The sequence below is a fragment of the Heloderma suspectum genome, chromosome 5, assembly GCF_057233095.1.
Source record: "Heloderma suspectum isolate Gila_16-S chromosome 5, 16-S_ref, whole genome shotgun sequence".
In the NCBI taxonomy this organism is placed as follows: Eukaryota; Metazoa; Chordata; class Lepidosauria; order Squamata; family Helodermatidae; genus Heloderma; species Heloderma suspectum.
Window position 1 is genome coordinate 23,944,552 of NC_139462.1, and position 266,762 is coordinate 24,211,313.

Sequence of the window (266,762 nt, forward strand, 5' to 3'; positions counted from 1 at the left end):
TTGCCTCAGGCGGCAGTTGCTGAGAGGCGGCAGCAAGGTCTTGGAGGAGCGAGCCATGTGCCACACAGCCTGCCCTGTGCCCCCTAAGCTAGTCCGCTGTCTTCAGGTGTTGTAGAGGCTGCTGCCCCATCACCAGCGTTGAAGAAAGTTTTCATTGTCAGTCTAGTCACTTTTAGTACATGGAATGAGAGAGGGTGCCATCTTGTTCTTCACTTCAGGCAGCAAAGTATCTTGGCAGCCTCGCATGGTCATAACATAACGTCATTCCCATTGGGCCATTCTCACTGAGGAACGGCACCTGGCTGCTTCTTATTGCAGCTGCACCACTACTTAAAGTGATGGCAAAACTTTTTTTACCAGTTAAAAGAAAGACTGACTGCAACCCTCCACTGCCTTGTATCTGTCATGGTAAGCCCCCGCCCCATAGAAGAAATTTCTCCTGCCCGAAAGTCTCGAAAAATGACACACATGCACCCATTTTCATGGGAGACTAATGGCCCTGCAGAAGTAGACAGGGAATTTTGGCCCAGACTGAGTGGTAGTCAGCTTTTTTACACTAGGTTGTTAATCTGCTGTATCTCCTTTTCGGTTTTGTCACAGAATTAAGATCCGAGCTCTACACAAAGAGCTTTTCCTTTCCTGCTTTTCCACTACATAACCTCTAAGTGGAGCTGTGCTATAGAGGAATGATGCAATTACACAAGTAGAAAAATACATTTTTTTCTCTTTCACAAACAATTCTACATTTTCCCTACTCTAAAAAAAAAAAACACGGGAAAATGCTCTTAAAAAATGGAAGTGAAACTGGAGGGTCTCAGGATTGTCTAAAGAACCTGTAAACAACCGTGAGTAAGGAATGATGAGTGCACAATTAATGCCTTGTGTAGAAAAGCTCATTAATGTCCTGCCCACTGTATCAAGATGGGAGAAGAGTGTGCACAACAGAAGGAACAGAGTAGGAGGAACAGTGGTTTATGCCAAGAATATGTGACCCTTCAGAGGTTGTTGGACTCCTTCACCATTGGCTGTGCTGTATGCTAGTATTTTGGTATATACTATAGATATAGATATAGAGATACACAGACACACACACTTTTGTCTTTGGCCTCACCCACCACTGGAATTTGGCCCCCCGAGAGCTTCACTGAAATGGAATTTGGCCCTTGGACTGAAATAGGTTCAACACTCCTAATAGATAAAGCACCCTATCCTGCCTTTTTCAAGTAGCAACCAAGCCCCTCTAAGTAACGTAGGATGCAGGTCAAAGTGGAATGGGGAACAGCTGAATGTTTTTGAGGGTACTGGCAGATGGGAAAGCGTGCTTTCAATGTGGCTCCAGAAAGTGGCTCAGTCAACCTTGTGAATCAGTACTAAGGTGGCAATCAGTCCTGCCATAGGATTTGGAAGGAGCTGCTACTTGCCCAGGGAGATGGGGCAAGTAGCCTATAGCAAAAAACAGTATTGCTGTTTCTCTTTTCTTCCATCCAAGCTCCTCAAATATAAGAGCTTTAAGAATTCCCTTTCATACAAATTAATTACAAGCTGCCTGATTGTCAATGTGTCAGAGATGTTATTCATATTCCATCATTCCCGGTGGTCTCTGTGGATCCCCACTAAATCTGTCAGTGACTGATTAAATTTGACCCCTCCTGAGCAACTAATGATTCATTTTAAATTAAAGTTATTCTGCATCCTTGAAGGGGGGAAAAAGAGCTACAAGCAACTTTATTCCTCCTTCCGACAAATGCCAAAGAGTTCTTTGCCCCTAAGACTGAACCTGGGGCATCAATCTGAAATGCTGGTTAATGAGATTGTACATAAGTAACACTTTAACCATAGAGTCGTTTCATGTTTGCTCTGAAAGCCACAAACCCCAAAAGGAAATGTAGGAGAATAGTGGGAGGACAGTGACAAGAAACCTCATGACCTCATCCTTTCCGCCTTGTGGGGATTGGTCGGCTGATGTCTGGAATAGAGTTTAAATTCCAGAGGTCTGCAGATGGAAAGCAGCAGAACAGGAGAAGGACGAATAGGCAGCACCTTCTGAATGAGCCATCCAGGTATTCCCTTGAGCTTCACCATCAGACTTCTGCCTGAAGCTATACCTTGGATCCAGACACAATACAAGGTACCTGTGCCCTTTTTCCTTAGATCGCTTAGCTTCAAGCTGTGTTGGATCTTTGTTACGCTGAAAGCAATGCAGCAATACTTGAGGGAGGTTTTTAAATATATCAATGCCTGCAGCCTCAAAACATCACGGCAGGGGGAAAGGGGATGCAGTGTGCACATGGAATTTAATATCCAACGCCTCTTCTGTTTGCACATGGGAGAATATTTAGGAATGTAGGGAGGAAGTGGTTTACAAGAGAGAGCTCTGCCAAATAGAAGCTGCCACTTACAAATACAAATTTGTCTTCCTCAATGTCACCACTGACCTGTTCAAATGCCACAGACTTCTGGCACAAGATGCAGTTTGCTTTCTGCCATTTCTAGTGCTAAATTTCTAATATTAGCAGTCTAGGGGCTTATGCCATGAGAGGGGCAGCATGGTGTAGTGGTTATAGAGTATTGGGCTAGGACTAGGCAGAGTTCAAATCCCCACTGACTAGGTGACTTTTTGACCCATCATTGTTTTTCAGCCTAACCTCTCTCACAGGGCTGCTGTGAGAATAGTGTGTGTGTGTGTGTGTGTGTGTGTGTGTGTGTGATATGCTGTCCTGAGTTCTTTGGAAGAAGGGCAAGATAAAGTCATAAGAAATAAGCCTGCCACAAAGTCACATTCTGTGCTCTGGAAACCATGGTTGCCAACTGTGTTACTGGCTGGGCTCCCATGCCTTCAACAGCTGCATAATTCACAGAAATATTCAGCAGCTGAATAGCAGCTGAATATTGAGCCTGTCATGCAGCTGTTCAAGGCAGAAGAGTCCTACCAGGACAAACAACTGGCAACCATATTGCCTGTTCTTTTCCTTAGCAGGTTGAGATTACTCAGTAGTGTGAGAAAGCCACTCTGTATATGCTCAAGGGCATTTAATGATTGCTTCATGTATTCTGGGATCAGAGCCCTGATGGATCCAGGCTCAAGTTAAGCCCTGCCAGTTCCCAACAGGAGATTCTGCCATTTTTGTTGTGCCTGCATATCTGATGCAATGTCTTTTAAATTATCAGTGAGCTCATGCCTAAAAGCAGTTACATTGCTCTTGCATTTAATCTCTGAAAAAGCATCGGCTTTCAAGAGTTTTACTCAAATATATTTTGCTGCAGTGTGTTCATATCGATCTTCTCCCTTAGCACAAGTGCTCATTGACCTTGTAAGCAGAAGGGCAGTGTGTGGTGACATCTGCCAGCTTTTCCATCGGCCTGGCTGCTAATACCCAACCTTCCATCATGACTCATCAATCTCTAATATCCTCTGAGCCCTGATTCACTTTTTTTCCGCACTGTCAGGTTGAGCGATATGATCCTTCCTGGGTTGGAAATGATGGGTTGTTTTCTTGAAATGCCTTAGATTAGAAGAAAGGGTGGATCCATTACAAAACCTGCTATAGCTCACAATTAAAATTCCATTTGAATTACATTCCTATTCACATTAATGTGTGGTGGTGGAGTCCGGGAGGGAGACAGAGGGAGAGAGAGATCTGTTCATTTAGGAAACCCCATGGAAAATGTCTCCTCTTTGCCCTAGAATTTTCACAATATTTTGCAATATCTTCCCTTTGGTTATTTTCACACGACAGGTTTTTCCTTTTGGATTTTTATCCTCCAATAATATTATGGCGTGGTGATGTGCATAAATTCAATATTGGGCTGTGATATTCTGGAATAAGAGAGAGTTTAAAATAAATTACAAATCTTAAATGTTTGTCTCTTCGCTGTCTATAGTTCTTAAAACTCACACAGCCAGATGGAATACTCTGGAATGAGTTATTTGAAGATAGTGGTATATAGATCCATAGAATTGGAAGGTATGGAGAGCCTACAGATTTCATCCCACTTCTAGCAGTATTCTCTCAGCAGCCCTATACAATCCAAACCACAGTGGTTCCACAATCGTAGGCACTGTTGAAAGGTGCGTACAAAGCAAGTAGCTCCTGACGCCTCAAGCAAGTTAGCCAAGACACAGCTTGCATGGCAGGGAAGCAGCAGGCGTCAGAAGAAAAGAAACACTTGTTTTGTCAAGCTCATGCTGCTTGTTGTTGATCATTCCTTTCACTTGGGATGAAATCCCATTGAACTTAGTGGGAATTACTCATGAGAAAACAAGCATGGCATGGCACACTTAGTTTCTATATTAGGAACATAGGAAGCCGCCTTATACCGAGTCAGACCCTGGGTCCATCTAGCCGAGTATTGTCGACACTGACTGGCAGCGGCTGTTCAGGGTTTCAGGCAGGATTCTTTCCTAGCCCTACTTGGAGGAGCCGGGGGTCGAACCTGGGACCTTCTACAGGCAAAGTATGTGCTCTGTCACACTGAGCTATGGCCCTTCCCCTCACACTGAGCTGTTATTTGTGAAGGCCCCTGGCTCCTTAATATAAACTTGAAGAATGTAACATTTGCCAGACAACTTGGCTTGATTTTTTGAGCCAGACACTGAGAACTTGTCCCATTTCCTCTCACAACAAACACAATGAAAGTTCCAGCAGCATCTGGTCAGTGAGTTTCCATTCTGTATCAGCTTGGGCAAAAAGCCTTCAAGGGGCCCAAGTTCCCTCCTCCTCCTCCTCCTCACCTAGGTTCCCCCCTCCTCCTCATCACCACTGCTGGTGCCCATCATTTTGCCCTGTCCCTCTGGACCGAATCTGTATCACTGCCCAGAGGCAGTGGTGCTCACTTGCTTACAGAGGACAGGGGAGCAAGTAGCACCAGCAAGGTGAAGAACAGCAGCCAGGGCTGACATCAAGGGTAGGCACCTACCAAGGGCCAAACTTCAGCAGGGGCCCACTAGCAAGAGGCCGTAGAGAAGGAGCAGTAGGTGCTATTACTGACTTCCCCCTTGGCTCTCTGCCTGTCCAGCCAGTAAATGGTAGCAACGATGAGAAAGAGGAGGAGGAGCCATAGCAGCCGATAACCATGGCGGTGAGAAGGTAGATGCACTGAGGCAGGGGGGCCATGGAGGGTGCCTTGCCCAAGGACTGTTAAAGCCTGGAATCAGCACTGGCAGCTGCAGCAACAGCAGGGTCATGGAGCTCTCACAGCCGGCAGAGGGCCTCTGCCGAGACATAGGCCTCAGCAGATACCTGGTGATGACGACTCCTGACGCCAGTCCTGTCTGCAGTACCATATATTCTGTTTGTTCTGGTTTTCCCACTGCAGTCACAGCCTAGGTTGGGCCATATCAAAGGCGTCTCATCTGCAAAGGTCACATCTTCAATTCTTTCATCTCTCAACCCAAGACAAGTGTTGAACTGAGAAGTCATTCTAGCCATCCCACCCCACCCTCCTTTGTCTTGTGCTGGGTAGCTGAAAATATCTTCTGTCGCTAGCTTTGTCAAGTGGTAGCATAGACTAGAAACAATGGGAACAGATTCTGATTAGATGTGACATTTTTCCTCCACCAAAGAACACCAGAGGAGGGATATCCGGGGGGGAAATGTTACATCAGAATAATTATTCGGATGATTATCTGGGCAAATAATAATAAAGCCCAGAATAATTTTTCAGGAAACATCCACAGCAAGAATCTATGTTGCTCATATGTCTTTCTGGTCATTTTTGTTTGTTTGTTTGTTTGTTTTGGGTTGTTTTTTTTAACTAAAGCTAAGTCACCAATGGAAACCAGCTCAGAAGAGTTAGATCTGATCCAAAGCTGAAGAAACAGTATGCCATGGAATCCTCTCTGGACTGTACCACATTTATTTATTTATTTATTTATTTATTTATTGCATTTATACCCCACCTTTTTTCCTCTTGCAAGGAACCCAAGGCGGCTTACATTATCCTCCTCCTCTCCATTTTATCCTCACAACAACAACCCTGTGAGGTGGGTTGGGCTGAGAGTCTGTGACTGGCCCAAAGTCACCCAGTGAGCTTCCATAGCCGAGTGGGGACTAGAACCCGGATCTCCCAGCTCCTAGTCCAACACCTTGGACTGCAACTCTAGAATGGCACATTTAAGTGCCTACATATGGAATACTAGTATGTTGGCGGGCGGGGGGAGGTGTTGCTTAACGTCAGAAGGGTCCTTAAAAAACAACAGCATGGGAAGCACTCAGACATGCAGTCCCTCCCTGTGATTAGAGCTTTGTGATTAGAGATGGACAGCCTCTACTGTGTCCTATTTCTGTACATTCAGATTGGCCCTAAAACAGGGAGTAAAATGAAACGTTTGTTTTGTTTTTCAACAGCCATCCTGCTAGCTGACCATTACAAAATATTCTACAGCAAATCCATCACCATGAAGATTGCTCTGCTCTGCTTGTGTCTTCTCACCATCGCTTTTGCCGTACCAGTAAGTACAACATGCATGCAACAAATAAGCCGAAAACAGCACACATACCTGTAATGCAGTAGCAGTAAATTCATGCTGTCTCTTTTCCCCTTCCCTTCCTTTTCAAAGGTCAGTAAATCAAGACATCATGATGATGCAAGGAGCTCTGAAGGAAAACATGTAAGTCTCGTCTTATTTATTTACAATATTTATATACTGCTCCACATCAAAGATTTCGGAGCGGTGAACAACAAGATAAAAGAATAAAAGACCATATTAAAACAATTAAAACATTTTTAAATAAGTGGATTCTGAACTTAATTCTTCTTCTTGCAGTGAATTCTTTTTACCATTGCATTTATTAAACTAAATTCAGGATGAATCCGTGATTCCAGATTCTCTACACCTGTTATCCAAAGCTGAGCCAAAATGGGGTCCCCTTTCATGATTCTATGGACTCTGCCTGTAGACATCTTTCTCAACACACACACACACACACACACACACACAGAAAAGCCCTCTCTTCATCTTTTCCATGTAGGGAATATATTCTTATCCCTTTTAGGCTGTAGTCCTATGCACGCTTACCAGGGAGTAAACCCCATGGAACACACAGTGAGACTTCCTTCTGAGTAAACATGCAAAGGATTGTGCTGTTAGTCACTTCGGTTGCCTTGTTCGTATTTTCCCCAGCACTCAATATCCTTTGGAGAGGAGGGAACCAGAATTGCACACAATACAGCCCCACGTGGCCATCCCATAGATTAGATCTCATGGCAAGAGGGCACTTGCTGTCTTATTCATAATCCCTTTCCTAATTCCAACATTGACCAGTGGAGGCTGATGGCTTTGATTTTGGTGGGGCTGTAATTCCATTCTGGTTTCCAGTCAGAACCAGCCAGAATTCTAAAGGAGTTCAGGTGCTGAACCCTTAAAGGTGCTGAACCCCATCCCCACAATGGGTTCAGCACCTTGGATAGCTCCTTAAGAGTTCTGGCTGGTTCTGTCTGAAACCCAAAATGCATTCACAGCCCTGAACTCGGGGCCACCAGCCTCCACTGGCATTGACCTTGCCTTTTTCACTTCTGCAGTAGGAAGGGAACTGAATTCTTCTAATTATCCCATGTTCCTTCCACAATTTTTACCATGGGCATCAATTTGCCAAGCCCTGGTTCCCCTTCTGTGTTCATCAAGCTCTGTGATGTGACATGTTGCATGTTGCTGAATGCTGACCTCGGCTTTTGTGTTGTTGCAGGATTCCAGGAGTCGTCATCATCATCATCATGCTCACACACATGACCATGACCATTCGCGTAGCCATGAGCACAGCCACGAGAATGTGAACAGTCATGAGTCCCAAGAACAACAGGTGTCCTCTCAGCCGGTGAGAAACCTGTCTTCTTCATCTAACTGTCTATAGCAGCGATGGGGAACCTGAGACCTGTGGCTCAGAAAAGGCCCACGGGCATCCATATCTGGCCCACGGGCATCCATATTTGGCCCACGGGCATCCATATCTGGTTTTTGGTTCAAGCAGACTTCAACAGGACTAATTTTCCACCAATGCTTTGATTAAGTGGCCAGTTTCTGATTAGATGCAGGCCCTGATCCAGCTGCAGATTCCATGCATGCTTAGCGGGGAATAGATTCTACTGAACTCGGTGGGAGTTACTTCCACGTAAAAGATGGTTAAAATCAGTCAGAAATCCCAGTGGGGGAAGCTGGTAGTGAAGAACTTATGGCGCAATCCTATGCACATTTAGACAGAAAAAAGTCCAACAACTCCCAGCATGCCCTAGCCAGCCACGCTGCCACTGCCTCCCCATCAACCTCCTGTTCCCCCATTCAGACTTTAAACTCCCTACCCAAACTCCCATGAATCACTTGACCAAAAAGGGAACATAAGAAGAGCCCTGCTGGATCAGACCAAAGATCCATGTGAGCTGGCATTCTGTTCCTAACAACAGCCAACCAGAGGCTTCAGGGAAGCCCACAAGGAGGGAATTAAGGCAATTGCCCTCCCTCTCTGTGTGCCCACCAACAGCTGATATTTGGAGGTACACTGCCTCTAAACCTCGAGGTTCCATTTAGCTATCATGACTAATAGCTATTTATAGGCTAGCCTTCCCCAACCTCCCCCATGATGTGTTGGACTACAACTTCCATCATTCCCAGCCAGCATGGCCAATGGCTATGCTGGCTCATGTGATAGGAGTTGTAGTCCAACACATTGAGAGGGCCCAAGGTTGGAGAAGGCCGTAACAGACCAACCCAGCAAGATTTGTCCAATCCTCTCTTAAAGCCATAAGCCAGAGAGCATCATCACCGCACCGTGTTGCAGCAAATTCCATAAGTTACATTATGCAGTGTGTAAGGAAGTACTTTCTTTTTGTCTGTCCTGAACCTACTGCTGGTCAGTTTCATTTGAACATTTTCTGATGCGGGTGTGTGTTAAGGATGACTGTTTCTGGAATTAAATTCTGAGAGTTATTTTAAATAAAAATCCACTGAGATCATTGTTTAAGAAACTAGCCATTACAAAATTGTCATTTCATTTTCAGAGCTCTCTGTCTTCAGAAGAAAGTGATGAGATCACTGAGCAACAGGTACATTTTTGTGTATAGCATTTTGCAGCTACTAATGCAGCACTGGGCATACTACTAATGCCATGATATATACTGCAATATATATCTATATCTATTAGCACTGCCGCTATATACACTGTGTCATTCAAGTGTATCTTGCCTCTTCCATCCACTGGCTGATGGCTATTTCCTGTAATACTGGGACCGCAGGAGTGAGCACATTTAGGGCACAATCCTATGCATTTTTAGACAGAAAAAAGCCCTACAACTCCCAGCATTCCCCAGCCAGCTGTGCTGGGAAATGCTGGGAGTTGTAGGACTTTTTTCCGTCTAAACATGCATAGGATTGTGCCCTTAGTAAGCTAACCAGATGCAAATGAGGACAGGGCTCCTGCACCTTTAATAGTTGTGTACAAGAGGAAATTTCAGGATAAATGCAAATCTATGCCCTCTTTTTTGGTAGTGCATTTCCTCTTTCCAATGCGTAAGTGGCCACCGTCCTTCCCTTACATTGTAGCCAAGGGTAGGGAACTTATTTTTCAGCCAAATGGATTTTGGATAGGCTGTAACAATACATTTCTTTCTGGAGTGAAGGCTACCTAATTCTTCTTCTAAAACTTATCTGGCTTGAGAATTTGTTTCATATTTTGCAACTAAATGATAGATGGGGGGTTGGGGTGTGTGTATATGTGTGTGTGTGTGTGTGTGTGTGTCTGTGTTTAAACTCAGAATAACAGAAGTTGGAAGGGGCTTTGGGGGATATCTAGGCCCACTCTCTACTCAGCACAGGACTCTTGCAACTACAGCATAATATAGTTCCTAAGGTGATGATTCTTTTATTAAATAGGCCATTGCACCAGCGGAACGTTGCTCCTGGTAGAGAATTTGTCTTGCTGAAAGCAGTGGAGGCTGGTGGCTCTGATGTCGGTGGGGCTGTGCATTCATTCTGGGTTTCAATCAGAACATGTCAGAACTCTAAAAGAGCTACCCAAAGTGCTGAACCCTATCCCAAAAATAGGTTCAGCCCCTTGGATTGCTCCTTTAAAGCTCTGGCTGGTTCTGACTGAAACCCAGAAAGGATTCAAAGCCCCACTGGAATCAGAGCCACCAGCCTCCACTGGCTGAAAGCCTCCTTGAGAAGGGAGTTGGGGGGCTATTTCCCAACACCAGCTCCCAAAGCAGCCTGCTGGCAAGTCCTAATATTGCATGTAACATTCTGGTTTCCCTCTGCGCGTCAGGTTTGCATCAGGGGACTTCAGTTGCTGACCTCTAGCATGCATAAACCCGCAAAAATACCACATTAAAGCTACAATCCTATACCCACTTACCAGGGGGTAACCCCCACTGAACGTAATGGGGCTTACTTCTAAGTAGGCATGTATAGGATTTCACTGGAAGAAGCTTCTTTTCAATCGACTTCATAGATCCCATAGTTGAGCCACCCTGTCAGATTGGAAACAAATGTTAGACAGTCACTAGCTTGTTGTTGTTGCCCATTGATGAAGAAAAGGCACTCTGCATGGGCTCAGAAGCACTGTCTTCTTTTACTTCCTATGTTCTAGCCATGAAGTTTGGCACTGAAAACAGTGAGATCTGCATCCAATATTGGTTTCTGTGTTTGTGTGACATGCTCACGGGATACAGCCAACCCTAAAATGGTATCAAACCTCTGCAGGTTGTACTACTGGGTTGCTTCTGTTCTCTTGCAGACCCTTTTGGTACCTTCCAGCAGAAGCAAGGAAGGTGACGACGACCACACCGATGTGGATGACGATGACAACCACACTGATTCTGATGAATCAGACGAGTCTCATGAAGGCACCGTCTCCCCCACCACTGCTCCTTTCACCCTGCCTTTTACCCTCCCTGATACCTTCACAGGCAGAGGAGACAGTGCACCTTACGGAATCAGAGCAAAGGTGGACCTGGTGCAGTTTGAGAAGGCCAAAAAGGCACACCAAAAGTCTGGAAAGGTAAGTGCCTCTGGTTGGTTCGCTCCTCCTAGCCACACCTACATATGAAACAACAGAATGAAATGTAATAGGGATAAATGCCAAGTTCTGCACCTAGGAAAAAGAAACCAAATGCACAGTTACAAGATGGGGTTTACGTGGCTCAACAACACTACAAGTGAGAAGGATCTTGGAATTGTTGTCGATCGCAAGCTGAATATGAGCCAACAATGTGATGTGGCTGCCAAAAAGGCAAATGCTCTTTTGGGCTGCATTAATGGAAGCATAGCTTCTGAATCCCTGGAAGTACTAGTCCCCCTCTACTCAACGCTGATTAGGCCTCATCTGGAGTACTGATGTCCAGTTCTGGGCACCGCACTTTAAGAAGGATGCAGACAAGCTGGAGAGGGTTCAGAGGACGGTAATGAAGATGATCAGGGGACTGAAAACAAAGCCCTATGAGGAGAGACTGGAAGAACTGGGCATGTTTAGCCTTGAGAAAAGAAGACTGAGGGGAGATATGACAGTGCTCTTCAAGTACTTGAAAGGTTGTCACAGAGAGGAAGGCCAGGATCTCTTCTTGATCATCCCAGAGTGCAGGACACAGAATAATGGGCTCAAGTTCCAGGAAGCCAGATTCCGGCTGAACATCAGGAAAAACGTCCTGACTGTTAGAGCAATACGATAATGGAACCAATGACTTAGGGAGGCGGTGGGCTCTCCCACACTGGAGGCCTTCAAGACGAGGCTGGACAGCTATCTGTCAGGGATGCTGTGACTTGGATTCCTGCACTGAGCAGGGGGTTGGACTCGATGGCCTTGTAGGCCCCTTCCAACCCTACTATTCTATGGTTCTATGATATGGGTGGAGCTTGGAGCCAAACTACATGTTACACTAATTGCATAGCTAAGGCTTGTCTTTTGTTTTGCTCTAGAGTATGTGCATGTTGCCCTGATTTGGATTGGGACAACTGCATTCCAGGAGGGAAGGCTCACATTTTGCTCTCCCCCACAGTTTGTTTCCTGAAATCCTCGCCTCCCTCCCCACCAGGGGGAGGAGAGTAATAAAAGAAAAAATCCTCCACTGATGCTAACGGATACTTTTTTTTTCTTTTGGGGGAAGCAAATGGTTGGGGAGGGGGGTTTCATCCTTCATTCATTTCATTCATTATATCCTTCCTTCCTGGAGCACGATTGTCCTGATCCAAAGAGGAGTTGCGGTGGCTTAGTAATTAAGACGCTGAACTGCAGACCGGAAGGTCGGCAGGACAGCAGTTCGAGACCCGAGCGCTGCGTGACGGAGTGAGCTCCCGTCTTCAGTCCCAGCTCCTGCCAACCTAGCAGTTCGAAAGCAAGAAACTGCAAGTAGATAAATAGGCACCGCTTCGGCGGGAAAGGTAACAGCGTTCCGTGCACCTCGGTGTTCAGTCATGCCGGCCACATGACCATGGAAGTGTCTTCGGACAGCGCTGTCTGTTCGGCTTAGAAATGGAGATGAGCACCACACCCTAGAGTTGGACACAACTGGCTGGGGACACCTTTTTTTTTTTTTTTAAAGAGGGGTTGCACAAGCGTACACCAGAGTGAACAAAAGACAAGGCTCGGCTATAGCTATGCAATTAGCCTAATGTGTAGTTTGGCTCTTACAGTGCACAAAAAACTCCCCTAAAATTTAAGTAGGAAGCCTTCTTAGCTCTTCATGCTTATCGTCTGCTTAGTCTTCACTATTTCCTCCTCTTTGAGTAAAAAGAGCTAGACAACTGACCTATTTAGTAATATAAAACCCATCTACCATGGTATGGTTCACACACATGGCATTTTTGCCTGGGTTACCACCATGGCTTAATTCTTCTCAGCAGCAATGGTATGCTATGTTTGGGATGTTGTAGTTTTTAAATCCCAGCCAAGTCATTTGCCTTCTATTAATCTCTTCCCACATCAGTCAGTAACGATTGGCATAACATGAAGCAAATGCGGCATTAAAAAGTCCGTCTGTCACAGCAGCTTCTGAAAGCCAGATATTCAGAGATTATATATTTGGACAGTGTCACTTGTGGTTGCTGTGAAGATGCCAGTTGAAACAGGCAAAGAGGGCTTGGAAGGAAAATAACACTCTTTGATGAAATTCCTGGTATTAAAAACAACTACTACTGATGGTCAGATGTTGCAAAAGTTTTAGAAATTCCAGGAAAGAAAGAAAAAAATGGGGTTCCCTGGCTTAAGAAATACTTGACAGACATGTGTTTTGTTTTTTGTTTTTAAATATAGAAATTCCAGAAAAGAGAAATTCCCTCAGATCCTTCAAGACAGAATTTGATTAAAAATAAAGCATGGGCGTCACTTGCTAAATTTTCTGAGCTGCCCATTCCTCACAGACACATAAAATTATAGGTTCCATATGGGAAATTCTATGCTGTTATCTCTTTTATACCACTTTAACTGTCAGGGCTTCCTGACAGAAAAAGAAACCTGGGAATGGTAGTCTGCATAGTTTGAATGCTTATTGGTAATTATTCATTGTTTTAACTCTGTTTTTATTTTCCAATATATTCTTTTTGTTTGTAAGCCACTTTGGATACCCTTTGTAGAAAACCAGGCTAGAAATAATAAACTGAACTCCTAAGAATTCTCTGTTAGAGATTTGTATGAGTGTGTCATTCCCCCCACCCCCACTGCCCATTTAAACCTCCCTGAGGAAGGGAAACAGCTGTTAAACCAGTTTGAGTCAGTTCTGTAGATATTCCTTCTGACTCTGGGATGATCAGGGCTGGCCTATCATTAGGCAAAGTGAGGCGGATGCCTCAGGCAGCAGGTGCTGGATAGTGTGGAAGGCGGCACCCTTGCTATTCCTCTGTACTGGAGGACACAGCTGTGCATTCCAAGTAGCCTGCACACCCTAAGCTAGCCAGCTGCCCTCAGCTGCAGTGGAGGATGCTGACCCATCACCAGTACTGAGGTAAGATTCAACTGTCAGTCTGGTCAGCTTCTGTAGGCAAAATAGGGGGCACCATCTTGTCCTTCACCTCAGATAGCAACATGTCTTGGGTTGCCCCTCGGGATGACCATTACTTATCTTCCTTTTGTGGATCTTTCAGTTTGATTCTCATGATGTTTCGGATGAAGTCGACAACACACCAGATGTGGAGAGCCATGAATCCTATTCCTCCAAGGCACATTCTTTTGAAACTCATGACAGAAGCATAGAAAGAGATGACACAAGTAACCTGAGAGACAGCAATGAGGTCCACAGTGCATCCCATGATAAAAGCCTGGAGAACTACAGCCTACAGAAACCTGAAAGTGTGGAGGAAGACCATGATGACAGCGACCATGACTACAGCAAGGTCGTCGCTTCTCTGGAAAGCCAGGAGAGTAGAGAGCGACAGAAGGATCGCAGTGAGGAGCTCCAACAGGTAGACCGTGACCACGATGTCGACAATGTCAGCAACCAAACTTTGGAAAGCGTTGAGGACCACCACAGCGTTGAGGACCACCACAGCGTTGAGGACCACCACAGCGTTGAGGACCACCACAGCGTTGAGGACCACCACAGCGTTGAGGATCACCACAGCGCTGAGGACCACCACAGCGTTGAGGACAATGAGGTTACCCTCTAAATGGGAGGGAAAAAAGCAGGGTCCACACTTACTTAAAGCACTCCCTGGATCTTTCGCATGAACGGGTGCAGCTAGAATTGCCCAAATCCATCATGGGTGGGGGTTTTGTTTTTATTCTTGTTTTACAGAGTTAGAGAAGAGAGAGAGAGGGAAAGAGAGAGAGAGGCAATGCATTTTTTACTTGAATATTTGCTCCCAATTATATACACTTCACAAGTTTGATTTCACGCTGTAGCAATTCTAGGCAGCAGTTTTGTTAACCAGGCAAATGTGCAGCCTGAGCTTGTGTGTGTCTACTTGGAAGTAAGTCCTGCTGATGTCAGTGGGGCTTATTCCTAAGTAAACCTGCTTAGGATTTTAGTCTTAATGGTACAGTACTGGCAATCCTGTCCATTAGAGAATAATAAGCCCTCCTTGCTGCATATTTTCCTGTTCTGTCATGAAGTAAATAAGAGAGAGAGAGAAAGAGATACTAGGGGAAAAAAACAGTTTTCACTCAGAGTGGATGTTGTGCATCTTATGATACTGTATTTCTAAAGGGTTTAACATTGCAATGCATATTTTGTTGAAACTATGAGTTAAATAAAAAGACAAAACCTAATGTACCTGGGACTTGAGATGATTCTTTCCCTAGCTATGCACTTGCTAAGAAGTCACCGTGGTCTTCCCCCCAGACCTCTTGTGCTAGCCGTATTGTTTGCACCCTCTTGTGGCTGAAGATGGTATGTCTATCGGACGAAAAACAAGTTTGCATAAAAAGTGATGGGAGCCATGGTGAACAGATGACATTTTATTTGGTAGTCCCTAGCGCTGGTGCATAATTTCTCAAATGTTGAGATGATTTCTGCTGCCTTGCATAACTGGCATGCAGATACAAAACCTGGCTAGTCTTCAGGGCTGGTGTTGAGGATAGGCATGGTTGGGCACCTGACGAGGGCCCATACCCCAGCAAGCACCCCCTGATCTAACCCCCTTTTAAAGCCACCAAACTGGTGTCCATCACTACATCTTGCAGTAAGAAATTCCACAGTTTGGCTATGTGCTGTGTGAGGAAATATTTCATTTATTACTTTTCAATACCAGCCAAGAGCTGAAGCTCTCTACAGCTAGATCTACACTTACTGCCTTTTTTTCGCTTCCAATGAGGTTTCACCGGCTGCCTTTCACACTACGCAGTAGCCACCTCGAATTGGAACCGGAATTTCCCACTTCCATGCTCCCACTTTCAATACCCTAATATCCTGGTATTTCCCCTTAATGTGCTCTGATTTTCCGCCTTCGCTGCCATATCCAGTCATAGTCCCCTCCCCCGCCTGTCCATATGCGGCGGTGTTTGAATTTCCCTCCTATCCAATCACGGCTCTCAACAGCCCCATGTCTTCTTCCGGCTACCAATCGCATAGCTAGGGATGTCAGAGAATTCCGCCACAGATCTCTGTGAGGCTGAATGCCAGTGCATTCGGCCCCCCGAAATCCGTGGTGGAACGAACCCCACCACCACCCCGCCCCATGAAAGGTGCACGAAACGGAGCACTTACCTGCTGCCATTCGTGCTGCATTGCAAATGGTGGCCACATCTGCGGCCGCCGTTCGCTTCCTCATTATACCCGTGATAGGCTACATAAATAATTACGTAGCCTGTCACGGCTAATGCAGGGACGCCATTTGCATCCCTGCGGAGGCCGTGATAGGCTACGTAAGTATTTACGTAGCCTATCACGGAAAAAACAAACAAAACAGCAGACGCAAATGGCGTTTTTTAAAAAAAAACATCCAGAGCGGGGGAAAGGAGGGGGTAAAACTTAACAACCCCCTGCTCAATGCAGGAAGCCTGATTCCCAGGCGGTCGCCCATCCAACTACTGACCGGGACTGACCCCGCTTAGCATCCGAGATCAGACAAGCGTGTGCAGGAAAACAGCAGGAAAGCAGCACAGCGCTCAAGTGTGAACCAAGCTTGCGCATTCAATGAAGCACTGCAACGGGGAAAACGGGTGAGTGTGAATAATCATGTTTTAATGCGAGAGTGTTTAACCCGACGGGACACCGAATTCATTGAGATGGCGGATGCAATGTAGATCGGCCCTACATTTTATCTGTCCTGAATCTTCCACCAGTCAGCTTCATGGGTGACCCCGGGTTCTAGTCATATGAGAGAGGGAGAAAAATGTCTCCCTGTTCACTTTTTCCACATCATGCATAGTTTTGTACAGCTCTTTCATGTTTCCCCTTACTCACCTTTTTTCCAATTTAAACAATCCCAGCTGTTGTAAGCTTTCCTCATAGGGGAGGTGTTCCAGCCCCTTGATCATTTTAGTTGCCCTTTTCTGTACCTTTTCCAACTCTACACTATCCTTTATGAGGTGCACTGACCCAAACTGTACAGGAATGAGGACAGGAAGCATCAGACACTCATGCTTCCTGTTTTCTACACATCTTTATCCCTGAAGTTGCACTTGTACATCTTGCTCTTCCCCTTTTCATTATTTATTTATTGATTACTGCATTGCTGTCCCCCACACCATTCCACCCCACCCAAAATCTCCAAGGAGCATAAGGTGGTGTACATGGTTGTTTCTCCCTTTTATCCTCACAACATCCCTGTGAGGTAGGTTAAGCTCAGACTTAGTGGCTGGCCCAAGGACACCCAGTAAGCTTAATGGCTGGGGGGGGAGGATCTGAAGCTGGGTCTCCCAGTTCTAGTCTGGCAAAATGGAAGCGCGCACATCTCACCCCAGGAGGAGAAATTCAGCAGTATTGCAAATCAGTGCAAAGATAAGGAAATATGACTCATTTACTCACTTTTCCTCTCCTTCCTCGCCCACATCTCATAAAATATGAAGGTTTCCTTAGAACTGGGTTGTAAAAGGCCACACATTTTTGTCACGCATTTTTAATCCTAAAGGTTACCCAGGTTTAAAGGTCACACATTTTTAATCCTAAAGAAATACGTCGTCATTTCTTCCAGACCATTTTTTAATAAAATGGATTGGTTGAACCTTAACAGTGGTCAATCTTGTTCAAAAAATAGATTGGAACATAGTTTTGCAACACAATTTTAGGAGAGCATTCTCATAAGCCTGTGTTATTCCATGTATTTTACTACATTTTTAATTGACCTGTAGATATAGTAAGCATTGCGGATTTCAGTTGATAACCTATTCTGTCTTTTTTAAACCAGTGATTTGCATGCTTATCTGTACACTAAAGTACATTAAAAGTACTTTAGTGTACAGATAACTGTGCAAATCAGCATTTAAAAGAAGATAAAAGTAGGTTATCAACTGAAAGATCTGAATTAAGATTTTCATATTTGAAGCAGCCCTAAAGTTTAGATCAAAATGCCGCCAACGATCACTTTAAAAACTAACCGATTTTGGCAGCAATCCTATAGCCACTTACCTGGGAGTAAGTACCACTGAACTCAATGGGACTTACTTTTGAGTAGATGTGCAAAGGTTTATGTTATTACTGTGGCAGAATAAGCCTGTTAGTATTTAAGGTGTCACAAAATTACTCCTATTTTCTGCTTTTTCTTTGCAAGGAGTTCAATGGAATTTGTGGGTAGGAAATGCAGGATTTTTTTAAAGGTTATTTTAACTGCACACCTACACAGCTGCGCGCCTGTGAGTAACCACACCATTTAGTTTTAAACCTGCATTCCCTCACATCTGTGAAAGTACTCACATAGTTATTATCCTAAAAAAAAAAAAAATCAAAGTAACAGCAAGAGGGGAAGTCACTTCTGTGTCCCAAAGCAGAAGAGACAATATTCTCAGGTACCTGAAAAAACATTTATTATGCCTAATGTGTTTTGGAAAGGACTTTCTCTTCTCAAGAGCCACTTATCTTTCTCCAAATATGTCACAAAGAATCCTTCCAATGCTTCTTCTGTCTTAAATTTCTCCTTGATAGCCCTTCAGATAGAGGACTGCTCTTTGTAAAGTAGGACAAATGACCACCCTAGTTGCAGAGCAGATGAGAATGGACTGGTTCACACAACACGACAGCCCATCATGGGTTAAATAACCCACGGTCTATTGTAGAGTTGTGCGATGGTTGTTTGTCCTTCAAATAACCCCTGACAGCTGGATTCAAACAACAACAGTATGGGGGTTGCATATTCATAATGGCAGCTGGCACCTGCCACAGCTCCTTTAAGGTTAATTAACTCAAAATGGGCTGTCATGTCATGTGAACCAGGTCAATATCTGTACTTGGCCCTGCACTTGGTATATTTTTTTTCTTATGATGGAGATTGAGAGGATTTTGACCAGGGATGGATTATCTAACAGGCTAACATGGCCCTGACTAAGAAAGGCCTGTGAGTTTTCATGATACAGCCTATTGTGGGCACACGGACACTCTAATGGGGGGGGGGGTCTTACTATTGAGGATCCCTGGAAGAGGCAATTTAAAGATGGGGGGGATCAGGGTCAACCCAAGACATTTTGGTGGCTGAGGTGAAGAACAAGATGGCGCCCCTTCCAATTCTATGTTCAAAAGCTGACTGGACTGGCAGATGAATCTGTCTTCAACAGTGATGGTGGGACAGTGTCCCACGGTTTGAGGAGTTGTGCACCATACACTCAAATCAGCCCTGTTCACACCACTAGTGAATGTGTGGAGGAGAGGCAAACAAGGGAGGAAATCCAATGTAAGTCCTACTTAGAGTAGACCCATTGAAATGAATGGGACTTAAGTTAGTCATGACTAAGTTAAGTCCTATTCATTTCAGTGGGTCTACTCTAAGTAGGACTTATGTTGGATTTTACCCAGGATCACATCTGCTATCCCTGCTCCTGACCTCCATGTCTGCACTTGCTCTTCCAAAAAAGCCTGTTCAGAAAACCAGATGAACAGGTGGAGGCTGAGTGTGAAGAGAATGGGTGCACGCACACCTGACCCATGTGTTCACTGGTCTTGTGAATAGGCCTGCAGCCAGGGCCATCTTAAGACATTTCGCTGCCTCAGGCAAAGAACAAAAGGATGCCCCCTCCAATTCCATGTAACGTGAACCACTTGGGGATTTTAATATATTAAGCGGTGTAGACGTTTTTGAATAAATGAATGAATGAATGAATGAATGAATGAATGCTGACTGGACTGGCAGATGAATCTGTCTTCAGCACTGATGGTGGGACAGTGTCCTCCACTGCACCCAAAGGCAGCAGACTAACATAGGGGGCACAGAGCAGGCCCCTTGGCACACCGCTGGTTCCTCCAACACTTGCTTCCGCCTCCCAGCATCTGCCACTTGAGGCGACTCCCTCACTCTGCCTAATGGTAGGGCTGGCCCTGCAGGGAATATATTGTGGCTAGAACGTTTGCAGACAAGAAGAACATGGGAAGCTGCCATATACCAGGTCAGATCTAGCCCAGTATTGTTTTCTTTGCCTGTCAGTGGCTCAGGCAAAGAAGAAGCTGCCATCACCTGCAACTGGATCTTTTCAACTGGAAATGCCGGGGATTGAGCCTGAGGCCTTCTGCATGCAAAGTAGGTGCTCTACCACTGAACTACAGATACATACAGCCCCTTCCCACTTGCTCATCAGACACAGGTGGGGACTCACCAGAACACCTTGGTTTGTCCTTTGATATTTAACTCATTGGCCAGGGGTGGGATGGAGAGGGAAGCAGGGGAATCTTTCATAAAGTTCTCCAAATATAGTGGTGGATTTCTTTTCCCATGTGGTGTTCCCACCATTGACGTAGCTCTCAAGTTATGAACGAGTACAGGTTGTACTTGGAAAAACAGGCCAGGGAGCATTTTGCTGCAGTATCAGACTGATCATCAACCCAGCTGTTGCTCCTTTCCCCCCACCATTTTATTTAAACATTAATTGATGTGGGAGGAAAACTCTTCAGATCACTGAAGGGATGGTTTCTCTGATCTTCCATCTGTACTGTTACCCAGCCTCAGACCATCCAAAGCTCCGTCTGCTCTCCCCATCTGGAACTTGGACTGTGACATCAATTGCCAGGGACCCGGAGAGATTGCCATAAACCAAGGGCAGGCAGAAGGTAGATTGGGACCTCCTGGTAAATATCCAGGTGATTTGCAGTAGATCAGCAAAGGGCTTCCAACTGCCAAGGGTGGAACAATATAGGCAACTAAAATCAAGGAAGCTTGGGGGGAAACAGGAGTAGATGCTTGCTAGCTGACTGTAGGCCAGTTGTCCTCTCTCATCCTCACCTACTTTGCAGGGTTGTTGTGTGCAAGCAGGCCCAAGGCATTTTGCTGCCTGAGGCAAAGGACAAGATGGAGTCCCTTCCCCCATTCCATGTACAGAAGCTGACTGGACTTCACAGTGGTGGTGTGTATTTGGACAGTGTCCTCCACCGCACCTCACAGCAACAGGATAGCTTAGGGGGTACGGGGTGTGCCGTGTGCCCTGCTCCCCATTCCCCAGCATCTGCCACTGATACAGTTGTCTCACTTTGCCTAATGGTAGGGCTGGTCCTTCATGGACCATGGCAGAGTGTTACATGGCACTTGAGCATAAAAATATCAGATATATGCTATGATTCCATTCATTTATTTATTTAGTAGTGGGCCATAGGCCATTCACATATACAAAACAACTAAACTGCTAAAACATATTAGGGCAGATACAACATGAGGTCAAAATCTAAAATGGTTAACACTGAAATATATTCACAACATATTATTTAAAATTCATTTAAAATAGACTACTTCCACGTTTACATAAATTATGATCTGAAAATTAAAACAGCCAAAAGACCATTAAAACAAGGCATCCCCAAAACAGTCAACTGCATTGCCAGAAACGAATTTTGCACGAATTTTCGATGCTGCCAAAGCAATGAGAAAGACCTTGTGAGTTATGATGGGATCTGTATCAGACAAAAGATAGAAAATCTCTGCACTATGTTTCCATGGGAGCACAGAAGGTGGTATGGGCTGCAAAATTCAGATTTCATTTTCTAACTTTTATGGCTATAAAGTAGGTGTAGGTGTGGGTGTGGGTGCATGCGTGCGCACACACACACACACACACATACAGCCTTTTTAGTGGCCCTGCTACCCTGGGATCTTCCTGAGAGCATGATTTTGCTTTAAAACAAGAATTGTGAGGGTTTTTTGCCACCATTGCACTGTACCACCAAATTTCAGCAGCAAATTTAGCGGTGTGAGGGCAGGGAGCAGCCCCCAGCAGGTTCTGGGGGGAAGCTGGCCCACCCCTGCTATAAAGGCATGTCTGAAAGTGTGGGGGTGATGCCTGCTGACATCTTGAAAGCCAGAGAAGTGGACAAGATAGATTTCCAGCAGTTTCCATTGTCCCTGACCTTTCCCCGCAATTTGGAAAACTAAACTAAATGGTGCAAAAATAATTTTAAGGTACAGAATAAATTGTTCAAAATAGGAGAAAGGATGCAAATCTGCTCAGTTTGCATTATATCTAATATACAAGTAACAGAATCCCACTTTCCTTGGTGCAAAATTTGGATTGTGTGGCCGGAGAATTTTAACCTTTGCTTCCTGGAGCACCGTGGTCCCGATCCAAATCAGAAACATACATGTGTACATGAGAGACAAGCCTCAGCTACATGCAACACAATTCACGTAATGTGTAGCTTGACTCTGAACTGCACAGGGAACCTACGCAAGTACTGCAGGCTCCAAAACATGGAAGGGGCAAGGAGGACACAACGGAGGGGGTGAGACCAGCAAGCACAGCCCCTCTCTCCCTCCTGACAAGATTTGCACTGTGTGTCATTGAACGGCCAAATAAGGCTCCGTTGAACTTAATGGTCCTTACTTCTGATTAGATACGCCTAGGATTGCACGGTTATTCTCTGATTCCCTATCCCAAAAAATAATACACCTTTTAACACTTTTTAAACCTTTGGCATTGCTTTTGAATAGACCCCAAGCTTTTTGGGTTGGTGAGCACATTCGAAATGCTGAGAGAAAGTTGTGGGCACTCTTGTAAAATGGCCACCGTGGAGGCGAGGCTTGCCCTTTCCTAAAATGGCTGCCATGGTAGGCATGGCCAATCATAAAACACTCATTTCCCAGAAGGCACACTGGGGAGACTAAAAGAAGACTAAGTTGCCCAAGAACCTAAGTACAAGGCAGAGGTGGGGTCTGAGCTCCCAAACCACTCTTTTGAACACAAAGATGGCACTTGAGGGCAGAATTTCACTTTGCAGCATGCCAGCATCCCAGTTTCTTAATTAAATAAAATGACATAAAAACCAGGAGAGCGGGGACCCTGGCAGGTGTCAAAGAGAGGTATCCACAGGCCCCAGGAATAGAGCATTTGTGGGGGCTGTTGTGCTGAAAAACCAACAGATCAAAACAACCCACTTTGATTTGAGCACAATGGCTTTGACACAATCGTTGTCACTGCAAGCAAGCCTTGGCTGTGGGAAGGGGTCATCTTCCTCATTGCCAACATGGACCTGAAAGGTAAGAAATAGGCCAAACAGAAAGAGAGAAGCAGGACGTTTTTGAATACAAGGTCATAAGAATGCTGAGCATTTGTCAGTGGTACTTTCAAGCATTCAGTGTGTTTTACAAGCATCATTTAGCTGTAATCCTTATCCTGAAAGGTAAATAAGTATTTTTTAGTCCCCCACCCCACCCAATTGTATATGGGGGGACTGAGAGCGAGAGAGACTGACTGGCTTGAGTTCACAGCAGAGGAGAGATTCAAACCCAATTGGTAGCCCAGTTTCTTAGGCACTCTGCTTGCTCTCAAGGCACTCATGGCGTTCTTATTGCATCAGCCATACTTTAAATCAACAGAGCCTCAATCTGATGATCTCTAGGCATCTGCGGCAAAACCAAATGCCAGTGAATGATTACCATGCCCTTTTATTGAACCACTAATACGCTCACACATTCAATAAACATATTTTCATCCATGAGAAATCTAAGTGCAATTATCAGTCGATCTCTCAAGAGAAAGGTGTTCCTTTACAGGCAACACACAAAAAGACGCGGTGTGCCCCTTAGAACCTCCTACATGTCACTGAATGAGCCATTTTGTGCCCCTTAAGTCCTACTCCATACTCAAACACAAATGCTAGATCAAGATAAGGGACCCCTTACCAGTAGCTTTTGTTTGTTTCGAAAGCCACCAAAGGGGGGGGGGAGCAAAGGAGAAATAGGAATGTGAGAAAGATGGTGATAAGGTACTCTTCTCTTTTAACTTCATGGGGATTATAGTGGGTTGATTTCTGGTGCAGGATTTAAATTCCAGAGAGCTGGAGGCATCAAGCAGAAGAAGAGGAGAGGAAAAGACTGAGCATCTTCCAGACAAGTCAGCTAAAGTTGCTTTGAGCTCCACTCTAAAAAGTTAACAGACTTTTTGGGAGATCTTCAGATCCAGGTAATGGGAACAATTCTTAGCATAACACTGTAGAGTGTTCAGCGCTATCCATACAACAACCCTGTAAGGAAGGCCAGTATCATTATCCCCAAATTGTTGAGGCTGAAAGGTGGCGGCTTCCCTAAGATCACCAAAAGAGGAGAGGTAAGATTTGAATCAGGGGCTTTGTGGATCAGTCTCTTAGCCATTAGACTGCACTAGCTTGCTTACTTATTTATGGAAAGGGCTCACCTTACCATGATGGCCCTTAAAGTGATTGCTTTGCCATCAGCACACTCCAGAGTGGGATCCTGCTTTTGCTCACCATCTCTTTCTCTCTTGTGCACGCTTGCTTACTCTCTTTTAATTAACTCTGTTCCTGAGAAGGTGGGTGTCACTTTGAGTTCTCCCTCAGGTGCACAGATGTCTAAGGGTCAACCATTGCTGGCTGGGGAATGCTGGAAGTTTTAGGACTTTTTTCTGTCTAAAAATGCATAGGGTTGTGCCCTAAGTCAATTACTCTTGTGCTTTTGTTAAAGTAAAAATACAAACAGAAGTGAGGGCTAGATGTGCCTGTTCTCATCTGATCTCAGAAGCTAAGCAGGGTCAGTCCTGGTTAGTACTTGGATGGGAGAGTGCCTGGGAATCAGGCTTCCTGCACTGAGCAGGGGGTTGGTCTCGATGGTGTAGGCCCCTTCCAACCCAATGATTATGTGATCTATGATTTCTTTGAATGCCATGCAAAACTGGCTGCTTTTACTTGCAGCACATGGGTCACGCAACTAGGGGTGTGTGAATCAGTATAACATGAGCTCAGCAAGGTCCTCCAAATTCCACCTCAAACCTCATTCCAACTCATCTCCATATTAGATTGAGAGCTCGGGGGGGCATACAAAAATTTGTGTGTACTTCATGCATATTTTTCCAAATGTACACATCAATTGTGCACCGTTTTAAACTGTATGCATTTCCCCCCATTGATTTAATTGTGGCTTCAATGGCTACTTGTCTTGATGGTTATGTGCTACCTCCAGAAGCAGAGGCAGTGAGCCTATGTACTCCAGTTGCTGGGGAACATGGGCGGAAGGGTGCTGTTGCACTCATGTCCGGCTTGTGCTTTCCTGGTTGACAGCTGGTTGGCCACTGTGTGAACAGAATGCTGGGCCAGATGGACCCTTGGTCTGATCCAGCAGGGCTCTTCTTATGCTCTTATGTGTTTGTGAACGTTCTTCAAAAGTAGGCATTTTTTCATGCAACACAAGCTCGGACCTGTATGGACTTTGACTGCATATTACATTCAGGTCCATGTTCAGATGTGAACTAGGTAAATTCTGGTCAAAAATGAAATGAAGCAAATTTCTCATACATCCCTATGCACAACTCCAGCAGGGAGCTGCTATGTACTCAATTTCAAAAGAGCTTCCCATTTAGCAAAGGTACTTCTACCATTTGATCATTCTGGCTGCCCTTTGGTGTACTTTTTCCAGCTCCGTGCAATCCTTTTTGAGATGGAGCAACCAGAACAGTATGTGGTATTCCAATTGTGACTGCACTATAGATGGATATTGTTATGCTTTGCCCACTACTCAGAGTGGTGAGATGTTCCAAGAGCACGATGTCTGCCTGGCTTTGGAAGGAAGAGGCTGGAACTGTTGAGTTCCCATGGCAAAATTTGCCTAATAAAGGGATTCCTTGAGTGACCAGCTGCGGTTTCTCAAAACTTGGTTTGTCAGAACTCTGTTCCTTTAAAATATTAATTACTTTAGCATGGTGTTTTTATTATTTTATCCTGTTTGCTGTTTACTGCTCAGAGATCTTTGGATGTGGAGCGGTAGACAAATACTGTAAATAAAGAAATGATAAATAAATGTGCCTGTCGAGACCTGTCCAACAGGTTTGCTGAATTTTAAGCAGCCCTTCTGGCTCGTTAATGCTTTCCAATCCAAGCCCCAAACTTACAATATAATGGTGGTCTGGGACTGACAATTTCGTTGACAATCTCTTCCCAAATAATCCATAACGTCACCTTAAAGATTAAAAAGGGTACAATCCTATGCATGTTTAGACAGAAAAAAGTCCTAAAAACTCCACGCTGGCTGGGGAATGCTGCGAGTTGTAGGATCCTTTTTTCTGTCTAAACATGCAAAGGATTGTTTTTTGATATTAATCTTTTTTATTGTGATTTTAACAAAACAAAAACAAATTGTGCAGAAAAAAAGGGGAGAAGACAAGAAATTACATGCATAGAAATATCAATATTCCATTAAATTTATTTATTTATTTATTTATTTATTTTCTATACCGCCCAATAGCCGAAGCTCTCTGGGCGGTTCACAAAAATTAAAAACCAAACACACAATAAAACAATTTAAAATATATAGAATATTAAAACCACAATATAACAATACAACCACAATAAAATCTAGCAGCAGTGCAGGAGTTTAAAATACAGATTTAAAACAGCAAAGATAAAAATTTAGAAAGCTAAAATGCCTGGGAAAATAAAAAGGTCTTCACCTGGCGCCGAAAGGAATACAACGTAGGCGCCAGGCGAACCTCACTAGGGAGCTCATTCCAGAGCCGGGGTGCCACAGCAGAAAAAGCCCTCCTCCTAGTAGCCACCTGCCTCACTTCCTTTGGCAGGGGCTCATGGAGAAGGGCCGCTGATGATGATCTTAAGGTCCGGGCAGGCACATATGGGAGGAGGCGATCCTTCAGGTAACCTGGCCCCAAGCCGTTAAGGGCTTTGAATGTTAACACCAGCACTTTGAATCGGGCCCAGAAATGGACTGGCAGCCAGTGCAGCTGGAAAAGTACTGGCGTAATATGAGCTCGCAGGCCAGTCCCTGTTAACAATCTTGCTGCCCTATTTTGGACCAGCTGAAGTTTCCGGACCGTTTTCAAAGGCAGCCCCACGTATAACGCATTGCAGTAATCCAGACGAGAAGTTATCAGAGCATGGATAACTGTAGCTAGGCTATCTCTGTCCAGATAAGGGCGTAGTTGGTATACCAGCCTAAGCTGATAAAAAGTGCTCCGCGCCACTGAGTTCACCTGTGCCTCAAGTGACAGTTCTGGATCCAAGAGCACCCCCAAACTACGAACCTGATCCTTTAGGGGGAGTGCAACCCCCTCCAGAACAGGTTGAATATCACCTAGCCGGGCAGACGAAGCACCCACTAACAGTACCTCCGTCTTGTCTGGATTGAGTTTCAGTTTATTGGCCCTCATCCAGTCCATTACCGTGCCCAGGCACTGATTCAGAACAGCCACTGCCTCACCTGGTTTTGATGAGAAAGAGAGGTAGAGCTGGGTGTCATCTGCATATTGATGGCACCTCAGCCCACACCTCCGGATAACCTCCCCCAGCAGTTTCATGTAGATGTTAAACAGCATGGGGGATAAAATAGAGCCCTGTGGAACCCCATGGCACAATTGCCATGGCACAGAGCAATAATCCCCCAGCACCACCTTCTGGAATTGGCCATCCAAGTAGGAGCGGAACCACTGTAGTGCAGTGCCTCCAACTCCTAACCCAGACAACCTATCCAGAAGGATACCATGGTCGGTGGTATCGAAAGCCACTGAGAGGTCCAGGAGAATCAACAGGGTCGCACTCCCCCTGTCCCTCTCCTGGCAGAGGTCATCCCACAGGGCGACCAAGGCAGTTTCCATTCCAAAACCAGGCCTGAAGCCCGATTGAAATGGATCTAGATAATCCGTTTCATTCAAGAGTGCCTGGAGCTGTCCTACAACCACCCGCTCAAGCACCTTGCCCAGGAAGGGGATGTTGGCCACTGGCCTATAATTGCTAACGTCCTCTGGGTCCAGGTTAGGCTTTTTCAGGAGTGGTCTAATTACCGCCTCTTTTAAAGCGGCAGGCACCACTCCCTCTCTCAAGGAGGAATTTACAACCTCCTGGACCCAGCCGGACAACCCCTCCTTGTTTGATTTAATAAGCCATGAAGGGCAAGGGTCAACAAATTTGTTGTTGTTCAGTCGTTCAGTCGTGTCCGACTCTTCGTGACCCCATGGACCATAGCACACCAGGCCTTCCTGTCCTGCGCTCTCTCCCGGAGCGTGCTCAAGTCCATATTCATTGCATCAGTGATGCTATCTAGCCATCTCATCCTCTGCCGTCCCCTTCTCCTTTTGCCTTCAGTCTTTCCCAGCATCAGGGTCTTTTCCAGAGAGTTTTCTCTTCGCATTAGGTGGCCAAAATATTTGCGCTTCAGCTTCAGTATCTGTCCTTCCAATGAGCACTCAGGGTTGACAACATTCTAAAACAAACAAACAAAACAAGGGATTATGCATAAGCTTCAAGAAAAGCCAACCAACCATCTATACATTTATCTATGTGCGAGTGGTGCCTACCACCCATTCTCATGCATAGCGTTGTGCCCTAAATGTTTTATGGCATAAGCTTTTGTGGACTGGAGTCCACTTCATCAGGTGCCGTGGAAGAAATATGTTAGTTCTTAAAACACTACAGGACTCCTTGTTGCTTTTGCAGCAACCGACGAACAAGGCCGCCCTTCTGAATGGTTTTCTCAGTGTATAGAAGAAAATATAAATGTTTAGCATTGCTAAGTAGAGACTTTGTGTCCTTCAAAGCATTGTTGTGCGTATCGCATATTATACATGTGCTTGAGTACATGGGTAAGTGCACACTATACATTTACTTGAAGTAAAGGTCTTCAACATTTGATTATTAATTAGTTAGTATATATCTATGCACTTTTTGTTTTCACATGCAGTTGTTCTTATGGTCCATTGATTTGCTCTGTTTGGTATAAATTACGGTGATATCTTTGCCCTTGGTATGCAAGCACAGGTATCTCTTTTGCCCCTCTGTCATCTCTGGTCAATCAGGTTTTGCAGATTATTGAAACACAGCATTTAAAAAAGCCTGCAAGACCTAGAACCTTTCTACATGAGGCTTTTATTGTGCACTCATAATTCTTTACTCACTGTAGTTTGCAGGTCTTTTACATGACATCAACATTCTCCAGGGCCTCTCCCATTCTTTGCAACCATTACTGCAGGGGGTTTTTTCCTAACAAGGAAAGTCTACTATTATTTAGAAAATGTGTTATAAAGCCCTGTGTAATTGTGTAATTCCACTATACCACAGTGCCCTCTAGTGGTTATATAATGAAACATATAGAAAGGCAGAGAAAGAAAAATCCCAGAAAAAAGCACGTGTAAAGGAGCTGACCTTAATCCCGCAAAGAATCTGGAAGCAGAAGCCTCCTTAAAGGTGCAGAAGAACAGCCTCATGTAGAAATGCCCCTATTTACCAGAGGCAATAATGGGATGACTGAATACAGTATGGGCAATGCTGCCAGCCTCATATTTATGTGCATATTTATTTGAAGTACTTTTACACCTTTCCATAGCCAAATAGGGTCCCAGGGCAGCTTACATTCTAATCAATTAAGCAAGACAGTCCCTATGCACAGGCTTACAGTCTAAAAAGACATGGCACACAAGGGAAAAGGAATGAGGAGGGAGGAGGGAGAGAAAAAATTAGTTCTTTCAGCAGGACTGGTGGAATGGGCCTGTTTCCCCTTCTCATCTCCCTCAATGCAGCCTGCTGGAATGGCTGCTGGTGGTAACAGTTGAGAGAGGAGGAACCATCATGGGGGAGCTCTCATACACCATCCACACTCTGGAAAAGCCACCCTTTGTCTCACTGCCTCCATCTATCCAGCTTGTTCCTCTGTTGTTGATGGTTCAGCACTGATTGGCAGTGTGTGATAGCAATATAGAGACAAAGGGAAAGAGAGTGACCTAGTCACCCCAAGAGCATCCTATAAAAGTCAACCCAAAACCATAAGGAGCAGCAAGAAAGAAAAGTTCTAGCAGTTTTGCAATCTGCCTGCCATTTCATTTGGTTTGAACATGTATCCCATTACAAAATACTCTCCAGGGAATCTGTCATAATGAAGACTGCCGTGATGTGCTGGTGCCTTTTCAGCATCGCCTTGGCTTTGCCAGTAAGTACGTGAATCAGCCAATGACAGTAACTTTGTCTCAATGAGTGGATAGTAGAGAATCTGTCCTTACCAGACATTTTCCACTTTCTCTCTTCTCCAGGTCCCTCAATCACCACATGCTAATGATTTGTGGGAATTGGAAATAAAGCAGGTACGTAAAGCATTTCCTCCATTGACCTCCCTTGGAAAAAGAAGCATGGGTAGAGAAAGGTTGCATTGGGCAGGCATAGATCAATGCCAATGGGTATAAACCAGGGCTGTTGAACCCTCAGGGCTACCAATCTAGCTCTATGGGGTTCTCTTGATAGCTATATGCCCACTTCTCCTGGCCCCTTCTCCTTTTTGCTGACTGCCAATGATCTGATGGTTTCCCAGCTTTGCACAGTTTTTCTCCCCATTCTAAAAGATTTAAATTGATGGGAATTATTTAGTATTGATGCCCCCTGTTATAAAGGCAGTTAGCAGAGAAAAACAAAACAAAAGGAAAAACAGAAAGAGTGTTTACCAGGCCCACACATACCCAAAGCTAAAAAGGAGACCACACCCTTTTGGTCTTCTTTTGGGGGGGGAGCACAAGGAACAAATCACAGGAAACCACACTGTAGGCTATAGAGATCCTAAGGCTAGCTGTGATCTAAATTCCCATGCATTAACTAATTGTAACACTGCCCCTTTCCAGTAACTTGCAGACAAGGTTGCAAAATTCCCAACAGAACTGGCTCTCCTAAGGTTTAGTCACTAGCCATAAGAGCTTTAAGTTAAAATATGCTGGCATTTTAGGTATTTTGTGCCCACCCCTTTTGCCTTTGGTCCACCCCCTTTGCATTTGGCCCTGCCCACCACTGGAATGCAGCTCCAGAAAGCTTCTCTGAAACTAAATTCAGCCCTTGGGTTGAAGAGGTTCAATACCCCTGGTATAAACTCTAAGCACCCTAATCCAATGGGTCGAGTTCAGCTGCAGTACGGCAAATGTTAACAATAATGTTTAACGTGTGTATAGCCCTACGAAGGATCTGCAACAGGGGTGGGCAGTCTCCAGCTCTACAGCTGCATGTGGCCTGCAGCTTAATTTCAAAAGCCCTCGGTGTGCTATCAGTTCAGGCTCCTGGCAAGAGCGATACATCAACTGGAGGCTGGTGGCTCCAATTTTGGTGACGCTGTGAGTCCACTCCGGGTTTCAGGCAGGACCAGGCAGAACTCTAAAGGAGCTATCCAATGTGCTGAATCCTATCCCCAAAATAGGTTCAGCACCTTAGATAGCTCCTTTAGAATTCTGCCTGGTTCTGACTGAAAACCGGAGTGGATGCACAGCCCCACCGAAATCAGAGCCACCAGCCTCCACTGGATCCATCCCTTCCCCGGCAGCCCACTTCTTGGGAATGAAGAGGAAGATAGAGAAAAGGGGATGGCAGAAAGGGAGAGAAAAGAGAGTAGCAGAAAGATGAAAAAAGGGAAACTGAGGGATTTCGGCTGTGGCCCTACCCACCACTGGCTTTGGCTAGGGATGTACGAAAGTCGCTTACCTTTTCGCAGCTTGGCTTCGCGGTGGGGGGGAAGCGCTTCGCTTCTCCCCCCGAAGTTCAGGCGAGGGGGGAGGCGTCCCGCCTCGCCCGGCTGAAATTCAGGCCGGGGAGAAGCGCCCCGTCTCCCCGGCCGCGAAACAAAAAGTGAAAAAAAAAAACCCATGATAGGCTATGTTACGATTAAAGTAGCCTATCATGGCTAGATTTCCAAAGTCAGCCGTGATAGGCTACGTTAATTGTCACATAGCCTATCACGGGTGACTTTGGGGGGGGGGAAGCGCATACGCAAATGGCGGCGGCCCATGGGCGCCGCCATTTGCGTTCCTTATTTTGGCACGTCTAGTCTACGTAAAGATTTACGTAGACTACGGTGAAAATAAGGGCAATGCAAATAGCGTTTTTTTACTTTATTTTGTAATGGCGGCGGCAGCCGGTCGGAAGACCAGCCGCTGCCCCCGCCCCCACCGAAACGCCTCTGAACCGCCGCTGGGACCCGCCACCGGGAGGGACATTCGCAGGAGGTAAGTCCCATCCCGGGGGGGGGGGGGCGGAGAATTTCACCGCCAATTTCGGGGGACCGAATGCGTTGGCATTCGGCCTCACCGAGATTCGTGGAGAAATTCTCAGAAATTCTCCGCCATCCCTAGCTTTGGCCCTGCTCACCGCCAATGTGCCATCCCCACCTGATTACCCACGAGGCAACGTGGACCTCCCCTGATCTTTAGGATGCAGTTATCATCACTGGTGTATGAAGATGTCTAACTTCTGGGACACCTATTACCTGATAGACATGACGCATGCAATAAGTGTCACCTTGGTTCTTTTTCCATTTTAAGGAAGCTGAGATTGATCCTTGTTGCCATACCCTAGAAGCTCTAGCAATCACTCTAGCTAAACCAGTACAGAAAGGATACATATGACCTTTCAAACACTTCTTACAATATGATTTCTGTTTCCAGGGCTCTCGTTCTTTAAATGTGAGCCATGACACCAATGAACAAAAGGTAAAAATGATACCCTTCACTACTTTGGGGGCTTTCCACTAATTCAGTTTAGAGTACAATTAGTATTGTACCATTTTTCATGATCGCATTCATGCTTTGACTGGCCTTATAATAGATATCACTTGGAATAGAAATGTTTTTAATGGGGTCGGTTCACTCGTTTAGCAGTGAGGTGTGGAGTGTTGAACAAGGATGATGGGATTCATCCTACTTACTTTACTCTAGAAGCTTAAGCAGGAGCACCAACTAAACTAGTATTTCAAGTTTCCTCCCCAATGAACTAATATGAGCTGGCCTACTATGGGAAAATAGTATTACTATTTTAATAGTAAAATATTAATATTAATAGTAATAGTAATAGAAAATAGTAATACTACAGCCGACAGGAAGCTCTGGTGTGGGCTGGTCCATGAAGTCACGAAGAGTCGGAAGCAACTGACCGAATAAACAACAAACTATGGGAAAGACAACATTGTACAAAGACCATTTGACTTTTCAAACAATATTATTTGATTTATGTTTTCAGGGCTCTCCTTCGTCAGATGTGAGCCACGACACCGAAGAAGAAAAGGTAAAAAAAAAAATCCCCATATTTTTCAGAACATTTGGGGCATTCCACTAATTCAGTTTATTGTACATTTTTTCACAATGCTTTGACTGGCCCAATAATAGATATCATTTGGAAAAGTAATGTTTTTAATAGGATCAGTTTACTCATTCAGTGGTGAGTAGGGAAGCTGGAGAAATCTGAGATGGACTAAAATGAGTTTGGATTTCTAAGAACCTGACCTGCGGCATTCACTGTGGACTGGTCCCCTCAGGCTGTGTGGAGTCCGTAGACTTTTAGATCCACAACATCTTTTTAATAAGGGTTTGTCTAATTTGCATAATTGTTGGTGATGTAATACACCTGATGCTTCTTTTATCCATATGTTTTGACAATGCCCAACGGTCTCCTCCTTTTGGGAGGAGATCAAAATACGGATAAACTTTGTACTGGAACTCTCTGTAATATTGAATGCTGTACATGCCCTCCCAAACTATTTACCGGTTTCTTGGAAGTTAACGTATGGCCAGCACAAATGGATTTTCCAAGCCCTTTTGACAGCCAAAACACTGATATTACAACTTTGGATGGACATATGTTCACCTCCTATAATGCAATGGATTGAGGACCATTTGAATGGGTGGTATATAGGCACCATTCGCTAATGGATAAATATATGGATATTTGGTCTGCTTTTCTTGACGCATAATCTCTTGTCTTTTTTAGAATGTTGCATTTAATGGAACACTGATATTTTTATACATGTAATTTCTTTTTTCTTTCCTTTTTTCTCTTCATGATTTGTTTTGTTAAATACAAATAAAAAGCTTAATACAAAAAAAGAAAGAAAAGATACATATGACCTTTCAAACACTACTATATGGTTTCTGTTTTCAGGGCTCTTATTCTTCAAATGTGAGCCATGATACCAAAGAACAAAAGGTAAAAGCTATACCCCGCACTACTTACGTTTATTGTACATTTTTCACAATGCTGTGATTAGCTCTATTATAGAGATCACTTAATACTAGGGGTTTTTAGTGGGGTTGGTTCACTCATTTGGCAGTGAGGCACAAAGCGTTGAGTAAGGATGCTGCAATTGTTCTACTCCCCATACCCAGGAAGCTCACACAGTCGCAATCACCCAACTGATAGTGATATGTCAAGTTTTCTTCTCACTGAACATTAAAGTCACTGAACAAACTCCTTACTGAGCACATTAGAAAGAAAACATCAAACAAAAATGATTAAATATGATTTCCCACACACTTGTGTTTGATAATTGTTTTCAGAACTCTCATTCTTCAGATTTGAGTTATGACACCAATGAAGAAAAGGTAAAATGGATAATATTTACACATTTGGGATTTCCCATTAATTCAGTTTATCATTACAAATTTTCAAAATGCTTCAGCTGGCCTTATTATACATAATACTCAATACTAATGCTTCTGATGGAGTGAGTTCATTCATTCTACTGTGAGTCAGGACATGACAGTTCAGTGATAATGCCAAACCATGGTTTGGTGCTACATCGGGATAGGCAACAAGGTGCCCATGGACACTTTTCTTGGCATCCACTGAGGCACTGTACCCCTCCTGATTTTTATTTTAAAAGGACTTTAAAATAAATTACTGGCAGCTGGGATCACTTCAAAGCAATGTGAGGGCCTCCAGCTGCGGCCATCTTTCTTTCTCCTGAAGGCCTCTGGGTTGCACATGGGGCTCAGAGACATTCTTAGAAAATGAAGATGATGGGCAGATGCAGGCCAACACTTTCCTCTGCAGTGCATCCAACCACCAAGAAAAAGAAAGAGAGACAGAAAGGGACCCTCTCACCATAGAGGGGAAGACCTGTGCTCCTGCTTACTCCACTATCCAGGTGCTAACAGTTGATGGGCAACTTCAAGGCCCCTACACTCCCTTTTAATGGTTAAGTTTAAACTGGGCTTTGACTGGTCAGGCTTTCAAATAGAGGACGCCCTCTGACAGCTCATCAAATAGAGGGCTGTCTTCTGTCAAGTAGGACACATGTCCATCCAACATATGAGTCACTTTCCTGAGGCAGAAGGTGATGGGAACAGATGCAAACATTCTGTTGCTGAAGTTATAAGTCTGTCCCAAGGCTTTAAAGGGGTTTGGGGGGGGGAAGGTTACATAGACCTCAATATATCAAGAAAGCAAGTCTTTTCTACGTATTTATGTTCTTAAAAAGGAATTCCTTCGTGCTGTAAAGTGCTGTTTATTGATGCAATGTGTCATGTAGAAACATATGGATCCCAGAAGGCTGGGATCCTGGCCTTCCAGATCCCAGAAGGCCAGGATCTCTTCTTGATCATCCCAGAATGCAGGACATGGAATAATGGGCTCAAGTTACAGGAAGCCAGATTCCGGCTGAACATCAGGAAAAACTTCCTGACTGTTAAGAGCAATACGACAATGGAACCCATTACCTAGGGAGGTAGTGGGCTCTCCCACACTGGAGGCATTCAAGATGAGGCTGGACAGCCATCTGTCGTGGATGCTGTGACTTGGATTCCTGCATTGAGCAGGGGGTTGGACTTAGGGATGTTGGAGAATTCCGCGATGGACTCCAGTGAGGCCGGATTCTTTAGAAGTCCATGGCAGAACGGGGCGATCCCTCCCGCCACCCCGCGGAATCCCCCTGGGATGGAGCCTACCTGGCTGCGGCGGCTCTGGGTCGTCTTCCGGCCGCTGCCGGGCTGTGGCCACAAATGGCGGGCACTAAGCCATTTGCGTCCCTGCCAAACCGTGATAGGCTACGTAAGTATCAACGTAGCTTATCACGGCAAAAGGCAGGGATGCAAATGGTGTAGCGGCCGCCATTTGCATTCCTGCCTTTTGCCGTGATAAGCTACATAGATACTTAAGTAGCCTATCACAGCCTACTCAAGGACGCAAATGGCGGCCGCTACAGCGGCCGCCATGCAGCTCTATGGAGTCGCCATGGAGCAGAGCCGGCTGGGGAGGATTCCGGGGGGAGGGACAGAGCGCCTCCCCCCACTGCAGATGCCCATCAGTGGAGCAAGGTAAGGGATTCGTCCATCCCTAGTTGGACTCGATGGCCTTGTAGGCCCCTTCCAACCCTACTATTCTATGATTCTATGTGTCAAGGTGTTGCTATTTATCTTTCTCATAACACAGTGTCAGGAGCACCCTGGTGGCCTCTTTCAGTCTACTCCAATAGCTAACTCAAGACACAGACAAAAGGATTCTTTTCAAGAATTTAATCCTTTTACAACTTAATGACTCTTTCAGATGCTAATCACCAGTGACTAAACAAAGAACAGCAGAGTAGCCTATGCTCCAGGTTAGGCAGTTGATCCCCATTTGAAGGAGAATCACGGGAAGACCCTGAACTTATTGGCTAGGGAGAGATCCTCCCTCTTTCCCTTGGGTCCTCGGGACGCGACCGTTGCTTGCGCACCAAACGAGCGCTATGCCTCCTTTCCACGCCCTCCATCTGTCGTTGTTCCCTGCGTCTGCGCCGAGCGTCCAGCATGCCCCCCTCCAGTGTTCTCTCACTGCCAGGGTCACTATCTATCCCAGGAATGGTGGCAGGAGGAATCTCTGCCAGCTGCAGTGCCTGTGAGAGATGAGCGCGCTCCTCTCCCACGGATTGCTCTTCCTCCTCAGAATCAGAACTGCTCTGGGGTTCTATCAGCTCAGTTTCCACTCTGACATCATCCCCGCTCCCATGAGGCCCCCCCCTCGTGCTCCTCCCCTTGGGCCCCAGGTTAAGCCCCCCTCCCGCACTCTCTCGCTGCCAGGGTCACTATCTATCTCAGGAATGCCGGCAGGAGGAATCTCTGCCAGCTGCTGTGCCTGTGAGAGATGAGCGCGCTCCTCTCCCACGGATTGCTGTTCCTCCTCAGAATCAGAACTGCTCTGGGGTTCTATCGGCTCAGTTTCCACCCTGACACACAGAACCTCAACACACACACAATATGCTGGTACAGCAAGCTAATGCTCCCAGTGAACTACTGTGAGAAAGACAATATACAGACAGCATATGACTTTTTGAACAATATTAACTGATTATTGTTTTCAGGGCTCTCTTTCTTCAAGTGTGAGCCATGACACCAGTGAACAAAGGTTTTCTTTAAAATCCCCATATATTTCCACAACATTTGGAACTTTCCACTGATTTAGTTTATTGTACATTTTTCACAATGTTGTGATTAGCTCTATTATAGATATCATCTTGAACACTAGGGTTTTTTGGTGGGATTAGTAGTTCACTCATTTGGCAGTGAGGAACAAAGTGTTGAGTAAGGATGTTGAGTAAGTACAATTCTTCTACTTGCCATACCCAGGAAGCTCACACAGTCGCAATTACTCTGATATGTCGTTTTCTTCTCACTGAACAAAATATCAGAAAGAAAACATTGCACAGAAATTATGAAATATGATTTCCCACACACTTGTGTTCGATATTTGTCTTCAGAACTCTCGTTCTTCAGATGCAAGCTATGACACCAATGAAGAAAAGGTAAAATGGATACTACTATTTACTACACTAATTCAGTTTATCATTACACATTTTCAAAATGCTTTGGCTAGCCTTATTGCAAGGGTAGGGTAACTCAGGCCTGTAGTCCTCCCATGGTCCCAATCCCAGGGGTTCTCCAAATGGCCATGCCCACTTCCCTTGTCCCCACCCCCTTTCCCCCAACCCCTGATTATTTTGTGGTTTCCTGGCTTTTGTGCAGTTTTTCCCCGTTCTAAAAGGTTGGAATGCTTCTCCTAAGGCTTAGTTACTGGCAGTAAAAGCTTGAAGCTACAATATGCTGGTATATTTTGTGTTTTTGCCACCCAGCCCTATTTTGCCCTTGGCCCCACCCTCTTTATCTTCAGCCCCACACAGCTGAAACTTAACTCGCCCTTCAGGCTGAAAGAGGTTCAACATGCCTGACTTATTATATATAGCCCTTTAAACACTAATGTTTTGTTGGAGTCCGTCTACTCATTCACCTACAAGTCATGAAGGGCTGGTTCAGAAATAATGCCAACCCCATGGATTGGTGTTCCATGAATGAGTGCTGAGCCCATTTGCTGCCTCCTTTCTCTCTCTAATCCACTTGCACACACGGATGGACTCTCTTGGTTCCAGGTTCACAGAAAATCATTGTCTCCCATTTTGTCCAAACTGATCATACTATGGTCAGGAGGGGAGGCAGGGGGTGAGGTGTCCACTGAAGACATCTTCACTAATTGCCCACCAAAACCTGAAGCTGGCATTGAGCAATAACAATGCCAAGGAGATAAAGAAATAATCCAGTGCTGTTTCTTACTGTCCATGCTATTTGATTTTATGATGGACTAATGGTCTGGCCAGTGGCAGCTGGTGGCTCCGATTTCGGTGAGGCTGCAAATCCATTCTGGGTTTCAGTCAGAAACAACCAGACCTCTAAAGGAGATGTCCAAGCTGCTGAACCTTAGGCCCTAAATAGTTCTGGCTGGTTCTGACTGAAACCCATAGATGTACAGCCCCACCAAAATCAGAGCCACCAGCTTCCACTGGGTCTGACTCGGTATACGACAGCATCCTCTCTTCCATATGTGATAACTGCTATGTTACTACATCATACATTGTGAGAACACATATGGCATCTCCCGTAGTACCTCCATGACTTTAAAGGATAGCGTAAGCGGTAATTTAGAAAACTGATAGCAATTAGTAAAATTAGAAGCCCTTTTCATGGGACAAGTTTTTGGTCCAAAATTTCATTAAACTTTCATCAACAGAAATACAGCTTTCCCCCACATGCTAGTATTTAGTCTTGGTTTATAGAACTCACATTCATCGGATATGGGAGATATGTATGAGGAAGTGGTAAAATGGCAGTAAATTTGGAACTTTTATCAGGCTGTTATTATTAGCAGCTTTCAGTATGCTTTGATTGGCTCTAGTTACCACTTCGAATATTAATATTGTTCTTCCAGAGATTCCTATTTTTTCCAGACCAAAGTAATGAAACATGCTGGCTGTGGATGATGGAAGTTGTAGTCCAACATATCTGGGGGAATGCCATTTAGGGAAAGGCTGATCTAGAACTTAGTATAGCTAATAGGCCAATCCTATGAGCAACTTCACAAGTTGCATGAGAGCAAATACAGCATAAACTTGGTAGGGAACTTGTACCTATCCTGGCCTTCTTCTGTGTGGATGATACTCATGATATTCGAGTTTAGAAAAAAACATTTTTTTCCTCACTCACATTTTTCCTTTTTCTACGTACACTTAAAAATAACTAATTTGTGAATCTGCTGCCCTACAAGCACTTGAGGCTGAAGAGCTCATGGGATCAGATGCAAAAGGTCTATTGTGACATTATCATCATGGTGCTGTCCCAAAGCATAAACAAAGCATGTTGTGTCTGGGGCTGTTCACACAACACACGAACCCACACTCAGTGGTTGAGTGTGGGTTGTTGTTAAACTGTGGGTTGTTGGTTGAACTGTGAGTTAGAGTGTTATCTGAACCCAGGCCATTTTCCACAGGGTGGCTTGTTAACCACGCTGAACAACCCAACAACAAACTATGGGTTCTCAAGTGGCTTGTTCGAGAAAAATAAGCCACACTGCATGGTTAACAAGTCATCCTGTGGAAAATGTCCTGGGTTCAGACAACATGCTAACCCACGGCTCAACAAACCACCCACAGTTCAACAACAACTCATAGTTCAACAACAACCCACATTCAACCACTGAGTGTGGGTTCACGTGTTGTGTGAATTCAGTCAATTTATCCAGAAGGCACATCATCTTGATACTTTATTTTCATTAACATGAAATCCTCCATACATTAAAGAACCTCCTCTTCTCTTTTCTGACAGACATGATTCATGCAAAGTGTCATGTTGAATACTCATATTGGTTCTATTTCTATGTTTTAAGGATGCTAAGATTCATCCTATTCACAAAGCTCAAGAAGCTCAAGCAGTAACACCAGCTCCAGGGGCTGTAGAAGCTCAAGAAGTAGCACCAACTGAACTGGTATGTAAATTTTCCACCCCATTGAACTATTACGGGAAAGACAACATCAAATAGAAATTATGAACTGATTTCCTGCGCACTAGTGTTTGTTATTTATTTCTAGAACCCTCTTTCTTCAGGCATAAGCAAGGACACCACTGAAGAAAATGTCTTTCTTTCTTTCCTGTACTTTTAAACTGCTCAATAACTGAAGTTGTCTGGGCAGTATACAATATAAACTGCTTTAAACGAGGTTCGCCTGGCACCTACATTGTATTCCTTTCAGCGCCAGACGAAGACCTTTTTATTTTCCCAGGCATTTTAGCATTTTAGCTTTCTAAATTTTTAGCTTTGCTGTTTTAAATCTGTGTTTTAAACTCCTGCACTGCTGCTAGGTTTTATTGTGGTTGTATTGTTATATTGTGGTTTTAATGTTCTATATATTTTAAATTGTTTTACTGTGTGCTGTTTGGTTTTAATTTTTGTGAACTGCCCAGAGAGCTTTGGCTATTGGGCGGTATAGAAATAAATAAATAAATAAATAAATAAAATAAAATGTTAAAGCAAAATAAAAAGGGTGCGGAATAAAACCATAATAAAACCAGCAGCAAAGAATAAATCCATTATTAAGATAAAAAGGGTACTATTCACTACATTTGGGACTTTCCGCTAATTTCGTTTATCGTTACAAATTTTCAAAATGCTTTGGCTAGCCTTAGAATATATTTACTCCTTTCAACACTTACTTATTTACTTACTTACTTACTTACTTACTTACTTATTTATTAGATTTATTAGCCGCCCATCTGGCCAGCTACCCAGCCATTCCAGGCAGCATACAATACAAATAACAGCACAAAATACAACAAATCAACTGAACAAAACAACATTATTCTAAAAAAAACCCTAAGTCATGTTTTGCTCGAGTCACTTCACTCATTCAGCTGTGTATTGTGAAGGGCTGGTTCAGGACATCATGCCAAACCTATGGATTGGTACTACATGAATGAGCATTGAGCCTGTGTGCTGCCTCCTCCCCAGCAGTGTAGTGGAGCCAGGCCGCACAGGGACATAGCCCAGGCTTCTTTTATTAGCACGGGGTCAGAGTTCCCCTTATGACCTGGACCTCCTGATCTCTTGCCTCCTTAAGAGTCCCACATTCCTTCTTTTAAATATCCCCTTCCTAATAACATGGGGTTTAGGCTGTACAGGTGGGGTGACTGACATTCCAAACACCTTGGGTTTAACACATCACATTAAATTTACTGGTAAATTTAAAACAAGCAAATCACAACTAAAGATATTTACACAATAGAGCTGAGTATTAAGAGGTATTAAGAGAAAAGTTGCAAAACGCAAGTTCCTTTACCCTGGCTGTACTTAGACTTCTCCAGGCTGCTTCTTCCTGCTCCCTCTTCGGGCTCTGGTCACCCTGACTCTGCTCTTACTGGCTCTCTCGCTCTCTTTAGATGTCTCTTTATGTCTCTGTAGGCCTCAAACCTTCACACAGCGATGCTGGCATCATCTGCCACCCTCCTCAGAGTTCCCTGTTCTCTCTGAGCTTAGTTGGAGCAAGCTCCAACTGCAATCCTTGCAGTTGGAGGGGTGGGGTGGGGATGAAATTTCCCAACAATAATATATTTTCCCTATTGTAATGCAAAGTCTTTTGGGATGGCTTGGTCTCATATGGGCAATTAAGATTCATTAGCTTTACAAAATACCTGCTCCTGGTGGGGATGAAAACTGCTAGAATGGGCTTACTGATATGGATCAACACCATTGCCTGAATTTTTGGACTCTCCTTTGGGATCGTGGCTATGGGGACTGTCATGATGGGTGCCTGCAACTCAAAATGTATCATTTCACCACTGCTCCTCCTTATCCCTCCTCCACTCAGATTCACCCATTCTCTCTCTTAGTTCGAGGTTCACAGAGAACCACGCTTTCCCATTTTGTCCAAACTGATCAAACTATGGTTGTGCAAAGACCTCTGTGACTGAATCTCCCAATGTCTTTTTTGAAGCTGAAAAGCAACTGCAGCAAGTAGGAAGAATTGTCTCATAACACTGTGGTAGTTGGTGTTTAACCCTATCTGCCCCTGCTGTTGTTGTTTTTTCCATTGAAATTGCACCCACTGAAGCTGCCAGTAAACTTGCTGGGCCAGGAGGGAAGAGAACCTCTCTTTACAAGGACCTCTCTTTTCTCCCCATTAGGGTTAATCATAGTTGGAGGGGGGATTTCAGTGGGGAGAAGGGTCAAATATCTGCTCCAACACCACCACTGGGCTGAGCAAATTCCCATTCCCTTGCCCTGTGGTTGCTTATAAGCTTTAAGAAATTATCTCCTGCATCATATGTAGCTTAGACCTAGACCATATAATGTGGAAAGTTGCCCTATGTGCCACTCGCCTGGGACAGAAGCTTACAGGATCAGATGGGAAAGTTCTATTACTAAACCCTTTCGTTTGTAGTGTTATTTAAAAACACTCACTGCCAAACTAGACATGTTGTTCACAGAACTAGCAACTGCATGCATTTAATATTTTTAAGTAAAAAGCAGGGAAGCCCCTCCGCCCCATCCCCGAAACTGGATTAGAACTGCAGCAGCAGGAAGACAACTTTAATCCTTTGCCTCACTGCAGTACCAGTCCGTGGTAACCCTCCCCCACACCTGCTATTTTCATTGGGAAGAAAGCTCCAGTTGGCGCCATGTGGGAGCTTTTCTCCCAATGAATACAGCAGCTGTGGGAAGCCCTGATCTGGACTGAAGCCACAGTGAAGGCTAATAATTAAACTTCCCCCTGCCCTGCCATTACCCAATCTGGATCAAGTGGGCCCCATGACTGGTATAGACTTCGTTTTAAAAAATCATACAATTGCCAATTTGAGCGATTAATTCCCTGTCTAGTTTGGTTCTGTGGCTATTTTTCAGGTACACTGTGTAGATGTCAGTATATCAAGAAAGCAAGTATTTCTGACATGTTACATTCACACACGTGAATTCCTTCATACAGCTAAGAAAAAGCCTTTCACTGCTTTTCAGATAGACATGATTCATGCAATAAGTGTCAATTAGACAAATACATATTGGGCTGCATCATTCCATTAGCACAAATGACATTGCACTAGTGGAAAATAGGTTCTGAATTATGTGTGAGGACAATCCAACTAAAGTTACATTTCTACAAGCATGGTTGTGCAAGCGGTTGTGCATTATGCTTGTGAAACCAGTTGCGCTTAACTCTTGTGCAACCCATTGTGCAACCTGTTGTGCATTCTGCTTGTGCAACCAGTTGCGCATTCCATTTGCACAGTGGAATGTTCCATTGCACATTCCACTTGTGCAACCTGTTGTGGAACTGCTTGCATAACTGCTTGCACAACCAGTTGTGCAAATGTAATGGGCAACTGCTTGTGCAACGGAAAGTTTCAGCAGAGCTCCATTAGCGGTATTTGAGTTTGCAGAATGACACCATTGGATACTGCCCAGTCCTTCTTTTTCTCTGTGTTAAGGGTGCTGGCATTTATCATTCTCACTGTAAAGGGGTGTAGAACTCCTGGCCATAGGCCTAATCCAGCTCCCCAGTCCAGCCTGCAGTGCCCCCTGTAGGAATCCCCCCTGGAGAGGATCAGAGATAACAGTGGGGATTCCCTGGGGATCCCTACTCTCCTTCCCAATGTCGATAACATAGAACCTCAAGCACACACAGTAAGCTGGGAAAGCAAGTTTCCTGAATATTGAACTATTGTAGGAAATACAACATTGAACAGAAAGGATAAAATATTACTTTTCAAACACTACTAAAAAGAGACAGAAAAGAGAGTGGCAGAAAAAGGGGAGACCCAGCTATTTTGGCTATGGCCTCACCCACCACTGGCTTTGGCCCTGCTCACTGCCAATGTGCCGCCCCCATCTGATTACCCACGAGACAATGTGGACCTCCCCTGATCTATAGGATGCAGTTATCATCCCTGGTGTATGAAGATATCTAACTTCTGGGACACCTATTACCTGATAGACATGACGCATGCAATAAGTGTCATCTTGGTTCTTTTTCCATTTTAAGGAAGTTGAGATTGATCCTTGTCGCCATACCCTAGAAGCTCTAGCAATCACTCTAGCTAAACCAGTACAGAAAGGATACATATGACCTTTCAAACACTTCTTACAATATGATTTCTGTTTCCAGGGCTCTCGTTCTTTAAATGTGAGCCATGTCACCAATGAACAAAAGGTAAAAATGATACCCTGCACTACTTTGCGGGCTTTCCACTAATTCAGTTTAAAGTACAATTAGTATTGTACCATTTTTCATGATCGCATTCATGCTTTGACTAGCCCTATAATAGATATCTCTTGGAATAGAAATGTTTTTAGTAGGGTCAGTTCACTCATTTAGCAGTGAGACTTGAAACGTTGAGCAAGGATGCTGGGATTCATCCTATTTGATTTACTCTACAAGCTTAAGCAGCAGCACCAACTAAACTGGTATTTCAAGTTTCCTCCCCGCTGAACTAATATGAGCAGGCCTACTATGGGAAGTAACAACATTGTACAGAGAACATAGGACTTTTCAAACAATCTTACTTGATTTTGTTTTCAGGGCTCTCGTTCGTCAGATGTGAGCCATGACACGAAAGAACAAAAGGTTAAAAAAAAAATCCCCATATTTTTCAGAACATTTGGGGCTTTCCACTAAGTTTATTGTACATTTTTTTCACAGTACTTTGACTGGACCAGTAGCTATCACTTGGAAAAGTAATGTTTTTAATAGGGTCAGTTCACTCATTTTAATAGGGTCGGTTCACTCACAGATTTGTCCCCCAGGACTGAGGTTCTACACCCCTGCTTGAGAAGCTGAAGCAGTTGCACCAACTAAACCAATATGTCAAGTTTCCTCCCCACTGAATTAATATAGGCAGGGCAAACCCTACCATTGGGCCGAGTGAAGCAGGTGCCTCAGGCAGCAAATGCTGGGTGGTGAGGAGGGAACAGTGGCTGCAGTTCCCCTCTGGCCATTCCCTTCTGTTAACCCTACTTACTTTACCCTAGAAGCCTAAGCCAACGCACCAGCTAAACTGATATGTCAAGTTTCCACCCCGCTGAACTAAATATGGGAAAGCCAGCATCAAACAGAAATGATGAAATGTGATTTCCCACCCACTGGTGTTTCAATATTTGTTTCCAGGATCCTCTTTCTTCAGATGAAAACAATAACACAAATAAACAAAAGGTAAAAAAGAAAGAAAAGGGAATCCTTTCACTGCATTTGGGCCTTTCCACAAGCCAGTTTATCATTACAGATTTTCAAAATGCTTGTATTGGTTCTATTATACGTAACATATTCAACATTAATGTTTCGGATGGAGTCAGTTTATTCACTCAGCAGTGTGGCACCAAGTGTTGAGTAACCAACTGATGTACATGTTTATATGCATGTCACCAAATCAAGTACTCCTATGCACAGAACAGCCTGCAACAACCAAGGGTATGGTCATTTCATCTGTGGAGGGGTAGCAAGAATTACCATTATTACTATAATTAAAAATAAAAATAGCTCCTGCTGCCCACAGGACAAGCTAAGGTGATCATAACAGTTACCAAGAACAACTGCCATAACAATAGCAAACAGGATAAAATTCTACTAGCACAAGTACACTGCAGAAATTAGCTCATTATAACTCTCCCCAAGCATAGTAGCACATCAACCTTGTGCATGTTCACCTAACAAACTCATGGAATTAAACATTCATAACACAGAAATTCTACCCACCAAATCTTTTCCTCACCAGATGTTTATTATGTGATAGTGATATGCAGTGGAGAGAGTATTAGGAGTTGAAAAGTATCATTCTAAATCCTGATATTCTTTTTTTTTTTCCTGTGGCAAAGGTTTCTGGGAGTCATCCTGAGTCTAGAAAAATGGAACATGTAGCAGACACTAGGATGGTAAGTAAAGCTTCTTTGCCAGTGAAGTATCTCAGGAAAGAAAGCAGGAAGGAATGGGTTCGGTATCATCACTGGTGGTATTTAGATTTCTAACTTTAAGAATAATTATTAAAATTAAAAAGGAAAAAGGGGGGGAAAGGGAGGAAAGGACAAAAAATATTATTTAGAGCCATAATCAATAGAGCAACATGAGGAAATATGGCAAGACATCTCTTGCTGTGGTTAGGATTGGACCCATATGTGATAGCTACTAAGGGTGCAATCCTATTCAGATAGGAGGCCGCCTCCGAACTTGGAGGTGACCACCTATCCAATGCAGGGCAGGAGAAGCACGGAGGGGATCATTCCCTCCGCGCTTCTCCTGCCCTGCATTTGTGGCTAGACAGCCAATTGCGGCTGTCTAGCCGCGGGAGGGCAGAGCGGGGAAGGAGGCTGTTGTAAGACACATTGGATGAGTCATACAGGCATTTCCGCCCTCTCCACCCTCCCCGCCCTGGAACGCCCTCCAGGAACACCCCTTTTCGGCTGCTCCACACTCCTCTTGCGAGTGTGGAGCATGGGGCTGTTTCGTGCTGCCTCTCAGGCAGCGCAGAATTGGGGGGAGGTCAGTTCTCCGCAAGCCAGATATCCTATGGCCATCTAGCCACTGTCTAGCGGCCGTAGGATTGCTCCTTCCATCACATACTTAATTGTAAGTCTGGATACATCTGGCATGTCCCATATTATCCCATTCATTTAAGCAGGGATGTAAATAACTGATAGAAGTCAGCAAAATAGGCACTTTTCACAGAGTGTCTGGGGAAGGGGTCATAAAATTATGCTTTCATCAGCAGAAATATGACTTCCCACACTCAGAACTCACATTCTTCAGACATTAGAGATGAAAGCTATAATCAAGAGGTAAAATGGCAGCATTCGCTAAAACTGGAACTTTCCCTTTTGTTCAGTTTTTTTAAAAATTAGCTATACTTTGATTCTATATAAGCTGTCATTTTTCAGTAATTAATAATTTTGTTCCAGAGCTCTTTTTTCATCAATTTTATTTTTTGAGGTCAAGATCTTCACCAGTTGTAAGACCACTTCCCTCTCTAGCACTCAGTATATTAAATAGATGAATCCTATTTAACTTCACACATTACTTGATGAATGTTTTGCTTTTGACAGGGAGCTGCACCTAAACTGACCATCTGACATGTACAATCATCATGCATGAGTTCACAAAAGCATTTTTCCTTTCCATTTTTACTGCAGAGCAACTTAGATTCCCCCTAAAACAACTAATTTGTGAAGTGACCCTATGATTCATGCTCCTGTGGCAGAAACTCATCGGATTAAATATTATGGTTGTAACGCTGTTATGAGTTGCTCCCATTAGCATGTGAGGCTTTTTACTGCACTTTATGTAGAACTGAATATGGGTGCTTCCGAACTGAGGGCACCTGGCGCTTTCAACCACACGACATTGTGCAGCTACCCTCTCTTTTCTTTCTTAATGGATTTTTTCCAGTAAGAAAAAAGATGGAAGAAGAGGTGGGAAAAAACAAGAGATTTATCAATGGAAGGAGACATCATCAGGATCCCATGAAAAATTCTGTGATTTAGACAATAAAAATATCATCTGGAAGCACCCTACCTCAAGAAAACAAGTCTCTCCAAAACTATATGTTCATTAAAATCAATTCCTTTTCACAGTAAAGAACCTCTATACCTCTTTTCTGATGGACATGATTAAGGCTTCAATCCTAAACACACATACCTAGGAGTAAGTCCCATTGAACTTAATGAGATTTACTTCTGAGTATTCATGCACAGGGTTGTGCCTGTCATTCACTAAATGTCAAGCTGAATATTCATATTGGTTTTCTTTTGTCCAAATGTTTTGGATGTCCAAATGGTTTGAGCCACAAGTCCCATCAGTCCCAGCCAACATGGCCATTAGCCAGGGGTGGTGGGAGTTGTAGTCCAAAACTTCTGGAAGGAACCATGTTCAGGAAAGATGCCCTTAAACAGGGGTGGGCAACTTGTGGCCTTCCAGATGTTTTGGCCTACAACTCCCATGATCCCTCACCATTGGCTATGCTTGCTAGTGCTGATGGGAGTTGTTGGCTGAAACATCTGAAGTTGCACAAGTTGTCCATCCGTGCCCTAGATGCTCAAGCACAAACTGTTTGTTTATTTAATACACTTTCACTCTGCTTTCAGCCTCAATATGGTTCACAATACGATATATAAAGCTTCCCCCTCATTGAAATGCCATGTGAGAGGAAACATCGCATACAAAGGAGAATTTTATATGTTTTCAGGGCCCTCTTTTTGCAGAGGAAAGCAATGGCCATGATGAAGAAGAGGTAAAAAGGATACCATTCACTATATCTAGGACTTTCCACTAACTCAGTTTTATCATAGCAACTTCTCATTAGGCTCTGATTGGCTCTGTTATAGAGATCACTTTCAACATGGATGTTTTCAGTGGGGACAGTTAACGTGTGCATCACAAGATGTTGAGTGACAGGAAATCAATTAAGAACATGAGAAAAGCCATGCTGGATCAGACCAAGGGTCCATCTAGTCCAGCATTCTGTTCACACAGTGGATAATGGGAAACCCATAAGCAGGACATAAGTGCAACAGCATCCTCCCGTCCATGTTCCCCAGCAACTGGTGTACATAGGCATACTGCCTTTGATACTGGAGCTGGAGGTACCATAGAGCCATCAGGACTAATAGCCATTGATAGCCTTCTCCTCCAGAAAATAGTGAAGTAGTCCGAAGTAATTCACTGCTGTGTGTGGAAGTGTTGCAACAAGTAAGAGCAGGTTTGTATCAACTGTAGCAATAATCATAGTAATCACTGGTTTAGATGACTTTTCTGGGGGAACAGAAAAATTAAAGGAAAATACATCTATTGGGGTTCAATAACTCTTGTAGCCAGCCAAAATTTGCTCTTGCTATGACCTTACTCCTGTCCCCTCCAGAAAGCGAAGACAGTGTCTTCTGAAACTACACTGAGCTCAAGACTCGGCTCAACTGTGTGGGATGAGCTTCTTCCATTCTCCACAGCTGAGGAGAGAAGGATGGGAGCTCACCCCCATTGCACTAAGTTTCAAACATTCAGAAAGCAGCAAGACATCTCACGGAAGAGCCTTTGCCATTCTCCTGTTCTTCTGAAGTGAAGTGTCCTCACACTTCTCCAGGCATAGAAGAAGAGCAGGGGCTGTCCTTCAGGTTGTTGTACTCTTTCCAGAGCTGAAGTAATACTAACCATTAGCAAGCTGGTGACTGCATTTGTGTATCCTTGACTGTGAGGCATGATAAGAAACAGGGGAGAAACGGGAAGCGATGTTACCTTCATTCCCTGCCCGTAGGTTTTCATAAAGCATTTGGCTGACCACCAGCATGGTGGACTAGATGGACCTTTAGCATACTATTTTGCACACTATTTAAGCTCTTATCTAACAGTTTATCACATGAGTTTGCAGAATGGACTATGAAGTTATTTGAATCAACTACAGCAATCAATATATTTTCCTGGTAAGAAAAAAGATGGAAGAGGTGGTGGGAAAAAACGAAAGAGCTAGCAATGGAAGGAGACATCATCAGGACCCCCTGTAAAAAGTTGTGACTTAGACAAGTTGATTGCACAATAAAAGTATTATCTGGAAGCACCCTACCTCAAGAAAACAAGTCTCTCCAAAACTATATGTTCATTAAAATGAATTCCTTCTTACAGTACAGAACCTCTTAATCTCTTTTCTGATGGACATGATTCAGACTGAAATCCTATACACATACCTGGGAGTAAGTCCCATTAAACTTAGTGTGATTTACTTCTGAGTATTCCTGCACAGGATTGTGCTGTCGTGCATTAAATGTCAAGCTGAATGTTCATACTGGTTCTTTCTCTATGTTTAAAGGTTGGTGAGATTCATTCTACATAACATACTATAGAACTGCCTACCCCAACATGGTACCATCCAAATGTATTGGACCACAAGTCCCATCAGCCCGAGCCACCATGGCCAATAGCTAAGGATGATGGAGTTTGTAGTCCAAAACAATTTGGACAAATTGCAACCCTCCAAATGTTTTGGCCTACACCTCCCATGGCTATGCTGGCTAGGGCTGATGGGAGTTGTAGACTTAAATATCTGAAAGGCCACAAGCTGCCCATCCCTGCCCCAGAATCTCAAACACAAACTACTTATTTGTTTACTTAAAACACTTCTACTCACTTTCAGCCTCAATATGGCTCACAAAATATAAAAGCTTCCCCTTACTGAAACATTATGTGAAAGAAAACATGATATATAAAAGAGAATGTTATATTTGTTTTCAGGACACCCTTTTTTTAGAAGAAAGCAATGACAGCAGTGAAAGTGATGAAGAAGAGGTAAAAAGGATACCATTCGCTACATCTGGGACTTTCCACTAACTCAGTTTATAATTGCAACTTTCCATCAGACGTTGACTGGCTCCATTATAGAGATCACTTTCAACACTAATGTATTCTATGAGGACAGTTCAGATGCACATCATTGATAGGAAATCAGTTGGTGTGCATGTTCACGTGAACTGGTTCAAAGTAATTTACTGTTGTGCATAGAAGAGTGTTGCAACAAGAAAGAACATATTCCTATCAATTGTGGCTAGGAAGTAGTAGTAGTAGTAGCAGTAGTAATCATCATCATCAAATGATGAACCAGGTTATAATCCCCAGTGACTCCACATCTTACCATGCATAGTAACAGGGGAAAAAAACCCTGAGTATGTTAGTATTTCCGCATAGCAGGCAGAGTGCTTAGGGCTTGAAAGGTTTAGTTTTGAATACAGACATTGGTTCTATTTGTATGGGTTAAATGGATTCTGAGAGTCACCCTGTTCACAGAGACGTAGGATGTTAAGCACCAAATATGCTGGTATGTAAAGCTTTCTCCCCACTGAGCCACCCCAAAAATTATTTTCCCCCCTCTCAAATTAGAACTTCTGGGCATCTAGTGAAATTGAAGGTGGGTAGATTCAAATTAGTCAAAAGAAAGCAGTTATGCACACAATACATGATTCATGGATGGATTTTGCTGCCACCAGATGGCTACTGGCTTAGGTGACTTTACAGGGGGAACAAATTCACAGAAGATACATGTATCAGGGGTCAAAAAAATTGGCTCTTTTAGCCAGCCAAAATTTGTTCTCGCCATGACCTTACTCCTGCCCCCTCCAGAGAGAGGAACGTGTCTTATGAATCTGCACAGAGCTCAAGACCCAGCTCAACTGTCTGGAATGAGCTTCTTCCTTCCCTTCTCCATAGCTGAGGAAAGGAATGGGAGCCCATCCCCATTGCACCAAGTCTCAAACATTCTGAAAGCAGCAAGACATCTCGTGGAACTACAAGTGTCTCCGAGGTTTCATGGAGCGCTGGAGAGAGCCTTTGCTATTCTCCTGTTCTTCTGAAATCAGCCCAGCGTCATGAAGGGTCCTCACACTTCTCCGGGCATAAAAGACAAACAGGGGCTCTCCTTCAGCTTGTGCTCTTGCCAGAGCTGAAGTTGTACTCGCCAGTGGCAACCTGGACACTGTATATGTTGATCCTTTACCGTTAACCATGATATGTAGTGGGGAGAAATGGAAAAGGATGTTGCCTTCATGGCCTGTCTGTGAGTTTTCATAAAGCGTTTGGCTGACCACTAGGATGCGAGATTAGATGGATCTTTAGTCTCATCTTGCATACTGTTTAAGCTTTTATCGAGCAACTTATGACAGTGAGTTTGCAGAATGGACTATGAAGTTATTTGAAGCAACTACAGCAATTGTTTGTTCAAAACTTTCCTTATGCTTTTATCAGAGCAAATATGTTTTACATGCACGCACACACGCACACACACTATTTTGTTTTGTTTTCAGATGCCATTTTTTTCAGATGCGAGTGCTGACATCCATGCACAAGAGGTAAAAAGTAGCATTCAGCAACTTTTTTCAGCTAAACCAATGTATCATGTAAAGTTTTCACTGTATACTTTTTTTTCTTTTCTTTTCTTTGCTTTTGCATTTCAGGGTGTTCAGTTTCTTGACCAAAGTTTCGAGGAGGAGGATCCAGAGGTAAGCCTTGCTGTAGAGTAAATGTGTGATCTAATGAATAGCCCACCAGCAGCTCACAGGATTAGTCCTCAAGGTGACTTGCTGAACCAGTGAGTCATTTGTCTGGAGCAGATGTAAGACTGTCCAAATTATGGCTTGCAAATTGGGAACCAGCCTTATGAATGTGCCCTCCCTTTCCTTCCCTTTTTCCCTCTGGAGCAAAGTTCCCTGACCTGCCCTTATTGGTGGTTTCGAGTTGCATGTGCATGAGTGCTAACCACAGTTAACACTAATCACAGTTACCGGATAAACTAGAAACAATAAAGTTGCTTTGCAAACTATTATTATAGTGGACGCCAGTTAGCATTGACTATGGTGTACAAGGAACTCTAAACCTGCTTTAATGCTGACGAAGGAAATAGGGAGGGAGTTGCTCTGAAGAGGATAGGAGGGAAGGGAAGGAGCACAAGTTCTTGAGCATGGCTCCTAGGGATGGCCACAGTTGCGTAGCCTATTGCGTGAAAAAGCAGGGATGCAAATGGCATCCACTACACCATTTGCAGCCGTAAAGGTCTTAGTTTACGCTAAATGCAGCCATTTATGGCTGCATTGACCTTAAACTAAGACCTTTACAGCTGCAAATGGCGTACTGGACGCCATTTGCGTCCGCAGTCAATCCCCCTCAGCCAGCAATACGGCAATGACGGCCGTCTCACTGGTGCTTCGGAGCCAGCCAGTGGCTCCGCAGAATTGCCGTGGAGCGGAGCCGGCTAGCCAGTATTCCAGGGGGAGGAACGGATTACCTCCCCCCAAGGGCGGATTCGTGGCCAGAATGACAAGTAGGGAATCCGCCCATCCCTAAATTGGCTCCTTATTTACAAACCATGATTTGCAGACAGTCAGGGTAATTTAAATAAATCTGATGCATTGGACTGAAGGTGTGTTTTATGAACAGCGCTCAATCACTTAAAAAAAAATCCGTATCATAGATAAGACAACTGATTTAACGTATCCATGCTGAATTCTGACTTCAATCATTAGCACTGTTGTGACCATAGACTGTTCCAACATGACATGTGTGTGCACTGAGCAAGAGTACCTGCACTGCAGAGGCTGGCAGCACAAGAACAAGCAGACAGCCCCTGCGACCCTGGAGAGCCACTGCCAGTGATTAGATGGCCCAGTGGTCTGAATCAGTATAATGCAGGGATTGGCAGCCCGGCCTGTCCGCCAGGCTCCCCAGTGCACTCAGCAGGTAGGAAGCAGGAAGTCGGCAGATCCAGAGACTTATCTCCTGATCTGCCAATGTCTTGCTTCTTTGCTGCTGAAGTGAGTGTGGCAGGAGGCAGAGGTGGCATTGGGGGTGAGTGTGGTGCAATGATGGGGGTGAGAACCCCCAGGCAGGAAGGAGGGAGAGGAGGAAGAAGGGGGGGGAAGGAGGTGGGAATCCTGGAAGGGGGGAGGGGGGATCCCCAAGAGGGGGAAGAAAAGAGGGAATCTTGAAAATAAGTGTGTGCCGGTCCAAATGACTGTGGGACAAATGTACCCTACACGCACACACACACCCAAATGACAAGTGTTCCCACAGTCTAAAAAGGTCACCTACCCTTAGTATAAAGCATCTTCATATGTTCTAATCTGCCCGCTGTGCTGATGCAGTAGCAGCCACTGGTTCTCCTGAGTCAAAGACCTGCCCAAAGGTGGGAGTGAGACATCCAAAGTAGTAATGATTAGTCCACTCACCTATCCTGATCCCTGTCCTAGCGCACGCCTGTATCGGAGAACCCTCTGGTAAGGGGAAACAGGATTTTTAGCAGTGTAAATGCCAAGTTAGGCATAACTGGATGGCTCTACCCACTTTTGACCCATTGTAATGGCATGGTGGCTGTGAAAACGTAAGTCGTGACAGACTCTTGGGCTTCTTAATTAAGGTCCAAACAAAATTAGTGAAAAGAAATTTGAGGGTGTCTGGCTGCCTTCAACTTTTTTTAGAAAGATATGGTATAAATACTGAAAATAAAAATAAGTGAATGTGGACAAGGAAAACTGGGGTGAAAGTTTGATAGAGAACAAGACTTCATAGATAGCAACAAATAATGGTGTGTGTGTGTTCCTGGTGCTGTGACAATTAAGAGCTCTTTCACATGACACTTGGCTTTACTTCTTTAAATATAAAAACGCAGTAGCTCCCATCTCACGGCAGTGCAGTCATGGGATGATGTGTCCTTGTCCCACCCCCAGCCCCCACTGTATCCAGACAGAATTGGCACAAATAAATATGTATTTAAATATTTGTATACTGCTTTTCCAAGAAGTAACAAAATACAGTTTAAAGAAAGTTTAAAAACCAAAAACATAACTTAAATACAATGTGATCCAACAGAACACAACAGATATAACTTTCAGTGCTAATATTCTGAGTTGGTTTTTGTTATATTTTTGTTTCAGAGCTCCCTTTCTTTAAAAGCAAATGATGACCTTGCTAAGCAACAGGTAAAAATGACAACATGCAAATAATGTAGTAATCTAGAAACTCAACTAAGGTTTGATTGGTTCACTGTATCATTTTGTTATCAGTTGTAAGAGTTTTCATAGTCATTCATGGCTAAACTTTACCCTTTGCTGGCATTAGCCTTTTCAGATAAAGAATAATCACCTACAGATTTACAGAATAAGTATCCTGAATTGTAAGATGACCGCTTTATAAGTACACAAACACACACACACCAGTTGCCACAAAATATGGAATTCAGCGATAGCCACTATTTATAACAATAAAAGAGGATGTGGGTCTGTCAGCATCATAGCACCAAGCCGTGAAATCTAAACACTTGGAATTTAGCATGCATGCTAAGCGGACCCTAGAGATGTGCACCTCAGGATTATTTTGTTTTTCACATGTATTACTTTTAATTAACTTAATGTGTCCATCTGTTCCCTAACCAGCGCTTACCTTTGCAGTCACAGTTTGAAGCCATGGAAAGTTAGTAAGCGGAGGGACTGAGTTATACTGCTGCTCCAATCTCTCTGCTGTGGGGCAGCTGCCACGCGGGGGAATGGAGTTGACAAACCCCTCCCTCGGGGGGCTATAAGGGGCATCACGCAGGGGCTGTACCTAGGTGTGCCAGTGGGTGTGCCTTCTTTCAGATGGGAGGGGCACAATGTGCAGTATCCAACTGTGTCATTCCATTAGTACAAATGATGTTGTGCTAGCAGAAACTGCATGGTGTGGAGAATGTGGAGAGGGAGACATTTTTCTCCCTCTCTCAAAATACTAGAACCCAGGGTCATCCCATGAAGCTGATTGGTGGGAGAGTCAGGACAGATAAAGGGAAGGACTTCTTCACACAGCCCATAGTTAAACTATGGAGTTCGCTACCACAGGAAGCAGTGATGGCCACCAATTTGGATGGCTTTAAAAGGAGGTTGGACAAATTCTTGGAGGAAAAGGCTGTTAGTGGCTACTAGTCCTGATGCCTATTTGCTCACAGAGTCAGTGAGCCTATGTACACCAGTTGCTGGGGAACATGGGTAGGAGGGTGCTGTTGCAGTCATGCCCTGCTTGTGGGTTCTCAGTCGACAGCTGGTTGGCCACTGTGTGAACAGAATGCTGGACTAGATGGACCCTTGGTTTGATCTAACATGGCCCTTCTTAAGTTCTTATGTTATGTAAACTAGGTTCTGATCTATGTGCAAGAGAAGAATCCAACTAAAATTACGTTTACGCAAGCACGGTTGTGCAAGTGGTTGTGCATTATGCTTGTGCAACCCGTTGTGCAACCCATTCTGCATAACTCTTGTGTAACCACTGTGCAACACATTATGCAACTGGCTGTACAACTGTACAACTGTATAATGGGCAACTGCTTGTGCAATGGAAAGAGTCAGCAGAGCTTTGCTAGTACTATTTGAGTTTGCAGAATGACACCGTCGGATACTGCCCAATATGTCCAATTTTGACAGTACGTTTGCTTGAAGGCTTCACTGTACCAAAAAAAGGGCTATTCCAATTTGTGTGAAGCTGGGTTTGGTCACTAGTATTAAATAAGGGAAATCTGGAAAATTCTGTTATTATCTTACTCTTTGGCCAAGCAGTTCAAAACAGTACTGTGGGTTACAACTAGGGCTGTGCATGGACCCCCCAATCCAACACGGAGGCCACTTCGGGACTTCTGTTGTTGTTGTTGTTCAGTCGTTAAGTCGTGTCCAACTCTTCGTGACCCCATGGACCATAGCATGCCAGGCCTTCCTGTCCTGCGCTCTCTCCCAGAGTGTGCTCAAGTTCATATTCATTGCATCGGTGATGCTATCCAGCCATCTCATCCTCTGCCGTCCCCTTCTCCTTTTGCCTTCAATCTTTCCCAGCATCAGGGTCTTTTCCAGAGAGTTTTCTCTTTGCATTAGGTGGCCAAAATATTTGAGCTTCAGCTTCAGTATCTGTCCTTCCAATGAGCACTCAGGGTTGATTTCCTTTAGGATTGACTGATTTGACCTCCTTGCAGTCCAGGGGACTCGTAAGAGTCTTCTCCAGTATCACAGTTCGAAAGCATCGATTCTTCAGCGCTCAGCCTTCCTTACAGTCCAGCTCTCACAGCCATACATTACTACTGGGAAAACCATAGCTTTGATTATACAAACCTCTGTCGGCAAGGTGATGTCTCTGCTTCTTCCTATGCTGTCTAGGTTTGCCATAGCTTTCCTCCCAAGGAGCAAGCGTCTTTTAATTTCATGGCTACAGTCACCGTCTGCGGTGATCTTGGAGCCCAAGAAAGTAAAATCTGTCACTGCTTCCATTTCTTCCCCTTCTATATGCCAGGAAGTGATGGGGCCACATGCCATGATCTTAGTTTTTTTAATGTTGAGTTTCAAACCAGCTTTTGCACTCTCCACTTTCACCCTCAACAAGAGGCTCTTTAGATCTGCTTCGCTTTCTGCCATTAGGGTGGTATCGTCTGCATATCGGAGGTTGTTGATAATTCTCCTGGCAATCTTAATTCCAACCTGTGATTCAGCCAACCTGGTGTATCTCATGATGTACTCCGCATATAAATTAAATAAGCAGGGTGACAATATACAGCCTTGTCGTACTCCTTTCCCAATTTTGAACCAATCGGTTGTTCCATGTCTGGTTCTTACTGTTGCTTCTTGACCCTCATAGAGGTTTCTCAGGAGACAGGTAAGGTGGTCTGGTACTCCCATCTCTTTAAGAATTTGCCACAGTTTGTTGTGATCCACACAATCAAAGGCTTTAGCATAGTCAATGAAGCAGAAATAGACATTTTTCTGGAATTCTCTTGCTTTCTCTATGATCCAGCGAATGTTGGCAATTTGATCTCTAGTTCCTCTGCCTCTTCAAAACCCCGCTTATACTTCCGGTAGTTCTCGGTTCACATGCTGCTGAAGCCTAGCTTGTAGGATTTTGAGCATCACCTTGCTGGCATGTGAAATGAGCGCAATTGTGTGGTAGTTTGAACACTCTTTGGCATTGCCCTTCTTTGGAATTGGAATGTAAACTGACCTTTTCCATCTTGTGGCCACTGCTGAGTGTTCCAAATGTGTTGGCATATTGAGTGCAGCACTTGAACAGCATCATCTTTTAGGATTTTAAACAGCTCAGCTGGAATACTGTCATCTCCGCTAGCTTTGTTGTTACTAATGCTTCCTAAGGCCCACTTGACTTCACTCTCGAGGATGCCCAGCTCAAGTTCAGTGACCGCACTATCATGGCTATCAGGGACATTCAGATCTTTACTGTATAGTTCTTCTGTGTATTCTTTCCACCTCTTCTTAATCTCATCTGCTTCTGTTAGGTTCCTGCCTTCTTTGTCCTTTATCATGCCCGTCTTTGCACAAAACGTTCCCTTGAGATCTCCGATTTTTTTAAAAGATCTCTAGTCTTTCCCATTCTATTGTTTTCCTCCATTTCTTTGCATTGTTCATTTAAGAAGGCCTTCTTGTCTCTCCTTGCTGTTCTCTGGAACTCTGCATTCAGTTGGATGTATCTTCCCCTTTCTCCCTTGCTTTTCGCTTCCCTTCTTTCGTCAGCTACTTGTAAAGCCTCATCAGACAGCCACTTTGCTTTCTTGCATTTCTTTTTCTTTGGGATGGATTTCGTTGCTGCCTCCTGAACAATGTTACGGACCTCCGTCCATAGTTCCTCAGGCACTCTATCAGGTCTAATCCCTTAAATCTATTCCTCACCTCCACTGTATATTCATAAGGGATATGATTTAAGTCATACCTGAATGCTTTAGTGGTTTTCCCTACGTTCTTCAATTTAAGCCAAAATTTTGCAACAAGAAGCTCATGATCTGAGCCACAGTCAGCTCCAGGTCTTGTTTTTACTGACTGTATAGAGGTTCTCCATCTTTGGCTGCAAAGGACATAATCAATCTGATTTCGATATTGACCATCTGGTGATGTCCATGTGTAGAGTCGCCTCTTGTGCTATTGGAAAAGCGTGTTTGCTATGATCAGCGGGTTCTCTTGGCAAAACTCTATTAGCCTTTGTCCTGCTTCATTTTGTACACCAAGGCCATGCTTGCCTGTTATCCCGGTGATTTCTTGACTTCCTGCTTTAGCATTCCAATCCCCTATGATGAAAAGGACATATTTTTTTTTGGTGTTAGTTCTAGAAAGTGTTGTAGGTCTTCATAGAACTGATCAACCTCAGCTTCTTTGGCCTCAGTGGTTGGGGACTTGAATTACTGTGATGTTGACTTGAATTACTGTGATGTTGAATGGTTTGCCTTAGATTCGTACTGAGATCATTCTATCGTTTTTGAGATTGTACCGCAGTACTGCTTTTCCCACCCTTTTGTTGACTATGAGTGCTACTCCATTTCTTCTAAGGGATTCTTGCCCACAGTAGTAGATATAATGGTCACCTGAATTAAATTCGCCCATGCCTGTCCATTTTAGTTCACTGATTCCCAAGATGTCGATGTTCAATCTTGCCATCTCATGTTTGACCACCTCCAGCTTACCTTGATCTTACATTCCAGGTTCCTAAACAATATTGTTCTTTACAGCATCGGACTTTCTTTTCACCACCAGACACATCCACAGCTGAGTGTGCTTTCGGCTTTGGCCCAGCTGCTTCACTCTTTCTGGCGCTACTTGGAAATTCCCTCTGCTCTTCCCCAGTAGTATATTGGACACCTTCCGACCTGAGGGGCTCATCTTCCGGCGTCATCTCTTTTAGCCTTGTGATACGTTCCATGGGGTTTTCTTGGCAAGAATACTGGAGTGGGTTGCCATTTCCTTCTCCAGTGGACCTCATTTTGTCAGAACTCTCCACCATGACCTGTCCGTCTTGGGTGGCCCTGCATGGCATAGCTTATGGCTTCACTGAGTTATGCAAGCCCCTTCGTCACAACAAGGCAGTGATCCATGAAGGGGTCGGGACTTCTGAGGTGGGCCCAATTCGGTTCAGGCTGATTTGGGGTGGGGCGGCGACTTGCCTTGGCCAACGAAGCCAAAGCGGGATTCAGACATCCGAATCCCACTTCACCCACAGACCCACACACATGCTGACCAGCCCCCAGCTCCTTACCTGGGCCCTTAGGTTTGTTCCATGTGTGGTGGGGTGCTGCCAGGGGAGCCACTGCTGCCACCAGCTCTAGGCCCTCTGGATGTGTACCAGCAGCTGTCTCATTGTTTGAGGGGATGGGGGGAGCCAGTTTTAAAATGGCAACTCCCTCTATTTCCAGAAATGCAGGGAGTCACCATTTTAAAAATGGCTCCCCCTCAGGAACAACAGGATGGTGGCCAGCACACGTCCATAGGGCCCGGGTAAGGAGCTGGGGGCTGGGCGGCAGAGGTGGCAGCAGCATGGCAGCCGGGCTTCCGGACTGTGCCGAAGCACACCAAAGCGCTTTGGAGCAACCCAATTCTCATTGAGCTGCTCCATGCCCCCTCTGCCTCACCTTGGAGGCAGCCTGAAGCAGCCCGCTTTGACTCAGGGCCCGGGCTTCGTGCAGAAACGGTGCACAGCCCTAGTTATAACTACTCTGTAAGCAAGGGTGTTGCTAGATACTTATGAGATCTGGGGCACAGGCCCATGACACATATTTGCATCTGCTAGGTTGGATCTAGAATCTGCCTTCCATGGACAGAAGGGTTCTGCTTCTGGTAGGTGTCTCCCTCTGATTTTTCAGGGATACCCCCATGCACAGTAGTTCACCCCATTCTACAGGATCCCCCCACCCTTTGTGTAGCACTTTTAGGTGGAAGGGCTGCCATGAGAAGAAGTGGATCGGGAAGTCCATTTCTGCCAGCCCTGTTGTACATGCCTAAATCCAGCCCATGCACACGCGCGTGCACACACACACACACACACGTACTAGTATTAAAAAAGCAGTGAAATAAAGATTGCCTCTGAGCATATGCAGACTGCTTAGCTCTCACCTCTGAGCAATTACAGCCTCCCCCCATCCCCACACACTTAATAGTGATGGAATATATCCCACAAAGATTAAAGCCTCAGTATTCCTTTTTTAGAGATTGAGCACTGATCACACCTGTTGGAAAAAAAACCCAAACATAACCTAGAGACAGAACAGATACATTATGTTCTCCTCCAGGCAATAGGCCCTCCTTATTTTTCCTTCCTCCAACAACTCTTCATAAAAACTTTTGTTTTGTTTTCTGCTACCCCCCCACTTCCCCCTTGTCCACTCCTCCCCATAACTTGTGTCAAGACTTCACTAGGATTCAGCCAAAGAATCTGTTTGCAATGCTAGGGCTGAGTTATAGGAAAAATACCTCTGAGCATGTACCAAGTGCTTTTCCTTCCCCAATGAAGGTAGAGTCCATGCCAAAGGAACAACACAAACAACAAAACACACATAGAACTGGGCTGAAAGGGCAGCCAAGTCAGTGGACTGGACTCAGGTGGGCAGTTTATTAAACTTGCATTACCATGCTCACAGCTCAGAACTTATTTCTGAGTAAACATTCAGAGGATCAGGCTGCAAACTTCCCCACAAAACTAACTTAGCGTGCAATCCTATGCAGGTTTAGACAGAAAAAAGGCCTGCAACTCCCAGAATACTCCAACCAGCATGGGAAAGAATACTCCAACCAGCATGGGAAATTCCCCAGAGCCAGACTTCTCTAAATAGGACTTAATTCTGAGTGGACATGTATACTTTTCTGGAGTAAGCCTCATTGAACACAACGGGACTTACTTCTGAGTAGACATACATAAGAGTCTCTAAGTGATCAGAATCTATTCTCCCCCACCCATTAACTCCTGTTTTTATTAAAGCTTGTCATTCCATTGCTGGATAATGGCAGCTAACAACAACAACGCCCCAGATTCCTTCCTCTGCAACCATGTGAACTCATATTCCCAAAGAGTTGGTTGAGGAGGGGTGTCTTGTCTGTGTGTATAAAGTCAAATAGAGTTCAGAACTTCTCTTTCCCACCACCACCACCTCTTAAGAATTCCCTATTTGTGGGCTTCCCACAGGCAGCTGGTTATCCACTGTGTGAACAGACTGATGGACTAGATAGGCCTTTGGTCTAATCCAGCGTAGTTTTTATGTTAAGAATCATAGTTGGAAATTAACTTTGAGTTGAGGTGGCTCCCCTGCTGATCTTAAAACTCAGGTAGGTTGGTACTGGGGGAAGTGGTCCTTGAAGTACTTGGGTCCTGAGTTCTGCAGGTGGGACCCCTGGGAAGCATGTCTTGTGGGCTAATATGTAAAGCAGGGCCTTCTTGATAACCACTCACTAGTTATGGAATTCCCTCCTTGTAGATATTTGAATGGTCCTGATATTTGCATTTAGGCATCAGCTGAAAAAATACCCTTTTTGCAGGCTTTTGGAACAGTAAAAGTCAATGATAGTTACCTGATCCTGCTGCTGGTTAATTAAAGGGACACAGCAGGTTTTTTTAATCATTCAATGTTATTGTATGTGTTGTTAATTTGTGATTTTATCTGAGTTTTTAGGATTAGTTTTAATTCTGCCTTTTTATTGAGATTGTTTGCTGCTCTGGGCTCTTTCAAGAGGAAGAGCGGGACACAAGAATGATAGATAGATAGATAGATAGATAGATAGATAGATAGATAGATAGATAGAGATAGCTCCCTGATCGATCTCATAAAAAATGCCGTTTCAATAGTTCTCCACCATCACAAGAACTGGCTCATATTCCTTTTCAGAGACAGACTTAGGACATCACGGACCACAGAGTGCATTTTATGCAAAGGACACATGCTCTATCTGTTCAGAATAACAGTCTACAGCAAATCTAGAATATATACTGATGTCTTTTTTTCCTTTTTTTTTATATAGATCCCAGATGGAAGTGACTTACAAGATGGGTTCCTAGAGAGTGTCCTTGTCCAGTATTCATATGGAAGCTGAAGGCAGAAGTGTGGAAGTGCAATAGGAAGCCTGTGTCCCTGAAATCACTAATATGTGACACTGCTTAACACTGATAATGAAATTCCTGTTTTCAAATAAAGGAAATTTTAGGTTAAATTTTAGGCACAAATCAATCTTTTTATTTTTCTGAACTAGGGAGAAAGGCAGCATGGCTTCGTGTCAATATTTATTTTCAACAAGGATGATTGCACACATCTAAGGAAATCATCCTTGCAAGTATGCAGGGATGATTTCAGTTCGTACAGATACTGATATGGCAGGTTTGTTAAACAAGCAAATTGAAGCTTATAATATTCTATTTCTGTTAAAGCAATTTAAGCTTTTTCTGCTGCATAGTTTCCTGCTGTATTTCATGGTCATTTTAATTATGAAGGAGTTAAAAAGAGAGATCCAGACATATCTATGTTATTCATAAACAAAATGCTATTATTTGACAATATTGTAGTTTAATGATTTTATTATTGGTAATAAAATATTAAATCAATGTAGTGCTAATTCTTCTCCGAAATACACAAATATGACATCTACTTCTTTTAAAAAAACAAACCTCTAGGGGACCAACAATGTTCCATTGATCTTTCATGGTTAAACTAGACTCTTTGTAGTCTACTTGGCAACCTTTAATTACTTCAATGAAACAGAATATATATAATAAACACCTGCCTTCTCTGCATCAATCATTTTGGAAAGATCAACTGTGCTGACTGTGAAAGAATGACACTGCCCATATATTTTCATTAAGTATATAATGAACCTGTTCAGATTATAAATTTTCAGGACTGCATCAATCTACTTTGTTTTGTTTTCTTCAAAATGTGTTTATATATGTTGCTTTCTTCCAACTTGTTATATTAGGATGATCATGATTTATAAACAAGAAAGTAACCTGATAAAAGTTGCAGAGGGACAAGTGCTCTCACTTATAGAGTTCTGAGGCTGCAAATCTTAAACACACTTTATCTGGAGATGCTTCCAGATGGAGAGCTATTAGCACCACCAGTCAAAAGACATTGTGTACCATCTTTTCTTCCTTCACATTTTTGTGTGGAAATAAAGAAGTGGTGGGAAAACACAGCATATTTACAAGTTGAAGATGACATCATCTGGACCCCCAGTAAAATTCCATGAATGAATTTTGAGAGCCAGTGGGTATAGTGGTTAGAGTGTTGGACTGGGACTCAGGAGTTCTGGGTTCTAATCCTCACTCAGCCATGAAGCTCCTTAGGGCCAGTCATTAGGGATGGACGAAAGGGAATTACCTTGTCCCGCAGCTTGCTTCACGGTGGGGGGGAGGCGCTTCGGTTCTCCCCCCGAAGTTCAGGCAAGGGGAAGAGGCGCCCCGCCTCACCCGGCCGAAATTCAGGCCAGGGAGGAGCGCCCTGTCTCCTCGGCCGCGAAAAAAAAGTACAATTAAAAAAAACACCCGTGATAGGCTACGTGACTATTTACGTAGCCTATCACAGCTAGATTTCCAAACTCAGCCATGATAGGCTACGTGACTATTTACGTAGCCTATCACAGCTAGATTTCCAAAGTCAGCCGTGATAGGCTATGTAAATCGTCATGTAGCCTATCATGGGTGACTTTGAAAGAAAAAAAAAAGTGCGTACACAAATGGCAGCGCCCATGGGCGCCGCCATTTGCGTTCCTTATTTGGACAGGGGTAGTCTACGTAAAGATTTACGTAGACCACGGCGAAAATAAGGGCAACGCAAATAGCGTTCCCTTATTTTCGCCGTAGTCTATGTAAATCTTTACGTAGACTACCCCTGTCCAAATAAGGAACGCAAATGGCGGCGCCCATGGGGCACCGCCATTTGCATACGCGTTTTTTTTTTCAAAGTCACCCGTGATAGGCTACGTGACGATTTACGTAGCCTATCACGGCTGACTTTGAAAATCTAGCCGTGATAGGCTACGTAAATCGTCACGTAGCCTATCACGGGTGTATTTTTTTTTTTTTACTGTACTTTTTTTTTTTGTAATGGCGGTGGCGGCAGCCGGTCAGGAGACCGGCCCCCGCCGAAACGCCGCTGGGACCCGCCGCCGAGAGGGACATTCGCCGAAGGTAAGTCCCATCCCGGGGGGGGGGGCGGGGGCCCGGCGGAGAATGTCCCCACCAATTTCGGGGGGCCGAATGCATCGGCACTCGGCCTCCCAAAGATTCATGGAGAAATTCTCCGCCATCCCTGCCAGTCATTTACTCTCAGCCTAACCTACCTCACAGGAGATGAGCATCTCTACACCAGCCTAAAATCCTGCATTTAAAACACAGCTTTCTGTTTCCATTTTAAATGCAGGATCACAACGGACTCCCTTTACACACGTTTCTTTTCCCCCTCCTTTTCCCCCTTACCTGAGTCTTCCATATGTTTCATTATATAGCCACTAGATGGTGCTGCAGTCTAGCTCCTCTTATTGCAGCATTTCCTTTTTTACAAGGGAACTCAAGCACGGTAATTTGATAGCTCATTATCTCCAATCTTTTAAAAAATGGAATAAAGGTCATTTAGTGCAGGAGACACCCTGGAGGTTCACAACGTCATCTTAAGGACCTGTGAACTTCTGTGAGTAACCAATCTCAATAGCAGGATAAAAGCTGCATGTGAACAAGCCTGATAAAATCTTTGTCTGAAAGAACCCTGAGAGTAAGCCCTACTGAATATAATGGGGCTTACTTTTCAGACAACGTGGATGAAATTAGCCTATTAGTAGATTAATTGTATTTAGTTGATTAATCAATTAATTTGTTAAATTTACATACAAGTAAAAGTTTTGAAGCAAAAAGCATACTTGCTTTGTTTTTAGATGATGCATGTGTTGTAGCACTTGCTGTCTGCAGTTTTTATAAGCTGTTTATTGTGACTCCTTTCCCCACCCCACAATCATCCTCACCAGAGCATAAGAACATAAGAGCCCTACTGGATCAGACCAAAGGCCTATCTAATCTCCATCTTGTTTCCCAAAGTGGCCAGATGCCTATGAGAAAGAAGTGGTGTAGTGGGACATTTTGAAGTACAGGTGCTCATCGTAACAGGCCTCGTAGCCTCACCTCCAAGGACAGTCCTTGGAAGACAACTGTGTCGATTTGATCTGTATCAACAAACTAGTTCTAGCCTTTGTCATGTCCACCAGGAGCAGGTCTGTTGTAAAGCTAATGAATCTTAATTGCCCATTCAAGACCAGACCACCCCCAAATATTTTGCATTACAACAGGGAACAATATACTGTTGGCAAAATTCTTCTCCCCCCAGCCACTGTGAGAACTGCAGCTACGCTTAGAGGGAACAGGAAATTCTGAGGGATGCAGGGTGGCAGATTTATTCATTTCATTTCATTTCTATACTGCCCAATAGCTGAAGCTCTCTGGGCGGTTCACAAAAATTAAAACCACAGAGTGCAACATAAAACAATATAAAATATAAAAGCTTAAAACTAGGGATGGCAGAGAATTCCGCCACGGACCCCAATGAGGCTGGATTCAAAAGAATCCAGTCTCCAGAGCCCGTAGCGGAAAGGATCACTTACCTCCACCTCCCTCCAGAATCCTCCTTTCCATGGCGCTTCCACGGACCGCACGCCAGCTCCGTATCGCTGGCCTGGTGGCGATACAGTAATGGCGGCTGCCATTACCATATCGTCAGGCCAGCCATACGGAGCCAGTGTGCGGCTCCGCGGAATCGCCACAGAGAGGATTCAGGTCCGGAGGATTCTGGGGGGAGGGGAGGAATGGTTTGCCCTCCCCCCGCCAGGCAGATTCCCTACGAACCGGAAGGTAGGGAATCCGCCCATCCGTACTTAAAACTACAATATAACAATACAACCAGAATAAAACCTAGCAGCAATGCAGAGATTTAAAATACAGATTTAAAACACCAGAGCTAAAAGATTAAGAAGCTAAAACGCTAAAATACTGGGAGAATAAAAAGGTCTTCACCTAGCGTGGGAAGAACAACATAGGCGCCAGGCGAACCTCTCTAGGGAGCTCCTCCCACAGCTGGGGGGGCCACAGCAGAAAAGGCCCTCCTCCTGTAGCCACCCACCTCACTTCCTTTGGTGGGGCTCCCAGAGAAGGACCCCTGAAGATGATTTTAGGGTCCAGGCAGGCACATATGAGACAATCCTTCAGATAACCTGGCCCCAAGCCATTTAGGGCTTTGAATACCAGCACTTTGAATTGGGCCTGGAAACGGACTGGCAGCCAGTGCAGCTGGAAAAGTACTGGCATGATGTGATCTCATTGGCCAATCCCTGTTAACAAACTTGCTGCCCTATTTTGGACTAGCTAAAGTTTCAGAACCGTTTTCAAAGGCAGCCCCACATATAACGCATTGCAATAATCAAATGAGAGTTTATCAGAGCATGGATAACTGTAGACTATCTCTGTTCAGATTAGGGTGTAGTTGGTATATTAGCCTAAGCTGATAAAAGGTGCTCCGTGCCACTGAGTTCAAGTGACAGTTCTGGATCCAAGAGCACCCCCAAACTATGAACCTGATCCTTTAGGGGGAGTGCAACCCCCTCCAGAACAGGTTAAACATCACCTAGCCAGGCAGATGAACCATCCACTAACAGTACCTCTGTCTTGTCTGGACTGAGTTTCAATTTATTGGCCCTCATCCAGTCCATTACTGTGCCAGGCACTGATTCAGAACAGCCACTGCCTCACCTGGGTTTGATGAAAAAGAGAGGTACAGCTGGGTATCATCTGCATATTGATGGCACCTCGGCGCATACCTCTGGATAACCCCCCCCCCCCAGTGGTTTCATGTAGATGTTGAACAGCATCGTGGATAAAACAGAGCCCTGTGGACTCCATCCAATAATACTGGACCAGACGGTGCTCTGGACACCTGTACTAATGGAATTGCATTAATCATGGTGTCTAATTCATGATGAATCTGAGCAACTTTATCTTCAAAGTGCCATGCAAAGTCGTCACAGAGTGCTACTGAGGATTCCATAGTCTCTCCCTGGCCCAGAATGTAACAGGATGCGAACCACTCGCAGATGACATTAGAGTCCTTGCTAATCAAAAACTGTTGCCCGGCACTGCAGCTCAGTGAGTCCTGGCTCCACCACACCACTGATGGAAGGCCCACAAGCAGGATGCAAGAGGTCCTGCTGTGGGAGAAGCACCTAGGAATGGAAGCAGAGTGTTTTGAATCGTTCCCTCTGCCATCACCTGTCCCTTCTCCCATTAGGAAATGGGAGATTGGACCAGCATCTCAAGGCCGGGGTGGGCCTTCTGCTAGTCTATGGGCCTCAGCAGGTGCCCATTTATACCGACTCTTGACACCAGCTCTGTATATACCTATCCTGGAATATAAATACATGAGAAGTCATTGTTACTCAGTATTGCTGTAACATAGCTCCAACTATTCGTTAGGGTGGCAGCCTGGCAGCAGCTGCTAATGTGATCAGGGAGCCTTAAGCAAGAGCAAGTGTGACACTTTAATGTGCACTTTAGACATGGTTACTCAGATGTAAACCCCACTGTACTCAAGGAGGCTTAACTCCCAACTAAGTGCACCCAAGTCTGCAGCCTTCCTTGGAAGTCAGTCCCACTGAATCAATCCAGTGGGTCTTACTCCTGAGCAAACATGCTTAGCATCAGACTGTAAGACTCGAACTCAAAGGAAGCTTCAGACCTTGGGAGAGTCACCATGTTCTTCTTTCCCCTCGTGGCTGCTACACAAAACATAGTAAGAGGTGTACGACATTATGCATGATGTGGAGAGGGAGACATTTTTCTTGCTTTCATACTACTAGAACCCAAGGTCATCCCATGAAGCTGGTTGGTAGGAAATTCAGGACGGATAAAAGGATTTTTTTCACACAGTGCATAGTTAAACTACAGAATTCACTTCCACAAGATACTTTAAGACAGATGCAGACAAACTGGAGAGGGTTCAGAGGAGGGTGACAAAGATGATCAGGGGACTGGAAACAAAGCCCTATGAAGAGAGACTGAAAGAACTGGGCATGTTTAGCCTTGAGAAGAGAAGACTGAGGGGAGATAGGATAGCGCTCTTCAAGGACTTGAAAGGTTGTCACAGAGAGGAAGGCCAGGATCTCTTCTCGATCATCCGACAGTGCAGGACACGGAATAATGGGCTCAAGTGACAGGAAGCCAGATTCTGGCTGAACATCAGGAAAAACCTCCTGACTGTCAGAGCAATACGACAATGGAACCGATTACCTGGGGAGGTGGTGGGCTCTCCCACACTGGAGGCCTTCAAGACGAGGCTGGACAGCCATTTGTCGGGGATGCTGTGACTTGGATTCCTGCATTGAGCAGGGGGTTGGACTCGATGGCCTTGTAGGCCCCTTCCAACCCTACTATTCCATGAAGATGTAGTGATGGCCACCAATTTGGAAGGCTTTAAAAGGGGATTGGAGATATTCATGGAGAATAAGGCTGTCAATGGCTAATAGTCTTATGCTACCCCCAGTATCAGTAATAGCTATATGCTACCTCCAGTATCAGAGCAGGATGCCTCTATACACCAGTTGCTGGGGAACATGGGCAGGAGGGTGCGTTCCCCGTGGGTAGCCGGTCGGTCGCCGTGCGAACAGAGCGCTGTTCTGGACGGGCCTTGCCCTGATCTAGCACGGTTCTTCCCCTGCAGCCCCCGCACCCGGCCGAGGGCGCTCCCCGCAGCCCGGCCCGCCGACCTGGCGGCTGAGGCGCTGTGGGCGGGGAGGGAGAAACAAGGCGCCGGCGCTCATTTCCCGCCCCGTTCCTCGGCCGGGCCGAGGGGGAACTTCCGCGGTGGCGGGGACGGGGGCCATGGCGGGCGCGGGGAGCGGCGGCGCCCGGGCAGGCCTTCGCCCTCCGGGCGGCCTGGAGCAGCTGGAGCTGGGGCGGCGCCGGGACCCTTCGGGCGGCGGGGGCTCCCCTCGCCCGCCGTCGCCGCCGCTGTCCTCTTGCTCGAGGCAGGCCTGGAGCCGGGACAACCCAGGCTTCGAGCCCGAGGAGGACGCGGCGGCCAGGGCCGCGGCGGCGGCGGGGCCGGTGCTGCAAATGGACGTGGAGTGGGGCCGCGGCGGGGCCGCCTCGCCGTCGCTTTCCTCCGGGGGGCCCAGCGGCCGCAGCGGCGGCGCCGAGAGCGGGCGGCAGCGGCGGCGCGGGCGGCGGGGAGAGGAGGAGGAGGACGGCGGCGGCGGCCGGGAAGGGGGCCCCTCCTGTCCCTCGGGCGGAGCGGGCGGGGACGCGCGGCCCTCGCACTTCTCCCAGGACGAGGCGGACGGGGAGCCCCCGGAGCCCCCGCCGCACCGCGTCGCCTGGGCCAAGGGGCTGGCGCGCCGCCTGCGAGGTGAGTCGCCGCCTGCCTCGGCCGCCCGGGCCCTGCGCAGCGGGCCCGCGGTCTCGCCGGCCCTTGCGCTCGCCCCGCCCCAGCTTTCGCTAGTAGTTAGTTCGCAGTTAGTTGCTAACTACTAACTGACCCAGAAAGTTGCCCAGCTTTCGCTAGTAGTTAGTTACTCCGTCACTCGTCTGCCTTCAATCAACTTGGGCTTAGCAAGATCTTCCGTTTCTGTTGTGCTCCTTTAGCTCGCAAGAGGGATCAGGGTGTATAAAGAGCAAAGAAAGCCGCATCGGTTAATCATCACCATCATCACCATCATCATATTTTTTTATTTTTTTTTAAATGTCCGAAATCCACAGCTGGGCAATGCTCTTATTAGGACTAATCGAAATGTAACAAAAGAGCGTGCAAGCTTTCGAGTTCTCCAGAAGGCTTCATCAGGCTAGGTGGTACAAAAACCAGGAGATGGGGGGAGAAGCAATCGCATCCAAGATTTTAGGCCAGATTTTGAGTTTAAAATGCAGTTCTCACAGCTACAACAGCTGGCCTACTCTGGGGGCTTCCTTGTTTCTTCCCCCATCCCCTGCATTTGGTACCACTAGTTTGATGAAGAGTTGTGGAGAACTCGAAAGCGGCACACTGTTTTGTGACATTTTGGTTGGTTCTAACAACAGTATTGCCCGACTGTGGATTTTGGTTGCCCCGCCCCGCCCCGCCCCAGATCTAAAGTTCTCTCATCTTGTTTACTTCAGGTTTTACTTATTTTCATTAGGGCTCCCACTCATTTGAGATGTTAAAGTTTTATTTGATTGATTGATAGATGCATCTGTTGCTTTAAATCTGCAAATTGGTACCAAACAATAGCTTTGAAGCAAGAAGCATACTTTTTTTGTTTTTTAGAAGATGCATGTGGGCATCTTAGACGAGCTATCGCCTCCTATGTGAGAGGAAAGGTGGAATGTGGCTTTGAAGTATTTTTTTAAATAAATATTGATATTAAAATACTTTTAACAGGGGGAAAAACATTCCCAATTACTCACTCAGGGGCACTTTTTTAGTCACAGGCGCAATCCTATGGGTGCTAGTCAGCAGCTAGACGGCCATATGATAGGTTGGTTCCCAGGAACCAACCTCGGAGCCTGCACTCTGAGGTTAGTTCCCTGAGAACCGACCTCTACCCCCACCCGCGCTGCCTCGTATGCACTGTGGAACGGCCCCGCACCCTCCTCTCTTGGAAGAGGGGTGCAGAGCATCAAAAATGGGTGTTCCTGAGAGCGTGCCAGGGAGGGTGGAAATGCCAGTACTACACATCCTACATGTTGTCTGGCTGCCGCTCTCCGAGGTCCCACTGTCTAGCCGTAAATGCAAGGCGGCTGAAGCATGGAGCGGACGATCCCCTCCACGCTTCTCTTGCCCTGCATTGGATAGGCGGTCGCCTCCCCCGATAGGATTGCGCCCTAAAAGTTTTTAAATTGGTTAATCTAACTAATTAATCAAATGATGCAGCCCTGATTTTTGGATGTATTTTAGAATAATCTGAGTCTGGACAATATTAAGAACCAAATATGGATTGAAATGTCTGAGGAAACATACAGAAGAAATCATCAGCATTAGTTTAACAGGAGGGAGAATGGTACTTGGGGTTTGCCTTCAAAGACCTATACAAGGGCATGTATAGATGTACATTGCTTGGTTGCTGTACTCATGGATGGGCAGTAGAAGGCGTGAAATGACATTGTTGAAAAGTATTATGTATTTGAGGAGATGTGCACCATACACTCGAAAGAGCTCTGTTCACGCAACTAATGAATGCGTGGAGAAGGGGCAAACAGGATCATGTCTGCTATCCCTGCTCTTGACCTCCCTGACCAAGAGCATTTGCTCTTCTGAAAAAGCCAGTTCAGACAATCAGATGAACACATGGAGATTGAGTGTGAAGAGAATGGGTGCACACACAGCCACGTGTTCACTGGTCTTGTAAATAGGATTGCCACCAGAGCTGGCCCAAGACATTTTGCTGCCTGAGGCAAAGAACAAGACGGTGCCTCTTCCACTTCCATGTATAAAAGCTGACTGGACACAGCTCCTTTAACGCTTGCTGCAAGCTCTCAGCATCTGCTGCCTGAGGCGACTCCCTCACTCTGCCTAATGGTAGGGCCGGCCCCTGGCTGCAGCCACAGTCAGTCCCAGCTTCCTGCCCAGCGTGCCTGTATCACAAAACATACTTCAACCCATTCTTGCTTTATGTGTTGGCATGTACATTTTTAAAAATGGTGGATGTACACACACAACTTAGTGTGTGTGTGCATATGCTAATGCAGGACTATTTACACCTAGGAAAAGGAATTGTATTAATAAAATGAAAGCGTGTTTTTGAGAATGTATAAAGTATATTTCCTTTTCCATGCGGTATTGCTTCCTACTCAGAAGTTATTTCAATCAAGTTCTGTTGATTGTCGTGTGAAGATCCCCACAGTTTGCGTGCTCTCCAAATTGCATTGGGACCAGAGAGGTAGAGGAGGAGAGTTTCCCCCTATGCTGTTTTCTTGATATAATCTCCTACACCAACCCCCCTTACTATTTATCTTGGGGAAATTTCTGGTGGACCACCTAGTGCCTGCTGGTTGTTGAGATACTTGCAAAGTTTATTGGACTAGGTGCTCATTGGTCTTATTCAGCAAGGCTCTTCTTGACCTGGTTTGCATGTAGCAGTGGCAAATATGGGTTAATTAATCTACTATTTGCTGGGTTGTATGCTGTGCATGAGCTTCTACCACTTTGCGTAATCAACCTGTGATCAAAGGTTGCCACATGATGTGTGAATATGAACTCTGTGGGTTGTTTGTGGGTTAAACAACCCAAAGTTAACCTATGATTAGTTCTTAGCTTAACTTTGGGTTATTTAACCCAAAAATAAACTGTAGCATCCAGGTTTGCACGTCATACAGCAACCTACAATAGAGCTGATCGGAGGTTGATTGTGCAAAGCAGTAACAGCAATTTGCCACCATTTCATACCTTCTTGAGCAAGAGTGCATACCCAGAAGGAGGATCACTTAACACAAATTAGTTATACCATAACAGTTGAGAAATCTTGAATGCTCCATGTTACTAACTAAATTGCTGGTGGACCATAGGAATTTTAGAAAAAAAAAAAAATCCAGACCATGAAAAACAAATGGCCCAGTTACATTATGAAGTTGAACAATTATTTTCTTGATGGAGGAAGATTCACTGTAACAGTTTTAGAATATATTTTGTATTTTTTGAAAGCTTGAATATTTAAGTTACACGTTTTTTCTCATGAAATCATACACTTGCAGCCCATGTTTACATGTGTTTATTCAGAAGTAAATCCCACTGAGTTCAATGCAACCTATTCTTCCATTAAGTGTGTATAAGTGATACAAAGTTAGTCTCTCATCCTGGTGAATAGTGGCGTATTGGCTTAACGTTAGCAATGGAATACGAGCAAGTTTTATAACAGCTGTCCACCCTATAACCATTCCTCAGTAAAATAAAAAGTTACCTTTTCACATCTGTTAAACCTTGCACATTTACTAAACACTCGTCCAGACTAGTCTGCGTTAAAACATCATTTAAGATGTTAAAGTCCCTAAGTGAAAATTCAAAGTTGACAGTAACAGTATTATTTAGGAGCCTCCTAGAAAAAGACTTCACTTTGGATCTCCAAGTAGAACTGTAAGTGCACATACTGCTGGATGAGTTTCACATGGTGTAGATCCAGGTCAAAACAATATGCAATACGGATTATAAAGTATCCTTAAGATTTTTATTACAGGGAGTCATTTTTGAAAACTGGAAAAGTAATGTGATTGTTGGGTTTTGTTTTGCTTTAAATATTCCCTGCCAAGATTTGCAAACTCCAACTCTGTCAGAGTGCATTTTAAGCTTTCAGTTGCCTAGTCAACCAGTATTTGCTCATTTGTTCCAGTTCAGGATAACCATCTAGCTACAAATTCCAGAAGTGTAGCCATGTTAGTCCATAGCAGAAAAGATAAATAGAACTGTGACATATTAGATTCTAGCTGCTATATTCTAATGCGTGCTTTCAAAAGCATTTTTTCCCATTTCCCATTCAGTCTTTTTTCTTTTTTTGTTTATGTTTTTAAATTGTACCATCAGTATGCATGGTGCCTTACAGTGTAGAAGAGTACAGGGTCCTGCCCTGAGAAGCTTACGGTTAAAATTTGATGCAGGGGAAACAACAGAGGAAGGGGAAGGGAATGGAGGACAGGGTGAACAGGTAGCTTGGATACAGCCTTACAGTGCAATTCTTTGACCTGTTTTGCATGACACGACAGCCCACTGTGGCTTAATTTATTTGCAGGGGCTGTTGCGTCTTGGTGGATTTGCATGATCACCAGGTTCGCACAATCACCGTGGGTTAAACAAGCCAGAGTGACTTGTTTATACCACGGCATGTGCCGGGAGCAATTTGCATAATTACCCACCTGTTGGAGGGCGAAACAATCCTCAAATAACCCATGGTGATCGTGCAAACCCTCACCCCTGCCACTTGGGTTTGCACGACACGACAAGCCATGGCAACTAGGGATGCTGGAGAAATTCAAGACAGACTAAAATGAGCTTGGATTTCTAAGAATCCGTCCTGCAGAATCTGCTGTGGAGCGACCCTCTCAGTCCACACGGAGTCCATGGACTTTTGGGATTTTTTTTTACTTTCCTGAAATTTACGCATATTTATCCGTAGGAAAATATACACGTTTCTGCTGAGGAAAGGTTGAATGGAATGGTGGTCAATATGCTAAATGTTATGTACTAAGGTAAATTATGTAAATTCTTACAAAACCTCTTACGTAATTATTTGCATATTTTTCCGCTTGACAAAAAAATATTCACATCCGTCTGTCAGCGGATGATGGAACAAAAGGCACCCGACAATCTGTGAAACACAGACGGAGCGGATTTTACACAGTCCATACATCCCTAACGGCAACTGCCCACAGGGGCTTGCTTATTCAAAATGGTGGCTGGCATGCGCTGTGGTGCCCCCCATGGTGACTTGTCATGATGTGCAAACTGGCTTGCATGTCTACTCAGAAATAACCTATATTGGGCCTCTTCGCATGTCACAACAGCCCACTAGGTGCCCAGTTTGCCTTGGCTTGTTGTGCTTGTGTGAACCCAAGCGGCAGGGTGTGTTTGAAGGTTAGACAACCCTAAAATAACCTGTGGCTTGTTTTAGGGTTATTTGAGGTTATCTAACCCTCAACTCCTGCTCCTTGGGTTCGCACAACACAACAAGCCATGGGAAGCTGGGTGCCCAAAGGTGCCATGCAAAAATAGTGCCCGCATGGTGAATTAAGCCACGGTGGGCTGTCATGCAAACCAGGTAATTGTGTTCCGTCGGGCTTACTCCCAGATATGTGGGTATGGGATTCCACCCTTAGTTATAGTAGAACATGGTCCATGCAAGCTAGGCTTTTATCTTCCTGCATAGTGGTTCCTATCATGGGAAGGGAATCCTACAGCTTTTTTTTTAGTAAGGTGTCTTTGCATAATAAAAACCACCCTGTGTTTAATTGTTTTATGTTAGCTTCTGTGGCTAGGTAATATAGTGAACTTCTGTGCTGGATCATGTTCCTTCCTTCCTCCTTTCTTAAGTTAGTGAGGTTCCAGACCAGGCTTTTACCACACCATTGCCCTTTACAGAATTTTATGGTGAGTCCAGGGGCATCTCAACACCAGCCTACAATCCTGCATTTAAAATGGGTCTTTCTGCTTCCGTTTTAAATGCAGGATCACGACGACTCCCTTTTTCAAGTGCTTCCTTTTCTCCCTCCCCTTTCCCCCTCCTTCTCGCCATATCTGAGTCTTCTATTATCTTTCTTTGATCTTGTTCCTCTTCTTGCTGCTTTTCCTCTTTTCACAGAGGGAATGCAAGTGGAACACAACGAGGTAATTTGATAGCTCATTATCTGCAATCTATTTAAAAATGGAACAAAGGGCATTCAGTGCAGGAGACGCCTTGGAGGTTCATGGCATCATGTAAAGAGACTGCAAACTTCTGTGAAGGAGCAATCTCAATCGCAGGATAAAAGCTCCGTGTGAAGAAAGCCCAGATGCCATCCTTATACCTGTAACCCTCATGACTTTACCTACCACTTACATCTTTTTTCTTACCATAGAAAATCCATCAAGGAAAAAAATAGCTGCACAATGCCTTTTGATTGGTTGCACCAGAAACCCTCTGTCTTGAAGCACTGTAGCAAATGAATGCTTCCTGTTACTGATGGGAAAGTGTAGTATTTACTGCTTATTTTGTTTCTGGGTCAAGTTTTGCTATACGAACTAATTTGTTGAACTAAGCAATATTTCTGGCAGCACGTATAACTGAATTCTTACTTCATGTTCCATCTTTGGTTTTTTGGATATTTTTAACATACACTGGTCTCAAAATCTTTGTGGTTTAATAAGAATTTAACTTTTTAAATGAGAGCAAAATATTTATGGAAGATCCAACAACAGTATTCAGATGGAAGCTTAAGGTATCCATTCAAATACATTGGGGGAGAATTAAGAACATAAGAAGACATATTTGGACATATTTGTCCAATCGCCTTTTAAAGCCATCCAAATTGATGGCCATCACTACATCTTGTGGTGAAGATGAATGAAGTGAATCCCATAGTTTAGCTATGAGACCTGTGAAGAAGTACTCCCTTTTATCTGTCCTGAAACTCGCACCAATCAGCTTCATGGGATGACCCCGGGTTCTCTGAGAGGAGAAAAGTCTCTCTCCTTCTCCATTCTAAAATTTCCCTCAGCTACATAGCAATCAGTTACATAATGCACAAGTCCCCACAAGCACTGAGAAATGCTCCCTTTTTCAGTGCTTAGCGGGGGGAAAGCACTTATCTCTGATCAACTGCTTATCAGAGACAATAACTTTTTACTGTGGGGCAAAGGGGGTAAGGCAAGGGGAGGAAGCAGCTGAGTGATTCAGTCCTCCTTTCAACTGAGGCTTGGCCAACTTACTTCCGAGTAGTCATGCAGAGGCTTGCCCTGCTTACTTGTGAGTAGACATGCTGCTCATACTTGCTTCTGTATGAATTGTGGGGTGGGGGTGGTTTTTTCAGCCATGCTCACTTTTGCATGAGATCCTGCCTACCACTGGAACACATCTCCAAGAACTTTGCCAAAATGGAATCCTGCCCTTGGGTCAAAAAAAAAAAAAAAAGATTCCTTACACTGTCAGCAGGAATAGGTTTCACCACCGTTCCATGTGTACCATGTGTACCAAGAGAACACCCTAGAACTCATCCTGAGCCTTCCATGGGAATATAGGTAGTAAAGGGCAACCTGTCTGTCATGGAAACTTATCTGCCATTACTGATCTTCTGTTTGAGAACTCCTGGTAGGGTCAATGGAACGCAGTTTGCAAACCACTGATACAAACGGTATAGTGAACTATCATATCACCTGGTGGGTAGAAATTCCTCATTATTGACTAATGCTGTTGCTTGTTTAGGTGCCAGTTAGTAGATGTTGTTGTTGTTCAGTCATTAAGTCGTGTCCGACTCTTCGTGACCCCATGGACCATAGCACGCCAGGCCTTCCTGTCCTCCTCTCTCTCCCGGAGTGTGCTCAGGTTCATATTCATTGCATCGGTGATGCTATCTAGCCATCTCATCCTCTGCCGTCCCCTTCTCCTTTTGCCTTCAACCTTTCCTAGCATCAGGGTCTTTTCCAGAGAGTTTTCGCATTAGGTGGCCAAAATATTTGAGCTTCAGCTTCAGTATCTGTCCTTCCAATGAGCAGTTGGGGTTGATTTCCTTTAGGATTGACTGATTTGACCTCCTTGCAGTCCAGGGGACTCGTAAGAGTCTTCTCCAGCACCACAGTTCGAAAGCATCGATTCTTCGGCACTCAGCCTTCCTTATAGTCCAGCTCTCACAGCCATACATTACTACTGGGAAAACCATAGCTTTGATTAGACGGACCTTTGTAGGCAAGGTGATGTCTCTGCTTCTTACTATGCTGTCTAGGTTTGCCATAGCTTTCCTCCCCAGGAGCAAGCGTCTTTTAATTTCATGGCTACAGTCACCATCTGCGGTGATCTTGGAGCCCAAGAAAATAACTTCTGTCACTGCTTCCATTTCTTCCCCTTCTATATGCCAGGAAGTGATGGGGCCACATGCCATGATCTTAGTTTTTTTAATGTTGAGTTTCAAACCAGCTTTTGCACTCTCCACTTTCACCCTCAACAAGAGGCTCTTTAGATCCTCTTCGCTTTCTGCCATTAGGGTGGTATCGTCTGCATATCTGAGGTTGTTGATAATTCTCCCGGCAATCTTAATTCCAACCTGTGATTCAGCCAACCTGGTGTATCTCATGATGTACTCCGCATATAAATTAAATAAGCAGGGTGACAATATACAGCCTTGTCGTACTCCCTTCCCAATTTTGAACCAATCGGTTGTTCCATGTCTGGTTCTTACTGTTGTGGCCCTTGTACAGGTTTCTCAGGAGACAGGTAAGGTGGTCTGGTACTCCCATCTCTTTAAGAATTTGCCACAGTTTGTTGTGATCCACACAATCACACAATCAGCGTAGTCAATAAAGCAGAAATAGACGTTTTTCTGGAATTCATTTGCTTTCTCCATGATCCAGCGAATGTTGGCAATTTGATCTCTAGTTCCTCTGCCTCTTTGGAACCCAGATTGTACTTCCGGTAGTAATCGGTTCACATGCTGCTGATGCCTAGCTTGTAGGATTTTGAGCATAACCTTGCTGGCATGTGAAATGAGCGCAATTGTACGGTAGCATGAACACTCTTTGGCATTGCCCTTCTTTGGAATTGGAATGTAAACTGACCTTTTCCAGTCTTGTGGCCACTGTTGAGTGTTCCAAATTTGTTGGCATATTAAGTGCAGCACTTGAACAGCATCATCTTTTAGGATCTGAAATAGCTCAGCTGGAATACTGTCATCTCTGCTAGCTTTGTTGTTAGTAATGCTTCCTAAGGCCCACTTGACTTCACTCTCGAGGATGTCCAGCTCAAGTTCAGTGACCGCACTATCATGGCTATCAGGGACATTCAGATCTTTACTATATAGTTCTTCTGTGTATTCTTTCCACCTCTTCTTAATCTCATCTGCTTCTGTTAGGTCCCTGCCTTTTTTGTCCTTTATCATGCCCGTCTTTGCACAAAACGTTCCCTTGATAGCTCCGATTTTCTTGAAGAGATCTCTAGTCTTTCCCATTCTATTGTTTTCCTCCATTTCTTTGCATTGTTCATTTAAGAAGGCCTTCTTGTCTCTCCTTGCTATTCTCTGGAATTCTGCATTCAGTTGGATATATCTTCCCCTTTCCCCCGTTGCTTTTCGCTTCCCTTCTTTCCTCATCTACTTGTAAAGCCTCATCACACAGCCACTTGGCTTTCTTGCATTTCTTTTTCTTTGGGATGGATTGAGTTGCTGCCTCCTGAACAATGTTATGGACCTCCGTCCATAGTTCCTCAGGCACTCTGTCTATCAGGTCTAATCCCTTAAATCTATTCCTCACCTCCACTGTATATTCATAAGGGATACGATTTAGGTCATTGAATGTTAAAACAGTATAAGGTAGATCTGGTGATAAATTGTGTAGCGGGGGCCTGAGGGAATGAATGTCCGCTTATGTATCAAATTAAAATTAATGTCACATTTCTTATGGCTTCCTGTTAATGCTTCTTTTTCAAGGTCTGTGGGGTACAAGGCTAATGGAAGAAAGCACAACAAGAGAGAAATACCTAAAAAGTGTTTTACGGGAACTAATCACATACTTAATTTTTCTCCTGATCCTGTCTATCTGTAAGTAGTCTTTGTGGTGGTACTTTAATGTGATAGCCACTGTGATATTTATCAGTTTGACTGAATACAGTTTGAGTGTACAGTTTAATACAGTTTAAAGCCTTTCTGTTTTAAGTACTCTCTTATGATTCTTTCTAAGCTTGGGTTTGCATTGTTCATAAAAAGTATTTACTCATATGTAATAGTTACAGAGCGACCTCATGGTTATTAGCCACGGTCACTTGCAGCACCCATGGGTGCCAGATTGCCAATCCAAGCCTATGCCCACAGCTTCTCATGTTATCCAAACCCAGTGAGGGTGACTTGTTGGGGTGGTTAATATGCCACCCCACAACCCTACAATAGGCCATGGGTTATGGGTGGTTTGTTAACCACCCCAACAAACTACCCTTGCCAGGTTCAGATGACACAAGAAGCTATACCTAGCAAGGGTAATGATGCAAATCAGCCAGCATGTGCAGGGTAGGTAACAAGGCATGGTGGCTTGTTAACCACTCTGTGATTATGCGAACCAGGCCAGCCTCTCTATTTCGATGTGGTTGTACATTGTTTATAGACATAGAAAAGAAATTTTACACTTGCAAATCTATCTTGACAATTCATGAATGTATCTTCATATTTTACCATTGTATAAAGCTGATGCTGGCACTTAACAAAATATAAATTCCACACTGGATCAGTTTGTATGTCACAACAAGCCACTGTGGGTTAATTAACCCTCGGGGCACCACGGCATGAGCTGGCCACCATTTTGAATTTGCAAACCCCAGCTGGCAGTTGCCGTGGCTTGTTGTGTCATGCAAAACCAAGCAGCAGGGGTTGTTTGAGGATTAGACAACCCTGAAATAACCCTTGGCTTGTTTCAGAATTATTTGAGGGATGCAGCAGTCCCTGCTGGTAAATTAAAGGTGTTTCTACACGAGGCATTTATCGTGGGCTCATCATTCCCTACTCATGGTTGCTTATGGGTTCTTTAGATGACGACATGACCCTCCAGTTTCACTTTTGTTTCTAAGCAGCACTTCCAGCGAGCTTTTTTAGAGGAGGGGAAACAGGGCATTTAATTGTGAAACCAAAAGAAAGTGGGATTTCCTATTGGGTATTTGCACTACTCTGCTATACCACAGTGTTTTTAGGCAGCATTTTCTGTGAGTTTTTTTAGAGCAAGAAAATGTGGTATTATTTTTGAAAGAGAAAGAAAACACTTTTCCCACTTGTGTAATTGTGCTATTCCACTATTCCACAGTGCCACTTAGAGGTTATGTAGCAGGAAAAGAAACACTTCTTGTGTAGTGCTCAGATCTCAATTCTGCAATGAAACCAAAAGCAGATTAACAGCCTTGTGTAGAGAAGCTGTAAGCCATGTTGGGCTTTCGTGTCGTGCACACCAGGTGACTGTGTTCGTTTGCTGGCCTGTTGTTCATATGATCACTTTTAGTTCTTTTTAATAAAGTAATTTTGCGACTCAAGGACAGTATTTTCATAAACCCTATCTTCATTAATACCTTCTCTTTACTAGCGGAAACCAACGAGATGGAACACATGAGTAGATAGTACTGGTGGGCTTATTAGTCTCATCCGTTTTGGAGCACTTCTAGCACTGACCCATCTATGTTTTTGCCAGTAGTAGTACTGCTTTATAAAGAAGTATAAAATAGTGTAAGAACTCTGTTGGTCTGCAGTGCAGTCTCCTGTAAAGTTTATTGATGGTAGAGACTATAAATATTAACAACTTGGTCAGCTGATAAACTGGATCTGAGCTTGTATTAAGTGTTTTCCAGACCTATGGGCAGTATCCAACAGGGTGCTTACGCCCCTGGCGATTCTCCCACACCCCGCTGGTTCCCATCCGCAAGTGGTACTCACTGCTCCACTCTTTGGAGATTCGGTGCTTACGGGAGCAGCCAGAAACAAGCAAAACCACTCATTTCTGGAACGGGGCAGGTTGGTGGAGCTTGCATAAGGAAAGTGTTAAATCACTGTTGCATGTTGCCATGCATCCTGCTTGCGCGATAGAATCAGTGGGACCCACTGCTTGTTGCAAGAGAATTGGTGTGGTGTAAGCACCCCATTGGATACTGCCCAGAGTAACGTAAATGAAATCTTGTCATGCAAAGTTACTTTCCTGGTCACTTTTTTTTTTTACACCAAAGCAATATCTTTGAAATGCATCTACCATTTTATTATAAAAATATTAAAAATAAAAACAATTTTTTGTTTTGCTTGAATTTCATATATTTTCGGTAAGAAAATATGCATTCACACAATCAATCATCAACAAGCGGTTAGATACTTAAAACTAGGTTATGTCCTGGTCTAAGGACTAAACTACACATGATGTTAAATATGTAGCGTGCAGATGAGCCTCACTTTGTATTTTACTTCCAGGTAAGTGTGTGGGACCCTGATCTGGATTGGGACCACTGCGCATGGGTAAGAGAGAGTTAAACCTTCCCACCCAGCCTCTTTTCATTGTAAATTCCCCTCCCCATACTCCCCCCACCCCACATTCAGAGGCTAAAAAAAACCAAATTAACCTCCATTGGCACCAGTGAAGGGTTTACCCTTCTTTTTAGCCCTCATGTGTGAGGTGTGATGTGGGGGTGGGGAGTGGCTGAGTGGCAAGGTTTAAACTTTTCTACTCAATTGCAGTGGTTCTGATATGGGGCTGTGCACTTACGTGGAAGTAAAAAAAAAAAGTGAGGCTCAACTGTCCACTAATTATTAATCATTATTAAATATGGTTTGTAGTTTAGCCCTTAGATGGGTTGCATAAGCAGCAGCAGCACAGTTTTATTTTCTTCTGTTTGTATTTTCTTATGGAGAAGGGAAAGAGAGATGAGAGAGTACTAGAAAGACAAGGAAAAAAATGGACTTATACAGATTTAAAACACACACAAATAGATTCCATTTTGAGGGTTAAAATGAAAGGTGAGTCTGAAAAGGATAGAAGCTACTGTATTAAAACACTTAACTTCATGGCAAATCAATTTCTTTTTAGTGCCTCCCCATAATGGAGCCAGTGAGACAATAAAATATCTGAGAAGAGTTTCTAGCATAGAAAAATTGTGGCACAACATATATTTATTAATTAAGATGGAGTGTGAAATTAGGGAGATTCCGATACAAGATTTTTGGGGGGACCACCCCTGCTTTTGAATCAATTTAGGATCAAGCCCAGATCCCCTCTGGAGTCCAGGTAAATCCTAAATTGTTCTATAAGACATTGCAACCAGTCATGGGAATAAAAAGCTTAACATTGGCACTTGTCAGCTGTATAATGCTTTTATGTCATGTATGCATTTTTTAAAAAAAATTAAATCAATTTGAAATTCTTTTTTCTTCCAAACTCATGTTTACAGTGTCTTATGGAATGGTGAGTTCTAACATGTACTACTACACAAGGGTGATGTCACAGCTCTTTCTAGACACACCAGTATCAAAAATGGAGAAGACCAACTTCAAAACTTTGTCCATGATGGAAGACTTCTGGAAGGTACAGATTGGGATTTTGTCCTTGAGCAGTAATATGTTCAAGTAACACTCACAGAACATGGTTAGTGCATTATCAAAAATAATTTAAGGCAGCTTTAGTCTGTCACTATCTTGAAAAAGGTGTGTATGGTTTGGCAGGGCTTCTTGTAGGGCTTAATCCAGCCTTTCAAAGAAGCTAGTTGTGAAATTACTACTAGTCCACGTGCCTACGTGTATCTCTATTAATCTTGTGTGATACATTGGTAAGCCAGTGGGGAATAAAACTGATGCTTGTCCAATATAGAAAAGTTTCTGCTGTCTGGTCAGCTGGAAATAGTTCTTACACAGGATTCCCTTGGAGTATGTCCCATTGAAAATGATTGCACTGTGGGTGGTTTTGTATCATATGGACAGCCATACGTAGAGGATCATACTGTTTTTGTAGAAGTGGTTGTACATTCATCCTCCCCAATTGATATATGATCATTGTCTTATAAAAAAGATGCCTTGCAGAAAATGTAGTTAGTTTTGATAGTCAAAAGTGTTGAATATTTTTAATCATACTGTATTATGAACAGAAGAAATCTGTACATGTATATCTAAAATATATTATTGAGAAGTACACTAAGGTCTCAATTAAGTACATTTTAATGTCTGCTTTAAAAATCTGCAGAATCATAGCAGCAGTTAATTTCCCCCAAATTGCCTTCTGTCTCAGTTCACTGAGGGCCCTTTGCTAGATGGACTGTACTGGGAGATATGGTACAACAATAAAACAGTGGCACAGAATAGAAGTTTCATCTACCATGAGAACCTGCTTTTGGGAGTGCCTCGTATCCGGCAACTGAAAGTGAGGAATGGCTCGTGTTCAATACCTGAAGATTTAAAAGATGAAATTAAAGACTGCTATGATGTTTATTCTGTGGGTAATGAGGACACTGCTCCATTTGGACTCCGCAATGGAACTGCGTATGTATTTTCCCCCCATACATATAGCTGATGGAACTTTCCATTGTTCTGAAAGATATTTAGCCAGTGCTTGAACCTGATGCCTACCAGATTGAAAATTACAATCTATGCTCTAGTCTTTGTAAAAGCATTCCACTTTATTTGACATTTCTAAACTAACTTATTTCTGCTAATATAAAAACAACCTTGATGAAATTGTGTTCTTGAGTAGTTCAAATGGGTCCATGTCTGCCCCCACATTTTACTTTTGATGCAGAGAAATAGACTTTCCTAAACTCATTTCATAATTGTTCACTTTTAGATTGATTAGGCTTTGCTTATGAAAATATGAAAATAATAGCTCTAGTGTGTCTCTTCCTGTTGCATTTCAGATGGACTTACACTAGTGAAAAAGATCTGAATGGGAGCAGCCATTGGGGGTTGATTGCAACATACAGTGGAGCTGGCTATTACCAGGATCTTTCCAGAAGCAAAGAGGAGACAGCTGCATTGATTGCTGGTCTTAAGAACAACTTGTGGCTTGATAGAGGCACAAGGGCAGCATTTATTGATTTTTCAGTGTACAATGCAAATATCAATCTCTTCTGTATTATCAGGTGGGTCTGGAATTTTTGAGTGTTAACCCTCCGTTGTCTGTGTTCACGATGCAGAACATTTACAGTTAGACGGTTGTATCCAAAGTTAGTTTAACTTAAGTCCTATTAATTTCAGTGGGTCTCCTCTAAAAAGGACTAACATTGGATACAACCCCAATTCTATGCATGTTTACTTGGAAGTTAAGTCTAGCTGAAGTCAGCAGGACTTCGGAGCAAGCTACATATGTACTTGTCCTCCTCCCCACCCAATAGACTAATAGCAACTTTGGGGATAGGAGGTGATTTCGATCAGGAAAATGGCAAGGAAGAGAAAGGTTAACTACTGCCTCCTCCTCCAGTGTCTCTGCTTCCCCACCCCACCACAGCTGCTTTAAAAAACTTCGTGAAGGATCTGATTACAGATCTCCCGCATCACATATAGTTTGGCCCTTAGTCCTAAGCAAGAATCCTAAGGGCTGGAACCTGAAGCTGCTGCTGCTTTATTTTCTATTGAGAATTTTAATTATTGTGCATTGGCTGTTGTTAAGATATGGTGAATGAAACGTCATCAGTCATGTTTGATCAAGAAATGTTACTTCGGTCTGCCATTTTAAGAACTGTGGAGTTCTACAGTCTAAATTCTTGCAGCTTTCTTCAGAAGCAAATTAGAGATGTTCCTTTGAGCAACTTTCTTAATAAAGTGAGGACTGGGTAGAACTGGCTTCATAATCCTCCTCAGGCATGAAGCAGGCTAGATGACTTTGAGCAAGTCTCTATATCTTAGGCTAGCACAATGCAAGCTCTCTCTCTCTGTGTGCATGCCTATATATTAATTTCAAACATGTACAATAGCGTTCATGTAAAATGAGAGTCTAGTACTTACCTATAATTTACATTAAACAGTCTTACTGGTAGCTTTTAAAATAATTATGAAAACATTAGGACTTCTCTAGATATTCTTATTTATAACCTTTAAAAGGGACGTAAAAGCACGTTTTCAAAGCGTTTTGTTTTAAATATTTATTTACTATAAAATTAATGCTCCATCCTTCCCTCTGTAAAAACCTTTTTTTAAAAAAAACCTTTCAAGGTGGCTTACATTGATTAAAAACAACAACTGAACAATAAAACAAAAATCAATAGTACTAACAATTACACATTCATTCATCCCCCCCCCCCCAATTTGCAGGTTATTGGTGGAGTTCCCACCAACAGGAGGCCTCCTTACATCTTGGCAATTCCAGCCAGTGAAGTTGATCCACTACATTTCTACTTTTGACTTCTTCCTGGCTGCCTGTGAAATTGTTTTTTGCCTCTTTATTATTTATTATATGGTGGAAGAAATCCTGGAAATTCATATTCACAGGCTGTTCTATTTCAGGAGTCTTTGGAACTGTCTAGATGTTCTCATTATTGCGGTAAGTGAAATCCAATGAATATGACCCTTTCGGTACTGTCACTGTTACTTTTCAAAAGGCATTCATGGACCTATGAAGGCAGGGCTGCAGCACTAGTCCCCATGGGCGCAGTCCATGGGAAATGTCTCTAGTGAGTTCCCAGTGCACAAAGAGATGACTTGGTTGCCCATTCTTTAGTACCATCACTGCCTCCTGCTGCTGCTGAAGGCCGTTTCTACGCAAGGCATTTATTGTGCACTTGTGATTGGCTACTCATGGATGTTTGCAGGTCCTTTACATGACGCCGTCAACTTTTAGGATGTTTCCAGTGGTTTTTCCGAGTTATCCCACCTTAAAAAAAGACTGGAGATAAGCTGGCATATAGAAAAAACCCAACATTTCCACAGTGTGTAGGTCCGGTGTGCCACGATAATTCTGCCACTAGATGGCGCTGTTTCATTGAAAACTATAGAAAACTCGGGCAAGGCCGCTGAGAAAGGGCATTTTCAATTCCTCGTCATATTCATCATCTAAAGGACGCAATCCTAATCGTACCACAGAAATGGAAGCAAAACGCTCAGGTAGGGCTGTGGGATTTTCCGTTAATGTAGAGACACCCGAAAAAGCTTCCTGAAACTGCAACCTCCTCCTGTCTGAAGCAGTTGCAGGGTACTTAGTACCCAAGTGGAGGAGAGGGAGGCACCAGCAGCAAGGTCTGCAGCATAACACTTTTTGATTCACTACTATGCTACAGTCACATGTACATTAAAAAGTGTTATCAAAATGTGTTGACAGCGCTTTTGAACCCGAAAGACTGAAGGCGAAAGGAGAAGGGGACGGCAGAGGATGAGATGGCTAGATAGCATCACTGATGCAATGAATATGGACTTGAGCACGCTCCGGGAGAGAGCGGAGGACAGGAAGGCCTGGCGTGCTATGGTCCATGGGGTCACGAAGAGTCGGACACGACTGAACGACTGAACAACAAATGATATACATCTGTCTCAGCCCCCAAATACCAACTTACTGTACTGAAGGCGCCCTGAGTGCTTTCACTTGGGTTGACACTGTAAGAGAAATTAAGGGCGCAATCCTATGCATGTTTAGACAGAGCAAAGGCCTACATCTCCCAGCATTCCTCACCCAGGCTTCCTTACATAGGGAAGTTCAAAAACCTATGTTCCATATCATTTATGTACTTTTTTTCTACACTCAGCTATCACTGGCAGCTATAGGAATTAATATATATCGAACATCTACTGTGGATAGGTTACTGAAGGAGCTGCTTGAAAATCAAAATAGCTTCCCCAATTTTGAGCCTCTAGCATACTGGCAAACACAGTTCAACAATATTGCAGCTGTTACCATGTTTTTCGTCTGGATGAAGGTAATTCAAACTTTATTGTGATATTTCAAGCAAATGAAAGCATTTCTTAACTTGTTTAACACATTAACATTTGTGACTTTGAAAGAGCAATTTACATTCCAAGTCTGTCTACATTTTATTCCTTTCAATGTGTACCGTGCCCTGCTTTAACACTCAGATCAAGAAATAGAACATTCCAGACAAAGGCCAAAATTCACTAAACCCAGCTAAGTTCAGAGTTGCATGCTTGCAGCCAGGCTCTTTGCTTCGTTTTCAAGTCGTGTAGCCCTCTTGTGCAGTACCCGAACCTGCTGTTGACACTCCTCATACTTTAAGAGCTAGTGTTGATTGTGGAGAACTATTCTTAAAAAGGAGCAGAGAGCTCAATTCCTGAAAACCAATCTGGTTTTTGTCATGAAATAATAATTAAACATATAAGCAAGGGATTTAATCTTAAAACTGATTTGTAATGGATTGAATAAATTTATTTATTTCATTTCTGTACCGCCCAATAGCCGAAGCTCTCTGGACGGTTCACAAATAATAAAGATGCATTTTCATAGAGAATTTGGCTAATAAAAATATCTGCAGTTAAGAGAGTGGTCTGGTTTGCACATCTGCTAAACCATAGCTTAGCGCAATGCGCTTCCTTCTGCTCCCGCTACTATCCAGTTCCTTAAATATTTTTCTCTTCTTCAACAGCTCTTTAAATTTGTCAGCTTCAACCGAACAATGAGCCAATTATCTACCACGATGTCACGATGTGCCAAAGATGTTCTTGGCTTTGCCATTATGTTTTTCATCATTTTCATAGCCTATGCTCAGTTAGCCTACCTTGTGTTTGGTACACAAGTTGATGACTTCAGTACCTTCCAGGACAGTGTGTAAGTACAACAATAAAATGTTTTAAGAGCTGTCTGTGAATTAGCACTGGGACAGGCTTCAGATACAGAAGCTTGCATCAAATTCATAGTTAAAATTCTATCAGCTTTAATGAAAGTTTTTCTGCATCTGGATGTTCTATAATTCTAAATAAATTTCTCTGACCTAATGTAAAAGTTAGTATGATCCAAAATCATTTATATGTTTCATTACAAACAGTTATATGGAATCTAGTTGATGGATTTCTGTAATCTAGCTGAAGAGCTGGCATTGTACCAAGGTAAAATTTACATTGTTAGGCATGACATAGTGACTCAGTTACTGGCTAAAATTATGTTGTTCTCTTCAAAGCTTTACTCAGTTCCGTATCCTATTGGGAGATTTTGACTTTACAGAGGTTGAAGAAGCTAACAGAGTTCTGGGACCAGTTTATTTCACTACATTTGTGTTCTTTATGTTCTTCATTCTTTTGGTATGTAAATACTTTATTTATAGAATTTTTGGTTGCTTGTCATCATCTTCAGTAATTGAATTTTATTTATTTTGATTTATTGTCTTTCTTGTGCCAAGGGCAAGGCCTCAATACAGCTAATACCAATTTTATGTATCTGTGTACTTGAAGAGACAATCTAGGGTTATCTGGTTTCTCAACACAGTAGGAAGCTGAACCTCATCACAGATTTCCAAGCTCTGCTTGCTAGCTGGCAACAGGATAATCTCATTGCAGCATTATTTGTGTTCAAAAAGGAACAGTATCACAAACAGGAATCAAAAGAAACTGTGTATACCCATACATGTCCATCTAATAACATAGTTTTTATCTGTCAAAATCAAGTATGTGTCTAGGACCCTTGTCTGGGGCAAGGCAGGTACAAGTCTTCAGAAGCATTCAGTTTCCGGAATGTGCGAATAGGCTGTCAGCATTTCATTACTGCATTGTGAACTTTGCTTACCAGAGATGATGCCCCCCACCCCCTGCTATTATTTATGGCCTCCTTATATTCTTCAGTTGAGGTGGGTTAAGACAAGAGTCATCCATTCTTTCCAAGCTCACTTTGAACACTTGAAACCAGTGGTGGGGAACCTCTGGCCCATGGAGGCTTGGGCTTTCTTTGTGGGCCCCACCCCCTCGCCTGGAGGCTACCAGGGGCTTGGGGTGGAAGTGGAGAGAGAGATCCCCGTTATCTCTGATCACAGATCTGAGATAACAAGGAGATTCTTCTTACTTAGCACGCTGCTCCCTTTTCCAATTGGGACGGAGTGTAGCATGCTATAGTGCGTCATCCACCCTGCCTCATCCTCAATGGGCGAAGGCACAGAGTGGGTATAGATGGGGATCTGACTGGCACTGGGAGGAGTGGCCACTCTTCCCAGTTCCAGCCAAGTCCCTTTCTCTACGCTGAAAGAGGCATGGAGAAAGGCAAAATGGGCAGGGGTGGGGGGATTACATCAGTGGGTGTGGCCATCCCCATTGACGTCATCTGGCCCGGTAGGAGGAATTTTCTCCCCCCACCCCAAACGCATTCCCCGCCCCTGCTCTAAACAAACCCCAAACTGAAATCAGTTCAGAAGCTATTATTTTGAGATAATATCCTGTGCAAACATGTTATGCATATGAATGCAACTGCCCATTACAGCAGAGGTAGGTTGAACCTCACGTCCACTCCCGTTGCCGGAGCGGGTGAAGCTGAAAGGGCTGGGTGGCCACCATGTTTCTTTCTGCATTGACTGGATCTGGCTGCCATTTTGACCCCAGAAGTTGGGTATGACCCTGTTTTTAGTTATACTATCCTAATGGTATGTTAAACCTGTTTGAGAGGCGCAAGGGAAAGTTGTCTTGTATCCAAAGCTGCTGGTATGGTGAGTAGTAGATCTGTTGCAACTTGCTCTTTTTATACCAGGATCCTCCACCTCTGGCTTGGACAAACCTTGTGTGCGGTGGTGGTCTTTTTTTCCTTTAAAAACAGTGACAAAACTGAATCTTGGCACCCCTTCAGTATTACAATTAATGAAATCAGAAGTTTTGTTTTTTAAAGCTGCTTCTAAAAATTCTTGTCTTGAACAGAACATGTTTTTGGCCATCATCAATGATACGTTCTCAGAAGTCAAATCAGATATGGCACAACAGAAGTCTGAAATGGAACTGTCAGATCTTATAAAAAAGGTAAAATCCTGTTAGTGCTGTTTGTGCTGCCTCAGTCTTCTTTGCTTCTTATGCACACAGTGTTTAGATGGAACTGCCACAGTTTTGTTTACTTGCTTTTTACGGGGCATCCATGCAACATTGTTAGGGAATCAGAATCTTCCCATGTTTTCTCTGTTACTCTTCCAACTTCCTTCAGACCAGAGTAACAGAGGGATTTGTCTTGGACAAAGATTGAAGAGAAGCACAATCTCTATAGGTGTAGGATGCTTTCGTGCTACTTGTCTCTCTTTGTAAAGAGGCATGGCTTTGATGTGAGCAGTGACATTTTGAGCTGTAATACCATGTCTTTTCTTCTGGGTACACCTTCATATTCACCATTACATTTCTTTCCCTCAGTGCCATTTTAACAACTCTAAAAAATACAGTGTTTGCACAGAAGCGCTTAATTCCTCCCTCCCTCCCCCTTCTGGTCTCCTTCTCATGTTCTGTAAGCAGTTATGCTTCCAAAAAGGAAGTAGAGAAGGGTGCTGTTGTCCCCCACCCCCGCCCTTCAGCTTATATAAGAGAAAGAGACTAGCCTTTTTGCATCAACAGTTTGCATTGGTAATATGGAGTTTCTCTCCCCACCTGATTTCCCCCCAAGAGGAATGAACACACGAACACCCACACTTAAATAAGCAAGCACTACTGCACAAATTAAATATAACTGGTTGAAAAAGCAGATGGGGGGAAAGGATCAGCTATGTCATGCCCACTGGTGTGGATGGAACAAAACAGGATGTAGACAGAGAAAATATGCAACATCTGCAGCCAGAAAAACAGTAGTAGCTTACATGCCCGTGTGAGGAGGCATCAGGGGTCACTGTACAGTCCCCCAGGTATTCCGGGTTGCCTAGCAGCAGTAGCCAGCCACAGTTAGGTCTGGCTAAACAGATGAAAAGGTAATCGGGACAGGGGCTCTGTAAATGGGTCCAGGACTCTGACAGAGGAGGAAGAGGTGGAGAGGAAGCACAGGATAAAAACCTGAAGGCTAGAAGCTCAAGGGGAAAGGAAAGAAGGAGCTGGAGTAAAGAGGCTCAGGAAGAGTGGCTGAAAAGAGCAACCAGAAATAACAAAGACTGGAAGATAAAAGAAAAGGGGAAGAGCAAGGGGAGAAGAGCAGCTGGACTTCCTTGAAGGCCAGGGACCTAAGCAGCAGAGGGTGTGCTAGCAAACCCAAAAGAGGCCTACCTGTGCAGTCAGCACCAGTCAGAAGCCTACAGGAACTGGTGTATGAGAAAAGACTGGCTTAATTCCCCAGTGAGCTCAGAACAGGTCATCTTGACTCTGCAGCTACTCAGCAACCTCAAGCAGCAGTAGGTAAGCCGTCGCTCAAATTCTACAGCTACTGCTCTGGGGTTATGCACTGCAACCCGCAGCTACCTGCACTGTAGACCTTCAGCCTACTCCAGTGGTTACTTACCAGCATTGCCCTGAAAGCATCCATCCCAGTCCTGCAGCTACTTACCTCATGCTGTGACCTTGTATCCAGGACCCTGCAGATACTTACTGTTATTGATCGAGAGACTCTGTACCTTATCCTTGAGCTACTTACTAAAGGTACCATGAGGAGATCCTGATCCTGCAGCTACTGATTTGACTGATCCTGTGCTGTAACAGGAATTAATACAGTCTATAATTGCTGCATTTATGTGTTCCCCATAGTTATTTGGGATGGAAGGAGGACAGAGGGACATGTTTCCCTTGGCCGAGAGGGCACCCGTTGTGACAGCCTGATATTTTAATTAAGGCTAAATCTAGTTCTGCTCTAACTGTAGCAAGCTTTGTTGATCTAGGTATTAATAACATTCTATATGCAAACTTCAGGTCGGAATTAAGATTGCCAGGAGAATTATCAACAACCTCAGATATGCAGACGATACCACCCTAATGGCAGAAAGTGAAGAGGATCTAAAGAGCCTCTTGTTGAGGGTGAAAGAGGAGAGTGCAAAAGCTGGTTTGAAACTCAACATTAAAAGAACTAAGATCATGGCATGTGGCCCCATCACTTCCTGGCATATGGAAGGGGAAGAAATGGAAGCAGTGACAGATGTTATTTTCTTGGGCTCCAAGATCACCGCAGACGGTGACTGTAGCCATGAAATTAAAAGACGCTTGCTCCTGGGGAGGAAAGCTATGGCAAACCTAGACAGCACAGTAAGAAGCAGAGCAGAGACATCACCTTGCCGACAAAGGTCCATATAATCAAAGCTATGGTTTTCCCAGTAGTAACATATGGCTGTGAGAGCTGGACTATATGGAAGGCTGAGTGCCGAAGAATCGATGCTTTCGAACTGTGGTGCTGGAGAAGACTCTTACGAGTCCCCTGGGCTGCAAGGAGGTCAAATCAGTCAATCCTAAAGGAAATCAACCCTGAGTGCTCATTGGAAGGACAGATACTGAATCTGAAGCTCAAATATTTTGGCCACCTAATGCGAAGAGAAAACTCTCTGGAAAAGACCCTGATGCTGGGAAAGATTGAAGGCAAAAGGAGAAGGGGACGGCATTTATATATTTCTAGAAAATGCATGCTCCAGGTCACTGGCAAGTATTTTGCCACATGGATTTTCCTCAGTTGATGAGCCAATAAGGAAGTAGGAAGTTCAGTGCATTCATAGCAAACATAAATTAAAGAACAGCAGAATGCATCCATAAAAGGACACATTTCAGAATTTATATATTATATTTATGATCCACCCAATAACAGACGCTATCTGGACAGATTACAAAGGCTAAAAGAATAAAATATAATGTAAAAGCGTAAATGAATATTGCCAGCCTTTGATTTTAAGTGTCATAGTTTTGATGAGATATACTGAATGTATTGTTTTTCCTCTTTCAGGGATACACTAAAGCCATGGTGAAATTAAAATTGAAAAAAACGCCAGTTGATGACATTTCAGAGAGTCTACGACAAAGTGGAGGCAAATTAAACTTTGATGAACTACGGCAAGACTTGAAGGGGTACACCTGAACAGATCCCTCTCCATTCATATCTACTTTCAAAAAAATTCACTAAGGGTGCAATCCTATTGATTGTGGCATCAGTGACTGGAAATCTCCGAACTTCGGAGGCTTCCAATCATCCAGTACAGGGCGAGAGGAGCAGTGGAGGCAATCTTGCCTCCCTGTCCTCCCTCCCTGCATTTTTTGCTAGGTAGGCTTTTTTGCCTATCTAGTGATGGTGCTTCGGAGCTGGAGAGAAGGAGCCTGGAAGAAGTTTGGAATAGCTCGTATCTTGGCCTCTCTGGTCTCCTCCCCTCCATGGCCACTGAAATGCCCCCTTTTCCCCCTCTCTGAGGTCCCTTTTCCAATCTTGGAGGATAGCCAGCACAGTTCTTTCCATGCTAGTGCAGGGGGGGTGGAAAACCTCCGGTTCCCTGTTCCGACGTTGGAGCACTGTCTCCAACCTTGGAGGGGGGAATCTCTAGTATCCTATGGCCCCTCAGACAATGTCTAGGGGTGACAGGATTGCTCCCTAGGAGGCTCTTGGTGACCACACTTCAAGAACAGTGGTGATGCGTGAACTTTGGAACATAGGTGCAGCATGTTTTAAGAACACGACAGGCGTTCCTGAGCTCATTTTGCACATGCTCATTACTTTTTCATGCACTTCACCTTGCCTGTTCCTTTTTTAATGCATATTTTTGTACCAAGTGGCAATTCTTGTGATGTTATTGATAGTAAATCCCATCACAGATCCAGGGAGCAGTAATGTCATTGTATTTTAAAAGAATTGTATTAACTAATTTTGAATGACTGTGTGTTTTTAACTTAACAACAAAATCTTATTCTCTCCTACATTACATCCTTTGGCATCTTTTTGTTGAAACATTTAAAGCAACTAGATTAAAAATCAGAGATGTATGCTGACTTTTACTTCCAGAAAGGGACACACTGATGCTGAGATTGAAGCCATCTTTACAAAGTATGACCAAGATGGGGATCAGGAATTGACTGAGTTGGAGCATCAACAAATGAGAGATGATTTGGAGAAAGAGAGGGTGAGTTATGTTTTCGATAGCACTGGCTGACTTCTTGAAATGCTATTTTTTAGCTGAATCTGCGGTTATTCCAGCAAGAAACCTTTATTGCTGAAGAAGCATCACAGACCATTATGGGTTTAGTAGATCTAAAACTACTACTTTTGCTTTCAAGGAAGCAACTTTGCCTAAATTCTCAGTTTGCATACTTTATTCTGCTTGTGAAGGTCTCTGCAAGTACTGAAGCAACGGAACAGCATATTAGGTTTGGACAGGGAAGGCCTTGCGCAGCATGAATCTCAGTGGGTTGAATAAAGAAGATAAAAATAGCAAAATACAATATGGCTGGAGATGTGCTACAGAAGTCATCTCCATCAATCACTCATGCAGAATTGTGGATTTCAGTTTACAGAACGCATGGGTCCCTGTTTGCAACGAGCTTGTGATGTAAGAGAGCAGACATTGTGTGTGTGTTTTTGATGTTGTGCCTGCATAAAGATTCTAACAGCCCTGGTTGTTTTCACCAAGGAGGACTTAGAGCTAGATCGAAGCTCTCTGAACCGTCCACTGAGTGGCCGTAGCTTTCCACGAAGCCTCGATGACTCTGAAGAAGACGACGACGACGACAGCGGACACAGTTCCCGGAGGAGAGGCAGCAGCTCAAGTGGTGTTTCATATGAAGAATTTCAAGTGTAAGTGGTGGTGGTGTTGTGCTGTTGTTTTTAATACTTTTGCTGTCCAACACAACTGAATATTACTTCTGAAATACATCACTTTTGGTTGGCTGCAGCTCTCCAGGGTCTTTCGGTTTAAATAATGTTTAAACTGAAGAAACTGTCCTGCTCTAAATCGAGTCTTGGCTGTTTGTAAGCAAATACAGGTACAATATACAATAGAATAGTCAAGTTGGTAAGCAAATGGTCAAGCACACAGGTTTCAGTCCAAGGAGGTTCAGGCTAAGGCAGGAGTGGTCAAGATCCAAGTACAGGTCAGAACACAGTCAGTCAGTCAATGAGGATCAGGCAGCAGTGGGAGTAGTCAAGGTAACAAGCAAGAGGTCAAACACATTAAATCAGTCAGGTACGTTACACAGTCCAGAAGCGGGGTTGTTAGGCAGTCCAGAGCATCAATCACAGAACATGATTCAGGAAGCAAGGTACGCAGCAGAGGCTGGATGGACCAAGTTGTGCCAACCCTGGTTGGGTTTCCAGTGAAGGTTTTTAAGTCTAGAGCCAGCTGGACCCCTCCCATAGCTCAGCTGCAGCAATCAGAGCTCCTGTTCTAGAGCCTACTCCTGAGGAGTCCCTTAATCCTTAGGAGACCTTTCCTGGAGGCTTCGCACATGAGCCCTCCTAGCCTGTCGCTTGAGGCGAGGATGCTCCCGGGGATCAGGGGGTGGCTCTGCCTCAGAGGCAGAATTCCTTTCTCCTGGCAGGGATGGCCCTGCAACCACTTCCCCCGAGGGTTCAGGTCTGGTGACAATCCCTAGTCTGGAGTACCCAGGCCTTCTGGGGCCTCTAGCGCCTCCTCTGAGGAGGACTCCTCCAGTTGGGGCATGACAGATGCAAAGTCTGTGCTAGACCATTGTATTGAGGTGGGGGGTGGGTTCCTAAAAGAAAGAGTAGTACATGAACTGTGTGATGGCTAAATCTCTACCCAAAATGACGTGTGTGTTGTTTAGGTAATGGCAATATTAACAATAACCAGACTAAAAAGTGTTTTGGTTCCAGGTTGGTGCGGCGAGTGGATCGCATGGAGCATTCCATAGGCAGCATTGTTTCTAAGATTGATGCTGTCATTGTGAAGTTGGAAGCGATGGAGAGAGCAAAACTGAAGAGGAAAGAGGTGTTGGGGAGGCTACTGGATGGAGTCACGGAGGTAAGCTTGCTTGTGCTGGGAAAAGGCAAACTGATCAGTGCTATTTATCTTGCAAAGCTGCTGATTTTTCTGCTGTTTTTTGCTTTTATTATGAGAAGGAAATACTTTTAATATCTAGCTCAATAACATTAGGTAATTTGAGGCAGAGTATGTTTTCCAAATTTAAGAATAGTTATACCCATTACTACTGTGTAGTTTTTAAAGAGGTTCTGCCAGTCTCAGTGTAATCAGACACTGTGGTATTTGTGCCTAGGATGAAAGGTTGGGCCGTGACAATGAAATCCACAGGGATCAAATGGAGAGACTCGTACGAGAAGAACTGGACCGCTGGGAATCAGATGACACCGCGTCCCAAGTGAGCCACCGATTGGGAACCCCTCTGGGGCTCAACGGCCAGCCTCGGGCTAGGAGTTCCCGCCCTTCCTCCTCGCAGTCAGCAGAAGGCCCTGATGGGGGAGGGGGCGGAAGTGGGGGCAACAACGTCCACGTCTAGTAGCATTTTCCAGTGGAGACTGGTGGCTCCGATGTCAATGGGGTGGTGAATCCGCTCCAGGTTTCAGGCAGAACTCTAAAGAAGCTATCCAAGGTGCTGAAACCCAGAGTGGATTCACCACCCCACTGACATCAGAGCCACCAGCTTCCACTGGATTTTTCATTTGCTTTTTAAAAAATTCCACAGTTAATGAATGGGCTAAATGACAGGATGCTCTATGACACAAGAAGACAGCTTAGCTGTTTCTCTTTCCTAAAATTGTTGCTCTTTCCTAAAATTAGGAGATACAGCAAACTATTATGTCTCCTCCTGCCTTTTAAGGTCCAGATATTTATTTAAAATCAATACTCTTGAACTCTGTTCCAACCACTTAGGCCAAAATGGTCATTTTTTCATTTACCAGAACAAAATGGCTCAATTAGTAATGTTAATTATCAGTTCATTGACTAAAGCTCTCGCCCTATGCACACTTACCTGAGAGTAAGCCCCAGTGAACCCAGTGTGACTTACTTCCAAGTAAACATGCCTAGGATTGCACTGTAAGTTGTTTTACAGCTTACATCAGGAGTATAAGGGTACAATCCTGTGGACCTTAGATATCGTCTGAGGGCCTATCGGGTACTGGGGATTTTCACGTCTGAAGCCGTAGACAGCTATGACGACAGAGGTGAAAATCCTGGCTCGGATCTTCACTCCCCAATGCCCTTCCCAGCCACCACAGAAAGTTCTGCAGTGGCTTCTCTTCCGTGGTCAGTATCATGACCTCAGAAGAGGGTGGGGAGAGGAAAAAGGGCATGCCAGTGGGTAGGGAGGGGACAGAGAGGCCAGGATATGTTGTATCCTGTGGCCTTGCCAGCCCCAGGCCCACCCTGCAACTCCAGTAGATGTGCTCAGAGGCTTGTCTAGTGGAAAGATCTGAAAAGGAGGACAGAGAGGCAAAAATCATCTCCTTTGCTCCTCCCACCCTGCCAGCAGCAGCCTGGCAGAGCATAGGAATTTTGGAAGCCTCTGAGATCAGACCTTCTGTCTACCAGGTGACAACAGAGCAATCCTATGCATGTCTACTCAACAGTAAGCCCCATAAAGTTCACTGGGACTTACTCTCAGGTAAGCGTGTATAGGAATGCAGCCTAAGGCTTCTTTCCCCTGAACTCTGTGCTTCCTTCTTTTAAAATATAATTAATCCTCTAGAGAAAAAATACTAAACTACAGAGATTTATTTTACTATAGATGTATTAAACATTTCCATTTTGATTCAAAATCTGATCTATACGTTCCTAAAGTGGAATGTGTGATTTACCTGTACCTTCAGCTTCTGGTTTGCTTGGAATTTGCAATCAAAAACCAAATGTGTTTGTTTTCTTTATCTGTATCTCATGGGTTTACATTGAAACCTATGAGGCTGGAAATGTATTCTATCAGTTCTGAGTAGTCCTTTTTTTTTTTTACTTGACACTCCTTCCAAGGGATCGGTGTGTTCAACTTTTCCCTGCGGGTGCTTCCTTCTGTTAAGTTTTCTTTGGCAGTCTAGTCTCACAGAACTTGAGCAGTTTGCCTTACCCTACTATAGATAATTAGGTAAGGAGCATTTGTTTTGGAGGCCTTTTTCCTTTAATTTGTTTTACTTTTAGGAGGAATAATGTGTTCCGTGACTAGGTACTTCTGCTTGCTATTTGTCTTAGAGGGCAGTGCTGTATGTTGGAATAACTGTACTCTCTTAGAGCTCAATCCTATGCGTATTTAGATAGGAAAATACCCTCTAACTCCCAGTATGCCCCAGCCAGCTATGCTGATGGGGGGGGGGGGGAGTTGTAGGACTTTCTTCTGTATAAGCATCCATATGATTGTGCCCTTAGGGTGCATCAGACAGAGGGAACTTAGCACTACCAATGAAACATTGTAGCTATTCTATCTTTTCTTCTTTAATGGCTTTTTTGTGGAAAGAAAAAAGGACAGGAAAAGCTGTGGGGAAAATAGGGGGGGATTTATGTGTTGAAGATGACGACAACGTCTGGACCTTCCATAAAATTATGTGAATGAGGCAGGATGAGTCCATGACAGAAACTTTGGAAGCACGTGTAGTTTTTTGCCCATAGGAGTTAGTGCTATATTGATTTTTTTTAATGAAAGGAACAAGAAACAATCCACACATTCCCATCTGGAAAAGAGAGTAATTAAAAAAACACAACTCCAAACATATATGCCTCCTCCCCCAGCTAAATAATTACCCATTAAATGTATAAACTTTCCCTGAATAGAAATGCAGAGATTATGGCTTGTGTGTAAATAAGTGATAAGGAAAATGTCCAGCCAAAGGTTAAATAGCAATCATCTCCAATTTCAAGAGAGGAGGGTATTGTAGTATTTTGATACAACAATCCTAACTTATTGCCAAAGTAGCCAGTGTATCCTCATTTTTGTTTTTAATATGTCTGGCCTCTCTCAGAAGGGAGTGTTTCTCCCGGTCAGCGATTCATCTAGCAGGTGACTAGAATTTCCTGTTATTCAAGCAAGCAGTAGCTCTCAAATGGTGCATGGAGGCAAGCTCCTCCTAGGTCTTGCAATGTTGGTGTCTTCACAGAGTGTGCCTCCAGATGTGGGTGATTTTACAGCACCCAATTGTTGTTCCACTTGCAGAATAGCAAGCTCTGGAATCCAAATGACATTCTGTACCCAATTTTCATCTGGACCAAAGCACAGGGGCGAAAGGGTTAATCATTCCCTCACTTGCAGCAGTCCTGATAGCAATTTCTCCCCACATTTGTGCCTGAGGGAGGGTGGGGGGAGGAGATAATATCCTGTAAAGGTAATGGTGTTTGGAAAGGGAAGGGTAAAAGTGATAGAGCTGATTTCTAGAGAGGAGAGACAGAGCATAGAGAAGGAAATGGCTGGAGCAACCTTTACATACCATAAATGGCCAAAAAAAGCTATTGAACAGCTGCATGATAGGTCATCTACACCTGGGGAAATTGTGCAGCTCCTCCATTACGTTAAAAAAGTAACATGTTCTGAATTGGAAAAAAAAACCAGAAGCCGAATGGAGAAAACATAGTTATTTTGCTCACAACTTAAGATGCCCTGTAAAAAGTGGGTGAACACAGTAAATCCCCAGTGTGGAAGCAGCCTGAGTGAGGTGCCAGATGGTCCACTCAAGCCTTTCCAAAGAGTACAGTAATGGAGATGATGTGCCCTCCCTTTATGGTAGTTGATAGTTAAAGAGACCACAAAACGACTTGGGGTTTCTCTTTTCCTCGAAAATTCTTGTTAGAAATTTACTCATTTGGGAATTGTGCAGGATGCCGTACCCATTCTTTCATAAGAAGGGCCCTGCTGGATCACACAAAAGGCCTATCTAGTCCAGCATTCTGTTCCCACAGCAGCCACCCAGATGCCACTGGGAAGCCCAAAAGCCAGACATGAGTGCAGAGCACCCTCCCGCTCGTGTTTCCCAGCAACGGACATACAGAAGCATACTGTCTCTGATACTGGAGATAGTACATAGGCATCATGGCTAGTAGCCATGATTCCCTCTTCTATCGTGGAACCTAATCCTGTGTCTGTTTACTCAAAAGTAAGTGCCAATTGAAAAGTAGGTTCAGTTGAGCTTACTCCCAAATAAGTATTGCAGCCTTAAGTATGTCCAAGGAGGCTTGATTTTTTTTTTTTAATATTCTGGGGGCTGACAGTTTGAGACCCTGAGTCTCTGTTAAGAGCTTTGTCCATATGATGGCAAGTTCTTTCCGTGACAGATGATGTAAAAGCTTGGCTGTGTGAAATTAGACAACCTGTCATCTTTTAAATGTGATAGGCCTGTGTTGTCAATCAATTTAGCAAGAGTGCATTTGTATTTGGTAAAGCCAGTTTGATGGCATGACTAGAAGGCTGGACGTGGACCAGGAAGATCTGGGTTCAAATACCCGTTCAGCTGCGAAGTGCACAGAGTGGCTTTGGGCCAGCCACACCCCAGAGTTGTTGTGAGGATGAAGTTGATCATGGATACTGCCCTGAGCTCCTTGGAGGAAATGTAGGACACGGCATTCAGTCATCAAACTCATGTGTCAGTGGAAGCAATAGTTCTACTGTAAGGACTTTTGTGATCTCATCAAGCCTCTGAATCTTGGATTATATGGAACCATGTGACATTCTCAAGACATCTCTGGTCCTGCCTTTTGTGATCATGGGGAATTGTCGCACAGCTGAAGGATGCTATAAAAATAGCCTGCATTATACCTTGTGAAATTAAGACGTTTCAAAACAAATGTCCTCCAGGGTGTAATCTTCATAGGACACCCAAAAAAAGGTAGGGTGGTTCTGGTCAAATATTTCTCAAAGCAAACTTTCGTGAAGGTCGTTTGAGTAAAAATAAATAAATTTAAAAGCAGGGAGTTCAAACTGCTGCTTCAGCCAACAGCAAAATTGCACAGCAAAGCAAACTGACTTTCCTGAATGGTTTGTATTCCTAGGCACTTATTGCAATCAGTTTATGACTTATGTTACACATGGAGCAAAAGTGGAAAGGTTCGTTGTTGGTGGTACAGTAAGGGTGCAGATCAGATCATTTGAGGTTTTGAAGCATTATATGTGCTTTTCTAAAGAGCTAATAGTGATATCCAGGGACATATTCAATTGGCTTTAATGCTGTGGACCAGATGTGTTATGTAGGATGCCTCATCCCATATTGGTTATGGTCCACTTGACAGACAAGGACCAGCACTAGTGCCAAGGATATCTCAACAAAATGTTTTTTGCCTTTCCCTGTGCCATTTCCCATGTTCTTCTTGGTGCCAAGCAGTAGAGTGGGAAATTGGCTTTGAAACATGTTTTGATGCGTTTGTTTTTAAAGTCAGATCTTCTCCGTCTTTTTACAGCCCCCTCAGATACATCCATTGCAATATGTTAATATGAAAACCAAAATGTTTGCATTCATAATCATGTTAGTTTATATTTCTGTAACATGTTGTTACTTAATAACAAACTTCATTTTGGAGTGCTCTAAGATTTCATGGGTTATCCATGCATACTGACAACGTACATACAATTAAGGTATGACAGCTAAGATACGTAGTTTTGTATCCTTTTATTTCCCATGTTTTAAATGTAGGCTTGTGAATTACCACCCTGTTTCTATGATAATATCTTCATAGCAAAGAATATAAATGTACTTATTTTAGAAAGTTGTCAATTATACAAGTCTTTCATATTGATCAAAGATGCATTGGGTTAATAGTGATCACCTCCCCACCTAATAAAAGATGTTATATGGTTTACGGTAGTGTGTGTGTATTTTTGTTTTGGGTGGGGGAAACAGGCTTTGTTTAAACTTAGGTTCATGGGTCATTTGCAGGGGCAAGGATAGATAATGTCTTGATCCTGTTCTTCAACTGCAATTCAATCCACTATTCTTGAACTGAAGCAAAAGGCTCGCAAGTGTGCTGTTTTTGTTATCTGTGGCCTTGGCATTTCAGCTGTCACAACCTATGCTTACACCATTACTTGGGAGTTAAAATCGCAAGAACACAATCATCGAAAAGTATTCTCCTCCTGTGGCTGTAGAGAGGCATCAAAAGTCCCTTGCACTTCCCATTTCAGCACCTGTAATGCGTGAAAAGACTCTGACTGTGGCGGATGGTTAACACTGTCAATACACCTGGGTGAAAGACAGAAGACCTGCAGACTGGATGCTGTTTGGTTTCCCATGGTCATTTGATCACAGTACATTCTCTCTACTAGAGCATTCTTGGAGGTTACGATTCCTATTTCTAATCTGCTGACAGTACATTTTGTTTGTTTGTTTGCAATATTTATATACTGCTCCAAACCAAAAGATTTCAGAGTGGTGAAAGAAGGATGAAAGAATAAAACACCATGTTAAAACCATTAAAACATTTTAAAATAAATAAGTTCCGATAAAACCAGATTTAATAAACTGCAGCTGGTCACTCAAGGAATGTTTCTCAAAATAATGATGTCTTTATGAGGCGCCGGAAGGAACACAACATTGGTGTCTGCCTGACCTCCAAAGGCAGGGAGTTCCACAGGAAGGGAGCCAGCATAGTGAAGACTCTTTTCCTGGTGGACTCCAGCTGGTCCATGGGTCCATGTGGAACTACCAGAAACTGTCAGGAGCGCTCTGGCGGCTTCTCCCAGTAGATTCCAGTAGCCAACTCAAGACACAGACAAAAGGATTTCTTTTCAAAGCTTTAATCCTTTTACAACTTAATAACTCTTTCAGATGCTAATCACCAGTGACTAAAGCAAGGAACAGCAGGGTAGCCTTACCTTCAAGTAGTCAGTTGATCCCCATTTGAAAGAGAGTCACTTGAAGACCCAGAACTTATGGGCTAGGGAGAGGTCCTCCCTCTTTCCCTTGGGTCCATGCGCACCAAACGGGCGCTACCCCTCCTTTCCGCGCCCTCCATCGCTCGTCGCTCTTTGCATCTGCATCAAGCGCCTAAGAAGCCCCCCTCCCGCATTCCCTCACTACCCGGGTCGCTCTCTGTCTCTGGAATGTTGGCAGGAGGAATCTCTGCCAGGTGCTGAGCCTGTGAGGGATGAGCTGGCCCCTCTCCTGCAGATAGCTGTTCCTTCTCAGAATCCAAACTGTTCTGAGGCTCTCTGGGCTCAGTTTCCATCCTGACATCAACATGCCCCCTGATGACCTCAGTGATTGGGCAGGTTGGTAAGGAAGGAGTGCTTTCTCAGGTATCCTGGTCCCAAGTTGTTTGGGGCTTTGTACGTGAGTACTAATACTTTAAACCCGGCCTGGTAGTGACTAGGTAGCCAGTGCAGTTCTCTCAGCAAAGGACTTGCATGCTGTAAAGGGGCAGCTCCCTACCAACAGCTGAGCTGCTGTGTTGTACACTAGCTCCAGCTTCTGGACCAGCCTCAAGAGCAGCCCCACATAGAGCATATTGCAGTAATCCAGTCTTGAGGTTACTAATGCCTGCATCACTGTAGTCAAGCTATCCCTGACCATAACATGCAGCCTTTTATTTGTTTTCAGGGAAATCCATATTTAAAGACAGACTCTTAGGCCTGCTTTTTCATAAGCAGCACATGAGGTGGTAAACATGTGTCTGCAGGTGAGGTCTTGCATGGTTGGATGCTATTCATTAAAAAAAGAAACCCTGCAAATGGAAAACTAGTATGTCAGAGAGAAGGGCTCCAATTTTCCACTTCATCGCCTGTTTGTGAGGACTAGGCCTTAACATGATGTTGTTCATGTCTTTAGTCCTTGTGTGACTGATTTCCTAAAAAAAAAATTAAAAATTGCTGGCATGGGAGACGGGAGAGCTGGATTGGAGTTGGTGGAAAGGGGCTTTGCCCTGGAACACCCCACCCCAACATTTATAAAGGGTGGAAAGCTCCCATTGAGAATAACAGGAGCTAATAGCAGGACAAAGGGTTAAACACACACCACAATCCTGCTCTGACTTGCCTCTCATCTAGCACCAGCTCTAAAAAAAAAATCAGCCACACAAGTGTTAAATACATGAATAGTGTTATGTCTAATTTGGCCCTCGGTCTGAAGATAGTATCTGTATAGAAAATGCAGTTTAATAAAATTGACCAGAAATGACATGGATGAATCAGCAAGATATTTAATAAGCTGTATTCTTTACAAATATTGCCTCTTTACTATAAAATTTGGTGCAGTGTTGAGTAGAAATTTTTCCATACTTGCTTAAGTGAACTTTTTTAGAAATCTCAGTTTCAGGTATGCAATTGTGAGGAAAGTGATTGTCATGCATGTAAGCGCAACGTAATTCTGCCACATCCCCCAAGAAGTTATGCTGATGCCTTGAATCTTCAGATACTGTTCTCCAGTGCATCTAACAAATATATGTTAAAAGTTAGTCAAACTTGTATTAGAAATGCAGCATCCTTAATTTACCTATTTTCTGTAAATGCTGTTCCCTAGCATAATTCAGAAGAATGTCAGAGACAGAATATATGGAAGACACCACTCTTTGTATGTGCAGATTGTGGGACTATCCTAAACCTCTGTAAAGCACAAAGTAGGGGTCAAGATTAGAGAGGGCTACCTTTCCCTCTTCTGGAACCTCTTCTCTCCCATAATTGTGTGGCCCCATCATCCCTTGGTCTTTTATAGGTGATTTATCAACCCATTTTATTCTTAGCACAATAGTTTGCTGCATTCCAAATACAGTGCTAGTTTTGTGTTATCCCACCTCCCCTATAACTGGCAGTGGACAAGGAAGAATACAGCTACGGGGGGGGGGGGGTGTCAAGGCATAGTGGATGCGCATTCCACAAGCGCAGGAAGGAGCAGACAGCCTTCAAATAATGAAACATGTTGCAAAAAGGTTTATGAAGTGAGACAGTAAAGTGGGGTAGGGGAGCATTTGCCTTGTTGGTATTAGCCCCCCTTTTTAGGCCTAGATATGTACTCACAGGAGGTGTTTTAGCCTCAATGTAAAAGGTCACAAAAGGGACAGAGTTTCATCCCTAGTCACTAATGATCATTCCAGTTACTTAAATATTAACACATGTAGGGAAATGTTAGCGATTGATGTGGCAGGAGATCAGACCCAAAAGAATAGTTAAATAAACCCAGGTGTTTTCAGCTTACTATATATTGCAACAGTTTCCAATGTAATAAATGCTTACATTGTAAATGGACTAGGTGTGATGCATGTTACGTTGACCCCTTCCGTGGCATCCTTGCAAAACTTGAGCCCAGTAAATTCATTGATTTGCAAAGCCTTTGAAGATCAACAAAAAACTGAATTACTTGCTTATATTATCTAAGAAGGCTTCGTACTGTAACACCTATGGGAGGGAGCAAAATGATATGTCCAGTGCAGTGTTTTTAAAGGTAAAGAAACATTACAAATTTTACTTCTCAGTATCCAGGATTAGAGGAGATTGCCCAAACAAATAACTAGGATCTCCCAGTTTGATTGTTCACCCCAGGGGTAAATGGAAGAAGCATGCAAACTTAAGGCCTGCTCCTGGTTTTGCCATGCAGATTTGGGGGATGGGCAGAAAGCAATGTCTGAACAGTAGGATGGACAGGGAAACCTCCTGGAAAAGAAGACAGGGCCCTTGTACCTTTGGTAGTGTAGAACCCAACTACTGAACATGTAGGAGCCCTTTCTCTCTCTTCCCATCTGACTATCCTTACTGACAAGAACTCATGCAATATATGCCAGGGGCAAGTGCTGCTGCTCCTGCTTTGAGAATGCTACTGGGAAATGTTGTGTAACAACCATCCAGTTCAAGCATACAGTGAAAAAAAAGACCAACCCTATTCAACTTCCCGTCAGCTTTTTCATGCAGGTGCACGTTCCTCACCCAACTCTGCTGCTCACCAGTTTTGTTACATTTGTAGCACCTACGTCACCAGTGCTTTTTTCAAGTCTAGAAACTCCTGCTTTACAGCTCTGATACAAATAAATAAATAAACAACCTTTAAAGAGATTCTAACTAACCACACACACACACACACACACACAAGAATGAGAGACAATATGGTTTCTAAGGGGCACCCACGATGCAGTTCACAATATACACCACCAGGTGTCACTGTTACATAATGGGTGCAACTTTTAGATGTTTCCAGTGATGTCAGAGAAACCCTGGACTTTCTTGGAAGCTTATCTGGGACTCTTCAATGAGAAGGTACTAGCAGAGAAGAATTGCAGATAAGTCCCCTGAAAGATAGTTTGCCCACAGCTACCAATCCCCTGTATCGTGCAGAATTGGGTGTGTTTTCTAGTGCAGGGCTAGGCAAAAGGTAGATCTCTAGATGTTTTGAACTTCAACTTCCATACGCCCTTGCTAGCACTGTGAATGGTCAGGAATGCTGGGAGCTGAAGTCCAAAACACCTGGAGCTCTACTTTCTGCCCACCCATGTTCTAGAAAACATAGTATTGGCTCAGACAAAATGACAAGTCCTATAGGCCTAACCAGCAGCATCCATATACTGAGTGGGCACTGTAGAACACTTCCCAGAATTCTCTGCAGTGTGCAAAGCATCCATATGCTGGGATTCCTTGGCAGGGAGAAGGAGAGAATTCCCCAAATCCAGTCGTGCCATGTAGCAGGATGAAGCAACCTGTGACAGGTGGCACCAAACCGACTGGAATAGATAAACCAGAATTGAAATTTGGATAGTGCACAAGACCTTTTTAAAGTTTTGGCACTGGCAGAGTAAGGGTGAAGTTACCATTTGGACTTTACTTTAGACAGTGAAATTTTCTGAAGAATTTTGAAAGCCTCTGGCAAGTGATTATGAAGCAATTGGAAATACAAAGGAATGACCGTGCAGGAAGATAGTTCCACAATGCAGGAAGATAGTTCCACAATGCAGTAGGTCACAACTACCCTTAGATATTATTTTACACCTCTGTCCATCTTCCCACCCCACCCTGTGAATTTTGGTCCTGTCTGTTTTACTGTGTACACTACATTTAAAAATGGCAGCCAAATTGATGCAAACCAGGCCATGTTGGAAGCTATGAAGGCAATCACTTTTGAGCTTGACAGTGCGAATTGTTACCTCAGAAAGGCAACTTGTGAACAGCACAGTGACTTTCATTTACTATCTTCAAATATGACTTCAAATAAGTATGCGAACTGTTTTAACATATAAAGGGGACAGGAGACCCTAATGTTCTGAAGTTTTAAAGATGCATCCCTGGTTCACATATTACCAGATCCAATGCTCTTCCCTTCCTTCTACCGCATGGATGGTCTTATGAATAGGCTGGCATTCTATGCTGATTCCTGCTTATGTGGGTGCCCAGTTCACATGACTCCCTACCCCTCAAAAAAAAGTATGGGGAGATTGTCCAGTTCACACCACCAATCATCAGGGTGGAAACTTTTTATATGTGCAATCATAAACAGGGATGAGGCAGGCATCTTCCTCCATTGCATAAAGACAAGCACTGCATTAAGTAATGTATGAATCAAAGGGGGCAGAAGCGGCCTCCCGCACAGAACCCAGCACAACAGATTTAGTTGATAAAAATAGAAGGAATGCTAATATTTGTCTAAGAGGAGGCTTCACTTAAGACATCAGCAGTTGCAGCTCCAGCCTAGAGGGTGGGTCTACTTCTCGGTGCCAGAGTGAGCAAAAGGGGGTCCTCTTGACCTCTTTATTATGAATTAAAGCATTTTTGCCCTCCTCTTTAGCCAAAAAGGCTCTCAGAGTGGCTAACAAAGACCAATAGTAAAATAGGCTCTACCCTCAGGCTTACAATATAAAAAGACATACATGCAAGAAAAAAGGAATAAAGGAGAAAGAAGGAAGGAAACTCGGGCAAGAGTTCTTAAACTATTGGGATAAAAACAGTTCAGGCAGACTGATGGAATGGCCCTGCTTGGATTCCTGTACTGAGCAGGGGGTTGGACTCGATGGTCTTATAGGCCCCTTCCAACCCTACTATTCTATGATTCCATTATTCTTTCTTTCCCTTTGCTCTGCAGCCTGACAGGATGGCTGCTGCTAGGCGACAGTTCAGGGAGCCAAAGACAGCTGGTCTCTCAGCAGAGCTGATGGAATAGCCCACCTAGTCTCCCTCTGCTGCAGCCCAGTGGAATGTCTGGGTCTTAATAAAGAACTCAAAACCAAACCAGACACGCATATGTTCCACAACCAACAGCGTGTCACCAAGTAAGCGGACCTTCTCGGTAATGGCACCCACCCTCTGGAATGTTCTCCCCACACACACACGTATGGCAGAAAGTGTGGCAAACTTTAGATGCCTTTTGGAGACACACCAGTTTACTCAAGCTTTCCCTGACATGTAATGGGACTGCTCTAGTTTACTGTTTCTGTAAGGTTTTAATGTATTTATTATTTCATATTGGATTTTATATTGGATTTTATGTATTTCTTATGTAAACAGCTTACAGATCTTACGGTATATAAGTATCAAGCAGTATATAAGTAGTTTGAATAATAAATAACTGTTCAATGAACACGTTTTGCTATAAAGCAGAGATGGGGTGATCTAGTTGTAATATCAAACACAGCACATGGGAGAGTAAAGCAGAACCCAGTCCCTCCTCCACAATAGCTCCCTTGCACATGGCTGCTTTCAGTAGGGATGTACGAAAGTCACTTACCTTTTCGAAGGGTGACATTCGCGGTGGGGGGGAAGCGCTCCGTCCCTCCCCCCAAAATTCTCCCCAGGCCGGCTCTGCTCCGCGACAACTCCATGGAGCCGCCTGCTGGGGCCACCTGCAGCCAGACATCTGGCCACTGGGCAGCCTGCACAGGGACACAAATGGCGGCCGCCATAGCTGCTACCATTTGCATCCCTGTATTTTGCCATGATAGGCTACGTAAATATTTACGTAGCCTATCACAGCAAAAGACGGGCGCAAATGGCGTAGTGGCCTCCATTTGTGCCCCTCTGTTTTGCCATAATAGGCTACATAAATATTTACGTAGCCTATCACGGCAAAAAAAAAGGGAACGTAAATGGCGGCCGCCGTAGCCACCATCATTTGCATTCCTTTTTTTTTTTTTGCCGTGATAGGCTACGTAAATACTTACATAGCCTATCATGGCCTCCGCAGGGACGCAAATGGCGTCCCTGTGTTAGCCGTGATAGGCTACTTAAGTATTTACGTAGCCTATCACGGCTATAATGAAGAAGCGGATTTGCAAAGCAGCGTGAACGGCAGCAGGTAAGTGCTCCGTTTCGCACGCCTTTCACGGGGTGGGGGGGTGGGGGGCTTCATTCCGCCACAGATTTCGGGGGGCCGAATGCACTGGCATTTGGCCTCACCGAGATCCGTGGCAGAATTCTCTGACATCCCTAGCTTTCAGCTGTTTCTCCTCAGGACACAGCAAGCGAGGCAAACTGTGGAGGGAATGACTGACCATCACAACAAGGTAGCACCGAAGAAGGGATCAGGTTTCACTCCCCTCTCACACATACCATTTGGTTTTTTAAAAAAGTCGTTTCCTCCCATCCCTGCTTTAAAAGCAAACAGGCAACCACCTGTTTCTTTTTTTTATATACTTTTTATTTATTTTGTCTTTATAAATGAAATAAACAATACCAACAACCTGATCAATGACTACAGTTTCCCAACAATGCAATATTCTTATGAGGACATAACAGTAACAAAAAGAAAAAGAAAGGAAAAGTAAGGTAAAGTAAAGAAAAGAGAGGAAAAGAGAGGAAAAGAAAAGAGAGGAAAAGAAAAAAGCAATCTTCCTCTTTTCCTCTCCCCTCTCCTCTTTCAAAGGGTTAAATTTAAACTCAAATACCCACGGGGCAACCACCTTTTTCTTAAATATGTGCATGTCTGGTTGGTCCTTAGAGACCTTGTCAGGCTGTGCTGAGGAAGAGGACAGCATTCTCTGGTGAGTATTTCTCCAATCAGGGGATATTTGGTGGTGAGTTCTAAACTTTCTGTCAAAAAAAAAATTCTAAACAAAAAAAACACATTAAAACTTACATTCAGGCCGTAGCGAGGGATACTGAAGAACTTCAGCCACAGCAACCAAGGTGAAATGGTTGTGATATTTACTAACAAGCCAGAGAAAACCTGAAAACAAAAGAAAAGGAGCAGGGAAAAGGATGGCTGTTACAAAACAGAATTTTGTTCAGAGCCCTAAAGAATTTCACCTTTATGTAAAGAATTCATTTGCAGCAGTGACCAGCATTAAATACATGCACAAGTGGATCTGTGGCTTTCATTGTTTACCAAAAAGCAGGATTCCCAGAGTTCTTCTTTTACTAGGAGGAGGGCTTTTTCTGCTGTGGCACCCCAGCTCTGGAATGAGCTTCCTAGCGAGGTTCGCCTGGCACCTACATTGTATTCCTTTAGGCGCCAGGTGAAGACCTTTTTATTCTCCCAGGCATTTTAGCATTTTAGCTTTCTGAACTTTTAGCTTTGCTGTTTTAAATCTGTATTTAAACTCCTGCAGTGCTGCTAGGTTTTATTGCGGTTGCAGTGTTATATTGTGGCTTTAATGTTCTATATATTTTAAATTGTTTTATTGTGTGCTGTTTGGTTTTAATTTTTGTGAACCGCCCAGAGAGCTTCGGCTATTGGGCAGTATAGAAATGAAATAAATAAAAAAATTCTCCCTCTGCATGAGCAGGAGCTCCCTACTATCAGCAAAGCATGTACCTTTTGAAATTCAACCAACTGAATACATTTTTTATTGCCTTTGGCCCTTGTGCCTGTAATGCTTAAGTGCCACAAAGTGATGGCTGTGAGTTGCTCCACATGTGAAAACTAACTGCAGGCCACAGAAACACTGATCAGAGGTGGAAACCTATTCACATTCGTGTTCAGGAGCAGGTAACTAATTTCTATTGAGATTAAGGTGCTTTCAGATGAGGCCCTGCCTCATCCATGGAATTTTATGGAGTCGGAGGGTCTAGAGGTCGGGGTCCTCAACGTGTGACTCTCCTGTGTTTTCCCACCACTTCTTCCGCCTTCTTTCTTTCCACAAAAAAAATCTGTGGTCCACTTCATCAGATGCATGAAGTGTACATTACAGCTGTATACATCCCAGCCATATGTCTATGTATCCCAACCATACTTGTAACTCAGCATAACACTTTATGCGTCTGATGAAGTGGATTGCAGTCCACAAAAACTTATGCCATAATAAATGTGTTAAGGCTTTAAGGAACTACAAGACTCTGTCACTTTTTCTTTAGCTGTGGCATCCCACATTGGGCTGCCACCAAAATCAATGGGATGTCACAGTGGTTAACAATGCAATCCTATACATGTGTACTCAGAAGTAAGCCCCAATGAGTTCAATTGAGCTTATTCCCAAGTACAGTGGATATAGAATTTCAGCCTAATTCTGGCTGAATTGTGCTCAATATTTTTTAGCTTTAGAAATTTTTATTTATTTATTTATTTATTTCATTTCTATACCGCCCAATAGCCGAAGCTCTCTGGGCGGTTCACAAAAATTAAAACCAAACAACACACAATAAAACAATTTAAAATATATAGAACATTAAAACCACAATATAACAATACAACCACAATAAAACCTAGCAGCAGTACAGGAATTTAAAATACAGATTTAAAACAGCAAAGATAAAAATTTAGAAAGCTAAAAAGCCTGGGAAAATAAAAAGGTCTTCACCTGGCGCCGAAAGGAGTACAATGTAGGTGCCAGGCGAACCTCACTAGGGAGCTCATTCCAGAGCCGGGGTGGCACAACAGAAAAAGCCCTCCTCCTAGTAGCCACCCGCCTCACTTCCTTTGGCAGGGGCTCACGGAGAAGGGCCGCTGATGATGATCTTAAGGTCCGGGCAGGCACATATGGGAGGAGGCGATCCTTCAGGTAACCTGGCCCCAAGCCGTTAAGGGCTTTGAATGTTAACACCAGCACTTTGAATCGGGCCCGGAAACGGACTGGCAGCCAGTGCAGCTGGAAAAGTACTGGCGTAATATCAGCTCGCAGGCCAGTCCCTGTTAACAATCTTGCTGCCCTATTTTGGACCAGCTGAAGTTTCCGGACCGTTTTCAAAGGCAGCCCCACGTATAACGCATTGCAGTAATCCAGACGAGAAGTTATCAGAGCATGGATAACTGTAGCTAGGCTATCTCTGTCCAGATAAGGGCGTAGTTGGTATACCAGCCTAAGCTGATAAAAAGTGCTCCGTGCCACCGAGTTCACCTGTGCCTCAAGTGACAGTTCTGGATCCAAGAGCACCCCCAAACTACGAACCTGATCCTTTAGAGGGAGTGCAACCCCCTCCAGAACAGGTTGAATATCACCTAGCCGGGCAGACAAACCACCCACTAACAGTACCTCCGTCTTGTCTGGATTGAGTTTCAGTTTATTAGCCCTCATCCAGTCCATTGCCATGCCCAGGCACTGGTTCAGAACAGCCACTGCCTCACCTGGGTTTGATGAGAAAGAGAGGTAGAGCTGGGTGTCATCCGCATATTGATGGCACCTCAGCCCACACCTCCGGATAACCTCCCCCAGCAGTTTCATGTAGATGTTAAACAGCATGGGGGATAAAATAGAGCCCTGTGGAACCCCATGGCACAATTGCCATGGCACAGAGCAATAATCCCCCAGCACCACCTTCTGGAATCGGCCATCCAAGTAGGAGCAGAACCACTGTAGTGCAGTGCCTCCAACTCCCAACCCAGACAACCTATCCAGAAGGATACCATGGTCGATGGTATCGAAAGCCGCTGAGAGGTCCAGGAGAATCAACAGGGTCGCACTCCCCCTGTCCCTCTCCCAGCAGAGGTCATCCCACAGGGCGACCAAGGCAGTTTCCGTTCCAAAACTAGGCCTGAAGCCCGATTGAAATGGATCTAGATAATCCGTTTCATTCAAGAGTGCCTGGAGCTGTCCTACAACCACCCGCTCAAGCACCTTGCCCAGGAAGGGGATGTTGGCCACTGGCCTATAATTGTTAACATCCTCTGGGTCCAGGTTAGGCTTTTTCAGGAGTGGTCTAATTACTGCCTCTTTTAAAGCAGCAGGCACCACTCCCTCTCTCAAGGAGGAATTTACAACCTCCTGGACCCAGCCGGACAACCCCTCCTTGTTTGATTTAATAAGCCATGAAGGGCAAGGGTCAAGCACACAAGTGGTCGATCAGATTAATAATAAATTAATAACCTAAACTTTCAATGTGCATCGTGCTTAAATATAGATAGTATGGAATTTAAATAATTCAAGGATGATCCCTTCCCAGTCCATCCCCTGTATCAACCTTCCTCAAGCTGATGGCCTCTAGATGTTTTACAGTTCAAGCTCCAGCTGGCTGGGAGTTGTAGTCAGTGGTGTAGTGGAGCCAAACTCTCCGAGATACAGCACTAGGACTTTCTGATTAGCAGGGACACTGATGCCCTCTACCACACATGCACACAGCTCAGGATTCCCTGTTCCCTCTGAGCTGGGGCAAGGATAAATTTTCCCAGCAACAGTATATTGTTCTTTGTTGTAAAGTATTTTGAGGTGGCAATTAGGAGCTATTAGCTTTACAAAAGACCTGCTCCTAGCAGACCTGCTCCTAGCACCTGCACTTCAAAATTTACCACTAAACCACTGATTATAGTCCAAAACATCTGGGGGGCAGTAGATTGAAGAGAGTCGCCCTATATGCAAAAATGACATGCACAACTCTGCACATGCAGGAGGAGGGCTGATGGAAGGGAAAACCACATATTGAGCAGCACACACGAGAGGAAAAAGACACAGTAGGGGGCTGGACCACCCTCTACGCTATTATAGACTACGTAATATTGAAGGAAGAGAATGCATCCATCTCGTTAAATACAAATATAATGCCAGTCATTATGAAAGGTAGGTTGTGTGTGGAGGTAGGGAACATATCTTGCAAGGACCCCAAGTGCCAGGGGTGGATCATAAATCTCTTTACTGTAGTACCTTATTCTCGTCCATGGGCATTCAGTTTATACACTGGAGAAAGTAATGGTGTTCAGATGGGATATGACTGTTGGGGCCAGTGGTGCAGTTAGGTAATTTAGACTGTGGACATAATGGTCTTACGGAGTGCATTCTTTAGATGGCAAGGTGTATTATTTCAATTACTTCAAAACGCGGTAAGCCAGCCCCGCTTGTGTTTGAGGCCCCACTGCATGTTCTGCTCAGTGCGGCCCTGAACTTCTGCCCCAGAGTCCTACAGCTCCACAGATTGGGCCACCACCGGTACTCGCTGCCATTAAAAGTCAAACCTTCTCCTATGCGCATTGTTCGACTCTGGATTCTGTTACTTGGCCTCATCAAGGTATGATGGAAGTTGGGATGATGGATGAAATGTTGGAAACTGGCTTCTTAAATGTACAATAGTTACACACATTTTTTTTAAGTAAGTATTCAGAGAAAAGAATAATCTAGCACTCACAATCATAAAAACAAAGCAGATATTTATGAGCATGTTTGCAACTGAGGTAACATTTTGTCCTGTTGCTATTGCCAAAGACATAGAACTGGCTGCGTAGGCGACTAATACAATAGTAATCATCATGATAAAGAATGCTGCCACAGTTGGCTTGAAACCTAAAACAGATTTTAAAATATCAATATGCATACATACTCAGCGTCAACATTTCTCCATAGTAGAATTTTACCCATATGCAGCATAATCAATCCCATGCATGTCTGCTCAGAAGTAATGACCACTAAATTCAGTGGGGTTTACTCCCATATAAGTGTGTACAGCAGCCTTCCCCAACCTGGGGCACTCCAGACGTTTTGGACTTCAATTCCCATCATCCCTAGCCAACATCTGGAGGGTGCCAGGTTGGGGAAAGCTGACACATAGGATTGCAACCCATAATATCACAGTTTGCTTTTAGTTGCCAGGGAAGAGTACTGTTGCCCATCGTGTTTTGTGTCCTGTGTTCAGTGTAAACTGAACATACAATGAATGTTTCCCCTTCATTGTGCCCTCCAGAGGTCTTGAACTACAACGCCCATCATCCCCAACTAGCCTGGAGGACCCCCGGGTTGGGGAAGATTGATACATAATGTCTCATGCTGCTGTTATTTAAAAAGCCAAGTGCACAGCCAATAACAGCCTTCCAACACGCTGGAAGTTGCATGCTGCTCAAAGTTGTAAGCTGCTCTCTTTTTGCCCATGCATTTTCTTCTGCTGCAGCAGGGTGTGCAACATGCGCCAAATGCACCACTGAAAGCCTTGCCTGCAACCCCCCACCCCTGCTAATGATTTCCTCCCTGCCCATTCCCCACAGACTGTACCATTGCAATTGCAGCCACCAACACCTCTACGGCCACTGATTGCTGGTCTTCTCTCCCCCAGATCTCTCTTTCCTCATCAGTAGCAGCAGTGAGGAAAGAACAATTGGGATCGGATTGCTGGAATCACTGGAGGAGTGGGGAGGCTCTGTGTTCCCTCCCACAGCAATCCCGATACTGATCGCAATGAGGAAAGAGAGATCTGTACCAGGATTGCTAGGATGTGTGCAAGTTCCCAAGCCAACATCCCATGCAGCCCTCAGGGCTCAAAAGGTTATGCACCCCTGTTATCTTGGATATGGGTCCATGGTGGTTGCAATACCCTAGTCCTGAATACATTACTTGAAAGTAAGTTCCACTGTACAGAGTGATCATGATGCTGCCCACAAGAAAAATGATTAAGGGCCCAATCCTATGCATGCTTAGACAGAGAAAAAGTCCTTCAGTTCCCAGCATGCCCCTGCCAGCTGGGGCATGCTGGGAGTTGAAGGACTTTTTCTGTCTAAATATGCATAGGATTAGGCCCTAAGCATCTGTCAAATTAAAAAGGCTATGGAACAGCCTTGCCCAACCTGGTGCCCTCCAGATGTCTTGAGTATGACTCCCATCATTCTCAGCCAGCATGGCCATTGGTTGTGCTGGCTAGAGATAGAGGGATCTGTAGTCCAAGATGCCAGGTTGGAGAAGGAGCAATCACAGCAGGAATACTTCTACATAGCCACTGTTTACAAAGGGGCAGTGCACGCTGGAGCTCTTAGCTCCACATTACATCTGTCCATTTGGTTAGAACAATAACTTAGCATTCCTCCCCCCTTGCACCCTCTTTTGTTTAAAAACAAAAAAACTCAAAATATTTTGCAAATACAATACACAAGTGTGACCTGCACCAAAATGTTGTTGTGTATCCACACCTGCAAAAAGGAGTTCTGTTCGGGGTGCCAGGTGGCCCTTCTCCAGGATAATTCTAGAAACGGAAGCTAAGGAAGCTGTCAAAAAAAGTTAAGGGGATCAGGGACCCCTCCATGTGACTCACCAACTGTAATTCAAGCACTGGGCATCTTTATATTATCTATTATTTTATAATTAAACTTTCATATAATTTACATTTAAAGAAAGGTTCAGGAGACAAAAGGAAAATTGTAACCCTGCTACCTATTTGGGAGGGAGCAGACACATTGTTTTGGTGGTATACTTGCCTATCGTGAAATAATTTAAGCAGGTGAGGATGATGCCTGGCAAAGTCCTCATGGGCACCATATCGGCTATTATCTTCGAGAAGAAATATGCGGACACTCTATAGTAGCCACTTATGTATTCATGTCTACAATGCAAAATAGATGCACATATTCAAGACTTGCATAATCAAGGAACAAAGCTATAAATGGTAGTCCTTTTCAAGTTGGGACCAGGCTTACTCTGAAGTTTATGATGTCAGTAATGGTAAATATGCTATGGAACAGAGGTTTGGATCCTCAGATAGGTGGAGAATATTGTGTACAGTTCTGGTCTCTGCACCTCAAAAAGGCTATTATGGAGCTGGTAAAAGTGCAGAGAAAGGCAACTAAAATGATCAAGGGGCTGCAGCAACTCCCTTATGAGGAGACTTTATAATGTCTGGGATGGTTTAGCTTTAAAAAAAGGGTGAGTACAGGGTGACCTGATAGAGATGTACAAAATTATGCATGGTGTGGAGAAAGTGGATAGGGAGACATTTTCCCCCTTCTCTCAAATACTAGAACCCAGGGTCATCCCATGAAGCTGACTGGTGGGAGATTCAGGACAGAAAAAAGGAAGGGCTTCTTCATACAGTGCATAGTTAAACTATGGAATTCGCTACCACAAGATGTAGTGAACGAAGCCAAACTTGGATGGTTTCTTTAAAAAGGGATTACACAAATTTATGAAAGATAAGCCTATAAAAGGCTACTGGCCATGATGGCTATATATTACCTCCAGTATCAGAGGCAGTGTGCCTCTCAATACCAGTTGGTGGGGAACATGAGTGAGAGGGTGCTGTTGCACTCATGTGGGCTTCCCATAGGATCACTTTCTAACTTAAGGAAATTCATGTTAGGAAAGTTACCCATCTCCTCCTTCCTCCAGCAGCCCCCCCCCATTGTTCAGGAGGGGCCCTGGCCCTCCAGAAAGTCTTGGGGGGGTGCAAGTGGTTTCAGGGTGGGGAGGGGAGGCTTTCCTTCCCTTAACTTATTTTAGGACCCAAGTCATAGGAAATAACCAGATCGGGCTATCTGTCCATCCTGAACATGGCATCCTCTAGATTATTTGGACCAGAATTCCCTGGACATAGGCCACGCTGGCTGGGGCTGATGGGAGTTGTAATTCAAAACATCTGGAGGGCATCTGGTTGGACAAGGCTTATCAAGCCGAATACTGTCTGCTGGGACTGGCAGAAGCTTTCCAGAGACTCAGACAGAGAAGAGCCAACCCCATCACCCATAACATGCTCCTTTTAACTGGAGATGCCAGTGATTTAACCTGCATACAAAGCCCATGCTTTACCACTCAACTATGGACCCTGAAACTTCCAAGAAAGCCAACTTGCTCCACTACTTAACTTCCCTTGGAAGGCCCAGGGTTTGTTCTGGAGTGCACACAAGATGAAGAAGCCTGGCCAATGGCCCACATGAACTGTGTCTGTATTCCTGGGCATGATCCACAATCCTCTGCAATGTGCAAGGGTTCAGTGCAAATGCAGGAATTCTTTAGCAGATTAGTCAATGTGGAAACAGTTCTCCATAGGCATGACAATTGAAAACTTATGACATATGGAATTATGAGCAGACTAGTTCCTATATTTTATACTGTTATTAACAAGGGCATTCTTTGCCGGTAATATCAACCCCAGTTAGCAAGAAATATCTAAAAAGTGGTATATCTGGGTGTCCAGTAAGCTTTCATTGAGGTGAATGGAAAAAAATGTATATCTGATTGCCATTGATTGCCTTCAGTCTTTAGCAGGCAACAATTGCCAGTCATTCTGGAGTTATACTTTGGGGGTTCTTTACAGTTCTAATGGCCTAAAAACATGCCTTTATGCAAATAAAATGGTAGAAAATTCAGTGAGGGGGAGGATGTAAAGGCTTCCATAAAATCCCATCATGATCAGACTGCTAAAATCCCATTCTCTTCCAAACCACATCATTGGAATATTTTCCATTTCTATTGAAATTCTTTTCTGCTTCCCCGTATTTTGGGCAGATATCTTAAGCTTTTTGCAGTTTTGTCATTGTCCTTAGTTTGGTACCACTAGGGATGGGTGAATCTGTCAAGCTCAGTTTTGCTCAGGTTCTCATTTGCAATTCTAAGCTAAGTTCTAATCTCCAATGCTGAGTTTGTTCCATCCTGATTCTGCATTAAGTAAGTTGTAATTTTTTTGACTGAGTGGAAATGTGTATAGATTTTTTGCTCATTAAAAAATATATATACATTTGTGTATATTTTAATGTACACATTTTTGTGCACACTTTAACACCACATACATTTTAAAGCAATTTTTCCACTGAATAAAGTATTTGTGCACTTTTTTTTTCAAATATATGCATTTTTGCATGCATTTTTTAAAATACACACATTTTTTGTGCACATTATTTAATGTATATTTTCTTCTTCAAACTGCATTGCATACTTTGGAAATGTATGGATTTCAATGTCTAACTGCATTCCAGTTCATGTTTATGTTTGGGAAGTATGAATTTGGTAAGTTTCACTAAATTGTGAACCAAACTAATTTCTCACCCATCCCTAGGAATCACCCTCTCTTCCTCAGTCTCTCAGTAGCTGGTATAACAATCCAGTCAATTGATTCAGCATTAAAATGTCCAAGTGATGCTTAGCCCCTGGCTCTCCTTGGAGGTACTACTCTCACAATATAGCTTGCTTTCGATATTATATATGTGAAATGTCTACTGGATTTAGTAAAGCATAAACATGCTCACCTAAGATATATAAAGCACTATTAATTGTTTTAAAGAACTGTAGTTCCAAATCTATTTGGGTCATTTTTTTTCTAAATGATGGTACTTATTGGGTTTTCCTAGTGGCAAGAGTGTTGGACTGGGAGCCGGGAGATCTGGGTTCTAGTCCCCACTCAGCTATGGAAGCTCACTGGGTGACTTTGGGCCAGTCACACACTCTCAGCCCAACCCACCTCACAGAATAAAATGTGAGAGGAGGAGGATAATGTAAGCCACCTTGGGTCCCTTGCAAGAGGAAAAAAGGCAGGATATAAATGAAATAAATAAATAAATAAATAAAGCAATTTGCAATTGAATGTTAAATAGTCTTTTTAGCATGGCTTCATACCCTTAATATGTCACCTCTTATATAAGCCGATCCCATTCTCCCTACTTAGGACCTAAGTAGATGAGATATTGTTTGCATGAAAACCATTCACATGCATGCTTCTCATTACATAAATAGCAGCTCTAGGGAAGCCTGCACAGCCTCAGGACTGTAGGGGGGTGAGGAGCCTACAGGAGACAATCAAGGCTTCCCTTGAAATGCAAATAGCAGCTTGTGTGGGATGAGAGAAAATCAGAGTTGGAGGGTACCTCGAAGGTCATTTCGTCCAACTCCCTACAGATGCAGGAAATCCGCTGCAACAGCATCTCTGACAGGTTAGCCCTTAAGCGTTAAACCTCACCTCCCCACCCCACATGGCTGCTCAGGCTCCTCCTTCAGTTCCTATTTACATATCTCAAAACAAGCACAAACATGCTAACATTATGTCTAATTTGGCTCTTATACCCATTGGTAACCTTTCAGTCCAGTGATCTCTCTGCCTGTTGTAGAGGTCATGATAAGATATCAATACTTTTTCTGCTGTGGCACCCCGGTTGTAGAATGCCCTCCTCTTGGAGGCCTGATTGGTGCAGACACTGGCTTCATTTTGGCACCAAGTTAAAACATAGCTTTTTACCAAAGCCTTTGAGGGTTAATTGGATTCCCTGAATTTTTACACTGTTTTAACTTTTTTATTGTGTTAGATTTTAAATTGGTGTTAGTTAGCTTAATGATCTAATATGTTTTTAGCTATTTAATTTTTTTAGTGTTTTACACTGTTTCAGTTGATTTTACCTGTATGCTGCCCTGAGATCCTAATGATATAGGGTGGGATACAAATGTTATTTATAAATAAATAAATAAATCTACAGGAAAAGGGAGTAAAAGAAGGGGGAGGGAATAATACATACATTTAAAAAAACAGAGAGAAAAGTGACATAAAACTCCAGAGGTATTGATGCACAAAGCCCCAGTCAAACTTAAGGCAATAGTGCTGATCACTTGTTTGAAGGGGGAAAGGGCTGAATACAGACACAGACACCGCTTCTCCCACCCCTCCAAACAGCTGACTCGTGCTATTCCCAGCCGTTCAGACAGAACTGTAAATCCAAAGCATCAGCTGCTGGATGGGGATTTTCAGTCTGGAGCAGCCTGCCCAACGTGGTGCTTTCCAGATCTGTTGTACTGCAACTCCCATCATTCCTAGCCAATGGCCATGCTGGCTGGGAATTATGGGAGTTGCAGTACAAGCCATTTGGAAGGCATTAGGCTGGAGAAGGCTGTCTAGAGACTTGCACCACCATACCCAGTTACATGAAGGGTTCTCATGCAGCTAAAGATGTTCCATCCCTAGTTCCATTGAGGCAAATAAAGCTAACCTAAGAGCCAGGTTGTCCCATCACAACTCGGACTAAAGGTAGCAGTAACAAAAAATTATATATATATGTATGTGTGTGTGTGTGTGTGTGTGTGAGCGCATGCACACATGTGTGTGAGTCTCTCTCTCCCCTCCCCCCAGGTCCATATGATTTTATTGGCAAATACTTGCCAATGAGACAGCGAACATCAACTGCTGAGCCAGCATTTACCAAGATGAAATACTGAGCCAACTGTTCACACCGGCCTTAGGACCCAAAATGGATACTTTTGAGATTACTTTCTCCCTAAACCCTAAGCTAATGGAGATGGCAAAGCCAGTCCAGAGAGAAAGCTCTCTTACCCAGAATAGATTTGTCACCTGTATCATCCTCCCGGGTGAAAAAGAGGGCTTTTACCACAATTGCAGATGTGTAATAGAATATGTGGTTCTTATTTTCTCAACTTTTTATAAACTTCCATGGTTGGCTTCAGAAAGGTGGCATAGAAATACAACATCTAAATAAAATAATACATAAAAATGGGGGTGGGTGTATATGGGCATTGTGAGTGGAACTGACAGATAAAAAGATTTAACCAAGGGCAGATATACGAATAAGGCTACGAAGAAGAGAATATGCTTGGTTTTCCATGCAGATTTACCTACATAAAGATCCTTTTTTCTGTGATAAAAAGTTCAACGGTCGTAATACTATTCAAACACTGATTGGTCGTCAAGAAGAACAAAGCGCCAACTCTGCAAAATTTCAAAAGAATTTCAAAATTAGGAGGCGGGTGGAGTGGGGTTAAACGTGGCCCAAACATTTGCCACTAATGAAACAGGGTATGGTGGAATCACATGATAAGGAGATAAAGTTAGCAAAAGCAAATGAACCCATCCAGCATAAAGAAAGCACACAATCCACTGAGAAGTTTTTGCTGTTCAACTAGAATGTAAGACTTGTCCGGCAGAAGGTGAAGTGATGCCCCAGGCAGACTGGGAGGGTCTCAAGTGCTAGGCAGGAAGCCAGTGCCCTCCAGATGCTTTGCACTACAACTCCCAGGATTCCTGACCATTGAGCATGCTGGCTGGGATTGATGGGAGCTAAAGTCCACAACATCTGGAGGGCACTAGGTTGGAGAAGGCTGCCATCAGGTATTGAAAGTGAAAATGTCACCTGAACCTAACAGCATGATTCAAAGGCTCCTTCTGTGCACTGGAGATAGCGTGCCCATGAAGCTCCCAGATTTGCAAGGGCATCGCTGTTCACTGCAATGTCGTGGTCCAGCATTGCACACATGCCCCTCAATTGCATGCAGAGAATGACCACCTGCATATTTTCATGCTGCCTCTCAGTAAAACATCTAGGGCAATGTACAACAGAATAATCCTACCCCATCCAAAATATCATCATCATCATCGTCATCATCATCATCATCGTCAAAAAGCAGCTGATAAAAATACCCCATGAAAATTCAGTGGAATAGATAAAGTTAAACCTACAACCCAATAACACCAACACAATCTATACCTGCCTCTTCAAAAGTAAGCTCCATTCAGTAGGGCTTACTCCCAGGTAGGGGGTTTAGAATTGCAGCCTAAGTGGTTTCTTTTTAAACCAGGAAAATAATAGGAATTTCATACGGTGCCAAAATCACAACAGAGTTGGCAACAGGTGATTCTTCCTGGGATCAGCATTACACAGACAGGATACCATGACCAAGTAATCACTCTCTCCAGTCATCACCCCCTTAACTTCAGATGGTGGGGAGACATGGATGCTATGCATGGAGTTTCTCTTGCTCACTAGAGATGGGAGAACCCTAGGAAACCCTGTTCAGATTAAATCGGAAATTACCCAAATTCTGAGCCAATCCAACCTTGGCTTTGGAAAAAGTCCCTCCCTTCCCCATAGTCAAAAGGACATCCAAGCGACAGAGTATTAGAGACCACAGCATAAAACTTACTACTATTTTACCAGAACTTTTCTGCACACTCTGAATGTTAACCCAAAGAGATGTTATGTCTGTTGCATCCCCTTTTAAAGTATATTCTAACATTTACTAACCTATTTTGAATGCCAGTGGCATCATTTTTAACTCCAGCAAAAACAGCTCCAACAATTATTCCTAGTAAAGTGGTAATAACTATCTAGGAGGAAAAGAACACATATTTCAAATTAACAACATTCTATCTTGGGCAAGGAAACTTTTGAAAAATTACAAACCTCATGAAACGGAAGTATTCTATCAGTCTTCCCCACCCCGGAGCCCTCCAAATGGCCAATGGCAGTGGAGGCTGTTGGCAGAGCACCTTGGATAGCTCCTTTCGAATTCTGGCTGGTTTTGACTGAAATCCAAAACGGATTCACCTCCCCACTGACAATGGAGCCACCAGCCTCCACTGGCCAATGGCCATGCTGGCTGAGGCTGATGGGAGTTGTAATTCAACGTATCTGGAGGGCGCTAGGTTGGGGACGGCTGTATTACAGCTATGATCTATTATGCTGCTCTGCTTCTACTTTATTCAGGCAGAATCTGTGGTGAGGGAAGACACAGGTCATGCCTGTCCAGACTGATACATAGCCAGGCATTCCAACCCAACAGCTATGTGGGTTGAAGAATGAATATTATTAGCAGGAGAAGGAGTGGGGGTATGCAACCATCAGCCCCTGCAATTGGCAGGCAGTATGAATTAGCCAGGACTCATATACATGCTAGGAGTCCTTCTGCCCTTGCCTGGTCAATGGAGCAGTCCCTCTGCCTGCTTCACATCAGGGTCCAGCTTCCTGCTGCAGATCAAGCAACTGAGGGCCAAACTAGACATGGGGTAAACAACATGGTACATTGGAATCCCATAGCTGGTACTCCCATGGGTTTTTTTTTTCTAAAAAGAAAAAAGCAGCACCATTCAGGGTGGGAAGAGAATAACAAATCAGAGCTATGGGATGGGGTTGAGGCATTGCCCCTGTGTTGATTCTCCAAGTTAAATTCCCTCCCAGTGGAGTTGCTATTAGCCATAGAGGAGAAAACATACAGTACATGCACCTAATTTTTGTACCTGTATGTTTTCCTCTCTGTGGCTAAAAGCAGCTTTGAAGGAGGGCAATTTGGACTGGGGCTGTGGTGTGTGTGTTGCAGCCCTAACCCAAATTGTCCCCACCCTCCTTGGCTGCTTTTTGAAGAAGAAAACCATGTTGAAAGTTCCTGAAACTAACACAGGAGCAACTACAGAAGTCGCAGCAGCTACACCATGCCAAGTAACTTCTAAACATGGCCTCAGGACCCCACTGTGTTTAACAGATGGAGTTCTCTCTAAAACAGCCATGCCCACTCTGGCAGCCTTCAGAGGTTTGGGACTACAAATCCTCTCACCCCAGCCATCGATGTTGTAGTCAAAAACATTTAGAGGGCATCAAGTTAGGGAAAGCTTCTCTACAGCCTAATAATCACTTCTAAAACATAATTGTTCTTCTCCTTTGTAAAACAATGTTTACTTAGAAACTGTTCCTTTAAATAACAAGAATACCAACTCTTGAATTGCTTTAACTTGAGCTTAAAGAGAAAACACTCCAACTAAATATCTGAAAGGTAAAATCCAACAGGAAGACATTTAAAGTTTGCTAGATGTCTGAACAAACCAGGTATTTTAACACATTAAGCAAAGGAATGAAACTGCCCAACCTATTTGGGGTGGGGGGACTATAACAGATAGAGCAATCCTATACATGTTCACTCAGAAGTAAGTTCCATTGGGTTCAATGAGACTTACTCCTAGGTAAATCTGCATAGGACTGAGGCCTTAATGACAATAATAAAAGTGATTACAAACTGTATGCTATGCTTTTTTAAGAATAAGCAAAAGTGATGAAAATCTCAGCCAAGATGATGGTAACAGGCTGTTCAGCAGTGTTTAAGCAGGAGGGATGGCTTGAACCTTAACACTAAAAGCGCACTTGATACATGGTACCATAGTGCTAAGGACCTGCCAAACGGATCAAACGTCAGGGATAATTCTACTGCTAAGCCACTTGAAGTGGGAAACAAAGATCATATCAAAACCAATTTAAGAAGATTAGCAAAAAGGGCTTATTGCAATGTGGGGTCTCTTTAAGAAAGCATTCAAAATCTATCCCTAATGAGGTTAAGGAGATAGAAATGATTGTGAGAAAAAAGTCAGGACCATTAACCCTGGAAGATTATAAGCTCTTAAAAATATAATTCTTGTCACAAGGTCAAGCTTTTACCAAGCAATTAATAGAGATCCCCATAATATCAACATACACACACCAGAGCTTTTAACTTCATGGGCTCTGAACAGATGATTAGCAATCACTAGGTATTTTTGGAAAACCATGGCTCGGTTTCTGAAGGACACTCCCTGGAAGCACAGGTCACAGTAAAAGGAATAGACATGCTGTTGGAGGGGGAAACACCCAAAGCCCTTCAGATAGAATGGGTACTGGAGGACTGAATATCTGCCATGCTCTTTGGCTCCTGCACCCTTTGTTTGTCTCAATAGTATTTAGTCTTCCCACACTCAGGGCTCATCTTTAGCCCAAACATTTGGAGATGTTTTATAGTTCTTTTATAGTTCTTTTTTAACTATATTTTTACATGGTGGTTGAGCTGCTGCTGCAACCCATCATAGCTTAGGCCACAATCCTCCAGATGTTTTAGCCTCCAGCTCCCAGCATCCCTCACCATTGGTAATGCTGGCTAGGACTAATGTGAGCTCTAGGCCAGAACATCTGGAGGGCCACAAATGGCCCACCCTGCAGTAGTGGGTCCCAACCCATCAACTGAAGAGCAAGGTGTTAATGGATCCCACAGCCTGGGTTATCTATACAGCTTTCCTTTCCACTTTTAAGGGCACAAATGTATTCCAGTTTAAAACCAGTTTAACACATTATAGTTTCTCTCAAACAATCTTGGGAAATTGTAGTTACTCAGTGCCGAGAATTATTTGTTAGAGATGGTTAGTCCCACCCATATATAGAATTCACAGAATTCCTTGAGTGAGAACAGTGACCATGTGTAACAGTTCTGAAACTGGTTTACATTTCTAGCATAGACATGTCCCAAATTCACTACTTCAGAAAGGAAGAGGATACATACTGTTCATCCCACAGTATATCAAACATAATTATTCCCATAACTCTTTGTTATTTAAATGCAATTCATTTTCAAACAGAAGTAGGCTGTATCACCTCCTAATAATTTTTGATCTTTTTTGCTTGTTTGTTTGTTAAAGAAAGATATGTTTGGGTTACCTGAGCTGTGGAATTTTGCGGATTGCCTATCAAATTTTTAAACGTGCGTTTAGACACCCACTTGAGCTGATGAAAAAAGGGAGTGGTGTATGGAATTGTTTTATACGTTTCCCTCTTTCTTTTATTTTCCAAAGATAGTTCATCTAGATATGCTCTCATTGTTTTGTAGGAATTACAATTAGAAAACTGTTCAGCTAACACTGCTGCAATGGTCTCGTGTACTTTGTCAGTTTCTGTTTCAGAAGACAAGAAAAATTCAGATTATTACACTACAAGTAAGTAATGGACACAAATTAGCTCATTGCTCAGAGTTTGTGAACTATCTTAGACTGTGTATGGATGATGGCTTTTCAAAGCTTGAGGTGGAATCACTGAGCTGCCATCATGTTCTGCCATGATTTCTGAGCAAAGTGGCTTTGTAGGTTTTCACTGTACTTCACATTGTACCCTGTGGAAAAAACTAAAAGAAACCCACAGAAGAATGGCCAGTATTGTTTCAAGAGATGTCATGAGTAGATTTTAGTGAGGGTTGTCATGGACACCTAGATGAGCAACATACTCCCCAGCCCATGGCTAGAGGAACATTGTGACCATGTTTAATTACTCATGTTGCTACTTCTTTTCCATTTTAAAGGGCTACATTTAACTTAAAAGTGTCATTGACTAGACCAAAATCTGCTTAAAACTGGTCTAGTCACATCACAGATTTCTTTGCCTTGCCTTGGACTTAGGAAAGTAACAAGGGAAAATGGGGAGAAAAAATTTCTCCATCAGCACAGTGAGACCGCCTGCCATTACATCTATACATCTGTACAGTTATAAAGCTATTACTGCTGCACTGGGTGGAGTAGGTCCTGTTACCTCCAGAGAAACTATACATGGAAGAAATGAGTATTCTGAACACAACGCAAACCTCCTCAGCTTTATCAAATGTCAGAATGTTTCAAAATTCCAAACCTTTGGTTCAAAAGAAAGCCCCACATCTGCTCAAATCCATGAGTAGTGGTTTGTAGTCTCTCTGCTCAGAGCAGAACTACATATTCTGCCCCCTAGCCCTGCCAGAAAACACACACACACACACACACACACACACACACACACATTAAAGATGAGACAAAACTTTCTTGAAGAGATTTTCTGAAAGAAACAGGGAGGGGGGAAGGAGACAAATTTGGGGAGGGGCAGGAGAAAATTTTTAAAACTTTGGGGGGTGTTACTGGGAACACAATTTGCCTTCTTTATTTACAAAAAATATATATTCTCTTAAATTCAGTTGCTCCTACACATTAAAAAAAAACCCTTCCCTGCAAGCAAAAAATCCAGCATATCATGGAGAATGTGAGGCTAAGACCTTACTTCCCAATGCACTAGATTTCTATTTGCAAAGAGTTGTTTAATCAAGGTACCATTAAAAAACGTGGTCCCCCAGCAGCAGTCTACACTCCATTCTATCACCTCAGGATTTTACCCCCTCATTCCCTTACCATTCTGCTACATGTGTAGATCACCATCCTTAGAACTGTGTCTGCATCAAGACAAGTATGCAATGCACTGCAACTTGTGCTAATTGTTAAGCAATCAGAGAGGGCTGAACCAGACATGCGTGTGATTAATAAAGGTCCATTTGCCTGTTTGGCTCTAGAGTGGAGGTCTCCTTTTAACACCAAACTGAGTGTGGAGAGAGGGGAGCAGAACATGACCCTTTCCCTACCCTGTGGTGGGATTTTTTCAGCTGTTTTCCCCAGCCTAGTTCATTTCTTGTATTGGAGCTGGGCTGGGGAAAATAGTGACAGCATCCCAGTGCAGCAAGATAAGGGAGTGGGATTTCACTAAAGAAAAAGCAGAACCCCCACCTTCACTTTTGAACAAAATGGGCTTATAGCTTTCTGGGGTCTGTTTTGTATTTTCTTTACCAGAACCCCAAGATCCACCAACCAGAGCCTGGTGCAAAAAACGTATGCCTAGAATGAAAGAATTCTGGGCCCAGAAATTTCTTCTGAGCACCAGAACTGAACGGAGCTCACAGTCCTTCCACATAAAAAGCCACTCCTACTTTCATAATTTCAGCGGTACAATTTTGATGAGAGGGGGTCATTTTGTTGCTGTTATTTTTAAGCAGTTGGACATCCTTGCTGACCTACTGCAAATCACCCAGAGATCTTCCTTCTGCCTACCCATGTATTAAACACACCCACATTTGGTTCAGCCCCAATAAATACACAGACTCAATTTCTTCAGCGAGGTATATTTAGGGATGGCGGAGAAATTCTCCCCGAAACTTCGGGGGGCCGAGCGCCAACGTGTTCGGCCCCCCGAACAAGTTTCGGGGAGAAATTCTCCACACACACCCCGCCCCCCGCCCTCCCCCGGGATGGGACTTACCTTTGGCGAATGTCCCTCCCGGCGGCGGGTCCGGCCGGCGGTTCGTCGGGTCTTCGTCCGGGGCGGGAGTGGCAGCCGGTCTTTCGACCAGCTGCCACCGCCGCCATTCCAAGAAAAGAAAAGAAAAAAAAACGCCCCCATGATAGGCTACGTGACGATTAATGTAGCCTATCACGGCTAGATTTGCAAAGTCAGCCGTGATAGGCTACGTAAATCGTCACGTAGCCTATCACGGGGGCGTTTTTTTTTTTTTTAACTTTTAATTTCGCGGCCGGGCGAGGCGAGGCACCTCCTCCCCGGCCTGAATTTCGGCCGGGCGAGGCAGGAAGCCTCCCCCCCCCCCGGCCTGAACTTCGCGGGGGGAGCAGCGAAGCGCCTCCCCCCCCACCGCGAAAAGCTGCGAGACCAGGTAAGTGACTTTCGTGCACCCCTAGGTATATCTCATCTGAAGATTTTGAGCATCCATACCTAAAGTGTCAATGGAAATTTTACTTGTTGCAACAGCAGTGGAATCTCCATTTATGACATCCAGAAAAAAATCAGCAGGGTTGTTATATGGTTCACATATATAACCTGCAAAGAAAAGATATTTTGTACACAGCCTGCAACTGAAGCAGATTGAATGAAAGCACATATAGGCAAGAAACCAACAGAGTAAGTACAGATCATCTACAAATTGATGTACTCTTTTCTTCTGAGTAAAAAAGTAAAGTAAGCAATACTTATTTTATTAGCGCTCTTTACAGATCTAAAGTCACTTTGTTGCTTTAAGACAGCCTTCCCCAATCTGGTGCCCTCCATATATTTTGATCTTCAGCTCCCATCAGCCTCAGGCAGCATGGCCAATGGTCAGAAATGCTGGACATTGTAGCCCAAAACATCCAGAGGGCACCAGGTTGGGGAGGGCTGCTTTAGGAACATAAAGCAGTCTTTCTGTTCCTAAAGTTATTTTATGTATGACTTAGTTTGCTGATAAAAGTTTAAAAATTTTAAAAGTAAGCTCAGTTAGTAACTTTGTACTTACTGTCTGAATATATTACTACACTAAATGACTGCTACAGCATCAGAAACCCAGGACTCCATAGAACAAAACCCAAGCTTTCAAAAATGCACATTTACTGTCAAGAATTCACAATGGTGGTTCTGCGTCTGGGACCGATGTCGCTCTGGCAGCTTCCCATGGGTGCTCCGTGGGAGCTTTCTCAAACAGCTTTTTAAAAGGTTGAAAAACCTTTTCATCTCCCCCCTGGAATTGAAAGGGGGGGCAAAGCAGTAGCTCTGGATAACATCTTGGAGAAAAGTAACCCCCACGAGATAGTGCGGGGGCTGGATTCCAGGATTATCTCCCCAGAGCTTTACCAACGCAAAAAGCTGTACTGAGACTCCTATCTTATAGGAGAAAACAGGGCTGACGTGTCCCATAACAATATAGGCTTTAAGAAATATCAGCAACTTTTGAGGGATGATTTAAGAAATGTTAACAATATTTGAGAACACCTGAGGACCTGTAAGATCTGTTTGAGAGAAACATGTCTGCGCTGAGGAGAAGAAAGGAGCCGGCATCGACTCCCCGCACATCCTCTGTGTCAAAAGTGTCGAGGACAGAAGATATAGGGGAATTATTTACACTGATAAAGACTTTATTTTCACAATTTATGGAGCAGAAATGTTTATCAGTAAAATATATTTTACATCAATAATTTTAATAAAGAATGAAAGAACTAAATATGCTGGGTCTCTTTCAGAGAAGTTTAAAAAATATTTTCCCCCATGGCTTCATTATTTCCAGACATTTTATATCTCTAGTCTTTCTATAAAAGTGTTCTTATTACATAGTTTTTAGAAATCATTTTGGGGAGAGTAAAGGATAGGTAACAATACAGAAATACTTTGTCTTAAATCCTAAAAGAAAATATTTCATAATCCAAAGGTGTTCAATTTTTCCAATTTTTTCAGACAAAAACAAAAATAGTCCTTGGAAAAAAAATGGGGAAAAACATGTTTTTTCCTAATTTTTCTGTTTTTTTCTGGGCCTTCATATCTCTAGGAGAGACATCATGAAGAATACATCATTATCTGTTTTCAGATCCTACAGTGATGGGACACCTTTGTAAAAATGAGTGTTTGCTTGTTTTATAACAAAATATTGTTAAAATGTCATTTGATTCCTTATTTCTTACACTGTACTGAGGATGTTCCAGAAAATGCCCCTTGCCATGTCAAAATGTAGCATAGGAAAACTCACCAAGAGTTTTGAAGTACGCAAGAGTGTTTTCAGCAGGGCCATGATATAGAAGCTTACCAGCAGCAAGTAACGTCAGGGAGTCAAATAATTTGAAAATTGAGTACCGGGGCTGATGGATTGAAAAAACTATTGTTTTCCCTTGGAATGACATCCTGAAAACAACAGAGGAAAGACAATTAACTGCTGAAAGCATGAAAGCTCTGAACCACTCATTGTGTGCACGAATATCATTTTAAATAAGACTGGACTGCATCTTGCACTTTGTGCAGGCAGAAAAATTGCTTGCAGAAACTATCAGTTGTGTAGCCCCCACCCCCATTTAGCCCTGCCCAATGCCCACTTAGCACCACCATCTCCCAACTTTGGCATGCCCTTTCTTTGAAGAAACAGATATGAAATAATATCATATAAAAAAGAGAGATCCCAAAGTCTAGCAGTGACCTGGACACTGACACGGAGTGGTGCTAACTGAGGAGGTATTGGGCCCGAACCCAACCACTCAACCTGAGACCTCTGAGCCCAAGTTGCTGGAGAATCCTGAGCCACAGACACCTGAGCCTGGACCGCCAGAGATTACAGCCCCCAGCCCTATTCCACTGAGGGGCTGGCATACTCACCTCCAAGAGCCTTGCACCCCACCTAGCTGGTGTGCCAATGCTGGCAGCTTGCCTGGCATGAGCTCAAGAAGAGACAACAGGAGTGCCAAAGTCAAGGTCAGAAGGCTGCCCCTTTAAGGTTCTGCTCTCTTCATCCAGGGGGCGGACCCTGAGATGTATAAATACCTCTGAGAGAGCGCATACAAGGGCTCAGTCCAGACTGAGCTGTTGCCAAAACAAGTAGTCTGCTCCCCGGGCTCTGTTCAGGGTCCTAAAAGATTGACAATCAGCCATCCTTTGTTTTCAGGAATCCTGGCCGCACCCTGCCTGTCATAGCCTTCTGCCTCTAGCAGCTCGCTGAATTGGCACCCTTCTGACCTGACTGTGGGCTCTCCTTTACTAGGACAGGACAAGTACCTCAGCATTGCTTTCCCTCCATGCTGAGCAACTGGAGCCTTTCCCCCTCCACACACTTAGGAAGCAGGGCTTCCTTCCCAGGCAGAGCACAGAGCTGTTCCCACGTAGGCCTCAGTCCTGCTACTTATTATTTTAGGGATTAAGCACGTGTCCTGCCTTCCTTGACAGCATTCTGAGAGCATGAGACTATTTGTTTGCTCTGGGGCTTGTAACGTTCATCACTTATTATGGTGCTCCTACACTACCATTAACCCTTACACTGACAGCTCAGATTGGACTGTCCCTGCTTGTTTGCACCACTGAGCATGAAAATCTTATTTTATTCTTAACCTGAGAAGGAAATCAATGTTGCCTAAATGAATCACGGCCAAACAAGATATGACAGCAGAAGTCCTGTTCATTTAAAACAGTGGTGGGCAACTTTGGGTGCTCTGGGTGCTAATTTCCAATCCCTGGAAGGCCCAGGAGGCCTTGCTCCTGCCTAAAACAAGCTAAACAAACTAAATTTGGCCCTTTTGAGTCTCTGTAGCAGTTTGCCACCAAATTTCGTCAGCAAACAACCCTTTTTTTGCTGCTGTACCGCCAAATTTCAGCAGTGCAGGACAGCTACAGGGGTGGCGGGGACCACACTCAAGACCATGAGGGCCATGTGTTGCCCACCCCTGGTTTAAGCCCAGATCTGCCCACAATTATATATAAAATGGGCAGGGGTTCCTATTTTTAGAGTCAAGGGCATGGCACAGAGGTGAGGGAATCTACATTACTATTTGCCCCCCTTTAAAAAAAATCTCTGTAGATGCATAGTCCAGCATTGAAATGTCAGAGTGTACGGCCTTTATACTTTGTTACATGCAGAATATCAGAAAAGAAAAGGTGCCAGAAAATCTAGGGTGTGAATCTAGAAAATCTAGAAAAATTCAACATCCTCATAACAGAAGTGCAACTTTGAGGGAAGGAAGACACCTGGATTCTGAAAATAATCCGAACTGAAAAATTACTTGTGCGTTTATTGCACAGAAATGTGCATGTAAAAGCCAAGATGGGAGAACCAAAAAGGAATACTATTGTCAAAACCAACAACTCCCTCATCCCCAAACTGATTCAAATTAGGACATCAGCCTGTGAATATTTTGGCTGTTATTAATTTTACTTTTTCACCCACACAGCAGTGGGAGCTGGTGGCTCCAATATCAGTAGAGTGGTAAATCCGCTCCGAGTTTCAGTCAGAACCAGCCAGAACTTCAAAGGAGTTTCACACCTTGAATAACTCCTTTGGAGGTCTGACTGGTTCTGACTGAAAGCAGGAGCAGATTCACCACCCCACTGACATCGGAGCCACCAGCCTCCACGGCCAAAGAGTACCCTTTGAAACAAAATTTGCAGCCTCCCGAGGGTGCAATTTACTTTTTTAAGAGCAGCAAGACGGCGTTAGCTGTGCTGGCATCCAATCCAGTTGTTGGTTCATCTAAGAACAATACAATGGGGTGTGTAATGAGCTCTAGTCCAATGCTGGTCCTTTTCCTCTCCCCTCCAGAAACTCCACGAGTAAAATAGGTGCCAACCTAGAACAGGGAAGGAAATGTCAAACAGAGGTTCTTTGCACAGTAGCGGCGTTCTTGAGAATGACAAAAATATTTCAAAATCTGTATTAGTGTAATGCCTTTATTAGGCCAGCCAAAAAAAATAAAAACTGTGCAAGCTTTCAAGACCTCCAGATCTCTTAATCAGGCAAGATGTTACAAAAAGCAAGTGGGGGTTGGGGCGGGGAAGAAGAGAGAGTATGCCTGATAATGGTGAAGGCAAAGTGTCTGCATAATAATGACTGGGTTCTGACAATCATGCGGGGGAAGAAGCCACTGTGGCTTCTTCCCCTACCCCTGTGCCTGCCACAATAATTACCCATGATACCGCACAGCTTGCTGTGTTGTCCAAACTTGGTGCGGTGTGCGGTGGGGGTGGCTTCTTACCCACCCTACTACCTATCACTTGTAGTAGGGGTTAAGAGGTGGGTGAGAAGGCACCCCCACCGTGCACCGCACTGGGTTTGGACAACACGGCAACCCGTGCAGCATCACAGGTAAGTTTGCAAATGGTGGTCTTGTGTATGGCACATGCAGGATGGGGAAAAGAAGCCACGGTGGCTTCTTTTCCCCATCTGATCATCTAAACATGGCCAAAGTGGGGGAGGAAGGCTTGCAGACCTTCAAATTAGGTTCCAGCCATTCATGGGATGGTTACCGATTGGACCCGGAGTACCCCCTTGGGTTGCTGGGAACAAGAAAGGGAGAAAAGTTGGACCCCCATGTTTTTTCCTTATGGCCAACAAGGCTACATTTGCTTTTTGTTTGGAAAATATTTCCACTAGCATAAAATGCTTTAACAGAGTTTTAAATTTTTAATTAAATAATCCCAAATAACTATTAACGCTGAATTTGCGGGGAGGGGTGTTCACTGCCAAAGCAAAGTGAGAGCTTTGAACTGAACTGAAGGGCAGCATTGTTTGGCCTTGTCCATTGGCCTGGAGACCGAGGGCCACTGGGAGGCTGTGCCCCCTGTCTCCCAGGAAGAACATCATGGCAAGGGGGAGATTAACCTGGGCCCATACATTGGCCATAGAAGGAACAACTGCAGGGAGCTTGCTTCCCCCCTCCCTGCCAGAAAGAACACTCAGCTCCAATGGACGCTTGCCCTGGGTCTGCAGAGCTGAAGGGCAGCCAACTCAATGATCTCAGACATCAGCCAGGGAATGAACAGGATCCAGACTGCGGTATGCAGGGAGAAAGGTGGTTAATCCTTTCTCTGCACAATGCAGTCCCAATAAAAATTGCTCCCAGCCAAAGCTGCTATTTGCCCAAGGAAGGAAACTACCATGGGCATCAATGGAACTTTCCTTCCTGGAGCTAACAGTGCCTTGAGGGGAAAGAGATTTTCATCGGGGTTGAGGTGGGAGCAAAAGGTTCAAACCCCCTTCCCCACAATCTTGATCCTGAACACTGCCTCTACCTGCTGTTGAAATGTTAAAAGCTAGACATGTTAATTGCAGTCACACCATTAATGTCACGTCTAGTTTGGCCAACAGTCACAGGTGGCTGACAGCCAAACTGGTTGGCTGGCTGGCTGCAACAAGCTCGAAAAATGGTGCCAACTTTGCTATGCATCTGTAAATCCAGGGAGAGGGGAAGCAATGCAGTGAGATATCTCAGGCCTTCTCCCATCCCCACCCATCCCTCATTTTTGATGGTCTTTGGTCAGGCCTCGAGCTCCCTTCTCGATTTTACACTGGCAGCGTGGGAGCCCCTGCAGCATGGATCCTTCCCATACCAGCAAGTCCTAACACACACCAGCATTGCTATTCCCAGAAACTTTGGCAAGGCCAATGTGGCAAGACTCCTCTCACCAGGCCCAAGGGCTTCTCCCCTTCCCCCAGTGGCACAGAAAGGAGATGTGCCCATCACCAGCACACTGTTAAGAAGGGGCCTTAGATGTTGCCACAAAGAGGTGGAAAAGGGCCACAAACAATGGAACAGGGAATTTCTGGAAATAGGGAGGGAATGGGCTGCAATCAGCCCATGGGGTTTGGGCCATGCAGGGCTGGTCAAAAATAATCTGCTTAAACAAAATTAATAATTAAGGGCACAATCCTATGCAAATTTAGACAGAAAAAAAATCTTACAACTCCCAGCATCCCTCAGCCAGCATGCTAGCTGGGAAATGCTGGGAGTTGTAGGACTTTTTTCTGTCTAAACATGTATAGGATTGCACCCTAAACAAGTTTTCTAGCTTGCTTGCTTATTTATTTATTTATTTATTTATTTCTACACTGTCCAATAACCAAAGCTCTCTGGACAAGTCACAAAAATTAACCACCCAGAAATAGTTCTGACATTAAAAGTTGATGTGAAATAATATTAAATATCACTGCATATATATGCACATACCTTGGTATCTGCAACTTTAGACAAGTCCAGTTCCTTGAGGATCTGTTCAACTCTCTCCTTCTTTTCCTGGAAGCTCATAGATAAAGGTAGGCGAAGGGCTGCTGAGAACTCTAAATTCTCTCTGACTGTCAAAGTTCCCATCACTATGTCATCCTTCAAGATTTGGAGAAGGGGGGAAATGGAAGTTTTCATTTGAACATTATACTAGATGATACCCCTATTGACGACTGTTAGTACCCCTCAGTAATGGAAATGCTATGGTTTTGCCAAGTGAAGAGGTTAGTATTGCAGCGGGGGGGGTAATATCTTAATTGCTTCCTAAAGAACACTGATGGTCAGCTGATGTTTCCAGAGTTAGCTGAAGATGCCTGATCAAATAGCTTTTGAAGGCTAGAAGATGTTGATCTGATGAGCATTGATGACTGGGCTCTACCAGCTATTGCCCACCATACATGATCAGACACTAGAGAGAAAACTGTTTGGATTTGGGATATAGCCAGTGCAAGAAAAAAAAAGTCTGGCTTTGCAGTTGGATGGAAAGAGAGGGGGAGTTTCCAAGGGCGCATTACTTTGCTTTGGAGGGAGCAATGGTGCTCTGCAGATTAGCACAGTCTGGATGGGTGCTGGACTGCACTCCCATGCTCAACTTATATATTTGTAAATAAACAAGTATTAGAGAAACACTGTACATTTTTTGCACTGTCTCCTAGACCCTGGAATTTCCTATGGCAACCTTTCCCCATCCTGGTGTTCTCCAGCCTTTCCCCAACCTGGTGTTCTCCCATCAGCCCCAGCCAGCATAGCGAACGATCAAGAGTTGTAGTCTAACATAGAGGGCACCAGGTTGGGGAAGGCTCCCTTATAGCTTGGAGAAGTAGGGGCCTATGTGCAAAACCATACTTTTGTCATCAGTACTATCTGCAGAGCAACACTTTTTATAACCATCAACATCAGCATATGGGCCAGAAGAAGAATTAGGAAAATATTTATCATTTTTACAAATATGCTATTCAAGTTGTTCTTGAATAGCTTGATTAGAAGAGAGTAAAACTGCAACAACAACAACAACAACAACAACAACAACAACAACGTATTTCAAGTACATTCATTTGTAAATTTTCCGTGCCGATCAACCACTTCTTGTAGAAGTGTGCTCAGCAGGGGCCTCCTGCCACCAGCAAAATTCTTTTAAAACATTTTTCCCCCATTGACAATTATATGGTCAACATATATATATATATATATATATATATATAATTTTTAAAATCTCAGCAACACATTTCACCATGTTCAGCTTATGCTTAGGGTCATTTTCTAGCATGTGGAAGCCACCCAACTTCAAGTCAGTACTTCGTCTGTGCTGAAGATGTCTTAGCGACTGCCTTCTGGAGTAGCCCCGAACAAGGATGTCCTGGCCTCGGCAGACCATATTAAGGCATGTTTATGCAGGTGTCTCAAGGAGGCCCTTGGTTGTGCAAACCAGCACCTCCGTGGGGGTGCTGTATATTTCAACAGCTTGAGAAAGGGTCACCTCAGTTCCACAAATCATGCAGGCCACGTGTCTAGTGCATCACACAAACCATGTGTATCCCCTAGGCAGCCTGTAGAGGCTCCAGTATGGATAAGTGGCACATCGTGTCCACATGCTCAACAACAACCCCACACGTAGCTGCGGGGACCACCAGCTACTATAAGCAGTGGAGGCTGGTGGCTCCAATGGCAGTGGGGCGATAAATGCACTCTGGGTTTCAGTCAGAACCAGTCAGCACTCTAAAGGAGCTATCCAAGGTGAAGCACCTTGGATAGCTCCTTCAGAATTCTGACTGAAGCCCAGAGCGAATTCACCGCCCCGCTGCCATCAGAGCCACCAGCCTCCACGGCTTCCAGGCTGTAAGAAAAGCAGGATGTGTAAATGTCATAAATATTTAAAAAAAAAAACAACAACATGGAACACATTGATGACTAAAGAGGGAAATAAGAGTTAAAAGTTTATATCCAGTAAGTGCAGACTTTATTTACCTGTACTACATATCCAGAAATACATTTAAAATGTGGAGGCAAACAGAAACCATTTATCAAAATATCTCCAGTCAGCCCTGTAGGATCTTTCCTTGTAGCTAAAATGTCCAATAGCCTAGAAGAAAAATAAAACCCATTTCAGTAAAGGTCTTTATGCCAACAACCTGAAGATCACACTGATGAATCATTTTAACTTTTAATATTTTAATTGTTTTTATGTATTTCATTGCTGTAAGCCACCTTGGAAGGGCTTTCGCCCTGAAATGCAGCCAAGAAATGTTTTAAATAAATAAACAAACAAACAAATGTGCACATTGCTAATTTGGATTGAAGCTATTTTGAAAATATGTCTTGTGTTTACATCTTTTTCTTATTATGTACATACACATTCATTGCAGGACCTCACTTACTGATGGTTAATATGATACACATGTAACAATATTATGTTTAATATTATTATAAAACAAACATTTTCATTATTTTAACACTTACGAAGATTTGCCGGAGCCAGTAGGTCCTAAAATTGCATTGAGACCAGGTTTCATGACACCACTGTAAAATGAAATCCATTCACCACTAGTCAGATGTTTAATCTGTAAACGCATTCCATTAACTTTAAGTTTTGCTTCTTTTTCCTTCTATAGATACCAATGATTTGGGGATTGACAAAATTGCTCAGTTATTTCAGAATAGCCTAGTATTTTCCCCATAGTTTTAAAATGAAACGTCTTCTTTTCACTCCACTCTAAATATCAGCAGATGAGTCACAGGAAATGTTCTACAAGATTAGTGGTCATATACTGTAAATATTAATCATATCCTTGGTTCTCTTTCCCTACACCGGGCTTCTCCAACCTTGCACCTTCCAGATGTGTTGGACTGCGACACCCACAATTCCCAGGCAGCATAGGCATGTGGCTCTCCAATAAAAATTGGCCATGCTGGTTGGGAATTATGGGCATTGCAGTCCATCACAACTGGAGGGCACCAGGCTGAAGAAGGCTGCTCTACGTAGATTTTGACTGAAAAGCTTCAAATCCCAACTTCAGTTTCATATGGCTCCAGGTGAATTTTGGGTACCATTAAGAGTGGCAGAATGGGAGAGAGACTCTTAATGGGGCACAATTCAGTGGGAGGATGTTTGCACAAGCTTCATGGAAGTTGCAAAAGAGGACAGCAGTACTTTTTCATTGCTCCTGTTTGCTTCAATGTGGCTTGAACAGGAGAACTTCCTGGGGTGTTATGTGTGTCCTTTATGTATTTCCAACAAAGTCTAAATTCTTTGTGCTAATTTCAGAGCACAAAAAGGCATGGCATCAGAAGTGACATTTGCACATGCTGATTTCATCCATTTGGCCATGGCAATAGACCAGCTCCACTGGAAGCTTTACACTTCTCCATCATGCCACCTCAGCCATAGTCAGAGTAGCCACATCCAGGGCACCTTTTCCATATCTCATGGTGAAGCACTGGGCAACCCAGTTCTGCAGGCAGCCTGGAGAGAAACAGGTTGCTAATGCCTCTCTTGAAGTGAATTTTCCTGCTGCAGTGTAGGCACACATGGAGAGCAATACCAGCCATACACAACGACTGATAAAAAGGAGTATACTGGCCTCCAGTGGAACTGTACCACCACAGCCTACTTTCTGCCCATGGAGCCAGCAACAAGATTGCACCCCAAATCAGCAAACATCAGCAATTCAAACTTACCTGACATCTGACAAAATAGTTTTTTGACATTCTTTCCGAAAGCCAATGTAGCCAGTCTTAAATTTGACTTTGTAGGTGATGTTGTGAAAGGTCATAGTGCTTCCTTCAGGAGACATGCCGCTTGGGAAAGTGACTTTTCTCTTCTGGAGCATGGCTGCATTTTCTTCATCCTCTGCAGCCACGTTTCGTTCAAACTTCTTAATTTTGGGGAGCATGATGCTACTTGTATTAAACAAAGAAATGACTGGAAAAGTCACAGGGGGTCTGTATTAAACAAGAAAATCAGTAGCAACATGTAGCTAAAGAAGGTACACATTGTGAACCAAATTCCATGGTCAGCTGTGACCCAGTTCTTGCAAAGGCAATCTAAGGGACACCCTTTTATGAAATAGAGAGACTGCAAAATAGTCAAGCTTTCTCATTTAGTGTATTGTTATTCCACTTTAGAGTATTCTAAAGTGTACTCCACAATAGTGGAGTACAGTAGAGTACTCCACTCCACTTCCTTGAGCAGTGATAAATTCCAGGTACAGCAGTTACCAGAGTTCAGCTTACTTTGAGAGATCACTGGAGACTTAGTATTCTGGTAATGTTTTATTTATTTATGCAGATACAAAGTATCAGTGGAGACACAACAGCTTAAGTACTTCTACAAGCAGCACGTCCACTGATCCAGTCAGAGGTCCCAGCACTTCAAGATGCCCCGGAGTCTAGCTCTCTGCCTCTCTGTGTGCCTCTTCTGGAACTGTGGAAGCAGCAATGCAAGTTTTGGGGCTGGGCTAAACACACTGCCCCTTTCAACGAGTTTATCCTATTGTCACAAGTAATGTGTGAATAGGGCTTGGATGTATGCATTATGTGTTGCTGTGTCTGAATGATGTATGAGAATATACCCACTTAAGCTTTGGTCCTGCCCAAATTTTATGGGGGGGCACCCATAGGTAGGACAGAGTCCCTGAAAGGTTAGCCACCAGGGAGAGCAGCTCTCAGGCCACTGATCTAGTCCGTGTGCTTATGTGAGGAAGAACTGTCTGATATCATTCACCTTTGTGACACACAGGGCTTCTTTACATGGAGCTTTTATCCTGCAATTGAGATGGCTCTCCCATGGAAGTTTTCGGGCTATTTACATGATGCCATGACCCTCCAGGGCGTCTCCTGCACTAAATGTCCTTTGTTCTGTTTTTAAATAGTTCGCAGACAATGAGCTATCAAATTACCCCATTGTGTTCTGCTTGAGTTCCCTCCCTGAAAAAGAGGGAAAGCGGCAAGAAGTGGAGCAAGATCAATGAAAGATATGGAAGATTCAGATACAGGGAGGAGGAGGGGAAAAGGGGAGGGAGAAAAGGAAGCGCGTGAGAAAGGGAGTCATTGTGATCCTGCATTTAAAAGGGAAGCAGAAAGCCCAGTTTTAAATGCAGGATTTTAGGCTGGTGTAGAGATGCCCATTGTTTATATGCATCTGAAGCTCCATCACACCTAATGGATGCCCTTTATTCCAGTTTGTTTTTGCTTCTGATGCTTCATTTGTACAATAAATACCTGCCCAAATGCTAAAGTCAGCCTCAGTGGCCTTTCTCTGCACCTTGTTAGAAAAAAGGCAAGTTGAAATAGGAGACAGAGCCCTCCCTGCTGTGGCTCCAAGGTGATGGAGCACCCTCCCAAGAGAGATCCACCTGGCCCCAATGGTGCTTGCTTTACACCAAGCAGTAGAAACCTGTCTTTGTCAGTTTGCCTTTGCTGCAGCTATTAGGTGATGAACTGCATCTCCTGATAATGGTTTTAAATCCTGGTGCTTATTTCGTGTTGAATTGATGGATAGTGGCTGTTGTTAAGGTTTTCACATTTTGTTTTTTTAAAAAAAATTGTATGGATTTATAGTTTTACATACCTTTATGACTATGTAACCTGCTCTGAACAATTTTGAAGAGAAATGCAGGATCTAAATGTATTAAAAGAAATAAACAAAAAAAAACTGAGGAAGACTGATATTTAAATCTGCTGTTATTTTATCAGTTTAGGGCATGATATTACCTTTGTGCTGGAGCGCTCTGACATTTCAAAGCCCTACCTGGCTCCTGCTGGCAGGGCACATTTGAGGAAGGAAATGTTTAACCATTTCCCTCCCCTAGAAAGCAATAGGAGGGAAATAGTTTAGGCCAGCTCTAAATGTTTCCACGTCAGTGGCATGGTTGGGTGCTCGGAAGACTTTGGATCCACAGCCTCCTCTGCTCCACCCACATCACACACACCCACCCTCGATCCTCTCCATTTTCCTCCTCTCCGACATCAGAGAGGTGAAGGGTGCAGATTTTGATGGGAACAGGGAAGGGATGTGAGTTCTGTCTCCAGCCTTGGAGGGAGATTTCTTCTCTGTTCTACAGCTCCGTTATTTGTGTGAATTTTGTTATATTAAAGAAATTAAGCTATCAACTGATAAGCAAATGTTTCTTGTAGTTACTGCTGTTTCTTGATATGCTGCTTCTTCTTCTTCTTATAATATTGTTATTTATTTCATTTCTACAGCGCCCAATAGCCAAGGCTCTCTGGGCAATCATAGAATAGTAGGGTTGGGCCTATAAGACCATCGAGCCCAACTCCCTGCTCAATGCAGGAATCTAAGTCAAAGCATCCCTGACAGATGGCTGTCCAGCTTCACCTTGAATGCCTCCAGTGTGGGAGAGCCCACTACCTCCCTAGATTCACAACCATTCACAAAAATACAACATTATAAACATTATAATAACAACATTATAATAAAATATGGTCTACAAATGTTTAAGGTACAAAATGTAAAACAATTAAATAGCTACAAATGGTTTCAGTACACAATTTCAGTGACAGACCTGTTCAAGACAGCTGACATAAGTGCCCCATCAAAAGCCATTAAATGCCTGGAAGTAGAGGGCAGACTTAACCTGGCACTGAAAAGATGACAATGTTGGCACCAGGCAGGCCTCAGTGGGGGCCTCAGTCAGGGGGCCACTACTGAGAAGGCCCTCTCCCTTGTTGCCACCTTCCAAGCCTGTCTTGGAGGAGACACTCAGAGGGAGGCCCTAGATGTTGATCGTAGCGTCTGGGTAGGTTCATGTCAGGAGAGGCGTTTTGTCAGGAATTGAGGTCCCAAGCTGTGTAAGGCTTTATAGGTTAAAACCAGCACCCTGAATTAGGTTCAGAAGCATAAAGGCAACCAATGTAGGCTGGCCAGAATTGGTCCCATGTGCTCAGGCCTTCTGGTCCCAGTTATTAATCTGGCCACCACATTTTGCAGAAGCCGCAGTTTCTGAACAATCTTCAAGGTCAGCCCCACATAGAGCGCGTTGCAGTTATCTAAACTGGAGATTACGGGAGCAGAGATTACTGAAACCTGGTTATACCAGGTTTAGCTCGTTTTAAAAGCAGCAAAGCGGGGCTGGCCCCTCCCTTGTGGTTTCCTGAAGCGGCTTCCACGTTTGAAAGAAAGCGCCCGCCCCGCCCCCTCAAGCTACGAGCGGCCCCCTGCCCTCCTTTCCACGGGCTTTTCAAGAGAAGTCCCCCCGACCCCTTCTCCCTCGCCTCGCCTCGCCTCCTCCCGCCGCCCTCAGGCCTCATTTACCCAGCGCTGAAGATGCTACTGCAGGGGAGACAGCGGCAGACCGGGCGAGGCACTGCGCATGCGCTGGAAACGGTACCCCCCCCCCGGGGGCGCGCGAAAGGAGCCCAGGTGAGCGCGGCAGGTGAAGGCGGCAGAAGGAGCGCCGAGGGCCCAGGCCGGCCCCTCCCCCGCCCCCCATCTCCCCGCGCGGACTGAGTAACGGTTGGTCGCCCCCAGCGTTCGCTGCACGCGCCCCCCCCAATCTCCGCGCAGCGTGTGTGGGCGGGGGGCGCGTTGTTACAGATAAAGGGGCCTCCTGGCTTGAAGCCAGCGCCGCGTTGATTGGCGCCGTCTGTCTCTGGGTTGTACTTGTCGGGCGGGGAGGCTTCTTATTTTTGCCTGTGTGTAAAAAATGGCTCCCCCTCTTTAATTAATTCCTTTCATTTTTAAAAAAGAATTGGACATGCAACAATCATGAATTTCGTTTCATTGGTTACGTTTGTATACTGCCCAGTAGCTGAGCTTCTCTGGGCTGTTTACAGCCTGAAAAAGTGTGTGTGTATGATATATATATATATACACACACACACACACACACATATATATATATACACATACACACACACACACACAAACTTAGTTTTCCAGATTGCCTTGTGTAGCTGGACATTTACATAAAGCCATTGCCTTTTTAAAGAGTCAGTTCTCTCTCTGAATCAAGGTTTTCATCTCATGTGCTCCAGTTCCTTTAAGCAACTCTTCCTTCTCCGTGTTCCACCTTTTCTTTAACATTTAAGTTTGGTTGGTTTGTTTTTTAAGTCCACAAGTCATGAGCTCCATGAAATGGTGAATGGGTCCTTTCTGAGGAAAGTCTGCCAAGAATTTCTCCAGAAATATATGCTCATGAAAGTATATTGTACGTTTTTAAACTGATCTTTTTCCTTGATGTGGTTTGGGGGCCTCTGTCAAGCTAGTCTTACTTAGGATCTTATGCTGAGGATGTTTCCTCACAACTGATCAGCTCAGTAGAGGTACCTGTTAACAAAGTCTTTTATTTATTCATTTACTTTAAAGGAAAGGCAGGAGCCAGTAATTTGGTGGATCTGATGTTATTTATTTCCAGAATATCTACAGAAACAAGGTGCTGAACAAATTAAAATAATAGACACAATCTGCCCTCAGGCTTACAGTCTTAAGCAAAAATCCAAAGGTAGCCATGTTAAACAGGGCTGGGCAACTTGTGGTCCTCCAGATGTTTTGGCCTTATAACTCCTATCATCCCTCACCACTAGGTAGGGCTGATGGGAGTTGTGGCTCTCCAGATGTTTTGGTCTCCAAGTTTGCCCACCATAACAACAAAATTGAAAAACCATTACAAAATACAGTTGGGCAACACTTTTATTAGTACCAAGCAAAATGCCACAATATAGTGAGCAAGTGTTTTGTGTTCTCCAGAACTTTTCATCAGGCTGGATGGGTTTTTCCTCTTCTCCCCTGCCCCACCCCAGCCTGATGAAGAGTCTTGGAGAACTCAAAAGCCTGCTCATTAGTCTATGACACTTTGTTTCGTCTTAATAACGGTATTGCTCAACTGTGGTTTTTGAAATCTTAAGAAACTCAGTACACAAGGGATGGAGGTAGAGATGGGAGATCAGAGTGTGCTGAGATGATTGCTGTAAACCATGCAGTGCCCACCCTCAGTTGATGAGGTTTCCGCCCACATCTTGCGCTTAGAATGGGGCACAGAGGCTACATAACAGAAATATCTTTGAGGTGGGGGGGGGATGACCTGATGAACTAATATGGAGCAACTATAATTGATTGCACTTCAAGGAACATGATCATTTACATAAAAGTATTACAATACACAGCTATCCTTCAGCTATTCAGTTATAATGTATATGCTAAAATTCTTCTATTCATATGATGCCCTGAATATAAACATTTCTAAATTAAATTTGAGGCATGCTAATTCTGGGGTCGGGAGGGGAGAAATAAGATACTGCATAAATACAACAGTGCAATGAATAATAACTTTCATTTTGTATGTGGGGGCAAACAGGACTGGCTCTACCGTTAGGCAAAATGAGACAGTCATCTCAGGCAACAGAGACAGCTTGCCCTGAGCTCTCTAAACTAGCTGCGGTACTCAGATGCAATGGAGGAAGCAGCCCCATTGTCAGTGTTGAAGTAAGATTCAACTATGAGTCTGGTCAACTTTTATACACCTCAGGCAGAAAAATGTTTTGGGCCAGCCCTGTGGGCAAGTTCGGTTGGGTGGAAAGCCATAGGGGGTTTGCGGGGGGGATGACTGAAGTGAGAAAAGCGCTCTCCCCCCCCCAATCCCAAAGCTGCCCGCCATAACAAAAAACTGTTATATATGTGCGTTTTTATATAACATGTAGTTAACCCCTTACATAGCTGCTGACAGATTAACTGACAACATAGGGGTGTTCAAATCACACACACACACAGGGTGTTCAGTGAATACATAGAAGCCCTCACCCACTGAAGTCCACGCTTAGAACAATGTCTGTGTACGTGTACGGATGCGAGCTCTCCTTTTCAGGCACTGTCAAACATATGGACACCATATGGACACCAGGGCAAAGTGCCAGCAGAGTGCATGACATCGGGGGTGAAACCCGTAGGCTGCCTTTTCCCCTTTTCAGTTATTCACTGAACACATAGATGGGGTTTCACATGTGTGACATGCGTAATCTGTGTGACATGCTCTGAACACACCAAATGTGCTATCTGGAGCAGGTGAAGGCAACCTAGTGCCCTCCAGAAGTTTGGGACTACAACTCCCATAAGTTCTAGGCAGCCTGGTCAATGGCTAGGGATTATGGGTAGTCCAAAAGCACAGGTTGCCTACCACTGATCTAAAGTAATAGTAGTGTTTTATAACCACATGAACAAAAACAGCTTAGTTTTAAACATCCAAAACTTACTTGCTCCTAAGTTGTATGTTTGTGGCAATACCTTTACACACCTCAAAGTGTGAGCAGAGCCTCTCAAAAACTGTTCTGTATTTTAAGAAATGTGTTCCAGCCAGAGTCAAGCACTTCATGTCCCATTGGTTTCAACAGGAGAATTGGTTTCAACAGGAGAATTAAGCACATGATTAACTATCTCCCACTGCAATCTAAGGAGCTTACAAATGCTCCGTCTTGACTGGAGCATGCCAGTTGTAGATAGCATATACTTGAGGCTGCTTTTCAGACTTTGGGTTGCTTGGAGTAGCAAGTGCCACCAATACGTTTGTCAATATAACATAATATTTGGGTGCACTGTAAGAGAAAATATTTGGCAATGCTGTTTTTGTTCATTATATGTTTAATCAAAACATTAATAAAAAGAATACTGTTAATAGAAGAATAGTCCACCCCTTCAGCCGGGTGCCCTCTCAATGTGCTGGACTACAACTTTCATCATGCAGATGTGGGTGATTGAAGTTGTAGTCCAACACATCTGGAGGGCATGGGGTTGGGAAAAGCTGATCTCCATCTTCTACTTATGACATTCCAAGGCACCTGTGTCACAGGAGTGGTTTACATGTTTGTTTTAAGAGAACTTTTTCATGAAACGCAACTTCATATAAGAAATTGTAAGGAAAATGATGGTCATGCAAGCAAGCGCAATATGATTCTGCCACAGGCCCCATGTTGTTGCATTGATCCCTTGGCTCTTCAGATACTGTTCTCCAGTGCACCTACAAAGAAGTACAGGAACAGACTTTGTGAATTAATCCTCTATTTGCAACTGATTATAATAATTCCTCTCCAAGTTTTACCAGAAGAAGCCCTTCCTTTGACAGAAAAGGCGACAGTTGAAGAATTTGCTTTGAGTGCAGAATGTCCCAAGTTCAATCTCGGGGATCTCCAGGTAGGGCTGAGAAGGATTTCTGCCTGAAACCAATACTGAGCTAGATGGACCAATGCTCTGGCTCAATATAAGGCAACTTGCCATGTTTCATTGACCACCTGGCCCAAGCACCACCAAGAGTCAGCCATTCAGCATGGGATGAAAGGAGACTGAGACCCTTCCATTGGCCTCATGTCACCCCTGTTCACACTGACCTTTTCCCAGTCAATTTTACTTTCTTTGCTTCCTAACATGTCATGTCTTTTCCTTGAGGTAAGTTTGAGGGGCAGGGCTTGTGCTCATTTTAATTTATGTACAGTGCCTAGGAGTTGTAGAAACTTCTAGTAAATTCATTGGAACTGAAATTCTAAACAGCACAGATAGGCAAAGCTTACAAAATATATATGGGCTCCCTATCCGCATACAAGTAGGCTGTAAACATGATCCTAAGTTCTGTTATTAATTAATTTGCAATTAAGGCAACTGCACTTTGTGTACTTTCAAACTTCCTTTCAAGGCTGTTGTACTTAATGCAATAAGGTAGTTTTACATAGGGAAGCATCAGTCAGGAAGCCTGGGCCCCACCTACACTGAAGCGGGTGGGAGGCAAGGTCCCTCGTGATAGATGACGCTGTCATGACTGCGCAGCCATCCATGTTTTTTTCCTGGAAAAAGCAGAGTTCCAAGGCGTCGTTTTACTGTGATTCTTTCGGTTTGCTGCGGGTTCCCCCCACGGTTGCAGGCGTCTGTTCCTTCCTCAACCTGACTTCACATCTTACAGTGGGCATGTTGTAAGCGTGCGTAGTGCCTGCGTCACTCTGTGACGCCCCTTTGCTCCCCCATCCCTTCGCAGCTGCGGAGTTAGAGGCACAGAGGAGCATTTTCATTTATTTAATCACACTTTCGCACATTTTTGCAGCTTCGTATCTTCGCAACGTTTGCTTTTGGACTCAGTACCCATGGGCTGGGGAGGGTCTTGGGTGAGGAACAACATCGCTCCGGGCACCGTTTCGGAGTGATGGCTACACACACAGCGCTCACGCGTGTGATTGCAAACCGTCGCAAGAGTCTCAGGCTTGGGAACTGACAAACTGATGGTGCAGATATGAAAGAGTACGAAACACCCAATTTTTACCTAAAACAGGGTCAGAAAGACACAGCAGAGCCCCTAAAATATAAGAGCCACTGAAGAGTTGCACCCACACACTCATGGGACTGCACAGCTGCACATTTCAGTATAATGGCAAAAAAGGGGGGGGCACAGCGAGTCTCTTAGGGAAGCACACAGTACATCGCGAGTGTATCACAGGGCATGCTGACTCGAAGCCACATTGCTGCGCAGCTGCGACGGGGTGGAGGGTCAAAGCGGTGCCATATAGATTGGGATCAGGTTTGGTTGAGGCGCTTCCAGTTGGTGACTCCTCATTTAAACAGATTTGGATCAACATCCATTGATAATAATGCTACTATAACAGTATGTCATAACAACAACTTATCATTTTTCCTTTTCTTCAGCAGGTATCTGAAACAATATAGGAATGTGACCAGTCCTCTTGCCAGGTTATCGGATGCCTCCAACCTACTAAGGTATAATTGGTTAGAATAAAAAGATATCAAACTTACACATGTAATTTGCTAATGTCTGTACAGTTAGGATTGGTCCAATTTGTGTCAGAATTGCAGAAATCTAGACCTGTAAGTTCATTAACCTGCAGTGCCTTTGAAAATAAGGAACAAAATAAAATTATGAAAAGACATAGCCAAAGCAAGAGCCTACTTGTTATGTTAATGATGTGATTATGGGAGTTTTTTCTCAATGCTAATTGCCACATGGGGTGACAGCGATATTTACTGAGATAGTAGCTGAGAAGGAGGCTTCAACCTCCCCTCTCCAGACATTATGAAACCAATCAGAATCTCCCCTGGCCCATGCCTGGTGTTTAATTTCTTATAACCAGTGAGGAGTGATTGCTAATCATGTTGTTAATGTGTAGTTAAGCCCTTAGAGAGCTTAGTTTAGTTGTTACAGTGTAGTTGCACTCAAAAGGGTAGTGGTGGTGGCATAATTTGCATTTCATTCTCTTCTTCCTGCTAATGTAGGATAGAGAACAAGCTGCAGGACTTCTTCCCTAGTACATTCCTCAGCTCAGCTATGATGTTCACTGAGCAGTTTTAGGCAAACCATTGTCATTCAGTATTTCCACCCCCACTTGCAATATGAAAGTAATATTAGCTCTGTTCAGGCATGATGCCTAAATAAGATATATTCTCATTCTTATTAAAAACCATATCATAGGGAATGTGTTTGTTTGGAAATGGTAGTTATGAGACCATTTTTGTGGGGAATGGGGAAAGGCAGGTGTGTGTTCCACCCCGCCCCACACAATTAAATTAATCAATATACAGATACCCCAGCAATCCATGCTCGGCTGCTGCCCAGGTCCCAAAGAGATCTAACTTTAGGGTCAGCTGTTAAGTCAGGCATTGTTAAGTCAGGCTTCATAATTCTGTTGAAAATGTAAGAACTGCAGAGAATTTATATAGTGTATTTGCAATTAATTTCACTCATAACATCTAAGTAGAATATGGCCTCCATCTAGCTAAGGTTCATTGTGACTAAAACTATGATCCTATGCATACTTACTCCCATTGAACATAGTGGAGTTTACTTCTGAGGAATCATGCATAGGATCAGCTGCATACCCCATTGAAATCTCTTTTAGTCAGGCCTGACTGACTTAAGTCCTATTGCTTTCAGTGAATCTTAAAGCACAATTCTATGCGTGTTTACCAGAGCTGGCCCAAGACATTTTGTGGCCTGAAGCAGACAAGATGGCACCCCCTCCCATTCCATGAACAGAGGCTGACTGGACTGGCAGCTGAATCTTTCCTCAATTCTGGCGATGGGACAGCATCCTCCACCACATCAGAAGGAAAAAGGCTAGATTAGGGGGTGTAGGGCAGGCCATGTGGCCCTCAGCTCTCTCCTCCAACATTTTGCTGCCACCTCCCAACATCTGCTGCCTGAGGCAACTGCCTCACTCTGCCTAATGGTAGGGTTGGCCCTGATGTTTACTCAGAAGTATGACCCGCTATGTTCATTGGGCTTACTCTCAAATATGTTTAGGACTTCAACATTAGTCACAGCTAACATTACCTGGATTGGGGTCTGTAAGAGTCTGTGAAGCAATAGATATGCTACCCCTTTCATTATTATTCTGTCCACATGAAATCATGGGGCAAACCCTCTGAGAGCACGAGCTGATTTGATTAGTTTGCCTTTCACCAATACTCCATTATAGAAAGAATTGTTCACTTTTGAACAATGCTTCTTAGCATGATGCACAAGATACTATAGCACTTACTGTCATGCCATATCGAGGGATGCTGAAGTACTGGAGCCAAGAAAGCCATGACAGTATACTGGTGAGATTTACCAACAACCCAGAGAAAATCTGCAGAAAAAAACATGATTAAACATCTAAATCCAATGAGATTTTGTAGTTTATTTAACTATTGTAATTAAACAGAGAGATATTTCAGGGATCACTAACAATGCCTATTAGAATTGTATAGATTCTCACCTAAACCCATTCTCTTTCTTCTATATGAAGTATGTAGTGTTTTGCATTTAGGTATCTCAAACCACTTTATGTCAAGGTATAAAACAGACCTGTCGTAAGTGAAATGCCACCTCCAAAACCTTAATTGTTCACTGGACATCTTCAGAAAAACTCATACCAATGTTGTAGTTCTGACACAAACAACATATGGCCCAAGGCTGCATTTGGCCACTAAATACAATGTTTCCCAATTGTTTAATGGACTTATTCAAAAAGCAAGTTGCTAAATCTCATCATTGCAGAAAAACTGCCAAAATATGACTGTGGCATAAACTCTGGTGGCAAGTAAAAGGGCAACAACTGCATGTTGTTCTTTTTAAATATTGCTGTGAAAAAGGTGGGGAGTTACACACCAGCTGGCTCATAACCTTTAGGAAAAGAGGGACTTTGACCAAGCACATGGATAATTGGCTAACCCCTTACATAGCAATGTTAAGCATGCAGGTAGATACTGAGTGCAACATGCCACAGATAGTGGCCCATTCAAACCTAGTGCACACCAATATGATTCAGAACTAAGAGCGCATCTGAACTCCACCAACTGTTGCTGCTGCGGCCATCAGAGGGAAGCAACACTCAGGCACCCCTTCATTGTGCCAAGATACAGCTTCAGCTGAGAGGCCCCCCCGCCCCGCTACCAACTGTCACTGCTGAGGATGTTAGAGGGAGAGGGAGCAGCAGCCCTTCCACTGTGTCCATGACCTGCTGAACTTTGCAACTAAGAATCTAGTGCATGAATTGGTTTTTTCCTCCTTCCAGTATCCTTTCCTTTTGTGCTGTGTCTTGATAGAGAAGTCTATCAATGGCTACTAGAGTTGATAGCTATGTGCTACCTCCGGTGCCAGAGAGGGTCTGCCTATGTACACCAGTTACATAGTAACTGGGGAACATGGGCCGGAGGATGTTGTTGCACTTGTGTCCTGCTTGTGGTTTGCTGGTTGACAGCTGGTTGGCTACTGTGCAAACAGAAAGCTGGACTAGTGTGTTGCCCTGGCTGTGGGCGTTGAACTCTTAGGTTAGAAGTGCCAAGATAGTGATAAATCAGACTCAAAGATTTACTTACAAGGAAACTTTATTGGGTAACTTACAGCACACAGGCATACCCAATGGTTGGATCAGACAGCTTCTCTGAACCCTGAGCCACTGGGTACAATGGGTCTTATACTCTACAGGTTAGCAATAAGCAGCGTTTCAGCAGCACGCACCCCTAGCGTTCATTCTCAGCATAGGCTAGAAGTGTTGGGTTCTCAGGCACAGCCACCTGTAAACAGACTTTGCTTCCCAGGCACATCAGAGATAAAGACTCTCCTCATTAACAAGGAATGCACCAAGAAGGCTGTTATCAGCCTTTTGACTCATCTGCGCACGCTCAGAGGCTTACTAGCATGGGAATTGCACCAATAATGAACTTAAGCAAGCATTATGGATCTCTAGGCCCCTCTACGCTATAAATGACTTGGCTACGCTCCTGGGGCCAATACAACTAGATGGACCCTTGGTCTGATCCAGCATGGCTCTTATGTTCTTTTGTCTTTTAGATTGTAAGCCTGAGGGCAGGGACTGTCTTATTTCTTATCTTTGTAAGCTGCCTTGGGAACCTTTTTTGGGGTAAAGGGTGGGATAAAAAATATTGTAAATAAATAATAATAAACTCTGCATATTTATGATCTAAAATCTCTGTATAAAAGTCCTGATTCATATGTTACCCTAGCAGTGTGGTTCTTGCCAGGAATCATGGCAACAGCCATATTGTTAACCAAAGGGCCATCCATACTGTTTTGGCTAACACTAACCACACCAGAAAGGCCATTGCCCAAACTTCTGATACTTGGGACTCACATTTTTGTTTTTCTTCTCGGAATTAAAACTGGACACATGCTTCACTCTTCCACTCAAAAAGATGCATGTATATTTTCTCAGTCAGCTCACAGTACAATAAGCAGGCATTTTCCATCTTTATTATTGCTTCCTGGCGTCCCACCTTCTGCCTTGTCAATCAGTGCTCAGGGTTGGAACTGTGCTTGCTGGGCAATGGAAATCCCCCCCATCACCTGTCAGCTGTTGCTCAGCTTCCACTAGGGAATCCCAGTGTTTCCTTATTCCGTTCCTGAAATTATGTCACTGCCTGTATATTTTCAAAGAGATGCTAGTCAGTACTGCTCAGAAGCCCATAGAATGGCAAATGTATCCAAAATAGCGGCTTATTTTTTCACAGTAGACGTCAGCCTCTCTTGCAACACATGAATGTGTCTCAGCAGATACGAGGAGGACTGTCCCTGACATGGTTAGTGTTAGCCAAAAAATATATGCATGGCTGTTCATAGAGCTGGCTAGCTGCATGCCCAGGCACCCACGAGATTCATCTTCCCAGCTGCCACAATGCCAGTGACATAACCTATAAACCCGCCCTAAAAGCCTAAATGCAGCCTTCTCAAAGCTGGTGTCCACCAGATGTGTTGAACTTCTCCAGCTTGGAGAAGGCTGCCTTAATGGAACACCAAGTAAGGATACTCACAATCATAAAAACAAAGCTGATGGTCATAAGTAGATTAGCTACAGCCACCACACTCTGCCCTGCGGCAATAGCGAGAGCCATAGAAGTAGCTGTGTAAGATACCATCATCAGGGTAAACATCATTATAAAGAAGGCCTCTGCTGTTGGTTTCAGACCTTTGAGGATCAAAAAAGAAGGGTGTTAAGTGTTTTTATTCTCTATGTATAATATTGTACCACATTGTTAGTTAAATTGTTATATGTACATCATATAATAATGCATTTTTATTTTTCATTACGTCTGCATGTGGTGCCATCTCGTCCTTCATATCATAGCTGGTTGGAACCCCAAACAGGAGCATTCCGTATTGCAACAGGTCCCACTTGGTATGTGCTACTGTACAGCTCCAATGACAGTATACTTGCCTATCATGAAATAAACGATGCATGTGAAGATGATGCTTGGTAAAGTCCTCATGGGTATTAAATCGGCCATTAGCTTTGAGAAGAAGTATGCAGAAAGTCTGTAATACCCACTGATGTACTCATGTCTACAGTACAATAACAAAATATTACCAAGTAAAATCAGGTATATCATTAAAGTGTGAACATGTTATGTCAGAACTGAAATAGATTAAAAAATTACCTAACATAAAAAATGGACATTGGGTACATTCATACCACAGATTTAAACTGGTTTAACTGGTTATTTCCTCTTTTCAAGGAGGCCTGGAAGTTGTAGTTTGGGATAGGGAGGGATAAGGGTCTCTAACACAGACTCCCCAGCACTCCACTAAAATAAGCCCCCGGGGTGATTTGGGGAAAACCATGCCAAAAAGTCATAAAACCAGTATGTGTTTAGTATAGAAAAAGTTATTAATATGTATCACACTTGTGGTATGGCATAACATTCATCATTTAACACCACTGATGTTGTTATTCACTGTTCATAACAAACCAACCTCCATCATTCAACTTCTCACTTTAAAAGTAAGTTCTGCAAAACTGTGGTTCCTTTTTCAGTCCCATTTTGTCCTTAACCTTTGTCCCAGTAAACTATATCAATTAACGTTTGCACACATACCACACACACATATCGCACAGGTCCAGTAGTGCCTCCTATAATGGCCTTGTCAGTTTCAGAGAAACCCACCCTGCAGCCAGCGGCTGATAGACTGCAAGAAAATGCCTCATTTATCATCACTATCAAGTATGTTTTTTAGGACTGCAACCTAAAAAAGCCCTCTCTCAAAGCAGCACTGCTAATCTACAGCCAGCGTTATCTGCCCAGCAGCATTCTACTTACATGAATATCTTCTTCTCCACAACAAAAAGTTCAATAGCAGAGATGCTGCTGAAACACTGGTTAGTGGTCATAAAGAACATAGCACCAATTCTGCAGAAAAATACAGATCACCGCCATGAAAATCAATTATGCAAAAGTAGTTTTTGGAGAAAAATAATTCGATATTCACTAAAAGGAGCCACTTCCCTCTCTTTCCTCCTCAAAACCCACAATCCTATTTCCTCACACAGGAAGCCGCCTTATACTAAGTCAGACCACTGGTCCGTCTAGCCCAGTATTGTCGACAGCGGCTGGCAGCAGTAGCTCTCTCCTGGGTTCCCATTCCTTCCTCCCAACAGGTAGCCAACATTCTGTGGGCACTGGACGCACTCAATTCTCATTGAGCTGTTTTGCTTGGGGGGCGGGGGATGGGTCCTAAAGATTTTTTTTTGTACTTCTTTCAACCTTGGGGCTTCACAAAGCCTGTTGATACCTCTCTCTTGTGTGTGGATGGTACAGTTTTTAGCTACATAAGCAACATTACTCACCTCTAAACTTCGGAAATAGCAATGATATTGCTATCTCTTATTGTAAAGACTGAACTGGTTTACATCCAAGCACCCCGGTTTAATGAGTTTATGAACTACAGCCCCAGTACCACTTGGGAGTGTGTGCAACGCCCCACTGATTATTTCTACGCTATCGGTAAAGAATGCTCACAATACTGGCACAATTGGGCTACAATTTAAAAAAAACCTGTTAAGCTACTTTAGCCCCAAATTAAGTCAGTTGGCTAAAATCCTGCCATTCTGGAGGACTGGGCTTCCAGATTGTCATGTCGAAATCTAGTCTGAGCTTTCACAGGAGCTCCTTCAGAGCAGGGGCAAGACATATAATGTTGACCAGGTAAAATCTTATCTGAGGTGGCTCTTTGAGGGGCGATAGTTGAGTGGCAGAACACATGCTTTGCATGCAGAAGGCCCCAGGCATCTCCAGTTAAAAAAACCAGGAACTCTTGTGTCCTTAGAGAGCGCCCCCTGCCACTTCTAGTCCATTCCAAACACAGACCAATAGTTTGATTCAGCATAAAGCGGTTTCACATATTTCCCTGCCGCAGATGTTTTCTTCCTCAATCCTCTCCATAAAGGAACTCACCCCACAAACTAGCTTCTCCAGTGGGAAAGAGGGAGAACTTTTATTTCTGGCAGAGAAGGATGGACTCAGCCAGTGCTTGGAAGAGCAGCTTCTTTTCCAAGTGCCAGCCAAGTGGCTTTGCACAGCACCCCTGTGGAGTCAACACACCAGCCAGACTCAGAAGGCGCTGCTCTTCCCATTGTGGGCTGAATCCCTTTCTACATGCCTCTCTTAGCACAGAGAAAGGCAAACTGACCAATCCTATGGCCATCTAGCCGTTGACTAGCGGCCATTTGATTGCACCCTAAGAAGGTCTTTATGCAGGAATCCGGGTTCATTGGGTTCAAAAAGATGAAGCAGCATTGCTTTAAGAGCTACCAATGGTAGTAATCAGCAACCATGTTCCATAATTCCCATGCTGGCTGGGAATTATGGGTGTTGCAGTACAACATGCCTGGAGGGCACCAGGCTGGGGAAAGCTGAACTACAGGGGGAAACGGCACATCAAAGGGCATATTTTGAAGTGTGCTGGCTTTTGAGACCCTAATATATATTTACATGGTTACACAAGTCACAGCAGTAAGGTAGAGGATGGTTGGCAACCCTCTACTGCTTAAGAACAAAAGAGGTTTACAAGGTCATTTCAGAGATGAGCCATTATTTTTAAAGGCTGTGCTTTAAATTAGCAGAACTATATTTCAATTTTCAATATTCATTATGTTGAAGTTTGCACTAGAAATGAACAGCGCCCATTTTATCGTCACACTGTCCCCAAAGGACTCACCTGTTCTGCAAACCGCTAGCGTCATCTGTTACAGCAAAGAAGATAGCGCCTACCACTAATCCCAGGAAAATTGTAACACAGAGCTGAAATATAAATAACATAATATACAATGGGGTAGTTTTACATGCAATAAAGGTGCAAAAGTCATTAGCTGTGGACTACGGGACTGAAGTGAAATACAATCTACAGATAAAGCTTTCTGGCAGAGCTTAGTTTGTGTTCATTCTTCTGAAAATTGGAGCCATCATGGTAACAACACAGTATCCTGAGGTATCTTACTAACCAACACTATCACCACACACTTCATTTTAAAACAAATGTTAGTCACTCAAGAGTGCAGGATAGCACCATGAGAAAGGGATAGATGAAGGTGGAAATTGGTATCTGAATGATGAAGCAAGACTTTTTAAAGTTGAGAAGAGGGCGTTGGGGAACCATGTGGACTCTACTTTAGACAGAAAAATGTCCTGGGCCGACACTGACGAGAGTAGTTAAGACTGCACACCAAGAATTAAGTAGAAATGATTAAAATTGCAGCCAAGATGATGGTATCAGGCAGTTTAGTTCCTTTTTATTTTTTTAAAGAAGGCATGGGGCTTGAACCTTAACACCGAAGAGCCCTCCATACATGGTACCGTGGTGCTAAGAACCCGCCTAAAAGACCAAATGTCAGGGATAATCCAACTGCTAAGCCAATTGCAGTGGAAAGCAAGGACCAATTTGAGAAGATCAGCAAAGAGGTCTAAACAAGCTGTGGGGCATTTAGAGACTGCATTTTAAGTCCATTCCTAATGAGGTTAGGGAGATCAAAACAACTGTGAGGGGGAGGGAGTCAGGACCATTCACCCTGGAAGATTATACAACTACAAAAGGGCATAATTCTTGTCACAAGGTCAAGCTTTTACAAAGCAATTAAGCAGGATCTCCATAGTATCAACATATACACAAAACCAAAGGCCATAACTTCAGGACTTTGAGGAGATTTTTGGCCTGCAGAGAGCAAAGGTTTAACAATAAATGCCCCAAACAGGCCTGGGTCTCTGCTGAACTTCTAAAAAATGGCCTGGAGTGCTTGGGGAAAGTGTTGAGCACCATCCACCACTTCTCCTCTCCAAATCATACCCCCCATCTCTGCCACATTTTAGATGATACCTGGGTTCCTAAACTCAGATCTCTGTGAAACATTTCATTTGACTCATAGTATAATTCTGTCTGGCTTAATTCATACGTTTCCTCTGAGAGGTAGCTTTAATTATCACAGATCATTAATTAATATATGCTGGAACATATAAGCCAAAAGCTGTAATGGAAAAAAAGAGGACTCAGGATTTAAAAGTGCAGAAAATTGGTGGTGGGGGAGGGATCCAAAGTTATGCAAACAGAGACCTGGTTCATACAACATGACAAGCCAAAGTATGGGTTGAGTGTCGGTTGTCATTGAACGATGGGTTGTTGTGTTGTGTGAATCGAGCCACACTAACAAGCCATGGGTTGTTAACCATGAACAACCCATGAAGAAAAAACATGTTTTTTTGTTGGGTTGTGAACTGTAGTTTGTTTGTGGTTAACAAACTACGGTTTGTTAGCGTGGCTGGGTTCACACAACACAACAACCCATGATTCAACAACAATGCACGCTCAACCCATACTCTGGTTTGTCATGTTGTGTGAACCCACCCAAAGAGTGGGGGAGGGATTAAGATGGCCTCAAGAGTGATGTCACATGAGCACCATCTAATAAGGGGCTCAAATACTCATGCAACTACTGCCCCGCCACAAAATGTGGGGGATCATCATGGTTCCTGAGGAAATTTTCCAGCGGATTTGGAAAAAACACGAATGCCACCTGGACTGCACATTCTCCCCATTTAAAAAAAACATCACTTGGAAACCACTGATGGCTAAAGGGCAGTCTTCCCCAACGTGATGCCTTTCAGATATGTTGGATTATAGTTCCCACCTTCTCTAGCCGGTGTGCCTATACTAGATGCGGATGATGAGAGTTGTAGTCCAACACATCTCAGGTGTGTGTGTGTCAGGTATATCCATAGCAATGCTTTGCCTGCTTCATGCTGGCTGGGGAATGCTGGGAGTTGTAGGACTTTTTTCTGTCTAAACATGCATAGGATTGCACCCTAAGATGCTTTTAAATGGCTAGGATTACCTGTGCTACAGAGGCTTGTGGGTTGCCTAGCAAATTCTTGAACATGCGTTTGGAGACCCACTTGAGCTGGTGAAAGAAGGAAGTGGAGTAGGTGATTTCTCGGAAAGCGCTCTCCCTCGGGCTCCCCAAAGACAGCTTTTCTAGTTCTGTTTTGGTCTCTTGGTAGAACTCAGAAGTGGCATACGTCTCTGCTAATTTCTCTGCCAACGTCTTATCGCAACTGATGTGCTCATCAATGCTATCTTTAGGGTAAAGAGAGAGGTGGGAAATGATTACATTTAACAATATCCACCATACCTATAGGAGTTACACTGAAGTGTTTTGCTGTTGCATTTCGGTTTCATGTTGTCTTTTGTTTGAATGCAATGAGCCACTGCTGAAAAGCTTAGCCTAATGAATACAAGAAAATATGGTGGAAAACTGGAAATAGCTACAGTATGTAAACACTTAAAACCAGTTCAAAATTGCTAGTTGGAGAAAGCTAGGAGCAGAGCTGTCTGAATGCCACAATTCTGTGTGAGTGCATAATACATCTATGTATTTATTTATACACACACACCCTTTTATCCCACTTTTCCAGCTAAAAGCTGTTCAAAGCAGTTTACTATATAAACTTTGTTTTTAAGCCTTTATATTAACAAAGGCTTAAAAACAAATAATCAACCATAATTGTTAAAAGCAATAAATAAGTAGCACAACAATAAAAATATCAACAACAACAATAAAAGAACAGGCAGATACAGCAGCAGCGAATCCATTTCTCCAATTAACACTGCAGAGCAAAATAAGGTCAGCAATAATAATAATGCATACTTCTGACAAGCCAGGAAAGTCTTCGGTTTTTTGCAAAATGCCATCAGGGAGTGAGCTTAATGGGCCATAGTATTTTACAGCTGGAAAGGACCTTGGGGATCATCTAGTCTAGACCCCTGCTCAATGCAGGATCTGCAATGCAGGATGCAACCCCTGATAGGTGGCTGTCCAGCCTCTCCTTAAATACCTTCACTGCCCACCACCTCCCAAGGCAGTCTGTTCCACTGCTGAACAGCTCGTACTATTAGGAAGTTCCTCCTAATGTTTAACTGAAACCTTCCCTGCAATTTCCACTGGCTGGTGCTAGTCCTGCCCTCTGCAGCAACAGAGAACAAGTCTGCTTCATCTTCGGCATGACACCCCTTCAAATATTTAAATATCACTATCCTGTCTTCCCTTAAATCATCTATTCTCCAGGCTAAACATACCCTGCTCTTTCTACTGTTCCTTATCAGATTTAGTTTCCAGACCCCTCACCATCCTGATTGCCTTTCTCAGGACACACTCCAGTTTGTCAATGTCCTTAAAATATGATACCTAGAACTGGACACAGTATTCCCGATGTGGCCTGAACAGCACAGAATAAAATAGAATAATTATTTCTCATGATCTGGACACTGTATTAATATAATCCAACTGTATTAGCTTTTTCGGCAACATCACACTTAGTTGATCATGTTCAGCATGTGATCAACTAAGACACCTAGATCCTTTTCACGTGTAGAACATGGCGACAGAGAAAGCTCTGTCCCACATTTGCACCAACTGAACCTCTGATACTGTCAGGACATACCACTACCTCTTCTGATGGCCTCAAGGAATGGACAGGTTTCTATTGCAGGTGGTTTTCCAGGTATCCTGGTCCTAAGTTATTTAGCCCAGCCTTCCTCAACCTGGTGCCCTCCACCACTTCCAGCCAACTTGCCAGTTGGGAAAGGTTGATTTACCCATTTAAAAGTAATAACTGGCACTTCATTGCTCTGATCCAGCAATTACTTGTGCTGAGCAATTACTTTTGCTGAGGTTCCCATGTAGGAGTAGCAATGGAAGATAGGCTGAACGTCTTACACACAATGATGTGCAGCTGCATGGCTCAATCTGCACCACAGATGGGCATGATTTCTGCTGTGATCAAAGTCCTGTTGCATGACTTAAGATTTTTTTTCAGTACAAATGTGGTTTCTATTATCCCATTATCTTGGGGAGCAATTTCTTTCTGATATTGCTGACCAATGCAAAATGCATCATCCCCTCATATTGCATGCCAGGCAGCAACTCTAAAAAGAAAACTACATTTGCATACTTATATCAGTGTCATCAGTCTTTTCAGAAGCCACAGCTGTCGAGTCTCCATTAATGACATCCAGAAAGAAGTCAGCAGGATTGTTGTATGGTTCGCACTCATAACCTACAAAGAAATAAAATGCTCCCAGGTCATTCAACAGTTAGTGGAAAATGTATTGTGATGCATTTGGTATCACACCTTTGACATCTACAGAATTTAAAAAACAACCTAGTTAGGCCCCAAATTATGACATTTTTCAAAGTACGTGAATTCTCCAACTTTTGATAATTCCCATGCTTACATATGGGTATAAGATCAGGCTTAAGGTTTCCTGCATGAGCAGCAGGTTGGAATCGATGACCTTTGAGGTCCTTTCCAACTCTGTTTACACTGGATTGTCCATGACCAACCTGTGCACCATGTTAGGACAGCAAGGGCACAGGGAGTCATTCTTGGTGGATGACCTTCATCTGTAGCATTCCTTTCTTCTCAAAATTTCCCAAAACATCAGTCAGAGCATCTTTCAGAAGCTTTGTAAAGGCAAATTCAAACAGAAAAGGCATGTGGTGTGGTCCTCCCCCAAAATAAGAAGTTAGGGAGAGCCCTGATGGATCAAATCAAGAGTCCTTCTAGTCTAGCAGCCTGTTTCAAACAGTGATCACCCAGATCCCTTTGGAAAGTGTAGAAGCAGGACATGAAGAGCTTGCCTAGGGAGTGACCTAAGAATTGAAGGAAGAAATAAATAAAACAATCCTCCCCATTTATTTCTCATTGCATCTATTATTCAGAGGCATACAGCCTCTGAATACAGAAGCTCCATTTAGCAATCATGTCCGAATGTAAGTTAAGACCAACTTCTCTGAATGCTCTCATGTCGAAAACTCCATCCCCCTTGAAATCAGCATTTCAGGGAGAGGGCTTCTAACCTAGCCATCTCTCTAGCATGTTTGTTTTGATATGAGGGAGGACTAAAGCATGCCATTTGTACCCTCCCCCCCTGCAAACTGAAATAGAACAGTCCTGAGACTATGTACTTTTCTGGATGAACCTTTCTGTTTGGGCTAGATTTTGGTAGCCCAGGTTAAAAGACAGTATTAGAGGAGGCTGGTGGCTCCAATGTCAGTGGGGTGGTGAATCCGCTCTGGGTTTCAGTCAGAACCAGTCAGAACTCTAAAGGAGCTATCCAAGCACCTTGGATCACTCCTTTAGAGTTCTGACTGGTTCTGACAAAAACCTGGAGTGGATTCACCACTCCACTGATATCAGAGCCACCAGCCTCCACTGGTATTAGAGTGGCATTTTGAATACTTGGAATGTTTATTTCCTTTTAGCTGCTTGGTCTTTGTATGTTTTTAATACTGGGAACAGTCCACCAGGAAGTTCTCCACAGCAATGATCTTGCAAAGTTCCTGTGCATTTCATTGGGGCTTGCGCAGGAGAACTTTTCTGTGGGTCTGTGCCCACTGTTCCCAGCTCTGAGCTTTGGGGGTGGTTTGCAGGAGATATGGGGCAAAGGCTATATATCAATCTAACACAACAAAACATGATTTGCACATGCAGTCTTAGGGTGCTTCCAGACAGACAGCTCCTAGCAGTACCAACCAAAAGGCATGGTACAGTTATTCCGTCCTTAACGGGCGTTTTTATGGTAAGAATAAAGACAGAAGCAGCGAGAAATGCACAGAAAAGTCACAAATGTAAGATTATAACATCTGGACCCCTGTAAAATTATCTGTTTTAGGCAGGGGGGCGATAAAAAACCCATCCAGAAGCAGTCATAGATGTATCTACCCCTCTGTGGGCCAAACCAAACATTAAGTGAGAGAGATCTGTGAACAGAAGACCACCTGATATCTTTTTCTTTTCCTGAAAGCAGCCAAGTGGGGGCAGGAACAACTTGGATCAGGACTGTGGTGCTGGGAAGGGCTTAAAAAAATTATTTCTCCCACATCCAGTCCCCAGTGTACAATTATCCCCCCTCCTGAAGTTGTTGCTCACTGCAGTGGAAATAATACAGGTATCATACTTTAAGCAAGTATCCATAGCTTATAACGGGGGGGGGGGGGGCATTTCCACTAGGAATCAGTGTGGGGGAGGAGAAATAGGGACATAGGAAGCTGCCTTTATGGGTTCATCTGCCCCAGTATTGTGAGCACTGCTTGGTAGCAGCTCTCCAGGGTTTCAGGTATGAACATTTCCAGCCCTACCTGGAGATGCAGGGAATTGAACCTGGGACCTTATGCATGCAAAGCATGTGCTCTACCACTAAGCCAGTTTCTCTTAGCCACAGCTCCTCCTAAGACCCCTTTGCATCATGGCCCCAATCCAAATTGGGCCCTACAGCTGCCTTTAGGAGGAGAAAAAGACACTGGGAGATCTGTTCATGAATCACGGATAATTTGGCTCTCTGCGCCCCTTCCTTTTTCAGCAAAGGACCCTGAAAGCTTACCAATGGACTTGAAGTATTCTAGAGCATTCTGAGCAGGTCCATGATACAACATTCTTCCTGCCGCCAGTAAGGTCAATTTATCGAACAGTTTAAAGATGGAGTAGCGGGGTTGATGGATGGAAAATATGATAGTTTTTCCCTGCTTCGCCATCCTGCACACAGAGTAGGCAGTCCATAAGATATCAAATGGCTAAAGATTCTGTGAAACACAGTGTTCTTCAAAATGCTTAAGCTGAAAAACCTTGGCACATTAGCCTGGGTCAGCATATCAATACATGGCCAGTGGAGGCTGGTGGCTCTGAGGCCAGTGGGGTTGTGAATCTGCTTCAGGTTTTAGTCAGAACTTCACACCTTGGATGGCTCCTTTAGAGTTCTGACTGAAACCCGGAGCAGATGCACCGCCTCTCAGAGCCACCAGCCTCCACTGTACGTAGCCGTGTTGTTCTGTTGTGCAAAGTGGACATTTGTACAGTCTGACAGCTATCACTGCTTGCACAGTGGGCACTGATGGGCTGTAGATGTTCAAGCCACCCAAAAAGCTGGTCTCACCCTCTTTCTTGGCCTAGCAGATGGCCTTTGTTCTTTCAGCTCTTCTTGGCAACTTAACCCTGCAAGTAGGTTGGCAGCAACACCTTGGTGGTTTGGGGTTATTGATATTGTTAGGTTACTTGTACTTTCTGCAGTGCACCTGTTCCTGCACTTCTGCAGTGCCTGCTCAACTGTACATAAATGAATAGATTATTACGAAAACCCTGCAAATATCCTGGAAAATGAGCTTAGTAAAGGCTGGCTACCATTTCCCACTGTTTGAGAAAGGGGTGGGAAGGGGTTACTCAGTACCGCTACAGAGTCTACACGGTAGAGTATAAAAAGGAAGGAACACAAGGCCTAGCTCCCTCTTTTACAACTGTGCAATCTACGTTTTTTATCACTGTACCTGTTTGTCAGAGTGTGGTTATGTGACAGTCTGGATATGAGGCTGGGAGTCTCATTAAAGAATGATAAAATGCACAAATCAAGTGCTGTTGCTGTTCCCAGAAAAGGGAAGCCATTGCAATACTGATCCTATGAAGAACATGGGCTTTACTTGGATCTGTTTTTTGTTGTTGTTGTGCCTATTTATTAAAACCTTGTTTACTTCCATCACTTGTATCCCACCCTTTCTCCAAGAAGTTAAGGTAAGCTGAGAGATAGTGACTAGCCCAAAGTCACCCAGTGAACCTAAACCGTTTGGGCCCTGATTATCTCAGTTATCCCTGATTTCTCCTCCCATATGAGTCCCCAGCACTTAAGATCTTTTGATGGGCCCCTGCTCAGTGGTGTAGTGGAGTCAGGGCTCACAGGGATACAGTGCTGGCACTTTTTTATGTGCAGGGATGCTGAGATCAGCTTCCACCCCTCTCGTAGTTCCCTGCTCCCTCTGAGCTTAGCTGTATCCTCAAGTAGCCTGCAAAAAATGAGTTTTCCCAGTGACAATATATTGTTCCCTGTTGTAATACAAAGTAGGCTGAAGTGGCTTGGTCTGGAATGGGCAATTAAGACCCATTAGCTTTACAAAAGACCTGCTCCTGGTGGAGATGAAAACTTCTAGAACTCATTTGTTGATATGGATCAATCCAGCTGCCTCCATTCTTGGACTATCCTTTGGGGTGTGGCTATGGAGACTGTCATGATGAGTGCCCGCACTACAAAAGTTACCACTATACCACTGGCCCTGTTCCACCTTCCATCTTATAAGGAGACAAGGTTGGCTCTCTATGTAACAGTGGAACTTCTTTCCATGAGAGGTTCCTCCCTGCTCTCTTTCTGCAGACAGACAGAAACCCATTTATTCCAGTGGGCCACTGAAAGCTGAATTTGACTGCTGGAGATCCCATATTTCATAGCTGTTGTGCTCTGTTGTCATTGCTTTACTTTTGTACCTGGTTTTCATGAAGCTTTGTTTTACTGTTGTATGTTAAATTTGGAAACTACTGTGACATATTTTATGCACGGTGGCATCAGTAATTTATAATAAGTAAATAAAATGGTTGAGTAGGGCTTTGAACCCAACTAATTCCAGCACTGTCCACTAAATCGCGCCGGCTCACATAGGAGAATGTAGGAAGCTGCCTTATACCGAGTGAGACCATTTCTCCATCTAGATCAGTATTGTCGACACTGACTGGCGGCAGCTCTCCAGGGTTTCAGGCAGGAGTTTTTCCAGCCCTACCAGAAGATGCCAAGGATCGAACCTGGGACCTTCGGCATGCAAAACATGCGCTGTATCACTGAGCTACGACCCTTTAGCATCACAGTTCCTTTCATTTAAGTTTAAGAAAATTGTGTCCTTGTATTCTATGTGCAGCCAAAGACCTGGCCACCTTGTCTAGCAATTACCTTTTCAGAAGCAGCAGTACAGCACTGGCTGTGCTGGCATCTAATCCGGTGGTTGGCTCATCTAAGAACAAGATTGCAGGGTCAGTAATGAGCTCCATTCCAATATTGGTCCTTTTCCTCTCTCCCCCCGATATACCACGAATGAACTGGGTTCCGACCTAATACAAAACAAGAATCTCCTTAACGTTGTCTGACATCAGATATAGAAGTTGATTTTATACCCGACAATGGAAGACTGAACAACTAATTTGAAAAGGAAACTTCTTGATGTATTAATAACCATTTATACAACACGAGCCGATTGAACTGCATTCAAATGTCAGGTTAAACCATAGTTGAACATGACAAGAACCAGCTGCATTACACCTCAGGCTCATGCACTCTCTCCAATTAAGCACAGTTTAGTGTGTTGTCTGAACCCTAAACTGTGGCTGATGTTAACTATAGCTTGTTTAAGCAACCCACCTTCACAACCCATGGTTTGAAGATGGCTTGTTTCAAACAAACCATAGTTACATTTAACCATAGTTTGTTGGGTTCAGATAACTGCAGCTGGAGAAGACTCTTATGAGTCCCCTGGACTGCAAGGAGGTCAAATCAGTCCATCCTAAAGGAAATCAACCCTGACTGCTCATTGGAAGGACAGATACTGAAGCTGAAGCTCAAATATTTTGGCCACCTAATGCGAAGAAAAAACTCACTGGAAAAGACCCTGATGCTGGGAAAGATTGAAGGCAAAAGGAGAAGGGGACAGCAGAGGATGAGATGGCTAGATAGCATCACCGATGCAATGAATATGAACTTGAGCACACTCCGGGAGAGAGCGGAGGACAGGAAGACCTGGCGTGCTATGGTCCACGGGGTCACGAAGAGTCGGACATGACTTAACGACTGAACAACAATAAATTTTGAAGTTGAGAGCTTCTGACCTCTTCCTTTCGGCTTTACTGAAAGAGGGGAGTGCAAAACCAAGGCTTGCTGCAGCCCATTTTTGTTACAGTAAACTATGCTGTACTGACTTTATATTCCGCATTAACAAACCCATGTACGCAAACTGAACCATAAGGTGCTACCTGTCTGCCTCTGCTCCTTTGTATTTTCTGGTACAAATAGTAACTAGCTTAAGCAGTAAATGCTTCACTCCATGCCTACAACATTTGTGTACTACCCCAGGATGGGAAATCCGTGGCTCTCCAGATCTCATCAGGCCCAGCTAGCATGGCCAACTGTCAAGGATTATGGCAGTTGTAGTCCAATAACATCTGGAGTGCCACAGGCTCCCCATACCTGTCCTATTCTTTCCCCAAGGGGGTCTAGAAACCATACATTTTTTTTCTCTCTTTTTTATCACAACAACTCAGGAAGGTAGGATAGGCTGACAGAGAGAGACTGGTCTAAGTCACTCAGGGTGCTTCAAACCCCTGCTCAGTCATGAACCCAGGTCTCCCCCGTCCAACTCCAGCACTATCTACTAAATCACAAAAGGTCACACAAGAGTGCTTTTTGGCATCACAGTTCCTTTCACTGAAGCTGAAGGAAGTGGTATTGTTTTATTCCAAAGATGCAGATAGAGCACCTCATGATTCAGGAATTCTGTTTATTAATGGGAAAGTTAGTACTTCCCCACCTTGAGCATTATTTTTAGTGGAATATCAGGATATAAATTAAATTTAATTAATTAATCATTTACCAGGTACTAACATTCATTATGTGATGTTTTTGGACCAACATCTCACAATGTCCTCTAACATGATGGCCAATGTCCTGCTAATGTTTCTCCACTTTAAGAGTTTTATCTCCTTTTTAAAACACATGTTTAATCTGATAGCAGATATGCCCATCTATTCAGCAATCCCCACCATAAACAGCCATCTTGCTCTTTTTTTCCTACTCTGTCTGTGTGTTTCCAATACTGCACAATCGTCGCTGCCTCTCTTCCCCAAAAGATACCTCTCTTTGCCTTTTTCTGTTATTGTTTTTAACTCTTATAGCAAATTTAGAGCATCAAATGCCAGTATGCTTATTTAACTATCTGTCTGTTTTTTAATTAGTCCAAACCAAAGAGTTATTCACAATGCCAAGAGGAAGAGCTACATATTTACCAAAAATACAGGCCATACTTGGCCACTGAGAGACAATGGGGCTGTTCACATGACATGACAGCCCACCGTGGGTTATTTAACCCACGGTGAAGCTTCAGCATGTGCAGCCGCCATTTTGAATGTGTAACCCCTGCTCAAGGGCAGTTGTGTTGTGCGAACCCAGACAGCATGGGTTACGTGAGGGTTAAACAATAACCCTCAAACAGACAATGGGTTATGTGAGGGTTGCTTAACCCTCGCATTACCCATGCTCACCAGGTTCACACAACACAACAACCCCAGAGTGGGGACTCACCACGACTCGTCATGGGTTAATTAACCCATGACAAGCCACAGAATGTCTCCTAAGTGGACCAGAGCAAAACAAAATTAAAAGAATGGGCACAAAGGGATGTTGGTAATTACATCCTTGAACAAAAGGTCACCCAATGAAAGCAGAGCCAGTGTGGTGTTGGACTGGGAGTCGGGAGATCCAGATTCTAGTCCCCACTTGACCATGGAAGCTCCCTGGGTGACTTTGGGCCAGTCAGATACTCTCAGCCCAACCTATCTCACAGAGTTGTTGTTGTGAGAATAAAAATGGAGAGGAGGATTACATATGCTGCCTTAGGTTCCTTAAGGAAGAAAAAAGATGGGATATAAATTAATAAAATAAATAACATTTCAATTGACATTTCAGCCCAAAGCAGACACTCTGTCTATTCGATCAGGCTTAAAAACTTTCATCTTGAGTGAATAGTTACGGAAGATTAGTGCCTTAAGGATAGTCTTCTCTATCATGAACTTCTTGAGGTATTAGCAGTCTCAGAGACCCTGCTTCAAGTCCCACAACCATCAGATTAAAATTTGACACTTCCACTCTTTTAAAAGCAAAAATATGACACTATATAATAAGCTGTTACCTTTGAATCTGCCACTTTTGTCAAGCCCAGCTCCTTAAGGATCTGGTTAATCCTTTCCTGTTTTTCTTGCTCCCTCACAGTCTTTGGTAGTCGGAGAGCAGCTGAGAACTGGAAGTTCTCTCTCACAGTCAAGGTCCCCATCACCACATCATCCTGAACAATCCAAAGAAAACATTTTAGGGCACAATCCTATGACTTCCACGCCTGATGCCTGATGCTGTAAGCCTCCGTTAGGCTACTTCCAGACACTTGTATCAAACCAGTGGCTCCCATACATATGCAAGGGTTTCTCTTTGCTCTATGCACTGCAATGCACACACAGATAGACACGCGCACACACATTTTGGATAAAGAACTGGACTACTGGACTACTACACTTCACCTTGGACACTTCTGATTTATCACTGGTTTCTGTCAGGGATGATTCTAAGCACCTTAAGATGTCTGACAGCTCCGATTCTGAATATGAGCTGGAGCAGCAGCTAGATCAGAGGCTGGGGGAGTGACCCTCCCTAGTGAGCCAAAATGCTGGAAGAGAGTTCTCCCAAGACCTTGACCAACAGATGGCCCAGACGGAGTGTTCCCCCCCCCCCCGTGAGAACGCAAGTTTCCGAAGAGGAGGGGGAAGAGAGGTGTGACTTGAGAAACGCTAGGGCACAACACAAAGCAAAGCAGGAAAAGTTAGGGGCAGGGCTCAGATGCTCCGCCCAGATAGCCACTCTTGAAAGCCAATGTAGGAAGGAGCCACCCTAAGGAAGAGGCATCACTGCGAAGCTAGCTTGGCAGGGAGGGGGAGGTTCATACCCTAAATGGCTGGCCGGCAACTTTCTCTCCCTCTGGTTTGTCTCCTCTGCTTAAAGATTGTTGATTAGTTATTTAGAGCCTGGTGGGAGCCTGAGAGTTTTCCTTGAATCTGCATGTGTAGAGAGACTAGGCTCTAACAAAATAAAGCCGTATTAGCCTGAAGCTTTGTCTATTGTGGTGTTGATTGTGAAGGGAAAGGACGATCCAATTCTGACAGTTTCTGTGAATGCTCAAATAATAAAATCGGAGACAATAAATTACCTGTACTACATATCCAGAGATGCATTTAAAATTGGCAGGCTGAGAAGCTCCATTGATCAGAACATCTCCACTCAAACCATGAGGATCTTTCCTTGCAGCTAAAATATCCAGTAGTCTAGAAGAAAAGTCAGGGCTGCATCACATATGACTTTTTTTTTCCTCTAAAGCATACTAAGGACCAAACTAGACTTGCACTGCATGAGTGCAATTAACATGCATGGGTTTTGTTATGTAAATGGCAGGGGTGGGCAAGTCTGAGCAGTCTGAGGACCCTACAAGTTAGGGAGAGGAAGTTCAACTGTCACTGCTGAGGACATCAGAGGGAGAGGAAACAGCCTTTCCACTGTGCCCATGATCTGCTGAACTTTGCAACTAAGAATGAGTTCCTGAATTTGCTTTTTTCCTCCTCCCTCCCAATTCCCTATCCTTTTGTGTCGGATTTTTTAGACTGTAAACTTGCGGGCAGGGACTGTCTTATTTCTTATCTTTGTAAGCTGTCTTGGGAGCCTGTTTGGCTAAAGAGTGGGATAAAAATTCTATAAACAAACAATTTTTATCTCCGTCTCATGTTCCTTTCAAAAATCACCTCTTCAAAGCTGATCTTTGCATTTCAAGAGAAGCTTTCATAGCTTCAGTGGAGGGTTCCCTTGAAATGCAAATAGCAGCTTCAAAGAAGCCATTTTTGTCAGGGAGAAAAAGACTTAAACTCCCCACATACACACTCTGGTCCCAAGGCTGCTCAGGTTTTCCCATGAGTACTATTTACATAACAAACACTGTGTGCATTAATTGCATTTATGCTGTTAGCATCACATCTCGTTTAGCCCCGAAGGCTTCTAAACAGGTGCAACTGTGGAAAAACAGACACACTAGCACAAATTCCACAGTGACTGTAGTAGCAATTGCACTTGGCCAGAATGCAGAACCCATAAATCAAAGGTGCATCTGCTGTCACCCAGCATGGAATAGAGCCACTCTGTGATGCACGCTGTGCAAATGTCAGACACCAGAGGGCTCAAACTGGGAATCGGGCATTAGCTTCTTGCTCTCTGCACTACCGGGACCACTAGTCAGAGACAGGAACTGCTGGTCCTTTAAGTCAGAAAGTAGAAATCTTTGGGGAGAACCCCTCTAGCTTTGGAATCATGTGACCAGAAAGAACCTATTGGCTATTTCTTCCTCTTGAATAAACCCTGTTGTTCTTCAATCGGGACAATAAGGGTACAATCCTCTGCATGGTTAAACAAAAAAAATTCCTACAATTCCCAGCATTCCCCAGCCAGCCATGCTGGTTGGGGAATGCTGGGAGTTGTATGACTTTTTTCTGTCTAAACATGTAGAGGACTGCGTCTTTAGTCACTTACGGAAATTACCTGAATGCTGCCCCATGCAGCTGCTATCTGAGGTTTTAAAAACAAGCATACAACACTAAACTATGTGTTTAATGTAAACATACAGTTTGGCTAAGCAAAGATGCCTTGACTCAGCTTGAGCAGTCTCTGTTACTATACCTGGCTCTACCTTGTCAAGACCATAACGCTGAGTACCTTGACAGGTTGGGAATCACCAGCACATAACTACTGTTCAGCCAGTCCCACAGAAGAACACAGCTGAGGACATGACCACGGAATTATACCAGAATTGTAGGAACAGCAAAATGGTTTAGGATTGGATGATTACCTCCCCAGGGTTAAATATATGAAACCCAGGTTTTTGACCTGGAGCAATTTCTTTGAGTGAAGGATATGAATTAAGTCAGGTTAAAGTTAACCACTTTCATTCTTTGCCACAAGAAAGACTTACGAAGATTTGCCACCACCAGTTGGCCCCAGAATTGCATTCAGTCCTGGCCTCATTATCCCACTGCAAAATAAAACCAGCAAGTGAACTGTTTCATCATCAGTACATCTGAGAAAATCACAATGCTTGTTATGTAGAGTCTACATTAATGTTTATATGTGTTTGCTGTGTTAAACAGAACCCAAGTAAGTTAGGGTTAACTGTTTGGGAGTGAGTGAGTGAAAGGTAGGAGGAGCTTGTGTGTGGGCGGGGGAGACTAAGTTTATAAAAGGCAAGAGCAGTCAGTTAGTTGGTTAGATAGGGTTTAGAGATAGGGCCTTAGGGTTTGATGAAGCTACATCTAGACAGTGGGGTTGTGAGGACAGGAGTTAGAAGGGTTAGAGTAGGCAGGGTAAGACGGAGAAGTGAGTGATTAATTATAAGATATAACATCTCTTGTATTAAATAAACTTTAATTTGATTGTTTTTAAATTATAAAATCCCATGTCTTGTTCATCTTTCTGTGCTACCAATAGTGTTCATATTTCCTGGGTACTTCTCCTGGCTGGGTAAAGGGAACCAATTAGGCATATTGGGTGTCTCTTTTACCTGGTGAATTTAGGGGCTGAAGCTTGTAGGACAGTGAGGACAGCTGTCCCAAAGCAGAGGCAGATGGACCTGAGGGGGGTTGCATCACAGTACATTATGTCTATCAGTCAAAATTAATCATATTGCAAGTTGATATACACGGAGGGTCCTCGGTCTGAAATGCTGAAGGTCTTAGAAAGCCACAGAACACTCTCAGCAGGCCCCTGCTGCTGCATGTTACGGGGGGCGACCAGTAATGCTGGGCAAGCTGTCTTTCAGGGAAGCATGTCTACCATTACTGAACATCTTGTTAGGAACCCCTAGATAAATGTTCAAAGAGCCATAAGGTCCACAGCTCATAAGAGCCCTGCTGAGTCAGTACAAAGGTCCATGTAGTCCAGCAGTGGCCAACCAGACACCTCAAGGAAGCCTACAAGTATGGCTTGAAGGCAACAGCTCCCCCACCATCCTGTCGTTGCTCCATAGCAACTGGTACTATGCACTCATACTGCCTCTGAACCAGGGACAGTGGTGGCTCAGTGGTAGAGCACATCCTTTGCATGCAGAAGGACCTGGATTCAACCCCTGCCATATCTATGTAGGGCAGGAAAAGCTCCTGCCTGAAACTCTGGAGAGCCACTGCCAGTCACTGTCAACAGTACTGATCTAGATGGGCTAATGGTCTGACTCAGTATAAGGCAGCTTCCTACATTCCTAACCTGGAGGCTGCATCATGACTAGTAGCCATTAATAAGCTGTGAATTTAATCCCCTTTAAATCTAAACCAGTGACCACCATCACCACATCTTGTGGCAGGAAGTTCCACAGATTAATTATGCACTGTGTGGAGTAGTACTTCTTGCATGAAGCTTTGTTGGATGGCACCAAGTTCTGGTATTATGCAAGACGGAGAAAACCTTCTCTCTATCCACTTTCTCCAAACGATGCATAATTTTTAAACTACCATGTTGCCACCTCCCTCCCCCTGTTGCTTTCCCCCACTCCAAGCTAAAAAGCCCCAAACATTTAGTCTTTCCTGGTAGAGAAGATGCTTCAGCTTCTGATGATTTTGGTTACCCATTTCATACACAATCTGTAACCGTGTTCAGCCAATGTGGTGCCCTCCAGATGTTTGTTGGACTGCAACTCCCATTATCCCTGATAATGGTGATGGTGGCTGAGGTTGATGGGAGTTATAGGGCAAAACATTCAGAGGGCAAAAGCCTGGATTAAAGTAAAGAAAGAGCTTCAAGACCATAATAATTTGCAGTCCATTGCTATAAATATACTAACATTCCACATTGCTTTATAACTATCTTCAGAAAATATACTGTGAAAAACAAAGAAGGGAATAAGAAGGCAAATGGAAATCTGAAAAGCATTTAGCATAGAAAAGCGACAGCCATGGATCCACAGATGATTCCTGAAACTTTGACATTAACTCTATGGTGTGCAATATTTGATAACTACTGCTTTCATAAAACATTGTTTCAGCTTATCTATTCGTACTTTGCCAAATATTCTGCAGGGAGTTACCCTGTTACCTTTTGCACACAGAGCAATATAATTCCGTTAATTATTTATACCCATATACATATGTCATATAATACTGAACTTCTAAGACCTCACATGCCCAAGCACTGAAAGAAAATAAAACACTAAAGCTGAGATCACGCAAGCACAAGAGAGAAGCGTGCTGCCATTGGAGCTTTGCATACAGCTGTATATGCGTAGGGCCCTTGTTACTAACACTGAATGTGCGGCTACTAGGGAATGGAGGCCAGCAGTAGCACTGGCATGAGGAGGTCTAGCCAGCAGGCATGGCTACAGGGGGAGCGATCCTGCTCCCCACCTCATGAATTTAGGACAATCCTGCGGGGTTGGGGCTGTATAGTGATGCCTGCTGCACGGTAAAGTATGTTAGTGAATTTTAGTAAGGTGCAATTCTATGCATGTTTAGACAGAAAAAGTCCTACAACTCCCAGCAAGCTCCAGAAAGCATGGCTGGCTGGAGGGATGCTGGGAGTTATGGAACTATTTTCTGTCTGAACATGCATAGGATTGTGCCTTAAGTGACTGGATTGTAAACCAGAAAGCCTCTGGTTTGAATCTTGCCCATGCCATGAACTCATTCAGTGGCCTTAGATAAGCATCTGTTCCCTCAGTCTCCTAATCTGCAACATGGGGGATAATAATACTGGCCTACTTTACAGAGTTGTGGTAAGAACTGCTGAAATAATGCAGACAAAGCACGCTAAAGGCACTGTACAAATGCAGCATGTTATCATAAAGGAAAGAAACAGACACACACGTTGACTGAGGAATACCTACTTGATATCTCTCAAAATGTCTTTCTCAACTACTTTCCGGCACCCTATAAAGCCACTCTTTATCTTCACTGTGTAGCTGATGTTGTGAAAGGTGACAGTGGCGGCTCTCACTGCGCCCCCAGATATCGGCTTTCTGCTTGGGGCGCCATTTGTACTGGACTCTGACATTGGAATACTGACTTGCAGATTGTGAGCCATCTTTCTGGGGAAGTTCTACCCCTGTGAACCATAAAAATAATCAAAACAGATTATATATACTAGCGGCAAATTTCAGGCATATAGGTCACACAGTACCTGTCATTAACATGTGGCACAAACAGAGCGAAAGAAGCTCAAATGTCACACAGGAAAACAGCCTAGAACAGAAGGCAATCTGGTACTTTCCAGATGTTCTGGACATCAGCTCCTATAATCCCATGCTGGCTGGGGTTATGGGAGTTGTAGTCCAAAACATCTGAAGGGTGCCAAGTTGCCTACCCCTGACCTGGTAGATATACCTTTAAACAGGTGTATCTACCTGTTTAAAGATAGAATACACATACTTTTAAACAGGACTTGATGCAAGTCCAGCTTTCCCCCACCTTCACATCAGATTTGATAGACAAATCAGCAGTTCGAAAACTGATCTCAGTCATCTATCTTGCCTCTCTCCCCCACAAACGTCTGGCTGGCCATCTGCTCTCTTTTTTTTTAATTTAGAAAACATGATTTAGAAAACATCATCCATACTCTTCCGATGAACCTTAATACCCAATGCTCCTCAAGCCTAGGCCAATCATGCACCAAGCTGAAGGCAAAGCTTCAGGTGGGAAGTCTGGGTCAAAATTCAGCCATGTTTCCCCAAAATATAGTGTTCCCCTATGCCCTATTTCAGGCTTATTCACCTGGTCCTGCTCCAGCTGGATTGCTTATTTACAACCTGTAGATACTGCTCCACATCTAAACAGATGCAAGAGCACTGAATAATAAAAGATAAAATTTGTTCCCTTTCCCACCAAAGGGCCACCTGAGACCAACTCCCCTCTGGGAAAGATTCCAGGAGGGAGAGGGAAAGCCAGCAGAGACAACCGCAACCGCCTGCTCCTGCACCAGCCGGGCTGTTTTTGTTTTGCGTCCATTGCAGTTTTTGTAAACGTCATGAGCCACTTTGAGGAGTTCAGCAAAAAAAAAAAAAAGTTATAAATCTACAAAATAACACTGAAATATATTCTCACTGGCTTCAGTTTCTGGCACGCCCAACACCATCTTGGACTTGTTCCCCTTTCTCGCCCTGCTGCTGCAGCAAGAGGAGGAGGAATAGGCCGTCAAGCAGGAGAGAGATGGAGAATGATGCTGATCGGTAGAATTATTTATTTATTTATTGCATTTATATCCCACCTTTTTTCCTCTTGCAAGGCACCCAAGGCGGCTTACATTATCATCCTCCTCTCCATTTTATCCTCACAACAACAACCCTGTGAGGTGGGTTGGGCTGAGAGTCTGTGACTGGCCCAAAGTCACCCAGTGAGCTTCCATGGCCGAGTGGGGACTAGAACCTGGATCTCCCAGCTCCCAGTCCAACACTCTTGCCACTACACCACACTGGCTCTCTTAGAAGGAGCCAAAATGGTGGAAGTTAGCTGTGTGTGCATGCGCGTATGTTATTCTAGTTGGTGGTCAAGGCTGATTTTACTCCTCCAGATACTCCATTCTCAGGCTATACTTAGTTGTGGCCATTATGACATGGACAGCTTCTCCACCAATCTCTCGTCTTCCTTTTCACCTGAACCAGTAACACCACACTGCAAAATGACATCATTGCAAGCAAATTTTGTTGGAGAAGAGGACATTAATCTTCCCCTGAAGAGGATCTAACTTCTTGAAACTGTGGAATACTGGGGAGATGGGGGAGATGAGGGAACAGGCGTTAACTGTTAAAGTGCATTTAAATGGTTTAAAGGACTTTTAAATGTTAAAATGCAAGCCAGGTGTGCAAAATCATTTCTATGCAGGCTAGTTGCAGGCCCTACCAAATACATTTTCAACTACCAACATTTAATTATTAACCGTTAACTAACAATTAACTATTAACTTCTATATATTTCACCTACAGTCTCTGTGGCATAATTCTGAGTATTCTTCCTGTTTTGTGTGTTTTTCACCCTTTTAAAGCCATCCAAATTGGTGACCATCACTATGTCTTGTTGTAGCGAATTCCATAGTTTAACTATGCACTGTGTGAAGAAGTACTTCCTTTTATCTGAATCACCCCCACCAATCAGCTTCATGGGATGACCCTGGGTTCTAGTACTTTGAGAGAGGGAGAAAAATGTCTCCCTATCCACATTCTCCACACCATGCATAATTTCGTAGACCTCTATCATGACTCCCCTTACTAAACAGTTCCAGATGTAGCAACTCTCCTATGAGGAAAGAATACTTCAGCCCCTTGATCATTTTAGTTGCCCTTTAGTTACACCTTTTCCAACTCTACAATATCCTTTTTTAGGTGCAGCGACCAAACCATACAAAGTACTCCAAGTGTGGCTGCACAATAGATTTATATAAGGGAAGTATAACTGGAACTCCAGAACTGAGTTTCAGAACTTGGGGCAAATTCACGGCCTGTCCACAGAAGCATGCGGTGGATACAGAAAGACTACCTGTGTTCTAATGATTCGCAATCATGAGCAAGATATAGCAATGCACATCAGAAGCGCTGTTTTTCAAGCACATTTCCAAAACCCGCTGAACCTTGCATGAGACAACAGGTACATACAAACAGTTCGCCAGAGGTTAGGCACTCAGGCTTTTAAGCATTGCTCCTATGCTCAGCAAGGATCAATGGTTGTGTGAGCTAGCTCAGCATACACACAGTGGTGCAGTTTGGGCTGGAACTTGGGGCCAAAGTCCAGGGCTCTATAGCCCCGGGGGGGGGGGGCGGAGATGATAACCGAGAGAATAGCAGGTGATGAGGGCATCAGAAGCAAATTCCATTTTATACCTGTTGTTATTATGGTGTTCTGACAAGTTCAAAATGCAAAACTTTCACACACTCAGAGTATTAATATGTTTTGATCAGTGTTGGCAAAGAAGGTTATTTTTCTTGCTCTAACATATCAGGAAATGTAGAAGCAGTTATAAAGCATAGAATGGCGCTGGTGGGGAAGAGAAATTTTAATTGTGTGCTACACATGAACATCTACAGCCTCACCACCACCACCACCACAAGACCACTAAAACTCCAGGGTCTAAAATTCTAACTGCACCACTGCATACACATCAGCAACCAGTACTCATACAGCACAATACAGCAGAAGTCAATTGTGACCAAGAGCTTTTCTACATGAGGCTATTAATCTGCTGTATCTATTTTCAGTTTCATCGCAGAATTGAGATCCAAGCACTACACAAAGAGTATTTCCTTTGCTGCTTTTTCACTACATAACCTCTAGGTGGCACTGTAGTATAGCAGAATAGCGCAATTACACAAGTGGGGAAAGCATTTGTTTTTACAAATAATACTGCATTTTCCCTGCTCTAAAAAAATTCACTGAAAGTGCTGCTTAAAAACAGAACCAAAACTGGAGAGTCATGATGTCATCTAAAGAACCTGTAAAGAACAGCGAGGAGGGAATGACAAACACACACAAAATGCCTTGTGCAGAAAAGCTTGGTCCCACTGGAATCAATGAGACAAGCTAGTTATGAATCTTATTCTGTTGCTTTTGATGACTAACATTTGATGACTGGATAGTGACCATACTGAGAAAATATGCTGTACCTTGCCATTTATTAATTCAGTTATTATATAGGTGTTCAAGAAATGTAAGTGGTCTGTGTAAACTAAGATGAAATACAAACCCTACCTGCAGTTTCACTATCTAAAAGAGATAAGAAGATTGGGAAGAAGATCGTGATATAAAATAGCATGGAAATGGGGAAAATGATAAGGCAGGAAATGGCCAAGCAAAGACAGAAACCATAATCTACTGTGTAAATAAAGGGACAGATGCCTGTCTGTTGGGAGGAAGGACATTCCACAGAGATTGCGCAGACAGCAAGGAAGAACAGAAACACGAGACAGAAAAAGAAATCTTGGACTTGGTCAGTAAAAGGTGTCGGCAAGATAAAAAGAATGAAGGAACACAGTGTGAGTGACATAATGAGGGGCAATAGAATATGGCTATTCAGTAACTGGTATTGGTGTGAGGTTTTTTGGGGGGGGCAGAAATATTTGAGAAAGCATTACTCTTGGTCTTGCCAAGCTAAGGAAAAATGGAAAATGAAAAGAAAGTGTTCCATAAAAGATTTGCTCTCATTGTTGAGGCCTGAATATTACCCAGCTGCATGTCTATAAGCTTTTCTTGCATCCTTATGATAATTGCGAAAGAGGTCAGTTTTTATATTATCTCTGACTAGACAAGATAGAGCCAAGTTTCATCTTGGTAGTTAAGGAAATAGTGCAGATATTTCAATTCACCTAAATTTCCATTCTAGAGTTTATTATTGCTGTGTGTATGCCAGTAATGCTACTGTAGTATAAAGGAATGGGGAAAAGGGAGGAAAAATGTGTGTGAATGGCAGCACTTTGATAACAATAAGAGAGGAGCTAAGGCCATAAGACCATGAAATATGATAGCTGTACATACAAGATGGACATACACAGTTAAGTGTGGATTGACTGTTTTTTAATTTATTTTTATTCTAAAAATAATTTGAGTTTAGAGTCTGAAGAAAGCTGAAGAGATAACTACATGGGGTATGACTGTTTGACAGGTGGTTGACAAAAGATGGCCTGTTTTTCCAGGGTCTGGCACCCTTTTATTGACTTTATGAGGGCTAGACATAACTTTGATATTGACAGATATAAAAGCTTTTGCTGGTAATAATCTGATTAAGATGTGAATGTTGCCACTTTCTGATAAACTATGCAATTGTTCTACTTTTTGACTTGCCTAACAACATACCAGCAACACGTTTAGAATGATATTCTGCGGGAACAGTAGATAATGTAGATGCTTGGATTTTCTTTGTATGAACGGTATATTGTTTAGAGTATTTATTATATTTCTTATGAGAATGAAACAATCCTGCCAGTCAGTGTGTTTGGGGGTGGGGGGATAGCAAAAAGTAAAATGCAGCAGCATTCACAGCAACTACTTAGAAGTAAGTGCCATTGAATTCAGTGGGACTTACCTCCAGGCAGCCAAATACCTTCCTGAAGAGAAAGGTGTCAGGTAACTTTCTAAACTACCTTGCTGAGCCTCTCCAAGCATAGCACAGAACAGATGCCACCACAGAGAAGGCCTTGAATCTCCGAGCCCAGGGTGGACACACGGGAGATGCTGCTGCTTGGATGTCCTGAGTCCAAACTGCTGAGGGATGTAGCCTGAACAACTAAGGGTCATGCCTTCCATTGTGTTTAATATATCTTAAGTCAGAGGGTGGGCAGAATGTTGATTAGGATCTACTAATAGATCTCTGAATGATTTGCAGTGGATTGGCAAGAATTTCTGACTCCCAGTGAAAATCTGCTGAAATAAAGAAAGCTTGTGGGAAAACAGGAGTAGTTGCACATGCAAAAGGATTTTTGTTAAAGCTCCAGATCTGATACTGAAAACAAACGCCTGGGCTGAGCATATCAGAGGCACCCTTGTTATGGAATTCTATGTGCACCTTCCTAAGCCACAATTTCCCTGGTTCCAGCTGGTGATCCTCAGGGTTCTAGTGGAAAACAAAGTAGATCCCAGAAGCCTAAATTCTGCCCACCTGGCATAAGCATCTGGAGGGATTAAAAAAGCCCATTGCACATCCATTTTGAATAGCACACAACACTTCCACCTTTAAAATATACATGCACAGCGGACAGGACAGAAAAAGGCCCATGTATTATTTTAAATAGACTAACAGCGATTTCTACACCCTTCCTAACTGGTAAACTACATGTGTATTTTATTTTCTGGTATCTGTACTCAAGTTCTAAATGTAGCATAAGATGCAATCCTAAGTAGAGTTTTCACAAGTGATCCTAAGAATGCTTTTTAGGCTGCTATCCTGTGCACCCTTTCCTGGGAGTAAGCCCCACCCAACATGATGGAACTTACCTGTAGATCAATATGCACAGGATTTTAAAAAACAAAAATAGCCGTGCTGGTCCATAAGAAAAAATCCAAAATCCATAGACAGGCAATAGGATACCTAATACCTAATAGGTATTAAGACTAACCAAAATACGTAGGATTGTGTCATTAGCCTTGTATGCATTATTTGTGAATGGTGCTGATGCAGAATTGGAAATGGAAAATTCCACCTTTAGTTATAATTCAATTAAATCCAGTTTTCAAATTCAGTATATAGTCAAGTCACTAAAATTCTTACATTTGAATTACTGATATTAAAAAAATTACTTGGGCAAAAACGACAGATGTAGAAAAATAACGGGGGAGGGGTTAAATGCTGGTCCTTTTTTGCACTATTTGCCATACTTTAGCAAAAAATGGAACATTTTTAAACTACTCTGGAACAAAAAAAAATCCCATTAATATAGATTTTAAATACATAACTTAAATCTCAGTCAGCTCCCAAGGAATGTTAATGAATTCCTGCTGATTTTAGAGTAATCAGCATCAGTCTCTTAAAAATAAACACATCCTAATTCTTACCATACTGAAATGTCAACTGTTCAAGATATAAGCTGGTATTGGACAGTTAAATTGGTATCAATACTGGACAGGCTTAGATCATCAAGACTTTACTTTTATCTGTGCCATTTTTACGCCGATTACATCCATTTATATATTTCCATAATTTTAAATAATTTGTGGTGGGTCCCTCCCACATGAGTCATTGATATACTTAGAGCCTGGTTGTACATCTTTGGTTTAATATAAACAATTCTCTTTTAGGTAGAATAAGCACATATATGCAGGAATCAACAGACCACAAATTGCTGCCTTGCTATCAACACAGAACAGCTGTGAAACCTACAAGTTCCGTTGCTAGTGTGTAACTGTAGTTCTCAGTTCTTCATTATGCTTCGCCTCTTCCTTTTTCACTCAGAACCTTGAGCAAAAATTCTAAGTAAAGAAGAAGAAAATGCCCAGATATCCATTTTGGACTTACCTTGGTGAGCTTAATAAGAGGCAGCAGCAGAATACAATGGAAGCAAAACTGATGCCACTTGAAGAGAGTCTGAATAGTGCAGCTTCAGGTTTAGCCTTGTGTACAGCTTGCAGGAAGGCAAAGTCTTCTCCTGACTGGGCATCCAAGGGACCTCTTTCTGCAACATGAAAAAGGGGCTAATCCACAGAGAAGCCAGCTAGTTCCTTTCGTCCCCCTTCTTCCCACTCAGACAACAACTCTTGCAGGGCCTTGTAAAGCAGACAATTCATTCCCTCCCCCTTTCCAGCTGCAATTACGGGAGGGGTGAAAGGTCTCTTTTAGGGAGGGGCAAGCACAGAAGCACACTTTCTCTTGACTTTTATTTTAATTGCTGACAATGCCACAGGAACAACCCGATGTGCCTGCAGAAACCCATCGGCATTCCACCACACACCCAGCTCCCTCCTGTTCCCAAGCCAGGCCCCAAATATGTGGAGGAATGGGTGGACAATTCACCTCAGCCTGCTGGTCCAGGGTGGCATGCAAGCTCGTAACCGTGGTGGGTCAAAATTAAGGTGAAAATATAGATCAAGCTTATGCAAAATTATTTTCCTTATTATCTATAGTCCTGGCCAGGCATTCAACTCATGCAGTAAGGGGGAATGAGGATGCATAGAAGTGCTTTTTTTCTGGAGATCAAAGTCCCGGAACTCTTGGATTATGCTTCCTCGGAAGTCTATAGCAATTAAATTGTAATGAAGAGCATTAAAATAGTGGACAAACTCTCTCTCTCTCTCATAGAAGAAAAGGTGCTAGAACTCAGTTCCAGTGAGTTCCACCAGAAAAAAAAACACTGCATATAATAGCTCTGCTTCCCCTCTGTCACCATTCTCCTTGCCCTGTACAAGTTGGAAACAAACCACTGCAGTGGGGATCGTTCTCTGCTCATGGCAACAACTTAGAACCCTGGAAAAATCAAGTTGCTACGTCGCTCCGACCCGTGGAGGGCGACGAGGACAGTGACAGAGGGCCATCGGAGCTCTCCCTCATCCAGTGAGTCATTTGAAGGCCTGAATGGGGCTTGTGTGTCAGGATCTTGTGAGATGTGCTCAAGCCAAAATAGGAGCGGAGTGGAACAAGCTGCATTCTGAATAGTGAGCTGCTTGCCTAGGCCCAGAAAGACAGCTTCTGTCAGAAACTCTCGGGCAGGGTACCCAACCTGGTGCCCTCCAGATGTGTTGGACCAAAACTCCCATCAATTCTAACCAGCATGGGAATTGCAGTCCTACATATCTGGAGGGCACAAGGCTGGGGAAGACTGCGCTACAGCATATAATTTGTTTGTTTCATTTAGATGCCTCCTTTCAACCAAAAAACAGCACTCAAGGCAGCCAGTTAAACACAAAATCTTATTTAAACATAACATAAAAGCAGGTAAGTTAAAAGAAATAAACAGCACCAGCCACTTAAAACCCGCTTTAAAAACAGACAAGCTTACACGGCAAAGGCCTGCCTGAATAAAGAGTTGTTTGCCTGACGGCAGGAGGACCAGAACAAGGGAGCCAACGTAGCCTCCCTCAGCAGTCAGTTCCAGACAGAGTTAGAGAGGCAGAAAAAAGCATACCTTCCTATATGACATGCTCTCTCAAGAACTACAACTCCCAGAATGCCTTAGTTCCTGATGGTATTTCCTATGCACAGACAGGAGAACCCAAAAGAGCAGGGGTCACAAACCTTTTTTGACCCATGGGCACATTTGGGAATTTGAAAACTGCTGTGGGCACCACCACAAAATGCCTCCCATGGAGGATGTGGCTAGTCCCATAATGGCTGTCATAGGAGCCTCGTGCAGGGGGAGGGGAAGAGAGAGACAGAGAAGCAAGGGGGTAGAGGGGAGAGGAATAGCAAGGCTAGAGGCTGCGAGTGGAGAGAAGCAGGAAGATAAAGGGGTGAGAGGGAGAGAAAGAGCAAGGCCAGGAGGCTAGGAAGGAAGAGAAAGAAGGCCAGGGATGGGAAAGGAAGAGAAATAGCGAGGCTGGGAATGGAGAGAGACTCCCATGCGCGCAAAGGAGAAAGGTCTGCGTGGATGGAAGAATATTGGGGCCAGGAAGCAACTCTTTCCTTCTCTTCCAGCTCACTGATCAGCAGGAGGTTCAGGAACAGGAAGGAGAACCTGGTGCCCAAACTTTCTTCAATTTTTTTAAATTAAAAATAAATTTTTGAGGGGGGCAAGAAGTGGAGAGCTTCACAGGGCACCATTGGAGGTCCCTGCAGGGTGCCATGGCGCTGCGTTGGAGACCCCTGCAATACAGCATGGCAGTAGGACAGAAGGACAAGCACCAGAAGAATCAGGGGCATCGAGATCCTAGGGACACAGGGCATCTGACAGGATTTACCCACCCCAGAACATAGGGGAGTAAATTAGTTAAGTCTCTGGCCTCCAGAATGCATAGAAAAACTGACCCTAGAACTGATACATGACAGAAAGCAGGTCGAAAGGGCATTTGTCACTCCAGTATAACTAATAAACATACCCAACTACCATGTCTGGCTATAAGTCAGGCAGAAAGGAACTAAGGGTGCAATCCTATGCATGTTTAGACAGAGAAAAGGCCTACAACTCCCAGCAGAATTGTTCAAATACACCAGGGTTTCCTGCCGCCATTCACAGAAATACCAGACTTTCCTTGTTAGAAAAAGAAACCCGCTATAATGGTTGCAAAGCTCAGGAGAGGCCCTGGAGGATAACGATGTTGTGTACAGCACCCACAAACTACTGAGAGTGAAGAATCACGAGCGCACAATAAATGCCTCAAGTAGAAAGACTGTTAGAAGGAGAAGATTATGCATGGTATGGGAAGCTGTACCACGCCTCACTTTACACACCATTGGGCATAATGAACTGAGGCAAGGCTAGGGAATTGCTCTGCCCAAGACCCTGGAAAGTATCTGCCAGTCAGAGTAGTAGACAATAGAGGGCCAGATCAGGGAGAGGGAACCTCCAGCTGCAGACCAAATCCAGCTTACCTGAGCACCCCCCACCACATCCAACCCACAGTGCCTCAGGCAGCCCCTGCCCCTTTCCTGAAGCCTTGCCCATCCCTCCAAGAAGGAAGAAGGGCAGGAGCAACTGTGCCACAGTCTCAAAGAGTGTTCTCCTATGCCAAGGCTCAGACCACTTCATTCCCCATTCCCAGATCAAGGAAGGGGATGGAGGACTGAAGCCAACTCAGGACTCAGCCCATTTCTTGAGGCGCCAGTTGAGTCCACTTCAGTGCAGCCACTTTGCTCATCTTTCACCACCTGGGACAGCAAATGGGGGGAGGGGGAGCCAGCTACTTAGTCCCTTTCTGCACAGAGAATGGGGCAGATTGTCCTGTTTCCCCACTGGGAGTTGAGGCTGGGCTGGGGTCTGGTGAGTCAGTGGCAGGAAGTACAACAAAGGGGCAAACCACACCAGAGGCCACAAACAGCCCTCGTCAGCAGGCAGAAGCAGGCTGGAGCCAGAGGGCTTCTTCACACGGAGCTTTTATCCTGCTATTGAGATTGGTTAGTCACAGAGTTTTGCAGATCCTTTTGATGACATCATCAGCCTCCAGGGCGTCTCCCGCACTAAATGACCTTTATTCCGTTTTTTTAAAAGATTGGAGATAATGTGCTATAAAATTATAGCACTTAAGTTCCTTTGGTGAAAAGAGGAAAACCCGCAATTAGAGAAGATAGACCACAGCGCCATCTAGCAGCTATATAATGAAACATATCAAAGACTCAAATAAGGGGGGAAAGTGGGAGGGGGAAGCGCATGTAAAGGGAGTTCATCATGATCCTGCATTTAAAACAGAAGCAGAAAGCCCCACTTTAAATGCGGGATTTTAGGCTGGTGTAGAGATGCTCAGAGTTAAACACAGGTATTGCTTCCAGCAGCAATTATAATCTTCTACCAGAGCCCCCTCCCCCAGCTCCAGCTGCAGTTGTTCACTTCGACTACAAAGAGTCCTCCTTGTGAGGAGGGCCCTCTACTCGTGAGGAGCCCCTTTCCTCCTGAGTAGACCTCTGCTGCGGCCTGGCATTTCCTCGAAGTTCTCTGAGTTGGGCCTGCCTTCTCTGGTGCCATCACCCCTGGGACTTGGGGGGGGGGCACTCAGCCTCCTCCTCTGAAGCAGACTCCCCCTCTTCCCAAGTGCCTGGGACCTCCGCAGGCTCCTCTCCAGGCTCAGGCTCCTGTTGTGGCAAGGCCCTGGCAGGGCCTGGGCATCATCCTTGTTGGGAGCTCTAACTCTTCCTCCTTGGAGGAGTTTTCCAATGGGGGCATGATGCAGGAAGTTTGGCTTCAAGGGAGAACACACCCTGACACCATCTGGGCCCCTGAATTGGTCCTGGGAGACAATCTGGCCCCCAGAGCCAATCCAGTTGTCCATTCCTGGACTAGAAGGGCTAAAAGGCTGAAGCAGCATGAAGCAGCTTCCTGTATGATCTCCCTTAACCTTTTTTGAGAGGAAGAACTGAACGAACGTGGCCATTACACATACAGCTCTACACACAAAGCCCTCATATCACATATTACGGGAGGCAGAGAGAGAAGCACATGGCCGCTCCTCTGTCACAGGATGATGCTCAACAGCTCCGGCCTTAGGGTACATATTCAATCTTCTGAGATTGGAAACAGAGAGAAGGGGGTGGTTTCAGTCAACCTCCTTCACACATCGAAAGAACACAATGTAGCCCCCAATTCACCCCCCAGCGGTCCTGTAAATAGAGTTGCGGGTGGCCAGCGCATGCCTCAGCAGTGAGGGGCAGGGTCACACAGCACAACCCCCTCACATGTTCTTTCATTTCTTTTTCAATCTTTATTTAATCAATTATATATGGAGAGAGAGGTTGGTGTAAAGTGGCACAACAGCAAAGCAACAAGAAAGCTCTGGATCCGCTGTGGATGCCGTCAGTCTTAAGGCAAAATGTATAAGAAAAACTACCAACAGAATATTAAAAACCTACAATAAACCTATCAGGATACCCATTTTACAGCTCAGCTACTGATGAGAGCAGAAGCCAAAATGTTTAGCTTAAAATATATATTTTTAATACCCTGTTGATAGTCTTTCTATCTTTCCTGTATACATATACATATATATATATATATATATATATATATATATATATATATAAAAAGGTAAAGGTAAAGGTGTCCCCAACCAGTCGTGTCCGACTCTAGGGTGCGGTGCTCATCCCCGTTTCTAAGCCAAAGAGCCAGCGCTGTCTGAAGACGCTTCCGTGGTCATGTGGCCGGCATGACTGAACACCGAGGTGCACGGAACGCTGTTACCTTTCCCGCCAAAGCGGTGCCTATTTATCTACTTGCAATTTCTTGCTTTCAAACTGCTAGGTTGGCAGGAGCTGGGACTGAAGACGGCAGCTCACTCCGTCACGCAGCACTCGGGTCTCGAACTGCTGACCTTCCAGTCTGCAGTTCAGCGTCTTAACCACTAAGCCACCGTGGTCCCTATATATATACACACACACACACACACACACATACATACATACATATATATATACACATACACACGCGCGCACGCGCACACACACACACACACATATACTACATATGTACATATCTTTCAACAATAAAAAATATCAGATCAGGGAAAACAACAAATATAGTTGAGCATCATCTCTAAATGCATCGTTTCAAAACATGACACTCCATCTTTCAATAAACCTATCCTCAAACATTTTTCTTCTCTAACTCCTATACAGTAAGTTAATTTCATCATTATTGCCACATCCCAGATCCTAAAAGAAACAATCAGACAGAGGAGGGGCAATACCCTTTTTCCAAAATGAAGCTATTGAGATTTTTTCCCACTGTCAAATGATTAATTACTAATTCCACATCCACCTTTTCCTCACAATCTTTTAAATAATTAAGGGCGTGCTCCTATGCATGCTTAGGCAGGAAAAAATCCTACAACTCCCTACAAAAAAAGCCCTACAGCATGGCTGGCTGGGGAATATTGGGAGTTGTAGGGCTTTTTTCTGTCTAAACATGCATAGGATTGCGCCTTAAGAAGTTATTTCAATGCGTGGGATGGTTTGAGTGGCACCCTCTCTACCCCCCCGCCAAAGACATGGCTACCTGTGGTGTATGGTACACTCCTCTCATTCTCCTCTCTTTGCTTTTGCGGGATTTTGTAGCTTTTCAAAAATCTGCAAAACCTGTTGGACCAGAGACAAGAATGAGGCAAAATAAATGAGTGTATCCAGCATGGGAAAAACTATTTTTTATTATAGCACTTTCAACTCTAAAAAAAACTACTGTCTGTCTCCAGCCTCAAAGACGCTTTAATACACTTAAGGCTGTAGTCCTGGACTTACTTACCTGGGAGTAAGCCCCAGTTAGCTCAATGGGACTTAGTTCTGAGTGATGTATACAATAGCCCTGTTAGGGTGCAATCCTATGGGGATAGGCGGCCACCTCCAAACTCGGAGGCAACCACCTATCCAATGCATTTGCAGCTAGACAGCCAATTTCAGTGGTCTAGCCGCAGGAAGGCAGATTGGGGGAAGCAGCTGCTGGACAACACACAGGATGTGTCGTACTGGCCTTTCCGCCTTCCACGCCCCGGAACGCCCTGTTTTTGCCACTCCGCGGTCCTCTTCTGAGGGCGGAGCGCAGGGCCGTTCTGAGCTGCCTGCGAGGCAGCGTGGGAGGGGGGAAGGTCAGTTCTCCAGGAACCAACTTCGGAGTGCAGGCTCCAAGGTCGGTTCCCAGAAACCGGCATATCCTATGGCCATCTAGCCGCTAACTAGCGGCCATAGGATTGCTCCCTCTGTCACAACTCTTTCCCTGTCACAGTCACAATCACAGTGATAAAATCAGGTCATATCAGTTCAACTGGCAGTAAAATATCATATTGAGTTTAATGTATATTTGCAGTTCTGAGTACAGCATGTAAGAATCATGGCCTTATATAAGACAATTTAAGGGATGCCCTTTCCCTGTTACAAAGCAGGGTGTTTTTTTCTGCTAGGAAAGCGTGACAGCCACTCATATAACTATAAAAATGCTCACAGCCATATAATAAAAGGTGATTATGCTCGTTGTTACATAAAAAATATTTGACCTCTTAGATCAGGCATTTATGATTTGCTAATTATGGTTCAAGCTCTTTCCTCTCCAAGGTATGATTTAGATATGAAACTATTTGGAGTTCCATCCAATTAGCCTGCCTTGAAATATTTATTCAGAGATTAATTTGAGAAGAAGTATCTATATGGCTTCCATTTAAAGTATGCTGAAATGACTTGACAGCAGTTTTTTCTTGGTCTGATTCACTGCTGACTATTGAGCCCTTCTAAGAGGTTGTTAACCTGACTCCCTTAGGTAGTAATCCTATGGCCCTTAGACAGCATCTGGGGGGCCATGAGATATTTTGGTTTCCTGGATCCAAGGTCAAAGACAGTGCCTCAGATCCAGGAATCCGCGCTCTACCCCCTCCCCCTCACAGCCAGGACAGAAAGTACCACGCTGGCTGCCTCTCCGAAGTTCGGAACCCAACCTCAGAGAGGGGGTAAAGGGGGCACTCGGGTGAGCAGGGAGGGGAGGGGACTGGAGAGGCAGGGATACGAGCTATCCAGCCTCCTTCCCTCCCCCTCCAGAACGCCCCAAGTTCAGAGGCTTACAAGCACTGAGGATGGAAGACATAGGATTGTGCCCTTAATCTGTAAAACTTGCTGGGCCTTGTGCTCCTATCTTCACCAGGCAAATAATGGGGGGGGGGGCTAATTTAGGGCCTAACTTAGTCAGTTATTATGGTCTTTGAGTGTGAAGGCCTCACAGGTGCGATCCTATGCACACATTCACCTACGAGTCTGACTGAACTCCGTGAGTCTAACTTCTGAGCAGGCTTGGATATGATTGGCTGTCAGAGTGCATAAGAGATGGGAGACTGCCATGTGTGAAACCGTAGCGAGCCGCTGCCACCCAGTGTAAATCAGGGGTGCGATTCAGGCTGTCAGGATCTTCGTTGTTTTTTACTAGAACCTCACCAACTGGTGCAAAAGACATACACTTAGAATGCTGGGCCCAGGAATTTGTTCTTAGTACCAGAGCGGAATGGAGTTCTTAGTCCTTCCACACAAACATTTTCTCCTGGTTACCGCCAAGTTTTCTTTATTTCAGCATTATAATTTAGGGTGGGAGGGGAGACATTTTGTTGCTGCTATTGTTAAGCAATTGGGAGTCAGAAATCCATGCTGTTCCACTGCAAAGTATCCAGAGATCTACCAGTATCTACCTTCTTATCTACCCCTGGTGTAGATAATACTGACTGAGCCAGATGGACCAGTGGTCTGCGTCACTCACTATAAGGCAGCTTCCTAAGCATTCAAAAGTTCCGTGAAGCCTGGTGGCTCCGATTTCAGTGGAGCTCTAAATCCGCTGTGGGTTTCAGTCAGAACGCTAAAGGAGCTATCCAAGGTGCTGAACCCATTTGGGGGATAGGGTTCAGCACCTTGGACAGCTCCTTTAGAGTTCTGACTGGTTCTGACTGAAATCAAGAGTGGATTTACAGCCCCACTGAAATCAGAGCCACCAGCCTCCACTGCAAACACGGTATTCCGCAGTACTTGTGGTCTGAAGTGGTACAATGCGTTCGACGACTTCGAACTGTTGCCACCTCAGTCTGCTGTGTGCTCAGAGTAGACCTCAAGATCAGTCGAAATCAATGATGTTCATTGATACCCTGCATATCAGAAGCCATAGACTTTGTTCGTTTAAAAAATATTGTGAAAACCTCCCCTTTTTGATCCAGGGAAAACACACACACGCATAGCAGCTGACATTAAAAAAAAGACAAAGTAATCCTAAAAGTAACGATCTAAAACCAATTAATAAAGAAAAGCCAAGCAAATTAAAATGTCCAGCTCATACTCTCGAAAACAGCAAAGTGCCTCATAGCTGAAAGGAGCCCAGGGGCCCTCCTTCAGAAAAGCACTGTGTAATTTAAGTGCCACAACTGAAAAGGCTTTAACTCTAGTGTCCATCTGCTGCACATCTAATGCCTTGGGAACCACAGAGCTGGGCCTCAGATGTTGATCTAAATATGCAGGCAGGTTCACATTAATTGTTGTGCCCCGCCCAGAGAGCTTGGCAAATGCTTGTCCAGTGCCATCCACAGAGAGAAAATAGGTTCCAGTTAAATAGACATAGCTGGAGAGCATGCAATCACTGCAGAAGTCCAGAGTGTGGAAACTTCTTCCCAGTTGTCCAGCTGCTGCTATCTGGAATTCAAAATTCCCAATTCCCACTATAACCACTAGATGGAGGCATTTTTTCAATATATAATTTCTTGAAATAGAGATGTACGAAAGTCACTTACCTTTTTGAAGGGTGACATTCGTGGGGGGGGGAAGGCGCTCCGTCCCCCCCCCCTAAATTCTCTCCGACCGGCTCCGCTCTGCGGAGATTCTGCAGAGCCGCCGGCCAGGGCCGCCCACAGCCGGATATCCGGCCGCTGGGCAGGCTGCAGGGACACAAATGGCGGCTGCCGTAGCCGCCGCCATTTGCGTCCCTGTATTTTGCCATGATAGGCTACGTAAATATTTACATAGCCTATCACAGCAAAAAAAAAAAAAAAGGGAACGCAAATGGCAGCCACTATGCCATTTGCATTCCCTTTTATTTTTTTTGCTATAATAGCCTACATAAATATTTATGGAGTACCTACCTGCTGCCGTCCGTGCTGCGTTGCGAATGGCGGCCGCGTCTGCGGCCGCCATTCGCTTCTTCCATATAGCCATGATAGGCTACGTAAGTATTTACGTAGCCTATCATAGCAAAACTAAGGGAATGCAAATGGCGGCGGCTACAGCAGCCACCATTTGTGTTCCTTTTTAATTTTTTTGCTGTAATAGCGTACGTAAATACTTACATAGCCTATCACGGCTTCCGCAGGGACACAAATGGCGTCCCTGCATTAGCCATGATAGTCTACGTAAGTATTTACGTAGCCTATCACGGCTATATGGAAGAAGCGAATGGTGGCCGCAGACGCGGTCACCATTCGCAATGCAGCGCGGGCGGCAGCAGGTAGGTGCTCCGTTCCAGGCCCATTTCGCGGGGCGGGGGGCTTCGTTCCGCCACAGATTTCGAGGGGCCGAATGCCCTGGCATTCGGCCTCACCAAGATCCGTGGCGGAATTCTCTAACATCCCTACTTTGAAACAGTCAGATTACTGCACTGCATTTTAAGTATGGTGGGTGCTTCCAGATGAGGCTTCTATTGTGCAATTGCATTTCATATTCGCAGAATTTTACAAGGGTTCAGACAATGTTGTCTTCCATTTGTATCCCTCCCGTGTTTTCCCACTGCTCCTTCCAGTTTTTTATTACCAGATAAAAAACAGTTCGAGAAGGCCCAGTAGGTGCACAATGCCTTTTAATTACTAGCACTAGGAAGTCCTCTGTGCTTGGAAGCACCCTATGAATACTGGATAGGTTGATTTCTTTCTTTCTCCCTCTCCCTCTCAGACAATGGATTTAGTGCTAAGTACTGGGCCGCTTTAGGCTGCAGATGCTGGGGGATGGAGAGTGACAGAAAGGTGCTGAAGGACAAACCTGTGACTGACGCAGCTTGCCCTGAACCCCATAAGCTAGTCTGCTGACCTCAGGTGCAATAAAGGATACTAACCCTTTACCCGAGTTGAAGTCAGATTCACTGGTCTGTCTAGCTGGCTTCTGCATGTGGAATGCGGGGAATGCCATCTTGTCCTTCAACTCAGACAGCGAAATGTCTTAGACTGGCCCTGCTAAGCACACTCATGAGGAAGTACATATTTTGAATTAAAGGATCTATATAAGAGCGGTTTCCCTGCAAAGACAGTTGGTCAACCACATATGCGCAATTGTTAGGCAAGAAAGTGTAAGGCACAAATGAAATCCAAACAGTGCACACAGTCTAGATGCTGCATCTATTCAACAGGTTCCAAAGTAGGGGACTTGGATGAACATGAGACCTTCTGCCCCATGTAGCATAAGCAGTCGTCAAACACAGAGAGACACTGGGGTGTGTTTGTTTTTCTTCATGCCAAAGGTATACTAGGACATATTCCATGTGTTCATACCTTTTGCAGAGCAGCCTGCAGTCAGTGAACTTGACCATCTGATTCTAAGTTTGATAATTTTTCATTCTAAATCAGGTGGGCAACTATGGGGGGGGGATTTCTGTCCTCAGACACACACCCTCCCTGTGCGCTGTGGAGTCCACAGGGCACCAGGAGAAAAAAATCAGCAGTTGGTCACTGCATTTCAGTGGCAAACTGCAATGGACCATTGTCAGGGTAAATGTAGCTTGTTCTCAAGCTAATTTTGACCCTTCTAGTGCTCTGTAGTGACTACGAGTGCTAAAAGTGTAAAATTCCACTTGAGAGCAAGCTAACTTTGACCTTTCTAGCATTCTGTAGCACTAAAACCCCCAATTTCACCACAGCTTTCATTGGTGCAGCCACAGGGGCCGCACCAAAGGTGGTGGGACCTATTTGCAGCCTCTAGGCCGCAAGTTGCCCGTGCCCGTTTTTAATGGAAACTAGTGCTGTGCCAAAAATTTCTCCCACATTCTTTTCGACCATTCTCATTCAATTTGATAGAAAAGAATTTGCTTCCAAAAAGACATTCAATGGTGAAGAAATTTCGGAGAAATTCTCATGGGTTGGGGTTGGGCTTCTTGGGCTTACCTTACTTAGGGGGTGGCCAAAAAGTGAGTACAAGTGTCCTGTCAGTCATTGTACAATCATCTCTCTGGCCGCCTGTAGCCTCCTCAGCCTCTCAGCTTCCTACACTTCAACTAAAGCCCAGATCAAGGCACCATGAGCTAATTCCTCCCATAGGGCTTTTCCCGATCAGAATGTACTGGGAGGCTAGCTGTGATTAGGTAAGCTCAAAAATACCACAGAAATAACTGTTAAAACATCCAGAATGAGGCAGAACTATGGAAACCTCTTTCATGAGAGGAGGAAACTTTCAGGAAATTGAAGGACAGATTTTGGCAGAGCACTAACTCCATCTCAACCCCGGGACAGACACAACGCTCCCCCACCTGCATTGTGGTGGATGCAAACTGGGGGCCAGCCTGCCGAGACAGTTGATGCTGTCGCAGCACGAAAACCCCAAAAACGTAGGGGAAAAAAGCTGTGCTACAAGCCCTGCCAATGGGGAGACCTACCTGGGAGAAATTGTTGAGAATTTCTCCTTCCCCTGGAGAAGTTCGGTGAAATTGTCTCTCAAATTTCTCTGCCCACAAATAAGGTGGAGATTATCAAGAGGCTATTTGCATGCAGTTATAATGGAAACATATACTGCTGGGTTTGTTTTCTTCTTTTCTTTATTCCCTTCTTTTTTAAAGTTTACTTTTGGAAGGAAGACTATTGTAAATTGCTGTTCACTGCCTTGATGTCCTTTTAACAAATAAGGCAGGAGGAGGAGGAGAAAAATAATAATAGGGATTTGTAGGCTAGCATTCACGTGAATCCATTGGACAAAGACATCGGCTGACTCCTTATTGGAATATTTTGCTTTAAACCAGCATTACATTCTTGGCTGAAAGCTTGGAGGAGGGAAAGAGGTAGGGCATGCGGCAAAAGCTCTGATTGGAAAGCAGAGGCCTTACCACCCACAGTGGTAGCTGGGCGGGATGTTGTTGATAGTGAGATAATTACGTTTAGAGCCTCTGCTGCTGGCAGTGATGTGTTGGCAGCCCTCCATTTGGGCCGCTGGGGGATCAAGATAGAATGAGTGTTCTGAGAGACAGAATGTTTGCCAATGCTCAAAGGGATTTGATCATATGGCCATCTGTTCCAACTCCCTTATCTGTCCACCAGCTTTTCCCTGCCAGGAAAATCCAGAGGACAGTGTGTTAGAGGCACAGAGGGAAAGGCAGCTTGCAGAACAAATAGCACCAATCAGCAGCAAGTAACTCAAGCTAGTGCGCCATGCCGTACACTGTCATGCAACATTTAGGATGCAATGCTATGCATGTTTCGACAGAGAAAAGGCCTACAACTCTCAGCATTCCCCAGCCAGCATGGCTGGGGAATGCTGGGAGTTGTAGGCCTTTTCTCTGTCAAAACATGCATAGGATTGTGCCCATAATGAATTATTACTGGAATTTACTTGTCCTGATCCTGACTCCAGGGATGGCTCCTGGATGGAGGGTCAACTCAAGCAAAGTGCCCTTACCTGGGGATGGGAGGTGATTTCTTGCCGCCATTTAAATTTCCCAGAATGCCCCTGATGCAGTGTTGCTCTATAGCCTAAGGGAGCTCCAGCAGGTATCAACAATGGCTCCTACCAGCACACTTGAGGTTCCAGCTGCTGCTCAAAGATGCAGTGCTATGTCCAGTTTTGGGGGCCTTGGGGCAAGATGCCCTCAGTAAGTCCAGTTCATTTGCTTTCTCCTTTGGGGCTCAACCTGCACAGCTGCCCAGAGCAAGAGGCAAGGTGAGGGCTGGCTGCAGCTGCATTCCCTGTCAATGCTTGCTTGGAGAGGACAGGTGAACAGTAGCAACAGCAAGGAAGAGGAACAGAGAGGTCTCCAGAAGTTGGCAGTGGCCCTCTTCCTGGGGGTGGGCCTTGGGAGGTCCCCTACAGTGCCAACTCTTGACACCAGCTATGCAAAGATGCTACACGATAACCCTGGGCCTGTCTTTTTCCTTCCTTTGGGTTAGACTTTAAACCTTTGGTCAGAGGCTGTATTGTTCTTAGTATAGTGCATGGACCTTTCCAGCACTTTGTTTACAAATATGTTTATTCTCACTTCTGTGGCCCTCAAATATATTGTTCATTTTAAGTTTGGGTTTTTTTCTTTTTCTGTTTTGCTAAACTGTGGCCTAAACAGGATATTTATGCAAAATAAAGGCTTTGCAGGCTATTGTTTACATGAAAACGTATGAGTGTTCACTGCAACAATTTTTCCACAGGACCTTGTGTAACTCAAGGACACAGTAAAGCTGTCTAGCATTATGGACTCATAAAAGATTAGCCAGAAATGAATGGGGCCAGCCTTCCGATTAGGTAGAGTGAGGTGCCGCCTCAGGTGGCAGGTACTGGGGGTAGGGTGTGCAGGGAAGTTGTTGGAGGGCAGAGCTACGTGCACTATATGGCCTGTCCTGCGCCTCCTAGGCTAGCTTGCTGCCCTCAGATGCAGTGGGGGAGGATGCTATGGTGGCCACTCACACACAGGGATCTCGTGGGCTTCTGGCTGGAGCTTGAAGCCCAGCGAGAAATTGCCGGCTCAGCCCCTCTGATGCCAGTCTGCAAATCCCACCCCCCACCCCCCTTGGCCAGCTTGGCACACGCCGAGCCACGCAAACATGCGGTCACCCGCTCCTCACTGAGCCGCCATTTTGCTGGAAGCTGGCGTCTCACCCTTGTTCGTAAACATCCATTTGTGCAAATGGTGGCCATAAAGTGGTCCATTTACACCTGTAACCTTGCATAAATGGCGACTTTATGGCCACCATTTGCACAAGTGGACGTTTACGAACAAGGACGAGCTGCCGTTTTTCTGCAAAATGGCAGCTCGGTGAGGAAGTGGGTGGCTGCACTCTGCTCACTGCGTGCTCATAGACCACCTGGCGGCTCGCACAGCACAGCAAACGGGTGGGCAGCTGGTGGGGGTCTGGCGAGCAGCGTGGGACCCCGACTATGGTGAGTTCGCCCATCTCTACTCACACATCACCAAAAAAGAGGAAATGCATCACAACAAAAAGATGACACTGATTTGCATAATATTTGTGTATCTGCAGATGAAGGCTTAGAAGTAATTACTATAATTTAAATAGAAATATATCTCACCATAGTGGGGAAGACCAGGTGACTTGTGACCTGTATGTCTGCTCAGGCTACTGCCCAGGTGCTAACTGTCGATAGGCAACTTCAAGGCCCCTGCTCTCCTTTCGTATGGTTCTTTATCTTTAAAACAGACTTAGACTGGACAGGCTGTCACAGTGCATCTCCAGGTTTTTGAGGGCCCTTCCGCAAGACACCCCCAAATGGGCCCCCTCCCTCAGTGAGTCTGCCTTCTCACCACCATTGTCAACAGCTGCAACTGCTCCGCATCCTCTTTCTCATCATTGCGACCACGTCAGGGTTGTTTCTGATCCCAAGGAGTGGGACAGCAGTTCAGATTCTGAAGGAGAACCACCAGACTTGGGGGAGGTGCTTTCCCAGGCTAGTCCAGACATGACTGGGCCGGCTTCTCAGGTTACAAACGCCCAGCTGGCTGAGGATGAGGGTTCCTCTTCACACACCCCTGTGAGAGACAGCGAACAGAAGGAGGGGGGGTTGGAGAGTCTGATCTAATAGATGCCAGGCGCAGACGCAGAGCAAAGAGCGAGAAGACGGGGCGGAACTTAGACAGTCTACCTGATTAGCCTTGTGTGAGAAGCTACGCTCAGAAACCTCACGAGAGAGTGGGTCCCCCCTCCCTTAAGTTAGGCTAGTGAGACCGGCTTTCCTCTTCAAACGGTGGGCAACTCTCTTAACTTCCTTTTGAATTCACCTGAAGGCATTCCTTTGTAGATTGTGTGTCACTGAGAATTTGCATCTGTATGACCCTATGAAGTAATGGATTAAAGCTGTAGACTGAAGCCTCTCATCTGTGTTTGTTTTCGGCATTGAAATAAAGCGTGGGCTAAAGGAATCCTGACAGACCACTTGTTTGCTAGACAGGCAGAGGTCTGGTGAATAAGTAGGCAGTGGCTGTTCCTCCTTACCACCACTGTTCCTCCTTACCACCACCACTGTTATCTAGGCCACCGTGAGAGGCAGGTGAACAAGCAGATTCCAAGGGAGAAGAGGAACAGCAAAGCCCAGGAGCCTCTTGTCAGTGGGCCCCTGCTGAAGTCTGGGCTCTCAGCAGGTGCCCAACTATGCCTACCCTTGACACGAGCCTTAGCCCTTCAGACAGGATGCTGTTCTGTTGTCAGCACTGAAGTGAGATTCAACTGCCAGTCCATTCACCTTCTGTACATGGAATAGGGGAAGGGGTGCCATCTTGACCTTAGGCAAGTCTTAGGCTAGTCTTGGGCTAGCCCTGGAAACAAAGTATTCCAAAAAGTCCACTGTATCGTTCATACCTGGAATAGCCCCTGAGGAAGTTCACTGGGTAATCAGAATCAACCCAGGTTTGGGATATTAAATGTAACAATGGCCTGTAGCAGGGGTGGGCAACATAGGGGCCACAGGCTGCATGCAAGGAGCCCTGGCCTTCGTTGCGGTCCCAACTGCCCCTGCCCGCCCCCCCCCCCCTCCGGCAAGTTGCCACTGCCACTGAAAATCGGAGCACTTTTCCAAACCTGAAGGAGGCATATACCAGATTTTTTAAACATCCAAAATCTTCAGCCAGATTAATCTCTACTGAACCAAAAATACCCCAATGTGAAATTTAGCAAACATCTTCTGAAGAGCTACAATATTTAGAGTAATCACTTCTGCTTCAAGATTAAATATTCTGTGGTGTTGCATTTTTTCTGTGACTAGTACCTGAGGTAAACTATTAAATATGCAGGAGTTTCACCGTCCTAATTTGCCAGGATCCCCCTCCCTCTTTTAATGGGAGTGCACATAACCCATACTTGCAGGCAAACGTCCAGGGGAAAATCCAATATAGCAAAAGCTATTTACTCCTTGATCTTGCTGACTTCTATTAAGTGAATAAGAGATGATTATTAAATCAATCCTGCATCCTAGCATTTGGATATTTGCATTTTCCAAAGCAGAAATACCATACCTATTTTACATTCACAAGTAAACTCCTTATTCAACTGTAGCTAGTGAAACTACATTTAGGCCCTGTTCAGACATCACTCTAAGCCATGATGGCTATGAGTTTTGAGCTAACCATGTTGGCTTAGCATGATGTCTGAACAGGTGTCTATCCCAACCATGGTGGTTTATTAACCATGGACTGACTACGTTCACTAACTCCTTGCTGCAAGATGGTTAGTGGGCTGTACCATAGCTTAGCGTGATGTCTGAACAGCCTCCGTGGTTAATTGACAGCTCCACTTCAAGAGCAGCCAAAGAAGGAGTAGCCGCCAAACACCAAAATGGCCGACAGCACAACGGCTGCTGGGATGCATGGCCGCCCATCCAGAGGACTGCAGGTTCCTGTGGGAGGGAGGGCGGTTAGAGAATGGTTAGTCTAACCACGTTGTGGAACATGGTTACTTGCCTGTGTGGCAGTAGCATTCACAGTGATTATCAGTCACCGCCATGCACTTTGGTTAGCTTAACCACCCTTCCCCAATGTGTATCCAAACAGGGAGTTTAAAAAGTACTGCTCTGCCTTACCTGGGGCTATTGAACCCCCCACCCCCACCCCCCATGTACCTTTGGGGTGTGTGAGAAGACAGGACAGCTACTTTCCAAAGTGTGTCATAGTCAGCAGCGTCCAGTTTTTTGGAAGGGGTACAGTTTCATATATAGGGTCCTGCAGCCATCACTGGAACAAGAGAAACTTGGCTTTGAACTCACTACAGCTCATGAAACTGTATCGCATGAGCAAAGTTCACACCAAAAGCAATGAGGTATAGCCCATTTGCCTTCCCTGTTTGAAGGCTATGGGTCAAAGTGACATGCCTTTGAAGATTACTGTTTCAATTACAGATTAATATGGCTGACCCTTCTGACGGCTGCAAATCAGTAGCAAAAGCCCTGACAAAGATTTGTGAGTGGATTTCCCTTCTAATGAGCCAGACATGTGATCTCAGGGCTACCCCTGAACAAGGTCCCGGTTCTCCACTACCGCTGCTATTTGCCTCACAGCTCAGTTCTGCTTATGCTATTCACTCTGTCCCCTTCCTGCCCACATACACACACACCTTGCTGCTCCCAATTTATCTGACCTGAGCTTTTGCAGCTCCTACTCTTTACTGCAGCAACTATATAATGTTCATGGAGCCATTTAAATGTGGATCGCAGAGCAAATCTGCAGAAATAATTGCATTTTTTCTCCCAACAGCTCTACAAAATAGGTTGATGGTGTCTACCCCTTGCCCCCCAGTTTTATGGATTGTGAACTGAAGTGGAGATGAATTAATGCTGTTATTTTTTTTATGTATTATGTAACTTGGTCTTTAAAACAGAAAATAAATTTGTTCTAAATATGGCTAAAATATAATATTTGTTTCAATGGTATACAGCAGGAGCTTAAAAAACTACTGGTCACATAGGGTCCACTGAGCCATTTCTGGCAACCTGATCTGCCTACCCCTTGCTTATCTTTGATTTCTCATTAGAGATTGGATATAAGCAAGGGACTCCCTTCCCTTCCCTTATTTCCAATCTCTGATGAGAGATCAGAGATCAGCAATGATCGCTTTGGGGGTGCTGGGGTGGGGAGGAGGATGCAGCATTCTCCCTTCCCCAGTGACCCTGAAGCAGCCCAGATCGCTGTATTACCACTACTAATCAGTGTGCATGCGCATCCCCAGTAGAGATGTATGAGAATTTTAATTTCGCTTGCAAAACATGTAGGAATGCCCCATTCAAAACCCCAAACGAGAGCATGTCTATTGGGAGCTTCGGCTATTGGGTGGTATAGAAATGAAATAAATAAATAAATAAATAAAATGTCTCTGCTGAAAATGTTCACAAATCATTGCCTCGTTCCCGATTCTAAGTTCGATTTGTGCAAGTTCCTTAATTTGCGCAAATCTCCTCAATAGACTAAATCAGCTCTACTTTAGTCAATGGGGTAAATTTGCGCAAATTAGAAGAGTTGTGCCAATTTTGGGAGATTTGCGCAAATCTCCTACTTGATTGGTTTGATTTGCGCAAATCTCCCATTCATGCAAAGTGAGCAGCGATTGCAGACGTGAACAGGAATCAAACATGAGACAAGCGGCACAGAATCCTACCAAGCCCAAACACTGCTTGTTGGCCCGCCCGTAGTCCCCGGTACATGTATGTGTGTGCATCTCCCCAGCACCCCAGTATGTCTCTCTCTTCCCCCTTCCCCACATGTGTGTATGCATGAGTTTGTACATATCCGTGCACATGCGGCCCTTGAATCTCCCAGCAAAACCAGATTTGGCCCTTAGAGGCCAAAAGATTGTGCGCCCCTGGTATACAGGGACAATCTACCTATTTGCAGGGGGAACAAACCAGCTGTACCTTCTGTTCTCCTGCAAACAGGTCATATGTGAAAATATAAGTAATGATTTGCTTGAAAGGTATTTAATATTATATGAAGTTGCCTTAAACCAAATCAGACTATTGGCCCTTCTAGCCTACCATTGTCTCCTCTACTGGCAGCAGCACGAGATCACCAAGATATCAGGCAAGGGTCTTTCCCAGCACTGCTTCTGGAGATCCTTTTAACTGGAAAGCATGGCAGTAAAGACCATGGGGCTCATTCCAAGCACAAATTCCATGGGACAAACCCAATCCGCACTGGCTGACTTGACATTATTAGCTTCTATTTTAAAAGGGTGAGCCTCCATTCTGGCAGCCAGAAGAGCAAGTAACCTTAAACTCATGTGCGTACCTTGGCCGTTACTATAACAGGAGCCCGCCAACTCAGCCATCCATCCATTGGTCAATCAACCTTAAAAAGACATGCAAATATTTTCAAGGCCCCATGAAATGTTAGTCAGACACTTTGCCTGGTGGTGAGATGCCCAGTAGAAACTCTACCCTTCCTAGAAATTTGGATCAGCCTTCATCTGTGCAGGAAATGGAAACCTCATATCAGCTATGCTTCCCACATTGGCTTTTCACAAATGCTGCCTCTGGTTCTCTTCAGCTTCCAAGACACTGAGTAGCTCACTTGCCAGATTGGTTTAGGAAGAGTGTCAACCCATCTGTACAGAGAGTTTAAATGAAAAAGACAGAAAAGCAAGCGTAAGAATTGTTTTGCTTTCTGGTCAAGAGGCCTGCATAGAGGCTCAAAACCATGAAGCTTGAAACATCTGGGGTACTTTGAAATGGCTAGAACAAAGGCTTTTAGAAAACCAGGTAACGACAACATATATGTCCCTTGTCCCTGTGTAGCACTGTAGAACCAAGCTTACTTTTTAGCCACATATAGAACCAATGTATTTATTTTCTGTTTTGAAGTCTAAGTTATATGATTTTTTTTAATTAACAGCATTAATATACTTATGGATTTGAACCTCTGCATATACTAATGCTCAACTATTGTTGTGCTATATGCTACTGGATATTTTTGGTTTTATCGAAGAAAATCTGGCATCCTCAAATACCTGGTTTGCTAAATAGGAAGGCCCTTTTTGGACAGAGGCAAGTGGGAGCTTGCCTGTTCGTATCTTTATACGTATTAACCATGGAAATTACAGAGGAAGCAAAGCCGGTAAAACCCTTGCTTGGTCCCACGTTGTCCCCCCATCCCACCCCACACATTATACTTCAGCCTCCAATTCACTCTACTACAGGGGTTCCCAAAATGGCACCCCCAGCCTCTTAGCACCCATGAAAGGATCCCCAAAGTGGTGCCCATGGGCACCTGATTATTTTTTTATTTTTCCCATTTTTGAATATACATATATGGATTTATATGAAATGCATAGAACTTCTTAGCAATTATACATAGGTTTCAACAAAAGTGGACAAAATATCAAAATAAGTATCCATTTGAAGGTGGCAACTGATCTCATTTTTTGATCAGGTAACCTCCCTTGTGGACTGTGGGAATGCTGTGGACATAATATACCTCGACTTCAGCAAAGCTTTTGACAACGTGCCCCCTGATATCCTGATTAGCAAACTAGATCAACCTGGACTAGATGAAACAACTCTCTGGTGGATCCACAGTTGGCTACAGAATCAGACCCAAAGAGTTCTTATCAGTGGGATATTCTCAAACTGGGAAGAGGTAACGAGTGGGGTACCGCAGGGCTCAGTCCTGGGCCCAGTGCTCTTCAACATTTTTATTAATGACTTGGAGGAGGAGGTGCAAGGAATGCTTATGAAATGTACAGATGACACAACATTGGATGGGACAGCTAATACCCTGGAAGCCAGAAACAGAATTCAAAGTGATCTTGATAGGCTGGAGTGCTGGACAGAAAACAACAGAATGACATTTAATAGGGATAAATGCCAAGCTCTGCACCTAGGAAAAAGAAACCAAATGCACAATTACAAGATGGGGGATACTCGGCTCAACAATACTACAAGTGAGAAGGATCTTGGAATTGTTGCAGATCACAAGCTGAATATGAGCCAACAAGGTGATGTGGCTGCAAAAAAGGCAAATGCTATTTTGGGCTGCATTAATAGAAGTATAGCTTCCAAATCATGTGAAGTACGAGTTCCCCTCTACTCAAGCACTGGTTAGGCCTCATCTGGAGTACTGTGTCCAGTTCTGGGCACCATACTTGAACAAGGACGCAGACAAACTGGAGAGGGTTCAGAGGAGGACACCAAAGATGATCAGGGGACTGGAAACAAAGCACTATGAGGAGAGACTGAAAGAACTGGGTATGTTTAACCTTGAGAAGAGACGACTGAGGGGAAATAAGATAGCACTCTCCAAGTACTTGAAAGGTTGTCACAGAGAAGAAGGCCAGGATCTCTTCTCAATCATCCCAGAATGTTGACCTGGTGTTGAATGGGGTACGGCTACCCTTGAAAGACCAGGTCCACAGCCTGGGGGTCATTTTGGACTCCCAGCTGCCCATGGAGGCTCAGGTGTCAGCTGTGAGCCGGACAGCACTGTATCAACTCCATCTGATACGGCGGCTGCGCCCCTTCCTTCCCGACCATCTGCTCCCATCGGTAGTACATGCCCTGGTCTCCTCTCATTTAGACTACTGTAATGCGCTCTATGTGGGGTTACCCTTGAAGACGGTTCAGAAGCTGAAGCTGGTACAGAACGCGGCGGCTCGCCTGATTAAAGGCAGCCGCCGGCGAGTTCACATCACTCCAGTGCTGAAGGAGTTGCACTGGTTACCAGTTGTTTTCTGGGCCAAATTCAAGTTGTTGGTTTTGACCTTTAAAACCCTATATGGTTCCGGCCCAGACTATCTTAAGGAGCGCCTCCAGCAACACCAGACAGGCCACTTAACAAGATCAGCCTCAGATGGCCTTCTCTCTGTCCCATCAGCCAGGACAGCTAGACTGGTGGGGAAAAGGGAGAGGGCCTTTTCTGAGGTGGCCCCCGCTCTGTGGAACTCCCTCCCTAGGGAACTCTGCCATGCCCCCTCTTTAATGAGCTTCCGCCGTGCATTAAAAACGTGGTTGTTCAGGCAGGCATTTGGGGTGGGTTAGGGTATTTTAGAAAACGTTTTTATTGTAGAATTTTACTGTTTTAAACTGTTTTATTATATGCTGTACATTGCCCAGAGTGGCTGGGTGACCATCCAGATGGGTGATTAATAAATTTAATAAATAAATAAAATAGTAGGACATAGAAAAATAGGCTCAAGTTGCAGGAAGCCAGATTCCAGCTGAACATCAGGAAAAACTTCCTGACTGTTAGAGCAATACGACAATGGAACCAATTACCTAGGGAGGTGGTGGGCTCTCCCACACTGGAGGCATTCAAGATGAAGTTGGACGGTGACTTGTCAGGGATGCTTTGACTTGGATTCCTGCACTGAGAAGGGGATTGGACTTGATGGTCTTACAGGCCCCTTCCAACCCTACTATTCTATGATTCTATCTATATGCCACCCATTCAAATATTGAAAGTGTTGTAAGGTCCTCAATCCATTGCATTATAGGAGGTGAGTGTTAATCCTTCCAGTGTTGTAGTACCAGTCTTTTAGCTGTCAAAAGGGTGCAGATAATCCATTTATGCTGACCATTTAATTTCCATGAAGCAAATAAATAATTTAAAAGAGTGTGTTTCTCAGTGAATATTAAAGACTGTTCCAGTACAAAATTTATCTGTGTAATAACCTCCTCCCAAAAAGAAGCAACTACGGGATAGTGCTTTATTCAGAAGCATTGGCTGTATTCCACCATCAGCAATTAGCCAAATTAGACAATACCTTATTAAAAGAGATGTTGCAGTGTCCCAATAGACACAAAATAAAAGTTTTTGCTGAATAAGACGCAGCCCAAGATCCACAGACATGAAGGTAGACGCCACTGATTAGGCATTTTGTGGTGGTGCCCACAGCATGGTCTCACATTCCCAAATGTGTCCAAAGGCCCCAAAAGGTTGGGGACCCCTGCTTAACTAGGTTATGGGTGCTGAGCCTGGGTTCCCTTTGTGACGTAAGAAGGAGTGACAGTCCACTTTTGTGTCTGCCGGACCACATATCTATGAAAGTACATGCAGCTGAATAGAAAAACACGCACACACGAAGAGCACTTGGGAGCAAGCTATTTATTAAAACAGTGTTCAATCTTCAAGCTGCTTCCATTACAAATATTTTTTTAAAAGCAACCATTTAAAATGAAGCAACGGCTGGGCCACAGATTCCACACACTCATTCACTATACATACACATCCAAATCACAGCGATACCACAGGTTTCGATGGTTGGACACCCTTGTTAATGTACAGGCTAGCTAGCTGTGGTCTTGCCTTCAGCTAGTAAGTTGTCTGGCCACCAAACAGCAGGCAAGTCCAATACATAAGGACAAAGAGTCCCTGTATTTCTCACACGCACTGGTGCAGAAACCATTCTCATCATTTGCCACCAGCCTCTACAGAAATGCAACGGGCGGTACCAGCATTTGAATCGTCCAACAAGCTTGAGTCTACCACAGAGCAGCTGGACTATCAACATTCAAATTTGTACACGCTTCATAAGGCAAAAAAACTGCAACACAATTTACACAAGTGCACTTCAGTACTTTTACAAGTCAGTCACACACGATGTGCTAAGCTGCCAAAGCATTCCACATATCCAGGAATGGGAATCTTCTCCCAACAGTTATCTGCCCGAGGAGGCACTGCAGCTTCAGAACCATGGGCCACCTGTAGAGTCTCTCTCTACAGTACATTCAGCATGGTGATAAAATGACCTATGGTTTAGTAAATTCAAAAACCAAATGTGTCAAACGCAGCCAAACTGCCCCTTCTCCAGGCTCAAAACTCACCCAACCTACATTATCTGTCAATTCAATACTTTGGTTGGTGCCTTGAGAACCAGAACAGTAAAAATACGTTTGGTGGGTGCCCCTCCATCCCCTTGACCAACTAGAGCATATATTGGCTTCAAAACATGCAACTGTTTCTTCTCATTTCCCCACCATTTAATCAAATCCCTTTTACTGTAAGAGCCACCACCCACTTCTTTACAAAAGTTGAGGTATTGCGCAAAATAGTGTCAAAAATTATTCTGGCTCTTTTTTTCATATAAGGAATTTCATCTAACAAAAATAGAATGTGAAGGTGTGTTTTAGATTCTAGAAAACAAGACTTACAAGCAGCACCTTCAATGCCTGTTTGCAGTTAGCTACTAACAGTTTTGAACAAGTGCTTTCACTTTTTCCTGTGATGTACTGGGATATGTTAGTGGACTGGAAGAATTTTAGGTGCCAGTAGTGGAGGTTCTGGTAGTGGAGGTTTGGGTTACGACTGTGTCAAATGTTCACCTTTTTCAGCTTTTGAGCCACATGTATACCAGAGGGAGGATGACGTATTTACCCTTATTTGTGATTGCTTCTTGCTGTTACATTTCCTTCTCTTCCCTTGGTCCAGTGCCAATTTTTGGGTCAAACTATTGGCTCGTTTCTGGAGCAATTCCAGCTAATCAAGGATCATGAACAGGATGTCACAGCATTATGTAGTCTATTAGATTTGAATATATAAGGTGGCCTTCAAGGGCAAACAAAGCCAATGGAGAGAGGGATGGCAATACTTCACAAGGGTGAGACCAACCGAATGGATAACCAGTCACCCTCACTCTTTATAGGTGAACACTTTTGCCCTCTTTTATCACAGTCCCCAGTGAGGAAGGCTTTTCACCTTCGCCAAGAGTGTTTACAAAAAGCCCACACACACACACACACACTTTTGGGATGGTCTTACTTTATGCACCATCTGAAAAAGGATCCCATATATTGTGCTAACATAGCATGCATAAGCACTAGTATAGGATGGAGCGCAGACATAGCTTATATCTGTTGGGAGACTACAACACCAGTTTCGCAATTCATTTAAGAAGTGCCAACTCCACCCACCTTCCAAACTGTATGGCTAAGAGAAAATTAGATACTCTGCCACCAAAGACCATACATCTGAGTGGCTTTCAGTAAAATAGGTGGCTACCAAAAATCAATCAACTGAGGCACACTGACCAATACACAGTACAGGTGAGCCACATGCAAACATCAGTTGTTTCCTCTATACCATCATCCAGCTCCTCTTTGTAACAAAGAGATGGGTAGCTGGGTTCAGTATAAAAATGATTAGCTACTGAATGGACAGCATATAAGAAAGAGATCAGAAGAAGTTTGTTGTGCAATCCTATACAACCTGTAGGTCACCAAGCTGAATGTGTATCACAGCAAGCCAGGTACTCAATAATTTGCTTTTGCAAGTCAAGGGTGGGCAGCAAACGAAGCAGACTTATCAAGCCCCTGGCCAACTGCCATACATGGCTGTCAGTCTAAGTTTTGCTTAGCGGGTTGCTACTTGTGCAGGCCTGTTTAGTGCTTTGTTCTCGTCCATTTGAACGCTGAAAGAAACCCTTTGAATATTTACATTTTCTCCCACCACCATCTCGGATTGGAGCTAGACATCACAGTGGCCATGTGCAGCAGCTCTGCATCTTCTCACTTATCATATGATGCTGCAAAATGTATGGCGTGACGTCACTGAGCTTAGGGTTTCCCAACTCTTAAGCGTTACGGGGTTAATCTTATTTACGAGGCGTGATGTAAAATACATTTTTGCATTCAGTGTGCAGATTTTTAAAAAATGCAAATAGAAAGACTTGATAATTAACAGAGCAGGTATGGAGAGGGAATTTAACCCTTTCCTCTACTGCTGAGGAAATCCTTTTTCTGAAGGTGGTATTTGTTTGCGGGGGAGGGGATTCCCCACTGATGCTTTAAAAAACAGGAATTTATAAAAGTGTAAAGACGAAGATGGGCTTAACATTGCAGTGACCTAGAGTGACAGCACTGGATACGGTAAATATGTACAAATAGATGTTTCTTTCAACATACTTTGTACTTTTAAAGTCTTCATAAGTATTTGTGTATATCTATATATATCATACAAACATGTGAAATGCACGCTAAATAACAACAGGACAATACCAGGGCACTGTCTGTTTGCAAAGCACTTCATGTCTTTCACAAGCATTAGGTACAGAAGCAAAACTGGAATGATTTATACAAAAGGTGCAGCCAAAGGCAGTACAGGTATTAAGCAGCAGGCGGTCCACAGTTCACATTGTAATCAGGGTTAGGCTAAAAGGCTCAGCACTATTTCACCCAGGTGCAAAGTAACTTTCTATGGGAGTTATTCTAGTTTTATTTTATTTAGTTTTACTCCAGGGAAATGCTCAAAGTACTTACATCAGAACCAACGAACAATTGATTCTAATATGCTGGTGGTGCAGAAGCCATTCTCGTCTGCTTCTGGCATCTCAAGAAACGCAATGGTCCCCATAACCTAACACCCCAGATCACGTTCTTAGCCTGTGGAAATGCTTACACTCAAATTGCTGAAAACCTGCCAAGGAACTCCAGTTACAGATTGTTCCCTTCACATGTAGGTTCTATTTTAAATGGTGATGTGCAAAATCCCCTGAAGAAATGTCACTGGTCTCACTGAAACTTTTTGCTTCCCTCGGAAATTTGCTTCAAAATTTCCCATTAGATGAAAGTTAGAGGTGAATTTAAACATACCCCTGCTGTTCCCTTGCAAAAGCAATTGGTGGAGGAAGCAAAAATGGTATCCTTAACATTTTGTCAACTAGGAAAAAAACCCATCCCTATGTCTGAAAACCTGGAACTTGGCATTTGTACAATCCCCCAACCGCTCCCCCTTCCCCCCAGCGACAATATTTCCCTTTGTGCGTCTGGGACAGCATTTTTCAGTGGCTCTCAAGTGAAAGAACAAGACTGGACATCTAAAAAGGAACTGAAGAATAAAATGTTATTTTGACAGTTCAGTTTATGTAGAGCATATTTAAGAAGTATGGGGGATTTCTTAGGATAGACATCTTTAAAGAAAATAAATAAATACAGAGAACGTATGCAGTTTTCATCCTTCCGAAGGCACACAATGTGGTCCCCCTTATTAGTGTTGTGAACATAGCTGTCTCAAGGGCTGCAGTGTGTCTCTCTTGGCTGGCTAAAGACCCCACAAGCAAAGAAACAGACACAGGCTTCATACCAAGTGTATAACTTGCCCTCTGCTTTTGAGAAACGGGACACAAAGACAGCACGCGCACGCGCGCGCACACACACACACACACACACACAGAGCGAGAGAGAGAGCTCGTAGTCTCTGCCATTTGACTTCTGCAGTACAGAGTCCTAATCCACTCTAAGATAAAGATAACTTCTCTTCAGTGTTGGGCCAGATTCAACTTTGGAGGTTAACTTGGAACCAGCAGGCCAAAGCAAGGCATGGCCACTGATGCAGCCTCTTAATCTCCCAGTGGCTAGCTTTCTTCTACTTCTCTTAAAGTAGGGAATGAAAGACTTGTGATGGTGAGGGAGATAAAATGCCACGTTTCCTCTCCTTGTGCATTTGGTTCCCCTATTTGCAATATTGTGCAAACTGAGACAGCCAGTTTGCCTCTGCCATGCTCCCACAGCCTCTAAAATGTATCACGTCTATTATGCAAAACACTTGGTACAAAATCCCTAAGAGGTTGTCAGCCCAGTATAAACAGCCAGCATCCCTGCAACAGCAGACAAGATCATCCACAATCAAGGATGGAAGGGGTGAAAATTGTTTGTTACTGCTTATGTCAAGCCAACATGTTTGTTAAGAGGCAACATCAAGTTAACAGCAATTTGCTACCCAGACAGAAAGCACTAGCTGCTGGAAGAGAGATGGACAAGATAGTTATGTTGATCTACAGATCTGCTTTCTTCCTTGAAAGCCTCCTACAGCGCAGCAGAGCAAATTCAGCGCCTTGCTACAGAAGGCCCTCATGCCCATCTCCCACTTGAGGCGAAGCTCCGGCTGAATGAGAAGTTGATCTCAGAGTTTTTGTATTTGCCCCACGCTCCAAAGGGTACGACAATGACAGTGCTGTTATCTTCCGCCCCATACTGTACCGCCTGAGGGAGAAGTTACAAAAAACAAAGAAGTTTAGCCATCAGACACCACCAATCAAACGTATTCTCTCAACTACACTATGTATTTATTTACTTACTGTACTTTTTAACCATCAAGTAACTAAAGTTCTCTGGACAGTGTACAATACATTAAAAATATAAAACACAAATATTAAAAACAAAACAAAACATAAAAACAGCACAGAATAAATTCCAGATTAAACCAGCAGCAAATAATAAAAACATTCCAGCATTTAAAAAAAACAAATTAAAACCAGCAGCAGAATAAAAGCACTAAGAACAGTTCTTAAAATGCTTGGGGAGAAGGAAAAAGTATTCTCCTGACACCGGAAAGATTATAGCATAGGTACCAGCCGAGCACATTCCACAAATGGGGGGTTACTACTGAAAAGGCCCTCTATCTCATAGCTACCCACCTCACCTCATTTTGCAGGGGCCACCTGAGTAGGGCCTCAGATTATGACCTTAATGTTCAGTTAGTTAAATATGGGAAGAGACGTTTCTTCAGGTAACCTGATTCTTTCAGGTAACCAGTATAAAGCAAATAGTGTGAAATACTACTCTCAGCACCTGCTACCAGACCACCTAAATAATTCAGTTCAGGGTGAGTCCCTGAAAACTGTGGCTCAGAAGTGACAAGGAAACCAGTGCAATTTCTTCTGGATCATGATCCAATCTTGCTGTACCAGTTAAGGTTCTAGCACCTGTATTTTGCACTAGTTGAAGCTTCTGGGTCGTCTTCAAAGGCATCTCCACGAGTATGCATTACAGTAACCCGATCAGGATTACATGAATGATTATGGCCAAGCTATCTCTGTCCAGGAACAGCCATAGCTGGTAAAAGGCACCTGGGCCTCAAGTGACAAAGCTGCATCAAGGAGTACCTCCAAGTACCTGCTCTTTCAGGAGAAGTGCAATCCCATCTAGAATAGGCTGTATACCCATTTCTCAGACATGAGAACATCTTGTCAGGATTCAACTACAGTTTTTTTGGTCTTCATCCAGCCCATTACAAAATCCAGACACTGGTTCAGCACCTGGACAGCCTCACTTGACTCAGATGGTAGAGAGAAAGAGAGCTAAGCATCATCAACCTACTGATGACACTTCATGCTAAATCATCTGATGACCTCACCCAGCAGATTCATATAGATGTTTAAAAACATGGAGGATAAGATAGAACTTCAGAAGACCCCCACGATGTAAGTGTCATAGAGCCAAGCAGACCCCCCAAATGCTGCTTTCAGAAACAGACCCTACAAGTAAGAGTGGAACCACCACATCACTGCACCCCCGACACCCAAACCACAGAGCTGGTCCAGCAAGATCCCACAGCTGATTGTATCAAAGCTGCTGTGAAGTCAAGGACAATCAGAAGAGTCCCAACTCTCCCATTCGCTCTCCTGTCAGGGGTCATCCATCAGGCCAAGACTGATTTGGTGCCAAACCCAAGTCTGAACCTGGACTGAAATGGATCCAGAAAATTCGCCTTACCCAAAAGTTCCTGGAGCTGAATTGCCATTACCTTCTTAAGTACCTTGCCCAAGACTGGGTGATTGTAACAACTATCTCTCAGGTGCAAAGAGTTTCTAAAGGAATGGTTGCATAACTGCCTCTTTCAAGATGGCCAGTACCATTCCTTCTAATCAAGAGGCATTAATTACCCTTGGACACACCCAGTCAATCCTCTCTGACTAGTAGTTAACAGCCAAGATGGTCAAAGAACACAAGCACTCAGCCAAACCCACCCAAGGACTTTGTCCACATTCTCAGACGACATCATGGGACAATAGCCAATGTCACCCGGGGAGAGGGGGTAAGAATGGTCCACCAGAAGCTTTAACACTGGGTGGGTATAAGTTGGAGAAAAGGAGTGATAAGATTAAAAAATAATAATTCAGAAGTAATTTAGTAAATACAGCTCAATTAAACTATCAGTGAATGCACTTATGGATCAGGTGAGGTAGAAATCCAAAAATACATCCAAAAATGACCATCCCAAACAACTCAAATAAGAGGACTGTTCTCAACAGGGAAATTTTTGCAATGGTTCTATTAACTATTTTTGCACTTGCTTTCCAAAAGCAACTAGAGAAGAGAAGCAAGAATGTGTGCCCCTGCTGCTGTTTGTCAGGGACACCATGAGCACAACTGGAAGGAAAGTACTATATCCAAAACATATCAGTAAGTTTGATTATCTGTAGAACACAATAAAATCCAGTGGGAGATTTTCCTTGTGAGAATGCATACTTTAGAGCTAACACACACTAATAATTATATATAACACACACTAATAATTATATATAACACACACTAATAATTATATATAACACACACTAATAATTATATATTAAAAGGAACTGGGCTTGTCTGTTCATATCACTAGTTGTGCCAGTTTGTAGGAAGATGTTCCACCATGATCCATATGGTATTCAAGCAGACCAAGTTGGCCTTGCTCAAAACTGGCCAGTGGTAGACTCTACTGTTCTTGGAAATACCTACCTGCTCGGTGACTATGTGAGCTGCTTCGGTAGGATCATGACACTGGTTAACAAAGTCACAGATCTCTTGACTGTTAACTATGAAGTTGATGCCATCGGTAGTAAGGACCAAGAAGCTGTCGCTCGCATGGTGCAACTGAAATGACACAAAAAGTATACAAGTCATCCAGATTTATGGTGTTTCAGTAGAAAACTGCCTTATTAGCGATACAGCATAGAGATTTCTCTCTGGACTAATAATAATCATTAGCAAAATGCCTAACAAAATGCCTGTCATTATGATGGGCTTATATTACAGGGAAGCCCTGCAGAGCCCCTCTCAGAAGAGGTCTACACATGCACACATGCACGCACGCACGCGCACACACACATATCCATCCTGTGTTGGGACAGAAATGGGTTTCACCTGATTCGATGTCTCTGCAGCTCACAGAACTTAATGGGAGCCACAGAGAGTACAGCCACTCTTATTGTCATAGTTCCACCTTTGATTCCATTTGCTGGCCATCCTAGAACGTGACAAAGAGTTCAGGAACTGACTCTGAAAAGTATATATTCTACAAGTGGGACTGGCTAAAAAATGTTGCAGAGTGAAGGGCTTCTGTTCAGGGTGACAGCCAAACAACCACGATCTCTTCCAGGATACTCATTCCATTTCCCTCCCCAGTGGATCTTAATTCCCCCCGGAAACATTCAGCATTTCATGGCCTATTATAGGCTGTTTTTTGTAGGGGGGAGTTGCCCCCTTAGGTTTCTTTGTACTTCTGCAAACCTGGGGATCACCTCGCGCGTGCCAACACCTCCCTCTTGTTTCTCAGGGTCCCCGTTTGTTTACGATCCTGTCGACACTCATCAGCTGAGTTCACTAATAGAGTGATAGTGCTTTTAATGCACATAGCATTCTAAGATCTTTTACTTGCTCACTCATAATCCTGTCAAGCAAGTCACTCATAGCTTCAGTTTACAGATAGAGAACAGAGGCCAGCAGTGACTCTCCCACCTACCAACCCACCCCCCTCCCCACACCACTTGGGCAACTTTGGACCTACATATGTTAGTTTACAAATGAGACGGGATCTACTAGTGCTTATTACTTGGCAGACAAAAACATAGGAGGATCAGTACTTGGCAGGGACCGGGGGCGGGGGGGCAGAGGGAAAGAAGGAATATATACATCCTCTTACCTGAACACGTTTAGTCTCTGGTTCTGCTATCACACCATGTGCCTTAAGATCCAGGTCTCCTATGCTACGGGTCATTGCAAGTCTGCCATTCACATGGGGCTGTCCCAAGCTGTTCCAGGCTACAAAACCACCACATTTCCTGATTCTTCACCAAAAAAAAAAAAGGAAAGGAAGTGTGACGTAATTGCTATTGTCATGCACATTACCTTTACGATCAAGTCACATGACCAGTTTATGCAGCTGCTTCTCATCATGACAAATTCCCAGTTAGGACTTTCCTGCCATAGCTTTGTCAACAGCCTCTCAATTTTATCACCGGCTTCCAAAACACGTAGATCCATCAGAAGGGTCGCAGGGATTCTGAACTTCTGCAAACTTTTTTTTTTAAAGAACTCTAGCTCAGATGGAGTAGCTTATCTAGTTTACCCAAGAGGGCTGAATTCCATGTACCCGGGGATATCACATTCCTACCAGAGCCCTCAGATCATCATCACAGGGTCTGCTCGAAGTGCCTTCACATGATGAGGTACAGTGGGTGGCTACTTAGGAGCAGGCCTCTTCAGCAGTAGCCCCCAGTTATGAAATAGCCTCTCCCAGAGAGACTTACTATGTGCCTACTTTAATGTCTTTTTGGTGCCAGGCAAAGACCTTTTTATTTTCCTGGGCCTTTAACTTTAACCTCTGCATTTCACACTGACTTGAGGATGGTGGTTTTAGCTCCCTGAGAATTAATTTGTGATACTATATGCTTATTGCTGATATTGGCCCGGTTTGAACATCATGTCATGGGTTGCCAGGGGCGAGCAGGAGCAGTCGAGCACAGTGCCTCTGGTGCACTCATCACTTCTGCTTTCAATTAACAACCTACGATTACCCTGTTCATGGGTTGTTAGCGTGACATCTGAACCCAGACACTCTAGGTTATTTAGGGGTTAAACAATCCAAAGTTAGCCCATGGTTTGTTGAGCTCGCTCTTGCTAGATTTCAGCAATTCATGGGTTACATATGCCACACAGCAAACAGGTGAGGAGCTGGACAGCAGGGACAAGGAACGGGCAGGAGAAGCTATGGCTGCCTCATCTCATGCTGAGATTAAAATGTATATGACTGTTCTGAGTCTAGCAGCCCTCTCCACAGCTGGAAGGGATTTGAACACTCAACAATTTAGTTGGTTTAATATAGGGATGTGAGAGAAATTTGCAATGGAATCAAATGAGTTTGGGTTTCTATGAATCCGACCAATGGATTCCGCAATGGACTGGCTTTTCCCAAGTCACATGGATTCTGTGAACTTGCAGACCAGTTTTTTTTACTTTCTGGATTTTTATCCAAATTTAGTCATAGAAAAATATGTAAAATAAAAAACCACCAGCTGAAAATGTGCATTTCCCCCATAAGCTAAAGCATGAAAATGCACATGGGGGGAGGGGGGATTTGCACAAATCTGGGAAACTGGAAAAAATCCAGTTCTTTCAATTAGTGGACAACAGAAAGAAAGGCACCTGACAATGTGCGAAACATGGAAGGAACGGATTTTACAAAATCCGTACACCCCTAGCCCAACATGCTGTTTACTACCCCACACTGGCTCTCTGCAAGTTAAAGAAACATGCCTTTTAAAGCAAGGCTAGGCCCAAAGTAGCACATCTGGGTGGCATACCTTTCCTTCTCGTCCTTCCTTTCTGGAGTATGATCAACGGTCAGCTTCATGGCTTTCCCCTTGCGACATACAAGGGCACGGCTATCACCAACGCTGGCCACAACCAACTCGACCCCATCTCGCAGCAGGGCCACAGTTGCCGTGGTCCCGGCGTTCAGCAAGGTGGCTACAAATGTCACGGAGGGAGGAAAAGTCAGACTCTGAACACCAAACACAACCGCTGCTCAGCTTTTCAAGTTTTAAATGGTATCTATTGCATTATCACCGATAAAGAGACACTGCTGCAGAGCTTAAGCTAAAAAGGCAGGAGGCAACAGGCAGACATGCAAACAAGAAGAAGTATGCTTTACAACATTGCTCCATGCAAGGGGCGCAAATGTAATATGTTTATGCTCAGGCAGGCAAAGTCTGTGGCAGATTGTTTTGCTAGTAGAGGAGTTTACAACAATTCCTGCTTCAGAGCAGCTACTGAGACTTAAGCTGTAGGGAACATCGTCTTTACACTACAAATTCACAAAGCAGTTTTGGGAAGTGATTTAACTACCGTAGTATCTCCCTCAAAGGAGCTCTAATTTTGGAGAAGAATAGGAAGATGTCCCCCTTATCTGGGCCTTGCTAATAAAGCTACTTTATGCTTCATGTTCTCTATCGGTGCACAGATGTACAAATTCAGGAGTCAGTTGCAAAGGGTACACGTGTATACCCCAAACATATAAACATAGTTTCTTCCCAGTTACCACTTCAGACTATTTTTTCCCCAAAAAGGACACGCACCCAATGCACAAGTTTTTGTGGGATACAAACTCCCCTTTTCCACACCTACAGAGGGCAAGGCTGCACTACAAACAAGCCAATCTGAAGCAGGTTTGAAATCGGTTTAGCCGATAGAGCAGCCTCCAAAGGATCCTGTGAACAGCTGTTTTGTGAGGGTCTTATGCTATCCTAGCCATAGTTACCCAGAAGTAAGTCCTATTGATTTCAATGGGACTTACTCCCAGGTAAGTGTTATAGCAGCCTTACCCAACGTGGTGCCCTACAGATGTGTTAGACTACAATTCCCATCATCCCCATCCAGCATGTCCATTGGCCATGCTGGATGGTAATGTGAATTGTAGTCCAACACATCCTGTTGGGGAAGGCTGATGTATAAGACTGTAGCCTTACAGTGCAATCCTATGCATGTTTAGACAGGAAAAATCCCTACAGCTCCCAGCATTCACCAGTCAGCATCGCTGGTGAATGCTGGGAATTGTAGGAGTTGTGCTGCCTTCTTCATTGCGTTCGCAGCAGCAGGGCTGACAAGGAAAGGGAAGATTTGGCAGGGCGTTGAGTTGTTCCTTATTTCCCCCCACCCCAGTAGCCAAATAGTCCACACACTCCTTTCCCTGATTATTAATAATGTGGCTACCAAATATTTGGGGGTCAAAAAATGCATCAAGCCTGGTTGTAGAATGAAAACACAATGGACGGAGGAATTGGACAGGAAACAAAAGTACAGCTACAGAAGTGATCTAAACTAGGCAATATTGTCACTATTTAAAACAGGTATTATTTTGCCACAGGGCTCATTAAACGGCTCTTGAACATTGCCCTTTAATTTAATTTAAAGTTTGGTCATCAGTTTCTGTAGAGATGAACTGTTTCTCCCACCCCTTTTGGTTTTTGCATAATTGGAAAATTGTTACAAGACAAATGGCCTCATTTCTTTTTGGGCCTGTGCAACCTAATCCTATTTGTGCTTATTTGGAAGTACAAACTCACTTCCAAGCAAATGTGCATAGGGTTGCTATCCCAATTTAATTCTTATGCAATGCAGAGATTAGTGCACCTTATGCACACTCCACTCAGCGTGCTTAAGTGGAGGGGGTAGGGGAAGAGAAGAGGTAAGCATAAATTTTAAGTAGGCAATTTGAACCTATAGTATTGCCAGTAAAAATACCTGTTTTAACCAGTAAGTGAATAAAACACAAAAAGGTGTAAGAGGCTCAGATAATTTTTGCCTTCTCCCCGCAATCCCTTCCAAAATTTAAAGGCCAGATCTTGAGACCACCACTAGTCCCTCCCTGTTTCATTCCTTGGTTTTGGAACGGCAACACCACTTCTAGAAGAGAGTGCAAAGACATCAGGCACGAGAATGTAAAGTTGCTGGACTTCCTGAATCCACGGGTTCTTTTTCCACTCTTGCCATGCACAAAAACAGGGGTGAGTTCAGACTTCATTTGGAATGGGAATATCCAGGGCTTCTCCAATTAAGAACATTAAAAACAAATAGCAAGTAAACGTACACATCAGTGAATCAGTAGACATGAACCTATCTCTCAGCCTTCACCAACCTTGTGCCCTCCAGATGTGTTGGATTACTGCTCCCATAATCCCCCAGCCAGCAGAGCTGGGGAGGTGTAGTCCTTCGGGAGGGCAACAAGTTGGGGGAGGCTGCTAGAGCAGGTCATGACACCAGGACTATGCCTGGAGGGAAAGCCTTTCCCAGCAGCAGTCTCCCCACACAGAAAAAGTGACACGGCTTCATTCCTGCATTCCAGAAATGAAATGCTGATCTCGCATTACTTTTTTTTTGTTTTGGGACTTACATGGAAAAGCCAACCCAAGGTGATATTTTTGGTGCAATGAGCAGGCATGGGACTCTTCAGCATACATCAAGGCCAACAGCATTTGGGTGAGCTCATAGTGACTGCATAAAAATCCACTGCAAAGGGAGCTCTGTTTCACTGAAGGGACAGTCCCTAGGCCTGGGCTATGCAGCACTAAGAACCGCAAAGACAGTTGTTACTCAAATTAAATTTTCTCCTTTTCCTCCAGGACAGCCAGTACAGCTTTGTGAGAAACTCCATATTCCTTTCCCCTAGCTTTCTCTTTCAGCTCTCCTGACTGCCAGAAGCATTTAGGAACACAGGAAGCTGCCTTGTACAATGTCAGACTATTTGTCCATCTACCAGGTCCTGTTTACTCTGAGTGGCACCCACTTTCCACAGGCTCAGGCTTTTCGATCAGCTTCTGCTTGGATCCTTTTAACAGAAGATGTTAGGGATTGAAGCTGGGACTTGCAAAGCACTGGGCTACATCAGCTCAAATTTAAGGAAAGGAAGGGACAGAGTTGCAATGCTCCCCAGATGTATATATGCCAAAATTTATCAAGGAAATGGACAGATGGACATACACACATGCCAGAAGCTTGTCTGGGATAGTTTAATGTGTGGGAGAAATATCTGTTTTTATCCGATTTTTATCTAAGGCAGAGGTGGGCAGAAGCTAGATCACCCAATGTTTGGGTGTTCAACTCCCAGAAGCCCCTGCAGCATGGCCAATGGTCAGGAGTGCTAGATGTTGAAGTCCAAAACATCCGGAGATCTACTTTCTGCCCACCCCTCTTCTAAGAAACTGAGAGTGGCATACATGGGAGTTATTCCATTTGTAGGGAGCAATGTGACTACCATGTTCATATTTCTTACTCCATCCACCAAAAATACCTGTGCGCGTGTACAATACTTGTGAATACTGTTCACAAAAGCAAGGGCTGATCTTCACCCCTTGGAAAGAGAGATCCAGTTTATGTTCTTGCTGCAAGTGTCTGCTGTGCTCTCACTTGCATGGCACGCTACTCTCCGTCCACGATTCATGGACACCTCCTCCTACAGGAGCCTACCCATGTACGTGGTTCATCTAAGGGTTGATGAACACTGCGCCGTGTTCCCCTGTCATAAGGGATGCAGAAGCTGGTGATGCAGGACAGCAACTTTTCAGTGGCAGCACAGAGCTTGTGAAATTTGCTCCCCAGGGAAGCTCACCTTGCCCCCTTATAAGTGTTTAAGCTTTGGGTGAATACAATTTCATTTCAGAGGCCACTGAAAATCTATTGACTGTTTTTCTGAACAGTCGCTGTAGCTTCTGTCAATTTTTAATGGTTTTGATTCCACCCCCATTGACATATTGTTCTGATCTGCCTTGTAGACTTTTACTGGGTCAAAAAAATGGGGCAGAAATATCCTTCATAATACGTACATAAGTTGCTCTTATGTTCTCACTCCTGGCCACATTAACTGAAGTCAATGCAAACTATTCCATGATGTCGATAATTTACAGTTACAGGGTTAGAAAGAGATCTTCCTCACAGATCCTATACTCATGTCAACTGGGGTTTGTACAGGGGCTGTTTGCAAGCTCTATTGGAATGAAGAGAGGAAATAAAGCAACACAGGTTGGTGGCTTAGATCACTAAGCAGTAGCACAGTTCCAAAATCAAGGAATTACATGTTCATCAAATCACTAGCATGTTATTCCAATTTTTTTAGCAGCATTTTAAAAAAAAGATCAGCTCAGAACACAAGTTGGTATAACATTTTTTTAAAAAAACACACATCAGATTTGTCGTTTCCTAGACAGCATCACTACAGAAATATATCATCTAAAAATCTTTCAATAGGTATCTTAACACTCACTGGACATTTTTTAGAGCATGTCATCTCAACTAATGTGACAAAGAGGATGTGGGAACCTTCCAGTAGTCCAGGCTAGGAACCCGCCAGACTCCTTCACCTGGGACCACATTAAGCAGATCTCTCTCTTTCCACTGAAGCCCAGCAAATAGTGTCCCGGGCCTCCAATTCTAGAGCTGTTGGTCGGGTACAGTGTCTGCCATAAATAACATGTACACAGAGGCAAATAGGAAAAATTCACCCAGGAATTTTGCTCAAAATAAAGAGAAGGAAAACCTGCAACACTTGGGAGGAGGAGAGCTGCCAAAGGGAATAGAGCACTCATTCTGAATTGGAGCGCTCTGCTTAGATTGGTTACAGGGGCTGGGGATAATATTGCGTCCAATTTTATTATGCATCAGTCTCCCTTAGCAACCCCATCAGTCCATCTGCACACCTTCTGGTGAGAGATGATAACGTTAGTTTGGAAATGCAGGGCTCTAAAAAACATTTAAGGGGGCAATTTTATTTTGGCAACATTTTAAAACATCAGAACAAAGAAACAGCCAAATAACTGGTTGTATTGTGTATTTGACCTTTATGTCTTTAGTCACATAGTGACTATGTGACTAAATATAGTCACATAGACAAATTACTGGGTTTTGCGTCTCACAGCTTTTGGCTAAGGGACAGCCACTTGACCATTTGTCTAGCAACACCTGTCAAAAAAAGCCCTGCCGTTTATACGAGACAAGATGGTGACTTTAATGGGCACTGCAGCTACTGTGCTCCAACTGAGTTTACTATTAAAGTACAACCATCTCCAGTGGTCTAATAAGCACAATTCACTGGGAATTTACTCACACAGTCTTGCTAAGGTAAGTGGGACATATGCAAGGCACAATTTCTGTTCACTCCAATAGGGCTTGTGCAGAAAAGCCCACTGGCCCAGAAAAAGATGTAGGAAAGGCATCAAACTTAAGTGGCAGTTAGACAATTTTGTGAAAACATAAAGACACAGATTTCTGCAGCTCTCGCGCTTCTTCAGTGTTGCAGGTTAACATATTAAAGTTTTAAAATCATGGTTTTGACTGGTAACTTCTTCAACTAGGAAACAAAAGTTATTCCATTCCTTATTGTACTATTAACGCTACTTTCACCATTTAAGTCAATGCAATTAACAAGATTCTAGGACTGTGCAATGACACATCTAACTATCAATCTGGTTGTAATAAAGCAGAAATTCTGGGGGGTAGGTAGGTATTGGAGACTGTAAGCTTCTTGAGACAGGGGTCTGTCTTTTGCCTACAATAATGAACAGGGACCGGGTGAACTGATGGCATAGCATAAATGCCTCCAATCCCAATTGCTAGGTGTGCTCATTTAATCAGGAGGCAGAACAGCCACATACTCTTACTTCAAAGAAAGGGTAGATACAGGGTGTCTGTTTGTAGGACTTGTGTTTCCCTGATATTGTTAACACACACAGGTTCTTGCCGTTCTGCATTCTCCCTTTTACCAGGCAATTTAAGAGCCTGGAACAACACTGAACACTGACAACTCACGTAACCAAGACTCACTTAATAGCACACTTGGAATCAACTGGCTAATAGCCAATTTAGTGAGGGAAGTGTTCATCGTGTATCTCTGGGCCATTTTCTGGAAGAACTAAATAATAATTGGAGTTTTTCTAACGAAGTCCAGTGGAAACATAGGATTCAGATGACCACATCTGCCATGAGGTTCAATTTGATCTTCCCCACCCCAGCCAACAAATCACCTGTTCAATGGGGTCACTATACAGCCCAATCCGAAGCATGTTTACTCATAAATAAGTCCCATTGGGTTTAATGGTGTTTAATCTTTAAGTAAATGTGTGCAGGATTGCCAGCTAGGTCTAGATGAATGCAGTTACTCTCTTGGTTCATGGATCACTGCCTTGTTGTGGCGAAGGGGCTTGCGTAATTCAGTGAAGCCATAAGCTATGCCGTGCAGGGCCACCCAAGACGGACAGGTCATGGCAGAGAGTTCTGACAAAATGTGGTCCACTGGAGAAGGAAATGGCAACCCACTCCAGTATTCTTGCCAAGAAAACCCCATGGAACGTATCACAAGGCTAAAAGAGATGACGCCGGAAGATGAGCCCCTCAGGTCGGAAGGTGTCCAATATGCTACTGGGGAAGAGCAGAGGGTATTTCCAAGTAGCGCCAGAAAGAGTGAAGCGGCTGGGCCAAACCCGAAAGGACACTCAGCTGTGGATGTGTCTGGCGGTGAAAAGAAAATCCGATGCTGTAAAGAACAATATTGTTTAGGAACCTGGAATGTCAGATCAATGAATCAAGGTAAGCTGGAGGTGGTCAAACATGAGATGGCAAGATTGAACATCGACATCTTGGGAATCAGCGAACTAAAATGGACAGGCATGGGTGAATTTAATTCAGGTGACCATCATATCTACTATTGTGGGCAAGAATCCCTTAGAAGAAATGGAGTAGCACTCATAGTCAACAAAAGGGTGGGAAAAGCAGTACTGGGGTACAATCTTAAAAATGATAGAATGATCTCAGTACGAATCCAAGGCAAACCATTCAACATCACAGTAATTCAAGTCTATGCCCCAACCACTGAGGCCGAAGAAGCTGAGGTTGATGGGTTCTATGAAGACCTACAACACCTTCTAGAACTAACACCAAAAAAAGATGTCCTCTTCATCATAGGGGATTGGAATGCTAAAGTAGGAAGTCAAGAAATCACCGGGATAACAGGCAGGCATGGCCTTGGTGTACAAAATGAAGCAGGACAAAAGCTAATAGAGTTTTGCCAAGAGAACATGCTGATCATAGCAAACACTCTTTTCCAACAGCACAAGAGGCGACTCTACACATGGACGTCACCAGATGGTCAATATCGAAATCAGATTGATTATGTCCTTTGCAGCCAAAGATGGAGAAGCTCCATACAGTCAGTAAAAACAAGACCTGGAGCTGACTGTGGCTCAGATCATGAGCTGCTTCTTGCAAAATTTCGGCTTAAATTGAAGAACGTCGGGAAAACCACTAAACCTTTCAGGTATGATCTAAATCATATCCCTGATGAATATACAGTGGAGGTGAGGAATAGATTTCAGGGATTAGACCTGATAGACAGAGTGCCTGAGGAACTATGGACGGAGGTCCGTAACATTGTTCAGGAGGCAGCAACGAAATCCATCCCAAAGAAAAAGAAATGCAAGAAAGCAAAGTGGCTGTCTGATGAGGCTTTACAAGTAGCTGAGGAAAGAAGGGAAGCGAAAAGCAAGGGAGAAAGGGGAAGATATACCCAACTGAATGCAGAGTTCCAGAGAATAGCAAGGAGAGACAAGAAGGCCTTCTTAAATGAACAATGCAAAGAAATCGAGGAAAACAACAGAATGGGAAAGACTAGAGATCTCTTCAAGAAAATTGGAGATCTCAAGGGAACGTTTTGTGCAAAGACGGGCATGATCAAGGACAAAGAAGGCAGGGACCTAACAGAAGCAGATGAGATTAAGAAGAGGTGGCAAGAATACACAGAAGAACTATACAGGAAAGATCTGAATGTCCCTGATAGCCATGATAGTGCGGTCACTGAACTTGAGCCGGACATCCTCGAGAGTGAAGTCAAGTGGGCCTTAGGAAGCATTACTAACAACAAAGCTAGCGGAGATGACAGTATTCCAGCCGAGCTATTTAAAATCCTAAAAGATGATGCTGTTAAAGTGCTGCATTCAATATGCCAACAAATCTGGAACACTCAACAATGGCCACAAGACTGGAAAAGGTCAGTTTACATTCCAATTCCAAAGAAGGGCAACGCCAAAGAGTGTTCAAACTACCGCACCATTGCGCTCATTTCACATGCCAGCAAGGTGATGCTCAAAATCCTACAAGCTAGGCTTCATCAGTATGCGAACCGAGAACTGCCGGAAGTACAAGCTGGGTTTCGAAGAGGCAGAGGAACTAGAGATCAAATCGCCAACATTCGCTGCATCATGGAGAAAGCAAGAGAATTCCAGAAAAACGTCTATTTCTGCTTCATTGACTACGCTAAAGCCTTTGATTGTGTGGATCACAACAAACTATGGCAAATTCTTAAAGTGATGGGAGTACCAGACCACCTTACCTGTCTCCTGAGAAACCTGTACGAGGGTCAAGAAGCAACAGTAAGAACCAGACATGGAACAACCGATTGGTTCAAAATTGGGAAAGGAGTACGACAAGGCTGCATATTGTCACCCTGCTTATTTAACTTATATGCAGAGTACATCATGAGAAATGCTGGGTTGGATGAATCAGAGGTCGGAATTAAGATTGCCGGGAGAATTATCAACAACCTCCGATATGCAGACGATACCACCCTAATGGCAGAAAGTGAAGAGGATCTCAAGAGCCTCTTGTTGAGGGTGAAAGAGGAGAGTGCAAAAGCTGGTTTGAAACTCAACATTAAAAAAACTAAGATCATGGCATCTGGCCCCATCACTTCCTGGCATATAGAAGGGGAAGAAATGGAAGCAGTGACAGATTTTACTTTCTTGGGCTCCAAGATCACCGCAGACGGTGACTGTAGCCATGAAATTAAAAGACGCTTGCTCCTTGGGAGGAAAGCTATGGCCAACCTAGACAGCATAGTAAGAAGCAGAGACATCACCTTGCCGACAAAGGTCCGTCTAATCAAAGCTATGGTTTTCCCAGTAGTAATGTATGGCTGTGAGAGCTGGACTATAAGGAAGGCTGAGCGCCGAAGAATTGATGCTTTCGAACTGTGGTGCTGGAGAAGACTCTTACGAGTCCCCTGGACTGCAAGGAGGTCAAATCAGTCCATCCTAAAGGAAATCAACCCTGAGTGCTCATTGGAAGGACAGATAATGAAGCTGAAGCTCCAATATTTTGGCCACCTAATGCGAAGAGAAAACTCCCTGGAAAAGACCCTGATGCTGGGAAAGACTGAAGGCAAAAGGAGAAGGGGACGGCAGAGGATGAGATGGCTAGATAGCATCACGGATGCAATGAATATGAACTTGAGCACGCTCCGGGAGAGAGCGCAGGACAGGAAGGCCTGGCGTGCTATGGTCCATGGGGTCACGAAGAGTCGGACACGACTGAACGACTGAACAACAACAACAACAACTCTCTTGGTATCAGGCCCTCCGTCTATGACAAGTACAGCTAAAAATGGGACAAGCGCCAAATGTCAGACAGGATAATAAGCTACATTTATTCTTTGATTATATACTTGATTTACTCTTGATTATATTCTTTTAGGTTCTTGAACACATATACAGTTCAAAATGGAAGTTATGTGCAGTCAGATCTTCACAAAACAAGAATGGTCTGCACCTATTATATAAATTTTACATCAAGCTCACCCAATGAAATAGATACAAAAATAATTAATCCATCTAAAAGCTAATTGCATACTCAGAGCCAAGATTAGGCATTGAGCTTGCATGCATGTTATATTTTATGAGAAAGCAGGATGCAAAGGGTCAGAAGGATGAAATATGAAGCTGTTGTACATCATTACACCAGTGTGTGTGTGTGTGTGTGTGTGTGTTTTAAAGCTGTTATATGCCAATGAGCTTTTATATATGTGCTTCCATTCAGACTGTGGCCAAGGCACTTAAGGGGTAAGCACAGAGCAAGTTATCCACAACCTGAACATAAGAAAAGAGCACCTTCCACAACACTGCAGGCTATGAACTTCACCTGTCTCCAGTTGTTTCCAGTGGCTGTCACAGAATGTAAAAACCAAAAAAAGCCTGATACCACTTTTAATACAGAATAGCCAGCCCAGATATACTGCAGTCCAACCACTTCTACCTGAAATGTCTCCCTGAAAACCAACGATGCTTACTTCCAAATAAATGTTCCTATGACCATAGCCTAGTCTTTACATGTTTAGAACTGAAAGTATTGTGGTTTTAATTGTGGTTAAATATATTGTGGTTTTAAGCTTTCATATTTTATATTGTTTTATGCTGCACTTCATGGTTTTAATTTTTATGTACCACCCAGAGAGCTCCAGCTATTGGGCAGTACAGAAATGAAATAAATAAATAAAAGTACATTCCACTAAAGTCAGCAAGCATTACCTCCACATTGTGTGTAGGTTGATGCTTTACTGTACATATTAGCCAACTGTTTTAAAGATCCATGAGGGAACAGATAGATTACTTTGTTGTTACTTACAGAGTGGCAATTTATAAACTTCGAAAAACATTTTTTAACTTTCAGATTTCAGCCATTTTAGCTTAAATTAGATGTGAACAGATCTATTTGGTTTTAACTTGAGTAAACGTTCTCAAATCAATGTTTTCTGGAGAATGTTGTCCTAGGCCATTGCACCACTTCATTTGACATTTCAAATTATTTCTTTTAATATTATTTTCAGCAGCACTGGACCAAGGTACTGCTGATTTTTATAAAACAGGTTTTTAGCAACCCCATGTGTATTAGATTCCTGTTTCCTACCTACAACAGCTAGCCTTAACCTTCAATGGAAAACCACTGGCTGCCACATGAAGAGTAAATTCCCACCTCCTCCCATTGCTGAAAAGAAACACACTTTGTACTTACCATCAGCAGACAAATGAGCATGTCTCATATATGCTTTGTCTATTTCTAAAAAAGCTTTGATCAATACTATTTCCATGTTCAGTTCCTCAGTGAGAAATTCTCTGGAAAGAAAAAATTTAAAAAGGAAGCGATCGTATTAAAATGATCACAAGGAAAGCACAACCACTCTGATCTAAAGACCCCTATACATCCAAGAGATGGCTAGTGCAGCATCACGATCTTGCTGACCCCCTCAGCAGGTAACTGATGGGATCAAGCTGACCATTCCAATCACTGACCAATGACTGACCAAGGGTCCATCTAGTCCAGCATTCTGTTCATACAGCGGCCAACCAGCTGTCGATGGGACACTCACAAGCAGGACATGAGTACAACAGCACCCTCCTGCCCATATTCCCCAGCAACTGGTGTACAAGGCACACTGCCTCTGATACTGAAGGTAGCATATAGCCATCAGGACTAGTAGCCATTGATAGCCTTCTGCTCCAGGAATTTGTCTAACACCCTTTTAAAGCCACCCAAATTGGTGGCCATCGCCACATCTTGTGGTAGTGAGTTCCATACTTTGACTATGCACTGTGTGAATAAGTACTTCCTTCTATCTGTCCTGAATCTCCCACCAATCAGCTTCATGGGATGACCCTGGGTTCTAATAATATGGGGGCGGGGTTCCACAACAACAGAAGGAGTGAATTGAGGAGTACCGGATTTTTAAAAAGGAATCAGCTTTGCTGTGCTTTGGTCCTCGCAGGGCTCCATGAGCGAGTGCTCCACAGCAGTAAAAATCGCTTCACAGAACATACTTCTGGGTGGGGGTGGGAGTGAACATCATCTGACTGGCAGGGGCTGCTCAACCAATAAGAGACGCTCCCCCCCCCCCCGTTCTCCTTTCCTCTGAAGCTCCAGATGCACCTACATTTCAGGAGCAAGCCTCATTGACCATAATGGGAGTTACTTCTGAGTAGCCACACATATGCTTGTGCTGGGAAAGACAGGGCGGGGAGAGAACACAGGGATGGGAAACCAGACCCTTTCTAACCCAATGCTGCTCAGAATCTCTATAATGAAGGTATGAAGTAGTTACTCCCTAAGGCAATAAACCAAACAACGGAGAATTGGTGCCTTGAAATCCTGCTTTACAGCATTTAGGGAATTGGTGCTTTAAACTGTGCCATTTTAATTGAGGGGGATCTCTGTAAATTCTGATGTGGGCATTCAGGGGACAAGCCTCATTGAGCACAATGGGAGTTACTTCTGAGTAGACACTAATTGGCTTGTGCGGGGACGGGTAACACACAGGAAACACTCCTTGACCAGGGTCATGGTGAAAGGCACACCCCTGGGCAGGGCTAGCATACCTGAGGTCAATGCAGGGGTTGGGGCACACAGCAATTATACTGCAGAGGAAGAATCGGACTTTAAGCAGTCTCTGGAAATCCAGTTTTCCCTGATAAGCTCCGGGGTGGCTGCTGGATGGCCATGACATCATATATCCCTAACGACCTCCCAATGCAGCCAGCTCGGACTAAATCGCTCATGGAGACACCCCCAGAGAGAAAAATGTTTCCCTATCCACATTCACCACACCAGTGCACAAATCCAATGGCGCACCAATCATCCTGTCTGGAACCCTGGGTGCTGGATATGTGTTGAGGGGTAGGACTGAGGGAGGGGGCGATATCCTGTACTGCATTTTTTCACAAGCGCAGCAGATTTCAACAATTTTGCTCACCATGGTGACTGGGCCACCACCCTCTGGCGAGAGTGACAAGCAACCAACCCAAGCCCTCCCGGCCTCCCTTTCCTGCTCTGGAGCAGATAAGGGAGGGGAGGCTTCCTTGGCTGTTGTTTCATGGAGGCGCCCAGTGCCTCCACACAGCAAGGAACAAAATCAGCATGATCTGCACCTCCCTTTCCTGCTGGTAGGGCAGGCCATGGGGCTTCCCTGACTGCTGTTGTTGAGAGGGGAAGGAGCAGGACTTTGGCAACCACTAGGGTTGGTTCGGCTACCAAGGCTTGCCAAAAATTGTAGACTGTGATGTGCAAATATTCATCCAAAAGGGCAATGTCCCTGATATCTACCCTTGCTGGAGCAATGCTCTTCCAGGGGAAGTTTACTTCTCAAGGCAATTCAAATAGTAGGTACACATTTGGAAAGTACTGCCTATTTGGGTACAACAGTTAATTTATTTTGGCTTATATCCCATCTTAACCAGTGTAGCTGTACTAAAAAAAACAAAAAAACAACACAACCGCCACTGCACCACAAACCTAATTAAATAAAAATGGGTCTTACACAATTTCAAAATTTGTTCAAACCAACAGAGGTAAGGACAGTGTAGGCCTTAAATATTTCTGCACCTGAACTGAACAGCGTGATGTCACATGTATATATGTTATGAATCTAGATTTATATACGTGTATTAATATTATGACTTGTGTTTTCTGGTAAATAGATCTAAAGTGAGAGTGCTGTGAGCGACAGGAGGTATAGTGTATTTGCATATGTGAGATGACTGGCTGAGTGCGTGGGGGCAGTGTGGAATGATGCAATATATAAACAAGGAGATGTGCTTGCATAGTTTAGATCGGGAACAGACAGGGAAGAGTTTGGATACGGATTATGAAGAGATAGATTGTGACTAGGATTCTGTGTATAGGATTAAAGTGGTAATTAAGTGTGTGTGTGGGAGAGGAGAGAGAAGCTTTTAAAGTGACTTATTTACTGTTTAACATCTTAATGCTGTAAAAACTAAATAAATATTTATACGTTTTATAAAATCCTATGCCTATGGTTCATGGTTACAAAAGGATGAAGTAATAAAGAGAACAATATAGGTCAGAATAAAAACCAGCATGTCCTCACATCTCACAAAGTAAAGGTGTTGACCTGAGGTAAAGGTCCTGGTGGCAACATTACTATGTGTGGTGGAATGTGATACCTGCTGTGGAAAAGGCCTTATTGAAAAGGTATTCTCACTGGTAAATAGGCAGGAATGCTGCAAATAGCAAGGCAGAGTTTTGTTTTTTTAATGACATGAGGTGGAGGTGGGAGGCAAAGACAATGGCACCCGCTACGAAATTTACCATCAAAGCAACTGCTTCATATTATTTCATGGTAGGGCCAACTCTTAAAAAAAGATGTGCTTTATTAGTGTACTGCTAAGAGGACACTTGCAACTGGTCTTAAGGATTGCAGTGGAACATAGTGATCATAGGGATCACAGCAGGATATAGGGAAAGAAGTTATCACTAGTAATACCTATACAACTATACAGAGGACATCATCATTACAGTAACGCACGATCCCATAGTTGACAACTAGTTTTTGAGAATGGATCCATTTTATTGCTTTTCTTTCTGCCCCCACATTTTTTAATTTTTTTATTTCTGTCCTGCCTTTCCACCAAAAAATGAGGCTCAAGACAGCTACATCTAGTGCAACACCTGCCTGTGTTAAGTAGAAGTTTCACACAGGATCCACCCATGTTATCATAACACTAGAGGCAGGATTTCAGTAAATATATTTCTGGCCACCTCCCACCCCAGGTCACCACAGGCAGCACCCTATGAATTAATTCAGGAATCTTGAGAGCAGTAAAACAAGAACCGAAAGAAATCACACAGAGGCCTCAAACTGTATGTTACCTCCTACTCCCACCATAAAAGAACAAAACATATGGCCAGAAAATCGAAGTACTCACTGGATATATTTTTGCATGTACTTATTGCAGAAGTCAGCTACTGCCACCCCACCATGCCCATCGTAAACAGCAAAATACAAGACATCCTCAGTCAGCTGGGCATAATCAAAGCGGTCTTCATTTTCTCTCCGCTTCCCAATGTGGCTGGCACAGCCCACATTTGACAGACTGATCTTGGGGATCAGCTTCCCATATTTTATGCTTGGCGGGAGGAGGATGGGCTCGTCAATGCGGTTGTCCCAGATACCAAATGAGTCCCACGTGGCAGGGCGGCCACTACCATCCAGGTCGAAGCGGGAAGTTCTGCGTTCACTGGTGGAGCTCTGGCATACGACCATCAATCGCTTGTCGTCTTGCAAAATACGAGACGCTAGCAGCACTCTCTTTGCTTGGTGCCCCCCGTTTCTAACCAGATTTATTAAAGCAGCAGTGGACATAACTTGGTTCCACCGAAGTTGATGGAGAATAAAACTGCAGGAAGTAAGCCTTGGAATGTCCCAAAACCTGAGAAAGCTGGCCAAAAAAAGAAAAGAAAAAGACAGAGTTTGCATTGTCACTTTCCACAGAGTTGGTACATCATACATGAAGAGGCATTTTCAGAGGGAAGTGTATTGTTTCCTCTCATTGCCAACCTATTACCAGCTGAACATAAGCTGAACATGAGACAACAGTCTAATATGACTGCAAAAGATACTAATACACTTCTATGTCGCATTTAATACAACTATCATTTTCACGTCACAAAAAGTAATAGTTTTACTTTATTCTGCATTATATTCAGTTCTGGGCACCCCAGAGGGACACTTTAAGAAGGACATAGACAAACTGGAACAGGTTCAGAGAGGGCAATGGAGACTGTCAGGGGTATGGAAAACAACCATTCCTCTTAGGAGAAACAGTTGAAGGAACTGGATGGGCAAGAGAAAGTATATGCTTAATTTGCACCCACCAAAATAAGCCAGACTTCAAACTGCTCAACTTTAGCTGCATTATACCCAATGCATAAGGCTACCGTCACACAAACATTATGGTACAATATTGGACCCAAAGTTGGAACAATTCAGGGGAATGTTGTTAATGCTAATCAGTTGCTAGCATTGGTCAGTCAAGACCTCTGACTTCAGTTAACCAATACAGTTCAGAGGATTTCATTTTGGACACGGACCTGTACTGGGTTCAGTTCTCAGCTTAATGCCCCCCCAACACACACACACACACACACACACACACTTGCTTTTTAAAGTGTTCACAGTGTTTCTCATTATCTCAGTAATCCTACAACCCATTCATGGTTAGTGTCATCTCCATAATGGACATTGTAGAAAGAGTGGGGAGGGCTACCCTTCACAAGGTTATTGCTAGGATAAAATGGGGATGGGGGGACACTGCCCTAAGCTCCTTGGAGGAAGGGTGCAATATAAAAGGTAATAGAAACCTCAACCTCCATACTTGTAATGATATTGGAGCTATATCAATTATAAAAAAAACTGCTGGTTTAAGACCAAAGTTAAGGCTATTTCATGTTGGCCAGGAAACTGGAAGCTAAGGCTGATGCCTTAACTGATGTGCCCCATGATCAGTAATGATGTTGTGCAATGTCAGAAATTGTGCTTGTTTACAACTTAGCCTCCATGCAGCCACACTTTTCCTGGATCTTTCAGGCCCAAATCCGGAAGAGGATGGAATAGCTGGGACTAGCAAAGATGGCCCATGTTGACCTGGTCCCGTATTGCTTTATGAAGCATCTGAACCTTACTGTATTGCTAGAGGAATCTTCCTGTGAGCTGATGCAAAATGTTTGTTGCGTGTAAGCAAGAACAATGTGTGACACTGCGCAACATCATTACTGATCACAGGGCACGTCTGTTAAGGCATCACCCTTAGCTTCCAATTTCCTGGCTTTGTGGTATTTGAGCCAACATGACATCACCTTAATTCTGGTCTTAAACCAGCAGGTTTTTTGATCACTGAATTTCCCTTTTTTAAAAAAAGGAAATTTATTATTACAGTGTTCTGGAAAAACTAAAAAAACAAAACACAAACAGTAATTCACTGCATGGATGAATAGACAGACACGTGCCTGTAGGTTCAGAATAGCTTTCTTCTCAGTAAGCCTGCACAGGATTCCAGGATAACATTTGTTCTTTCCCTCCCTCTCTTCATCAGTGAGAATGACTCCCTCAGCCTTCAAAATTACTTCACTTTTATCTCAGCTGACAGTTTCCTGCCACCCCTTGCCCAGGTCGGAGTGCTTATTGGAACAGTGGAATTAAAAACACTGGCAGCATTCTAGCTTCAGAGTGAAACTGAGCATGCTCAACATAACTTTGCCAGCAGTTGCTGCCATAGGCTTTCATGGGACAGAAACACCTTGATCATTTTTAAACTGCTGCTCAGAATTTCACTAAACCAATGACAGGCACACCTCCTCAACAAGTCTGAATAAAGGACATCAGTTGTTTCCCCCAGAATTTGAAAGAAACGTATGATATCCTGAGCCACAGCTTGAAGTACAAATGTGTCCACTTTCAGCACTTTCTAACTTGCTATATCTGTGGCAATTTGTATCGGATTGGTTTGAAATTTTGCACAACTGTAGGCCTCATCAGGTAGATAAAGGATGCCAGGTTTCAGGTTATCAGCTCTACAGGTGTTATTTTTATAAGCAGTAGACTGTTGGGGCTTATAACGGCGGAAACTTTTTTTGCGACTCCTGTGACGCTTTAATAGGTGGAAGCAGAGAGCAGATGAGCAACTGAGCCAAGGAATTGCATCACCAGTGTTGCTGCTGTGCCAACATTTCTATAAGATAAGAACATGTACCAGCTCAGATCACATATAATTCATTTCCCCCATATAACAAGTCACAGCACAGACAACAGACAGCTCCTCATGGGGAGCAATGAGCCTCGTGTGGCGCAGAGTGGTAGGCGGCAGTATGGCAACCGAAACTCTCCCCACGCCCTGAGTTCGATCCCAGCAGAAGCCGGGTCTCGGGTAGCCGGCTCAGGTCGACTCAGCCTTCCATCCTTCCGTGGTCAGTAAAATGAGTACCCAGCTTGCTGGGGGAAAGGCAGTCAGACTGGGGAAGGCAATGGCAAACCACCCCGCTATAGTCTGCCATGAAAACGCCAGCGCAAGCGGCGTCCCTCTAGGTGTCAGCAATGACCCAGTGCTTGCACAAGAGGAACCTTTCCTTTCCATGGGGAGCAGGGTGTGAGGGGGTGGAATGGGAGATAGTGTAGCTGGTTACCAGGGACACGGGGAGGGACAGTTATGTCCATTGGAGTTGGCAGTTGGGGATGGGGGAGGAACTGAGTGTGATGGGAGGTTTGGGGGAATTCGGAGCCATAGTATTAATTCCACTTTTGAGCATACAAGTTATTTATGCTGTTTTTGTTATCCTGAGTTGTTTTCGTATTCCTTGGTCACCCAAAATATTCTGATTCTTTTAAGTGTAAAATAAACCCAACTCCTGTTTGCTTGGGGTTTTTGAGTGAGCAGCAGTGTCTCAGCACACAGGATGATGATACATGGATATGTAGAGATGAGAAGAGCCAACATCACAGGATCATGAAGGAGGAGAAAAAGCGGGCACCTAAGCCACTCTTGTAAATAAGCCCATAAGAGTTAGTAGTCTGCAAAAAAAAAAAAAAAAGCAATACAAATAATAAATTATTGGCCTGCTGTTGGCTGACAGTGGAGGGACAGAAAGCCATGTCCTTCCTGCAACAGCCCACTGGGCACAGGGAAAGGGGCTTCTTTCCTCTCACAGACCACATGGTTTCTGCTGGGCAGGTCCCTCCTCCACCACCCCATTCACTCACCTGCATGCAATTTCTTGTCACCCATGGAGACCAGGTGAGTGTTTAAATACAAGGCTGCCCTAAGCCCAGGGGTGCTGTGATCTAGAAATGGAGCCTGTGGTCATGGTGGTTTCATAACAGCAGCTGGAATGTCAGAATACTAGCCCTGACCAGCCAATAGAAAAACACAGCTATTTCTAAGCCAGCCTTCCCCAACCTGGTGTTCGACTTCAATTCCCATCAGCCCTAACCTGCATGACCAATGGACAGGAATGCTGAGAGTTGTAGTCGAAAACCTCTGGAGGGCACCAGGTTGGAGAAGGCTGCTTTAAGCATTCCGTCCTATTTCAAGAGAAAATTCCATCCTGCCTGTATGAAGGTTTTTACCGTGATGGTGGAATTTTCCACCGACAGCTCAAAAGAATCCTTAACAGGTGTGCACAGCCAGCAGCGCCTGAAGGCTTACAACAGGTTAAGCGGAAGATTTTTTTTTAAAGCTACACAAGCAGAGGTGGGGAAATTAGAGCAACGACCTTGCTTTACTATTTTCCAAAAAGCTGTCAAGCATTACAAATGGAAAGTCTTTGGAACATGGAAGATTTCTTTATGTTCCAGAAGCAGACAGTAAGAACCACTACCACCCCTCCTAGGATCAGAAACACTGCAGTGACTGTGAAGGCAGGGAAATAATTCCCATGGTAAAAACCTGCATTTCTCACAGAGAAAAGAAGGCGCAAAATTACTGCCTTTTTTGTTCTCTTGCACTGTCACCTGTGCAGTTTCATTAAAACTGGATTAACAGTTCTGCGAATTTCCAAAGACACCACTGACTACACAAATATAGGTTTCTTCTTTCACATAATCTCATTATTTGTAGTTATCCGATACAGAGAGACAACAGAGGCAGCCTTCAGTACATCTCAATAATCAGACAGCCAGAAAGCTATTTATAGTATAAGTCCCAGTTCTTCAAGAACATATTTGCATGTACAATTCTGAACCTCACACATGTCTAAATATTGGGATTTGCATAGCTGTCTCCGCAATATCCAACCCTTAATTTAAAAACAAACAAGAAAATGCCTTAAGTAGGATGAATGTGCAAGGCTGGAAAAACAAGTCACCTACAAATGTGGTGCTTGTATTCAAACCTATGCCAGGAAGTCAGTGAGAAAAGTTTAAGGTTGCCTCCTGGGTGCATTTTCCTAGTCCTGTGGAGCTAGGGTTAACACATTAACATAAGTGGCAGAAAGAGCTTCATAAGAGGAACCCTGCTAGATCAAACTAATCTAGTCTAACATTCTGTCCCCACAGTGGCCAACAAGATGCCTTAGGAATTCCACAAGCAGGACATGAGTACGATAGCATCCCCCCGCCCCTGCAACTTGTACTGAGAGGCATATTGCCCCTGATCCCAAAAGCAATACATAGTGATTAGGACCAGTAACTGCAGATAGCTATACCCTTCATGAATTTGTCTAATCCCCTTTTAAAGCCGTCCAAGTTGGTGGCCATCACCACATCTTGTGGAAGTGTTCCATATTTAACTATGCACTGTGTTCCTTCCTTTTATCTGTCCTGAATCTCCCACCGTTCATCTGAAATCGATGACCCTGGTCTCTGGTATTATGAACCACGTATCACTGTGTTTTTATCAGATTGTTTTATCTTCTGAATTTTTTGGCTGGCTTCAGAAAGGCAGTATAAAAATACCGTAAATAAATAAATCTGAGAGGAGAAAAACTTCTCCCTCTTCACTTTCTCCACACCATGCATAGTTGTATAATCTCTATTATGTCCCCATTCAACAGAATGCCATGGACCTCATTGCAAAGGGCCTGCAAATCACCATTCATGGAGAGATAGGTTTATAAATTTTCCATGGAACCTGCATTCTAGGGAGCTTTACAAAAGAGTGGTCTTATCTAATTTCGCCCTGAAGAAATGTAATCAAGGGTCAGCTAAAAGAATCTTGCATACTACCTGGGGGGGTTAAAGCTGAACCTTTTTGAGATTTCTTCAAGAACAATTGAGTCAGAGATCTAGGACTTGAAACATGTTGGATCTTTATCAATGGTTTCTATTGCACCTTCAGGCCTTCCTCTTTCCTTCATTCCAGTTTAGCTGATTGGAGCTGCAGTGAAATCAAGAAGTCATGTGCACAGCTCATTGTGATTTCACACATCAAGCGCCAGCTTCTTTGCCAGGCTTACAGCATCCCAAAAATTCAGCTAACACACAACAAGCTTTATGGATGGCCAAGCTACAAAAGAAGAGTACAAGCAGGTAGCACAGAATTGCAGGGATGGCGTCAGGAAGGCTAAAGCTTAGAACGAGCTGAGGTTAGCAAGGGATGCTAAAAGCAACAAAAAGGTTTTCTTCAGCTACGTGCATAGTAAAAGGCAGAGGAAAGAAATGGTTGTTCAGCTATTAAATAAGGATGGCAAAACGATAACAGATGACAAAGAAAAGGCAGAGGTGCTCAGTTCCTACTTTGGCTCAGTCTTCTCCCGAAAGAGAGTCTATGACCCCCCTGGCAAAGGCAAAGTACAGGATGAAGGCGCAGGATTGCAGCTTGAGATTGATAGGCATATGGTCAAGGAACACCTAATTACTTTGAATGAGTTCAAATCTCCAGGGTCAGATGAACTGCATCCTAGAGAAATAAAGGAACTGGCAGGAAAACTCTCAGAACCGCTATTATCTTTGAGAAATCATGGAGGATAGGTGAAGTGCTGGATGACTGGAGGAGGGCTAATGTTGTCGCTCTCTTCAAAAAGGGCAAAAAGGAAGAACCTGGGAACTACAGACCAGTCAGTCTGACATCAATCCCTGGGAAAATTCTGGAGCAGATTATAAAGCAATCCATCTGTAAGCACCTTGAAAACAATGCAGTGATTACTAAAAGCCAACATAGATTTGTCAAGAATAAATCCTGCCAGACGAATCTGATCTCATTTTTTGATCCAGTAACCTCTCTTGTGGACTGTGGGAAAGCTGTGGACATAATATACCTCGACTTCAGCAAAGCTTTCGACAACGTGCCCCATGATATCCTGATGAGAAAATTAGCTCAAAGTGGGCTAGATGAAACAACTATTAGGTGGAGCCACAGTTGGCTACGGAATCGGACTCAAAGAGTGACTATCAACGGGATCTTCTTAAACTGGGGAGAGCTAATGACCAGGGTACCACAAGGCTCAGCCCTGGGCCCAGTGCTCTTCAACATTTTTATTAATGACTTGGAGGAGGAGGTGCAGAGAGTGCTTATCAAATTTACAGATGACACAACATTGGGCGGGACAGCTAATATCTTGAAAGACAGAAACAAAATTCAAAGTGATCTTGATAGGCTGGAGCGCTGGGCAGAAAACAACAGAATGACATTTCATAGGGATAAATGCTGAGTTCTGTACCCAGGAAAAAGAAACCAAATGCACAGTTACAAGATGGGGGATACGTGGCTCAACAATACTACAAGCGAGAAGGATCTTGGAATTGTTGTCGATCACAAGCTGAATATGAGCCAACAAGGTGATGTGGCCGCAAAAAAGGCAAATGCTATTTTGGACTTCATTAATAGAACCATAGCTTCCAAATCACATGAAGTATGAGTTCCCCTCTACTCAGTACTGGTTAGGCCTCATCTGGAGTACTGCGTCCAGTTCTGGGCACTACACTTGAACAAGGGGATGCAGACAAACTGGAGAGGGTTCAGAGGAGAGCAACAAAGATTATTAGGGGACTGGAAACAAAGCTCTATGAGGAGAGACTGAAAGAACTGGGCATGTTTAGCCTTGAGAAGAGAAGACTGAGGGGAGATAAGATAGCGCTCTTCCAGGACTTGAAAGGTTGTCACAGAAAGGAAGGCCAGGATCTCTTCTCCATCATCCCAGAGTACAGGACACGGAATAATGGGCTCAAGTTACAGGAAGCCAAATTCCGGCTGAACATCAGGAAAAACTTCCTGACTGTTAGCGCAATACAACAATGGAACAAATTACTTTAGGGAGATGGTGGGCTCTCCCACACTGGAGGCATTCAAGACAAGGCTGGACAGCCACCTGTCAGGGATGCTTTGACTTGGATTCCTGCATTGAGCAGGGGGTTGGACTTGATGGTCTTATAGGCCCCTTCCAACCCTACTATTCTATGATTCTATGGTCATTGCATTCTTGCACAACCGGGTGCCCTCCAGATGTTTTGGACTACAACTCCCAATATTCCTGACTAGTGGCCATACTGGCTGGGGCTGATGGGACTTGAAGTCCAAAATATCTGGAGGGCACCAGGTTGGGGAAGGCTAGTGTAGAATCAACATGTGAAATTAGGGGTTCGCTCTAGTCTCTTCCATTTTTTGCCTTACAACTCCTACCCTTTGTTGGTAGGAGTGTAGCATAGGATACTCCTACCAACAAAGCACAATTAAGACAACTTGCAAAAGGAAGTTTTCCCTTTTAAAAGGTCATCTGGTTGTCCTTTCTGGCTCATGTTTAAATTAGACACAAATCAGAGGATGCAACCGAGAGACTACAAACTATTTGTGTTCTATTGTCATCGGGGTGCTGGACCAGGAAGACCTGGGTTCAAATCCCCACTTAGTCCTGAAGCTCACTCAGTGACCTTGGGCCAGGCAGTCTCTCTCAGCTTGGTCTACCTCACAGGGTTGTTGCAAAGATTAAATGGAGATGGGGAGAACCATGTATGCCAAAGACATCATAACTAAAGAAAAAATAATCCGTTAATCACAGCCATCTCACAGCTTCTCTCCACACAGCAGTGAATCAAGACAGCTCTATGCCAAGTTCCTTATCGGAGGGAGAACAATTATTTGGGCAGGAAATCCGGCACTTTCCGACAGAAAGAAAGAGTGGAATGGACAGAATTTACGGACCATTTTGGGTACACCAGTAATAACTTCACATACAGTTACCCTCTCAGAGCCAGCCCAAGACATTTTGCTGCGTGACACAAGGGACAAAACGACATCACTCCTGCACTACACGTACAGACTGGACAGGTAGTTCAATCTTATTTCAACACAGACATCAGGGAAGCATCCACTCTTGCACCAGAGAACAGCAGGCTAGCTTAGGGGTGCAGGGCAGGACAGATGGCACCCATGGCTCCAACACCTCAGCACTGCTTGCTACCCACTCAGCCTGGCCCCTGCTCATCGCTCACTCAAACAAGTGCTGCAAAGCAGCAGCAATGGCGCCAGCAATGGCTGTATCACGTGAGTAGAACACACGTGCAGGGCCAGTTGGGAGGGCCTGGGCTGAACGCCAGACTTGGAGAAGGCGGCTAGTTGAGACAGTCAACCTTTTGCCTTGGTGGTTCGAAATCAACTCAAGTTGTCCAACCACAACTAAGCAACACCGTCTGAGAGCTGAACTACGAGTGCAAACTTAAGCACAGTCCCTCCAAAGTAAATCCCACTGAGCTCAGCGGGGCTTGGTCTCTTATAAAAAGCACTTGGGAATCCTTTCTGTTAGAATTTTTTTTAGATTCTATGGGATACTACAGACCAAATCAATAAAAATGTACCTAAATCTGCATTTTCACAAAATCCAGCAGTGCAAGCAGTAGCAACTAAAATCCCAAGGCAGGAGCAAGGGGGCAATAGAGAAAGGAAAATCAGCAGGATATAGAAACTCAACCAAATAATTACAAGGTAGGACTTAACGTGGAAGTGCGGTATAGCGCTCAGCACACTGGATTTGGGTCAGAAAGTGTCCTGGGTTCAAATTCCTATCCTTGTTCAGCTGTGAAGGTCACTCAGTGACCTTGGACTAGCTACTATTCTGAGAACAAAATGGGGCAGGGAGAGAGACAGAGAAGAGACCATGTATTCTGCTATGAGCTCTTTAGGGATTGGACATAATTATCCTATATACTAAAAGAAAACTCATTCTCAGAGTGGCAATCATTATATAGCCAAATTGGCACCAACCTCATGCAAAAGTAGGGTATCAGCAGGCCGAACCAGCCAAGGTTCGCAGAAGTAGAAAAAATCTTTAGGAAAAAACCCTCAAGGGATGGGGAGACCCAAAAACAAACAAATGGGGACAGATCCTGAACAGAAGCACTCCTCCCTGCAACATTTTTTAGGAGGTCCCATTCCAAAGAGCACTCTGGAATAGCAATGGATGAGTAGGGGGTTGGAAAATCCCTCTTCTCCTAGCAACAAGAGTGCTCAGACAGTGCGAGATCCCCTAAGCAACATGGCTGCCGTAACATTCAGTGTCACCTCAAGATTCTGGGGAACCCTTGAACAAGATGCCCTCAATGGGGATTCCTACTTGAGTGAGTTTGCCTCCTTGCCCCTGTCACCTCTGCCCATTCACTTGCTTTCTCCTCCTAAGCACAATCCATACCATCAGAACGGAAGGGCAAAATGAGCAGAGACTGCTCTGTTCCTTCTCCTTTGCTGGCACACTTGGAGAGAGCAGGTGACAGGCAAGGAGGAATATGATCAGGGGACTGGGGTGGTGGAAGTCAAGTATGGGCCAGTGCACAGGCCCAGTGAAGTGAACCCAGGTGCCAGCTTTGGAAAAATAATTCTGGATCCTTCCTGCAAATACAACACCTGAAAGACTAGCATAGTTATTATAGCATAAGCTTCCACGGATTACAGTTCATTAAGCTCATGTTGCACAAAACATGATCCTGAAATACAGGCATGTGCATACTGGCATGCACATGGCAGGGTAGGATTGTAAACAGTGAAGTCAAAGAGAAATGGACGAAGTACAGGTAGTGATCATTACCTTATTAACAGCGGCCTTTCACTAAACAGGTGTTTGCACTGATTCAACACAGGTAGGCTGCAATCCTATGCACACTTACCTAGGAGTAAGCCCCACTGAACATAGTGGACCTTGCTTCCGAGTAAACATGCACAGGCTTGCGTTGGTCCAAAAATTATCGAGTCTGCAGGAGGTAAGAACTGGGCCTCTTGATATCAAGGGCACCGCGCAGCTTTCCCGTCTTTTCCTGCCGAACGGATTACAAGGGCGTACCGGTTGCGTCACGCAAGCCGGAGGAGGCTCTCGCAGCAGCTGGCTCCCTGCAGCAAACCGAGCCGCTCGAAGTGACGACACGCCTCCTCGCGTGTAAGGAGAGGAGGCAAAAGACAATCAGAGGGACACGCCTCCCTGCTCCCCCCCCAACGCCCATCCACCCACCCACCCCGTCTCCCACAACCTTTCCAACGCCCTGTAGCGGCCGCTGCGGGATCGGGACCGCGCGTCCCCGCCTTCCGTTCGAAATCCCCCGGCGTCCTAGGCCGCGGCTCCCAAATCCCCGCCGTTGCGCAGCCTCGTCCAGCCCACGCTCCAGTTCCAAGCTAGGCGAGGCAAGCGCCGTTTGTGCCGCCGCCGGCGAGAGAAGGCGATGAATGAAGGCGTTTCGGGAGAAACGCGGCGGTGAATGCGGGAGCCGGAGCCTGGCGCGCCCAGTGGCCGGCCCGTCCCAGCTCCGCGGTGGCGGCCGCGGCCGCGGCCCCCCCGCAGAGCCGACCTCGCTCTCTGCTCCTGCCGCAGGGCGCCGCTTGAGAGAACTCCGCTGCGAAGGAGCGACGCTGGAAAATTCGCAGGCGCGCAGCGAGGACCACCCTTGGCATCAGCGACGCGACGACAGGGTTGGGATTCGGGGAGGGCTGGGGGTTTTTAGAGGAGGGAGAGGAATGGCGGTCACAGAGCGGAAATCACAGACCCATAATTGCCTTTCGCCTACAAACCTATCCACGCACTTCCTTGAGAGTAAGGAAGTAAGTCCCACAGGGCTTGCTTTTGGGTAGACATGCATAGGGTTGCACAGTTAAGAACATAGACCGGACTAGCCCAGGAAAAAGGAATGATGAGATAGCCATGGAAACTATTAGCCTAAGAGTTAAATAGAATCTCCATGGTCAGAGGCAGTGTATCTTCAGATATCAGTTCCTAGGGAGACCACAGGGGAAGGCTTTCAGCATGGAGTCTAAAGAGGCTGAGCTAGAAATGAAGAATTCCCCTGCTCAAATCTCGCCTTTGCCATGAACTAGGTGGTCTTAGGCAAGACACGCTCCCTGAGCAGGTACCAGAAGGGGAGAAGAATGGTGACTTACCTTACAGGGTTGTTGTTGGCTAAATAAAGCATATAAAGTGCTTTGAACACTTGAAAGCATTGTAGAATAATAATAATAATAATAATTTATTGCTTATGGGCTTCCTGAAAGTATCTGGCTATCGCATGGTAGTTAAAAGGATGCTGGTCTTAGATGGACCTTCGGGCCTGATCCTGCGTCAAGCTCTTCTTATGTTCCAAGTCCTTAGGAATCTAGACATGCTAGATAAATTAGGCAGGCGCGTTGGTAGGCGAAGACTGCAACCCTAAACTCGTTTACTTGGGAGGAAGCCCCACTGACCTCAGTGGGACTTCCTTACCCCTAGTAAGCAAGCATAGCATCGGGCATTGCACGCAGCTAGCAGCGGCGTCTCCGCTCCATTATTTGCTCCACGGGAAATTCCTTTGCGCTGCTGCAATTTGGGGCCGCCCTGGAGCAAGGCTCCCGAGCTGAGCCCGTCATCCGGCCACGCAATCAAACCTGGGGCGGGGGGGGGGAGCAAACTATCCTCTTCTTTGTCGCACACTTCCAGATCAAAAAACCCCATGCGCGACAAGAGGCAGGCAAAGGCCCGGAAGATCTAACTGGGGCGCTCAGCGCGTTGGGACGGGCCGTCAGCCGGCCAATGCTGGGAAGAGGCTGACGGTGCTCAGGCCCCTTCCTTCTGCAAATCAACGCGGCTTCCCTGAAGCCAGAACGGGCCGGGTTGCTACCGCGGCGCCAAGGATGCAGGAGAGGAGAGGAGAGGCGCGGCGGGCGGCAGCCGATGCTCCGGCTCCCTCTTTTACCTGGCAGAGCTGGCCCTTCCAGGAGATGCGCGGCACAGGCGGCTGATGCGGCTGCCTCTTCGGCCCCCAAGTCGTTTCGCCCCCGAGGGAGGAGGAGGAGGGCGGCAGCCCGCGGCAGACACACCTCTCGGGCCAAATTCTCGAAATAGTTCCCTGCGCGCAATGGTTCCCAAGGCAAAGGCAAGAAACCTGATGCCGCGTGACGCCTCTGCTACCCTGTAGGGGCGGCGGCCTCCCTCCCCTCCCGGACCCAATCGTGGCTGCTCAAGCGAACGAGCCTCTTTCTCTCCTTCCCGCCCTCCCTTTGACAGCCCGCGGCGCCGGGGCGGGAGGGCGGCCCCGTTCCGCCTGGAGCCGCCGGGCCCGTGACGCAACGCGCCGGAGAAATGACATCGGCCGCGCCAGCGGGACGCGCGCCTCCGGTGCCCACCCTCGGCGAGCGCCAATGGCCACAGAGGCCGGCTGGGCGCGCTCCTCCCCTCCGTGGCCTTTTTGCTTTTTTGGCACGCAGCGGCGCGGGGCCCCGAAGAGGATGAGGTCCTGGCTTGCAAAGGGTGGCTACGAGCCAGCAGTTGCAGACGGCTCCGTTGGGGCTGCAGGCGCTCCCGCAGGAGTGTCAGCAAGACAAGCTCTTTTGGGGGGCGGGAGAGACGAAACCCCGGGGGGCCCCGTGCGCACCTCGGTCTGCAGGAGTTTGCCAGCTTTTCATAAAAACAGAAGACACGATAGCTGTGGTGGCCCGTGGGGGAGGGGGGGGGGAAGCCAGAAACCACAGTTGGACAAGGCCTTTATTACAGGAGTGCGCAAGTTGTAGCCCTCCAGATGGTTTGGCCCACAACTCCCATCAGCTCTAGTCAGCATAGCCAATGGTGAGGGCAAGTAGGAGTTGCGGCCCTTCATATATTTTGGCCTACAAGTTGCTCACCCCTGCAGCAGCAGTGCCGCTAGGTACTTTCTGACCAGGGATGGGCAACCTACAGCCCTCCAGAGTTGTTGGACTTTGACTCCCAGCATCCCTCACCATTAGCTATGCTGGCTAGGGCTGATGGGAGTTGTGGTCCAAGAGCATCCGGAGGCCCATCCCTGTTTTATGCCCTGCTCTGAATGATGGGGGGGGGGGGAGACTTTAAATGGCCATGTGTATTCAGTTGGTGAAGCACGCAACTAACATTGTTCTCCCCCCCCCCCCACTGCTGCCCTTTATTCCATGCTAGACAGCTGCTTCTACATTCCTGGTTTGTTCGAGCAAAAAAACCTGCTTGACAAATGAAATACTCCAACCATGTGCAGTTTCACATTTTACACTCAAATCTTAGCATCATGCTATGAAATAAAATGGAGTTTGCTTCTGCTGCCCTCATGCAAAACATATTTACTTGGCACTAAGTCCCATTTAGGGATAGGAAAAGGATAATATATATTTTAAAGTAAAAATAACATGAGCATCTGCAACCATGTACATGTCCAGCATATAGTCCAACTATATATTTAAATAAGAACAAATAGGGGCACCAACCTATGCTCATTTAGACTGGCTGCCTGGGAAATGCTGGGAATTGTAGAACTATTTTCTGTCTAAACGTACATAGGATTGCACCCTAAAGGATGATGCGGTGAGCAGCATCAGCCCCAATGAGCCTGTTCGCCACCCCACCTATACTCTATTGCTGTCTGGGTAGTGGGGGGGGGCTGGACTTTAGTCCCAGAGTCCAACCCTAGTTGCACCACTGTTTATCAGGACCAAGCAAAATGCTGAAAAGAGTGTGCAAGCTTTTGAGTTCTCCAGAGCTCTTCATCAGATGGTGCAAAAAACAGGCATGAGGAGGGAACGAAAGTTCAAAGATTAAGCTAGATGTTGTGGCTATCTTTTGTGGCATTTTGGTTGGTCCTGATAAAGATATTGCACAACTGTGGATTGAAATTGTTCATGGAATAGAAGTAAATATCAGCCTGCTTCAGACTGCAATCCTCAATACACTTATGAAGTTTCAAGCCCCATAAATACAATAGTAGTTTGCAGTAAACATGTATAGGATTGTGCTGTAAACCTGCACATTGAGCTGATAAAAGCTAAGAGGTGGGTTCAAAAATGGACAACACTTGATCCAAGCTTGTGCAGGCCAGTTCTATCTGTACTTACTCAGAAGCAAGTTCCCCAGTAAGTGCAGAGGATGTCCACCCAAGGGGTGCATATACTCAAGATCACAGCACACACTAGTTATTCCTTGACACCTTTAGAGCACACTTTCAGTACATGCTTACGAACTAAGCTTTGCATATTAAATGAACATTTTATTGGTTGCTAGTTTACCTTATGGTATTGGTTATTTAATAACAGTTTGCATGATACTATTAATAGATTAATATTTGTTCATTTATGCTATAATCCTATACTGGAAGTAAATCCAGTTGAATTCAATGGGACGTACTTCTTTAGCAGAAATGGATATGATTGTGCTATCATTCTTTAAGAAGCAGTGTTCAATACATTCCAAAGGCTTGCAAAATAAACCATTCACACTCCTCTAATAATAGCTGTCTCTCTCTTTGCTCTCTTCCCTGCACAAAGACCTGCAATACTTACCTAAATTTTCCTTGAACTTTCATCTGGGAATGTAGATCTCCTACATTTACATTCCAATCTCCCCAAAGCTGTGTGCATGATATATACCTTTGTACAGCTCCTGATGCAATACAGCTCCGATCTTGCACTGAAATGCAAACGAATGAATAATAACACATTGGAACAAGTTTGCAGTCCTGCTTACTGTGAACAGGTCTAGCATGATAGTTTTGCCTAAAGTGACTCCGGATGGGAGTCAGGGGACAAAAGAAAAGTTATATTCCTTTAATGGCTGTGGATGTTTCCTGCAGATGTAGAGGTCTGAGAGATGAATACTTGGCAGATTATGTGTGACAAATAGCAGTTAGCAATTTTGAAGACAGAGAGAGCGAGAGAGAGAGAGAGAGAGAGAGAGAGAGAGAGAGGCATGAACTGGCTGAAAGTAAAGCGGCTTGGCTTGCAGGGTATCTCTCTGGGGATCTGATGTGGAGAATCTGATTTGCTTCCTTGTGTAGGAGTTCCTGTTTGCTTCCATTTTTGCACATCTTATTTTTTTAAAAGTCAAATATTATATCTGCACCTTAACTCTCCAGGGCTCTCTCAGCCCAAAGAAACAAAATCTGCTAGCACTGCTACCCTGGTACATGTCATTACTTGTGGAAACAAGGAGCGCATAACAGTGTTCTGTAAATTTTAGTCTCTTAAAACTGGCACGAAAAGGATGCTGTTCCGTTCTCATTCATTCTGTTCCCGATTTGCCCAGCTTCTTCAGTTCTGTAACCTGATTATGTTTCCATGGAAATTTCCTCTCTGAAGCAAAATTTGCAAAAACCATTCAAGCTGCAGTAATGATGCAAAAGAGAAAAGAGATTGTGTGTTTTGGAGTTTCATCAGATAGAAGGCTTTAATTTATTTGGATTTAATTTATTTGCTACTTCTCTCTCTCTGCTTTCAAGAAGTTTGGAATCGTATACATAGGGCCCCTGGGTAGTTTGCCATATAGTCTCCTATTCAGGTACTAGCCAAGTGAGAGCTAGTGTGGTGTAGAGGTTAGAATGTTGGACTGGGACTGGAGAGACGCAGGTTCAAGCCCCAACCCAGCCATGAAGCTGACTGGGTGACTTTGAGCCAGTCGCTGACACTCAGCCTAACTTATCTGTTAGGATTGTTGTGAGGATGAAACAGAGAGGAGGAGGATCATATACACTGCCTTGGGCTCCTTGGAGGAAACTGTGGGATATATGTGGAAGGAAGGAAGGAAGGAAGGAAGGAAGGAGAGAGAGAGAGAGAGAGAGAGAGAGAAAGAAAGAAAGAAAGAAAGAAAGAAAGAAAGAAAGAAAGAAAGAAAGAAAGAAAACCTGTATTGCATTCAGGCACAGTGAATTAACTGCACTTTCCCCTTAAGAACAGTCCAAACACCTTCCTTCCTCTCTTCCCTTGGTCTAGGAGAAACCTGCTACAGGCTTACTGTAGGAGCCTGCCTGCCACAGAGCTACATAAAGCCTTGTTAATAAACCAGTTTAGTTCCCAACACCCATGAAGAGACTAAATTCTGTAGTCAAAGTTCAACTGACAACACAAAACCATGTTAGCTTTAGGGTTACAACTACAACAGATACATTCACCCCATCCTCTGAGATGTCGCTATCCATATAGAGCAGGACCACTAAAGGTCTATTCCAGAACTACTATGAAGTAACCAGGGGCAGCCCTACCATTAGGCCAAGGGTGGGCAACTTGTAGCCCTCCAGATGTTTTGGCTAACAATTCCCATCACCTCTCACCATAGCCTATGCTGGCTAGGGCTGATGGGAGTTGTAGTCCAACACTTATAGAGGGCACCGAGTTGGGGAATACTGCAGTAGTGCAACAAGCCACATGATGGAGAACAGGCTTTAAAAAAAAAAAAAAGCTCAAAGTTATATGACAGAGGGATTATTTCTTATGGGGCACACACTCCTTTTTTTTGACCCTTTTGTCTTTGTTTCGGCCTACAGCTCCCATAATCTCTCTCCATGGGCTATGCTGGCTAGGGCTGATGGGAGCTGCAGGCCAAAACATCTGGAGGGAGACAAGTCACCCACCCCTGTACTGGGCAAGGTAAAGCGGATGCCTCAGGTGGCAGATGCTGGAGGGAGTGGGGTCAACAGAGCAACCCTCAGCCATTTCTCCTGAACCTTCTGACCATTCCCCTCAATTACAGGACAGACAGAGCCCTGCGTGCCATGCAGCTGCCCAGCACTCACTAAGCTAACCTGTTGCCCTCAGCGCCAAGCCCCACCACCAACATTCAAGTATGAGTCTTCCGGCATTCTTCTTCCCTTGTTGAATGAACGCACGAGCAGAGCAGCACTCCAGATGCCTCCCTCCAGCATCACATCCATCATGCTACATGTGGAGGGTGAAAGTTTGAACAGGAGAGCCTCCTGTATCCATGGAGGCCCTCCACATGATTAAGAATCCTGATTTTCCAGGTTTCTTAATTGCTGGAGAGCTTCCACAGATACAGGTGGCTCTCCTGTTCAGACTGTCACCCTCCATGCATGCAGAGGGGTGGGGGCAATGCCACAGCGGGACAGGGCTGGAGCGCTCCTCTCCTCACACATTCATTCAATACAGGAGGAAGAATGCCTGAAGAGGGCTTCAGCCCAGGGCCTTTTGTACATGGAATGCAGGGTGGCACCATCTTTTCCTTCACCTCAGGCAGCAAAATGTCTTGGACATCCCTTGAAACGTTGTGTTTGAGTATTTGAAGACTGAAACCATGGCAGTTTCATTTCCTAAGCCAGAAAACATAACTGAATATGGCTTTGTTTTAAGTGAAGTGAAACTGCAATAGCAGACTAGCCTTGGCTCTGCTTTTGATTATCTGACTCCCACTTAACATGCACGTCTCCTTCATGGATTCCTTTAGAAAGTGGTTTGGCTGTAAATCTCTCTTGGAACATAAGACACTGGTATGCACATGCGCTCGCTTGCTCTCCCTCTCCCTCACACACGCACTTCTAGACTGCAATCCAATATATAGTTACACTGAAATCCCACAGTTTGCTGTATTAAATAATCGTCTGATTTTAGTTCAGCTCATGAGGTTAATATACTCTGAACAAGGGAGGGGAAATATGTATCCCTGTACTATATTATTATTTATTATTCCTGTAAATGCCCTCTAGCATCTACTGGACTTTGTTTGACACAGATGCTTGCGTCATTTTTTTCTAATAGAATGTTAGAGCACAGAAAGGGCGTGGGGGCTGCCCTGAAATGGTATTGGCCAGTTCTTCATCCAATGTCTCTCTGCCCCCATCCATACAGCCTTTCCCATTTATGTACATAACAGTGTAGCTTGCAACTTTGGTTCAGAATTGCATCTTAGAGAGGCAGAGAGAACATCGTTCACTGTTTTCTGGTAACCTGGTCTCCTTCCCCAGCACCTCTAATTGTATATTGAATGTCTTTTCTATAGAGAGATGTTCAGTGTATGTAAGAAGTCTGGACTGATTTTGCACAGATGCAAAGCATCTTCTGGTTTCCTTAAAATTAGAGCATGGAAGGTGAGGTTTCAAGCTGTTCTGCCCTCATACAAGACTGGAGCATCTCCAGCTCACAAGTATACACAGCTAGCATGGTGTACTCTCCTTAGCGTAATCCCCTCTGGTTATAAAGTCAGCTCTTTTCCTGGGTGGCTTGCGCACTGGGGAAAAACCCTAAAATATTTCAGGATCAAGTTGGAAGGGAAAAGCACAGTTCCTGAATCCTCAGCCTAATTTTGAAAAGCGCTCTGGCAAAAGCAATCTATCTATTCCCAGGCAGCCTGCTGAGTAGAAAGGGAGGGAAAGATAGACAAGGAGAGAGCAGAAACAGAGAAAAGGGAGTGAGAGAAAGAGAACAGGGGGGAACCTCCTACTTTTGACTCTGGCCCTGGTGACCACTGGCTTTGGCCCCACCCACCATCAATGCAGCTCTCAAATAGATTACCCATAAGAGAATGTGGCCCTTAACAGAAAAAAGGTTGCTCGCCCCTGCTTCAGAGATATGAACATAAGAGCAGCCATGTTAGATCAGGCAAGGGTGCATGTAGTCCAGCATTCTGTTCACGCAGCGGCCAACCAGCTGTCAACCAGGAATCCACAAGCAGGGCATGAGCGCAACAGCACCCTCCCACCCATGTTCCCCAGCAACTGGTGTACATAAGTTTACTGCCTCTGCTACTGGAGAATGGAGATAACATGAGGATTCCTCTCCCCTGCCTCCTCCCTAAGTCTCCAGATCAGGGGATGAGGCATGGGAAGGGGTGGGACTTGGAGAGGATGGGGGGGGGTGCCTGTGGAGGTTTCTCATAACCGACCTTCTGTGGGCTAGAGGCTGCCCTCCCATGTGTTAGGGCAGGGGTTCCCAAGGTGGCGCTGGCAGGGACCTCCAATGGCGTCCTCGAAGCTCTCCACTCCCTGCCCCCTTCAAAAAAATGTTTTAATAAAAACCTTGCAAAATGTTAGTCATCTTTTTCTCCCTTTCTAGCCTTGCTATTTCCCCTTCCCTCCCACTCTCTATTCTCACTATTTCTTCCCCCACCCCCACCCCCACCCCCACCCCTCACAATCACTTTAGCTCACTTTTGACTAGCAAGCCTCTATGGCAGCCATTATGTAATGAGCCACATCCTCCCTAGGAGCCATTTTGTGGTCATGTCCACAGCAGTTTCTCAAATGTGCTCACAGCTCCACAATGATTGGGGAGCAGTGAAAAGTTCAAGGGGAAAGCAATGCCTGGGTTTCATCTTCTCTGAATGGGAGAACATTGGAGACACATGACATTATTACAATATTAGCTTTATCTACAAATATCCATGCAGATCATAAAGTGGAAGCAAGCAGGAGGTGCTCCTGTAAGGCAAAAAATCTGCTATGCTACATCGGATCCCTAGAGAAGGGCTCTGCACCCTCAAAATGTTTCAGCTAACTTGGTCAAAGGTTGCTCAGGTTCTGCCCAAGCCGTCAAACAAACAAGCCCAGCAACACTCTATTTCTACACACATACAGATATTACATCAGCCCTGTCCGGCTCCAGACTGAGTATTACCTCTTTGAAAGCAAATACTGGGAAGTATACAATAGAGTAGTCAATTTAGCAAGCAAATGGTCGGTCAAGCACACAGGTTTCGGTCCAATGAGGTTCAGGCTAAGGCAGGAGTGGTTGAGATGGCAAGCAGAGATCAAAATGTAGGCAGTCAGATACATTACGCAGTCCAGAAGCAGGGTTAAGAAACAGTCCAAGGGTCAGTGGCAGAACATCAACCACAGGGGAAGGCACCATAACAGCCACTGGAGCTGGCAGAAGCATCGTTTCCAGCAGCTCTCAAATTACCAGTGAGAGTTGATAATAGCCAGAGCTACTGGAGCCCCACCCAGTGCTCAGCTGCATCCCATTAGAGGCTTGACAGATGTAGTCCTCTTCAGTAAGCAAGCACTCCTCTGCCTGGCCCCCATCCTATCATGGATCTTAAGGCACCAGCATTCTCGGGGGTGAGGTAGTGGCTCAGCATCTCCCTCTGCCTCAGGAGCTGAGCTCTTGCCTCTCTGGGAGGCAGACTCAAAGGCATCACTCCTGAGGGGCCCAGACCATCTTGGCTACTGCCAGGGTTAGGGATGGGCAAGCCCATCTCCATCCAGAACAGGGGGGAACTCAACGAGCTGCGCCCCACAGCTCGCATAACTTCTCACCAGGCTTCGAGCCCCAACCGGACGCTTGTGCCATCCCTAGCCAGGGTCTCCTGAGGGGTGAACTGGCTCCACCGGTTCTGGCTCCTCCTCTGAAGATGACTCCACTAGCAGCATGACACCTGGGAGCATAACAAGCCCCTTCCCTTAGCTGGGGCGGGGAGTCATCTCCAATCTTATGCAGATACAGAGATTGCAAACTCAGTCCAGGTGCTGCTGTTGATGGGCAACTTCAAGGCCCCCCTTTTATGGTTCTTGATAGTTCTCCTTTCTTATGGTTCTTTATCTTTAAACTGGACTTAGATCAGACAGCCCATCAAATAGAGGACTCTCCTTTGTACAGTAAGGCCATTTCTGCACGAGGCATTTATCGTGCACTCATGATTGGCCACTCGCAGAAGTTTGTGGGTCCTCTACATGACACTGTGAACCTCCAGGAATCTCCTGCGGTTTTCCCCAGTTATCCTGCCTTAAAAAAAAAGAGATAAGCTGGAATATTTTAAAAACCCGCCATTTCTGCAGTGCGTAGCGCGGGTGTACCATGATAATTCTGCCACTAGAGAGTGCTGTTTCATTGAAAAAAATAGAAAACCCCATCAAGGATGCTGAGAATGGGCATTTTCAGTTCCAGGTCACATTTGTCATCTAAAGGTGCCAGTTCTAATTGCACTACGGAAACGGAAGCAAAATGCTCCAGTAGAGCTGCGGGATTTCCCATTAATGTAGAGATACTGCAGACTGGAAGGTCGGCAGGTCAGCAGTTCGAGACCCGAGTGCTGCATGACGGAGGGAGCTCCCGTCTTCAGTCCCAGCTTCTGCCAACCTAGCAGTTCGAAAGCAAGAAATTGCAAGTAGATAAATAGGTACCACCTCGGCGGGAAAGGTAACAGCGTTCCGTGCACCTCGGTGTTCAGTCATGCCGGCCACATGACCACGGAAGCGTCTTCGGACAGCGCTGGCTCTTCGGCTTAGAAACGGGGATGAGCACCGCACCCTAGAGTCGGACACGACTGGTTGGGGACACCTTTACCTTTTTACCCTAGGGCGCACATGGCTGTCCTAGCAATACTAGCCTCAGCATTTTTAATCCCAGGGACACTTAATACAAGGGCAGGGTTCCCTCTGTGTCCTCAGCTGTAGCTAATCAGAGCCAGTACATTCTGTAGCAAAGCTCTCTGTTTCTTGGGAGTGGGCAACAGGAGTGAGCAAACAGGGGAGGCAATGGGGAAGGGCATTTGGGGGGGGGTGTTGAGCTGAGCTTGTATTTTGTTTGAAGGGGGGTTTTTCTCTTTGGTCTGGCCTTGTGTTCTTTCTCCTGAGCTCCTTAGAGGAAGGTTGGGATATAAATCTAAGAAAATAAATAAATATACCACTCGAAGGCGAGTCATTAACAGCTGAAGAAAAAAGGAGAGCGTTCGTTCATTCCTCAGTGACCTTCCTGCATGGAAATCAAATTACCCAGAGGATGGATTAAGTTACTGTTGATGACGTGCTGCTGCTGAGTTGATGACCTGCTGTTGATGACTTGTTGATGACTTGCTGCTGATAGAAACCACCTGATTTTGACTAATACAGATAAGGCATTGTATACGTAAACACTTTTACTCTGATTGATTGATTGCATTTATACCCTGCCTTTTTTCCTCTTGCAAGGAACCCAAGGCAGCTTACATTATCCTCCTCTCCATTTTATCCTCACAACAACAGCCCTGTGAGGTGGGCTGGCCTGAGAGACTGGCCCAAAGTCACCCAGTGAGCTTCCATGGCTGAGTGGGGACTAGAACCCAGATCTCCTGGCTCCCATTCCAACACTATAGCCACTATACCACGCTGGCTCTCAAAAGATAATATATGTCATACTGTTAACAGTATTAACATTTAATTCTAAATGCCATACTGTTAAGAGAGAACACCACTGCCCATAAAAAATAGGATGGGTGGCTTCAGGATTTATGTGTCAGCTTGGGGCACTGGTTCCCAAATGTTCTTGGATGGCTGCATTGAACCTGCTGCTTGTGTGATTTTTTGGTCAGATCCTAATTATGTATACCTGGTTCCACTGATGTCAATATGACTTTCCAGAATGACTGCAGCTGTGCTGCATATCTGGACTAATGGGGGGGGGGCTGAGGGGAGGAGGCCTGGGGCAGTTGTGCATCCACAGTGGTGTAGTGGTAAATCCCGAAGTGCAGGCATTCATCCTGGCAGCCCACATAGCCACGCCACCAAGGAGAGCCCCCAAATTGCAGGCAGCTGTGTTGATTTGTATCAACAAACCAGTACTAGCAGTTTTCATCCAGGAGCAGGTCATTTGTAAAGCTAATGAGTCTTAATGGCCCATTCAAGGCCAAGCCACCTCAGAATACAACAGGGAATAATATATTGTTGCTGGGAAAAGTCATTTCCCTCCAGCTACTGTGGGAACTGCAGCTAAGCTCAGAGGGAATAGAGAATTCTAAGGGAGTTTGGTGGCTGTCCCATTCTAACCTAGTGGGAATGGTAGAGTTCAAAGTGTTGGTGTTGACCTTTAAAGCCCTAAGCAGCTTGGGACCAGAGTATCTAAAGGCATGTCTCCTCCAGCATGTACCTGCTCAGACCCTTAGGTCATCTTCAGAGGTCCTCCTCTGGATGCCCCTGCCACAGGAAGCTAGGCAGGTGACTACAAAAGAGAGGGCCTTCTCAGTGGTGGCACCCCACGTTTGGAATAAACTCCCCAAACAGGTTCACCTGGCACCTACTTTATTATCTTTTGGGTGCAGGGCAAAGACCTTTCTTTTCTCCCATTTTAGTGACCTAGTTCTAGGTTATTATGGCTGTTTTATCTATCCCTGTGCTGTTTATTGTTTTGCATTATATTGTATTTTATTCTTTTAATTATTTGTACTTTATTTTAGATTTTTAACTGTGTTTTAAAATGGCATTTTAGTTTTTCAACTTGTTGTAAACTGCCCAGAGAACGTTAATTACTGGGCAGATTAGAATTGCACTAAATACATAAAATAAATATAAATGCAAAGGCATACACAGTGGCATAGTGGGGTCAGCGCTATTGCAGGGATGCAGCGCCAGCCCTACACCAGCGCGGGTGCCATTATGCTTTAAGTCGGAGAAGAGCTGGAGGATCCAAATAATGGTGCGTTTCCTAATAGAATGATGCTCCCTGAAGAATGTGCAACACAGCAAATCAAAGGTTCAGCCAGGGAGTCGCGGACTCGGTGGAACTCTAGGGCCACTTTTAGATCCCAAATGGATGTGGCCAGATGTAGAGCTGCCCCATCCTACATTTGGTCACTTCCAGTAGAACGTGGGCATGTTGTTCCTACCCTGCACATCCCCATGTTCTACTGGGAGTGTCACTAGAGGATCGCTCTGTCTGACCTCTTGGGCAATGTACTCCAGAGACTGGGGGAGGGAGGGGACTGCCTCCAGCCATCACTCAGTCAACGCTATCCACAGTAAGCTTCTGTCCCTAGATTCTCCAGAGCTCAACACTGGCGAGGTACATCTCAATGAGATGTGATGAGACTGTTTCTAGGCTGGCTCCACCATTCAGGCTTCCCCAACCTGGTACGCTCCGGATGTTTTGGGCTTCAACTCCTGTCAGCCTCAGCCAGCAGGGCTAATAGTCAGGAATGCTGCGAGCTACTGTAGACAAATAGTCTGACCTGGTATAAAGCAGCTTCCTATGTTCTGTGTTACAGTACTGCTTGATGAATGGAATGCAGTCCTAGGCTGAAACTACATTGCAACAGGAGAGGATCCTTTGCACTTATAACCCTCTGTATGACTGGCCGTAGCCAGCAAGCACAAGGCAGCTAGAAAGTACGCCATACATTTCCAAGTGACAACAGTAACAGGTGCTGGGCATTCTCTGTGAATGCAAGAGGCTGAGATCTTGGCAATGGCACGCATAGATGGGTGTCTCGATGCTATTCACTGCTGAATCAGCTACTATGCTGCTACCTTAGCCAATTGATGCCCCCATGAGAGCAATATTACTTCAGTTGCTTTCAGCTTCTTACTACAGCCTTACTTCTGGCTCTGTGCCACATCTGTGCATTATGCTGCTAGTCTCAGGGACCATTAGCATCTCCTGCAGGGAAAGACGACTTAGATTTCGGAAGACTTCAAGTGTTTAAAAAGAAATACGATTCCTAAATAGGCAATTGTTTGGCTCAAGTCAAAATGTGGGGTGCAGCCTGCCTTAACCACTCTTCTAACCTCTGTGCTGGTGCCCCCCTCCCAACTTGCTCAAGAAAACCTTGGCTTGAGGAAGGAGCTAATAGGCAGCAAAGAGCTCCCTTCAATATTGGGGAGGCCTCGCAAGGAAGGGGTAACAGGTGGCAGAGAGGAATCATGGGGCTTGGTTAGTGTTACTGATCTGGGAGGGGGATGACTTTTCCTACTGGGGGACCCTTTCTTTACAAGGGCTCCCCCTCCCCAAAGAATGATAGGCTGCCACCAGACTGGTTGAATCTCCTTGCACATCCTGTTCTTTCCAGCTGCTTGGGCAGTTTTAAGCCATTCTGACAAGGGCCCCTCCCTACAGCCCAGCTCTAGGGAAAAAAGATAGGCGCTTTGGAATGTCTTGTCCCAAAGCCCAGAAAACACAGCCTCTAACAAACAAACAAAAAACCTTGTGAAATTCCTAAGAACACAAGGGCTAGCTTTGCAACTGTGCAGTTTTGTGCATGAGGAAGGTTTTAGCAAGAACTTCCTTTTAGTTACACGTTACCTGTTTGAGTAGAGTCTTGGGTTTCAAAGCATATGCAGAGTTCCTTGCAGAGAGATGATCTGAAAGTGAGCATCATTGGCCTGCTGATCAGATGTTGCTAGGAAGATCCAGACTGAGAGCAAAATCACATATTTATGGGAATTAGAGATCAGTAAAAAACAGTGAACTTCGAACTGTGGTGCTGGAGAAGACTCTTACGAGTCCCCTGGACTGCAAGGAGGTCAAATCAGTCCATCCTAAAGGAAATCAACCCTGAGTGCTCATTGGAAGGACAGATACTGAAGCTGAAGCTCCAATATTTTGGCCACCTAATGCGAAGAGAAAACTCTCTGGAAAAGACCCTGATGCTGGGAAAGACTGAAGGCAAAAGGAAAAGCGGACGGCAGAGGATGAGATGGCTAGATAGCATCACCAATGCAATGAATATGAACTTGAGCACGCTCCGGGAGAGAGCGCAGGACAGGAAGGCCTGGCGTGCTATGGTCCATGGGGTCACGAAGAGTCGGACACAACTGAACGACTGAACAACAACAACAACAACAACAACAAAACAGCCTTTTTGTGGAGACTTACTGTTGTATTGTCTAATAGTGTGATACCCTCCATTTCTGCTGCTAGTGGCCTAGTCAGCAAATAATTTAATTCATTACTGCTGGACTACCTTCTCCAGGGATCTATGAATCCCTGAAGATTTGAATTATACATTTGAATTATAAAAGACCTGGCCAGTTCCAACCAGGTGGGTCATGCAAATGTTTATTGGAGAACAAAAGATCAGATCTGACCTACTTAGCCTTCCTGCCATGGTACTAACTTACCAGACATTCTAGGGGGCACTGTTGAGCTACATCAAATAGTTGGGGTTTGTCTCAATTAGCCAGGTAGGAAATGACCCTGTGTGCATCATTTGCAGCCAAACAGGGGCCTTACAGGGCATCTCCTGTCAAAAAGAGAATTCTCCATTACCTCTTCCCCCTTCCCCAAGGTAACACTTTTTTTGTTTTTTGGAAAGTAGGATTGTGGACTGAGAGGGAAGGGGGAGCAGCAGTGAAATGATAATTTTGCTTTTTGAGTGTTCAGGTCACTGGAAAAGCCCATTTAATTTTAGCGCCCAACATGATGGGTTTTTTAGGGCCCAGCATAATTTCACATCCCTATTTCCAAGTGAAAATTTATGGGAGTTTTTTTTTTATAACTTAGCAGTTTGTTTCAAATGGCAATTTTATGAAGCTATCTGTGAATTTTACTGTAACATTCCAGAAAATGTGGATCAGATTTACTTTCATAGTAGAAATCTAATTCAACAACAACAAAAAATCTCCATCAAAGCATCTCCTTGCCAGTTCTGGAGCCCTGACAAGACATCTGGCCCTGGCCTGGAAACCCTCCATGTGCTAGGGAGGATTCACATGGTATTTGGTGCTAGGCTTTACATCAGGGTGAGAGGAGCTTCCAGAAGGAATGAGCCAGAGAACAGGTAAGGTAATGTGTAGACTGGCCGTAAATCATAATGTAAAGATCACACACATATGTGTGCAATGTACACAGGGAAGACTACATTGCAAGTACCTTCCAGATGTGCTGCCTGGGGATTATGGGAGTTGTAGTCCTACACATCTGGAAGGCACCAGGTTGTGGAAGGCTGTTCTATCAGCTGGGGTTTCCTTGCATGCATACAGTGAATATATATAAAGCTAAATATACCTTCTTGTTAATGTCTACTTATAAACTTGTTTTCAGTTGAACCCCCTTCTCCAAAGTGGTGAACAACGTTAAAAGATAAAATACAATAAAAGCACAACATTGTTTTATTATTGATTAATTGTATTGTGGTCAAGTAGAGAATAGAAAAAACAGCAATCAAATCAAATTAAGCGGGAAAATAAAAGTTATAAAGGTCATGAACCTACCCAGACCCTTTGATCAACATCAGATGGCTTCCTCTGAGTGCCTCTTCTGAGGGAGGCTCAGAAAGTGGCAACAAGGCAGAGGGCCTTCTCAGTGGTGGCACCCTGATTCTGGAACAATCTCCCACAGAGGCCTGCCTAGTGCCAACACTGTCATCTTTTGGTGCCAGGTTAAGAGTATCCTCTACTCCCAGGCATTTAATGGCATATGATGGGGCATTTATGTCTGTCTTGATCAAGTCTAGTATTATTGAAATTGTTTAGCTGTTTCAATTGTTTTAAATTTTGTATGTTAAAAATTTTATACTATGTTTTATGATCTTGTATTTTATGGTTTGGAATTGTGTGAACTGCCCAGACAGCTGTGGCTATTGGGTGGTATATAAATGAAATTAATAATAATAACAACAATAATAAACAGCACTTTGAATTGAGCTCGGGAATTCATTGAGAGCCAATGTAGTTGAAAACGTATTGGAGCCATATGCTCCATGTATAATTTGCATGCAGAATCTGTACAAATGTTGCAGTATGGAGTGGTCCGATTTCAGGGTGCCAGTCAGCCATGATTTCTTTCAGGAGACTCCATTCCATTCCCCTTTTCCTCAAACACACACACACACACACACACACACACCATCACTAAGCATGCTCTGTCCTCATTGGGCTCTCTTGGATTTTTCTTTCTCCTTATGATTTTCTTTTCTAAAGGATGTCTGTACTTCTGCAAACCCTGGGGTTTCCCCAAGTCGATAACTCCCTGTTGTGCATAGATGCTGCCATTTAGGTTACATCAGGATCCATGCTCTGAGAATGAGTTTCCTATATATAGCATCCTTCCCCAACCTGGTGCCTTCCATATGCTTTGAACTACAACTCCCATCATCCTCACCCATCACCCATATTGGCTGGGGCTGATGGGGGTATAGCCCAAGTCATCTGGAGGGTACCGGGTTGGGGAAGGCTGATATATAGGATCTTACACAGAAGTGTTTTCTCTGTGGGAAAAACAGTATGTGTGAAACAGTCCTTGCTTCCTTTGCATCTTTCAGGTCATCAAGGGTCAGGACAGGATTGTGCATTTGAAACTGAGAATCGAAGGACACACCAAAGCATGCAAGCATGGAAGTGTGGCTTTGACATTTAACATACAGGTTTCCTAGACGGGAGAGTTGAACAGAATACCTAAATCCTTATTATACACTAATGAACCTGATTTATCATCTGCTCAGGGGGAAAAAATGAGAGAAAACACCACATTATTTGTGGCAACGTGCCCGCAAAATTATAAGGGAATAAATTTGCCAAATAACTCCTTACCACAAGAAGGCCCATCTAATTACACTGAATTGAACTTTGGCAACACCTGCATGCTATGCAGCATCAGTGGAGCATACTGGTTGAACTTGCAATAGAACTATATATGCCTATTAAACTATATATGCCTATTAAAAGTCATTAATATTGTTACTCCTTACTTCCCAAGCAGTGAAAAGTTCCAGGGACAGAGCTAAAGGACCACACTTGGAATACTGCGTGCAATTCTGGTCACTGCACCACAAAAAGGATATTGTAGAGTTGAAAAAGTACAGCAGGAAAGGGCAACTAAAATTAAAAAGGAGCTGGGGCAACTCCCCTTGGAGGAAAGGTTGCAATATCTGGGACTGTTTAGCTTAGAAAAGAGGCAAGTAAGGGGAGACATGATAGAGGTGTACAAAATTATGCCTCATCTAGGGAAAGTGGATAGGGAGTGTATAGATTTTGGGATCCTGAGTGACTTAAGTCCCAAACTAGATTCGTGGGTGCCAAAGTGAGACAAAGTCACAAATGGATCAGTTTAAGAGTCTATTGAATATACACAGATGATAAATGGAGGCAGAAAGTGTTGGAGGGACTCAGGCCATGAGTCACTTAACCTGAACTTGAAGGGTTAATATGTACCTGAGTCAGGTGGGAGGGGATCTCTGGGAGATCATATTGCCTTCTTCCTTGTCTCCTCCCCCTACTCTCCTGTTCCTTTTTCCTAGTTCTTCCTACAAGGGATGCTGACCTCAGCCAACTTACCTCAAGATGTAAGCTTGTTATATCTCAGGTAAAGTCTGTTCTTAACCCACCACTCGAGTGTGTTTCGTCTACATCTGTGGCTACTGATGGGGGGCTGATTCGTACTTCAGGTTATGTGGCCCAGCAGCCAATAAAGAAGAAAAAAGGCTTTTGCAAGGAATCACCCAGAAACCTGTGAGTACTGCCCATCAGATAGACAAGGGAGAAAAATCTCGGCGGGTGGAATGATGGCTGAAGGAAATGTACATGCAGACATGGAAAAACTAGGCACCAGGAACTACCAGATATGGAAGTTCAAGATGGAAATGGTGCCAGTGAAACTGGACTTGTGGGAGGTTCTGGAATTGGCTCTCCCCACAGAAAACCCTCAGGACTGGGACAAAAGGGACAGAAAAGAAAGGGCAACAATTGCTCTATCAGTCCAAAATGACCAGTTGTTCCACATCAGAAATGAGAAAACAGCTAAGCAAATGTGGGAGGCTCTGCGGACAGTGTACCAGCCTACCAGCATAAGTACAAAGCTCTTCTTGAAGAGGAAGCTATTTAAAATTAGGCTCGAGAAAGGGGCCAGCTTGCCAGACCATATAAATGCAGTCTTGCAAGTAGTTGAGGAGCTGCGGGCCATTGGCTCAGAGACCCCAGAGGAGGATGTCGTGGCCATTATTTTGTGCAGCCTATGAACCTGCCATAACAGCCTTGGAAGTGCGCCCCGAAGCAGAGCTAAAATTGGACTATGTAAAGGCTAGGCTGATTAGTGAGCGGAGTTGCAGGATGGAAAATATGGCCTACGCCTCATGTAAGAGGACAAAGGCGAGGCCAGAAACAAAGGCCCCGAGGGAATCAGAACAAGCCCTTAAGGCAAAGACAAAAGAACTCTACAGGTGTGGAGCCAAAACACATTTCAAGGGAGACTATCCCAAAAATGGCCACAAGAGGGCGCCAAAGAGCAACAAAGGGCAAGGCAGAGTAAACTGCGAGCCACAAGGGCCCCATTCCTGCAGGTCTGTTTACCTCAGAGTAAGCAAAGCTCAGAGGCACAACCTCGTTTGGGTGCTGGACTCTGGAGCTAGCACCCACATGACTAGCCAGAGGGAGTTCTTCGAGGAACTGGATCACCAAAAGCAGGGTTATGTTTGCCTGGCTAATGGGAAACAGATAAAAGCAGCTGGAATAGGAGAAGGCACCATAGATTGCATAGCACCTCATGGCGGGAGAACAAAGCTAATGGACGTCTTGTTTGTGCTGGACCTAGAGGGGAGCTTGTTCTCAGTAAGAAAGCTTACCGCAAATGGATTTGACCTACTTTTCGAAGGGTTGCGTCGCCCCGGCCGAGGGTGTTGAACTCTTAGGTTAGAGGTGCCAAGATAGTGATAAATCAGATTCAATGGTTTACTTACAAGGAGACTTTATTGAGTAACTTACAGCACATACTGTAATACTGATACAGTAGTACATACTGATCCAACCAATGGTTGGATCAGACAGCTTCTCTGAACCACGAGCCATGGGGTACAATGGGTCTTATACCATACATGTCAGCAATGAGGCAGCATAATAGTAGCAAGCACCCCTAGCGTTCATTCCCAGCATAGGCTAGAAGTGTTTGGTTCTCAGGCACAGCCACCTGTAAACAAACTTCACTTCCCGGGCAGAGTGCTTGATAACACCCTCACTCATTAGTAAGGAACGCTCTGAGAAGGCTGTTATCAGCCTTTTGACTCAACTGCATGTGCTCAGAGGCTTACTAACAAGGGAATTGCACCAATAATGAACTTAAGCAAGCATTATGGATCTCTAGGCCCCTCTGACACTATAAATGACTTGGCTACGCTCCTGGGACCAATACAAGGGGATGAATGCCAAACCTCCAGAGAAGAAAGGTTGTGGGGCAATGTCACAGTGAGGAACTCTATGTATGAGATTGCTGGCAGCAGAGAAGAGGCCAAGAGGGCAGACCACACACCCCACTCCCCCCTGCAGAATCCCCCCCAGGACAAAGCTTACCTGGGGCGGATGTTCCGGCGGCGGCAGCTGGTCTCTCGGCCAGCTGTTGCGGCTGCCATTTGCGTCCAGCCAGGCTGCCGTGATAGGCTACGTAAGTATCTACGTAGCCTATCACGGCAAGCTAAAAAAACAAAACAGTGTACGCAAATGGTGGCGGCTACGGTGGCTGCCATTTGCATTCCCTTTTTTCCGCTGTTTTAGCCTACGTAAATATTTACGTAAGCTATTACGGCGAAAAAAAAGGGAACACAAATAGCGTAGTGGGCGCTATTTGCATTCCCCTTTTTTTCGCCGTAATAGCTTACATAAATATTTACGTAGACTAAAACAGCGGGGGGGGGGGGAAGGAACGCAAATAGCACCCACTACGCTATTTGCGTTCCCCTTTTTTCGCCGTTATAGCTTACGTAAATATTTACGTAGGCTAAAACAGTGAAAAAAAGGGAATGCAAATGGCGGCCGCCATAGTCACCACCATTTGCGTATGCTGTTTTTTTTCCCCCGGAAGGCTGCCTAGCAGCCAGATGTCTGGCTGCGGGCGGCCCCGGCTGGCGGCTCTGCGGAATCTCCGCAGAGCGGAGCTGGCCGGATTAGGATTTTGGAGGGAGGTGCGGAGAATCACCCCGTTGAAAAGGTAAGTGACTTTTGTACATCCCTACATTGTACCCAGTGGCTCGTGGTTCAGAAAAGCTGTCTGATCCAACCATTGGGTACGCCTGTGTGCTGTAAGTTACCCAATAAAGTCTCCTTGTAAGTAAACCTTTGAGTCTGATTTATCAGTGTCTTGGCAACTCTAAACTAAGCGTTCAACGCCCACTGCAGGGGCAATACGAGGCAGTGAAGGAGTTGGTGACCAAGGAACTGACTGCAGACTTACAGATCCCAGCGTGCACATCAAGGATAAGCTGTGTGTGCTGCATCAAGACCAAGTCCACGCAAGCCCCACTGCCCAAGGCAAGCGAGAGGACAGCTAGAGAACCACTGGAGCTCATCCATTCCAACCTCTGTGGACCGATGGAGACAATAACCCCTAGAGGGGGGAAGTACTTCCTCCTCTTCATTGATGATTATTTCAGGTTCACAACAGTGTACATCATCAAGTGTAAGGACCAAGTACTGAGCAAGATGAAGGAGTTTATTGCAGCAACCAAGAACAAATTCTGCAAGACAGTGGGCACCATTGTTACCAACAATGGAGGAGAGTACATCGGAAGAGAGATGGCAGCGTGCTTCCGGGCCCAAGGCATCGCACACCAAAAGATGGTCAGCTACTCGCCAGAACAGAATGGCATGGCTGAGAGGCGCAACAGATCACTCATAGACATGGTAAGAAGCATGCTATCAGATGCAAATCTACCATTCAAATTCTGGGGAGAGGCAGTGTCTACGGCAGCCTACATAAAGAACAGGCTGTCAACCAGGGCCACTAGCAAAACACCTTTCGAACTGTGGCACAGAGCCAGGCCGAAGGTGGGCCATCTGAAAGTGTTTGGGTGTAAGGCCTATGGTCACATTCCAGAACAGAAAAGGACCAAGCTGGCTGACAGAGCCATCACAGGGGTCCTGGCAGGATACAGTCCCCACCAGAAAGGCTACAGAATTCCTCTTCCCCAAGACTGCAGCATCATAGCCAACCGATGTAGTTCAATGAGACTGCGAGGCCCAGGACTATGGAGCTGATAGAGGTGAACCTGAGCACACCTGGGAGTGGAGAAGGGGAGCCCATAGCGCCCGAGGAAGATGAATGGGCAGCCGACACACCTAATCCCAACAGTGAGGTTGGTGACACTGGGGAGCCCACGCTGAACGCAGCAGAGCAGCAGGAACCCAGGAGGTTGGAGAGGGCCACCAAAGGCATGCCACCAGCCAGGTACAGGGACTATTATTTTGCAGACAGAGCACAGCAGATCCAAGAGCCAGCGAGTTGGGAAGACATTGCCTCCTTGCCCAAGGATGAGGCAGACAGGTGGAGGAAGGCAGCACACAAAGAGGTGGACTCATTACACCAAAATGGGACCTGGACCCTGACTGACCTTCTCCCCAATTGCAAGGCAATCAGCTGCAACTGGACCTTCAAAGTGAAGCGCAACACCGACAGTGAAGCAGAATGCTACAAAGCCAGGTTAGTAGCAAAGGGACACTCTAAAAAATATGGGGAGCACTACGATGAAACGTTTGCCCCACTGGTAAAGTACACCACCATCACAGCAATGCTGAACACAGCAGCCAGCAGGGAGATGCAAGTTAGGCATCTAGACATTAAAACAGCATTCCTGTACAGTGAAATAGAGGAAGTACTTGTCTTTTCCCTGCAGTGGGCTTCGACCTCTTAATTTAGAGATAGTGATAAATCAGATCCAGGTTTACTGATAAAGGAGTACTTTATTGAGTAACTTACAGCACGCAGGCATACCCAACAGTTGGATCAGACAGCTTCTCTGAACCACGAGCCATGGGGTAAAATGGATTTTATACCATACATGTCAGCAATGAGGCAGCATAACAACAGCAAGCGCCCCCTAGTGTTCATTCCCAGCACAGACTAACAGCGTTTGGTTCTCAGCCCAGCCACCTGTAAACAAACTTTGCTTCTCAGGCAAAGTGCTTGATAACAATCTCGCTCCTTAGTATGGAATGTGCTAGGTCATGCTGTCGGCCCTTTGACTCATCTTCACATGCTCAGAGGCTTACTAGCAAGGAAATTGCACCAATAATGAACCTAAGCAAGCATTATGGATCTCTAGGCCCCTCTAACACTGCAGGTGACTTGATTACGCTCCTAGGGCCAATACGGACCTGTAAATGGTGCAATCACCAGGGTTTGTAGATCCAGAAGGGGCAAGGAAAGTGTGCAAACTGCACAAAAGCATTTACGGACTTAAGCAGGCCGGCCCGGAATGAGAAAATAATAATAATAATAATAATAATAATAATTATTATTATTATTATTATTTATACCCTGCCTTTTTCCCAGTATTGGGGCACAAGGCAGCTTACAAACATTAAAACATATACAATTAAAACATATGAAAATATACAAAAACTTAAAATATAAATTAAACAACAATACAATTAAAATTATATTAAAACATTAAAACAGCATTTTAGAAGCTTACTCCCAGGTTCCAACTATGTCCCAAAGACCTGCTGGAACAAGAATGTTTTAGCCTGCCTCTGGAAACACATCAAGGAGGGAGCCATCCTAGTCTCCTTGGGAAGGGCATTCCACAGCCATGGGGCAGCCACTGAGAAGGCCCTCTCCCAGGTTCCCACCAAACTTGCCTGTGACAGTGGTGGTACTGAGAGAAATTAAGTGAGTCCTAGTAAATCTAGGTTTCATCAAAGGGAAAGACTCCTGCCTCTATACCAGGCAGAAGGGGGGCAGAGGGGCATACATACTGGTATATGTGGATGATTTGGTCCTGTGCTATGAGTGGGAAAGCGATGGCACAGAAATTATGCTCAGACCGAAGCAGAACTTTGAAATCAAGGACCTGGGTCCAATAGCACACAATCTGAGTATACAGGTTGAGAAGGGGGGTGATGGGAGCTTCCTCCTTAGTTGAAGACAGAAGATCGAGGAGATGCTGCTAGAGTTCGGAATAGCAGAGGTGAAGGGGGTCAAGACTCCCATGCCACAGATCACCTGAAGGGGCAAGATGACGACCCACTGCCGGATACTCAGCAGTATCAAAGGGCCATTGTTAAGCTGCTATTCATCACCTGATAAGAGACTTCCTAGAGCAAGAGGTGATTGATTATTGCCCGACTGAAGAAATGGTGGCAGATGTGCTGACGAAGCCTCTGCCGGAGGAAATGCACCAGCGCCACCTGATGGGCATGGGATTAGTGCAGTGACCCATTGCCCTACAGAAGGGGTGTTGGAGGGACTCGGGCCATGAGTCACTTAACCTGAACTTGAAGGGTTAATATGTACCTGAGTCAGGTGGGAGGGGATCTCTGGGAGATCATATTGCCTTCTTCCTTGTCTCCTCCCCCTATTCCTTTTTCCTAGTTCCTCCTACAAGGGATGCTGACCTCATCCAACTCACCTCAAGATGTAAGCTTGTTATATCTCAAATAAAGTCTGTTCTTAACCCACCACTCAGAGTGTGTTTCGTCTACATCCGTGGCTACTCATGGGGGGCGGATTCAGACTTCAGAAATAATATGAAAAGATAGCTCACACATCCCTTCAGCAGTTCAGAGCAGTCCTCTGTCACAGCTGGATGTGTACGGGGATCCCCACAGTACACGAGACGCCACCCCACGGACCAACAGATTTCCCCAGGCTGGTAGTGCATGTTTTCCCCCTTGGAGCAAGTCCAAAGAGCAAAACCAGCCTGCTGGGTTTTATAAGTTTCTCTCCTATAGGCATCACAGCCTGTCATGGAAACACACGCCCTTCTCAGGAGAAGGAGGGCTTCTCTATTGCTTCTCACAGGAGAGAAGAACATCCTAATCTCAAAGGATGAAATCAGCTCACACAGGCCAAACAGCTGTGGCTGTACTTGCTTGGTACCAATTAAGGTGTGCGAGAAGTCTACTAAAACCTGCCCATTATGTTAGGCTATGTTAGGCTCTATACATATATAGGACACATATAGGCATATAGGACACTGTTTCAGTTCAAATCAGACTCCTCGCCAGTTTCTCTGAAATCAAACTCACTGATTTATTATTTCTCAGGGAGATATTATTTATTATTATTATTTATTTATTATTGCATTTATACCCCGCCTTCTTTCCTCTTGCAAGGAACCCAAGGCGGCTCACATTATCCTCCTCCTCTCCGTTGTATCCTCACAACACAACCCTGTGAGGTGGGTTGGGCTGAGAGTCTGTGACTGGCCCAAAGCCACCCAGTGAGCTTCCATGGCCGAGTGGGGACTAGAACCCGGATCTCCCGGCTCCCAGTCCGTCACTCTCGCCACTACACATTGGACAAATTCCTGGAGGAAAAGGCTATCAATGGCTGCTAGTCCTGATGGCAATATCCTGCCTCCAGTATCAGAGGCAGAATGCCTATGCACACATGGTTGCTGGGGAACATGGGTGGGAGGGTGCTGTTGTATTCATGTCGTGCTTGTGGGTTTCCTGTGGGAAGCTGGTGGGCCATGGTGTGAACAGAATGCTGGACTAGATGGACCTTTGGTCTGATCCAGCAGGGATCTTCTTATGTTATGATTTAATAGTTAGGATGAGAAGGCAATAGTGCCTTAGAGACCATAGCAGAAAGAAATACATTCCAAGAGCAGGAACACAGCCATCTGATTCCAAAGAGAGAAACTATTTCAGCCAACTCCAGCTAAAAACTCGGCCCCCTCTCCATCTACTG

General features: G+C 44.4%; 5 protein-coding genes and 1 long non-coding RNA gene across 11 annotated transcripts; 3 read left to right on the top strand and 3 right to left on the bottom strand.

Moving 5' to 3' along the window:
* Positions 1–2,008: 2,008 nt before the first annotated feature.
* SPP1 (secreted phosphoprotein 1) lies at positions 2,009–15,194 on the top strand. Its single transcript, XM_084855556.1, has 7 exons — positions 2,009–2,128; positions 6,348–6,451; positions 6,560–6,610; positions 7,686–7,814; positions 8,992–9,036; positions 10,725–10,988; positions 14,063–15,194. Exons 2-7 carry the CDS (start codon positions 6,398–6,400, stop codon positions 14,582–14,584), a joined length of 1,065 nt encoding a protein of 354 aa, XP_084711682.1. The 5' UTR covers positions 2,009–2,128; positions 6,348–6,397; the 3' UTR covers positions 14,585–15,194.
* Positions 15,195–69,051: 53,857 nt separating this feature from the next.
* PKD2 (polycystin 2, transient receptor potential cation channel) lies at positions 69,052–102,031 on the top strand. Of its 2 annotated transcripts, none has more exons than XM_084855589.1 (15): positions 69,052–69,734; positions 79,454–79,564; positions 82,927–83,060; positions 83,757–84,007; positions 84,379–84,603; positions 85,772–86,000; positions 87,196–87,366; positions 88,048–88,229; positions 88,579–88,699; positions 90,293–90,391; positions 93,255–93,376; positions 94,299–94,416; positions 94,924–95,087; positions 96,126–96,273; positions 96,527–102,031. In XM_084855589.1, the coding sequence occupies exons 1-15, from the start codon at positions 69,209–69,211 to the stop codon at positions 96,764–96,766; spliced, it is 2,841 nt and encodes a 946-aa protein (XP_084711715.1). In that variant the 5' UTR covers positions 69,052–69,208; the 3' UTR covers positions 96,767–102,031. The 2 variants fall into 2 exon arrangements, with proteins under 2 accessions (XP_084711715.1, XP_084711713.1); XM_084855587.1 differs by having other exon boundaries at positions 69,133–69,734; positions 85,964–86,000.
* A 2,320-nt stretch (positions 102,032–104,351) lies between these two features.
* On the bottom strand, positions 104,352–143,545 carry LOC146343703 (broad substrate specificity ATP-binding cassette transporter ABCG2-like). 2 transcript variants are annotated; one of them, XM_084855590.1, is made up of 17 exons: positions 143,313–143,545; positions 141,609–141,659; positions 139,718–139,961; positions 138,500–138,559; positions 138,008–138,122; positions 135,989–136,141; positions 133,455–133,612; positions 131,038–131,189; positions 129,261–129,365; positions 126,411–126,643; positions 123,207–123,289; positions 121,805–121,894; positions 116,676–116,800; positions 114,626–114,780; positions 110,214–110,303; positions 105,398–105,492; positions 104,352–104,598 (listed from the first exon to the last, which is right to left on the bottom strand). In XM_084855590.1, exons 1-17 carry the CDS (start codon positions 143,488–143,490, stop codon positions 104,451–104,453), a joined length of 2,235 nt encoding a protein of 744 aa, XP_084711716.1. In that variant the 5' UTR covers positions 143,491–143,545; the 3' UTR covers positions 104,352–104,450. The 2 variants fall into 2 exon arrangements, with proteins under 2 accessions (XP_084711716.1, XP_084711717.1); XM_084855591.1 differs by having other exon boundaries at positions 139,718–139,981; positions 143,313–143,488.
* Positions 143,398–154,275, top strand: LOC146343704 (uncharacterized). Its single transcript, XR_014791971.1, has 3 exons — positions 143,398–143,513; positions 148,677–148,745; positions 153,611–154,275. It is a non-coding gene; the product is annotated as an uncharacterized LOC146343704 (long non-coding RNA).
* LOC146343705 (broad substrate specificity ATP-binding cassette transporter ABCG2-like) lies at positions 144,388–181,727 on the bottom strand. Its single transcript, XM_084855592.1, has 16 exons — positions 181,438–181,727; positions 174,335–174,552; positions 171,440–171,499; positions 169,637–169,751; positions 168,572–168,724; positions 165,568–165,725; positions 163,189–163,340; positions 160,758–160,862; positions 158,642–158,883; positions 156,478–156,560; positions 154,581–154,670; positions 153,701–153,825; positions 153,297–153,451; positions 150,524–150,613; positions 148,782–148,876; positions 144,388–147,006 (listed from the first exon to the last, which is right to left on the bottom strand). Exons 2-16 carry the CDS (start codon positions 174,529–174,531, stop codon positions 146,859–146,861), a joined length of 1,968 nt encoding a protein of 655 aa, XP_084711718.1. The 5' UTR covers positions 174,532–174,552; positions 181,438–181,727; the 3' UTR covers positions 144,388–146,858.
* Positions 181,728–204,753: 23,026 nt separating this feature from the next.
* PPM1K (protein phosphatase, Mg2+/Mn2+ dependent 1K) lies at positions 204,754–245,210 on the bottom strand. Of its 4 annotated transcripts, none has more exons than XM_084855611.1 (7): positions 245,019–245,210; positions 229,734–230,246; positions 226,030–226,130; positions 215,007–215,172; positions 213,347–213,491; positions 212,164–212,298; positions 204,754–209,643 (listed from the first exon to the last, which is right to left on the bottom strand). In XM_084855611.1, exons 1-7 carry the CDS (start codon positions 245,174–245,176, stop codon positions 209,512–209,514), a joined length of 1,350 nt encoding a protein of 449 aa, XP_084711737.1. In that variant the 5' UTR covers positions 245,177–245,210; the 3' UTR covers positions 204,754–209,511. The 4 variants fall into 4 exon arrangements, with proteins under 4 accessions (XP_084711737.1, XP_084711738.1, XP_084711739.1 ...); XM_084855612.1 differs by lacking the exon at positions 245,019–245,210 and adding an exon at positions 242,435–242,881; XM_084855613.1 differs by lacking the exon at positions 245,019–245,210 and adding an exon at positions 240,746–241,304.
* Positions 245,211–266,762: the final 21,552 nt, after the last annotated feature.

What these genes read in the sequence shown, in the direction of transcription:
- SPP1 (XM_084855556.1), top strand. Translation starts at nt 6,398, where the DNA reads ATGAAGATTGCTCTGCTCTGCTTGTGTCTTCTCACCATCGCTTTTGCC. An exon ending in GGAGCTCTGAAGGAAAACAT is followed by an intron (nt 6,611 to 7,685) that starts GTAAGTCTCGTC and finishes GTGTTGTTGCAG; the next exon opens with GATTCCAGGAGTCGTCATCA. An exon ending in AACAGGTGTCCTCTCAGCCG is followed by an intron (nt 7,815 to 8,991) that starts GTGAGAAACCTG and finishes TTTCATTTTCAG; the next exon opens with AGCTCTCTGTCTTCAGAAGA.
- PKD2 (XM_084855589.1), top strand. Translation starts at nt 69,209, where the DNA reads ATGGCGGGCGCGGGGAGCGGCGGCGCCCGGGCAGGCCTTCGCCCTCCG. An exon ending in AATCTCTTCTGTATTATCAG is followed by an intron (nt 84,604 to 85,771) that starts GTGGGTCTGGAA and finishes CCCAATTTGCAG; the next exon opens with GTTATTGGTGGAGTTCCCAC. An exon ending in TGTCAGATCTTATAAAAAAG is followed by an intron (nt 90,392 to 93,254) that starts GTAAAATCCTGT and finishes TTCCTCTTTCAG; the next exon opens with GGATACACTAAAGCCATGGT.
- LOC146343703 (XM_084855590.1), bottom strand. Translation starts at nt 143,490, where the DNA reads ATGGGGGGCGGGGGAGGGGCCGGCCTGGGCCCTCGGCGCTCCTTCTGC. An exon ending in AGTAGCATCTTCAGCGCTGG is followed by an intron (nt 141,660 to 143,312) that starts GTAAATGAGGCC and finishes TAATACATTTAG; the next exon opens with ATCCTGCATTTCTCTTCAAA. An exon ending in GCCACTGGCATTCAAAATAG is followed by an intron (nt 121,895 to 123,206) that starts GTTAGTAAATGT and finishes GAAATTTTGCAG; the next exon opens with AGTTGGCGCTTTGTTCTTCT.
- LOC146343705 (XM_084855592.1), bottom strand. Translation starts at nt 174,531, where the DNA reads ATGGCTCACAATCTGCAAGTCAGTATTCCAATGTCAGAGTCCAGTACA. An exon ending in CAAAAGTGGCAGATTCAAAG is followed by an intron (nt 165,726 to 168,571) that starts GTAACAGCTTAT and finishes GTTTTGTATTAG; the next exon opens with GTCGGAACCCAGTTCATTCG. An exon ending in GCTAGCGGTTTGCAGAACAG is followed by an intron (nt 154,671 to 156,477) that starts GTGAGTCCTTTG and finishes ATTTTTCTGCAG; the next exon opens with AATTGGTGCTATGTTCTTTA.
- PPM1K (XM_084855611.1), bottom strand. Translation starts at nt 245,176, where the DNA reads ATGTGTTATTATTCATTCGTTTGCATTTCAGTGCAAGATCGGAGCTGT. An exon ending in TACATGCAAAAATATATCCA is followed by an intron (nt 226,131 to 229,733) that starts GTGAGTACTTCG and finishes TTTTCTTTCCAG; the next exon opens with AGAATTTCTCACTGAGGAAC. An exon ending in CTCACATAGTCACCGAGCAG is followed by an intron (nt 209,644 to 212,163) that starts GTAGGTATTTCC and finishes CTTCTCCCTCAG; the next exon opens with GCGGTACAGTATGGGGCGGA.